Source organism: Schistocerca piceifrons, chromosome 4 (assembly GCF_021461385.2).
Source record: "Schistocerca piceifrons isolate TAMUIC-IGC-003096 chromosome 4, iqSchPice1.1, whole genome shotgun sequence".
NCBI lineage: Eukaryota > Metazoa > Arthropoda > Insecta > Orthoptera > Acrididae > Schistocerca > Schistocerca piceifrons.
This window is the reverse complement of record NC_060141.1, coordinates 395,183,690-395,472,047: the sequence shown is the minus strand read 5'-3', so window position 1 is coordinate 395,472,047 and position 288,358 is coordinate 395,183,690. Positions and strand designations below refer to the sequence as shown.

General features: G+C 42.9%; 1 pseudogene; it reads left to right on the top strand.

Moving 5' to 3' along the window:
* Nucleotides 1–67,512: 67,512 nt before the first annotated feature.
* Nucleotides 67,513–67,630, top strand: LOC124796787 (annotated as a pseudogene).
* The last annotated feature ends 220,728 nt before the right edge of the window (nt 67,631–288,358 follow it).

Here is a 288,358-nt window from a genome sequence, read left to right as displayed (position 1 = left end):
AAAAGGATTCTTACTACCGAAGTTAAAGAGATATGCAGCATAGTTCATTCATGTTTTGTAATCCGTTTATACTTTCCAGGTGAGCGACAGTAAAGAAAACGCAACTAAAGCAGCATTTAGAGCAAGCTACAAAGTCACTCACATTATAGTGACGGGTGGCAAGCTATTTTCAGTGAGACCTCTCGGAAAACCGTATATGGTAGCAGTTACACAATGTTTGTTTCCAAGGGAGTTGCAGGCAACTGAAGGTGATTTCATTTCGAAGCAAACAGTGTCTTGTCGAATCCCTGACATGGTAACGTGTTGAGAGACACAGCTCACGAAAGAAGACGACAGTTTTGTTAACTTTTGGAAGCACTTGACGAAAGCACAGGTATATCTGACTGGACTCTTCTTTCAATCTTTATGCGTGGCGTCGACATGAAGCAGCAAATAATTGAGGAACTCTTGGATGTGATACCGCTCTGTTCGACTAGAACAGGACCTAATAATTTTGAAGCTGTTTGTGAATCAGTGGATAATATAAATTTGCCGTTGGATAAGCTCCAGTCTCTAGCCACAGACGGTGCACCACAAATAATTATGAGTTATCTCGTTTAAAAACAATTAACAAAAAAAAAATGGTTCAAATGACTCTGAGCACTATGGGACTTCGGAGGTCATCAGTTCCCTAGACGTAGAACTATTTAAACCTAACTAACCTAAGGACATCACACACATCCATGCCCTAGGCAGGATTCGAACCTGCGACCGTAGCGGTCACGCGGTTCCCGACTGTAGCGCCTAGAAACGCACAGCCACTCCGGCCGGCAACAATTAACACAAAAGCGAATTTGGATAAGACATTTCGATTGCTCATCGTTTCTTCCACCAAGAGCCATTGTGTGCTGAAAGAGTAGAAGTAGATGTAGTGAAATTGTGTAAATCACCGCCAATCTAATGGTTATTGAAAGATATGGAAGAGGGGTATGGTGACATACTTAACTGCAGCACAGTTTCGTTCTCTTAGTCGATAAAATGTTTCTTGACGTTACCTGTGCTATTCGTGAAGGAATATCTTTCTTTCTCAAGACGATAGGGGAAGAAACGCATTGTTGGATGATTTAAAATGGATGTCAGACCTAGCGTTCCAAGTTGATATAACTGTGCACATGAATCATTTACATCTTCCACGGCAGAGCAAAGAGCAGTTAATTATCGATGTACCCGACCAAATCGGGGGATTCATAGAAAAGTTCCGTTTGTTGGAGAGGTAGCTGAGCAATGAAGTTCTAACATTCTTCAATCATCTGCCTTTTTTAAAACTACCTGAAAGTACCATTTTCGGTGATTTCCAAGCCAGGAGAAAGCAGCCCATCACGTCTTTTGAAACAAAATTCCAAGCACTTTGGAAATGGAAATGAAAGTCTTCGACACTACTTTCTTAGTTTCGCCCCATTATTTGTCTTTGTCATTCCAATTAGTCGTAAATGCATTGCAAAATTAAACTGTGCTGAAAGACAAATGTTACTAAACACCGAATATGCACAAAAATGCCTCACAACTCATGAGCTTGTTTCTATTTACATATTATTGTAACCTGCTTTTATCAACAATTGAAACAATAAAATTCAAGGAAGAACCTTTTCTGCAGGACACGACAATGAAGGGCATTCGCCACGTTAACGCTACCAGCACTTTGAAGTCTGATATTTACAGTCTTGTTCTCAAAAGGAAATGTCGCGTCTCATAAGTCTAATAAACATATTGAGCTTTCTTTGAAACAGCTGTTTCTTCTTTCCTTAACTTCATATTTCTTTGGGGGATCGCAGAATCAGATCAAAAGACTCGCCGTGCCACGTGCCGGTCCATTCGATTGTACTCAGTAGAGTACGCAAATCAGCTTTTTTATAACTAGCTCGTTTTTAATACTGTTTACCTGGCACATGACTCATTTATCTGAGATCAGGAATTATGCCTTTCTTCACAATCATTTAACTGTTTTTCTAACTTTTCTTTTCTTGAATAACGGAAACCATTAAAGTGCACGACGATTAACGGACTATTACTTCCACCGAACTAAAATTTCAAACCACGTTTTAATATCCATTGAAAATGTGTTATTAGTCTGAACTGAAAAGTGCTACAAAGCAACCCAAAGCAGTGCCACATCAGCAAAGTATCGGAAATCAAAATAATGGAGGAAGCAGTTCCAAGCAAATCAGACTTTTATTTACACATGATTATTCAGATGTTGTACTCCTCACAGTTCAGATAAACAATGTGCCAGTGGCTGAACCGAGGAGACGAACCGTGATCTATTGAATGCAGTAGTTTACTAAGATGTCAGCCTCACTAGAATTCACAGATGATTTGGGTGAAGCAATGCCGCGCTCATGTTCAGAAAAATCAGAACACATGGAACGACTAGAGATAGATCGTTCATATTTACAGGAGATGTACATTAATATGCTCTGCAGAAAGTATTAGCATATGAACCATGTCAGCCCACGGGTTCAAAGTCAACATCGATATCGCGGTGCAACGCCTCCGACCAGTAAAATGTGGCTGCCGCTCACGTTGTCGCTGTGAACCTAAGGTAATGGATCAGTGTCACTCGAGCAGACGTGCAGAATGCCTCGCAGACGTATGCGCGCGAACCTACAGTTACATCAGTAAGCCCTAAAGAGGGCGTGTCACTGGCTTGAGAGAATGTTGTGCGTCCTCCCGGAAACTGTTGCTTATGTGGGACGAAGTGTTTCGGCTGTGCGACGGGTGTGTGCAGAATGGTTCAAGGAAGGCCGTAGAACAGGTTAGGTCGCACCACACAGATCATCCCCGTCCCCCCGACCCCGTCAAGAAGATCGACACCTCATCCGAATGACGCTGCAGGACAGATCTGCGTCCTTTTCGGCTCTGGCGCAACAGTGGAACAGTGTAACACACCGTACACTATCAGGGATGAAAGTAGGTCGCCGTTTATTACTGCATGAGTTACTTGCCGTTGTCCACCTCTCCGCTTACCTTTGATGAATGGACAGAAACATGCTAGAAGGCAATGGGGTGTGGAACGGCGTCACTGAGGACAGAAAAGTCGTCATGTAGTGCATACGGATGAATGCAGGTTCTGTTTGTTTGAAAATGATGGCAGCATTTCTGTTCGTCGCAGATGGGGGGTGCGGCACCACATAGATTGCATTCGCACAAGATGTACTGTGCCAACTCAAGGTCATGGTGTTGCGCGCTATTGAGTACAACCACAAGTTACAGTTGGTGCGTATCAAGGACACTGTGACCAGTGTGACCTAAGTGAATGACATCCTGTGAGCCGTAGCCATACCCTTTCTGCACAAAAACCAAGACGCCAATTTTCAGTAAGACAATGCTCCACCACATGTTGCTGCACGAACACATTTCTTCTTGGTGTCACAGAATGTGAGCCCTTTGCTCTGGTCCGCCAGATCACTAGTCTTGTCGACGGTCAAAAATGTTTGGGATATGGTGAAACGACGATTGAAGTGCTGTGATCCTTTGCCAGCCTCTCCAGATGAACTTTGGAACCAAGTTAAAGCAGCATGAATGGCTATACCACAGTACCATATTCAGGCCTTAAACGCGTCGATGCCATCAAGCATGGAACAAATCATCAGGCCTCATGGCGGACCCTAAGACTTCTAGACAGTAGGAAACATCCTGAACCGAGGTGATTGAATTGCTCACATTTCTGCAGAACGTACTAATGTACATGTACTGTGAATATGAATGTCCTATGCCTGGGCGTTCAAGGTGTTCTGTTTTTTTTTTTTTTTTTCTCTCTGAATGTGAGTGTTTGTTGTGATCTTCCGTCCTGAGACTGGTTTGATGCAGCTCGCAATGCTACTCTATCCTGTGCAAGCTTCTTCATCTACCAGTAACTACTGCAGTCTACATCCTTCTAAATCTGCTTAGTGTATTCATCTCTTGGTCTCCCTCTACGATTTTTACCCTCCACGCTGCCCTCCAATACTAAATTGGTGATCCCTTGATGCCTCAGAACTTGTCCTACCAACCTATCCCTTCTTCTAGTCAAGTTGTGTCACAGACTTCTCTTCTCCCCTTCCTATTCAATACCTCCTTATTCGTTATGTGATCTACCCATCTAATCTTCAGCATTCTTCTGTAGCACAGCATTTCAGAAGCATCTATTCTCTTCTTGTCCACACTATTTATCGTCCAATACTTTCAGAAACGACTTCCTGACACTTAAATCTATATTCGTTGTTAACAAATTTCTCTTCTTCACAAACACTTTCCTTGCCACTGCCAGTCTACATTTTATATCATCTCTACTTCGTCTATCATCAGCTATTCTGCTCTCCAAATAGCAAAACTCCTTTACTACTTTAAGTGTCTCATTTCCTAATCTAATTCCTCAGCAACACCCGATTAAATACGACTACATTCCATTATCCTCGTTTTTCTTTTATTGATGTTCATTTTATATCCTCCTTTCAAGGCACTATCCATTCCGTTCAACTGCTCTTACAAGTCCTTTGCTGTCGCTGACAGAATTACAATGTCATCGGTGAACCTCAAAGTTTTTATTTCTTTTCCATGGATTTAAATACCTTCTCCAAATTTTTTTTTTTGTTTCCTTCACTACTTCCTTAGTATTCAGCTTAAATAACATCAGGGAGAGGCTACAACCCTGTTTCACCCCCTTCCCAACCGCTGCTTCCCTTTCATGTCCCTCGACTCTTATAACTGCCATCTGGTTTCTGTACAAAGTGTAAATAGCCTTTCGCTCCCTGTATTTTACCCCTGACACCTTCAGAATTTGAAGAAGAGTATTCCAGTAAACATTGTGAAAAGCTTTCTCTAAGTCTACAATTGCTAGAAACGTTGGTTTGCCTTTCTTTAATCTAGCTTCTAGGATAAGTAGTAGGGTCAGTATTGCCTCACGTGTTCCAATATGTCTACGGAATCCAAACCAATCTTCCCCGAGATCGGTCTCTACTAGTTTTTCCATTCGTCTGTAAAGAATTCGCGTTAGTACTCTGCAGCCGTGATTTATTAAACCGATAGTTCGATAATTTTCGCATTCGTCAACACCTGCTTTCTTTGGGATATGAATTATTTTCGCCTGTCTCATACATCTTGCTCACCAGATGGTAGAGGTTTGTCAGGACTGGCTCTCCCAAGGCTGTCAGTAGTTCTAATGGAATGTTGTCTACGCCCGGGGCCTTGTTTCGACACAGGTCTTTCAGTGCTCTGTCAAACTCTTCACGCAGTATCATATCTCCCATTTCATCCAAATCCACATCCTCTTCCATTTCCATAATATTGTCCTCAAGTACATCGCCCTTGTATAGACCCTCTATATACTCCTTCCACCTTTCTGCTTTCCCATCTTTGCTTAGAACTGGGTTTCCATCTGAGCTCTTGATATTCATACAGATAGTTCTCTTTTCTCCAAAAGTCTCTTTAATTTTCCTGTAGGCAGTATCTATCTTACCCCTAGTGAGATAAGCCTCTACATCCTTTCACCTGTCCTATAGCCATCCCTGCTAAGCCGTTTTGCACTTCCGGTCGATCTCATTTTTGAGACGTTTGTAATCCTTTTGGCCTGCTTCATTTACTGCATTTTTATATTTTGTCCTTTCATCAATTAAATTCTGTATTTCTTCTGTTACTGAAGGATTTCTATTAACCCTCGTCTTTTTACCTACTTGTTCCTCTGCTGCCTTCACTATTTCATGTCTAAAAGCTACCCATTCTTCTTCTACTGCATTTCTTTCCTCCGTTCCTGTCAGTTATTCCCTTATGCTCTCCCTGAAACTCTGTACAACCTCTGGTTTAGTCAGTATATCCAGGTCCCATATCCTTAAATTTCCACCTTTTTGCAGTTTTTTCAGTTTTAATTTACAGTTCATAACCAATAGAGTGTGGTCAGAGTCCACATCTGCCCCTGGAAATGTCTTACAATTTAAAACCTGGTTCCTAAATCTCTGTCTTACCATATTTTAATCTATCTGAAACCTGTCAGTATTTCCAGGCTTCTTCCATGTATACAACCTTCGTTTATGATTCTTCAACCAAGTGTTAGCTATGTTTAAGTTGTGCTCTGTGCAAAATTTACCAGGGGGCATCCTCTTTCATTTTTTCCCCCCAATCCATAGTCATCTACTACGTTTTCTTCTCTCCCTTTTCCTACTACCGAATTCTAGTCACCCATGACTATAAAATTCTCATCTCCCTTCACTATCTGAATAATTTATTTTACCTCATCATACATTTCTTCAATTTCTTCATGTGCAGAGCTAGTTGGCATATAAACTTGTACCACTGTAACGCCGGCCGATGTGGCCGTGCAGTTAAAGGCGCTGCATTCTGGAACCGTAAGACCGCTACGGTCGCGGGTTCGAATCCTGCCTCGGGCATGGATGTTTATGATGTCCTTAGGTTAGTTAGGTTTAACTAGTTCTAAGTTCTACGGGACTAATGACCTCAGAAGTTGAGTCCCATAGTGCTCAGAGCCACCACTGTTGTAGGCGTGGGCTTCGTGTCTATCTTGGCCACAATAATGTGTTCACTATGCTGTTTGTAGTAACTTACCCGCACTTCTATTTTTTTATTCATTATTAAACCTACTCCTGCATTACCCCTGTTTGATTATGTATTTATAACCCTGTATTCGCCTGACCAAAAGTCTTGTTCCTCCTGCCACCGAACTTCACTAATTCCCACTATATCTAACTTTAACCTATCCAGTTCCCTTTTTAAATTTTCTAACCTACCTGCCCAATTAAGGCATCTGACATTCCCCGCTCCGATCCGTAGAAGGCCAGTTTTCTTTCTCCTGATAACGACGTCCTCTTGAATAGTCCCCGTCCGGAGATCCGAATGGGGACTATTTTACCTCCGGGATATTTTCCCCAAGAGGACGCCATCATCATTTAACCATACAGTAAAGCTGCATGCCCTCGGGAAAAATTACGGCTGTAGTTTCCCCTTGCTTTCAGCCGTTGAATGTGAGTGTATATATACAATTTTCATAGATACGAATAAATGTGTAAATTAACATCTTGTAGTGCTGAATGTCATCTGTTTTCAACTTTTAAAAATGCGGGTGATGGTTTCCGTTTTATCAAGGCTATGTAATTCAAATAACGCTGTACAATCACGGATAACTGTTTGCTTACTGTAATGTTCAGCAGACTCCCAATCAGTTCATGTCAGTCTGATACACAGTATAACTATTTGCAAATGTAAAACTCCTCATAGTACATATACTTTATTTTAGCCTTTTTTCTTGCTTCTTTTTGCACGTAGTATTAGCTCATTTCATTTTGGAGAGTTGGTAACACTGGTCTACAGAAGCGACAATGCTCCATCCACGAAGCAAAGGAGCGCTCTTCGACACGGCACGGAACTCAGGAACTGGAATAGCCTCTGGAGTGATCGCATTGATCCGTTTATTGGTTTAACACCATGACAGTTTTTTTTTTAGAATTTGTTGTCAAGACGGTAGATAAATGTTTTGCTTTCGAATCTGATGAAACTTTCACGTATACCTGTTACTATGTCAGTTTTGGCAGCTTTAAAATTTTAACACATCTGTCGAACCACGCAGCTTATTAATCATCCCTCCCAAATAGCAGTATACATGGGAGTCTAAGGCGTATTGCACAACACTGTTGAAACTTTCCATTAGACTCACCATGTTTGGTGTTAACGTCTGGTACGTCTACTTCATGAAATTTGCAGAGAACTTTTGTCAACTGGTATAATTAAAGAGTTTTTTTTAAGGCAAATGGCAACGATACAGCAACATTTTCTCAGAAAACTGCGGTCTCAGCTGTGAGCGAACAATCCTAGTTGGCACCTGGCGCACAAGGCGTTTGTCTAATCAGAGAAAGCGGCCCTGTAGGCTAGCACATTACAGAATGGATGAAGAGGTTTCTTTCTTCCTCGAAGGAGGTGTTAATCAACGGGCGTCATTCTCCCCCTCTCTCCATACTTAAAGGGAGCGAGATTTTTAATGAATAGAAAAATTGTGGGAAGAGGCTATAGCACGAAATAGCGAGTCCTAAATAACGAATAATTAACGCAGTGAGTGGTGTGAAATACTACGTACTTTAAAAGGAAGACTCTTGTTAAAAGGAGATATACAGCGTGATTCAGCTGCTCCTACCCCTGGGCTTTATGCAACTCAGAATGTTTTCAAATATGATTCGCAAGATTTCAATATTCTCTCGCCCACTAAGAGCAAACTGTTATTCATAAAGAAAAAAACAACAGGACCTCTTTGTAGAAAATTTAAAGTACTTTACATTTGTACTGGGATACGTTTCCGTTTGACCCCACTGTTTTCGAATTATTTAAAAAATATTTGTAGCTCACTTTTGTATGTTTTTCTTCAATAATTCGAAAACTATGGCCTCTAGCGAAAACGCATCCCAGTAAAATACTTAAACTACATTAAATTTGGCACAAAAGTCCTGTTCATTATATCTGTAGGGCTAATAGTTTGCACGTAGCAAGCGAGAGAATATGTAGGTTTTGCACATGGCACTTGAAGGCGTTGTGGGTTGTATAAAACTCAGCGACAGGGGTAGCTGAATCAAGGTGTATGTTATACGAGGGCTGTTCGGAATGTAAGATTCGATCGGTAATGAAATGAAAACCACAATGAAATTCAAGGCTGTTTTATTTGCAACAGTAAGCTACACCGTCCAGCTACTTCTGTACATAGTCGCCACTCCGACCTAGACATTTGTCGCAGCCATAGACCAACTTCTCAACACCGTCGTCTTAGACGGCACCGGTCTGTGCTTTCCGCCAATTCTCTACGCTGGTCTGCAGTTCGTGTCTATGCCAAAATGTTTTTTTTTTTTTTCCAAACGCAGCGTTTCATGTGAGTAAAGACAAAACTTAGGACAAGCAAATTACGGCCTGTGTTGTGGGTGATCGAACACTTTCCATCTAAAACGCTCCTGTGGCGTCTTCGTTTTTTCCAGCAGAGTGCGGCCGAGGACAACCATGAAGAAGGAAACGCTTTGCAGTTATGTTATGTAGGTTGCAGAGCTTGAAGCGAAATCCCTCAGCCGGCCCTCATACACGGCGTGGAAAACTGTTGTTCTAGGCACCTTTATTCGCTGAATGTGCGCTTGGAAGTGAGAGAGCGACGTGGCGCGATCGATGGGTGTACAGGAGACACTGCCCAACTCATCTGTGCAAAAGCTTCATAGCATTTTTTGAGTGATATCCATTTCGCGCCCGATTACTTTACCAACTGCCCTCTTATAATATTATTGGTTAAAAACAGTTTTGGTTGCAATTTCATTTTTTTTTAAACGACGCGTTTCGCCTTATTTAAGCATCTTCAGGTTATATTTTCTAGATGGAAGCGAGAGGCACTAAGATCTGCATAACGCGTTTCCGTTCACAGGAGCTAGTAACAGTTGGTGTCTCTCGCGTCCATCTAGAAAAGATAACCTGAAGATGCCTAAATAAGGCGAAACGCGTCGTTCAAAAATTAAAAAATAAATAAAACTGCAACCAACACTGTTTTTAACCAATACTTTGAAGCACTGGTTTTCTGTTATGCCATATATGGATTGGAAGAATTCCTCTTATAACAGTCATTATTTTGCCACATGCGGTAGTGGTCTGCCACCTATTGGGGGTTCTGGCGGACGGTGGTTGGCTCCATTCAGTCGAGAATGAGTAAAACTTGCATCGAATTGTGGCAGCACGGATGTGTACCTAGGCTTGAATGTGTAGATGTTCTGCTGACCAGACTTTTCTTCAGTGCTTTGTAAGAAATTTATTTAATTTCACTGTCAGTGAGTGTTCACCGCAATTACAGCTAGTTAAGTTCAAAAAAGGTGCCGGTAATGTGAAAAAAATACGTAACAGACCACCAAAATTCACAAAAGCCCACAGAACACTTCAGCTAGATGTCTCCTAAAAATTCCGACTTCCTCTCCAGAAGACATGGACAGGGAATCACGACCGCGGAAGGCTGCACGTTTGCCGAGGGCGACCGTAACAAAGTGGGGATGTTGCAGCGGAGCGAGCGAACAGTTTTTAAAGTAGGAAGGGCTTTAAAACTTGCTCTGACTTCTTAATTATGGGCTTTGACCGGAGCAGGGCGCCGGCGGCGCGGCAAGGCGGCCCCGGACGCGAGGCAAGTGCACCCGCCTTCGTCTCCAATACTTGGCCAAGTTCCGTAATCTCTAACAGGCACGTCCGCGTCAATAAGGCACTACTGGCTGGTCCCCCGAGGTGGCGGTGGCGGCGGCGGCAGCGGCGGCGTGGTTTCTGCTCGATATTCGAGTGCGGGCGGCGCCACTACCTCGCGTGACATCGTTAAGGCTTAATAAAAAGTTCGTCTTTTTCCGCTCTCCGTACGCGCCCCGTGCATCTAGCAAAGCGGATTAAATTTTTCGGGTCGTGCGATGGCAGAGAGCGCCCCTCGCAGCACTCCGCCGTCGCGAAGCGAAATTCTCGATTCTGGGTCGCAGTACCGCCTCCTTCTTTTTATTTTGTGCTTCACTATGCGGGACGGAGGGACTTGAAAAGAGGGTTCTTTCCGCTGGAGATACTAAAACGTGAGCTACTCAGATCTCCACCGGATCACTGGGATCTTATGAAGCTGTCATGAAACTCACAACTTCTCGTTTGTACAAAACGCTTTTATTTGAACCGTCTCTTTTCTCTTTCATATGGGAGTCACTCCATGAACTGTAGAAAGCGTCTCATCTTTGTTTCCAGAATACGCTTGGCTGTACACTGGGTTCACTTCATTTTAACGCTACGTTATGAAATGGCGCTATCATGACAGAATGCACGGTGCTAAACTACTGGGACAGTAACTTGGCGGTGGTACTACAAGCTTTAACGGAACATTGTTACTTCAAATGGTTCGTGGCGTGTTATAAAAATAAGATTTGATTGTTTTATGAGTAGGTAAGTATGCTCATACACTGAAGAGCCGAAGAAACTGGTAAGGCTGCCTAACGTCGCATAGGACCCCCGTGAGCACGCAGAAATGCCGCAACACGACGTGGCATGGACTCGACTAATGTCTGCTGTAGTGCTGGAGGGAACTGACATCATGGATCCTGCAGGGCTCTCCGTAAATCAGAAAGAGAACGAGGCGGTGGACGTCTCTTCTGAACAGCACGTTGCAAGGCATCACAGACATGCTCTATAATATTCATGTCCGTAGAATTTGGTGGCCAGCGGAAGGGTTTAAACCCAATATAGCGTTTCTGGAGGGATTCTGTAACAATTCTGAATGTGCAGTATGCCACATTGCCCTGCTGGAATGCACAATGTTGAGGAATGAATGCAGGTGATCAGAAAGGACCTGTCAGAGTCGTATCTAGACGTATCAGGGGTCTCATATTACTCCAACCGCACGCGCCCCACACCTTGCAGAGCCTCCACCAGCCTGAATAGTCCGCTGCTGACATGCAGAGTCCATGGATTCAAGAGGTTGTCTCCATACCCGTACACGTACATCCGCTCGATAGAATTTGAAACGAGACTCGTCCGACCATGCAACATGCTTCAAGTCATCAAAAGTACAACGTAAGTCTTGACTGGTCCAGGCGAGGCGTAAAGCTTTGTGTCATGCAGTCACGAAGGGTACACGAATGGGCCTTCGGCTCCGAAAGCCCTTATCGATGATGTTTCGTTGAATGGTTCGCACGCTGACACTTGTTGATGGCCCAGCATTGATATCTGGAGCAATTTGCAGAAATGTTGCACTTTTGTCACGTTGAACTATTCTCTTCAGTCGTTGTTGGCCCCGTTCTTGCAGGATCTTTCCATCCGCAGCGATGTCGGAGATTCGATGTTTTACAAAATCCCTGATATTCACTGTACACTCGTGAAATGGTCGTACGGAAAAATCGTTACTTCATCGCTATATCGGAGATGCTGTGTCCGATCGCCAGTGCACCGATTACAACACCACGTTCAAACTCACGTAAATCTTGATAACACGCAGCAGCAGTTACCGATCTAACAGCTGCACCAGGCACTTGTCTTGTATAGGCGTTGCCGATATATAGGCGTTGCCGACTGTAGCGCCGTATTCTGCCTGTTCATAAATCTCTGTATATGATTACGCATGCCTATACCAGTCTTTGGCGCTTCAGTGTATAATGATGCTCATATAAAAAGTGATATGTAATCTGAAGTGTTGGCAGAAGAGCCAACACCGTGTTGCTAGAGGAGGCCGAAATGCACGCTTTAAGCTCACGCAGACTGGTGTGAGATCTGGAACATTACAAGGTAATGAGAACTTAGAAAAACGGACGCAGTTGCTGTAATACTTAACTTTAATCCATAATTGTAAAACATCGCCCTTGTTGATACATTAATATAAGCTCAATATGACTGGTAATGGCGCCTTGCTAGGTGGTAGCAAATGACGTAGCTGAAGGCTATGCTATCGTCTCGGCAAATGAGAGCGTATTTGTCAGTGTAGAATCGCTAGCAAAGTCGGCTGTACAACTGGGGCGAGTGCTAGTAAGTCTCTCTAGACCTGCTGTGTGGCGGCGCTCGGTCCGCAATCACTGACTGGCGACAGCGGGTCCGACGTATACTAACGGACCGCGGCCGATTTAAAGGTTACCACCTAGCAAGTGTGGTGTCTGGCGGTGACACCACGTAATCAATACCTTATGAAATAATTTGATTATTTGCTACTGGGCATTTAACTATTTTTCTAGCATTACACAAAGTGTAAGTCGTCCGAGCTTACCCTGAGGTTAGTTTCAATAATTGTTAGGCAAGGCATAGCATTCTGCATTGTAACTATGGCATCCGTGAGGTCAGAGTCCAACCAAGACGTTCACCTTGAGTTTCCGGTCAGTAAACGCCTATTCTACAAGGGGAACAACGCAGCAGATTATCCCAGTAGGAAATATACTGCAGACAGACGGAGCTGGGTAGAGTAGATTTCTGGCAGAGACAGTGAGAGATCATGTTGTCCTGTGCTCTGCAAGACGTGGATATGTTTCTTAACTTTACGACAGTTGGTGCCATCAAGTAATATCTAGCTCTCCTGCAGATAAAATTCCTCTCTGTCATATCGTTGCCGTGGAAGCCAGACTTTTTCCCTGAACTCTCGGGTGTGGAAAATGTTGCACCATATTGCTTCGAGTATGCTGATCAAGGATGTCGTTATGGTACTTCGTTCTGCCCAAGTTATGAGAGACGTGAAGAATATGCAGGAGCATCTTAGCATCACGTCCTCAATTGCTCTGCACCAGCCAAGGCAAACTACAGAAAATTTATACCGATAGTGTTGCGTAGGAGAGCCAGACTCATTTTAATTCAACAAGTATGAGAAGTGTTCTGATGTTAAACATGAAATGTGAAAATTAACAAGTCTTCTCATTTATTTTCAAGCATCCCCTTCATTTGTCTTAGGCGTTATCTAAAAATTTATTGTTTATGGTTGCAAGGTTTCACCAGTTAAAGCAATTGTGGTTTTGTGTGTTAACGTAAGGAAAGGGCGTCACAAATTTGACGCGTCGCATGGTTTCACTCTTCGCTTCATTTCTTTTCATATGAGTTCATTCACTCGAAGGTCAAGATGAACGTAACTGTTGACTAAATACTAGTATTAAATTCAGTTTCGTTTATAAATTTCTGAAAGTAATAGTTGAGTACGAAGTAATTTAAACGCTGTAAGTTTCATTCTGCTACAACAAACATTAAAAATATTCGTGAAGTATGACCGTTAACAGCCAGTAGTAAATTATTTTTCCTACTGTTTTTCCACAAGGTAATTCAATATTGGCGTTGAATTAGTGGTGTATGCGGTCACTGCATTTCAGTGAAAAACATTATCAATCAGAATGATCGTCGTTTCGTAGCGTTCTCTAGTTTGTGTACGAAACTATCGGACGACGCACGATTGCCTGGTTAATTTTCAAAGAGGTACAAACACGGCTCACCGTAAGAGCGTCCAGGTTATAAATATGCAATGTGCAAAGTGTTTATATTGTTGATTTAGCTGCGAGTCGAAAGTTATAAGTTACGAAAGATAGACAAGTGATGGTAAGGGTACGCTGCCTTGCTGATGTGACCAAAAATCTCGTAACATAATACGGTCATAGAATACCTTATTGTACGAATGGGAAATCGTGTGATATGATCGTTACGAGATGTCGCCCAGTTTGGTGATACCTGAATTAAGATTGTGTAGCATTCCTATTGCATTTCCATATACCATACCATCACTCTTCTCTTTATTACATTCTTTGTAACAACTCGCTCTCTTCATTCAGTACTAAATGATAGAAAATATAAATTTCAGTACCACACACTGCGCTGCATCCAAGCTCAAGGTAGTGGCTTCTCTCACTTGGTATGTGCACTATGTGATCAAAAGTATCCAGACACCCCCAAAAACATACGTTTCCCATATTAGGTGCATTGTGCTGCGACCTACTGCCATGTACTTCATATCGGCGACCTTAGTAGTCATTAGACACCGTGAGAGAGCATATTGGGGCGCTCCGTAAAACTCACGCACTTCGAACGTTGTCAGGTGATTGGGTGGCACTTGTATCATACGTCTGTACATGAGATTTTCACACTCTTATAAACATCCCTAGGTCTACTGTTTCCGATGTGATAGTGAAGTGAAAACGTGAAGAGACACGTACAGCACAAAAGCAAACAGGCTAACCTCGTCTGTTAACTGACAGAGACCGCCGACAGTTGAAGAGTAATGTGTAATAGGCAGATATCTATCCAGACCATCAGACAGGAATTCCAAACTGCATCAGGATCCACTGAAAGTACTACGATAGTTTGGCGGGAGGTGAAAAGACTTTGATTTCATGGTCGAGCGTCTCCTCATGAGCCACACATCACGCCGGTAAATGCCAAACGACGCCTCACTTGGTGTAAGGAGCGTAAACTTTGTACGATTGAACAGTGGAAAAACGTTATGTGGAGCGATGTGGCGATCGTATGGCAGGGTGTGGGTATGGCGAATGCCCGATGAACGCCTTCTGCCAGAGTGTGTACTGACAACAGTTAACTTCGGAGGCGGGGATGTTATGTTGTGGTGGTGTTTTTCATGGAAGGAGCTTTCACCCCTTGATGTTTTGCTTGGCACTATCACAGCAGAAGTCTACAATGATGTTTTAAGCACCTTCTGGCTTCCCACTTTTGAGAAGAAATTCGGGGATGGCGATTGTATCTTTCAACACGATCTAGCACCTCTTCATAATAGGCGGCCTTTGGCGAAGTGGTTACACGACGATAACATGCCTGTAAAGGACTGACCTGCACAGAGTCCAGACCTGAATTCTATAGAACATCTTTGGGATGTTTTGGAAAGCCGACTTCGGGCCAAGCCTCACCGAACGACATCGAAACCTCTCCTCAGTGCAGCAGTCCGTGAAGAATGGCCTGCGATTCCCCAAGAAACCTTCCAGGACCTGATTGAACGTATGCCTGCAAGAGTGGAAGCTGTCATAAAGGCTAAGGGTGGGCCAACACCATATTGAATTTCAGCATTACCGATGGAGGTCTCCACGAACTTGTAAGTCATTTTCAACCAGGTGTCCCGATACTTTTGATCACATAGTGTATGATGCACATTGGCTACACAGCTACCCGTTAACGTCTTCGAATTACAAGGCATAAAATAAAGAGCGCACGCCAGACTGTAGACACTAGCTAAATTAAAAGGTGGGTTTATGTTCCTCTGTCTTGTTCTAGACCTGCAAAGGGTTGATCTTATTAACTCGTTCCTTTGAAAATATTATTTGCGTCCTACAACCCGCTTCCCCCCCCCCCCCCCCCCACCCTTCCTCGCCCCAAATCGTCCACTTTAAGTCTATCGGTCTCCCAAAATCATTTACTGTCACCTAACGTCGTCGACAGCCGGACAGTGTGGCATCACGTAGAACAGAATCATTCGCGCCAGCGAGCTCCATTGTGCACGTAAATACACTAGGTGACAAAAGTCATGGGCTGGCCAAATGCACGTCTCAGAAGGCGGCATTATCGAATATCCTAGGTTTATAAGAACACTGCACTGGCGTAGTTATCATTTTAACTCTGGTAATTAATGTGAAAAGGTTTCCGACGTGATTATAGCCACCAGAAGAGATTTAATAGGCTTTGAAAGCGGAATTGTTGTTGGAACTAGAAGCATGGTACATTGTATCGATATGGAATTCAATATTCTGCCATCCACAGGGTCAAAAGTGTGCCGAGAATACTAAATATCAGATATTGCCTCTTGCCATGACAACACAGTGTCCGACGGCCTTCACATAACGATCGAGAACAGCGGCGTTGGCCTAGAGTTGTTAGTGCTAACAAACCAGCAACACTTCTTTAAGCTACAGCATAAATGAGTGTAGATGTACAAGTAACTTATCCGTTAGCAAAAGTGCTGCGAAATTTGGCGTTAAGGGGCTACGGCAGCAGACGCTTTTGCTAACAGCACGACATAGCTTGCAGCGCTTCTCCTGCGCTTGTGACCATATCGATTGGGCGACTGTAAAACTGTGACCAGGTCAGATGAGTCCCGATTTCAGTTGATAACAGCTGATGGTAGCCTTCGAGTGTTGCGAAGTCCCCACGACGCCATCGACCCAAGTTGTCAACAAGGCACTGTGTAAGCTGGTGGAGGCTGTATTTATATGGAATGGACTGTGTACTCAGGTCAAACCGAACTGATAATTGACTGGAAATGCTACTTGGAGGCCATTTGTAGCCATTCATGGGCTTCGTTTTTCCAAACAACGAAGTGATTTTCATGGATGGCAGTGCGCCATGTCAACGGGCTACAACTGTTTGGGACTGATTTGAAGAACATTCTGGACAATTCGAGCGAGTGATTTGGCCAACCTTATCACCCGATATTAATCCGATCGAACATTTACGGGAAATAATTGAAAGGTCAGTTCGCTGTATCGCTAACACATTTGCAATTATGGACGGCTATAAAGGAAGCATGGCTCATTATTTCTGCAAGGGACCTCGAACGGCTTGTTGAGTCCATGTCGCTTGGAGTTACTGCTCTAGGCCGGGAAAAGGAGGTCCGACACGATATTAGGTGTTTTACCATTACTTTTGTCACCTAAGCGTAATGTGTCAGCGAATTAACTGATAACACGAGATTAAACACGACGAAATGAATTGTTTACACTCGGGAGACCAAACATAATGACTACTGTACACCTTCAGCCTGAATGACGCCTAATAACGCTGAGGGCACTTCACGCAGTAAGAGGAGTATGCAAGTGAAGAGAAGACGAACATACCCATACCGCGCGGTAGGGCCCCTTGACTATCCTGGTCGACTGATGTAATACGTGGAATCTTCTACTGAATCCACACAATAACCAAGCTACTATCTCTCATCGCTCCACTCTACATTATAATTGTTCCAACACTGACAATGTTGAGTGTTTATGGAAAAAGTTCAAGGCAATCGTAAAATGCGTTTTAGACAGGTACGTGCCGAGTAAAACTGTGAGGGACGGGAAAAACCCACCGTGGTACAACAACAAAGTTAGGAAACTACTGCGAAAGCAAAGAGAGTTCCACTCCAAGTTTAAACGCAGCCAAAACCTCTCAGACAAACAGAAGCTAAACGATGTCAAAGTTAGCGTAAGGAGGGCTATGCGTGAAGCGTTCATTGAATTCGAAAGTAAAATTCTATGTACCGACTTGACAGAAACTCCTAGGAAGTTCTGGTCTTACGTTAAATCAGTAAGTGGCTCGAAACAGCATATCCAGACACTACAGGATGATGATGGCATTGAAACAGAGGATGACTCGCGTAAAGCTGAAATACTAAACACCTTTTTCCAAAGCTGTTTCACAGAGGAAGACCGCACTGCAGTTCCTTCTCTAAATCCTCGCACAAACGAAAAAATGGCTGACATCGAAATAAGTGTCCAAGGAATAGAAAAGCAACTGGAATCACTCAATAGAGGAAAGTCCACTGGACCTGACGGGATACCAATTCGATTCTACACAGAGTACGCGAAAGAACTTGCCCCCCTTCTAACAGCCGTGTACCGCAAGTCTCTAGAGGAACGGAGGGTTCCAAATGATTGGAAAAGAGCGCAAATAGTCCCAGTCTTCAAGAAGGGTCGTCGAGCAGATGCGCAAAACTATAGACCTATATCTCTTACGTCGATCTATTGTAGAATTTTAGAACATGCTTTTTGCTCGCGTATCATGTCATTTCTGGAAACCCAGAATCTACTATGTAGGAATCAACATGGATTCCGGAAACAGCGATCGTGTGAGACCCAACTCGCCTTATTTGTTCATGAGACCCAGAAAATATTAGATACAGGCTCCCAGGTAGATGCTATTTTTCTTGACTTCCGGAAGGCGTTCGATACAGTTCCGCACTGTCGCCTGATAAACAGAGTAAGAGCCTACGGAATATCAGACCAGCTGTGTGGCTGGATTGAAGAGTTTTTAGCAAACAGAACACAGCATGTTGTTACCAATGGAGAGACGTCTACAGACGTTAAAGTAACCTCTGGCGTGCCACAGGGGAGTGTTATGGGACCATTGCTTTTCACAATATGTATAAATGACTTAGTAGATAGTGTCGGAAGTCCCATGCGGCTTTTCGCGGATGATGCTGTAGTATACAGAGAAGTTGCAGCATTAGAAAATTGTAGCGAAATGCAGGAAGATCTGCAGCGGATAGGCACTTGGTGCAGGGAGTGGCAACTGACCCTTAGCATAGACAAATGTAATATATTGCGAATACATAGAAAGAAGGTTCCTTTATTGTATGATTATATGATAGCGGAACAAACACTGGTAGCAGTTACTTCTGTAAAATATCTGGGAGTATGCGTGCGGAACGATTTGAAGTGGAATGATCATATAAAATTAATTGTTGGTAAGGCGGGTACCAGGTTGAGATTCATTGGGAGAGTGCTTAGAAAAGGTAGTCCATCAACAAAGGAGGTGGCTTACAAAACACTCGTTCGACCTATACTTGAGTATTGCTCATCAGTGTGGGATCCGTACCAGATCGGTCTGACGGAGGAGATAGAGAAGATCCAAAGAAGAGCGGCGCGTTTCGTCACAGATCGGTCTGACGGAGGAGATAGAGAAGATCCAAAGAAGAGCGGCGCGTTTCGTCACAGGGTTATTTGGTAACCGTGATAGCGTTACGGAGATGTTTAATAAACTCAAGTGGCAGACTCTGCAAGAGAGGCGCTCTGCATCGCGGTGTAGCTTGCTCGCCAGGTTTCGAAAGGGTGCGTTTCTGGATGAGGTATCGAATATATTGCTTCCCCCTACTTATACCTCCCGAGGAGATCACGAATTTAAAATTAGAGAGATTAGAGCGCGCACGGAGGCTTTCAGACAGTCGTTTTTCCCGCGAACCATACGCGACTGGAACAGGAAAGGGAGGTAATGACAGTGGCACGTAAAGTGCCCTCCGCCACACACCGTTGGGTGGCTTGCGGAGTATCAATGTAGATGTAGACGTAGATGTAGTTCCGTTTCCCATCTGCAACCAACCCGTCCCTCCGTCTAGCACATTAAAGCAGTTAGACATAACCCTCGACAGAAACCTAATACACACCTCTTAACATCCAACACAAAGCACTTCGTAGATTTCAGAGGACGACTGCAATAAAATTGCAACACATACAGAAAAATGAATCATATCATGGAACAGAACATCTTTCCAAATTTTGGTTCGTAGCAGGTGATGTGGCGTAGCTGCAGTTGCACCCCTAGGGAGCAGGCGTGTCAGAACATCGCGGCGTATAAGGGAGCGATGCGTACGCTTTGTGTCTCTGAATTCGCTAAATATGAGCCGAATGCGACAGTTCAGTGAGTTTCTTAACCAACACCAGGTAGGAAAAGAAAAGAAGGATAAGCCCACGGATTGTATAACACATTCCGTGACACTGGCTGCTTATGTGGTGCAAGGAAAAGTAGGCTGACCGGTACAGTGAACAGAGAAGGTGAAGGATGTGCGATAATTGTCAGGATCCCAAAAAATCTATGCCACTGGAGAGCAGAGATCTCTGATATGGCTTTCCACTTTCTGGCGCATTCTACGAGAACGCCTGTGTATCAAACCACAAAGGCTCAGTTGTTAAATGCCGGCCGAAGTGGCCGTGCGGTTAAAGGCGCTGCAGTCTGGAACCGCAAGACCGCTACGGTCGCAGGTTCGAATCCTGCCTCGGGCATGGATGTTTGTGATGTCCTTAGGTTAGTTAGGTTTAACTAGGTCTAAGTTCTAGGGGACTAACGACCTCAGCAGTTGAGTCCCATAGTGCTCAGAGCCATTTGAATGAAGTTGTTAAATTCGCCGATTACTCAAGACAATAAGCTTTATTCACACTTTTGCAATGACTTGCAGCATCTGCTGGAGGAAGACGGTTTTTCAGAGAAGCTGGTTCTTAGCGATTAAACTACGTTCCATAAGTCTGGAAAATGAATCGTCGTTGACCATATTCTTGATACACATCAAGTTAAAAACTTACTTTGTGACTGCTTCTCTGTACCTGCCGATGCTGCAAGATTGGCTTATCTCGAAGTTACAGCAAGGGAGTGGAGACCATTTTTCCACTAGCACCACCAGACTTTACCGAGCGAAGTGGCGCAGTGGTTAGTACACTGGACTCGACTTCGGGAGGACGACGTTTCAAACCCGCGTCCAGCCATTCCACATTCAGGTTTTCCGTGATTTCCCTCAATCGCTCCAGACAAAGGCCGGGGACGTTCCTTTGAAAGGGTATGGCCGATTTCCTTCTCCATCTTTGACAGAAACCGAGTTTTTGCTCTGTCTCTAATGACCTCGATGTCGATGGGACGTTAAACCCCACCTTTCTTCCTTCCTTCCTTCCACCAGACTTTCTTCCAAAAGTTCGTGTCGACCTCTATGTTGACCACCCCCAGCGTTTGATTGGATATGCTGTACATCTTGATTCTTCCTTTCTTCAGCAGCCAATATGGTCACCTGACTTAAATCAATGTCATGTTCTTACGTCAAATACTGCATGTTCCTGCCTCCACTGGCTCTTAATTTGGAGGAGTTTCCAGGAGGACAATTAATGCCATCACTGATATCTACCATGATGAGGTGGTATTGCGCTATGGGGAACATTCACCTGGGCTTCTAAGGACTCCGTGGGAACAATTGATTGTACCGTGATCGCTGTCAAGTTCCTAAACATTATTAGGACTACCTGCATCCCTTCATGGCTGACGTCTTCTCTGACACCAGTGGCGTGTTCCAGCAGGGTAACAGCTCGTGCCATAGGATCACATTCGTACTTCAGGAATTTGTGGAGCATCATAGTGAACTGATATGATGGAACAAATGCGGGACGCTATAGGGCTGCAGCTTCGCTGTCACAAACCACTGTCCCATAATTTACAAGGCGTGACATCTGGTTCCATCTACCTCTGATCGAGAGAGATGGTGCAGTGGTTAGCACACTGGACTAGACGACTCAAACCAGCGTACGTCCATCCAGATTTAGGTTTTCCGTGATTTCCCTAAATCGCTCCAGGCAAACGACTCGATGATTCCTTTGCGATGTCGTTCCTCATACTTATCACGATCCGAGCGTGTGCTCCGTCTCTTACGACGTCGTTGCTGACGAGACATTAAACCGAATCTTCCTTCCTTCCTCCCATCTCCTTCCAAAACCTAAAAGCTTCTTGTCGTATTCATGTCACGCAGAATTGCTGCTGCACTGCGTTCCAAAGGTGTGCCTACATGCTGTTAAGCGGGTGGCCATAATGATTTGGCCCATCACAGTGTAGTTTACCTCATTCAAAACACATCGCCAAAAAAAGTGAAGAAATAAGAAAAAGGAAATAATTGGTTTATACGTTGGCTTACTTTTTACAATTTTACTTAGAAAATGTTGACTAGCTTCATTCTTTTTCATCTCATAGTAAGGTCATGCTTCCGCTGGTCCGCCATATGATCTGCTTGCTGCCGTTGGACCGTCATATGACCGTTCTCGGCTTTGAAGGGTTGACTGGCGTTTCTTTCCTCCCTACACAAACAGTGTTCCTTCTCGCCAAATCTCGTCGATCTTCGTCCACACTGAACACCTACACACATTCTTCGTGTTTCTCAATCTCGACTGCAATAACCACACAATGTCCAACTTAATATTCAAGTTCACGATACTGCAGTGTCAACACAAATAATTACCCAACTTTAATTTCGTAAATATATTTCATATCAGTTGCCAACCCTGTTTTAACAAAAGCCCTCACCCCAAACACAAAACTGGAGCTGAAATTTATCCCTGTGTTCTCCTCATTGATTTCCACATCAGTCTTCACCTCCTCCTTTCTTTTTAATTCGTATTTTCTACTTTCCAGAACTACCACATGTCTTGCGTCCATTGTAAATTCCACTTATATAGAATGGGCACACTTCGCATGCAAAATGTAAACACTGCACTGGCTTTTATTCTTTAAAAGTTAATTATCGTTTTGTTTTAGTGGTTATTCTTGAATTTGGAATGATTTTTAATCAGGTTTCGACAAATCGTTGTAGCAGTCCTACCTGCTACAAAAAAAAAAAACAAAAAAATTGTGCCCTAAGCATTTTACGGGCTATAAGACGCACCTTACCGTTCAAGCAACTTTTTTATAGTAACATTTTTACCATTTTTTACTATTAGATTGCAAGGCCAGACTAAAATATAACTTGTACTTTATAAAATAAACTTATTGTTAAAGTCTCTGAAAATCATCCCCTTCTTCTTCTTATTCCTCTTCGTCATAATCATTGTCCTCTTCAATATAAGATGGTATTCACTGTCATCAAGAGCGTTACTTTTTCTGCACTTTAACAATGTCTTCCCTCACACAGTTGTTTTATTGTAGGTCATTCTAAAGCTCCCTTCGGCGCGAATTCATGTTCTGTGTCATCCATCATTCATTTGTTCCATTCCTCTCTCAAATAGTCCGCTGCTCGTGGTCTCGCAGCAGCGTTCTCGCTTTCCGAGCACGGGGTCGCGGATTCGATTCCCGACGAGGTCAAGGATTTTCCCTGCCTCGAGATGTCTGGGTGTTGTGTTGTCTTCATCATCATTCGTCCCCATTACGGTCGGAGGAAGGCAATGGCAAACCACTTCCACTAGGACCTTGCCTAGTACGGCGGTGAGGGTCTCCAGCGTTGTTCCCCTACGCTCTGTCACCGAGTATGGGACTTCATCATCATTTGTCATATACACTTCACATGGTTTATTCATTGAGACATGAAAGGGCTGCAATTGTGAAGTTACTCCTCCCGGTATAACGGCAAGCTCTGTATGTCCCTGTCTCAATGTCTCTTTCACAGCATATTTTAAATGACTGCTGCCGATATATGGCAATTTTAAGATTGGGGGGAAATTTAAAACAAACACGTAAAATTTCTTATTAATTTGGAGCACAACACGCACCTGAATTTTAGAGGCAATTTTTTCGAAGAAACAAGTGCGTTTTATAGGCCGTGAACACGATACTTACACACTGCCAGAGCTTGATGAGTTCACCCTTTCTTAGTAAATTTTTTACATTGAAATTTGTAACTGAAATTGTCATAAATGACTTTGTAAGACTAGATTTTGGATGTTTTCTTTTCTTTATTTGTTATCTGATTTTTTACCGCCGAAAACGCATACTGTGTCTATGTGTTACTTATTTCATCTGCACTTACGAATATGCAAGTAATTTTAATGAAACGTGCTACCGTTAAGGTGCGCTTTTGGGACTGAGCAATAATAGATCGAACTGATCAGTTGCTATGAAAGTTTCGTTTCCAGAAGTTTTGGTGAGTAATTTGTATAGAAAAAGTGACAATAATTTTTTAAAAAATGCATCTGAAGTTCAGCTTTGAAGGGAGCCAACAGTTAGCGTTTTGTCATTGCTTTCATTGGCAGCTGCGTTCTGTTCCAATGTATACATTTTCGTTTAAGTAATGACAGAAATGGAGCAGAAAATTTGACAAGATAATCATCAACCTAGCTGAAATAATTGAATCTTTTCTAGTTTTCTGCCTCATGATTGTTTATGGCTGTGACACCAGTAGAGGTACTTAATTTTTATTTTCAGTAATTAACGTCAAAATGATGCCTACAGAGATACTGATACATGTGAATGATTTGTTTCTAGAGGCAATAAACCAAGTATAAAACTCAAATATTTTCTCCGCGAATTTGGTGATAAGCGAAAACAACACTCTAACGTTGATTTACAAATTAACAATCTTCCTAAATACCTTCCGCACGACAATTCTGTGAAACTTGCCCTTTGCCATCCTACACCCTTTTCTCAGCTAAATTAACCTTTCTCGTGGATGGTCTTGCCTCAATACTACATATTACTTCGTTTCATTATCTCCAGAGTTTCATCAGAATTGTTAAAAATACCAACAGTAACGTCTATGGATATCAATGTTTAATAATTCTGATATTAGGACAACGTCTAAATATTTCATTTATGAAAATATAGAGCGACGGACGTACTTCAGTTTCCCATTGTAAATGTGTTGTTGTTGTGGTCTTCAGTCCTGAGACTGGTTTGATGCAGCTCTCCATGCTACTCTATCCTGTGCAAGCTTCTTCATCTCCCAGTACCTACTGCAGCCTGCATCCTTCTGAATCTGGTTAGTGTATTCATCTCTTGGTCTCCCACTTTGATTTTTACCCTCCACGCTGCCTTCTAATACTAAATTGGTGATCCCTCGATGTCTCAGAACATGTCCTACCAACCGATCCCGTCCCCTAGTCAAGCTGTGGCACAAACCCCTCTTCTCCCCAATTCTATTCAATACCTCCTCATTAGTTATGTGATCTACCCATCTAATCTTCAGCACTCTTCTGTAGCACCACATTTCGAAAGCTTCTATTCTCTTTTTGTCTCAACTATTTATCGTCCATGTTTCACTTCCATACAAGGCCACACTCCATACAAGTACTTTCAGAAACGACTTCCTGACACTTAAATCTATACTCGATGTTAACAAATTTCTCTCCTTCAGAAACGCTTTGCTTCCCATTGCCAGTCTACATTTTATATCCTCTCTACTTCGACTATCATCAGTTATTTTGCTCCCCAAATAGCAAAACTCCTTTATTACTTAAGTGTCTCATTTCCTAATCTAATTCCCTCCACATCACCCGAGTTAATGCGACTACAGTCCATTATCCTCGTTTTGCTTTTGTTGATGTTCATCTTATACCGTCCTTTCAAGACACAGTCCATTCCGTTCAAATGCTTTTCCAAGTCCTTTTCTGTCTTTGACAGAATTACAATGTCATCGGCGAACCTTAGAGTTTTTATTTCTTCTCCATGGATTTTAATACCTACTCCGAACTTTTCTTTTGTTTCCTTCACTGCTTGCTCAATATACAGATTGAATAACATCGGGGATAGGCTACAACCCAGTCTCACTCCCTTCCCAACCACTGCTTCCCTTTCATACCCTTCGACTCTTATAACTGCCATCTGGTTTCTGTACAAATTGTAAATAGCCGTTCGCTCCCTGTATTTTACCCCTGCCACCTCCAGAATTTGAAAGAGAGTATTCCAATCAACATTGTCAAAAGATTTCTCTAAGTCTACAAATGCTAGAAACGTAGATTTGCCTTTCCTTAATCTATTTTCTAAGGTAAGTCGTAGGGTCAGTATTGCCTCACGTGTTCCAACATTTCTAAGGAATCCAAACTTATCTTCCCCGAGGTCGGCTTCTATCAATTTCTCCATTCGTCTATAAAGAATTCGCGTTAGTATTTTGCAACTGTGACTTATTAAACTGATATTTCGGTAATTTTCACATCTGTCAACACCTGATTTCTTTGGGATTGGAATTATTATATTCTTCTTGAAGTCTGAGGGTATTTTGCCTGTCTCATACATCTTGCTCACCAGATGGTAGAGTTTTGTCACGACTGGTTCTCCCAAGGCTGTCAGTAGTTCTAATGGAATGATGTCTACACCGGGGCCTTGTTTCGACTCAGGTCTTTCAGTGCTCTGTCAAACTCTTCACGCAGTATCATAGTTATCATAGCTCCCATTTCATCTTCATCTACATCCTCTTCCATTTCCATAATATTGTCTTCAAGTACATCGCCCTTGTATAGACCCTCTATATACTCCTTCCACCTTTCTGCTTTGCCTTCTTCGCTTAGAATTGGGTTTCCATCAATGGTCTTGATATTCTTGCAGGTGGTTCTCCTTTCTCCAAAGGTCTCTTTCATTTTCCTGTAGGCAGTATCTATCTTACTCCTAGTGAGATAAGCCTCTACATCCTTACATTTGTCCTCTAGCCACCCCTGCTTAGCCATTTTGCACTTCCTGTCTATCTCATTTTTGAGACGTTTGTATTCCTTTTTGCCTGCTTTATTTACTGAATTTTTGTATTTCCTCCTTTCATCAATTAAATTCAATATTTCTTCTGTTAACCAAGGGTTTCTACTAGCCCTCGTCGTTTTACCTACGTGATACTCTGCTGCCTTCACTATTTCATCCCTCAAAGCTACCCATTCTTCTTCTACTGTATTTCTTTCCCCCATCCCTGTCAATTGTTCCCTTATGCTCTCCCTGAAACGCTGTACAACCTCTGGTTCTTTCAGTTTGTCCAGGCCCCATCTCCTTAAACCCCCACCTTTTTGCTGTTTCTTCAGTTTTAATCTATGTTTCGTAAGCAATAGATTGTGGTCAGAGTCCACATCTGCCCCTGGAAATGTCTTACAATTTAAAAGCTGGTTTCTAAATCTCTGTCTTACCATTATATAATCTATTTGATATCTTCTACTATGTCCAGGGTTCTTCCATGTATACAACCTTCTTTCATGATTCTTGAACCATAGCTATGATTAAGTTATGCTCGGCGCAAAATTCTACCAGGCGGCTTCCTCTTTCATTTCTTAGCCCCAGTCCGTATTCACCTACTATGTTTCCTTCTCTCCCTTCTGCTACTCTTGAATTCCAGTCACCCATGACTATTAAATTTTCGTCTCCCTTCACTACCTGAATAATTTCTTTTATCTCACCATACATTTCATCACACATTTCAACTGCAGAGCTAGTTGGCATATAAACTTGTACTAGTGTAGTAGGCGTGGGCTTCGTATCTATCTTGGCCACAATAATGCGTTCACTATGCTGTTTATAGTAGCTTACCCGTACTCCTATTTTTTTTATTCATTATTAAACCTACTCCTGCATTAACTCTATTTGATTTTGTATTTATAACTCTGTATTCCCTGACCAAAAGTCTTGTTCCTCCTGCCACCGAACTTCACTAATTCCCACTATATCTACCTTTAACCTATCCATTTCCCTTTTTAAATTTTCTAACTTACCTGTCCGGTTAAGGGATCTTAAATTCCATGCTCCGACCCGTAGGACGCCAGTTTTCCTTCTCCTTATAACGACGTCCTCCTGAGTAGTCCCCGCCCGGAGATCCGAATGGGGGACTATTTTACCTCCGGAATATTTTACCCAAGAGGACGCCATCATCATTTACTCATACAGTAAAGCTGCATGCCCTCGGGAAAAATTACTGTAAATGAGGAAGTTATTATTCGTAACCATTTCAGAGCACACCACTGCATTAGGTTTCCACAGCTTCTGCCTCAGAGACAGTGACGATTAGGTCGCTACACTAGGCAGACAAACCTTGCATGAAAGCATTTTTTTTTCTCATATTCGTTTCAGGTAATACACCTTAGATTACTAGAGAGTTACGTGAGTTCGATAAGACGCACATGACACCAACGCCGGTTAGACCGTCATTTTCAGCTTTCTGTGTGAATACTAGAATAGTTTTTTTTATTTGTTGCTTGTTCATGTGCTTGCTAGGAAAAGTCTTCCGTTCTGAGCACTGTGTAATGCACAGTTTGGTCATCGATGGTAAGGATAGGCACTATGATTGCTGCTTTCAGACGCAAGCTGAGTTGGTGACCCTTCGCTCACAACTCCAGGAACTGCTGGATTCAGTCATGCAGCCTGAGGCTGTTGACAGTTGGCGTCACTGTGGAGGGGAGGACGTGAGTATTCATGGGGCGTCCAGCACGTCACACGCGTCCGCCCCGATCGGTCCACTGATGTAACCGCCTCAAGTACTGCCCACACAGGTCTCTGGTCGAGTGGGAGGTCGCTTCAAGGTGTGGCAGGCAGTTGAAGATTTTCCGGGGTGCCGATCGAGGGCCTCTCAGGTTCATCTAGCGAACAGGTTCGGGTCGCTGACTGTAGCTGACGAAGTCCCTGTGCCAAATGCAGTCCCTTGCCCTGTTCCAGAAGAAGCCTCTCTGAAGGAGGATCTCATCATCTGTAGCTTTGTCGACGGAACTGACAGTGGATCTTTGGAGCCAAGTGGACGTTCTGAATCAGTGGCTCAGCGACTGTGTGGGCTGCAGTTTCCTCGACTTACGCCACAGGGTGTTGGGTTTCCGGGCTTCGCTTAATACGTCGTGCGTCCACTATATACGTAGCGGGGGCTGTGTGGAGGGGAATTGGCGGTTTCTTAGGTCAGAGGGTCTCGGGAAACTACAGAAAGTGTGTCAGTCTAAAAGGGTGCAGGACAGACACGGGAAGATAGATCTGGAAACAATCGGTATTGTAGTCGTTAATTGTCGTATCTGTGTCGGAAAAGAATCAAAGCTCTGTGCGCTAAAAGAAAGCTCAAATCGCTGTATGTACGGAATTCCGGCTAAAACCGAAAATCATCCGAAATTTTTACAAATATCCAAGCAGCGCTCAGAAAGGACAGATTAAATACAGCGTATGGTGGAGTGTTTATTGCTGCCATAAGTAGTTTACCTTGCAGTGAAACTGTGAGTTATCATGGATAGAGGTTGTACTTGACAACCGGAATAACTTAATAATTGGTTCTCTTCACCAACCTGCCACCTGAGGTGAACAGTTCAAAGAAAACTTGAGTCTCACTTCAAATTGGTACCCCACTAATACAATTACAGTTTCTGGTGCTTCAATCTGCCCTCGATATGTTCCATAAAATTTTGGGCCTGCAGCCCCATAAATTCAGCTTATTCTTCTAATATTGCCGGCCGCGGTGGCCGTGCGGTTCTGGCGCTGCAGTCCGGAACCGCGGGACTGCTACGGTCGCAGGTTCGAATCCTGCCTAGGGCATGGGTGTGTGTGATGTCCTTAGGTTAGTTAGGTTTAAGTAGTTCTAAGTTCTAGGGGACTTATGACCTAAGATGTTGAGTCCCATAGTGCTCAGAGCCATTTGAGCCATTTTCTTCTAATATTTCGGCTGAATAACGTCCAATCATCTTCAGATGAGCCAAGATGACTAATGCTCCAGCACTTGCTCCGTCCTTTTACATTCTAGGACCGAACCTCTGCGTATGTGTCCAATGATACACAAGGCACCCGAGACGTTGATATGCGGCAAACAGGTGTAACATATGCATGGAAATTAACTTTATGACTGCGCAGTCGTTCCACTCTGTGATATCGATGTCTCACGGAGAGCTGCAGCGTCGCGACGTCTTTGTGATTTAATTACAGAATTTGTGGGGATTCCATGATTTTTCCAAGCTAAAGTCGCCATCTCTATTAACTAAAATCGTCGCCAACCGAATTCAATTTCTTCTTTCACTACTGAGTCCCCAACAGATGAAGTCGAGGATAAAATTTCGACATTATCGCACACCAGTGCCAATACAGCGCTCCACCATCGCAGATTCATTAGGTTGTAAGACACGGGTGTAACTCCGGTGCTCTGTGCATCTCTCCTGGACAGTACGTGTCGTCCGTTCGATGTATGAAAGGCCGCACTCACAGGCGATCTTATAAACTCCATGCTCCCGAAGCACCACATCATCTTTAACGGAACCCAGGTGTGCTGCAGTCTTTGGTCGAGGGCGGAAAATAATTTTCACTTTGTGTTTACTGAGGATCCGTCCTATTTTTGACGAAAGGCTTCCCACGTATGGTAGGAAAGCCATGGATTTAAAACTTACCGTGTCTTCTTCCGCTTTTCTTGTGCGCACTGTTGATTTCATTTGTAGTGCCTTGCGTATCTGCCGTGGAGAGTACCCGTTGGTTTCAAAAATTCTTCTCAGGTGTAGGAAGCACCCTCAGTAAACACAAAGACTGCTTCATCCTAGGTTCCGTTAAAGATGATTTGGCGCTCAAGTCTCGAAATCTGACAGCATATCCAAAGAGATTCTGGTCGTATATAAAATATACCAGAGGAAAGACAGAATCAATACCCTCACTCTGAGATAACAATGGTGATGTTACGGATGACAGTGCCACTAAACCAGAGTTAGTAAATACACTTTTCCGAAATTCCTTCGTGAAAGACGATAAAGTAAATATTCCTGAACACGATTCAAGAACAACTGCCAACATGAGTAATTTAGAAGCTGATATTCTTGGTTTTGTTAAGCAATTTGAATCACTTAATAAAAGCAACGTCAGCTGTCCGAATTGTATACCAGTCATCTTCCTTTTAGAGGACGCTGATACGATTGCTCCATACTTAGGAATTACATACAATCGCTCGCTCGTGGAAAGATTCGTATATACAGACTGGAAAGTTCCACACCAATACTGAAGAGAGAAAATAGGAGTTATCCAAGTAATTACAGACCCACATCGCCAACGTCGATCTGTAGAAGGATTCTGGAACATGTACTGTGTTCGAACATTATGCATTACTTCGAGAAGAACGGTTTATTGACAAACAGCGAACACGTATTCAGAAAATATCGTTCTTACGAAACTCAAATAGCTCTTTATTTTCATGAAATATTGAGTACTATCGACAAGGGATGTCAAATTGTTTCAATGTTTTAAGACTTCGAGATAGGTTTTGACACTGTTCGTCGCAAGTGACTGCTAACCATATTGTGTGCATATGGAGTATCATCTCAGTTGAGCCACTAGATTCGTGATTTCGTTTCAGAAAAGTCACAGTCCGTAGCAACTGACGGAAAATCATTGAGAAAATCAGTACTAATATCTGGCGTTACCAAAGAAAGTGTTACAGGCCCACTACTGTTCCTGATCTACATAAACGATATAGGAGATAAAATGAGCAGCTCTCTTAGACTGTTTGCAGACGATGCTGTCATTGACCGTCTTATAAAACTATTTGATGATTAAAACAATTTGCAAAGTGATTTAGGCAAGATAAATGTATGGTGAAAAGTGACTCTAAATAATCAAAAGTGTGAGGTCATCCACAGAGTACCAAATGGAATCCGCTGAATTTCGATTGCAAGATAAAACGCACGAATCAAAGGGCTGTAAATTCGACTTAATACGTAGGGATTATAACTACCAGTAACTTAAACTGGACCGATCACAAAGATAACGTTTTGGATAAAGCAAACCAAAGACTGAGGTTTATTGGCGGAACACAGAAAATGTAAACGTCTACTAACGAGACTGCTTACTGTACGCTTGTCCGTCCTCTTCTGGAGTATTGCTGTGCGGTGTGGGACTCGCATCAGGTAGAACTGATAGAGGGCATCGAAAAAGTTCAAAGAAGGCCATCTCGTTTTGTATTACAGTGAAATATGGGGAGAGTGTCACAGATATTAGGGTGGCGATTGTTAAAGCAAAGGTGATTTTCGTTGCGGCAGGATCTCCTCACGAAATTTTTTTACTAACGCACACCTACATAGGGAGGAATGGTCAACATAGTAAAATAAGAGCTCGCACGGAAAGATTTAAGTGTTCACTTTTCCCGCGTGCAGTTCGAGAGTGGAACGGTAAGGAAATAGCTTGTAGGTCTTCCCACGAGCCCTCTGCCAGGTACTTAATTGTGGATTGCAGAGTAATCAAGTAGATGTCGGGGTAGATGAACGTTTTAATGGTTTCTCACATCCCTTAACATTCCGTTTACGTCAGGTACATGCTAATGTTATTTAACGTTAACATTACGTCATATTATTATCTTTTTTGCAGGAGGCTGAATGTGCAGTTAATATTCGAAATTGCACTTTCAGATGCCACTACGTGTATGAGCGTCAAACAAAGAGGACTGGAGCTATTCTGAAAGATTAGTGACACATGTAATGTGCTAAGGTGTATTTTTAACCATTTTAAGGTAAATAATGTTTTTACATTTTTCACACAAACTAAAGATTAAGATGATAACAAAGCATAATAACCCATCCACCACAGTCTTTTAGCATTGGTACTGGTCATTGAGAAACATTAAATGTGTATAACTTTAAAAGAAAAATTATTGATAGACTATGTGAGCAAAAAGCAATGATTCACAATCTTTTGTTAAAAATCCCTCAAGCATGAGTAGTGAAAACGCAAAGGTTGAGACAACACCCCGTACTTCCGTCGATAATCTTTCGTTGGTAGTGATCGGATCACCAATGGTGAACAGGTTGAAGGCTTTGAAGAGAAAGGCGCAATTGTATGTCACCCACTTTACTTCTATTAGAAAACAGGAACATATGACTAGAAAGTTTCATAAAGCACATAATATTCGGATTCAATATGATATCAAAAATTTGTTTGGCACATTGCGGCGTTACTAGCACAAATCGCTAAGAAATATACTTTCGTCTTCTTCCACTATTTGATGGTTAGTCAATTGAAAGTACTGGACATGTGGGCTGAAGAGGAAGACTTTACCTGTTTCTCAGTGGCATCATACACTCCTGAAGTGGTGTCAGAGACGTTCCGTAGACAGAATGTAGTCAGAGAATCTCATTAGCGGAGGTGAACGTTCCCAGAGAAACAGGCAATTTTTGTGGAAGTAATGCTACGGCCTGCTTCTGCCTTTTTTGAGCTGAGCTAGGATCTGATCTAACAGACGGCTAGGGAAACCGTAGCACCACTGACGTACCCAGAGAACGACTGAGTTTGTCATATTTGCTTTTTCTCCACGAACACCAAAGGTAGAGTCGCCACGGTGCTACACGACAGTGCGAGAAAAACAGCTGCTCCAGTTACAAAATTTCGGGCAGCCACTCAAACTGGGTTGCCTCATTACCACGTTGGCATGAAGAACCTGACCATTCGAGCCCAGTACCAACCTCATGTTTCTTAGCATTTACTTTGTACGCATAGAACCCCACCAACACTTAAATTCTGAATAAAGATCATCAGGAATCGCAAACGAAGACTTCCGGCATAAGAAGTCACCATCATTTCAGCCAACGGCCTTGTCAAAGAGGTCGAAGGAGCGGACAGAGGTTAAGGGCACTCTCTTGTCCTATGGATGGGAAACTGCTCCGAAATGCGGAAGAATGAGCAATCATGAACCCTATGAGGATGCAGAAAGTAATGGAAACCACTGAATTAAAGACACATCATATGCATCCACAGAACATGTGGCCTGTAATTGAATAAGTGTCATGATGATCTCTCAATTGGCAAAATGTTCCGAACTAGTCTATCTTTCCGATCTCCGGGTGGGAACTGACAAGGGGTAAGTGGCCATGAGAAAAAGATTGAATAACCAACGATAGGGTAACATTTTACGTGTCAGGACGTGGAATATCGGAAGTTTGAACGTGCCACGGAAGCTATAAAATCCAAGAACGGAAATGCTAATGTCCAACCTAGGTACAGTGGGTGTCAGTGAAGTAAAATGAAGAGAAATCATGGATTTCTGGTCAGATGACTATTGGATAATACCAACAGCAGCAGGAAATGGTATAACGGGTATAGGATTCATTATTGTCATGTTGAATAATCGGGTTTCTGCCGGTTATTCGCGTCTTTCCTGCACGATATTTCAACTGCGTGACTCGCGGTCTTCTTCAGGTGCTGTCCGATACTGATTCCAGCGTGAATTGGTCCGGTATTTATGCCTACGATGTGCTACCCGTTCCCTCTGCGGTCCGCGCCGCGTCTGGCGCCCTGTCCGCAGTGTCCGCCGACCAATAGCAGCGGGTGTAGCGTTTTCTTCCAGCCGCGGCTGCTCCGAACGCTGTGCGCGTACTTTGTGGTTATCATCCGTTGTCATTGTAGCTGAATTAAATTCTGAATAGCGTCCAAAGTGTGCTAGACGTTTTATCTTCCGATTGCCGTCATTTGAGTCCTTCTGTGAATTAGGACGTTGTGTTACCGTAGTGTGCCGTGTTAGGCGTTCCGTCCGAAGTTCTTGCCCACCAGGAGCGGCTGCAGCGTTATTTTCAGACCGATTCTGTTCAAACTGTCATTCGAGGCTAGGAAGAACGTCTACAGGTATTGTGTCTGTTGTCTGAGGTACCATCTCACGTACGTCCATTGTTACATGAACTGGGCTGTTATCTCTAATTCCATCTTAATACAAAGATAGAGATAATATATCATCCACACAATTCCGATGACTGAAAGAGCTGACAAGTGCGAGAATTATCACACAATCAGATTAAGAGTTAATGGATCCAAGTTGCTGACAAGAATAATACGCAGAAGAATGGAAATTGAAAGTGAGGATTTGTTAAATGACAATCATTCCGGCTTTAGGAAAGGTAAAATCATCAGAGAGGCATTTGAGGGTTACAGTTGATAATGCGAGCAAGACTGAAGTAAGATGAAGACACTTTCATAGCATATGCCGACCTGGAAAAAACGTTCGACAATATCAAATTGTGCAGGGTGTTCGAAATTCTGAGAAAAATAGGGAGAAGCCAAAGGAAAAGACAGGTAATATGCAATATGCACAAGAACTAAGAGGGAAAAATAAGAGTGAAGGAGATAGAACAGAGTGCTCCGATTAAAAATGGTGTGAGACAGGGATGCAGTCTTTCGCCCATACTGTCCAATCTATACATCGATAAAGCAATGGCGGAAATAAAAGAAATATTCAAGAGTGGAATTAAATTCAAGGTACAGGATATCAATGATTAGATTCGCTGATGACGTTGCTATCCTCAATGAAAGAGAGGAAGAACTACAGGAGGTACTGAATAGAATGAACAATGTAATGAGCACAGAATACGGATTGACATCAAATGGAGAAAGGCGAAAGCAATAAGAAGTAGCAGAAGTGAGAACAACCATAAATTTTAACATCAGGGTTAGTAGTCACGAAGTAGATGAGGTTAAGGAATACTGTTACCTAGACAGCAAAATAACTTATGACGAACGGAGGAAGGAGAATATAAAAAGGAGACTAGCATTGGCAAAAAGTGCATTCCTGGCCAAGAGAATTCTATTAGTGTCAAACATAGGTCTCACATTAAGGAGGAATTTTTTGTGAATGAACGTTTGGAGCACTGCATTGGATGACAGTGAAAAATGGGCTGAGGGATAACCGGAAAAGAAGGGAATCGAAGCAACTGAAGATTAAGTGGACTGTCAAGATAAGGATAGAGGAGGTTCTCTAGAGAATAAGCGAAGAAAGGAATATATGGAAAACATTGACAAGAAGAAGGTACCGGGTAGCAGGATATCTTTTAAGGCATCAGGTAGTACCTTCAATGGTATTAGTATGAGCTGTAGAGGGTAACAACTGTAGGGGAAAACAGATATTGGAATACATGAAGCATATAATTGTGGACATAGGCTACAAGTGCTACTCTGACATAAAGAGGTTGGTACTGGATAGATATTCATTGCCCGAAGCTTAGAGTGGTAAGTTTCAGCTACATTTCGATGTTTCATGAAACAAGTGATAATCTCATCTGTCATGTTTGCAATGAGAGTGGTTTTTCCCCTTCATATGGTATTTTGCGGAAGATGGGGCAGCAGAGGGTCTCGAGCTGAGATTCTGACTGTTCAGCTTTGGGCCACGATGCTGGACGTTCCTCTGTCAGTTACCATCTGGTGTTGACCGGCGCACACCAGCTGTCGCTGATGGAATGTAAACATTGCAAGTGTGGTAACATGATCCGTATTCCGGGAGGACCGATAATTGCTTATTTTGGCACACAAATTGTGTTGCTTAATTTGGTTGTAATTTGTGTCTTCTTGTAGCGCTTTTTCCATAGTCCTGTTCACGCACTTGTTCCTCCCACAGTGTTAGTGTCATTTTGTAATTTCAATTGAGTTTCACAGAACTATTTTCCATGGCAATTTTAATGTGATTTTCTTCTACTATGAGAGGCAATAAATATCTGTTAATGTCATTCTTGAGTTGGAGTTCAATATCCTTTAAATAGTTCTACAGTTTTTCCATGGTAAGGTGACCCATTAAGAATAAGTGGAACCCTGTACACAGATAATTTTTTTCCTCTCACTGTGATGGCATTATCATTGTTTGCCGTGAGAAAATGTAGTGGTCATTGTTTTATTATCCAGTCAAGGCAACGAACATATCACTCGCTCGTCTTGTTTGATAAAAATATTTTTATTGTATAGGAAGATCTTTGTCTAATTCGCCTGGGATTATAAGTTTTCTGTGTATTATTTCATGACTATTTCTCTAAGACTCTTGTAGTCTTCAGATGCAGCAAACAGTAACATTGCATACCATCAAACATACTAAAATGGACATGATACCATCAAACATTAATAAAATTTCAACGTAATGTGAGAAGTGAAGGATTAATCCGTTGAATAAAACCAACTGGTCTGCAGAAAACGTTTATCGTTAAAAAATACGTATGCAGGGCACATTTATGGCAAATTAGACTGATAACTGTAACGTAACGACTAAATGTATAAAAAATACGCTTCAGGTCATAAGTGCAACAGTTACAGTGGCGTTTTTGAAATTCGTATTAGATAGAATCACATACCTGCTACTGATTTACGGGGTATAGTTGCAGATGTCAACAGATACGCAGAAACACGTTAGTAAACTAACTATAGTACCGATTAAGTATTATGGACCATGTTTTACGTCAGTAAACTGAAGTATTGGAATCAACACAAACTGCAAAGGGTTTTGTGGGAAAACGTTGAGCAGTACAGGCCCACGTACGAAAACGGTAAATTAACTCTCATTATAAGAATCGTACTGTACGAGGAAATGCTCGTTAGTCTGCATGGAAGCGGACTTTGGCAGGTAGGTGGTACTCGGTATGAAATGTAGCCGCAGCTTTTCCCGAAACAGCATATGACTTTGAGCTCATACAAGCGAATAAATGTTTAAGTGGCCAATACTTTTGTTTCTTCTACATGTTGATTTGAAACATAACTTTCTATGAAGTTTTCGAACAAAATATTTATTGTATTACGCCGACCCACTTCTGAGTAAGAAGCGATGTTAGACGCTGCAATGTGTTTTATCTGGACGGAGTGAGGTTGTAAATTGTTCCAGCTATAACTGTAACACAGTATTTCGTATTACTGCGATCTTTATCAAACAGAAAACTATGTACAAGTTGCATTAAACGTATTATTTTCACTGTTATTTAATCAACAGGACAAGAGGTTATGAAAGGAAATGTTAAAAATGTCGGTGAGTACACAGTTGAATGCAGAAACCAGTCAGCTTCATTTCAGTAAAGGAACGATGATAAGTCGTACCTGCATTCCAAGTGTGATACTTTAGTTTCGTTAATAATTATACACTTTAGTGCCTAGATGAGCTGTGGGTGAAGGATACTCCACAGTTTGTACCCAGAAGGCCAAAACAGACAGAAATCCTTTTGGCCTGGAACCATAGAATTTACCTACCAACGGGCAACTGTAGGAATGCATATTCTATTGAGGTTCTGTAACTTACGATTCTCAATCACAAGTCCAGTTAGGTCCATATTTATTTGCTAAAAAGTTAATACCAAATAAAAAGTATCACAGAAAATAAACCGTGTTTGAAAGTCCTTCCGACAAAGGTGTTGGCTGCTGTATCATGTAATGAGGAACAGGTCGTATTGTTAATTGGCACTTCCCAGCAACGCCAAGCTTTGCTTAAAGCTGGTTATGCCCATCAGACTTGACAGAGCGTAGGCATTCGATGGCACTCATTCGCAATGTGTGCTGTCTGTCGTCCAGTTGTCTTCTCCGAGCTACAGGCAGTGGGCCCAGCAAAACTAAAGTTCCTGCTTCACTTTTAAAATATCGTTCCCCGCTTAGATACACTCATTCTTATAGCTTCCTTGTTGAAAATAACTCCATCAGTTTACTTGGGTAGGTATTATTTTCCATACCTCTTTAACAACACTAGGTTACCTTTCTCTGTTCTAAACTGAATCTACTGACGCCAGTCTCGTCTAATTCCAGTTTTGGTCGTTTTCGTTCGATTCGCCGTTTTTGCAGGCGAGCTTAGTATTCCGCTATATTTATCATTTATTATTATTATTTACTTAGCCTTTTCGATATTTGTGGGGACAATTGGTATGTTTTTAAGGAAAAATATCTACTTTAGAAGTTAGTCATACTGGCACCTTCTTTTACTTCGAGTTACGATTAAAATATGTAAGGCATTTTTTTTTCTAAAATAGAATTACCGAATGCAATAGATGGATAAAAAAATCATAATTTTTCTGTCGACATACAGATTCAGAGAAAAGATTTATAGCGTTACGAATACTTAAATGTTCATCTTTGCAATAACATCTTCTTTGGGTTCCTAATCGAGTCAAAATGGCGTATTTCTGAGAGTAATTGGCTGTTGTTCCACTGTTCCGGAACTTGGCAGCTGCGAAGTATTAAAAGCTACATTTATACATCACTTTTACGAATGCATTTAAAGGCTTTGAACATTGTGCTCAATGACTATAATAAATTGATACGCTGACGTGTGTTACGAGGTTTCTTGTAGAAATAAAATCAAAAGTGGGCTAACAGAAAGGTTCTTCAGTGATACAGCGTTCCTTACAACCTAGACTTCACTATTAGAGAATTTTTTGCAAGAAGATTGCAATTCATAGACGGTGATGCCTCAAATCGAGATAAATACCATCTGCCTAAATATGACCACTACAATTTAACCGTGACTACAGCTACACAAAAGTGATTTTACACTTAGATTACAATTTACGAAATTATTGTTATTTTCAGTTCGTCATGGCATATTACTGTGGTAGGCGGTTAAGCCTGTTCAGTAGATCTTGCTGTTTCGGTGAGGACTTGTCACCCCAAGACTGGTGAATACTAAAGGACGCCTACCGCCGCCAGGCAGCGTTAAAGAACATTTTGTCTCCATCAGAAGTTATTCTCCATGAAGTTTGTCGCAAAGACTTCGAAACAACCTATGTATTGGAAAGACACAGTTATCAAGAAACTGTAACATTTAAATTTTCAATCCATACAACAGCTTCTGCTGGTAGCTTTCTAAAATTATTTTATCTTTTCCCATAAAGCATTAGGCTCTAATCTCATGTTAAGCTACTTCATAAATATGATAATGTCCTATTTCCAATTGGTGTAGGCTCGTGTTTCCAGATGATTTTTCATCGTACATTGAGACATTCGTTTCTCCCAGACTGCCAACTGAGCAGTGGACTATAACAACATGATAGGAGTTTGTTTCTGTTGTGATAAGATGTAATATTTTTTTTTAATTTTTTTTTTAGTGGGGGGGGGGAGGGGGTCGGAGTGAGTGGGGCGGGGCGGGGGCGTTGGAAGGCGACAGGAGCAGCCAGGCGAGAATTAGTAACATACATAAAAATTCTTATGAAACTTTCTCGGCCTCGTTATAACAGGTTTTTGTCATAAATTATTTGTATTATACTACGAGATGGAAATTCATGATTTTTTTTTAGTATTCTTCACACTCATTCTAACAGCGCGAAGAATCGGTAACAGAATACTCATGAATTTGGACAATAGACTACAGTCCGCTAGGTTACTATTTTGACTGGTCTCTCATGCAAATTCAATTTGTTGGCAGTGATATAACATTACCGACATTTTAAACTATACTTTTTATAACCACTGCCCTTAAGGGGGCTGTTCCCTCACTACATTCCATTCAGCTACTTGCTTCGAAGGTAATTCGAAACGTAGTTTGTGGTATCAACATTACTTGTCTGGAGGATAGAAATAAAACCATTGTTTCTATGTGCAAAAGCCCTTCGGATTTATTGAGAGGTTTATTTCTCTATCTCTCTTGCTGAGAGTCCCAGGAACACTCATTTTACATACCTCACTTATGTGAAGTGCTTCTTTCACTAATCAAGGCAGCATTAAAGACTGCATAGAGTGAAGATCGATTGTTGGATTCTGAGAACATTGTGAACCGTTTGCTACAGACACAATGGTCTACAGCGGTTAAATCGAACAGTCACTGGTGTACTGCCGGTTAATATTGTGCCTGTCAGACATTATGGACCGGTAGTACACTCCTGCACAGTTCTATCAAAAAATACCGGGCCATAACTGAAGAATCGTAACAATAATTTAGTTTGAACTATACTTAAATCCAAAGTCAATTGTGTGAAACACAGATAAGATATAATAATAATTTATCTTGTGTAACCGAAAAAACTGAGCTTTTTAAAGTGATCCTTGCAGTCTCAACAAAAAGTAGAAAGGGTGTGGTGTAAAGTACTTCAAAAAAATGGTTCAAATGGCTCTGAGTACTATGGGACTTAACATCTATGGTCATCAGTCCCCTATAACATAGAACTACTTAAACCTAACTAACCTAAGGACATCACACAACACCCAGTCACCACGAGGCAGAGAAAATCCCTGACCCCGCCGGGAATCGAACCCGGGAACACGGGCGTGGGAAGCGAGAACGCTACCGCCCGACCACGAGCTGCGGACAAAGTACTTCACAGTCATTAGTTTTTATACAGATTTTAATTATTGACTACTAACCCGAGCCGGCCGCTTTGGCCGAGCAGTTCTAGGCGCTTCAGTTCGGAACCGCGCGACCGCTACGGTCGCAGGTTCAAATCCTGCCCCGGACATGGATGTGTGTGATGTCCTTAGGTTTGTTAGGTTTTTGTAGTTGTAAGTTCTAGTGGACTGATGACCTCAGATGTTAAGTCCCATAGTGCTCAGAGCCATATGAACCATTTTTACTAACCCGAGAAGCAGTGTCTACATAGTAATTTCAGTTATTCGATTTCTAGACCCTTAAACTTGTAAAAATGTGCTGCTGAGATCACGTAGTACGTTTTACTTAGCGTCTTTTGACATTACGCCGATTAATATTCCGGTGGTTTATGCTGAGTGCAGGACCATCACAAGGAAGAGTTATTTACGACAACCTAATTTTGAGAGTCGAAATGAGACTCGAACCCAGACGTTTCTCTTCATTGGGAATTCTCTAGTAGGAGCCACTTGAGCACACTTCCACCACCGACTGAAATCTGCAACGTTTCTCTAACTTCTTCCTATCCTTTGCAACCGTCTGTTCATATGCCTATTCCACATTACTGTGTGACTACCACCCGTGATGCCAATGCATGCAGAGAGCGTTTAAGAAGATATAACTGAGATTAATATATTCTGACGCTGAGGTCTCTTTGACTACTGAAATAACCTCTACGCTTTGCACATTCGAGGAATCTATTGTTACAAATCGTAACGGAGCTTCCGTAGGCAGAAAACTGAAAAATTGGGAAATTTGTGGTAAGTCCCTATGGGACCGAACTGATGAGGTCGTCGGTCCTTAGGCCTACATATTACTTAATCTGACTTAAAGTAACTTACATTAACGACAACACACACACACCCACGCCCGAGGGATGACTCGAGTCTCCGAAGGGAGAAGCCGCGCGAACCGTGGCAAGGCGCCCGAGACGGCTCGGCCACCCCGCGCGGCACAGAATGCTGAGCAAGTATAAAGATTAGAATTAATCTGCGAAGAAGATAGGCTGGCTGAGCTGTCACAGCAGAGTGTAAATAAAAGAGATGCTTTTGTCCGAGAGCAGTTCCTGGTTCCAGTTTCAGCATGACACAAACGATCAACGTAACGTAAAAACAGAGGAGAAAATGATCCCATCGCTGTCTTTGGCGTCTCCAGACACATCTTCTCACGTCATCGTGGGTCATTTGGAAGCGGAATTCATCACTGAAGACAATTCTACTCTAGTCAATGAGATTCCAGGCTGATGACGTGTCTGGAGGCGCCCCAGACAGCGGCGGTATAACCACCCGATTGTGGCCTAACATATGCCCCGACGACCAGTGATAGTGGTCAGCGTTGCCATTTCATTTCATAGCCGCAGCATCCTTAGAGCACAGCGGTATGTGAGCCGGCCGCTTTTGCCGAGCGGTTGTAGGAGCTTCAGTCCGGAACCACGCTGCTGCTACGGTCGCAGGTTCGAATCTTACCTCGGGCATGGATGTGTGTGATGTCCTTAAGTTAGTTAGGTATAAGGAGCTCTAAGTCCAGGGGACTGATGAACTCCGATGTTGAGTCGCATAGTCCTCAGAGCCATTTGAACCATTTGGTATGTCGACTACACTCTACGCTCCGTTGCCCTTCATTACAACCCATCCTGGGTTGCTGCTTCATCAAGATAATGCCCGCCCGCTGCTTGTGTTCGTGTTTGACGAACCCTACATTTGCCAGGAATGTCGCAAAAACTCTCCCCAATTGAGAACACTTGAAGCATTACGTGCAGGGCCCTTCAACCCGCTCAGCATTTTGATGATCTAATCTACTACATCGATTTGGCATCATATCTCTCAGTAGGACCTCCAGCAACTCTGTCAGTCGGTACCGATCCGATCAGTTATTTGAGAGAGAGAGAGAGGCACTTTATTGTGGACACAACTTTAACGGCTGCTAATTATCTGTTGTACCTATCAATGTAGCCAGCTAAGTCACTAATTTGTTACCTGAGCAGCAAGGTTCACAATGTACTTCCTTGGGACACTACTAGAGTTGCTCCTGTCGATGACTCGCCATTCATGCTGCGTCCTCCCTACGAAAAAATTTGTACAGTTACACTGTATATACATTCAGTAATAGGAAAACAGATCGAGCGAGGTGGCGCAGTGATTAGCACACTCGACTCGCTTTCTGGAGGACGACAGTTCAATCCCGTGTCCGGCCATCCTGATATAGGTTTTCCGTGATTTCTCTAAAATCCCTTCAGGCAAATGCCGGGATGGTTCCTTTGAAAAAGGGCACGGCCGACTTCTTAACCCATCCTTCCCTAATCCGATGACACCGATGACCTCGCAGTTTGGTCTCCTCCCCCAAAACAACACAAACCAACCCAATAGCAAAACAGCCAAAATTTTGTGTCTCGCCTATAATCCTTTTTCAAAATAAGCTCGGTAGCTATTTCGCAGTGATAAATAAGATACAGCTAAGATGTGGCGATATTTATCAGTACTGTTAAAGAACAATACCCCGTTCGCTGAAAGAAGCCTTGTCTTGTAATCTGGTTTATTCGACTTCAGATATTAAATGTGCCACAGAGGCGACGCCAAATGGAAGAAGAGGAACAGAAGGGCGGCGTACACGCTGTGGTGTGGTGTGAGGCTGCGCTTTTAACGAGGAGCTTAGCGGGGGCGGCCGGCCTCCGTCTGCGGCGGCTGCGACTCGGGCGGGTGTTCGACCTCCGGTATGAATATTCAGGGAGTTTAGAAGGCTGGTTATAACACCCTCCTCACTAAGGAGCCTCAAGGAAATTTACCCGTAGTCGCAGGGTGCCATGCATTTTTCATGACGTCAGTAGACTCCGCCGGCTGCCTTCCGTTGCACACGAGCCGAGGCGACAGCGCATGCGCAATGCCTTCGGGCCTGTTTCTTAGTTTGTACGTTATCTCTGGCTTAACAGGCACTTACTGGTTGTCGCGTATTCTCACTTCATGCATAAAATAGTTTGTAAGGAAAGAGAAAGTTTCCACTTCAGCAACGATTCTTTTATTGGTGAATGCTAGACGATTGTGAGTGGAGCTCTTCCTGCCTGCTACATTAACTTCAACTTCGTAGTTATTACCAATTACATCAGGTAAAACGCAGATAGACATACACCTATACACACATCCATAGCCTCACACACACACACTCTAACACTCCTCAAGTCGTTCGCCTTATCTGTATATTTTCTTTAATGTATCTACTGTGTAGTTTTGAAATATGCAAACGAAGGAGATCTAACAGTTTATTAATTACCCAATCGAATTTCTCAAAACACTGTCTCTTAACAGGTGGCCATGTCACTCATAGCTTACCCCCCCCTCCCGTAGTAAATATTTAGAACGTAAATTACAGAAAGCACTAATTGTTCCTGAATAAGAGTATTCTGCACGCATAAACATATCCAGTGTATTGCTGCAATTAATGTATGGTTAATCATATATTCAGTCTCGTGCCTTGATGACACAGATTAAATATTTCCCCCGATCGACATTTAGTAAACACATAACACATGAACAATTAACTGATGGAGGATGAGCTGTGCTTCTGCTGAAAGGGTAAATTCTAGTCTTGAGAAACCAAATTATAGTGTAAAACAGTTATTGTGATCATGTAAAGTAAATAAGATACAAGACGCCCAGCAGACACATAAGAATGTAAAGTGTTTGCAATAAACTAACATTGGCTATCCTCTACCTAATTCTGTCCAGTTGCGAATAGTGCGATCTGAGATTCGTAGACAGGATTCTTACATAAATGTCAGAAATGTATCTAGATGTATCAGGGGTCCCCCATCACTCCAACTGCACACGCCCCACATCATTACAGAGACTCCAGCAGCTTGAACAGTCCCCTGCTGACATGTAGTGTCTGTGGATTCATGAGGCTGTCTCCATACCTGTACACGTTCGTCCGTTCGATACAATTTGAAACGAGCATCGTCCGACCAGGCAACAAGTTTAGAGTCATCAACAGTCCAGTGTCGGTGTTGACAGGCCCAGGTGATGCGTAAAGTTTTGTGTCGTGCAGTCATCAAGGGTACACGAGTGGTCCTTCTGCTCTGAAAGCCCATAGCGATGGCCGGCCAGTGTGGCCGAGCGGTTTTAGGCGCTTCAGTGTGGAACCGCACGACCGCTACGGTCGCAGGTTCGAATCCTGCCTAGGGCACGGATGTGTGTGATGTTCTTAGGTTAGTTAGGTTTAAGTAGTTCTAAGTTCTAGGGGACTGATGACCTCAGATGTTAAGTCCCATAGTGCTCAGAACCATTTGAACCATTTTGAACCCATATCGATGATATTTCGTTGAATGGTTCACACGCTGACACTTGTTGACGGCTCAGCATTGAAATCTGCAGCATTTTCCGGAAGGTAGCAATTCTGTCACGTTGAATGTTTCTCTACAGTCGTTGGTCCCATTCTTACAGGATCTTTTTCCGGCAGTTGCCATGTCGGTGATGTTTTACCGGTTTCCTGATATCCACGGTACATTCGTGAAATAGTCGTACGGGAAAGACTCCACTTCATCGCTACCTCGGAGATGCTGTGCCCCATCCCTCGTACGCCGCGTATAGCACCACGTTCCAACTCACTTAGATCTTGATAACGTGCCATTGTAGCAGCATTAACCGACCTAACAACTCCGTCAGACCCTTATTGACTATAGGCGCTGCCGACTGCAGCGCGGTATTCTGCCTGTTTACATATTTCTGTTTTTGAATATGCATGCCTATACCAGTTTCTTTGGCGCTTCAGTGTATCATTAGATGGTACATTTGTCTCTTTTTGCTTTTAGCATTGATATGAAAGGTAGTAATGCTTGGTACTATACCCTGCTACAAAAATACAGGGTTGTATACAATAATGCACACCATGTCGTCGCCTCCTGGCTTTGTATGTAATGTTTGGACGCTATGTTGTTTTGCAAAACAAAAAAGAAAAAAAATGGCTCTGAGCACTATGGACCTTAACATCTGAGGTCATCAGTCACCTAGAACTTAGAGCTACTTAAACCTAACTAACCTAAGGACATCACACACATCCATGCCCGAGGCAGGATTCGAACCTGCGACCGTAGCGGGCACGCGGTTCCAGACTGAAGGGCCTAGAATAGCTCGACCACAACGGCCGGCTGCAAAACGAAAATTGTTATAATTTCACGTAACGTAAAATTGATATTTTTATTTGGTTGCCGCGTTACCTTGTAAAACAAAGTTGTCAGACTTTTCTATAAAGTAAATTTCATATTTCTTTACTTTCAAAAAGTTATCAATAAAAAGACAATGCTTGCGGGAGCATCATAGAATACTAACAGGCAGCCACGTGTGTATGAGAGCGACACCTACAGGGCTTTGTCGCTCACTGTGTTCTTTGCTATGCCTTCTGGCAACATATTTTATGAATAATTACGGTTAGTAGGAAGGTACGTCTAGAAGATTATGATTACCTATAACGTGGACAGAAGACTTTGTACACAGTATTGTATGACACGTACTTTGTAATTTTTTTGTGTGTGGTTTGAAAATGCGTGTGTCAGCCCGAAAGCGGTAACCACTACAACTGAGTTTTAAATGAATGCAACTGGGACGGACGAAATAAAAAAAAATCCAGTTTCCTCGAACTCTATACACGCTTCCAAGAACCAAATGCAAAGTTAGGACCCGTGTGTCAGGGGCAATAGAAAAACGGCAGCCCTCCAAATGTCTTCGTGAATGGTAAGTGTGAGTTGGAAGACGACGAAAGAACGTCCAAAGACATTTGTTGTGTGAGTTTTTAATCCACAATTGCCTACAAAGTCACTAGCACTTCATGACTTCTGGTCTGGACGCAAGGATGAACAGGTACAAGTAGAAGCCTCTGGAGGAAAAGTTGTAGTTTTAAAAACTATTCCACTTAACATTATCAAGTTTGCTCAAACCCTATAAGCGTATTTGTTCAGGAAACGTAAAATATGTGCCAAGAGAATAACAGACTTCCTTAAACTACGGATTAGGAACATGCAGTCAAAACTACATGACACATTCTTTATCACGAAATGCATTCTATCGTTTGCAATCAGTTATCTGTGGAAGTATATGGACCAAAGCTTCGTAACGCGTGGCAGAGCACTGGCTACGATGCTGGTGATCCTGTGGACAACTTTAAAGCGTCCCTGGCGTGGCGTTCAGCACTTACGTAAAAGATTGTGCAATAATGACATGTGATCAACTTGCTTTCGTTGACTGTGCGTTTTGTAGTCATTCATACTGCTTTGAGCATTTCATTGAATGTTGTCACTTGCACTTGTAGTTAAGATATCTGCATTGCATTTGGCTTCTACAATGACATCGGCAGTGGTATGTAGAGCACGTTTGCAGAATTTTCAAAGAAAATGGCCCTCATCAACACATTGAGAGGTACGTAAAGGTCCTGTGACCAACATTTCATACAGATATGCTCGTTCCAACACAAATACTTTCCGTGTTTATTCCATGAACCGGTTCGTTGCCAGATGTGTTTTCAATTTCACCCGTCTCTGTAAAACGAAACTTTAAAATTTGAGGATCTTTTCTTATGTTTCATTATGTAAACATATAATTGAGTCTTTGGCTAATATTTATCTGCTTTTATTGTAATGGTGCAGTCTGACTACTGTATCTTGTTGATTACTTGTTTCGATCTATTACATTTGATGTCTACATCTACATCTACATTGATACTCCGCAAGCCACCCAACGGTGTGTGGCGGAGGGCACTTTACGTGCCACTGTCATTACCTCCATTTCCTGTTCCAGTCGCGTATGGTTCGCGGGAAAAACGACTGTCTGAAAGCCTCCGTGCGCGCTCTAATCTCTCTAATTTTACATTCGTGATCTCCTCGGGAGGTATAAGTAGGGGGAAGCAATATATTCGATACCTCATCCAGAAACGCACCCTTTCGAAACCTGGCGAGCAAGCTACACCGCGATGCAGAGCGCCTCTCTTGCAGAGTCTGCCACTTGAGTTTATTAAACATCTCCGTAACGCTACCACGGTTACCAACTAACCCTGTGACGAAACGCGCCGCTCTTCTTTGGATCTTCTCTATCTCCTCCGTCAGACCGATCTGGTACGGATCCCACACTGATGAGTAATACTCAAGTATAGGTCGAACGAGTGTTTTGTAAGCCACCTCCTTTGTTGATGGACTACATTTTCTAAGCACTCTCCCAATGAATCTCAACCTGGTACCCGCCTTACCAACAATTAATTTTATATGATCATTCCACTTCAAATCGTTCCGCACGCATACTCCCAGATATTTTACAGAAGTAACTGCTACCAGTGTTTGTTCCGCTATCATATAATCATACAATAAAGGATCCTTCTTTCTATGTATTCGCAATACATTACATTTGTCTATGTTAAGGGTCAGTTGCCACTCCCTGCACCAAGTGCCTATCCGCTGCAGATCTTCCTGCATTTCGCTACAATTTTCTAATGCTGCAACTCCTCTGTATACTACAGCATCATCCGCGAAAAGCCGCATGGAACTTCCGACACTATCTACTAAGTCATTTATATATATTGTGAAAAGCAATGGTCCCATAACACTCCCCTGTGGCACGCCAGAGGTTACTTTAACGTCTGTAGACGTCTCTCCATTGATAACAACATGCTGTGTTCTGTTTGCTAAAAACTCTTCAATCCAGCCACACAGCTGGTCTGATATTCCGTAGTCTCTTACTTTGTTTATCAGGCGACAGTGCGGAACTGTATCGAACGCCTTCGGGAAGTCAAGAAAAATAGCATCTGCCTGGGAGCCTGTATCTAATATTTTCTGGGTCTCATGAACAAATAAGGCGAGTTGGGTCTCACACGATCGCTGTTTCCGGAATCCATGTTGATTCCTACATAGTAGATTCTGGGTTTCCAGAAATGACATGATACGCGAGCAAAAAACATGTTCTAAAATTCTACAACAGATCGACGTAAGAGATATAGGTCTATAGTTTTGCGCATCTGCTCGACGACCCTTCTTGAAGACTGGGACTATTTGCGCTCTTTTCCAATCATTTGGAACCCTCCGTTCCTCTAGAGACTTGCGGTACACGGCTGTTAGAAGGGGGGCAAGTTCTTTCGCGTACTCTGTGTAGAATCGAATTGGTATCCCGTCAGGTCCAGTGGACTTTCTTCTATTGAGTGATTCCAGTTGCTTTTCTATTCCTTGGACACTTATTTCGATGTCAGCCATTTTTTCGTTTGTGCGAGGATTTAGAGAAGGAACTGCAGTGCGGTCTTCCTCTGTAAAACAGCTTTGGAAAAAGGTGTTTAGTATTTCAGCTTTACGCGAGTCATCCTCTGTTTCAATGCCATCATCATCCCGTAGTGTCTGGATATGCTGTTTCGAGCCACTTACTGATTTAACGTAAGACCAGAACTTCCTAGGATTTTCTGTCAAGTCGGTACATAGAATTTTACTTTCGAATTCAATGAACGCTTCACGCATAGCCCTCCTTACGCTAACTTTGACATCGTTTAGCTTCTGTTTGTCTGAGAGGTTTTGGCTGCGTTTAAACTTGGAGTGGAACTCTCTTTGCTTTCGCAGTAGTTTTCTAACTTTGTTGTTGTACCACGGTGGGTTTTTCCCGTCCCTCACAGTTTTACTCGGCACGTACCTGTCTAAAACGCATTTTACGATTGCCTTGAACTTTTTCCATAAACACTCAACATTGTCAGTGTCGGAACAGAAATTTTCGTTTTGATCTGTTAGGTAGTCTGAAATCTGCCTTCTATTACTCTTGCTAAACAGATAAATGTTCCTCCCTTTTTTTTATATTCCTATTAACTTCCATATTCAGGGATGCTGCAACGGCCTTATGATCACTGATTCCCTGTTCTGTACATACAGAGTCGAAAAGTTCGGGTCTGTTTGTTATCAGTAGGTCCAAGATGTTATTTCCACGAGTCGGTTCTGTGTTTAATTGCTCGAGGTAATTTTCGGATAGTGCACTCAGTATAAAGTCACTCGATGCTCTGTCCCTACCACCCGTCCTAAACATCTGAGTGTCCCAGTCTATATCTGGTAAATTGAAATCTCCACCTAAGACTGTAACATGCTGAGAAAATTTATGTGAAATGTATTCCAAATTTTCTCTCAGTTGTTCTGCCACTAATGCTGCTGAGTCGGGAGGTCGGTAAAAGGAGCCAATTATTAACCTAGTTCGGTTGTTTAGTGTAACCTCCACCCATAATAATTCACAGGAACTATCCACTTCTACTTCACTACAGGATAAACTACTACTAACAGCGACGAACACTCCACCACCGGTTGCATGCAATCTATCCTTTCTAAACACCGTCTGTACCTTTGTAAAAATTTCGGCAGAATTTATCTCTGGCTTAAGCCAGCTTTCTGTACCTATAACGATTTCAGCTTTGGTGCTTTCTATCAGCGCTTGAAGTTCCGGTACTTTACCAACGCAGCTTCGACAGTTGACAATTACAATACCGATTGCTGCTTGGTCCCCGCATGTCCTGACTTTGCCCCGCACCCGCTGAGGCTGTTGCCCTTTCTGTACTTGCCCAAGGCCATCTAACCTAAAAAACCGCCCAGCCCACGCCACACAACCCCTGCTACCCGTGTAGCCGCTTGTTGCGTGTAGTGGACTCCTGATCTATCCAGCGGAACCCGAAACCCCACCACCCTATGGCGCAAGTCGAGGAATCTGCAGCCCACACGGTCGCAGAACCGTCTCAGCCTCTGATTCAGACCCTCAACTCGGCTCTGTACCAAAAGTCCGCAGTCAGTCCTGTCGACGATGCTGCAGATGGTGAGCTCTGCTTTCATCCCGCTAGCGAGACTGGCAGTCTTCACCAAATCAGATAGCCGCCGGAAGCCAGACCAGTATATTGTTTGTGCCATTTTGTGAAAAATTGTGTTTGGTGAAATAGGTTCTGGCTGAAACCAAATAAAAAAATAATAGAAGAAAAATTTACACGTACAGGTGAAGCGGGAAAACGTGACCCACGAAGTCACAACGCGGACGAATGTGTGTCTCGAGTGATCGTGGCAGACGGTCATACAAGAGGATCGTGACGAAAAGTGAGAACACCACAGCTGCAAAACTCACCCCATTACTGAATGTTGCACTCACGAACTCTATCAGCGCCGAAACAACACGATGAGAGCTACATAAGCAGGGAATTGGAGCGCAGCGCTGACATTCTAAAACTACTCATCAGCGAGGCCAGTGCCCGCAACTCGCCAAGGTGTTGCCGAAGCCATGAAACCTAGACTATTGAGAAATGAATGAAGTAATTTGGCAGGATGATTCCTGTTGTGCTCTATTTTCAACGTGTGGCCGAGTTTACATCCAAAGAGCGAAACAATGCGGGGATTCTGTGACATTTTGGGCAGCCATATCGCGAAATACCATGGGCCCCACAGCTACTCCGTAAGTCTGTTTTACTCCCAAGGACTATACGACAATTTTGGTTGGCGAGGTGTATCCCGTGGTACAATATTTACTTCACTAAGGAGATAATGTGCTACAAGATGGCACGGCCCCTATTAACACTTCTCGCATAGTCCAGAATTTGTTTTGCGAGCACGAGGATGAATTGCTGCATCTCCCCTGGCCACTACAATCACCAGAGCTCAATATCATTAAGACTTTGTGGCCTACTTGAAAGGTGGCTACACTGTGCCACTGCGCCAGAGAGTGCGCGAAAGAGTACTATTAAGCCGCCTCCACAGTGCGTGTTAGAGCTCGTCGCGGTCAGTGGTTGTTGAGAGCCCGTAGAGGAGAGTGTGTGTTAAGAGTTCGTACCGAGATGTGCTAGTGGGCACTGTTTGTCGTGAAGTTGGAGCAAGATGTTGTAGTAAAGAGTGTTGTTCCATGTCTTATGCAGTTATTTGATGGGAGAGATAGCAGATGTTATTGTAATGAGTGCATTTCGTCAATATATATGGAGGTAAAATTTATAATGTTTCTTTATTAGTTGTGTATCTGAAATAATGTGTCACTACAGGTTCAGTCAACAAAGCATCTGGCTTGTGTTCTTGGATTAGACTGTAATTGTGATTTTTTTTTGCGTAATTGTAGTTTTTCTAAATTTCTTTGTCACGTCAGTATAGTTGGTATTTAAAAATTCTTGTCTTGTTGGAAGAGAACCGTGCCAGATGTGGGCGTTGAGTCACACTGCCACATACAGAACAGTTACTTTTGTGCTTATTGGTTTTGTAGGTTTTATAGTTGCTGGGGACTTAATTAATTAACTGTGTTTACGAAAATCTTCTTACATTGTTTGTTGCAGTCAGATAGCGTAATAATACTAGTCAGGGCCAACCGTTTACGAGACTTACGTAATCGGACAGACAGTTACAAAAGTATTTTCAATCACATAAATTTAAATAAGCCCCCATGCACGTGGCGACCGCTGCTTCGGATCGTCCCTTGGATTCTTCTGATTGTGAAAATTGTAGACTGTAGTATTGTTGTAGTGATTTGTAGTTTATTAATTGTAGTCTATTTTGCATGTGTAGATTTGGTAATTGGCATTCTTCTAATGGTATTTTTCAAAATTTAATTTTTATTGCCTTGTACACGCGTTTGACAAATTAGTGCAATTATTTCAATTGTTCGATTGATCGTGTCTGAGGGAGACATTTCATGTGAATAGTATTGTTGGAGATAAGGAGGCATTGTGTGTAATTTTCGAACAGTGACGAATTTTTTGTGTATTTTGTAAATGATTACGCGATCTATGAAAAAGGCAAAAATTATGAATAGTGAGAATAACGAAATTGTTGACATGGCGAACTCGCCAACAGAGGAAAACAGTATGGTGGATAATGAAGTGGAAAACAATGTAATAAGTCGGGAAAATAGTCCGGAACCATTTCAAAATTTTTCGCAATCAGATAATCCACAGAATCCGAGATTAACGATAGAAGATTCTGGAATAGTATCGAACACAGATAGCTTTACAGCCATGCAGAAGGAAGCTGGTTTTGTGGGAAATGTGAGGGGTGAAAAGAATTTTGAAACAGTTACTATGGAGCAGTTGATGAGTGCTATTTTAAATGTGGGATCACAGTTACGATCTGAATTAAAAACAGATATGGAAAAACAAATAGGAACTATTAAAACTGATATGGGAACAAAGTTAGACTCACTGGGATCACAGATGGGAACAATTAAAACAGAGATAGGAACAATGGAAACACGGATGGGAACAATGGAAACTCGGATAGATTCACGAATAGGAACATGTTTCAAAAATATGAAAGATGAATTAAAGAAAGAAATCAGAGAAGAAGTGCAACCGATTTTGAATGCTCACAATAATAGATTAATTGCAGTAGAAATCAGACAAAGGGAACAGGATAGAGAACAGGAAGAAAGAGATCGCGTGATAGTACAAAAATTTTCAGAGTTAAATTTACAACGTACAAACGATAAGAAAGAAATATTTGAAAGAATCGAGGAATCCGTACCAAATGACAGAATAAATAACTTAACGCAACAGTGTGAACACTTAACTACCAAATGTGACAATACTGAAACCCGAGTCGCGACACTTACGGAAGACGTAAATAAACAGAAAGAACAATTAGGTGACTTATCGGAAAGAGTTGAGGAAATTTCAGATAAACTGACAAATCTTAGTTTACATGGGGACAGAGATTCGGATGATACAGCTCCATTACCATTTGCAGAAACCGAAGAATACCAGAACATAAATAAGCATGTTGAAAATCAGGGAAAATTTAATGAACGCGTGAAAAGGGAATTTGAGGCATTACGAAAGCAAGTCAAGCAGATCGAAGGGGAAATTGTAGGAAAAGATAGCAGAAGAAATTTGGAATCACAGGTAGCAGAAGGGTTTGAAGAAAATAATTTGTTTCATTTACGGGATGCAACAAGAGAGCGCCAGGCGCGCGAACTTTACAATAATCGGCATTCGGACTGGGACAGACGCGGTAGGTCTTTGTCGCCACGAGGCGAAAACTTTGACTATAAACACTTTTTGACTGTCCGGAAATTTAAGATCTTCCGCAATTCTAAGAATGACATACATCCATGTGCATGGTTAGATCAATTTATGTACGCACTTCCACCAAATTGGCCACTAAGTCACAAACTGGAATTCATGTGTGGATATTTAGAAAACGAACCGGCGACGCGGATGCGTGCACTCATTAGAGATTGTAATAATCTAAATGATTTTTATCATGCATTTCTATCGGCATATTGGTCCGAAAACACACAAGACAGAGTCAAACATAGTCTGATTATGCAGCGTAATTTTAAACAGTCTGAGTTCCGCACGCCGGCAGAGTACTTTGAAGACATGATTCGAAAGAATCAGTTCTTGTCCAACCCGTATAGCCCGACTGAATTAATTCGCATTTGTTTAACTAAGCTGCCACAATCCATAAGACAAATTGCTTTGGCCGGAAGATGTAAAGATGACATTGAGACTTTTAAGACTTTGTTGCAAGAACTGGAGTATGACAACGACGACGGGACCTCTTGTAACTTTTTCAGTAACAGTAATTACAATAGATTTTCAGAGAAAAGTGATAGTGGTCGGAACGGGCGTTATATGGGTAATTTTGAGAATGACAGACGTAACAGACACGACAATAGATACCAGCCCTATGACAATAACAGACGTTCTAACAGAAATTACACAGACAACTATAACAACGGTAATTCGTATCGGAATGATCAATCATACGGAAACAGTAATCGGTATCATCAGGACAGAAATCATTCATACAGTAATAGAAATTCTTACTACAGAAATAATCAGGGTAGTAGATACAATAATAATTTCAGAGATGACAGTCGAAATTACACAAGAAGTAGTTATGCAGACAGACAGGAAAACAGAAATTTTAATAACAGACACAACCAAGAATTTGTATCTAACAGACAGGAGGGACCTAATTGGCATCCTCCACGTGACAGAATTTCAGAGAGACAAGTGCAAATCGTAGAAATGGATCCGCGAAATGACGCGAATACTCAAAGACGTGACGCAAACAATCGACAATGACTTGCAGCTTCGGCTTCTGGCAGCAATATAGACGGTTCAGAAAGTAATGACACTACGACTTTACACTACGTACGCCTGGAAGACATGAGAGACATTCTGTTAGATGAAAAGGAAAATAATGTAGACGCATTTTTACACCCTGTTATTGAAGTATGTGTGGGTAAGAATAAGTTCACTGCAGTATTAGATTCTGGGAGCCCACTGAATGTCATTAGTGAATCAGTTTTTCGTATATGTGAAAGAACTATTGCCTGTCCTGTGTTACCTATTTCTAAAACTACAATTCGAGGTGCGATTTCTGGAAAAAGTGTGGAGGTCAGACAACAGACCAATTTAAATTTCATTTGTCAAGGATACGAATTTTCTGCTAATTTTATTATTGTTCCATTACTCAGTACACAAATTATATTAGGTATGGAGTTTCTTAACGCACATAAGGCAATTTTGAACTTTAAAGAAGGAAGTGTAAATTTGACTGTTGCTGGAATGCCGAAATGTTTAAAATTTTTCGAGTGTTTAACAAGATCTGAGTCAGATACAAAATGTTTAAGGTTTCTTACTTCTGATGTTTTCGTTGAGCATTATGACGACAATGTGTTTATTCATGATAATGACAACAGATACAGAGACGCGATGGATGATATAATTAATAGCGAAGAATTAATTAACGAAAAGGTTAAGAAAGCTGAAGTGCCAGATGACGTTGCAAGAGAAGAGCTGCACCACATTTTAACTTCACATGCTACAGTGTTTAGTCATCACACAGGAACTATACAAGGCTTACAATATTTATTTAAAGTAAAAGAACACACACCATTTCGCGGAAAAACGTACGCTATTCCTTTGGCTTACAGAGACAAGGTTAAGAATGAACTTCAGTACATGTTAGATCAGGGCATTATTGAGCCTGCAGTCAGTCCTTATACTAGCCCATTACACGTTGTTCTTAAAAAGGATGGGTCAATTCGTTTGGTTCTGGATTCCAGACAGATAAATAACATCATCATTCCTGAAACTGACCGCCCACAAAATTTAGATGAACTTCTTCAACATTTCCATGGAATTAAAGTTTTATCCACGATTGATATGCGCGCAAGTTTTTGGCAAATAGAACTCCACCCTGACTGTAGAAAATATACTGCCTTTTTAGCTTTTGGTAACTGTTACCAATTTCGGAAATTACCGTTTGGACTTACTGTATCTTCAGCAGCATTCATTCGTAGTTTAAATGCAATTTTACCTGTTTATCTTCGTGACAACATTACTTCCTATGTTGACGACATTCTTATTGCTAAACGTTCTTGGAGTGAGCACAACAAAATTTTGGACTCATTATTACGTATCTTTGCAAAAGTTGGCATGACAGTGAACTTGGAAAAATCTGAATTTGGTCGTTCTCAGGTGAAATTTCTCGGTCACATTATTTCTACAGAAGGTATTCTTCCTGATCCAGAGAAACTAGACGCTATTCGTAATTATGCTGTTCCTACCACAAAACGTGATGTTCGTAGTTTCCTTGGTGTCTGTAATTTTCTTAGACGCTTTGTTAAATTGGACGATTTGGCCACACCTCGTTTATGTGAACTATCTGGAAAGAAATCTAATTGGTGTTGGGATGAGGAAGCTCAGTCAGAATTTGAACAGCTTCGTGATGCTTTAGTTGCTGCTCCACTTCTTTCACATCCGGATTTATCTAAAGAATTTTGTTTAGCAACGGACTCATCATACAAGGGCCTAGGTGCACATTTATTTCAAGAGATAGAAGAAAACGGCGTTGTAGTACAGAAGACGATTGCATTTGGAAGTCGTGTTCTTTCTAAATCAGAAAAGAATTATTCGATTACTGAACTTGAAGCTTTGGCGGTTGTTTGGGCTTTCACAAAATTTCGCACATTTTTGTTTGGCAGACATACTAAGGTTTACACCGATCATCGAGCTCTGGAATTTCTTATGTCAACGAAATTAACTCATGGCAGATTGTCACGATGGGCGCTGTACCTACAGGAATTTGACTTTAGTATTGTTTACATACAGGGTTCTTCAAATATTGTTGCCGGTGCTTTATCACGTGCACCTATGGGTTTGAAACAAAGTGCTGAAGAGGACTGCAAGGAAAACAATTTTTGTTTGATGTATATTCAAGGTGTTGCTTTTGAGAACTTTATTTCGTCTTCGCTCCAGGACATCGCTAAGGAGCAAAATACGGATCCAATCTGGAAGGACATTAAGGAGAAGTGGAGGAGAAAGGAAAGCGTGGCGATTAGACAGCATTATTTAGTTCGCAATGACATTCTTTTTAAACGAAAATCGGTCGACAACTCCGTTTGGTTAGTTTGTATTCCTGATGAGTGGGTCAATAAATTGATTTGGTATACGCATCTCAGTTATGCACACTTTGGTCCCCAAAAATGCTTTCATAAATTACGAGAAAATTGTTACTTCAGTAATATGGAAAAACGTATTCGATCTGTTCTTGCCAAATGCAAATTATGTCAAATGGCTAAGCCTCCAACGATTTCTCACAGAGCACCGTTGTTTCCCATCATTCCAGCGAAATTAAAGGAGATGGCTGCAGTCGATTTGTTTGGTCCAGTGGTTCGATCTACTAATGGTTTTGCGTACATTTTCGTAGCAGTGGAGTTGACGTCAAAATATGTGTGTTTTACACCTTTACGCAAAGCAACAGCTCGTTCAGTATCTAACGCTTTCATCAAACATTTTCTTAAAGAAGTTGGTCACGTTGATAAGGTTATATCAGATAATGGATCACAGTTTCGTTCTAAAATTTGGCTTCGTACTCTACAGCGTCGTAAAATTAAACCAATTTTCATTTCACTTTTTCACCCTCAATCGAACGCTTCAGAGAGATGGATGAAGGAAATCAATAAATTGTGTCGTCTTTATTGTCATCAGAATCACAGAACTTGGGATCAGTATCTTCATATTTTTCAAAACATTCTGAATGAACTTCCTAATGACTCAACTTCTTTACCGCCTCTATTGATATTAAAAAATAAAGTACCAACAAATCGCATTTCTGAAATCGTTCCTTTTCCGCCTTCACGGAAACTGCGGCATTCTGAAGTTGTCAACCTGGCTCTACGAAATATTGCATCTGCGGCTGCTAGAAGAGAGAAATCAGCCAAACGTCCTGGTCGTTCAAAAATCTTGTCAGTTGGTCAGAAGGTATTAATTAAGTCCCACCGTTTGTCTCACAAAGGAAAGGGCTTGTGTCGCAAATTTTTTCTGCTTTATAACGGTCCATATAGGGTTCGCAAAACTATACATGATAACACTGTTGAAGTAGAAACTCTTAAATCTCGACGCTCTAAAGGAATACATCATATATCAAACGTTAAAATTTTTGTGGAATGACATACTTGTGAGAAACTAACAGCTACATGTAAACATGCGGAGAGTACAAGGATACCGCGCTGTGTTTTGGCGGCGGCACATACTCAAAGCAACAGTGAAGTCTGCGCGCCGCACAAGGCAGTCGTTGACCGCAAACAATTGCTTCCTACGTCACGCGCCTACAGCTGATCGAGCGCTCAGTGCGAATGCACTGACAGCCGTAAACAAATACACAGTCTAATTTCTCCGATTAAATTCTGTATAAAGCTATAGTGACTTGATAAATTCTGTTATTAACATTCAGTATTTTCCAGGATACGGTTGTATAAAGTATTTAAGAACTTCAGGTAAATTCTGTGCGTGTCCGACGTTAAGACGACTTGCTATCGAGAAAATTTCAGAAAGAATGTAATTTCCAAGAAGAAACTAATAAACTAAAAAGGTAACTATTAATGGAGTTTATTTTTCAGGTAACAAATTTCCACTTAGGTACGTACTTTAGAAGTAATTTGCTGCTCGCGATTACGTGATTCATACTTTGTGCTAATTTTATGTTCTATGAATTTACGTGTGAAGCGACGCGCTTGCGCACAATTACTGATTTTGTCAATGTTTTATTAATGAACAGGGTTGTTATTTGTATATATTATGCATCGCTTGGCTGCACTGCTTTTTCACTGATGTCATATTTTTTTTTTAATTATGTGCCTGCTGTGCTTATTTATTTAAATTATAATTGTAACCTGATTTATTGTGCTGACTGTGGTTATGTATGTAGGTTATACTTTGTGATTTATCTGCTTGCGCCTTCATGTTTACTTATTAAGATTACATATGAACATTTATTTGCGTATGCTGATATGATGATAATGACCTGTTTATTACGTAAGATATATGTTTGCTGCTTTTTGTATGGATTACATATTTACACATTTCTGTTTTGTTGCCATAACTGCTCTTTAATTTGGTATATAGCAATGCTGTTGTACAGTGTACAAACATAGAGTTTAGGTCACACTACTGTATTAATTATAGATTGTTCGCTTGGCAGAGCCTCGTTGTAAGGATTGTGCTGCATCCACTTGTTGACATTGTGTTCTCTACTGGTATATTTACTCGCTATTGCATGTTTTGCGTACGCTAAGTGCCTTATATTTTTAAGATAAGAAAATTAACTGCTATAATTCGACGAACGACATTAGTACAAGAGAGTCATTGAAGTCACATGAGCTGAGGTTTTATGGAAGCTGTATAAATTTATGCTAATAGGAAGGAAGCTAACGACATGACATACCATTACGAGATTTAGATCATTAACAATTATTAGACTGCATTTTTCGTAAGCAATTGAAATAGGAAGTGACACTTGACACAAGAAATACTCCACATGCTTGCTTCTGTTTGCCATAATTCTTGAAGTGGTGTACACACTGTGAAATATTATGATCATTCACACTCCGTAATCGTACTTAATTACTGAGAGTTATTCGAACTAAGTCTGTTAGAGGTCATGTATGCATTTCTTTGTTTATAATTTATAATGAGTAGAAAATTTGGGTCAGATGGATTACACAGAGGTTGTGTGTGGACACTGTGTCTTCGGATTGTATGGGATGCTGAATTGAAGTTGCATTAGGATTTTATCTGTTCTTGTTCGAGGAGACTGACTAGAGGAAAGAGTTGTTATTGAAGTGAAATGATATTGGTGCTGAGGTTTATATTTATCGATGTATTATTATAGGTATTGAGAGTATATGAAGTTGTTTGTGGACAAGAGGTAAGGTAAATGATATTGATGATAAGACGTATTGAAGAGGTATTATTGAGGTATCATTGAGATTATGTGATGCAGATGATTATTGGAGTTTTGGTGTATAAGAGGTAAAGTAAGTGAGGAGCATATTTTTTTTTTGTTGGTCTTATGGAACAAGGAGGATGAAGAGAGCGGACTAGAACACTAAAGTAGAAGGAAGATAGTCTATACACACACTTTGTTAAATAACTAAGCAGTATATACTTTTTTTTGGAGAGAGGAAGTAATTGCATATCTTGGCTCACTGACAGTTGTTCAACAACAGTACATTTTGATCTGGCTTGGCAAACATTGGTCTTGACATGATGACTATGACGTTGACTAACTATTATTGACTAATATACATTGCTGCCAATACTACTTGATACACATGATGAACATCAGATTTAGACAGAATTTCATTTACACAATTAACACTATTCAGTTACACAGTAGTACTTAATGTGGATGAGAGATGAGTGAGTGTGTTCTGTGTGTTTTCCTTTCCTAATCCTACCCACATATCTCCTGAATATGATTTTATTGTTTGTAGTGGCTTGCACTGACACCCATGAATATTATAGGTTTACTGGTATTTGTGTATTGTAATAGTTAATAGGACAATTATCTGACATCATTTGTGAGTTTGTTATGATTTATATGTTACTGTAAAAGCTTTTGTATGTGCATTCAAACTATTGTTCATGCCTGAACTGTCTGATTAGTGAAGATAAATATTCTGAACTGTTACCTGCACTTTTCAACATGATGTGTGACATTAGGACATGTTTAATTTCTGCTCATAAACTCTGATGAACAGTATGATTAGTGCTAGTGAATTTTATCGAACTGCTTCTGCTGAGAGATGTGACTTTTTGCTGTCTGCACCTACTCAATATTGCTGGGTGCCTCTGATGGACTGCTTCTACTGAAATAATGTCACTTGTTGCTGTCTGCACCTGCTCTCAACATTGCTGGGTGCCTCTGATGGACTGCTTCTACTGAACTAATGTGACTTGTTGCTGTGTGTACCTCTTGAACTTTACTGGGTGCCACAGATGGAACTGCTTCTACTGAAATAATGTCACTTGTTGGTGTCTGCACCTGCACTCAACATTGCTGGGTGCAACTGATGAACTGTTTTTACTGAAATGAAGTCACTTGTTGCTGTCTGCACCTACTCAACATTGCTGGGCGCCTCTGATGGACTACTCCTACTGATATGGTGTCACTTGTTGGTGTCTGCACCTGCACTCAACATTGCTGGGTGCAACTGATGAACTGTTTTTACTGAAATGAAGTCACTTGTTGCTGTCTGCACCTACTCAACATTGCTGGGTGCAACTGATGGACTGCTTCTACTGAAATGATATCACTTGTTGGTGTTTGCACCTACTCAACAGTGCTGGGTGCTTCTGATGGACTGCTTCTACTGAACTAATGTGACTTTTTGCTGTGTGTACCTCTTGAACTTTACTGGGTGCCACAGATGGAACTGCTTCTACTGAAATAATGTCACTTGTTGGTGTCTGCACCTGCTCAACATTGCTGGGTGCAACTGATGGACTGCTTCTACTGAAATGATATCACTTGTTGCTGTCTGCACCTACTCAACATTGCTGGGTGCAACTGATGGACTGCTTCTACTGAAATGATATCACTTGTTGCTGTCTGCACCTACTCAACATTGCTGGGTGCAACTGATGGACTGCTTCTACTGAAATGATGTCACTTGTTGGTGTCTGCACCTGCTTAACATTGCTGGGTGCCACTGATGAACTGTTTCTACTTAATTAATGTGACTTGTTGCTGGGTGTACCTGCTAAACTTTACTGGGTGCAACTGATGGACTGCTTCTACTGAAAAGATGTTACCTGTTGGTGTTCTTTTTTTGTATAAACTAATCATTGAAGGCATTTTATGTGAACATTTGCATAAACTGATTTTTTGTATATTGTAAACTATTATGTAAAGTCACATGTATGAAAAGAAGTTGTATTGCTTACTGTATTTCATACATTAGGTTAGTGAAAGGTCAGTGCAAAGCCAAAATTTTTAACTAATTATGTGATATTTAGGTATTAATATTATCTTTTATTTTTGTCTGTATTTTTCTGGACGAATTTGGTGGTATTTTCACCACCAATGCTGGCAAAAATACCATCAAATTCTGGCCTGTGGAGGAGGGGCATATGAAAGGTGGCTACACTGTGCCACTGCGCCAGAGAGTGCGCGAAAGAGTACTATTAAGCCGCCTCCACAGTGCGTGTTAGAGCTCGTCGCGGTCAGTGGTTGTTGAGAGCCCGTAGAGGAGAGTGTGTGTTAAGAGTTCGTACCGAGATGTGCTAGTGGGCACTGTTTGTCGTGAAGTTGGAGCAAGATGTTGTAGTAAAGAGTGTTGTTCCATGTCTTATGCAGTTATTTGATGGGAGAGATAGCAGATGTTATTGTAATGAGTGCATTTCGTCAATATATATGAAGGTAAAATTTATAATGTTTCTTTATTAGTTGTGTATCTGAAATAATGTGTCACTACAGGTTCAGTCAACAAAGCATCTGGCTTGTGTTCTTGGATTAGACTGTAATTGTGATTTTTTTTTTGCGTAATTGTAGTTTTTCTAAATTTCTTTGTCACGTCAGTATAGTTGGTATTTAAAAATTCTTGTCTTGTTGGAAGAGAACCGTGCCAGATGTGGGCGTTGAGTCACACTGCCACATACAGAACAGTTACTTTTGTGCTTATTGGTTTTGTAGGTTTTATAGTTGCTGGGGACTTAATTAATTAACTGTGTTTACGAAAATCTTCTTACATTGTTTGTTGCAGTCAGATAGCGTAATAATACTAGTCAGGGCCAACCGTTTACGAGACTTACGTAATCGGACAGACAGTTACAAAAGTATTTTCAATCACATAAATTTAAATAAGCCCCCATGCATACTTTGGAGGAAGGATACTTGATTTTCCTTTGTCTCCATTATCGTTACCTGGACATGCCAGGATTTTGCAGCAAGAATACTATGACATTCCCTAGAAAACCATATGGGACCTATATTTGTTCATTTCGAGACGACTGGAAGCTGCTTTAAATGCCAACGGTTTTCCTACATCTTATTAGCCATGGTTATGTTTTCCCATATTTTAGTCCACCCACTACATATACGAGGGCTATTCGGAAATTAAGGTCCAATCGGTCGCGAAATGGAAGCCACAATGAGAACCCAATAAAACTTTGCACAGATGAGTAGGCCAGTGTCTCTAGTATGCTCGTCGATCTCGTCTCGTTGCTCTTTTCTTTTCTGAGCGCATAGTGAGCACGTAAAGATGCTCAGAACAATAGTGTCTCCCGCCAAGTATGAAGACCTTTGAGAGATTTCTCCTGATTTCATGCAGCCCACACAACGTAACTGTCATGCACTTTCTTCTTCATGACAATTGCAGGGGTAATGAGGACGCTCATGCAGCGTTTTCTAAGTTAAGTGCTTGGTCACCCTACACACCGCCAGAACTTGGCTTACTCTGATTTTTATCTCTGCTCCCATCAAACGCTGGCTATGAAGACAACATTTTGGCACAGAAAATAAGCAGCAGATAAGTTTAGAGAATAGACAGAAAGCAGATTCGGCTGCCTCCTGTGACGAAAGTATCAGAAAGCTGGTACAACGCTACGTCAAATGTCTCAGACGGAGCGGCATCTATGCAGAGAAGTAGCTGGAAGATGTAGCTAATTGTTGCAAATAAAACGATTTTGATTTTCAGTGTGGTTTCCATTTCGCGATCGATCGGACCTTACTTTCTGGACAGCCCTCGTAAGTCGAGCGAAGGTTAATGGGGAATCATTCTATGGCCACGAAAGGGGAAATCCCGTTGTGTAAATGACTTCGATGAAAGGTGGGTTGTTATCGCCGTGATACAGGTAAATCCCTGTCAAAGCACATCTTGGAAGAGATACAGTCGCAGAGCAAAACGTGGTAGCCGGCCGGAGTGGCGGAGCGGTTCTAGGCGCTTCAGTCTGGAGCCGCGCGGCCGCTACGGTCGTAGTTTCGAATCCTGCCTCGGGCATGGATGTGTGTGATGTCCTTAGGTTAGTTAGGTTTAAGTAGTTCTAAGTTCTAGGGCACTGATGGCCTCAGCAGTTAAGTCCCATAGTGCTCAGAACCATTTTTTTTTTTTTTTTTTTTTTTTTTTTTTGCAGAGCAAATAACTTACTACCGGTGCAGGTGTTCATCCGTTGGCACTTTCGGCCTTTTTCTATGGAATAAATCTGCAGTTAACATGCCGCCAAAGAAAGCATAACAACAAGAAGGTTGTAAAGTCTCGTACAAATACACCAGCCCTTACTGTTCTGCGAGAAACGAAAAACCTAGCGATGGACAAGGCAGAAACAAGACAGCGTAGCAAGAACCACGAGAAACGTATACACGATGGAAAAGTTTTGCTCTCGGAAATATTTTCCACGGATGCAGTCTACTGACTAGCAGCGAATTATAAGTAGTACATTATCAATAAACGAGACCAAATAAATCTAGATAACTATTAGCATTTTCTCACTATGGAGCACCACAAAACCGTTCAAGACACAAATACAAAGAAAATTTCAAGCGTTCTTAATAGTAGATTTACAAGACAAATTCAATGAGATACAAACAAGATTGAAGCACAACAAAATTTACTATAGTAAGATAAAAATTATTTTAAGGAGAAAATAATTATTCGAGTGGAAGTGATTATTAGAGTGAGATATATCGTACCAAAGGTCATTTTTGTCTTTTCTTTTGCTCCATGTAATGACGGAAGATGGATTACGTTGCTGAAGGTGATTTAACTATTAGGAACAAGCAACTTATTTCGATTTATTTCGTAATTATTTAGTACTGTGAGATAGCATCCAATGCCCTATTTCAATAAAGCAAAGACTGTTTTCTTTCACTGCCCTATTTTTGATTAACAATTCTAAAGTTTCTTAATTTCAACAATATGAGTAAGCGCTTCAGTTGACAAAACAAATCACAATAAAACCAGTTCGAGAATACAGGTAATGGAGAATCTTTAAGGTGAGGATGGAGGGCTACAATGGTTAAAGCGACTACTTGCGATAAGCAGGAAATTGGGTTTCGAGTAGAGATCAGGCGATAATTTTCATTAGTCACCAAATTTGGATTGCATTTACGTTCAGCACTTCCGAGTGTACTTCACTGACAATACGTCATTTCATTTCATTCAGTTCAGACCCATCGAGTCAATCCATTTCATGACAGTGAATTTAATTTAACTTACACGGTAAAAACGCAGAGCACATATTACGCCTATTGTTTCATTTATACAGCTGTCACTACCGGCCATAGACATTCATTCTAAACAGAGAAAAAACCTTTGCAGTAATTTTAAATAATTGTTACATCAGCATCGGAAATTCCAATCACGTCAAATTTTCGTTCTGACACGTCACCATCCCCCATGTTTATGCAGAGTAAAGACCGTTTATTGTACCTATGCGATCTGCAAAGTCTCAGGTATGTGCTCATCGATTTCGTGTTTATCTTCAGTCATGCTCCCTCTGATAGATGTTAGCGGGTGCGTGGAGGATTGCTCACACAGTGAGGTGGTGACAAAAATTTACAGTTGGATTAAAGTTTAGGGAACAAGGCGCCAGGGAAGTAAATTTCCGGCTTCATCATGCACTTACAGGAGGTCAGGGTCGGTGCTAGCCGTACATATGGTGCATTGTTTTCTGATAAATTCCGACCTCTACAGGTAAGATGGAGCCTCATATTCTCACCAATGTAATTTCGAGGGTAGTATTGTACTCAAATAGGCGAATAGTGCCTTCCGCAAAGATTAATGTTCATTAAAAACGTCAGAAAAATATTATACACTCCGTTATGTGGCCCCTGCATTTTATGTTCTTCTAGCATTCACTGCAAAGCTGTTAGCCAACTTTTCACCCAGGTCTCATCGACGTCCATTCGTCCTGTGAAACGGAAAACTTGGCTCATCGGTAATAGTTATCGGTTGTCAAGAGTTAGTAGTGTAGTTTCGGTAACTTGGAGAAAATTCTGTATTTAATGCACCGCCAAGTAGCATGAGTGTAGGTAGCATCGGTTTGATTCAGAGCACTGAATGCGACGAACTTCTCCTAATTCCCGTGTTAGTTGAGATTCAAAATGTACCCAGATGTCTCTAGATGGTAAGCCCTTTTACTATTGTTTGTCTCAAAAGAAAATCGTAGTCTGCCGTCACCTCTGACATAAATAGCACGTGTCACTATGTATTTTCGACAGCTCTCATACATAATTATGTTGTTAAGTGTATACTTCGGTTTGATTCAGAGCACTGAATGCGACGAACTTCTCCTAATTCCCGTGTTAGTTAAAATTCAAAATGTACCCAGATGTCTCTAGATGGTAAGCCCTTTTACTATTGTTTGTCTCAAAAGAAAATCGTAGTCTACCGTCACCTCTGACATAAATAGCACGTGTCACTATGTATTTTCGACAACTCTCATACATAATTATGTTGTTAAGTGTATACTTCCACTGCAGTGATACGCAACCAGTGCAGAAACTGTGATCGAAATAGTGTTAGCTGTACCTGAAATCCAATGGTTGTTGCTTTTTATAATTTGCACAAACCGTTCACGCTGCCCACTTCGGGACTGGGAGAAACGTATACAAAAAAAAAAAAACAATATCGTAACACAGGGCAAAGGAGGGCCTTATTGACAAATTTTGAGAAACACCAACTCAGGTCGAGAGAGCTGCATGTGGTCAGATGCATTGGTGTGCAAAACTTAAGGACGAAAGTAACTTTCGCATGATTTGTCTCTGCCAAGTGATTTTTTTTGTCATGAGTCTTCTGACTGGTTTGATGCGGCCCACCACGAATTTCTCTCCTGTACCAACCTCTTTTTCTCAGAGTAGCACTTGCAAACGTGCAACCTACGTCCTCAATTATTTGCTAGATGTATTCCAATCTCTGTCTCTCTCTACAGTTTTTGCCCTCTGCAGCTCCCTCTAGGACCATGGAAGTCATTCCCTGATGTCTTAGCAGATGGCCTATCAACCTGTCCCTTCTCCTTGTCAGTGTTTTCCACATGTCCCTTTCCTCTCCGATAATGCGCAGAACCTCCTCATACCTTGTCAGTCCACCTAATTTTCAACATTCTTTTGTAGCACCACATCTCAAATGCTTCAATTTTCTTCTGTTTCGGTTTCCCCGCAGTCCATGTTTCACTACCAAAGAATGCTGTACTCTTGAGGTACTTTCTCAGGAATTCTTCCTCAAATGAGGGCCTATGTTTGATACTAGTAGACTTCCCTTAGCCAGGAATACCCTTTTCGTAAGTGCTAGTCTGCTTTTGACGACTTCCTTGCTCCGTCCTTCATTGGTTATTTTGCTCTCTATGATACTATGACCTTACGCACAAAGAACTGCTATTGTTTAGTACTTAAGGTAAGTGAAACACATTTATTCAAAAAGAAGAACTACACTGAAGTCACCGCGATTGATAAAATGCGGAACACGGTTCTTAATAGGTTGTGCGATTACCCCAGCTTGCAATGGTTGCGCTGCAAGGTGATCCCATGATATCAACAGTGTTCGTAAATATTTCTATTGGTAGCACGTTTCATTGCTGCACCGGCGCTGCTGAAAACAACAAGATGGTTACTGCTGCATGTTGGCGCGCTGTAATATGTCTCTCCAACGCATCCCGCTGGCAACGGCCTTGCCACAGTGGATACACCGGTTCCCGTGAGATCGCCGAAGTTAAGCGCTGTGGGGCGTGGCCGGCACTTGGATGGGTGATCATCCGAGCCGCCATGTGCCGTTGCCATTTTTTGTGTGCCCTCAGCCTCGTGATGCTAATTGAGGAGCTACTCGACCGAATAGTAGCGGCTCCGGTCAAAGAAAACCTTCATAACGACTGGAAGAGCGGTGTGCTGACCACACGCCCCTCCTATCCACATCCTCATCCGAGGATAACACGGCGGTCGGATGGTCTCGATGAGCCACTTGTGGCCTGAAGACGGAGTGCTTCACGCATCCCAGACGTGCTCGATGGTAATGAAGTCGCGGGACTGGGCAGGCTAGTCCATTCGCCGACCGTCCTCTTGTTTCAAGACCTCTTCCATCTGCGCTGTTCTATTCGGTCGCGCCTTTTCATTCATCTTTTTCAGATGAAGCTGTCGTTTATCGACTAATAAAGTCATCAGAAGATCAAAACTAATAGCAAAACGAGTTAGATAAGATATCTAAATAGTGCGAAAATTGGCAGTTGACCCTAAATAAAGAAAAGTGTTAGGTCATCCCCATGAGAGCTAAAAGGAATTCGTTAAACTTTGGTTACACAATAAGTCAACCAAATCTAAAAGCCGTAAATTGAAGTAAATACCTAGGTATTACAATTACGAACAACTTAAATTGGAAGTAACACATAGAAAATGTTGTGTGGGAGGATAATCAAAGACTGCGTTTTGTTGGCAGGACACTTGGAAAATGTAAAAGATCTACAAAGGGGACTGCCTACACTACGCTTGTTCGTCCTCTTTTAAAATACGGCTACGCGGTGTGGGATCCTTACCAGATAGAAATGACGGAATACAGCGAACAAGTTCAAAGAAGGGGATCACGTTTTGTATTATCGCGAAATATGGGAGAGAGTGTCACAGAAATGATGCAGGATTTGGGCTGGCCATGATTAAAAGAAAGGCGTTCTTCGTTGCGACGGAGTCTTCTCACGAAATTCCAATCACCAACTTTCTCATCAGAATGCGAAAATGTTTTGTTGACAACGACCTACAGAGGGAGAAACGATCATCACGATAAAATAAGGGAAATCACAGCTCGTAATGTTCGTTCTTACCTCGCGCTATACGAGATTGGAATAAAAGAGAATTGTGAAGGTTGTACGATGAACCCTCAGCCAGGCACTTAAATGTGATTTGCAGAATATCCATCTAGATGTAGATGTAGATAAAAATGAAATCAGGGCCGAATGCACTCGTGAAAAGACGCACTTGGGGAAGGAGTACAGGATGAAAATGACGTCTACCAGTGAGTGTAATGTGCTCAAAGATATTCGAAGGTGTAGCAGTCAGTACACTATAGCGATCGGACCAGATAAACTATCACGTTCGGCAATGTCCCCCAAAAGCTTTACATGTTCCCACCGCTCGACATATATTGGTATGTCCAGCGTTGTTAAATACGTATGTTTTGGTGGTCCAGGTTTGTAGGGTGGGGAGGCATAACGCTGCATGAGCGCACTGACCTCTGACCAAGTCTGTAAACAAGGTACGCTCACCCGTCAGTGTCACTGCGATCCTGTACTCCTTCCCCCATGTGCTTCTATTCAGAGGCGCAGTCGGCTCTGTCTTCATAGTTACGGATGACAATGCACTACCGTATCGAATCGTGCGGATGATGGAGCTCGTGGAACGAGAGGACTAAGCTGGCCGTTCGCCCACTTGGATACCATGTGGCACGTGTGGGTTGTGTTGGGGAGACATATTGCCGCAAGTCCACATGCACCACCAACCATCCTGCAGTTGTCAACTGTACTAGTACAGGAATGTAACCCCATACCGCAAAACGTTGTGGCCAGCATGGGAGCACATTGCAAGAACACGCATTGCTGTCCGCGATAATCACTCCCTAGTCAGAGCCGTGCCTTGTCTCTTACAAAGTCCAGCAGTGATCATGAATACTGACGACTTTACTGCCGACCACTATGGCCGAGTAGGTCTAGGCGCTTCAGTCAGGAACCGAGCTGCTGCTACAGACGCAGGTTCGAATCCTGTCTCAAGCATGGCTTTGTCCAATGTCCTTAGTTAGTTAGGTTTAAGTAGTTCTAAGTATAGGGGACTGATGACCTCAGGTGTTAAGTCCGATAGTGCTTACACCCATTTGAACCATTTTTTGACTTTGCTGTTATTATTGTCTATGAATAAAAGTGTCATTTTTATTCGTCTCATTATAAATTTATTTCACTCACCTACTGTACTACACTGCAGCAGTTCTTTGTATGTATCGTCTAAGTTTCATTGACCTTTTTTTACTTGTTGGTGACGTATCATGCGAAAGTTACTTTCGTCCTTATGTTTTACTCAGCAGTGTAGCGCATCCTCTTCAACCCGTTCCTTACGACTCATAAGTGCGAAATATTAGTTACGTTCTCTGAATGATAAAGAATAATAAAATGTTCCTTCCGTCCGTGTCTCGGAGTTGCCGTGCCACGCGCTAAAACGTCCTTGCGACCGAGGCAAGCATTGACACATGGCGACATGCGGCAAGCGAGAGAAAACTACGTGACTCACTGTTCATTGGATTTGGTCAGAAACGCTTACTGTCTGATCCAGATTAATTCCTTGCTGTGCTACACGACCTGTTAATTTACGCCGGCCTAACTTTGACTCACGAGACGCGCTTAAGCTTCTCAGAACTCCAAAACCAATAAACAAAAGCCCTGTAGCTATCTAACGAGTTTCAGGAAACATTCTGAAATCCGATCAAAGGATTGGAACAAGGTCACTGCCAACAGTTCAATACACCGGTTCCTAACAGTTCAATACATCGGCTCCCTCTCGCTGTTACCACCTCCTTGCGATAATCAGCACGACGGCAAAAAAGTAATACTGCTCAAAGTCACATAAAACGTCACCCTTAAATATCTATGGAAACAAATATAATTTACTGAATTCTATTACACGTCGACAAGTTCACCTCGTTCAGTGAAACCACCACTGTCTATCTAGCAATTGACTCCGCGATCTGATGTATGAGCTCCACTTACCGTGCACGCAAACGCTCTCTTGAAGGCAACACGCACATAAAACTGGAAAGAGCCTAAACAGACTTCCACGCTGGCTCATGGGAACGCGATTTCGATTCTTGTTGATCTTACACTCTCGAGAAATAATTTGGTTAGTTACTCAAGATTCACAGCTACTGACCTCAGAGAATCACTTCGGAACATTACCTACGCGGCAGAGGGGCCGACAAAATAAGAGTCGACTTTTTTATTCAAGGGACGTAACTCGTCATTAGTCACATTTCTATTATCGTCGTTTCTGTAACTCTCTAGACAGGCCAAGGTTGTGCGAAAAACTCCAACCAACGACTGCAATTGTTTTTGTATGAGCGTATGTCTCTTCAAATAATCTGTTGGCAGCGCTGTAAACAGCTGTTCCCGTTTGAAGTTTATTTTTCCAACCTGTGATATACAGGCTTTGTTTTACCGCTGTTCTGTTCACAATTAGTTCACTTCAAACGAATAAATGAGTGATGTTGATGGCATATGTAGTGGTAATTACCAGTGCAGATCGCGGGAAACAAAACATCGTTGGCATTATTCATTATACATACATCAAACAAAATAAAATGAGATCGACGCACAGATGAAGGTTGTATTAACAGTGGAGGCAAGATTATTGAGGCTAAAAACCTGTATTTTCGTGAGGGTAAGCCATCTATCTTCCATTATTTAATTCAGTTTTTCTTATTAATTATCAAAGAAGTCTTTGCTTAAAACCATACTGTTTGTTTATAACCGAAATAATTAACATAAATATCACTGACTGATAAGCAGGGTTGTTTTAAATGATTGGTTCCTTCTCCCTGAGAGTTGCTGCGTTTATTGCACCAATAATTACTCATTTGTTTCTTTCTTTCGTTGGCTGTACGAGAAAGAACTTGGAGAAACCGGGGGAAGAGAAAAGTTTGAATGTGTTCTCAAAGTTTTGCGATACTCTTTGCGAGAATTCCTGAGATTTCTATATACAAGGCTTTCTGCCGTATTCGAAGTTAAACAGAGAAGGCCAGACGGTATAAATAATATGAGATTAGTCAAAATTGCCACTTTCTTTTGCGACTTACTCGTAGGAACTGATCGAAAGAGGGTATGCACGAAATATTTCTTTCATTTTTTTCTGTGACTGAAAAGTGACTCAGAAGAATCAGAGATCTAAAAACGGTTGGATTTACTCCAAAACATAAAAGTGATAGAGTTGTAGACCTGTTTCATAAGAAATTTAGCGGTTATTTACGATCATCTTAGATGTTTCCAAGTGTATTAACTGTGTTTTCCGGGGATAATATGTGCTACTTGAGCCTTCAGCTATCAATAAAATCCGTGTGCTAACTGTTAAGAGCTAAATATCGTAACTCAGAAGTATTTCGTACCTCTCGTACTTAAATGATTTTAATAAGACTTTTGGCTACCAATTTGGAAGGGCTTCAGTAGGTAATATGATATACCTACGAGAAACTTAATCTGAGAATTAAATCCCGCGACTTAATGATGTCGCCAAAGGACAGTTAAACTATTGATACATAAACGCAGGAGTAGAAAGTTTTACTCTGTAGTGAAGCATGAATTATCGTTAGACGGGCTGAGAGAAAGGTGCGTTTTGTCCATCACAATTGACTGCAAGCAGAATACGACTTTACCAAACTTTCCAGTTCAGGAGCATTTATATTTAAGACAAATTACTGATAGTATATTTTGCATCAGCACCGTTAAAGAGAAGAAGAGTATTTTCTACGTTTGATATAAAGGGAATGGCAGAAAATCCCCCATGAAGTCACATTTTATATAACACTTACCTTAAAATAAAAAAGGGCTCCGTTTATTTACTGTTAACTGCGCAGACGAAAACAAAAATCAGACACTTTCCGGCTACCATCTCTCAGTAAGAGAAACTGGTCTATTTAAGAAGATACAGCCATTTTTTCCTGTGAGATGTCATCACAGCCATTTCCTTTGTGACCGAAATTTTGGAATCATTAGCAAATATCAAAAAATAATTATAGAATCTATTCAGTTCATGAAGCTACTCGTGATAACATAGACAGTTCTGTCCCAGACTTGAATGAAGTGACAACCACATATATTTTAGACTAAAAAAAAAAACTGGCGCAACTTGCACTAAAAAGTAGGTTGAAGAGACAAAAAGTAAACCAGAAAGGAAAGAATTAAACCATAAATCAGTAGTCTGTACCACTTTGTGTGTTTCCATGAAAGAAATGGTTAGGCCAAGCAGTTTTCGACAATGAACGGTCTGGTCTGCCAGACCTTCTCCATGGGTCTTAGTTCAAAGACACCTGCGACACCATCATCACCCTTGTTGTGGAAGCAAGTAGTTGGACCCAAGATAACTACTCTTAGAGACAACTGATTGAGTATACAATAGAAGGTCAAACGTATTGATCAAATTATGCAATAGTAACCCCAAGTATAAATGGCATAACTAGTGCACCCTACTGACTACAAGTTAATATAAGAATGAACAGCAGGACAAGGCTACTAAGAATTGAATTTCTGTAGGAAAATCTTAACAAAAATAGCTTTTCAACCTTTAACTTCCACAGTATAGTTTCGGATAATCAAAGACTTAACAGAAAGCAGGAGTCTTTAAAAACAACAAATGCAAAATCCAAAATTACTTATTTTATAAAATTATAATAAGATTATCTTTATTTATCCCCTTCACAGCACAAACTGTAATCAACGAATGCACTAGTCTTTCGATTCATACTGGAAGAGAAGAGATGACCACCTTTTACACCATCATTTACAGTAATCTGTAACGAATACAAAATAACGCCCGCCTTCCGTTGCTGCACGGCTCCACCACTGTATGTGTCCTGCCTAATAATTCAGCAGCATACAACGTATATGTAGCGTGTTTTTCTTTTCCAGAAGTAACATCACATGGAGTTCATAGGCTCACACCGTGGCCTCATATGCATAGGCCTTCGACACTGATTTCATTAACCTGCAATAGGCATACGTTACACAATCGAAACATCAACATTTCATCAACTTAACATAAAATATGCAAGCTCCCTCAAAGAGGCCCGTAGCGTCAGACCGCTGCAAAAGCTATTAGAGAAACAGCAGTTTATTACTCAGGCGCCTTTAAGGATGAATTCAACGTTACTTTTAGAATACCAGTGATTCAATGCGAAGGACTGACCACTACTAAATTCAGCACATTGTCTCCTGCCGCAAACAGTACTCCGTGTTTCACAAGAGATAGGCAATGACAACAATGATAAACACTTCCAAGAGATTGCTCAGCAAACTCTCATTAGAGGCATAATACAATCATACGCTTCTGGAACAATTGCGATCTACACAGAAATAATTTCTCGGGCAACTAAACATGAAAAATGACACGGATTAAAACCTATCAAGACATTTGAAGAAGTTCATTATAATATCGGTGTTATATTGTTTACTGATAATTGTTATTTTTATGCCTTTGAAAAACCTGTGTATGAAACTTAAAAAGCAAACCAAATATCTGTTAATTCTGGTCTTATTTGTTTAATTTAGATTTTAATTTTTCAGAAGAGCGTAAATGTACAAAGTTTATGATTGAGTAAAACATTGGATAATTACTTAAGGTGAAAATATGTTTGATATAATTACAAATTCTAAGTTACGAATCAAATTAAAGCAAAGAAATTCATGAATGTCTTTCACTTTAGTTTTAACACAGCTTTTAGTGTTCTTTCCTGGATAATTTAATCAACAGGGCGATCGATCTGTTCCACGATTTCGTGAGCCACAAACGGCTCCACGAATTTATTTAACAATTAGGCCAAACATAATCAGAAACAGAATGCAGGCATTACCATTGGACAGATCCTGCTCCCAATTATAGCGCTGTTTCCAGATGCGTTTCTGAGAAGTTTCTCAGCAACAGGTGTTGTCAAACACCGGCCGTTCTGGGGAAAGCACTGGACCAAGAATCGGCCTCTTAACCCAGACCACAGGTTCAGTTGATTAGAGAAATACTGGGTGTCCCTCACTAAACCGGTGCGCCCCATGTACCGATTAATCATCTATAGTCGAATTGCTTGTGAAGCGCCAACACTGTCTCGAAGGTTGGATACTTTGCATTTTATCACAAAGTTGAGTGCATCTGTATGTTCGTGCGTTATTTGTTGCGAGATTGTTGAGTTGTTATAGAACTGCGGAAGTTTGCGTTAGAACAGCGAACTGATATTGTGTACTGTACATAAAGACAGGAATGTTATGAAATGTTTCAAGCGAAGTATTCTGGAAGGGAACTCCCCACAACCAGCGCTATTCAATATCAGCACCAGAAATGGAGAGCTGTAGGATCCGCTAAGAATGTGCAGATGAATTGGCGACCGACAGAGACAGTATGAGGCGTCCCCGCAAGTATGTAAGGAGCTTATCGCAACAGGTTGGTGTATCTCGTATATAGTGTCATCGTATACTAAAAAATAGAAATGAAATGCCTGTCGCCTGAGTGTGGTGCAAGAGTTGAAATTTGGGGATCAGGAAAAAATGAGTTCATTATTGTTATTGGCTTTTGACATCAAATGCTAACTGTTACTTGAACCCCTTGCTTACTTCACGTCAGATGAGGCCTGGTTTAATTCATCAGGTTATGTAAACTCCCAGAATTGCAGATTCTGGTCTGAGAAAAACCCATATATTCTGCATGAAGAACCGTTCAACTCATAGAAGACAGATATTTGGTGTGTTTTGTCCAGCATGCGCATTATTGCCCCTATATTATTCAATTACATCTTAAACAGTGGCAGTAATCCAGACATCTTTATCTCTTTCTATGCACCCTTAGCAGGTGCAGAAAAACTGCATGCAGTATTCCAAAAAGATGGAGCAACCGTTCACATAGCCAAACAAAGTATGCGACAAATCACCGACCTGTTTCCTGTAGATATACTTTTCAGTAGAGGCTTCTGGCCCGCAAGGTCACCGGACTGTGATTCTTATTTATGAGGCACACTAAAAAGCAAATAGACGATCTTAAACGGAAGATTACTAAATAAATTAACAACATTACGCCTGAAAAATTTCAGCGTATTTCTGGTAACGTCATCACATGAAGTCAGCGATGCCTGGATGCCCATGGCCACCACTTTCAGGAACTCTTGCAAACAGACAAGTCCATGTTTTTGAACGTTACTATTATCTATGCTTTTTTAGTTAGTTCACTGTTACTTGGATCTCAGGCTCAATGTCTACGGGTTTTATATGGGACACCCTGTACTCTCCTATCAACTCCATGCTGAAGAGGGCCGTCTTCCACAAAAAGCAGACCCACTCGTAGACAATAGCTGCGAATTGAGATGTTACAACAGTTGCAAATAACATTTGATTGAAGAAAGATCGGAAGAAATTCACTACATGTGTTCAGTCCACCCGAACCAACCTTCCCAGCAATGACCAATCACCTGTAGAGTAGTTGTCTCCTTACTACGTGCGGCACCCACGCTGCAAGAGTTCCCGCGAAAATATTTCAGTATTAGGCACCTTTTGCTGCTGTAAATGATACACAGTGGAGGAATAACAATCTCCCGATTTATGTTTGCGGTCCATTGTAAGTCAGGTGCCATGCGAAAATTAACGCAGTACAGAAAATGGGTACTGCCAAATCCAATTTGTTTCGGTGGTCTGAGATATCATTTAGAGAGCAACAAGCTAGTTTATGTCCTTAATTACACACACACCAAAGGAAGTTTTGCATCAACCCGGTTCCCAGAACTCCTGAAGATTAGTTATTGAATCACAGACACAGTCCCTTTCACTGCTCAGGGATGTCACTAAACCAGCCCAAAGATGTAAACAACCATGCACGAGCAGCGCCTATTAGGCTGAGGGGGTGCGACAGCCGATGAGTTAAAGTCATTCCACAAGGAAGAAGGTACACGGATCCTGTTGTCTGTAGTTCAACCAAGCCTAGACGGTCAATATCGCATTTCGACCGTGTCCGCATTGTTACTTTGTGCCAGAAAGGGCTCTGAGAAGGGAAGTGTCCAGGCGTCTTAGAGTCAACCAAAGCGATGTTCGGACACGAAGGAGATAAAGAGAGACAGGAATAGTCGAGGACATGCCTCGCTCAGGCCGACCAAGGGCTACTATTGCTGTGGATGACAGCTACTTACCAATTATGGCTCGGAGGAACCCTGACAGCAACGCCACCATGTTGAATAATGGCTTTAGTGCAGTTACGGGACGTAGTGTTACGATTCAAACTGTGCACATTAGGCTGCATGATGCGCAGCTTCACTCCCGACGTCCATGGGGAGGTCCATCTTTGCAATCACGACACCACGCAGCGCGGTACAGATGGGCCCAGCAACATGCCGAATGCACCGCTCAAGGTTGTTATATTCACTGACGAGTGTCGTGTGTGCCTTCAACCAGACAATCTTCACACACGTGACTGCAGGCAACCCAGTCAAGCTGAACGCCTTAGACACATTGTCCAGCAAGTGCAGCTAGGTGGAGGTTCACTGCTGTTTTAGGGTACAGTATGTGGGGCCGAAGTACACCGCTGGTGGGCATGGAAGGCACCGTAACGGCTGTACGATACGTAAGTGCCATCCTCCAGACGATAGTGCAACCATTTCGGTAGTATATTGGCGAGGCAGTCGTCTTGATGGACGACAATCCGCACCGCATCGTGCACATCTTGTGAATGATTTCGTTCAGGGTAACGACATCGCTCGCCTAGAGTGGTCTGCATGTTCTTCAGACATGAACGCTTTCGAACATGTCTGGGATAGATTGAAAAGGGCTGTTTATGACGATGTGACCCACCAACAACTCTGAGGAATCTACACCTAATCGCCGTTGGGGAGTGGGACAATCTGCACCAACAGTGTCTTGAAGAACTTGTGGATAGTATGCCACGACGAATACAGGCATGCATCAATGTAAGAGGACGTGCTACAGGGTGTTAGAGGAACAGGTGTTTACAGCAGTCTGTATGGTGGTACAACATGCAATGCGTGGTTTTCATGAGCAATAAAAAGGGCGGTAATGACGTTTATGGTGATCTCCGTTCCTGTTTTCTGTGCAGGTTCCGGAACTCTCGGAACCGAGGTGATGCAAAATTTATTTTGATGTGCGTATTAATGATAAACCTTTCCAGAAAATAATTTAATATAAAACGGATGTAGAATATAGTATTACATCTTTTAGTTAAGGTAGGCACATCAGTTGCGAGATTAAGTTGCTTTAGATAGATCAGTGTTTTGATTGGTGTGCAGCTCAAGTATTCTGACATGTTAGGGACACTACGAACTTAAATATTTACGAACTTGTGTTGTAGATCAGGAGAGGATGCTGGTTTTATTATGAAATGCTACTAGGATCAAGGCAATCGCTTTGTTCTGGTGGCAAGTGAAATAATCTGCAGCACATTCGTGTGTGTCCTCGTATACAGGATGATACAGCTGCTCCTACCTATGGGCTTTATGCAACCTGCCACCTTCAAAAACCACATGTTAGATTTTTGTGTTCTCTGGCCCATTATGCAAAAACTATTAGACCTACAGAAAAAATAAACAGAGCCATTCTGTAAGAAACTTAATGTAGTTCAAATCTGTGGTGGGTTACATTTTCGCCGTCCGCTGTGGCCGGGCGGTTCCAGGCGCTTCAGTCTGGAACCGCGTTGCTGCTACAGTCGCAGCTTCGAATCCCGCCTCGGGCATGGATGTGTGTGATGTCCTTCGGTTAGTTCGGTTTGTTCTAAATCTAGGGGACTGACGACCTCAGATGTTAAGTCCCATAGTGCTTAGAGCCGGTTGAGATATATTTTCGCTGGAGGCCAAGATTGTCGAGTTACTCAAGAAAAACGAGTTTTAAGGTCACTTCTGTGTATTTTTTGTGAATAATTCGAAAACTACAACTTTTAATGAAAATGTATCCCAGTACAAAATTTAGCTACATTAAGTTTCCTACAAAAACTTCCTTTTCACTTTTTCTGCGGGTAAGAGAGTATGAAAATCTTACGACTGGTATTTGAGGCAGTGATGGTTGCATATAACCCGTAGGTAACTGCAGCTGTATCATACTTTATTAAAAATGGGTGGTGATTAAAAAAAAGGATCGTTAAATCAACTGATCGCTCGAGCTACATGACAATTACTGTTCGACTTATCCTTCGGCCCACAAATGAAATGCTCTCCAAGCGATATCGTGTCCATCGAGACGCTAAGTGTGGTACGCAGTATTGGCTATCACCCTGAGTTAAGCTTGATGAAAGAAGTGCAGCCCAGAAGACGGTAGCCAACCACTACAGCCCCAGTTCTTTCTGAAAACCTTTGTTGGTGAAACTCAACAGCAACGGCTTATGGATTCTTTGGTGGAAGTGGAACCGAAGGAAAGAGAGTATGTTACATGTGTCCACAGCTACACCCCGAGCATCACGCAGGCCTTTCCAACCGTTTAATTTATATCCAGGTCACCCGCAGTCGTAGTCTACAACTGGACGCTGTAATGGTTCAAATGGCTCTGAGCACTATGGGACTAAACTGCTAAGGTCATCAGTCCCCTAGAACTTAGAACTACTTAAACCTAACTAACCTAAGGACATCACAAATCCATGCCCGAGGCAGGATTCGAACCTGCAACCGTAGCGGTCGCGCGGTTCCAGACTGTAGCGCCTAGAACCGCTCGGCCACTATGGCCGGCGACGCTGTAATACTGCTGGCACAAGATGTTGTCACGTTGCTGGAATGACAGGAACGCTATTTTCTGACTTCTGTAGCGTGCCGTATTCTTACATAGTGTAGCGCTGTTCGATGTATATAAAGTTATCCCCTCTCCCGGGTCGACCGTTGTGGCCGAACGGTTCTAGGCGCTTCAGTCCGAAACCGCGGTGCTGCTACGGTCGCAGGTTCGAATACTACCTCGGGCACGGATTGGTGTCATGTCCTTAGCTTAGTTAGGTTTAAGTAGTTCTAAGTTCTAGGGGACTGATGACCTCAGAAGTTAAGTCCCATAGTGCTCAGAGCCATTTGAACCAACCGTCTCCCGGGACCACACACCAGGTCAGAGAAAACATAAGTACTCTTGCCTTCAGATGACATATTTATTCAGGACACTGCTCTCTGCCGGTACAGTCTCCTGGCCAGCCATCAGTGGGAATCTACAGTGAGGGGACATAAGCCATGGGATAGCGATATGCAGAGATAAAGGTGACGGCAGTGTCACGTACAGAAGGTAAAAAAGGGTGGTCATTGACGGAGCTGTCATTTGTATTCCGGTGATTCCTGTGAAAATCGCGGAATTCTAGTGGGAGCTAGACGCATGGAAGATTTCATTCCGGAAATCGTTAGGGAATTCAATATTGTGAGATCTACACTGTCAAGTTTGTGCAGAGAATAACCCGTTTGCGTAGATTTCTCAGCACAAATGGACAAGCAACACAGAGTGAAATTACACGGAAATCATTGTGGGACCTGCAAGGAAAGTATCTGCTAGGACAGTGCCGCGAACTTGGATGTTAATGGGCTGTATGTCAACAGACGACCAACGCGAGTATCTTTGCTAACAGCACATAACCTGCAGCTCCTCTCCTGGGCTCGTTACCTTGTCGGTTGGGATCTAGACGACTGAGAAACAGTAGCAATGTCAGATCAGTCACGGTTTCAATTGTGAAGTACTAATGGTAGCTTTCAGTGTGGCGCAGACCCCACAAAGCTTTGGGCCCAAGTTGTCAACAAGGCAATGTTCAAGCTGGTGTTGGCTCCATAATGGTGTGGACGGTGTTTGCGCAGAAAAGACGGGCTCCTCTGTCCACGAGAACGGATCATTGACTGGAAATGGTTATTTTTGGCTACTTTGAAGTCATTTGCTGCCATTCATGGTCTTTATGTTCCCAAATAACGATGGATTTTTTATGGATGACAATGCGCCATGTCACCAGGCCACAGTTGTTTGCGACTGGTTTGACGAACATTCTGGGCAATTCTAGAGAATTTGCCCACCCAGGTAGCACGTTATGAATTCGATCGAACCTTTACGAGATGTAATCGAGATGTCAGTTCGTGCACAAAATCCTGCACCATAAATATTTTCACAATAATGAGCGGCTATAGAGGCATCGTTGATCAAAATTTCTTCAGGGGACATCGAACGACTTGTTGAGTCCATTCCAAGTGGTGTTACTGCACTGTACCAGGCAAAAGGAGATCCGACACGATATTGGGAGGTGTCCCATGACTTTTGCGACCTCTCTGTACTGCTAGACCACACAAGCCGTCACCGAGCTGCTCCGTCTACTACTCGTAACCATCGACCTGAAGGCTGACAGCCAGTGGTGACGATTCTGGCCCTCCAATTGGACTTGCTGGAGAGAGCCGCCCAGTGGCCGCCATCCCCTGTCACGGTCGTCAGCCTATGAGGTTCCTGAGCTAACTAAGAGCACATGCACATATCTACTAGATCCCCCCGGCCACAGGGGCTCCGCCAGCCACTGGCTTTGTTGCGCCGTAGAGCTGGCACACTGCTGGATTCCTAAGGGCGCTGTCGCCGCCATCTGCTGTTGCTCTGATTCTGCATTCCATCCTACACACGTCACATAGTGCCTGTGGGACATCGGCCGCAGCCAGTGTGTTAATATTGGGAGCCGTCAATGAAGTACAAATTGCTCTAGCATTTCTGACTCCGCACCCCTTGCGGTCTGGAGAAGCTCTTCCAACACGTAGCACAGGAAGGGACAACAGTGTCCTCTCTGAAGCATCGTAAAAGCATCATACTCGACGATGCTTACAGGCTTTGATTACGAAATGAAATCTGAAACAGTGATGAACTCAGGTTATTGATGGGGATAGGATGTAGGTGAATTCGAAGGAACGTACCTCATTCATAAAATTAGGAACAGCAACATTTTGTACCATAATATAAAATACCTATTGTTTATAAAACTTGTACACATACTTTGAAAAAATTATTAACGCTGGAGTTCTGAGAGCATTCCGCACATATGTTTTGTCACAGTTTTTCTGGCTGGTCGTAAATGCCAAGTAACTCCCCGGGAATTTACTCTTGCTTTCATGTCGTCATCTTTCATACAAACGAACCTACTGAAAGGACACCACCGTCTTGATGGAAATCAACAATTGTAAATAGAATGAAGTTATCGGACTGCACATTTAACATTATCCAGAAATAATTATGAGGATTGAAATTCTGCTCTCTTTCCCATCTCGAGAACACGTGGAAAGTCGTTGAAGAAGTTGTCTTAAATGCAGGCATTAGGAGTCTGCTTAGTTTTCACGAACTTTTCGTCCATCGAGTCCTTGGTCTATCTGTGCCTCTGCTTAATTTCGACTTGTACTTCGTGATTTTCTTCGGTGCTCTAACTGTCATCCTGTTCTCGTATTGTTTCCACCTTTGCCTGTAATAACCTGGAAATCAGTATCTTCTTTCTACTCACTGTGAATGACTTCATTTCCTAACGTGAATTAAATTTTTTGCCGGTGCTTAACACAACGTGGCAACAGAGTTAATGGGAAACATTTTCCTGATGTCAAACAATATTTTTCAGCGCATCAAGAAACTGTTAATTATTTAATGACATTTTGTTGTTGTGCAAATCACTTCTTTTGCAGCCTTTCATTCTCCTCAAGTATCTCATCTTTGTTGCCTGTATTTCACGGTCTTCCTTACTTTAATTTTCCCAACTTTCGCTTGAATTCAGCATCGTCACAGTTTTACGATTTTGTAGTTAAGCGTTCTATGTTTTGTTCCACGTACTGTTTGAAATTTGTGCTGCTGTCCAACTGTATTATTATGATAGTCATTATTCTTGTCAAAGCCTAAATATTTGAGCTGTGGTAACTGTACAATGATTGTTTTGTTAATTACTAATTTCTACCTTATTGCCTAGTTACCTCGAAAGGCGGTAACTTTTATCTTCTTTAATAAAATCCTGAGATAATATTCTATGTCCTCTACACGTGCTTTCTTTAACCGATGAACAGATAACTGGAGGTCATCTTCACTTTCTTGAATTATCAGTTTATCACATAGATTAGTGTGTTTATCTAATTTAATTAACAACTATCGGAATTAAAGACATTGCCAATGTAAATGTTAAGAGTTAGTGAAAGAGAACGCCCCTTTCTCACTCAATGGGTGATTTTTATCTCGTTTATGAAATTCTCTCCTGTTTTATTTAGAGTGTGGGAAAGAAGTGTGAAGGACAACTGCTTTGCTTGGATGAATCAATGAAAAGTAAGTACTGATCCACATGTGAATAAAATTGGTCACAAGAAGAACAAAAAGCTGAAATGGCTTACAAGGAGACCAACAGCCAACCACACATTTAAAAGTAATCTGAAAACAAGCAATACACAATTACGCCAATGTAGCACAAGGACGCAATGGTCTCACGAAACATTCTGGATGAGCTAGCTTCGGAATGCCCATCTCAGTAATACACAAGACAAATGTCTGTACCCCAGAAGTCGTCAGCAGGGAGCACGCTGTTCAAACTATTAGATGGAGAAGCAGAGTAGAAGTCGCCTGCCGGTCCACATTGCTCTATCGGTCTCAAAACTCAGCGCGAAACAACCTGATTGTCTGCCAAGGATCCATGTTCAGAGCACTGGTGAAGGACATGCTTTCCACTACTCAACCAAAGATAAGGCTGATCCAACAGACGGAACACGGTCTATAGAATCTTTGAATTATACGAGTGCTTCGCAACTCGCTAAATGTCATTTCTAAAGACGAATTTCAACACATTTGTTGTGTTTTCTCATTATAAACATTAAATCGCTACTTGTAAGAGAAGAAAGCACAATATCCTTCGCTGTACCTCCGTCCATATTGTTGGTCTATGCAGCAACTGTAGACACAATAATGTTCCGTTGTTAATGGACCGATAAACGCTATACATGCTGTGCAACACAATTAAAGGGTCACTTTCTTGAAACCGCGAAATTGTCTGCCAATCCGATTAGATGCAGAAGTTTGAAATTTGACTGAAGGGTGCCTACAACCTTACTATGTAATGGTGGAAAAGTGTGACGCCCTGCGATGTCAGCATCGGACTTGGCGACGCTTCAAACGGCAAGGGTCGACATTTGCGAAGATAAGGCCAGAGCTCTGAAATTAATGTGACGTGTAAGGTGTGTTAATGGAGTGACATTGGTTTTGTAACCCGCCTGGAGCGGCGGCGCGTGGGTCTGCTACTGTGAACTGCTTCTGTAACATAAAAAAATGGTTCAAATGGCTCTGAGCACTATGGGACTTAACATCTGTGGTCATCAGTCCCCTAGAACTTAGAACTACTTAAACCTAACTAACCTAAGGACATCACACACATCCATGCCCGAGGCAGGATTCGAACCTGAGACCGTAGCAGTCGCGCGGTTCCGGACTGCGCGCCCAGAACCGCTAGACCACCGCGGCCGGCTTCTGTAACATAGGCCAAGGGTTAAGGGAGTGAATAAAGCTGGAGAGGTGAAACACTTCGGTGCTGCATGTAACGTTAATACTTTTGCTAGAGTCAAAAACACAAGTAAATATCAATGGCATACATAACTTTGACTAGGATGAGAATGTAGGTGTGAAGCCGTAGTCCAGGTTAATACAAAGTGTCTGTAGCAAGCTAGCCCATTCGGTAGTAGAAGCGATATTTTCAAACCGTCTGCTCTGGATGAAATGGGGCGAAATCAAGACGGCACTCGCTGAGCTCCACAGCGTCAGCCAGAGGGCGCTGTGGTCGGCGTAGTCAGTCTTCTCTCGTAGTGCCAACTTGCAAGAGCGTGCTCCTACGTTGTGGCACCGTAACTATCGACGCCACAATTCGAACCAAATTTCACCCCAATTCTACCCAACGCCGCCGTGGACCAGTCACGCGATGGTAACGTCGTCACACCCCTTCTTACCCATATTGCACCCCTTATTTTCACTCCTCTGCTACGGATGTCAGAATAGCGACGTCCAGCGTTGAAATCAACGACTTTCTTATCGGTGCTTGAGGAAAACATTTCAGACACACGGAACCTCAGAAGATGACATAAAGGACGCCAATGAAATTACGCCTTCCATTGGGGAGTTGATTCCCACACATTTCACAGTCGAAAACCACAGTTGACAATGTGATATGAAACAGGGAGACGTTATCTACAACTTTTGACACTGCAGAAGTAAGGTCGTGAGGTCGGCATGAGTTTTTTCTTCCAAAGGGGACGCCCAGAATTTAGGCCCCGGACACGGTATCAATCTGCCGGGAACTTTTCGATTCAATAATCTTCGTTGGTAGTCAATTGTTAACAAATTTCCCTAATTTTCTTAGAACAGCTCTCATTCAGCGCTGGCTGGTACAGTGAACGTGGAACAGTTCACTGCAACCCTTCATTGGCATTTGGTATCTTATTCTGCAATTGTTATCTTGTATCCCATTAACGACATACTACAACACTGTCTCTAGTGCATCGTATTGCTAAGATATTGCATTAGCTTTAATATGATACACGTGTTAATTATCACCGAACTCGGTCAACTTCCTGATCTACTATAGTACAACGTGCCGCAGTGTGTTTTCACCACGAGGCCATATCAGGAACCCTTCGTCAATATATCACAGGAAACAAGATGGTCACAACCTTGCAGCGTTCAGACCTTGCACCTCAAAGTGCTCCATGGAAAGCTTCGCAACTGCCGGAGACAGTGAAGACCCCATGGCTGTGCCACCCTTCACCTCATAACATTCGTTGCGATACATAAAGTACGTAAAGTAGTGCCCTATAACACCAAACTTCCCAGACTTTATGGATTTCCTAAAATACACAAAGAAAATGTTCCTCTGAGTCAATCAGTTCACCCACCTACAGATTGACAAAACATTTGGCAGGGCTATCAGCACCCAAACTGGGACACTGTCATTCGCTGAGACCCTCAAGAAAATATATGCCAAAATGACGTAATGGTTACGTAGTATGGATGTTGCGTCTCTTTATACGAGAGTGCCGGTACAAGACATGCTGAATCTTTCGGCCCTTCAGTTTCAACCTGAGATCGTCAAACTGTTCTCGACAACGTACTTTATATATCGCAATGAATATTACGAGATGAAAGACGGCGGAGCCATAGGATTCCCTCTGTCTCTGGCTGTCTTGAACTTTCTCATGGGCCACTTTGAGGACGAAGCTCCAAACTCTGCCCGGCAGCGACCATCTTGCTTCCTATGGGACGTTACCGACAATTTCTTGATATTGCCTCAAGGTGAAAATGCACTGCACTGCGACAGTTCTTTGTCCACATGAACAGTGTCCATGCCAACATTAAATTTACTTTAGAGATTGAGAGAGATTGCAAGCTGCCATTCTTAGATGTTTTAGTTGAGCTGAAGGCGGAAGGGCGTTTTGGTCATTCAATGTATAGGATATCTATGTACAATGACCGGGTACATAATGCCAACAGTTTTCACCACCCTGTACACAATAAAGCGGTACTCAACACGTTGGTACACAGGGCCTTGAAAAAAGGGCATAAACTATAATTTGAGAAAATGAGAGTTTTGGCTCAAACAACATCTCACTGGGAGTCTGTTATCAATGAAGCGGCGGAAATTAGAATGAACAACAACAATTTTAACAGAGGCCGGGAGTACACATTTAGTTGAGCATGGGGTCAGTTTTTGGACATTCAGCGAAAGCAAAGACGTAGGCTTGATGCTTGCAGGTTTACCGGAGTGGCAGTCCCGAACGCAAAGTGACGTCACTCGGTGCAGCGAGACCAACGCGAAAGACACGCCGTGGTGCGTACGTCTCAGCACGTGACACTGCATGTCTTAACCAGTGCCAGCCGCCGTCACCGGCGGGGAGCGACTAACTATTTCAGACAAGTTCAATAATTCTTGAGTGCGTGTTTAAAAGCATGAAAGTTCTCGATAGTACACGACAAACTTAAGAACTTAGTGGATTCCTTCTCCATTAAATATTGATTTCCAGTGGGCACTGCACGGAGACATGCGTTCGCGAAGTGTGGTGGACAATCCGACTAGCCTGACGTCACAAGTATGTTGCAGGGCCCGTATATCTCGTTGACCTCGGTCCCGTGGCTGAATGGAGCCGCAAGGAGCTGCCCGACTTGCCTTGCTCGCATGTTCTCCTCTCTGGAAGGTTCGAGACACTGCCAGTACATGTATATAAGCATAACACCGTACCAGCACCGGCAGTCAGTGATTACAGCTCCTGATGACGATAGCGAAGACAGCTATCGAAAGCTCGAGTATATTATTGGAAATGATGCGGTTGTAAACCGACAAGATGTTAATGAAGCGAAAGACTCTGAGAAAAGAGTTGGTTGGTTGCCGTTTTCTTTTTACAAGATTCAAGCTTTTTATTGTTATTTAAAACCTATCAATTTCCTCTCATGGTGGTTAGAAGGGTATTACTAAATTATTGTTGTTGCTGTGATCTTCAGGCCAAAGACTGGTTTGATACCGCTCTCCACGCTACTTTATTCTGTGCAAGCCTCTTCATCTCCGTGTAACTACTGCAACCTACATCTTTCGGAATCTGATTACTGTGCTCATCTCTCGGTCTTCTTCTACGAGTTTTACCACTAGTCCTACCAACGGATCCTTCTTCTAGTCAGGTTGTGCCACAAATTTCTTTTCTCCCAAATTCTGTTCGGTACTTCCTCATTAGTTACGTGATCTACCAGTCTAATTTTCAGTATTCCGATGTAGCATCACATTTCAAAAGCTTCTATTCTCTTCTTGTCCAGAGTTTTTACCCTTCCTGTTTCTTTTCCATACATGGTTACACTGCACACAAATCCATACATGGTTACACTCCACACGAATACATTGAGAATAGACTTCATGATATAATCTATACTCGATGATTTATTCAGAGACGCTTTTCCTGGCATTGCGTCTACATTTTATATTGTCTCTAGTTCAACCATCATCAGTTAGTTTACTGCGCAAATAGCGAAACTTATCTACTACTTCAAGTGTCTCATTTCTTAATAGAATTTCCTCAGCATCACCTAATTTAATGCGACTACATTCCATTGTCCTCGTTCTGCTTTTGTTGATATTCATCTTATATTCTCCTTTCAAGACACTCTCCATTACATTCAACTGCTCTTACATGTCCTTTGCTGTCTCCGATAGAATTATAATGTCTTCGACAAACCTTAAAGGTTTTATTTACTCACCCTGAACTCTAATTCGTACTCCAAGTTTTTGTTTTGTTTCCTTTACTGCTTGCTCACAATACAGATTGAATAACATCGGGGCCGGCAGAGGTGGCCGAGCGGTTCTAGGCGCTTCAGTCTGGAACCATGCGGCTGCTGCGGTCGCAGGTTCGGATCCTACCTCTGTCGTGCATGTGTGTGCTGTCCTTAGGGTAGTTAGGTTTAAGTAATTCTAAGTCTAGGTGACTGATTACCTAAGATGTTAAGTCCCATAGTTCTTAGAGCCATTTGAACCATATTGAATAGCATCTGGGAGTGGCTACAACCTGTCTCACTCCCTTGTCAACCATCGGTTCCCCTTCGTGCCCCTAGATTCTTATAATGTTTAATAAGGCATATATTTTGTTATTTGTGTCATTACTTTTTCGGTGATGCGATTTGCATTAAAATTCTGAAATATCTAAATACCTTTTTTGGAAACAAGGAAGTTATTTACAATCAGAAATACTTTGTATGGTATTCTCATTCTGCGAGTTTGACACTGGTAAGGCTTCCCATTTCCAGTCTTCATATGTAGTGTGCCTCTCCCATAATGTAAGAAATAAAACAGATGAATAGTGTACATTAGGGGTGGGCATTAGTTTTGGCTAGTGGGGCACTCTATGCAAAGGACCGCATCTTTTAAAATGATTGCATGTATTAGTTAATTTTGCATTTCAGTAAAGGTATCAATTCTTACAAAAAATCCTGACTGTCAAAAACTATTAGCGGCGCGCGGGTCGCTATTTGCCCACACCTGGTGTACATAAATGTTTCCTATGTCTCCATCAGTCACGGAATATATATGACGAAAACGTGATAATATTTAAATGTATCCTATACATATCTGTGTTCTTTTGTCCCCAGATCAATACAAATTTCATATAATGAAGTCCCAGTGTCTAAAAAGATGGCCATTTAATTACATTCGTTGCACGTCAGAAGATAAGGCGCTTGCATTAACAGAATGTAACAAGTTAGAGTATCAGAGAGAATCCTCTGGCTTTCTTCGACATACGTGATCTGGCCGTGACAGTAGCTCTAGCCACCGACTGTACATTTCTGCTCCCCTTACACGCGATCGCGCACGGCAACCCTTGCGGCAGCTCCTCTGTAAGAACACATCTCTGTCATCAGACAACATCCGATTCTTGCTCTAACAGCATCAGCCGTGGCGACTGCAGGGGACGGCGGGGAGGAAGGGCCCGGCGTCAATTAGCGGCTCCTCTCCTCTGCCCTCGCCACACAGCCATCGCCCCTGCTGCCGACATCTGTTATCTTACTCTCCGCCTCGGCCAAGCCCTGCTCAACAGATCCGCTTCCAGCTGCGCAGTGCTCCGACCGGAGGAATTGTCCCTAATGACGGTCTCTCTCGTTCCCTAGCTCACAGTGTCACCACTATTTCGCGGACGAAAGCCAGTTCCAATGTTTTCCCCCACTCCTCTCCCCCATCACCCCCTTCCCTGCCCAAAATAAACGGACAAAACCAGTCTCTACGGATTGAGCGGATTCCTCTAGTCCAGCTCCTCACGAAGAGATAATGTCATCTAGATTACGCACTGGGCAGTGTCCTTTCATCCACGTTCATCTGTTGCGTGGCGACTGACGCGTAGCGCCTTGTAGCGCGCCTAAGTTGGACAGTAGCGAGCAGACTGCTTCATACCTGAGTCGCGGTCCCAATTACGGATGTTGATAAAACTTCGATGTATCGATATACCGAATCATTTCCCAAACGATATCGATTTAGATGGGCATATTTCTACCAGAGGGATATCGATATAAGATGAAAATATCGAGCGCCGATATTTTTCTTTTAAGTACTGGGTGATCAAAAAGTCAGTATAAATTTGAAAACTTAATAAACCGCAGAATAATATAGAAATAGAGGTAAAAATTGACACACATGCTTGGAATGACATGGGGTTTTATTAGAAGAAAAAAAAAGAACACCCCATGTTGCTACATCGCGTGAAAGATCTCTTGCGCGCATCGTTTGGTGATGATCGTGTGCTCGGCCGCCACTTTCGTCATGCTTGTCCTCCCAGGTCCCCAGACCTCAGACCGCGCGATTATTGGCTTTGGAGTTACCTGAAGTCGCAAGTGTATCGTGGTCGACCGACATCTCTAGGGATGCTGAAAGGCAGCATCCGACGCCAATGCCTCACCATAACTCCTGACATGCTTTACAGTGCTGTTCACAACATTGTTCCTCGACTACAGCTATTGTTGAGGAATGATGGTGGACATATTGAGCATTTCCTGTAAAGAACATAATCTTTGCTTTGTCTTACTTTGTTATGCTAATTATTGCTATTCTGATCAGATGAAGCGCCATCTGTCGGAAATTTTTTGAGCGTTTGTATTTTTTTTTTTTTTTTTTGTTCTAATAAATCCCCATGTCATTCCAAGCATGTGTGTCAAATTGTACCTCTCTATCTACATTATTCCGTGATTTATTCAGTTTTCAAATTTATACTGACTTTTTGATCATCCAGTATTATTATTTTCACAATTTTCGGTAAATATTTGAAGTTGTTCTTTTGAAATTCTAGTAGAAAATAATTTCACTTTCACTGTGTGAAGGCGTCTTACTACTTTTTGAGTTTTCGTTACGTCCAATCTTTCTCTTTGACTGTGTGAAACAAGTATATGTGGCACAAAAGAAGTAGTCCGAGGTGGCGATGTGAATGGAATAGCGAGATTTCTGATGTGAGGAAATAGCACACTAGTTACGTTAAAAAACAATTTTTAACGTAACTAGTGTGCTATCTCTTCACATCGGCATTCTTCAAAAAGAGTCACTGAAAATAATGAACAAAAATGTAAATGACAAATTAGATCTTAACGGTGGTCTGAGACATGTGAGGGGAAATACTGACGTAATCGTCGCTCCGCGCTACGAAAATAAACTGCAAGGTTTAACGTCACCAGACAATTTTGACACTACAACTGCTTGGCCACTGGCATTGGCAGAAATGGAAAAACAGTGAAGTCGACGTGAAATGCTCCGAACAAATCCGATATGTGACGAATCCGAACGACGGACCCATTAAACACCCTTTATTGTGCCACTTACATGCAGTTGTTATCGTTAGCAAAGTGTTTATCGTCAAGTGTGAACGTGCATCGGTTACCTTTCAATTCTTGCTCTAAGGGACATAGGCTACCTGCTGGCTTGTTGATTTACACAATATCTAATAATAAATCAATATCTAAACAAACAGCTCTAAAAGCGGCAGTATATTTACGATGTGTAGCCGATAATTTATAGACAGGCATGTCGATAATTTCTCTGTCGATATATCGATACTTTTCTTCGGTATATCGAGAGCTGATTATGATGATAATCTTTTTAAATATCTACATATCGGATTTCGAATATTTCTAAAAATGTCAGCAGTCGTATTTCTAACATGACAAACGTACGCTCTGGTCCAGCAGCAGCTCCACGTGGTTTCTGCTGTAGCCGAAAGATGTCAACATCTTAGACTTAAATCAGACGTAGACAAAACGGTATATTTTGGAAACAAAACCGTATCTTCTGATAAACAAATATTGTTATGTCTATTAACTGAGTACACTTTAACTTGAGGACTGTGTCTGTACGTACAGAGAATGATAGTCTCAGGGGAAATTTGTAAAGCGGAGCTAGTCAGTTTATGGGACTATGGAAACAAGGAACATTTTGCGATTATACTGTTATTTAAAGCGGAAGCTTGATAATAGCAAATTTTACAGATCTGATCATTCAATAAATTGTTCATAAAAGCTGTTAGGGTGTTATTGGACAAATGGTTATCCGGATTAGCCGCCCGGTGTGGCCGTGCGGTTCTAGGCACTTCAGTTTGAAACCGCGTGACCGCTACGGTTGCAGGTTCGAATCCTGCCTCGGGCATGGATGTGTGTGATGTCCTTAGGTTAGATAGGTTTAAGTAGTTCTAAGTTCTAGGGGACTGATGACCACAGATGTTAAGTCCCATACTGCTCAGAGCCATTTGAACCATATCGGGATTAATAGTAATATAGGACTGGCTATGATGTGTACCAGCCATAGGGCAGTACTTTCGCACACATTTTGTGCACAAACAGAATTCGTTTCTAAAGTCGAAGTCAGTTTGGAGCTCAGCACTTACCATGTCAGGACTCGTGTTCGGAGCCCTGAATACATGCGTTTCGCAGGTTAATGAGTCAAAATTAACCGTGGAGTGCTGGAAAGTAAAGGCGAACTTGAGTGAATGACGAGCATGTGAAATTCCGATTCTTGTACGTAAATTGTGACCATTGAATTAAGTATAAACTGCGTGGTAGGTTGTGCAAGTCGGCGTCAAAAACTAAACGCTGAAACAGATCGATCTGGTTAATATTACAGCGAGCATTCTATCACAGATAATCCGTTTTGTAATCCTTTCTGGTATCAGGTTTTGTTCGATACCGTAAACTGGCTAATACCAGTGACTGTGTGGTTCTAGCGCTGCAATCCGGAACCGCGGGGCTGCTACGGTCGCAGGTTCGAATCCTGCCTCGGGAATGGATGTGTGTGATGTCCTTAGGTTAGTTAGGTTTAAGTAGTTGTAAGTTCTAGGGGACTGATGACCTAAGATGTTAAGTCCCATAGTGCTCAGAGCCATTTGAACCAGTGACTGTGATTGCGTATGAATGTTGAAAGTGTAACTTAATATTAGCAAGGTCTTGGCAGTGTTTTTATACCAAAAAAGTGACAATATATCGAAGTTTTCACTCACATACTACCCTCCAATTAACCGCTCAGTTAACCTGATAATAAGAAAACATTTTTTACAACTTTTAGAGACGTGTTGTGCGGCTAGTTTCTAACAGGTCAGACGTGTGGATCGGACTGCAGAAGAAGAAATAACCACAAGATGAGTTGACGTTTCTGAAAGACGAACGTATAACTACGACGTTGCAGTGACCTGACACCACTTTCTTCTCACTGTAACGAACCACAGACGGCGCACCAGTTTCCATCGCAGTGTTAGTTTTAACCGTTTATTCTTTAATATGTGTTTTTTATGTGAGCTGTTTCAGGTTTCAGCAGAAACAGCACGATCTGTAGAATGCGTTTTACCCCTTACTCGCAGCAAAAAACACGCGGAAGGAGACGTAATTTTAGACAGTGGACACTAGATATCCTGGAAACTCCTGCGTACGGCCTCACGGAAAATGAGTGTTGTTGTAAATGTTCACTTTACACTTCCTCTACTTGTTGCTTTTCTAACTAGCGTCCCATGTCACTAACATTATTGATTATGGCTTTACTCACCCACTGATGTCATCCACACTCCTACAAGAAAACGCCTGATTTGTTATGGAATCGAACTCCCTCGTCTATGACAGGTTCAAACGTCTGACTACTTTACAGATGAGTTAACGTAAGTGAGTAAAGTTTAGTAAAGGTTTGAAATTACGCTTAAATTTTGTTGGAAGTAGCTACGTTCTCTCATTACGAAACAATGGATGAACATAGATTTTAAGTAGATGCGAGTTCTTTTAGCATCTTAATGTTTATAACGTCATATCTCCTGAACTGTGTTTTACAATGAAACAACTTTGCAGGTGCATTTAGTGATACAAAATGAGGTGGCAAAAGTCATGGGATAGCGATATGCACATATACAGATGGCGGTAGTATTGCATACACAATGTATAAAAGGGTAGTGTTTTGGCGTAACTGTCATTTGTACTCAAGTGATTCATGTAATAACGTTTCCAATGTAATTGTGGCCGCACGAAGGGGGATTAACAGACTCTGAACGTGGAATGGTAGTTGGAACTAGAAACATGGGCATTCCATTTCGAAAATCCCTTGGAAATTCAATATTCCGAGATCCACAGGGTAAAGGGCGTGCCAAGAATAACAGATTTCAGCCATTCCCTCTCACTACGGACAACGCAGTGGCCGACGGCCTTCACTCAACGACCGAAATCAGCGGCGTTTGCGTAGCGTTGTCAGTGCTAACAAACAAGCCACATTGCGTGAGACAAGCGCAGAAATCAATGCAGGTCGTACGACGAACGTATCTATTAGGAGAATGCGGCGAAATTTGGCCATAATAAGATATGGCAGCAGACGACCGACGTGAGTGCCTTTGGTAACAGCACGAAATCGTTTGTAACGACTTCTGGGGTCTTACAAAACTGAATAACTGTGGCCTGGATGGATGAGTCCAGATTTCAGTTGGTAAGAGCTGATGATAGAGTTAGAGTGTGGCACAGACCCCACGAAGCCATGGAGTCAAGTTGTCAATCAAGAAGGCACTGTGGAAGTGATGGTGGCTCCATAATGCTATGGGCTGTGGTTACGTGGAATGAACTGGCTCCTCCGATCCAACTGAACCTATCACTGTCTGGAAATGGTTATGTTTCGCAGCCTTTCATGTACTTCAGGGTCCCAAACAACAATGCAATTTCCATGGATGAGGAAACGCTATGACATTCTTTTTCCTTTCTTTATTTTATGAATGATTTCAGCGATAAAAAAATTAGAATTATCATTTAAATATGTTTAAAGTCGCTAAGAGCTCTCATTCTCAAATGTTGGAGACATAAATCCGGGAATCTGGCGTCATCACCCTTTTTTTTAACTCAAGACATCACACATTATCTAACTGTAATACGTGTCCTACCATGTTAGCCTTTTAACATATGAGTATACAACTTAATGAGCAGATTGCCTTAGCACTTTAAATTCTTAAAATCAGTCAATAATTTTGAGAAATAATTAAAATCAAATTTTTGTTGTTCTGGAAGTCATTAGATAACAACTTGTAACTGATCCTGTCTTCCGGGTCACAGGCTAAGCGTTGAGTAATATAATCGTAGGTATGTCAAGTAACTTCAAGGACCACGGAGTGGTTTACCCATAAAATGGGACATTTTAAGCCCTACTTTAGGCGCTCATGAACTAGTAATATTTCGCCCTGAAGCCCCAGCTCTTCAGAACTTATCTGAAGACTCATAAAATAACTAGATGAGAAGTTTTCAGTACGTCCGTGAAAGATTAGGTTTTGTTTAAGTAAAATTAATTTTACTTTTGGAAATAGCCTTGTCCATTACCAATTTCTCGTGAGTACAATCCAAGTTTGAAGTGAGGCGATAGATGGTCTGCATTAGCCGTATGTGCTCACCGTAGCTTTTTCACTTGACTAGAAGAATTTCCATACAGATTAAATTAGACGTGAAAATAAGTGCGTATCAAAGTGTGTCATATGTCCAAAGAAGCCTCATTCCACACAATGGAGCAACCTGAAGGACTATCTTCGCAGACATGTGATTGTTTCGATGGATGTCTAACAGAACCCCTAAGCTACAATGGACGGTGAACGTTCTAGAGAAGCGAAATGGAAGTTGTTGTGCCTCAGGAAAGCGTAGAAGGACCTTTAATCCTCTCAGTACACAAAAATGATTTGCCTCGTACGATCAGCATCGCTATTAGATAGTTCGTTAACGAATAAAGGTATTGTGATTCGATGGCCGTAAGGAAATGCAAGAAGATATTGAAATATAACTGATAGCCACATTTTCATTAGTATGGTACAACTGTTTATCGCACGCATTCAGTGGCGTGTTCCATCTCGACAGATGCGCACGATAGTTGCTCCCAGCATGCCATACGCTATGCCCTTTGATCCGACGCTCGAGTGGCATCGGTATCTTTTTCGCAAATTCTTTAGACGCCGAGAAGTAGCTACACACGGGTGAAATTCAAATAACGACTTCCGATAACACGACCTTAGTTTGCTGCCAGGCCAGTTGGAGCGCTGCAAGATTATGAATCCATCATCTCGCTTTCGTATTTGCTGACTTTTAGTGTTTTGTGTTTGTTATCGTGGCGCAGTAAACAGCCTTAGTACAGAAGCTGGCTTCATCATATTGTGTTTCTGTTTACAACTTCTCGTGTGTACTGAACTCTTTGAACTGCGCTGTAGATAAATTGCTCGAATCCTGATTGAGCTGTGTTCGAATCCGTAATACTGGATGGTATAAATGATCCCATATTTGGTTTTGTTTCATATATGACACACACTGGTTGCGTTGCATGGCGTTCAGTGGAGTTTGGTGTAATTATTACTGCTTACGAATCTGTGGTACTGCGAACGGCTGAACGCAAGGGGAAACTACAGCCGTAATTTTTCCCGAGGACATGCAGCTTTACTGTAGAGAGATGCATCAAACCAGTCTCAGGACTGAAGACCACAACAACAACAACAACAACGAATCTGTGTGTGAGCTGGGCGATTTAAAAACATGTTAAGTATATTGCTTTTATTCTCCATTATTTTTGATTTCATCCGTTTTCAATTCTTTTTCGCGTTTAGTGAAGAACTCCATATTAGTAGGTTTCGACAATATTGGTATTCACGTAATGAGAATATAATTCTGCTTTGAGTGGTGTTCCTTCTTGCCACTGTGTGTCATGGATTTCACAGTGGGTTGCAGAGTGTGGACTTAGATCTAAATGAATAGGTTTATGCTTTGTAGCCTTGGTGACTAGAGCAGTCTTCCTTACGAATACTAAAAAAGCGACATTACTTAAGCAAATTTCTTCAAGCTTTATTAACAGATACAAGAAAGAGCACATTTCATCATAGTCAATGAAACTTCCCGTGACTTACATTAAATGCGAGAGTACGAAAAACGATGGGAACAAAAATACTGTTGAATAAGAGCAATATACGAGGGTTGGAACTTTAATAATGGCAACTTTTATTTACAGCTCGTACAAAATATAAACGTGTTTCAAAGTTTTCCTGACCTTCAAAGTAGTCACCAGAATTGTGTATAGCCCGTTGGCAGCGGTGTGGAAGTCGCAGGATACTCTTAGCAGTGCCAGTTGTGTTGACAGTTCAAGCGGTGCCGTCTATTGCGCGACGAATTTGTAGCACTTATGAAATGAATACCGTGAAGTGTTTCCTTCAGGTTAGAAATCGAGTTGAACTCCCGAGAGCATACGTCAGGTGGTATAGCACTTACCAGCCCCATCAATCAAACAAATCAGTAACAGCTTGCACTGTACGTGTTTCAGCACTGTCCTTCAAAATGATGGTCAGGTCCTGTAGAAAGTGTCATCACTTCTGTCTCTATGCTGCTCATTTTTGGAACACAACCTGCGACCAGTTTGTTGGTAGGTGTGCGCAGATGTGTAGCATTAGATATCTATGCGCAGGTCATGCAATCCCAGATGGGTTCCGTAGGATTTACATTAGGCGAATATGGTCGCCCAGACATCAACGTCAGTTAACTATATTGCTCCTCAAACCATTGTAGCACGGTTCTGGCTCCGAGACACGGACTATTATACTGCTGAAAGATAACATTGGGAAAGACATCCAGTATGAAGGTATGCCAGTGGTTTGCAGCTGCCAGCGTGTCTTCGATTATTATCCCTAGTCCCATGTAAACTCAGGAGAATGTCTCCCACAGCATAATACTGCTTCCACCAACCTGTCTCTGTTGCGCGCTGGACGTTTCGAGCCGCCTTTCACCTCGACGACGGCGTTTGTGGTGACGACCAACGACCTGGTATTGTAAAAAAGTGATGAACCCGAAGAGCTGACACGTCTCCATTGATCGCTGGCCGAATCCCGATGGTCCCGTGCCCACTTAAATCGTAATTAACGATGTCGTTGGGTGAACATGTGAACGTGTAGGACTGGTGTACTGCGGAACTCCATGTTCAACAATGTACGATGAACGGTGTGGTCGGAAACACATGTGCTTGGTCCAGCATTGTGCTCTTTCGGCTGAGCTACCACAGATCTCTATTTATCCTACTTCACTGAGAAGAGAAGCCTCCGAACCCCACATTCTGTGAAGAGTAGTTGACGTCGAACCATTTAGCGCCTACTGGTAGTTTCGCGGTCCTTCTACCTCTTTCCGTAGATGCTCACGACAGTAGCACGTGAACATTCGACCGGATTCACTGGTTTCCAGATGCTCGTTCACAGGCTCAGAATAATAATAATCTGCCCTTTGTCGAAGTCACTTATCTCAATGGATTTCCGCATTTGCAGCCGATATATTTGCAAGGTGATTCCCCGTCCATATCTGCTCCGCTTGTAGGCGGCATCTAACGTTGCGGTAGACAGCTTTCTTGAAGTTTTGTGTTATAAGTGTACATCGTTCGCGTTTGGGAGCCTAGAGCTCAAATCGTAATAGATGCAATGAAGGGCAATATATCAAATTAAAAGAGGAAAGCGACAAAATTCTGCCAGTATCCAGATATTATTTGTATCGTTACAGCGTGGAAGCCCTGTAACCAATATTTATTTATCACGCAGAATCGATATTTAGGGGGTCTTAGTGTTCAGTTCCTATTTGAGCAAGAACAGGGGGTAAATAACTTATTGTTTATCCCAGACCAGCGTCCACCTGAACAGCCACTTGAACATATGTCTTACTGCAGCTGTGTTGCAGTATTTTAAGCAAAGTTTGAAGGACTAACAGGAGCTGGTGTACAGACAAATTGTGCGAATTGATTATCTCCTTTTGCAAAGGATTTTGACTGTGTTGAAATTAAGCTCAGCTAGTCACAACATTTGCATGTGCCCCGTTCGGATTCTACATACAAAAAAAGTCACTGAAGCGGGACTGATGGTTCAAATTTGGTCCACCGATGGATTGGACCTTGGACTTTGGTACTTTTTAAGAGATTGAAAGGTCTTGCTTCGTTTGGATTTTACATGCAAAAACGCGTTACTGTGGGAGATTTATGAAGGACGCCACTTCTATACTTTAAACCTGAACCATTCGCTTCAAACTGTGTATGAAGGGAATAAATGGATAAAGTTAAAACGAATCTTTTAAGCCAATAATCTTTATGCGTTGTCGAGATCTGATGGATTAACTTAGAGTTAAATTTAGCTCGTAAAATTCGTTCTTACGTGAAATGAATGTGCTGAAAGGGTTTAAAGGGAATCAAAAAAATAAAAAATACGTTTTTAAGAGAAAATAGAAAATTTATTTCCAAAAATTTAACTTCATTCGAATTATATATGCGAAAACGCGTTTTTGTGAGGCTTTTATTTATTTATTTATTTATTTTTTTACTTGTGCTACTTCTACTTTACAGACTTGATGTACGTCCTGCTTTGTGAAACCTTTATCCGTTGCCACGATATAAGCAACACGATTCGAAAGACAATAACAAGTCTATGTGTATCACTCGTCATCCGCGTCAACAAATTTCTACGTTGGTTATGAACCTTTCGCGATCCAATGTCGAAATTATGGTAGAGTATAAGTTGGAAATGTGAATGAAAAATGCTCCTTTCATAGCACAAAAAGGAGATTATATTCTGATCAAAGTTAGGGATATAAAAGAAGGGAAATAGCTCTCCGTGTAACCTGGTAGCTTCAAAGACATTTAAACTGAAACATCTCGACATAATCTCGCTTTTTTGCCAGTTATCCCTATCCCCTCAACGCAGTGAGCTCTCTCAGCTGCAACATGTTGACACACCTCGATCTTTGAACTTTCTCGTAAAGTCCCTGATTCTGTGCCCAGAATCCAGAAAATTCGTCACCCGTAGGAAAAGCTACATAAAAGCACATGGCTGTAGAGCATACATGTAAAAGCTAAGAAAAGTTTTTCTGGGGGATAAAATCTCTGGGAGTGGATTTGTTCCTGGGGATACTCTAAAATATTTATTTTTTTAAATTTCTGGGTGTGGTGTTGATTTTTTCCCGAAGGGGATAGTTTATCCACCAAACTCATCCGCTGTCACATGTATGGTGAGGGGTGCAAAAACAGACACAAGTTTATGCGCTTCTAAAGAGTGGGATGCATCTCCTTTAGGAAGAATCTGGGAGTGGAGGTGTATCTATAATGGAAAGTATCCCAAATAGGCGATGCGTGCGAATGTGAACTTTAATGTCAGGTAGTATCATACTCTATGACACTGCAAATGCCGTATTGGATGACATGATGGCATGCGTCATCTCATACGACATGACATCATGTATCGTGTTAATCTTACTTGACACGATGCATTACATTGTATGACATGGGCACTATACTAACAAGTAAAAATTATCGAATATGTAATTACTTTAAGTGTCTCTGAAGTTGCCGGTTAAGTCGGAAAGCTAGTTCTCTTCTTTTACGTCCCCAGATCTCTCCAGAACATTTTCGCCACTTTCGTTCTGTGACAGGAACATTTTTCATTCTGGTTAATATATGTGTGAAGATACAACACTGAGATAATTTTTGTAACTCTAATTCAGCAAATATTTAATAACTTCTATAATATTTATGGTACAAAAGGAGCCAAGCACTACCTTTTGGCTCCCAGTGTTGCGCACCGATTGAACTACTCGCATGCTTTACTGCATAATTAATCGTGCTGTGAGACATCTTCGAACTGAACTTTAATTGAAAATCAATATAGAATTTCATACAGGACACATATACAATTAGCAAGACAATAAGGATATGCGGACATAATTACACACCATATATAAAATACGGTTCGTAAGAGATACATTTCATCTGCGTATTATAATTAGCTTTCTGTAAATTTCTATAGCTTTACTCTTAACTTAAAACCTATTGTACCTATCATTATACTGATTTATTCAATGGAAAGAGGAGGAAAAATTCAATAAGGGAGTGGCGCCACATGTATATTTACTGTAATAACTGATGGCACAGAGATAATGAACTGATTTTTAGTACTGCACTCAAACTTTGCATTTGCTTAACTTAAAATTTTCGGTAAATTTCTGCACATATAATTAAGTGTAAAGTATTAGTTTTGATGCGAATTTTAGTGCGTACCTAATAGCGCAGTCAGATTTTTGTTGTAATTTATGTTTGAAAAGTTGTGAATCAGGTTGCTGGAAGTACAAAGTCATTGAGTGACATTAGATGCGGGTGGTTTGATTGAAGCGGATGTCGGAAGCTTTCAAAGGGCAGTGACCATCGTGCAGTTTCTCAAAGTATGGTTCACAGTTAACGAGGCAAGATCTAGGCTGTTCAGAGTGGTGATCCAGCAGCGCATATCCTTGAAAGACTAGAGATAGGACGTTCATACTCTCAGGACATGTACATTAGTATGTTCTGCAGAAATGATTAGCATTCCAGTGACCTCGGACGGCATGTGTCCTGTTGCCAAGTAGACACAGTGTCCACCATGAGCCCTGGTAATTTGTTCCATGCCTGATTGCATCAGTGCGTATAAGGCGTAAATGGCGTTCTCTGGTATACTCATCCATGCAGCATTCTCCTGGTTCCGAAGTCCATCCGTGGTGTTTGGCACTGGGTCACACTACTGCAAAAAATGGTTCAAATAGCTCTGAGCACTATGGGACTCAACAACGGAGGCCATCAGTCCCCTAGAACTTACAAATACTTAAACCTAACTAAACTAAGGACATCACACACATCCATGCCCGAGGCAGGATTCGAACCTGCGACCGTAGCAGTAGCGCGGTTCCGGGCTGAAGCGCCTAGAACCGCTCGGCCACCGCGGCCGGTCCAAACCACTGCACCCATCGTTTCACCACACCCCACACATTTTCGATTGGCGATAAGTTTGATAATCTGGCGGGCCAGAGAAAAAGACTGACATCCTGTGACACCAAGAAGACACGTGTTTTTACAGCAGCATGTGGTCTTACATTGTATTGCACAAAAATGGTGTCTTGGTTGTTGTGCATAAAAGATATGGCTACAAGTCGCACTAGCCACAGTGCCCTGGACATGCACCAGGTGTGATTTGCAGTTGTACCCAATAGCACCCCACACCATAAGGCCTTGAGATATTGATGTATGTCTTGCGCGAAAGCAGTCACTGTGATGCCGCTCCGCTTGTTTGCGGCGAACCAAAATGCGATCATCATTTTCAAACAAACAGAACCTGGATTCGTACGAAAATTCTATCTGATGCCGTTCCCGTTTCCAGTGACGTCGTTCCATGCACCATTGTCATCTGCATGTTTCTGCACATTCATCAAGGGTAGGTGGAGAAGTGGACGACGTGTACGTAACCCATGCCGTAATATATGGCGACTGACTGTCAGCCCTGGTAGTGTACCATGTGTTCCACTGTTGTGCCAGAGCCTAGGAGGACGCAGATCTGTCGTGCAGAGCCACTTGGATGAGGTGTCGATCTTCTCGGGGGTCTACGGCCTTCCGTGAACCGTTCATCAGACATCCGTTACACTGCCCATACACGTCGTCCCACATGAATAGCAGTTTCCCGGGTGGTTGCATCACATTCTGTCATGCCAATAATGCGCCCTCTTCCAAACTCACTGATCTTACAGTACGGGTCGCGCGAGGCATCTTGCACGTTTGCTCAAGTCATACTGATCCATTACTTCGGTTTACAGCAACAACGAGGGCTGCAGGTACATTTTACCGGTAAGTGGTGTTGCGCCGCGATATCTATGTTGACCTTGAACCCGCGGGCCGTCATGATTCAAATGCTAATAATTTCTGCAGAACATAAATATGTACATGTCCTGTGAATATGAGCGTCGTATCTCTAGCCGTCCGACGTGTTCAGTGTTTTCTTAACATAAGTGTATTTCACAACTGTTTGTTTGGGCTTGGAATTTTTTCTGTAGTAGTCAGAACTCAAATTGATTTCTGCCAGTAGTTCAGCACAGCTTGAATTTCTGGGTTTGGACTTGAGCCAAATCGCTGATTAGTTCTTCTACGAACGGAACTTGGCCTAAATGCATTGCGTGTTGGTTAGATTTTAATCATATGTCAGCTAATGTGGAGGTCAGTTTCTGTTAGATTTTAGCTGTCTGTGTTTCCCAGCTGTTTTATTTATTGTTTTCCGTAGTGTGTGCTCCGTCTTTCTTTAAATCACTTAATCGTGTAGCTTCTTTCCTCATCCTACGAATTAACGAGTGAATTTTACAGGCAATAGATATTTATTACTTAAACTATAATCCATCGTAGTTTGTGTCACATGAATTATCGTTGATTGCATCTGCATTCGGCTTAGTAATAATTTGTCTGCCTGCTTAATACATCAGAGGCAAATTCGGTTAGTTGATTTTATTTTAAAAGCGCACAATAACTAGGCGAAGACTTTATATTATGCCTGGAATAGACAGTAATAGCTGTAATTGTCACAAGCTTAAATTTTGTGTAAATGTTCTGCTTCACGTGATACACAGTTTCCACGTGTGCCAATCTTCAAGTGCTTCATAGATTTTGGTGGACCTCTTATACATAGCACTCCTACTTGAGCTGAAGATCTCCACAACGAATCTACAGCTCATTTGATTGCGTGGGTGTTATCACTTCCAGCACATTGAGAGTATGTATCCTTTTTTTAAACTTTCCCCTGAACTGCCTCTAAGAGCAGCAGGAGAAACTTGAGACCACTAATACATAGCTTCACTTTGCCTGGATAAGCCTTTTACAAATGAGGCCCGACAAGTTCCCCATTGGTCGTCCGCTAATAATTGTATCATCTTAACAGCAATCCACCCTATCGGCATGTAGCTAATCTTGAGCGCAACGCATGTAGGTCGCGCAAGAATGCCCAGAGCTTAAGGTTACAGATGACTAGTAGCACTTAACATTTCCTAGCTCAGGAACTGTGGTTTACCAATACTGCGTCAAGTCAATGAAGACTGAGCTCCTACACGTGCCCACAATTTGAAACAATACAGATGACATGTATAGCTTATCGAGTGCATCGAATGTCGAGAGCATTACATTTGCGACCCAATGTGTTTTGTATTAAATTACTTGTCTTAGCGTCATCTATGTCGCTTCGAGGCTTTTTAAACCATAATAATAAACACAATGTAGATTGCTGCAGTGACGAATAATGTGGCGGCTCCCGTCGTTGGAACGCAGGCAGCGAGGCTGGTTCTACGGTATGGCGCTGAAAATATACCATTGAAGATGGAGATACTGAGCGAGTCATCGGAGTAGATCAAACTTGGTGATCTTAAGTAGTGGGAAACTAGCAACATTTAGTCGTGAAAATAATATTATTAGAGTCCACTATTCACATAATAAATGCCAGGCGTAGCCTAAGTCTGATTAACGTTTTTTACATAACTCCACTACGCAGTAAATTGTTTACTTTAAGAAACAAATAACGCTTCATATTCTACTAACAACGTACGAATAATTCTCATGTCATAAGAAGTGATTTAGATATTTATGTTACATGCGGAGCTAGGATGCACTTGAGATCTGATCTCTGTATCGCACATGCCATCGATCTTCAGCAACCTTTTCGATAAAATGTGAATGTCGTGTGCCTAGGGCCTCCCGTCGGGTAGACCGTTCGTCGGGTGCAAGTCTTTCCATTTGACGCCACTTCGGCGACTTGCTCGTCGATGGGGATGAAATGATAACAGCCAGTCCCTAACCGGAGAAAATCTGCGAAAGAGCCGGGAATCGAACCGGGCTCTTACGATAGACATTCTGTCGCGCTGACCACTCAACTACCAGGAGTGAACACCTTTGAGATTAATTGTATCAAACTGACTATAAATGAATCATTTTACGGTGTTTGTTAATAAATGCACGGTAACAGCACACCGCAATATTTTTTTAACTGTCCGCTCATCCAAACATGGCAACACGGTTAGACGTCTTGCAGCTCCTGAGGATTCTAATACACTATGTGGTCTGCTATAAGGGATTGCATCAGACAGTTGGGAGTAAGTTCCAAGTGCCGATTCAGAAAGGTAATCTACGCACAAATTAACTTCAGTTTTGCAACACTGAATAGTCGTTAACGACCAGTTTTGCTGCACTTCGTCTATACTACTTCCTGCAGGGTCGACTAGGTTATGAAGCATTTATGGAGGTTTAGTGTCCGGGAGGATATAGCATTGTCAACACGGCGGACTCCATCTTAAACTGTTCAAATGGTTCAAATGGCTCTGAGCACTATGGGACTTAACATCTGTGGTCATCAGTCCCCTAGAACTACTTAAACCTAACTAACCTAAGGACATCACACACATCCATGCCCGAGGCAGGATTCGAACCTGCGACCGTAGCGGCCACGCGGTTCCAGACTGAAGCCCCTAGAACCGCACGGCCACACCGGCCGGCTCTTAAACTGTTGTCCGTGTAAGTCTATTAGTGAATAGTAACATTATAAGAAATTGTTTGGGAAGCAATTGAGGATGTTTGGTGCCGAATGCTCCACGCATAAACTCAAACATTTTCCATCCAAATGACAAAGCAACTCAAGGAACATGATGGTGGTTGGTTACAATTGTCGCAACAACAATATGGCGTGTATTATCCTGTAATAAAGAAAATATCTCTTTCATGAGACGTGGTTTAAAACGAAAGTGTTACAATGTCTTCTAAACAACTCAGACCGACAACTTTACGTGCGAATACAATTTCCCAGCAGAAGCAGAGGATCATAACATTCAACCACCTCTGGAACTGGAGATGTAATCACACAAGATCAAGGATCCTGTGTCGCTGAGAAGATTGCTCAATTAGTAATGGAACTTAGAAATCACGATGAACTTTACCTTATAATTCGTTTCCGAAACTGTGGCTTGGCCAGCAGCTAATTATGAACAACAAATCTTCAAGGAGACGATAGTATGCAGAGTCTCTGAAACGTGGAACAGGTAAATGAAAGATAATATGCCCGCGTTGTCAATAAATAATAATTGAGACTCTACCTCCAGCTCGTCAACCTATTGGTTGTAAATAAGTTTCCAAAAGTAAACGAAAAACAGACGGTATTGTAATGAGGTATAAAGCGTAAGTAGAAAGGGATAGCCGGCCGGGGTGGCTGAGCGGTTCTAGGGGCTACAGTCTGGAACCGCGTGACCGCTAGGGTCGCAGGTTCGAATCCTGCCTCGGGCATGGATGTGTGTGATGTCCTTAGATTAGTTAGTTTTACGTAGTTCTAAGTTCTAGGGGACTGATGAAATGGTTCAAATGACTCTGAGCACTATGGGACTTAACATCTGTGGTCATCAGTCCCCTAGAACTTAGAACTACTTAAACCTAACTAACCTAAGGACATCACACACATCCATGCTCGAGGCAGGATTCGAACCTGCGACCGTAGCAGTCGCGCGGTTCCGGACTGAGCGCCTAGAACCGCTAGACCACAGCAGCCGGCGGGACTGATGACCTCAGCAGTTAAGTCTCATAGTGCTCAGAGCCATTTCAACCATTTTTGAACAAAGGGATATTCTCAGAATCCCAGAGTTCACTATGAAGAAATTTTTCAACTGTCATTAAGTATGAATCTATACATATTCTTTTAGCTTTGGCTGGAGTATGCAATATGTACATGAAACAATGTTTCACGTGAAAACTGATTTTCTAAATGGTGGTTTGGAAGAAGATTTTCGTGAAACTGTCTGAAAGTTTAATTAGTGGTAATGTAACCGAAGTCGGCAAATTAACCATAAGCCTTCATGGACCGAAGTGGTCTCCTCAATTATGGAATCAAAAATTTGTTCATTGAATATAGATTCATCGTTTCAAACAACTTCATTATGTGTTTCATGTTCAAATTGACGGCCAAGAAGAATTTTCAGTAATTTTTTAGACGAAGGAATAATGCTGAGTAGATCATTGATGGATTATGTGAGTACGATTGGCAACGTACCTGTTATCCGTTCACCTCGCAGTCAAAAATATGTTCCCAGATCTACAGTGGAGATGAACTACGTTGCAGCATTCGACGCAAATGCTGAAATTATGTGGCTTCGCATGTTGTTGCAGTAGTTCAGTGTCCGGCTTCACATGTTGTTGCAGTAGCTCAGTGTCAACACAGAACAACCAACTCATCTCTTTGTCGACCATCAGAGAACATTGCAGTCTAATACTTCCTTGAGTTATTTAGTAATTCAGTTTCTTTGCTACATGACCCATAAATCATCAGAACTATTCTTTCATTGGAATGATGTGGAACGTGTCAGTTTACAGTATATGAATAAATGAGAACTTTTAACATTAATAAACACGCTATTTTTTAGTTCTACTCATGCAACTACACCTAAAAACCAGGATTTTTTCAAGTTACCAGTTTGTAAATAGAAATTCGTCCATGGAATAGAAGGAATTGTCCAACGAAATGATTTTATGTTAGATTTAAAACTTGTTTTGTTACCTGTCCCACATTTTGTGTCATTGGGCAAATGAGAAACATTTTTGTTGCTGCACGTTCCACTCCTTTCTGACCCAATGACAGCTCAGAACAGGCAACAAAGGAAATTATTTCTTCTAATGTTGTAGGTATGGTCATCGCTGATCTTCTCAAACTCTGATGGATTATTTACGACGAGTTTTAATAGCAAATTTATATGCTGTGACGGTACCCTTAAATTCTTTAATTATTTGCATACATACCTATTTGACAATCAGGAGTGAACACCACATATTGTTCTTAGTGACTGCTTTTGTGCAGTCAATGCTTCCTTTCTAAGTAATGAGACACCACAGAAAATTATTTCTTAAGACACGATTTAGTGGAAACATGCAAAATGTGTCACCAGGCTGATTCGTTTGGTTCCTAGACTAGCAGTTATACGAAGAGCGAAAGAAGCTAAACTTTATTGTTCGAGAAGCTCAGTAATTTGCTTCTTCTAATTCAAGTTTTCCTCCATATTTACATCTAAAAATTTGGGACGTTATATCCTATTCACTGACTCCTGTTCGTCTACTACCTCAATTGTTGATATGGCTGTTTTCATCATTGGTTCACGGTCGTCGCGATGGTCGGATGATGTTGTGGAAGCTGCACACTATTTCAACGGGTCTCTCGTCATCTTGACTCGCTGAAATACTGTGCAGCTCTCACAACATTATCCAACACGACGCCCATGAACCAATGAAACAGTTATTACGTTGGGAAGGCTCAAACAGCGCATGGCTCTGTTTGCTTTACAGAACTGAATGCAATGTGTTTTCGCAAAATTTATGGAGTGTCCATTTTCAGAGAAACACTTAATAAATTATTTGAAATACAGCATTAACAAACACTTACGTGACTTTCGCTCTGAAATGTGATTTATTACGACAGTAGTAAGTTATCGTCTGGAAAGAATAGCAGTTCTGCTTGTTGAAAGTTAGGTTGAAGGTCAGTGACAAATACGAATGTATGGAATAGGAGCGGACCCAAAATTGAACGCTCTGAGACTTACCTTTGTGACATATATAGAGTCACTAAAATTTCCTACACATCCGACGTTATGTGAATGATCCAGAAAATATTTTTTGCGTTCTTTTTGTTAAATATGATTCATACCAGTTGTGTGTAAAGGCATAGATTTACGAAGTCCAGTTTTTCTAAGGGTGAAACATTATCTACACAATATAAAACCTTGGAAAGATCACATAAAACTCCAGCTGGCGATATTTCAGTGTCTAAGACTTGTAATATTTGATGGAGCGTTTTATAAGTAGTGTTTTCAGCCAAGCAACCGTTCTTGACATATAAATAGCTCCTTGGCTTTTCTAAAATGGCATTTTTCATTTTCTTTTACGTTCCATCTATCTTTCCCCTAGTTACCCATATTTCTACAGACTTGCATTATCCTCAATCCATTGATGCTTAGCCATTTTGTATTTTCTGTCAGTCTAATTGTTATAGATGTACGTATTCCATCCCGCTTGCCTCATTTGCTACACTGTTGTTTTCATTTCTGTCAGTTAAATCTCTCCCATGTTATGCAGTGATTTCTAATACGCATTTACTTTTTACTTGTTTGCCTTCCCCATTCAAAGTTATCCATTCGTCTTCTATTGTATTTAATTCCCCTGTTTCAGTCCATCCTTTCCTAATTCTCCCTGTGAAACTGTCAGCAACAAGAGGTCTAACAATTTGTCGAGGTACGGGTCCTTCAATTTCCTATCATTTTGAAATTTCTTCGGTTTTAATTTATGATAAATGATAACCAGAGTCTCCAACTGTCCCAGGAAATCTCTTCCAGCTTAAAATCTGGTTTCGAAATCTCCATCTTCCCATTACATAATCAAGCAGTAATACCAGGTCTCTCTCATGCATGGAACTTTTCATAATTTTTAAATCAAGTATTTGCGATGTTTACATTTTCCTCTGTTACAGATTCTACCACGCGGCTTCCTATTCCATTCCTTGTATTTTTCCGTTCCTTTCTTTCTCTACTACTGAATTCCATTCAACTATCACAATTAAACTATCATCTCCCTTAACATTCTTAACTATTTACTTTATCTAATTACACATTATTGTAAATTCTTGAACCTCTGTAGCGTGTTGGCATATAACCTTGTATTACTGTGGTGTGTGTTGGCTTCGTGTCTATTTTGGCTATGATAATGTGTTCACTAGGCTCTTCATAGTTGTTTAGTCGTACTGTTATGTTCTTATTCATTAATAGGCCTATTCCACCTCTATCTCTTTTTGATTTTTTGACTATAAGCCTGTACTCACCTGTCCACAATCCTTGTTCTTCCTGCCACTGTAGTTTACTAATTAGCACTATGCCTAACTCCAGCCTATCCATTTCTCCTGCCTACCTACACAGTTAATTGATGTAACATTCCACTCTCCAGTCCATAGAATGACTGTCATCCATTTCCTCCTGAAGACATCACCCTGAGCAACGCCAACCAGAGATCCGGATAGGTAAATATTTTTGCTCAGGAATATTTTGCCGGAGAGGATTCCATCACAATTAAGTCATATGGTGGAGCTCGATGCCCTCCAAAAAAAGTAATGGCTGTACTTGCCCCGAGTTTTATCACAGTAATGTCTTGACAGATGTGAGAGCAGCCAGCTGTGACAGAATATTCATTGATTTTTTGTGACAGTTTCATAGCAACTTATGATATTTGCAGGGTCGTTGCAGAAACTACATTCCAGTAACATAGTGCACAGCATAAAAAAAATGCAAAAATTTGGCGCTTGCAGGCACAATTCGATGAGTAAATCACGTTTGGATATTATATAAATAATTATGTGGCTAACTATCACAACGTGATAAAAACATATATGCACGGTGTCCCAGGAGAAATTATCAATATTGAGGGATGTGACAGAAACGATCGCTTGAACAAAAATATTTATTTGGATATATGTCTTATTTCGATTGGTTTCCGATATAGAACACATTTAATATACACTATTATTAATTTTCTGTTATTAAGTACACTGTCGTGTTTACGCACAGATACATGTACAACAGTTAGTAAACATCAGAACATGCGTTTTACTAAGTATCAAATGAAAAATAGATATTTTAACCCATTCACCTCTAAGCGTTATCATACACTTCATACAGCTGTTGAAGAGTTCATACTAAATGTTCTAGTATTCCACCGTCAGCTTCAGTGTGTTTGTCCATTCTTGGAGGACCGCATATTGCTTGTCTCGTCCCTGATGCGAGCAATCAGTTCATCTAGCATCTTCATCTTTCGTTCATACACCCCGGGCTTCATCCAGCCTCATAAAAAAAGATCTAATGACGTAAGGTCTGGTGGTCTTGATTGCCAGTTCGTCTTACTACCACCACTAATCCACCTGTCAGCGGTAAGTGATGTTGAGATGTTCCCTCACGGGCCCGGTAAAATGTGGAGGGGTTTCGTCAAGCGGGAAGTACACTGCAGTCCGCATGGCCAAAGGAACGTCGTTAAGGTGTTCAACAAGCGAATTTTCCAAAACTGCAATTAATTTTGTCCCGTCTTTCGCTCTTTTGAAGTTCATGGACCTATCAGTACGTTACCGATCATGCTTAACCAAAGATTGATCGAAAAAAGAAATTGGAAGTGGTTTCCACTTTAGGGTGTGGATTTTCCTAAGACCATTGACGATTAACGCGTGTACTGTTGATTCCACTCCGTGTAAACGTTGCCTCATCAGTGAATAATATAAAAGGAAGCGAATAACGATTGCCATCTAACTAGTAACTAAATTTAAGCTGGGCGGCATTGTCGCAAATTTGAAGACTGGGGATACGCTGTTTGTGAAATGGGCACTTGTTTTTCGCTGGTGCGTGGCTACGCTGCACCATTTCAGCAATGTTTTGCTGTGCCTGTACATGTTGCTAAACTACACTTTCAGAAGAAAAATGGAAACTAGGAAGAATATCTGTTTCATACAGTGTGCTGAAAACTCTGATAAAGACTACGGTCGCAGGTTCGAATCCTGCCTCGGGCATGGATGTGTGTGATGTTCTTAGGTTAGTTAGGTTTAAGTAGTTTTAACTACTAGGGGACTCATGACCTCAGAAGTTAAGTCACATAGTGCTCCGAGCCATTTGAACCATCTGGTAAAGACACTCTAGGACCAGGTATTAGACGTTTCTGAATGACGGTATTCTTCGACAGCAGCAGGAGCATGGCGATTGCAGAAGCCGTAAACATGTATCATACCTGTATATTCTTCATTAGTGTAGATTTGTGGCATTTTAGTTAGCTCGAGTACAAAAACAGGTAACGTATACTTCTCTTTGACGCAGTTTCAGTCCCTCACACTAATTTACTCACAACACAGAAGGACAACTGCACGTTCAGAGAGCTAGTTTATGACAGGAAGACCTCTCGAGCAAAGAGGTTGAAAGCGGTGAGGTAGGTTGGGCTAGAACAATTAGTCAAAGAGATTAGGTAACACATACACGTTAGCGCCTTTAGTCGAAAAACAAATGTGCATTAAATGTGTTCTGTCTCGGAAACCATTCGGAATACAGAAAATATCGATATCAAGTTTTTGCTTCAATTGCGCGTAGATTCATGTTTCTGAATGTTAACCTTTCCTCCTGCGACACCCTCTGTACATCAGCATGTGTTTCGGTGTCAATATTTGATAAACTAACGCACAGTTGCTAACAGGATACAAGAGAATCGCGTAATATCTCGTACACTCATAAAGAACACAAGGAAGCAGCCAAGCCGACAGTAGTCGAAAGTAACGGCTACGTGCTCACAGACATAGGGACAATGGGAAAACTTGATTGTATGTTGGACTCCACTTTTCAGATGACTCTAGTAAAAGTTCTGAAATATAAGTGGCCGGCCGCGGTGGCCGTGCGGTTCTGGCGCTGCAGTCCGGAACCGCGGGACTGCTACGGTCGCAGGTTCGAATCCTGCTTCGGGCATGGGTGTGTGTGATGTCCTTAGGTTAGTTAGGTTTAAGTAGTTCTAAGTTCTAGGGGACTTATGACCTAAGATGTTGAGCCCCATAGTGCTCAGAGCCCTTTTGAAATATAAGTATTTGTGCAAAATTAGAAAAGAAACAATTCCTGCACGGAAAAGCCAAATACTGAAATAATAACTTTCTCAACTGCTTTCTTGTATACAATAATAGCCTTTTCTGATCCATAAAAATACATCATCGTTCTTAATCTTCTTCGTGTTCTTATTTTAGGCTCTTTGGCTTGTTGCGAAATTGATACTTGATCCTTCTGTCTTCTTATTTGTCTGTCCACCCTAATGAAGCATCCAGGCCTACAACTGTAGCTTGATTTTTGCAAGGGTATCTCTCTCGTCCGTACTATGAGTACATGAGATCTCCCGTTTATACGATATCCAAGATTTCGTCATTTCACCTGTAGATGTGGAACGTGTACCATATTTCTGCATTTTATTTCTTGTCCTGATTTGTAGTCCCCACTGATCATGGAAGAATATACGCTTGTTTGCAAGCTACAAATACTCATAACAACTATCTCACCTTGAACTTTTCAGAACCATGTTAACTTTATGCGTTACTAGAGATCAGATCATCGCTTAAATAAACATTTAAAGCCGTGGCGAAATGACAGTCATCTTTTAGAACTTTAGAAACGCGTACATGGCTCCTTCCGGAAATTTTCATTCCCTTAAATGTCATCCAGTGCTTGTGTACAGTGATGTGTGAACGCTTGATCCGCGTTATTTTCGTGGAATTTCGTTACAGCTAGGCTTACTGAATGTGAACGTCACTATCACGGGTTATTTCAGTTCCGATTCACAGTCGCGAGTTAGGATTCTGGGATAGGTATGCAGTTCCAGAGAAGTGCTGTTCCCTTCAGCGAACGAATACAAGGGAGGAAGGGAACCCACGCCTGAATCATCGATTAGCCATGTTGCGGAAGGAATCACGCAAGAGGCCTAGTCAATATGTACACAATAGCTCGGTGATGTGGCCGGGGTGAATACATTTCCCATCAATCACGCGAAAAATCTGGAAGATGACAGGAAAACAAGTTCGCGGCTAAGGAAACAGAGCGAGCGACGGAGAATACTGATGGGGGTGTCAGCCGGAGCAGCTGCGGACCCTGCCACGCTTCCGTCTCTACGCCCTCACTGGTGGAGCGATATGCGCTGTCCCAGTATACCACACCAGCTACCCACACACTCTGTCCTCCCCTCCCACTCAACAGTCGTGTCACACAGCAGTCTGTCTGTTATGTTTACTTACGTCGTCCTCCTTCATGGGGGGCCTTGAAAAGAAAGAAAGGTTACACAAAGTGAGCTTGAGGAAATGTACCATACAGTGACAGAGTAAAGCTGTGACCTGGTAGTCAAGGAAGGCAGGATTCGGTTACGATTTTGGATACGGCAGTAATCAGGTACTGTTGGTTCCATTTTGCAATGACACACATTATTTTAAAACAGTAATTCCAGACTCAGCAATAAATAAGTGTACGTTATTAATGAAGGAATAAACAACTGGGTAGTTAATACTGCTTTCAGTGCGTTACAGTTTACCAAATGAGTACAAAACAAAGACAGAGCAAATAATGTTGTAAAAACAAGCCAATGTGATCCCAGTTACCATTTTAAAGCAAGTAACCACAGTCACGGCTGAAGGCCTTTAACGCCAAGAACGGCAATTATAAAAAATTAACAAACATACTCTGAAACAGCAACTAATCACCAAACAGATGAGAAAAATGATGGTAAACTTGGTAGCACAATCATTTAAACCTGCTGTAAAGCCAATAACAGCAGTTATATAAAAATTTAGAAACATACTATAAAACAGGCAATACAATAATAAAAGACAAGGACCAGTCACAGACAGTGCACCAGGAATCGTCCTCTGAGTAGGTTCGGCAAAAAAGCACTTTCGAGAGCGATGAGAAAAGCAGCCAAGAATTGCATTCACTTCACAAGATAGTAACTCAGACTAGTGGCAGTCTAACGAATAACCAATGATAATCTTGCTGAGGCTACCTGACGTCCAATAAACCAAATGCAAAGATGTAAAAATACGCCAAAGCTGGAACTGGTGGTTTGGACTACACCCGCAGAATACTGTGCTTAGAGCGCCCGGAACGAGAAAGGAATTACCACCACCAGAGTAGAAGAATCGCCAACCAACCTAAAAACAAGAAAGCTGTCAAAACTGAACGCCTAACCAGACAGCAGCGGCAAGGCGAGGGAACGTACACTGCCGTTACATACGCTAAACCCCAGGGCAAGTTTAAACGCAACCAAAACATCTCAGACAAGCAGAAGCTAAACGATGTCAGAGTTAGCGTAAGAGGGGCTATGCGTGAAGCGCTCAGTGAATTCGAAAGTAAAATTCTATGTACCGACTTGACAGAAAATCCTAGGAAGTTCTGGTCTTACGGTAAATCAGTAAGTGGATCGAAACAGCTTATCCAGACACTCTGGGATGATGATGGCATTGAAACAGAGGGTGACACACGTAAAGATGAAATACTAAACACCTTTATCCAAAGCTGTTTCACAGAGGAAGATCCTCGCACGAACGGAAAATTGGCTGACATCGAAATAAGTGTCCAAGGAATAGAAAAGCAACTGAAATCATTCAACACAGGAAAGTCCATTGGACCTGATGGTATACCATTTCGATTCTACACAGAGTACGCTAAAGAACTTGCCCCCCTTCTAACAGCCGTGTAACGCAAGTCTGTAGAGGAACGGAAAGTTCCAAATGATTGAAAAGAGCACAGGTAGTCCCAGTTTTCAAGAAGGGTCGTCGAGCAGATGCGCAAAACTATAAGCCTATATCTCTGACATCGGTGTGTTGTAGAATTTTAGATCATGTATTTTGCTCGCGTATCATGACATTTCTGGAAACCCAGAATTTACTCTGTAGGAATCAACATGGATTCCGGAAACAGCGATCGTGTGAGACCTGACTCGCTTTATTTGTTCATGAGACCCAGAAAATATTAGATACAGGCTCCTAGGTAGATGCCATTTTCCTTTACTTCTGGAAGGCGTTCGATACAGTTCCGCACTGTCGCCTGATAAACAAAGTAAGAACCTACGGAATATCAGATGAGCTATGTGGCTGGATTGAAGAGATTTTAGCAAACAGAACACAGTATGTTGTTCTCAATGAAGAGACGTCTACAGACGTTAAAGTAACCTCTGGCGTACTGCAGGGGAGTCCTACGGGAGCATTGCTTTTCACAATATATATAAATGACCTAGTAGATAGTGTCGGAAGTTCCATGCGGCTTTTCGCGGATGATGCTGTAGTATACAGAGACGGTGCAGCACTAGAAAATTTCAGCGGAATGCAGGAAGACCTGCAGCGGATAGGCACTTGCTGCAGGGAGTGGCAACTGACCCTTAACATAGACAAATGTAATGTATTGCGAATACATAGAAAGAAGGATCCTTTATTGTATGATATGATAGCGGAACAAACACTGGTAGCAGTTACTTCTGTAAAGTATCTGGGAGTATACGTGCTGAACGATTTGAAGTGGTATGATCATATAAAATTAATTGTTGGTAATGCGGGTACCAGGTTGAGATTCATTGGGAGAGTCCTTAGAAAATGTAGTCCATCAACAAAGGAGGTGGCATACAAAACACTCGTTCGACCTATACTTGAGTATTGCTCATCAGTGTGGGATCCGCACCAGGTCGGGTTGACAAAGGAGATAGAGAAGATCCAAAGAAGAGCGGTGCGTTTCGTCACAGGGTTATTTGGTAAGCATGATAGCGTTACGGAGATGTTTAGCAAACTCAAGTGGCAGACTCTTCAAGAGAGGCGCTCTGCATCGCGGTGTAGCTTGCTGTCCAGGTTTCTAGAGGGTGCGTTTCTGGATGAGGTATCGTATATATTGCTTCCCCCTACTTATACCTCCCGAGGAGATCACGAATGTAAAAATAGAGAGATTCGAGCGCGCACAGAGGCCTTCTGACAGTCGTTCTTCCCGCAAACCATACGCGAGTGGAACACGAAAGGAAGGTAATGACAGTGGCACGTAAAGTGCACTCCGCCACACACCGTTGGGTGGTTTGCGGAGTATAAATGTAGATGTAGATGTGGGGTGGTAGCGGCCACGAGGCAGGAAAAATACCGCTAGTTGAAGTTAACAGATAGTAACAAACTGAACGCAATAAATAGTAATAAGAAGTCGTGGAAAGCTAATCAGATGAGCCTTCCTCAAGCACCCCACGAGCTGCTCTTCGCCTCGGATATGCTAAGAGCAGCAACACGAATCCAGGTCACTGGAGAATGGCGAGATATCACAATGCTGGAGGTTGCTCTTCTTGTATCGAAATGTACTCATCTTGAAGCGTGCTGGATCAGGTTTACGACGAGGTCGTGCACCCTCGTGACCACTGCCCTTCCATCCGGCAGTTCATGCTTGCCGCCAGCGATCCCGGCGTGTTCTGGCACTGCGCGGACCTGGCTTCTCCTGAGTGCCCAACCGAACTGCACACTGACACGACTCGGAAGAACCACGACGTCACCCCAAAGATAGGGCAACAGTTACTACATATCTATAACCACCGCTGCTGCCACTAGCGGACAGGCAACGCTTGCGACACCAAGTGGCGCCGGACAACACAACACAACTCACACAGTCTAAACAACCGCAACCATGCCAACTAAACGATACGGCCTGGCCTCCAACAGCACCAACACGAGCCGCAGAATGGCTCAAAAGCAGATGCGAATCATCGTGTTCGTCGTTAAATAATACGCGGTGGGAGCGGGATGATCGATGCTGAACTGTGGATCAATGGACAGGTATCGCCCTGTCGTATAAAGCATCATCCACGGAAACGGTTGGTTGAAACATACACGGCGCCACAGACGCAGGCCGGTGGGCAACACTAGCCTGGGCTTCCATGGGTGCTATATTACTAATGTAAGGCACGAGAAGAGCTGTGGAGCATGTGAAAGTTATCGAGGACCACCTCTATCACCTCATGCCTGACGGTTTTCCCCTGCAACAATAGTATCTTCCACAAGGGCAGTTTCGTGTTACAGTGATTTGAGGAGCATAATAGTGAACTCATATTTACATCATGAGTCACTGCCGGTATGGGAACAGCGAGATCAGCATTCCCGGAATTGATGACATCAGCGCCGGCTTTCCATGGATCACAAACGCCAGCAGCCGGCACTCAGAGAATGACATTATCTGCAGTCAAAAATGGCTCTGAGCACTATGGGACTTAACATCTATGGTCATCGGTCCCCTAGAACTTAGAACTACTTAAACCTAACTAACCTAAGGACATCACACAACACCCAGTCATCACGAGGCAGAGAAAATCCCTGACCCCGCCGGGAATCGAATCCGGGAACCCGGGCGTGGGAAGCGAGAACGCTACCGCACGACCACGAGCTGCGGACTATCTGCAGTCGCTACTACTTCTAAAGTAATATTTTGCACCATAACGCCCCTCCCAACGGTAAATCTAGTTAATTTCGTGACGCTTTCTAACGAACTTCATAGTTTCGTACAAAACTCAGTTACTCACTAACTTATGATAATCTTTTTCAAAATCACAAGTCGTAAAAGGTCTCTTTTTCCGTATTAACACAGGGACACTGCTTGAAGGAGATGCCGCAGGTGATTGTAACAATTTTCATCCCCAACTTGAGACACTGCTGGAGGTTTCTGTAATGTGTAATGTACCTCAGCTTATGCCACAGCGTTGTCATCAGCTTGGGCACGGAATCATTTCGCAGGACTAGACGCTCCGAACACAGTGTCGAATCACTATGTGCGTCTTGCAAACTCACAGGGTATTCCAGGCCTGCCTCCAGGACATGTCCCTCACCATCTTCAGCAGCTACATCTTGGACCTCATCATTCAGTCTCATGATTCCCTCACTGGGCAGCCATCGTGACCCTCCAAGCGATACAGTTTGTTGCATGCCTTTCCCGTAGAGATCGTATGCATCGACGCAGAGCGTCAGATGGCCTGTACTCCTCACCCATTCGTTGGTTATTCGCCTTGGCGTACCTGATACGACAATGGCGAAGTCCTCCGCCAATCCTGCCTTTGAAGAAAGGCAACAAATCCACTGATGTGTGAAAATCTTTCGATACCTCGAAATTAAACACATTACCCGTTTGTAGTTGCCACACACTTCTTTATTACAAACATATTGCTCTTATCAAATTAACAGTAGCAACGTTTATAGAAACGGGCTTGCCTTACATATTTTTCAAAATTGCCTCAACCAACTTTCATTAATTAAGACAGTGTTCATAAAAGCATCAATAATAAGATATGACTGAACTAAACCACACAAACTTCATGACTTAGATGGAACTGTTTTCCACATAACTCACATTAAAACTCTGACTATTTCCAACAGCTAAAGAATGCATAAAGTCCCACAAACTCAGATATTTCAAAATTTGCTTAACCAACTTTCATTAAATAAAACAATATTCATGAAACCATTACTAATAAAATATAACTGCCATAACTAAACCTCACAAACTTCATAACTTACATTGAAACTGTTTTTCATATAATTCACTTCAGAACTCTAAAACCACTTCCACAACTAAGGCGGTGCATTAAGTCCAACAAATACAAATCTTTCAAAATTTGCTTAGCCAACTTTCATTAATTAAAACAATATTAATAAAACTACAATTAATCAAATGTCAAACATGCTTCAACTAACATAGAAACTGGTTGTCATGTAGATCAGGACCCGGCTAAGAACATTAATCCACATAAGTCCAATAAGCTCATATCTTCCAAAAGTTGGTCTTCAAATTTCTGACAAATTAACAGGATTGTCATACATTCAAAATAATAATAACATATGAAATCGTCTTAACATGGGATTACCTCAACTTTGCGATAAATTGGTGACGAGCGCGAGCAAACCGAAAGGTTCTAATAGATACAGGAGATACACGGACCAGAAAGCGAAATAAAATTATACTCAATTGTCATCTACAAGTAAGTTTATGGAAAACCACAACGCTCCACCGCAAGATGGAATTACCGCACGTTAACAGTGTAACCGTAGACACCGATCCAGGTCCTTAATTTTCCCTCTTCCACCGTGATACCCCGATCGGAGCTTGCTCGCGTCGACCACCGCCAATTATCCGAAACATAAACACATCAGCGGCAGACAACATTCTGGCGCAACAGATACACGAGGATATATCAGTTATCCATAAACGTTTAACTGTCGCGGAACAAATGAACCTTAAGGAGACTTAACATACATGACAGTGGGTCTTAAGATTTGACTAGACAACCTCTACAACAACAAATAAAATAATAAAATGGAAAGGGAATTATGGAAATATTTCGGCCTGCTTCTGAACGCCAGGCACAATCTTACGCACTACTTGGTAAGCATTAAACACGGTTTCATGTCTATTGGTCGTGCGTCACTAGCACTCCCTTAAATGCCGTCAACATATCAGGCAGCAAGATCAAAGATAAAACAGCCAAGATAGTTTTCAGTGCACAGGGATATTCAATTATCACGAATAGAACCCACCGATGAACACTTCGACGACTGCAGTTGATTGACTTTGAATCAGATGCAAGAGACAAGAAGGAAATCTATCCTTCACATATCCAAGAAACCCCAATCACCGTCGGCAGCGGATCTGCATTACAACGGCTAAACACGCCGCAGCAGCGGCCCACGCTCCTTCGTCGAACCGACTCGGCCACTCGCTACGCTGCATACAGGCACAACGCCAAACGTGGCTGTCGCAGACACAGCTGATACCCGAACTGAAGACCCAGAGAGCGCGCGCGCCGCAGTTGCATAGCCACCCACCAAAGATACGAAGCCACGCAAGCATCGAAAATCGACTCAAACGATCATGATGAGAATCGATTGAGACTGACCCCAGCGCCACACCAGCTTATCAACTTCCCTCAACAGTTCGGTGTTGATACTTTTCTTTTATAATATCGCGTCCCATGACAGCCCTGGCACGGTGTAATGGAAGGCAGGACTCAGAATGTACTGTATGTGTCCACTCAAACTCCGGCGAATTTTTCAAAAACGTCAGCGAGCAAGTGCACAACTGTCTCCTTGTATAAGTTAACATATACCTCTAAATTCACATTCACAGTTCACCTATACTCTGCATCCATTATGGCATTACCCGTCATTTTTGTGGTGAACGTGGTTGTCGAGTGTCTTAATAAAGTCCAAGGTATCGTTTGGAAAGACATACTTCTTCGTCAAAATGATGAAAATTTGCATTGTTGTGAAATGCGGCTACGGTGATGTGCCTATCCTCCCAATGCATTCTCTCAGTAAGCTCCTGAAGAGTTCGGTGCATGAATCGCAACAAATCCAAGAAGAGAGTGATATCCTTGACATGATTTATTTGGAGACGAAATGTTTTTTCTACGTTGTCATGTATGACACTGATCATCAGTCTCCATTCTGGACTCACGCAACAGCTCAACAAGAAAACGATGATCATACCCGCTCAAATTATGGTAGAAGAAAGATATGTACCTTGGCAGTTTGTAAATCAAGTTGCATCCACCGTCGAAATTCACACTTAGATGAGAGTGGTCTCTACTTGCAGTTTCCGCTTTTGTATCCAGTGACAGCTCAAAATATGACACTGAACGGCCTGCTCGAATAAGGCATCATTCTCTTGTAATGTGATCACTAAGACGTTTTTGCGATACAAAGAATCAGCTGTCAGTGCAAGTTTTTCAGGCTCAGCGAGAAATCGTCTCGCAGGATTATCCCTGATGTGTGAGTCACATTCGAACAGAACGCTTTTTATGTAGGGCATTTTTGACAATGGCAGGCAATAGAAAATAAAACCGATTAGGTTTCTCTCTACTTACACCCAGTCATAGAGACGATTCCTTCAAAAGTGATAAAAAACACATCTGTCAAGATAATCATTAATGTGTTTAAAATTTCTTACTCGAAAATTTGCGAACGTCCTTAAACAGAAAATGGGGCTCAGGCTATCCAGGAAACTAAAGACAACCCAATAAACGTCAAAAATAGAACAACAGTTGATATTAAATTAATGTAGATACTCTGCAAAAGCTCCGCCTTCGAAACGTTCGTGGAGAAATAACTGTTTGAATGAAGTCATGCTTAACGTCCGATGTTGAAGGCCTAGGGTTAAAGCACTGCTGTTGCCTGTACTAAACTGACCATAAACTGTAGCACAGCCTATGCAGAAAGCTGCGCATGTAGATTGTCACAAACAAGATGTAACTAGATATCTCAGCTGAAATGTTGAGCTGATTGTTCACTTTTTAAAATGAAATATAGTAATCAGAAACAATAATTCTGTTTTTGAGTCGCTTATGTTCAAATTACTGTTACAATTAATTTCGAAACGTTTTCAGATAGTTGTATAGGTTCCAATAGGACATTAATGCCCAGCGCGATGTCCTCAAAATCAAAAGCACTGTCCGGACAGGCTTTGAAACCCCAGCGATACTGACCAGCCGCCTTGTCATCCTGAGCCCTTAGGCGTCACCGGATGCGGAAACAGAGGGGCACGTGGACAGCACACCTGGCCATTGTCGGATTTCGTGACTGGTGTCCCAGCTTCTCAGTCAACTGGCTCCTCAACTGGCCTCACTAAGGGCTGAGTGCACCTCACTTGCCAACAGCACTCGGCAGACCCAAACGGTGATCCATCCAAGCGCTAGCCAAACCTGACATCGCTTAACTTCGGCAGTCTGATACGGACCAATGTTGGTACTGCGGCAAGGACGATAGTGTGATGCCTGAAATGCCTTGGCTAGCAGGACAGAGCGGATCAGGTTGTAGAAAGGGGCCAAAATAAGTTGCTGTCAGTTGCACTTTACATACAAACTTTATTTATCAACACACAATATTACAACAAGGATGCAAAACACTCAAAACTTTAATCGACCTGCTATGATTAAATTTAGATCGGCAGAAGGCCACACTCAAAATCCAAGACACAAGGCCCAAGCAAGAAATTGAAATATGAGGTTCTGCTGGAGGTTTCACCCAAGAATATTTTCTAAATCTTCAATCTAAAAAGGCTGAAGACCTTAGCAATTTAATTTTAATGGAACTTGGCTGGAGGCCGGATACTAAGCAATAAGAAGAGTTTCAATCAAAAGGCAGAAGGCCTTATCTTAAAACATTTCAAATAAAATTCTACTGAAGGCCCCATACAAAAGCAAAACAATCATATGCCTTAAGGGCAACAAAAGAACATTAATTAAAGAGGTATTAAAATTCGGCTGAAGGCCGCACATAAAAAAATCATTTAACGGCTTAATCCCGAGAAAGAAAAGTTTCAATTTTAAAAGGCAGAAGGTAGTATCTTAAAACATCTCGTATAGAATTCGGCTGAAGGCTCCATATAAAGGAATAACAATCTCATGCCTAAGGGCAAGACAAGAACATTAACTTAGGAGGTATTGATACTCGGCTGATGGCCACACGTCAGCCAAATAACTAAAACCCAAACAGGGAAATTACTATGTAACACACAAGGAACGGCACTCCGAAGTTTCCAAGGGTCGGCCTGGGATTGTAACACTAAGGTCCATTTAGGTGAGACAAGCAGCCTGTCCAACGACTTCTTAATCTGGAGGCAACCCAACCGACAGACAGCCGACCGACCAATCAACAAAATCGGTTCCGCGCCTCGCAACCAGTAAAAATACCACACGATTTCAATACAACGACACACAGAATATTGCCCCCCACAACGACCAAGAACGCCTCAGTTGTCGAACTACACGCTGCGCTGGACACAAACAACACGACGAGGAAAATACACTGCTGAAACTTACGTCAACGACCAGGGCCGGTAAGCGGAATGCCAACGGCCACAAGGCAGAAGATACCGCTGGTCAACTTCAATAACAGGGGATAAATTAAGATAAACTCCACAAGAAGACGGCTGGAATCTTAGATGACTTGAATACACACATGTTGTTGCTCATACGAATGTCCCAAAAGCGACAACCAGGATCAAACGAAGAAATGTAAACAGTTGAGGCTAGATAGTAGGTTAATTGAGGACTCAACTTTTATGTCCAAGATCGGTGGGTGACGAACTTCGTAGCACTCGCAAGCAACACCTCACACTCAAACCGCGCGTGCACACTGCCAGCGGCCCCGGCCAGAGTATGAGCGAAGGAGACTTCCTTGCAGCTCCACTACAACCGACCGTCTCCCCAGCCCCAGAAACTGTGAAAGGAACAAACATACGTCGGCTGATGAGACGCTCAACCGAACGACGAACCAACGGTCGTCCTGCACCAATCTCCGTCCGTCAGACAGTTCATGTGTGCCGCCAGCGGTTGGCGAGAACTGGCTGTCCGCGCCTCACCGGCGCTCTGTCCCCGACTTCGTTGCTGCTGCGTCCAGACTGTTCCGCTGGACCGTCTCCAACTGACTGCCAGACACACAACGACCCGGAAATATTATCAGTCGCTCCAGAGATGTTACGACAGTGCACTTATCGATAAGTGCTGCTGCTGCTACTCATGGGCATGTAAGGCAAGAAGTTAGTGACATCAGTAAATGGAATAAGAAAACGGGTTGCCAGTACTGTAATAGAAGATGACAAACGATAAATGGCATTAACACGAGCTGTGCATGGCTCAATGCCATTATAATTAACAAATATTTAATTAGGTAAAAACTATTTTAAAATATGGTAAGACTGGGGAAATACCATTTATTTAAGTAATAAAAATTGCCTGACACGATTCAGTGAATTAAATCAGCCTGCGATTTAAGAGCATTTTTCTGACGATATTTCATGCCTATCACCGGCATGGAAAACACACTTTCGCCAACAAACCGAAAGCATATTTAAACCATAACCAGCTATAACTGTTTGAGTGGGGTACCTATTTGTGATGACACTCGCTTTTTCTTTGAGCTGGCTGGCTCTGAGCAGTATGGGACTTAACTTCTGAGGTCATCAGTCTCCTAGAACTTAGAACTACTTAAACCTAACTAACCTAAGAACATCACACACATCCATGCCCGAGGCAGGATTCGAACCTGCGACCGTAGCGGTCGCGTGGTTCTAGACTGTAGCGCCGCTCGGCCACCCCGGCTGGCTTTCTTTGAGCTGTTCAGCAAGTCAATCATGTGAGGTAGGGGATCAGTTAAAGGAACTAATCATTAATTTTTATCCATTATCAAGTATAACACCTACCCATAACAGCTCACAAGAACTATCGTCTTCAGTTTTGCTACAAGAGAAACTATTTCTAAACACTGTTAGGTTCTTTGTAAAACTTTTGGCTGAACTGATGTCCAGCTTTAGTCAGCTTTCGGTACCTATAACGATTTGAGCTTCAGCGTTCTCTTTCAGCACTTACAGCTCAGGAATTTTACCAACAAAACTACGACAATTTACAACTACAATACTGATTTTTGCTGTCTCTCTCCTCTTTCTGTGTTCGTCCTGTGTGCGCCCTTCGAAACGGAAGCTCCTCCTGCGTTTTCCCGAAACCCTCTAGCCTAAAAAACCCGCACAGCCTATTCCACACAGCCCTCACTGCCCATGTAGCCGCCTCCTGCATGCAATGGACACCTGACCCATTAAGCGGAATCTGAAATCCAGCTACCCTGTGGTATAAGACGACAAATCTGCAACCTACACGGCAGTAAAACCGTGTGAGCTCTGATTCAGACACTGAAATCAGCTCTGTGCCAGAAGTCCGCAATCGGTCCAGTCGACGATGCTACAAATGGTGAACTCTGCGTTCTTCTTGCAAGCAAGACTGGCAGTCCTTACCACTTCAGCTAGTCGCCTTAAACCATAGAGAATCTCTTCTGACCCTCAGCAACATACATTTTTAAACCAGTATGAGACAACACCTGCAGTTGGCTGCATCCTCCGCTCTTCATAGCTACAGAAAGCTTTCGTTACATGTCGGGAATGACTCCTTCCGGTATGCAAAAGGAGTACACACTAAGTTTCTTCCCCTCGTTGGCAGCCAACTGAACCTCCACATTAACTGTATCAAAAACATACGATTATATATCAGGGCGGAGTACATGGCTGAGCGCCTAACCTTGACCTCTTCCCTACGTATCGTAAAATGGCTCAGTGTTACGCTCTCGGTAAATGTTCCATGTCACTCTGCGTTTGACTTGCCCCGTGATGTCACGCCATCTTCCCCCAATTCCGAAAATGATTTACTCTGCAGCATTACTGCCTTCTTGTAAACAGACCCAGTCTTTCCTTTCATGGTTATAAATATAGTCCTTTCCTAACAGCGATGGGCTCCATTGCCCTGTTATATTCTTCTAGCTTCCCGTAGTCGCTCCCCAAAGTATTGTGCATTCTTCACTGTTCGAGCTATGGCAGCAGCTCCTTCAGCCAAAGAATGGACTGTTCATAGTCCTACAAGGGCTGGAAACAGAAACGGAATGATTGCACCAGTCATCTTAGGCATCGGCCGAAACATAAGCACTTTACCTCGAGTTCTTTTGCTCCCTCCTTTCTGCTTCAAGACAAATTTAGTCACTGCCAATGCCGACCGGATGCAATTTTGTTTCCAAACAGCCTACAGGTTTTTCATTCTTTACTCTTCGACGAGCTGTGTTCATAATTCGTTAGAAGTTAATTCCAGCACAGGGTTTAAGTTTGGCAGGTTTACTTTATCAACTACAAATGCTGCAGTACGTTGCCCTACACCTATGTCCACTTCTACATACATCTATGTCTACATAGGCAACGGAGCGATAGAAGAAAGTCATTTGATCGGATGAATCTTCTTGCACACTGCTTCGAACTTCTGGGTGAGTTCACGTTCCAAGACGGAAACATGGGGGGCTTTCGGTGATGATTTCGGCAGCAGTGTTGTGGTATTCCATGGGACTGATGGGTACTCTGCCAAGGATAATGTACGAATTTTGACTGATCACGTCTATCTTACGTTATAATGTTTGTTCCAGAATGGTGATACTGTATTACAAGAGGACAAAGGACTTTCGCACACTGTTCGCATCGTGCGGGACTCTTTTTGTGAGCATGAGGATAAATTGTCGTATCTTCCCGGGCCATCACAGTTACAAGATCTCAGTGTTATTGAGGCTTCGTGGCCTCCTATGGTGAGGAGTATTCACTTCCATCATAGTTACCTGACGTTGCCACTATTTTGCAGGAAGAGCGCTATAAGACTCCCTCGAGAAACATACAGCTCCTGTATTTAACAATTCGGAGACTATTGGAAGCTCTTTAGAATGCCAGCGGTTTCCTACACCGTATTAGGTGTGTTAATGTCCAGTGTTTTTGGTATTGCCATATTTCTGCCACCCCCGTAGCTTCTGCTCACTCTTTCCACAGCCACTGAGCTAATGTGCTTTCATTAAGTGGAATTAACTCTCCACCTTTAAATGCAATATCACTTTTAATGCCTCATTTTGTAGTAAAACAGTAACCCTGGCTAGTAAATTATTGTTGTTTTTGCGAAATATCTCATTACTAGTTCATTAATAACTCAGAATCTCCAAAGACTGCTGCAGCTCGCCACGTTACTCCATAATGTAGAGCTCACGAGAAATATAACACTTCTTGTTTCCACCAGCTCCACTCCTCACACATACACACACACACACACACACACACACACACACACACATACACACACACACCAGTCGTCAAAACCAGATCGTTCAGATCGTTGCCTCCATAACTGATGAAGGACTGTTGCTCTTCTTCAGGAAACATATGTTAGTTTGGAGTTACGCGTGGTAACCGTTCGGTCTATGGTGCCTTGTCACGGTCAGCGCGGCTGCCCCCATCGAAAGTTCGAGTCCTCCCTCGGGCATGGGTGTGTGTGTTGTCCTTAGCGTAATTTAGTAGTAGTAATTAGTAGTAATTAGATTAAGTGGTGGGTAAGCTTAGGGACCGATGACCTCAGCTGTTTGGTCCCACAAAACCTTACCACAAATTTCCAAAAATTAGTTTGGACTTCTCAAAAATACCATTGCGATATGGTTCTACTTACCGTTGCAAACAGGCAACCTCAACCCATCAAGTTCATCATGCTTCACGATGGAGGGAGGTTCAGGGTGGCGATGTGGACACATTTAATGAAATGTGAAGTTCGGGAAAAGAAACGCTCACCTTGACCCGGATTAGTTACTTTATTTACTTTATTCGCTGCTACGACTCACTTTTGTTTGTCTTCTGTTTCATTTTATATAACGCAATGCGTTTCGTCCATGTTCTGACAATCTTCAGGTGTTTATGCATTCAGAAAACTGTTACTTAAAAAAATGTTCACATGTGTGTGAAATCTTATGGGACTTAACTGCTAAGGTCATCAGTCCCTAAGCTCAAACACTAGTTAACCTAAATTATCCTAAGGACAAACACACACACACATGCCCGAGGGGGGACTCGAACGTCCGTCGAGACGAGCCGCACAGTCCATGACTGCATCGCCTTAGACCGTGTTACTTACAAACAAATTGTCTTACACTAAATTAATATAGCTGTGGTGTCACCGCCAGACACCACACTTGCTAGGAGGTAGCTTTAAATCGGCCGCGGTCCATTAGTACAAGTCGGACCCGCGTGTCGCCACTGTCAGTGATCACAGACCGAGCGCCACCACACGGCAGGTCTCGAGAGACTTACTAGCACTCGCCCCAGTTGTACGGACGACATAGCTAGCGATGCAACACTGACGAAGCCTCGTTTATTTGCAGAGAAGATAGTTAGAATAGCCTTCAGCTAAGTCAGTGGCTACGACCTAGCAAGGCGCCATAGCAATTGATAGTTATCGTATGAAGCATGTCTCATCAAGAACGATGTATACAAAAGATGGATTAAAGTTAAGTATTCCAGAAGCTACGTACTTCTTTATAGCATTCATTACGTATCCTGTTTCAGACCTCACGCCATCCTGCGTGATCTTATAGCGTGCATATCGGTCTCCTCAAACCACACTGTGTCGGCACTTCTGTCGACACATCAATAGCACTCTTAGTTTACTGTGAGCTGTTGGAGGGGCTATCGGATTATTTGTAGGGAGAGGGGTGGAGGGGAGGGATGAGCAATGGTTGACTAGAAATTTTTGCCCAGTGATGTCTTCAGCTGACGTGGAGCTGTGTCTCGTTGCTTATTATGATTGACACCACAACATGTATGTGGTGCAGATAGTTTTGCACCATCTACTATGTTGCGAAAATAGAGTGATACGTTTTTCTATATGACGCTGTTCACTTCACCAAAGCGTCGCTCTTCACCCTTCATACACTGGCGGAGTTGTTGTGTGACATAGTTTACAGTATTTGTTTCATCACTGTCAAAGCATCAAATATTATGTAGACCAAACAGGCAGAAATATCAGAACGTGGTTTAAAAATCATATAGAGTGCTACAGACTGCATAAATGTAGATAATCAGCAGTAGCAATGCTTATTAAAGACACAGGCCATCCTTTGAAAACCGAAGACAAACTTCCAATTTTACACAAAGTCGGAAAAGTAGTAAAAGAATGGGTATCATGGAAGAAATGGAAATTTTCGTCAATAATAGAAAATTTGGACGTAATATTCTTTATGAGATAACGGATTTGAAAAACACAAAATACTTCAGTGGTCTTCAGCATGTTCTAAAGCAATCGATTTAAGACGAGCCGAACGATTACCAGTATCGTGAATATGGCTGTAAAATGCGATAACTGACACTCATGCACGCTGTAAGGCCGCCATATTGTATTATGTGCATAGTGTTTACATGTATATAAAAGAAATCTGTGCAGTGAATTACATTAAAAAACAGTGACAAAATAAATAGTACAAAGTGTAATGTTACACAAGAGCTCCGCCAGTGTACCAAGGACGAAAACGACATCAAAATCGTGGGTCAATAACTGCCATATAGAAAAGTATATCACGGAATTTTCGTAGCATAATAAATGATGTAAAACTATCTGCATCTCTCTCAGGCTTTGGTGTCAGTGACAGTCATAAGAAAGAATGAGACGCAGTTCCACACCAGCAGAAGACGCCACTAGACATCAGTTTGTGTCCAACCACTGCCCTCCCCCTTTCCTACAAATACCCCAGTAGCCCGTCCTGCAGCGAACAGTAAACACCAAGTAATTAAAACTTCCGGGCTAACAAGGGGAGGCCGCCAATTGTGAAATTCAGATTCGATTCATACTGCGCATAATAAAAGCTCATAGCCAGAGGTGTAATATGGCAAAGCACCAAGATGCACTTCTCAGCCGTTGTCGAGAAAATCGACAGTTAAAAGAAACCGTTGAGGTGAAACACTCTCTACGATTTGTAACTTCCTACAGCGTCGTGGCGCAGCGGTAGGCGCTTGCGTTCGTAATCCGAAGGTCACCGGATCGAATCTCGCACCATGCTACGTTTTTTTAGTATTTATTATTTGTAATTATATATATATATATATATATATATATATATATATATATAAAATTCACGGCAATCAGTTGCAACAATTATGCATATAATAAGTTGTTGAAAGTCGTTTATCGTGGAAAAACTGGCGACTTCGAACATGATTATGTTTTCTGCAAACAAAGTTGTATTTCACAAATGTTATTAATTGTCTTCATAATGTTTACACGTGTAGTTAACGGAAGACGTAGAAACGATATTCCGAAGCGAATACGTATAGTGTAAGTCAAACGTTCGAATTAGAGACCCCGTGATATATATATATATTTGAATTACAAAAAACAAATACTAAAAAAAATTGCATGGCGCGAGATTGGATCTGGTGACCTTCGACTTACGAACCCAAGCACTTACCGCTGCGCCACAACGGCTGAGAAGTGCATCTTGGTGCTTAGCCACGTTACACCTCTGGGCATGAGCTTTTATTATGCGCAGTATGAATCGAATCTGAATTTCACAATTGGCGGCCTCCCCTTGTAAGAGGCCGTGGTCCAATAGTAGAAATACTCCTCCCTGACGTTTCGTTGCCAGCTGCGGGCAACATCATCTGAGGTGAGTCTACGACTGGCTGGTAGGCCGTGGAGGTCCTGTTTATATAGAGCGCGTAGAGGGCGCCACCACTCGTCACGTGTTGTCAACAGTAAAACTATCTCTGGCTGGCGTCATTACTCTCGATCGAAGGTAATCGATTGTCACATCTTTGGTACAGAGTCGATCGCCATATCTTATCTAGCTTCAAAGCTTTCTTCTTTCCTGTTAAAATTATTGTGGTGTTTAAAAATCTCTACAGCGTCTCTATACATACGTGCATAATAATGCGATGTCTTAGCTAGCACGCTCGTCTCACTAAATTTAATTTCATGGTCACCCGTTTCAAAAACATGTTCCGCTACAGCCGATTTGTCCGTGTGTCTCAGTCGACAGTTCCTTTTATGTTAAGTTAGGCGAGTATTGATACTTCTTTTTGTGGTTTCAATGTAAACCTTCCCACAACTACACGGAATCTTACACACACCAGGAGTAGCTAAAGGGTGTCGTGCATCTTTCGCCGATCTTAAACACTGTAGTCAGCCAGAAAAAGGCCTTTGAAGTGGTATCGGTATATGGACGACACTTTTGTCGTATGGAATCACGGTGAAGAAGAACTGAACCGTTTTTTGAAGCATTTGAATAGCATCAATTCAAAAATACAATCCACTATGGAGAGAGAAAGTAATGGACAGATAAATTTTTTGGACGTCTCAGTAATTAAACGAGCAGATGGGATTCTGATTCACAAAGTCTACAGAAAAGATACGCATACCGATCGTTATCTTCATGAGCATTCAAACCATCATCCCAGGCAGAAGAGAGGTATTATCAAGACATTGGTGGACAGGGCTAATAAAATCTGTGAGCCAGCTTATTTGCAAGAGGAACTAAACCACTTGCGAACCGCTTTCCAGAAAAATGGGTACGCTGGCAAGGAGATAGATAGAGCACTCCATCCCAGAAGAAAAATGTCCGAAAACGTGCAACAACAACAACCATCGGTGGGGAAAGTTTTTCTTCCATTCATCCACAATATTACGGACCGTATCGGGAAAGTGCTGGCCAAGTTCAGAGTTGAAACAATCTTCAGACCCACCAAGAAGATTAGTGAATGCTTAAAATCGGCGAAAGATGCACGACACACTTTAGCTACTCCTGGTGTGTATAAGGTTCCATGTGGTTGTGGGACACTTACTGATTTAACGTAAGACCAGAACTTCCTGGGATTTTCTGTCAAGTTGGTACATAGAATTTTACTTTCGAATTCACTGAACGCTTCACGCATAGCCCTCCTTACGCTAACTTTGACATCGTTTAGCTTCTGTTTGTCTGAGAAGTTTTGGCTGCGTTTAAACTTGGAGTGAAGCTCTATTTGCTTTCGCAGTAGTTTCCTAACTTTGTTGTTGTACCACGGTGGGTTTTTCCCGTCCCTCACAGTTTTACTCGGTACGTACCTGTCTAAAACGCATTTTACGATTGTCTTGAACTTTTTCCATAAACACTCAACATTGTCAGTGTCGGAACAGAAATTTTCGTTTTGATTTGTTAGGTAGTCTGAAATCTGCCTTCTATTACTCTTGCTAAACAGATAAACCTTCCTCCCTTTTTTTTTATATTCCTATTAACTTCCATATTCAGGGATGCTGCAACGGCCTTATGATCACTGATCCCCTGTTCTGCACATACAGAGTCGAAAAAAAAAATGGTTCAAATGACTCTGAGCACTATGGGACTTAACATCTGTGGTCATCAGTCCCCTAGAACTTAGAACTACTTAAACCTAAATAACCTAAGGACATCACACACATCCATGCCCGAGGCAGGATTCGAACCTGCGACCGGAGCGGTCTCGTGGTTCCTGACTGAAGCGCCTAGGCCGCACGGCCACACCGGCCGGCACAGAGTCGAAAAGTTCGGGCCTGTTTGTTATCAGTAGGTCCAAGATGTTACCTCCACGAGTCAGTTCTCTGTTTAATTGCTCGAGGTAATTTTCGGATAGTGCACTCAGTATAATGTCACTCGAAGCTCTGTCCATACCACCCGTCCTAAACATCTGAGTGTCCCAGTATATATCTGGTAAATTGAAATCTCCACCTAAGACTTTAACATGCTGAGAAAATTTATGTGAAATGTATTCCAAATTTTCTCTCAGTTGTTCTGCCACTAATGCTGCTGAGTCGGGAGGTCGGTAAAAGGAGCCAATTATTAACCTAGCTCGGTTGTTGAGTGTAACCTCCACCCATAATAATTCACAGGAACTATCCACTTCTACTTCACTACAGGATAAACTACTACTAACAGCGACGAACACTCCACCACCGGTTGCATGCGATCTATCCTTTCTAAACACCGTCTGTACCCTTGTAAAAATTTCGGCAGAATTTATCTCTGGCTTCAGCCACCTTTCCGTACCTATAGCGATTTCCGCTTCGGTGCTTTCTATTAGCGCTTGAAGTTCCGGTACTTTACCAACGCAGCTTCGACAGTTTACAATTACAATACCGATTGCTGCTTGGTCCCCGCATGTCCTGACTTTGCCCCGTACCCTTTGAGGATGTTGCCCTTTCTGTACTTGCCCAAGGCCATCTAACCTAAAAAACCGCCCAGCCCACGCCACACAACCCCTGCTACCCGTGTAGCCGCTTGTTGCGTGTAGTGGACTCCTGACCTATCCAGCGGAACCCGAAACCCCACCACCCTATGGCCCAAGTCGAGGAATCTGCAGCCCATACGGTCGCAGAACCGTCTCAGCCTCTGATTCAGACCCGCCACTCGGTTCTGTACCAAAGGTCCGCAGGCAGTCCTGTCGACGATGCTGCAGATGGTGAGCTCTGCTTTCATCCCGCTAGCGAGACTGGCAGTCTTCACCAAATCAGATAGCTGCCGGAAGCCAGAGAGGATTTCCTCCGATCCATAGCGACACACATCATTGGTGCCGACATGAGCGACCACCTGCAGATGGGTGCTCCCTGTACCCTTCATGGCATCCGGAAGGACCCTTTCCACATCTGGAATGACTCTCCCCGGTATGCACACGGAGTGCACATTGGTTTTCTTCCCCTCTCTTGCTGACATATCCCTAAGGGGCCACATTACGCGCCTGACGTTGGAGCTCCCAACTACCAGTAAGCCCACCCTCTGCGACCGGCCGGATCTTGCAGACTGAGGGGCAACCTCTGGAACAGGACAAGCAGCCATGTCAGGCCGAAGATCAGTATCAGCCTGAGACAGAGCCTGAAATCGGTTCGTCAGACAAACTGGAGAGGCCTTCCGTTCAGCCCTCCGGAATGTCTTTCGCCCCCTGCCACACCTTGAGACGACCTCCCACTCTACCACAGGTGTGGGATCAGCCTCAATGTGGGCAGTATCCCGGGCAACCACAGTCGTAGTCCGATCGGGGGATGCGTGGGACGAGCTTGCCGTGCCCGACAAACCCCCATCCGGACCCCCACAGTGATGCCCATTGGCAACAGACTCAAGCTGTGTGACAGAAGCCAACACTGCCTGAAGCTGGGAGCGAAGGGATGCCAACTCAGCCTGCAGCCGAACACAGCAGTTGCAGTCCCTATCCATGCTAAAAACTGTTGTGCAAAGAACGTCTGAACTAATCTACAGAGAGCGCAAACAAATCGACACAATTCCTGAGTTTTTCCCGGCGTATTTGATAGTCAAAATATCCACGGGTATGCTGCCGGTCTATAGTGTCCAACGGGCACAATATTTCGGCGATCATACATGTCGCCATCATCAGGTGAACTGACGGACTGAGCTCCTGTGAACGTGCCGGCACGGAGATCCGTACGCTATGGCTGCTCAGAGGGAACTGGGTTCGGTCGCGACGGCGGCCGATTTAAATACCCTCCGCCCGCGGCGCGCTCCCTCCGCCGTCCGCGCCCCGCGCCCCGGTCGCGCGGTGGAACAGATTGCGACGGCGTCTGAGATGACGTCGGTGTGATGGCTCTGTCCGCCGTGGTCGTCACAACTATACGTTTTGGCATGGTGTTGAGTGATGATGCGGTCTCGGTTTTGCAGAAAGGTCTCAACTTCGCTCCCACCCCCAAGTTCACTCCGGTCGCAGAAATTGTTAGTGCTGTTGAACAGGTTGCAGCTCGACTTCCGCCAGAATCAGCCGAGGAAATACGTCGTGAAACTGGTAGTGCGTTTTACGAAATCCAAGCCGATGAAGTCAAATATCAGCAGTAAAGAGAGGGCGGCCATTCGTGATCTGAGGGAGCGCTCTGAAATTGTTGTCTTACCGGCTGAGAAAGGCAATGCTACAGTTGTTGTCTCCCATAAGCACTACACTGATATCTGCAGGGCCTGCTAAATGACGATTCCTACCGGAAGATCAGCGTTGACCCTACAAAGAAGGTGGAGAACAAGACGAGGGCGCTTCTCAAGGACGCAGATTTACCGGAGGGTGACGCTAAGAAATTGTTACCGCAAGGTCCGGTACCGCCTAGGCTATATGGACTCCCGAAGGTTCACAAAGAGGGGGTACCATTACGCCCCATTGTCAGTAACATCAGGGTACCTACATATTTGTTGGCCAAATACCTGACGGAAAATATTAAGTCCTCATGTGGGTAAATGCCCTCATCACATCCGTAATTCCGTGGATTTTGTTAAACGCCTTGATAGCTTCAGGTTGGATGAGTCAGATATCATGGTGAGTTTTGACGTCGTTTCCTTGTTTACGAGGGTACCCCTGCGAGAGTCACGAGAATTGTTTAGTCAGAAGTTTGACGAGAAGACCACTGAACTTTTTAGGCATGTCTTGACTTCCACGTATTTTCTTTTTAATGGAGAATAGTACGAACAAACGGAGGGAGTCGCCATAGGTAGCCCACTGTCACCGGTGGTAGCGAATTTGTACATGGAGAACTTCGAGGAGGAAGCCCTGTCGTCATCCGAATGGAAACCTACTTGCTTTTTCCGTTACGTGGACGACACGTTCGGCATCTGGCCACATGGTATGGATAAACTCCTTGACTTCCTTACACATTTAAACTCCATACACCCCAACTTCAAATTCACTATGGAGACTGAAACGGAGGGTAAATTACCTTTCCTTGACGTCTTGGTCAAGAGAAGGGCTGACGGAACCCTAGGTCATGAGAAGTATCGGAAGACTACGCACACTGATCTGTATTTGCACGCAGACAGCTACCACCACCCTTCACAGAGGAACGGGGTACTTAAAACTCTAGTACATAGGGCGCGCACTATCTCTGACACAGAGAGTCTACCCCAGGAATTGGAACATCTGAGAACTGTATTTCGAAAAAATGGGGACTCAGAGTGGCAGATTCAACGTGCTCTCCGCCCAACCACTGCAGCAAAACCTGTTGACATGGATGAAGTAACGAGGGAGGAGGTAGGCGCTGCATTTATTCCATACACAGGCGCACTCTCGGGGAAAATCGCCCGCATTCTGAAGAAACACCGGGTCGGAACTGTGTTTTGTCCTCCAAATAAAACTCGTGCACTGGTGGGGAGCGCCTAAGATGACCTCGGTTTGAGGAAGGCCGGCGTGTACCAGATTCCGTGTCAATGTGGCAAGTCGTATATTGGTCAGACGATGCGTACCATCGAGAATCGATGCCGTGAACACCAGAGGCACACTCGACTGATGTATCCGAGCAAGTCGGCGGTCGCTGAACATCGTTTGTCGGAAAATCACGCCATGGAGTATGACCGCACGAGGATTCTGGTACAGACGTCGAGATACTGGGACAGCGTTGTTAGAGAGGCCATCGAAATTCGCACCAATGACGACCTCATAAACCGTGACTGTGGCTATAATCTTAGCAAGGCTTGGGAACCAGCGATAGGGTTAATCAAGAATAAATCGAGCAAACGTATAGTTGTGACGACCACGGCGGACAGAGCCATCACGCCGACGTCATCTCAGACGCCGTCGCAATCTGTTCCACCGCGCGACCGTGGCGCGGGGCGTGGACGGCGGAGGGAGCGCGCCGCGGGCGGAGGGTATTTAAATCAGCCGCCGCCGCGACCGAACCCAGTTCCCTCTGAGCAGCCATAGCGTACGGATCTCCGTGCCGGCACGTTCACAGAAGCTCAGACCGTCAGTTCACCTGATGATGGCGACATGTATGATCGCCGAAATATTGTGCCCGTTGGACACTACAGACCGGCAGCATACCCGTGGTTATTTTGATTAAATCGACACTAAATTTAAACGGTTCTTAAAATACAAGATTGCCTAGTAAATGCAGTAATGCTGCTACTTGCGCACTGCTGACACACTGCTCGGCGGCGGAAGGAGACTACGCGATTTTGCACTATTTAGGTACTAAAACGCGATGCTACAACTCTCAAATACTATAATACGCCCGAAATTTATGAATTAAACAATGCAAGTACCAAAAACACGCAATGAAATTAAGAATTAACTATGTAACAAATGAGTGAGCTAGGAGTATACGACTTGCTGATGCAGCTGCTTATCCAACGGCGGCAGGGAGCACACTGACTGTGACCAACCGACACCGGCCGTTCAAAACAAAAACAGAAGACAGACGACTACGCGAATTTACACTATTCAGGTACTAAAACGCGATGCTACAACTCTCAAATACTATAATACGCCCGAAATTTATGAATTAAACAATGCAAGTACCAAAAACACGCAAAGAAATTAAGAATTAAACTATGTAACAAATGAGTGAGCTAGGAGTATACGACTTGCTGGTGCAGCTGCTTATCCAACGGCGGCAGGGAGCGCACTTTTAAGTTCACCCGGTTTTTGTAATGGGAATCATTTGACGTTGCTCCTCCACAGCACGATGTAAGCCTATCTCTATTCTTCTAGCTTTCGAGTGTTCTACTTTTCTGTATTTATTTTGTATATATGTAAACTTAAGGTTTTGCGTATCCTGGCACGTAAAGTACCGAGTTCGCCGGCCGGAGTGGCCGAGCGGTTCTAGTGGCTACAGTCTGGAACCAAGCGACCACTACGGTCGCGAGTTCGAATCCTGCCTCGGCCATGGATGTGTGTGATATCCTTAGGTTAGTTATGTTGAAGTAGCTCTAAGTTCTAGGGGACTGAATACCTCCGAAGTTAAGTCCCATAGTGCTCAGAGCCATTTGAACCATCAAAGTACCAAGTTCATCTGAAAAGTTCGGTGAATGGTCTCAGAAAGTAAAGGAAACAGTAGCTACCAATAAAATAAGTTTTGGCTTACTGGCCTTTAAAGTAATCGCCATTAGCAGCAACACACTTCTGGCATCGGCTGTAAAGCTGTTGGAAAATCTCAACAGTCGCTTCTTGTGGAATCGATCGAAGCACCGTGGCCACTCGTTGTTACATAACCGCAAAATCTGCGAAGCCTAAGAATCACAGAAGTTATTTAAGGTGGGGAAACCAAAAGACGTCTGCCGGTGCCAGTCTGAAGAGTAAGGAAGGTCTTGTAAAACCATGCGCTGAGTGAGAATGTTGGGCATGGGGTTTGCAGTTTGTAGATAAGTCTTTTGCAGGAACTTTCGCTGTCCACTCCGGTAAAGTTCAGCTCGAACACGCCGAGAGTGTTGAAGCAGCTGTATCCAAACTCGTTCGTAAACTTGTACGTTGACAGTTTGACCCTCGGGTAGAAATTCGTGATGGATCAGTCGCTTGCCGCCGAAAAAGGGGATTAATATAGTCTTAAAGCTGGATTTTGTCAGCCGACCTATTTTGAGAGGCGGGGAAGACGGTGAACACCACGTCATTGACTATCGCTCGGTTTCCGGATCGTACCTGTAGCACCAGGTCTCATCTCTTGTAACGACGCTTTCCAGAAACTGCGGATTCAGGTAAGATGTGATGAAATCACCAGACTTTTCCAACCGAGTTTTACTCTGCTAGTCTGTCAGCGTGTGCGGTAAAAACCTGGCACAAATCTTCAGGCAATTCACCTGTTCGTAAACAGTAGCGCTTGTCTTTGCTTATCTTCGATACTCTTCTGCTGACATTCTCAAATACACCGCCGATCATCCTCAAACATGCGTCAATACACATATACGATGTTGTCCGTAATTGTGCTTGTTGGCGTTCGACCCGAAAGCGGCTCATCCTCGACACATTCCAAAATCGTTTAAAGCCTTAAAACACACACTTTTTACTAAAATTTTAAACGCCGTACACATGTACCAACGGTCCATGACTCTCTGTCGACATTTTCTCTATTTTTAAACAAACCTTCATGTTAAACCGTTGCTGTATTTTGCAATTACACGAGTTCTCACAGTGACACTGTGAGTTTGCTGGCAGCGTGCACCAGTGTTTCATTTCGGTGATTCGTTCAATAGGCAGCACTCTCTTAATGTCTATGATACCATTCAGGGAACTTTTCAGTCTCATGTTGTATTAAACTACCCATTACAACCAGGATTGAGAAAAACCAGTGTTTTTTTTTTAGTGTGTTAAACTCGATTTTTGGCTTTTATTGGCTTTGATAGACTTTGGACTCAATTCAAATTCTTACAAGTACTTTATTACTGGGCTAACTGATAAATTAAACAGAAAAAATGGTACATAAAATTTTCCTATGCTGACAGCCAGTTATCGTAATACTTTTGTTTAAGCACATTGTGTCAACGTGAAAATTCATAATTTTTTCCAGCAGTGGACTCATATTGTAAAGGTAAGTTTTCTATAATTATGTGCTTTTCCTGGATTTCTTTTTTTTCACAGCAGGTAAGATGCATTGGACACATGCAAAAGAAAATCAAAACGTCGTTTTTTTGTGTATTACTAACCCAAATTCCACGCAGCTTCAAGCCAACAATACAAAGACATTATTCCAATACTCCGACCTGGTTCCACTGCTGTTGATCGTACCAAATTAAGTTGGCTGTTGCTTGATAAAGTTGAAGATGAGGTTGATGCAAATATAAAACTTCAGTTAAAAGACCGTAATGCATTCTACTACCCCAAGATGAGTGCTCTCACATAAAGAATGACCCAAATATTGTAGCCAGTATTCATACAAGCGAACAAGCATGCAATTGATTGTGAAGCCAACCAATAGACAGCTAAATCATGTTCAGAGTATTTAGAAACATTAACTAAAATGAGTGGAGATAATTTTCAGAAACAAGTATTTGCTGCTTAAACTGATAATGAAGAAATATTTTAATAATAATAAGACATCTTTTAAAAGAAGACCTGCCTGACTTGCCGGCCGGTGTGGCCGAGCGGTTCTAGGCGCTTCAGTCTGGAACCGCGTGACCGCTACGGCCGCAGGTTCGAATCCTGCCTCGGGCATGGATGTGTGTGATGTTCTTAGGTTAGTTAGGTTTAAGTAGTTCTAAGTTCTAGGGGACTGATGACCTCAGATATTAAGTCCTATAGTGCTCAGAGCCATTTGAACCATTTGCACCTGCTTGACTTATTAACATAAGGCTGTTCAGCTCAATACTTTATTCTACTCGAAGAAGAAGTAGTGAGGGTGAAAGAGCATGCTGATAAAGTTCACTAGTACTTCCAGAACCAAGATCAATCACGTGGTTGATTAAAGAAAAGAAATGGTCGTACACTGCAGCTCCCTAATTCTACTACACAGAATCCCCTGCATGACTGCATACGAACGTTTGTTGATAACTGTTCTAAATATGTAGAAATAGTAAGTGTGCACTCTTAAGAAACCACTGTTAAAATTAGCAACAACTTGTGGAATGTTATCCATACATATTATAACAGTAGATATACACATGTATGTGGGTATAGTAAGTATATTAGTACGTTCCACATCTCCTCCTAAACCACAGGACTGATTTTAACCAAACTTGATACACATGTCACTTACTGTACAGAAACAATCACTATTGGGGTAAGAATCTCTTATTCGTCAAAGGGATGGGTATGATCATCATGATGACGTTTTGTTTGTGGGGCGCTCAACCGCGCTGTCATCAGCGCCAGTACAAAGCGCCAATTTCTACACACTCCATTTTCCTTTTTCACAATCCAGTCGAATCACTCTCATAAATAATGATGATGAAATAATGAGGACAACACAAACACCCAGTCCCAAGACAGAGAAAATTCCCAACCCGGCAGGGAATCGAACCAGGGAGCTCGTGATACAGAGGCAGCAACGCTAGCCCCTAGACCACGAGCTCCAGACAAAGGGATGCGGAGGTGGAACTGAGAAAGTAGTGTAGCTCATGACGTGCAGATAGCCAGACTATATTCAGCCATTGTTTGAGAACTAGAGCATTTAGTGACTTGCAACAAACTTTACTCATAATTGCAAACCATTACCGAACTATTTCTCCCAGACAACCACGACAAAACTGATGAAAGGAACAAAGTTTATCGTGTGCTACATTTTTACTGCCCATGCAATAAAATTGCCCCATCAGGGATGACGTTTTAATTCACTGCTTCTTTACTACTGACTGTAGTCACGACACATGTTAAAAGCTGCGTTCACATACACCACTGAATGTAGCAGCAAAACAATTCATTATGTGATCAAAAGTATTTGGACACCCCCAACAACATACGTTTTTCATATTAGGTGCATTGTGCTGCCACCTAGTGCTAGGTACTCCATATCAGCGACCTCAGTAGTCATTAGACATCATGAGAGAGCGGAATGGAGTGCTCTGTGAAACTCACGGACTTCGAAAGTGGTCAGGTGATTGGGTGTCACTTGTGTCATGTCTGTACGCGAGCTTTCCAAACTCCTAAACATCCTTAGGTCCACTGTTTCCGATGTGGTAGTGAAGCGGAAACGTGAAGGGACACGTACAGCACAAAAGCGTACAGGCCGATCTCGTCTGTTGACTGACAGAGACCGCCGACAGTTGAAGAGACCAGCGGTTCTAGGCGCTTCAGTCTGGAACCTCGCGACCGCTACGGTCGCAGGTTCGAATCCTGCCTCGGGCATGGATGTGTGTGATGCCCTGAGGTTAGTTAGGATTAAGTAATTCTAAGTTCTAGTGGACTGATGACCTCAGATGTTAAGTCCTGTAGTGCTCAGAGCCATTTGCACCAGTTGAAGAGAGTCGTAACGTGTAATAGGCAGACATCTATCCAGACCATGTCACAGGAATTCAAAAATACATTAGAATTCACTGCAAGTACGACATTGATGCTTTCAGCACCTTCATGCTTCCCACTGCTGAAGAACAATTCAGGGATGACGATTGCATCTATCAACACGATCGAGGACCTGTTCATAGTGCACGCCCTGTGGCGGAGTGGTTACACGACAATATCATCCCTACAAAGGACTGGCCTGCACAGAGTCCTGACCTGAATCTTATACAATACCTTTGGGATGTTTTGGCCTGGCCTCATCGACCGACATCGATACCTCTCCTCAGTGCAGCACTCCATGAAGAATGGGCTGCCATTCCCCTAAGAAACCTTCCAGCATCTAATTGAACGTATGCCTGCGAGAGTGGAAGCTGTCATCAAGGCTTAGAGTGGGCCATCAGCATACTGAATTCCAGCATTACCGATGGAGGGCGCCACGAACTTCTAGGTCATTTTCACCCAGGTGTCCGGATACTTTTGATTACATAATGTATAGTTGTAAGATACTTTGTTCAGGAGATACGATATTAAATAGTCAGATGCGAGAGAAAATACCGCATCATTCATGGCATTTTAATTTATTACATCTTTACTACTAACTCTATTTACAACACATTTTCCAGATAGTATTCATATAGTGCAAAATTAAATCATTGCATTACGCGCAGTTCAATAAATATTACGTCTTAAACACTGAACTGCTTGGAAACGAAACTGTGGGGCTAACTTCGATATAGGTACAGGTAAAATACTGTACAAATATGTGAGAAATACACTCCTGGAAATGGAAAAAAGAACACATTGACACCGGTGTGTCAGACCCACCATACTTGCTCCGGACACTGCGAGAGGGCTGTACAAGCAATGATCACATGCACGGCACAGCGGACACACCAGGAACCGCGGTGTTGGCCGTCGAATGGCGCTAGCTGCGCAGCATTTGTGCACCGCCGCCGTCAGTGTCAGCCAGTTTGCCGCGGCATACGGAGCTCCATCGCAGTCTTTAACACTGGTAGCATGCCGCGACAGCGTGGACGTGAACCGTATGTGCAGTAGACCGTAGGATCCTACGCAGTGCCGTAGGGGACCGCACTGCCACTTCCCAGCAAATTAGGGACACTGTTGCTCCTGGGGTGTCGGCGAGGACCATTCGCAACCGTCTCCATGAAGCTGGGCTACGGTCCCGCACGCCGTTAGGCCGTCTTCCGCTCACGCCCCAACATCGTGCAGCCCGCCTCCAGTGGTGTCGCGACAGGCGTGAATGGAGGGACGAATGGAGACGTGTCGTCTTCAGCGATGAGAGTCGCTTCTGCCTTGGTGCCAATGATGGTCGTATGCGTGTTTGGCGCCGTGCAGGTGAGCGCCACAATCAGGACTGCATACGACCGAGGCACACAGGGCCAACACCCGGCATCATGGTGTGGGGAGCGATCTCCTACACTGGCCGTACACCACTGGTGATCGTCGAGGGGACACTGAATAGTGCACGGTACATCCAAACCGTCATCGAACCCATCGTTCTACCATTCCTAGACCGGCAAGGGAACTTGCTGTTCCAACAGGACAATGCACGTCCGCATGTATCCCGTGCCACCCAACGTGCTCTAGAAGGTGTAAGTCAACTACCCTGGCCAGCAAGATCTCCGGATCTGTCCCCCATTGAGCATGTTTGGGACTGGATGAAGCGTCGTCTCACGCGGTCTGCACGTCCAGCACGAACGCTGGTCCAACTGAGGCGCCAGGTGGAAATGGCATGGCAAGCCGTTCCACAGGACTACATCCAGCATCTCTACGATCGTCTCCATGGGAGAATAGCAGCCTGCATTGCTGCGAAAGGTGGATATACACTGTACTAGTGCCGACATTGTGCATGCTCTGTTGCCTGTGTCTATGTGCGTGTGGTTCTGTCAGTGTGATCATGTGATGTATCTGACCCCAGGAATGTGTCAATAAAGTTTCCCCTTCCTGGGACAATGAATTCACTGTGTTGCAATTTCCAGGAGTGTATGTTAAACATATATGAAATATCTATGACATAAGCGTGAACGGGCAAATCCACAGGCAGAAAGTTCCTCCTGAAGTCTTGAAGTCAATCTAGTATACTTAATATCAGGAAAGTGACACTGTGGGGATAAGAACCATGAGCTTCCTGTTGGAGTGGTGGGAGGCGGAGACAGATAGACAGAGGGAAAGAAGGAGATTGGTAGGGAAGGAGGCCTAAAGGATGTGGACAGATAGAAAGATTGGAGATGGACTGTGAGAGCGGAGGAGGAAAGGAGAGAGTCAGGGAGATGGTCAGAGAAAGGGATGATGAGATGGACAGAGAAAGGAAAGGAGGTGATAGAGAGAGGAGGATGAAGGACAGCAGGAGGGGAGAGAAGGAAATGGAGAGGGGGAACATGAAATGGGCAGAGAAGGAAATGAACATGGAGAAGTGGTGTAGGAAATGGGCACAGAGAGAAGAAGACAAAGATAGAAAGGGACAGGATAAGGGTAGATGGTCAGAGAGACAGGGCAGGAAGGGACAGATTTAGATGTGCAGAGGATAGATGGAAAAGGTGCAGATGGAGAGAGAGAGAGGAGCAGATTTACAAAGAGAGGGGGAAGCAGCAAATAGAGAAAGAGAGGGCAGGAGGAGATGGGCAGAGAGAGGGGCAGCAGGACATGAACAGGGAGTTGGTGTGGAGGAAGTGGAGAAAGAGAGGGGGTGATGGAGATGGAAGGAGGGCAGGCAGAAGATGGATGGTGGGAGAGAGGGGAGATGGAAAAAGATCGAGAGGAGGAGGTGATAGATGAGTGGAGGTGGACAGATGGAGAGGAGCAGACAGAAAGAGGGAGGAGGATATCATGGATAGAGAAAGGGTTAGGAGCAATGGACACAGAGAGAGAAGTACAAGGTGGACTGAGAATGGGGTTTAAGGAATTGGACTGAGAGGAGAGGGTGGAGGAGATGCAGAGAGAAGTTGAGAGGGAGGAGTTGGAATGAGAGAGGGGAAGCAGGAGATAGATGAATAGAAGATTTTAATGAATCCGTAAATGAGTAGCTACTAATTCATAAAGACGCCATTCATTTTTGATAACGGTCAGAGATTCATAGTGTCCTGGGCCTTCTTCAGCACAAATGCTGTAGAATCTGTCGAGATATGGACAGATCGTTTAGGAAGCATTGCTATGCAACCCTGTAAGAATATAATAAAAAAAGGCGAAAGGACAAAATCCTGTGACTATCATGCTAACACGTTAGATCCAAGGTTCTTAAGGACAAGGTTAACTGCTGAACAAGAAGAAAGTGCTGAAAATTGGCTCATATAAATGTATCTAAGGTGGACTGTAAGTGTCACATCTCTTACGATTACTGATTCTCATATTTTGCTACCACTATGTTTTACAATGCAATTCTATCACAGAGCCATCCAAACAAGTGGTGGAAGATAATGGAGTTGGAACATCAAGAAAAGGAAACTTAGCAACATGATTTATTACTTTTGTGAAAAGCCTCATTTCGTGCCCTGCTAGCACTGCTCATCCTTTGTGAGAACCTTCTCCAACTACAGCAGAAATAATTTAGGAGAGAAAGGAGCCAAGACATTAGGGAATATCTTAGAAGTTCGAAATTGTACTTTACAACCATTGCAATACCACACAATTTAAAGTTCCTTTTTCTGTAAGTGTAAATGTTATTTAACAGGGTTTCTTAAGTTGCAAGAATAGTTAAACCACAATATTAATAAAATAAATTCATATGACAGTAAATATTTACCTTCAATAAATATGATGGCACTTTTCAATTTTTGTAAGGCTAATATTGCAATATTTTGAATGTTAATTAAATATTCATAATTAAATATAGTTAGATTTGACTGCGGTTAGTGTCTGTTTAAAATTTTTTTTAAACCTTGTGCTTTTCTTCAGGTCAAGTTAAATTAAAACAGCCTGATTATATCAGTCATTAACACTGCCAGTTTCAGATTCACTAGGAAAATGACTAAACTGTAAGAGAGGAAACTGGTCATAGACTAAAGCAAAGAACATTTTAACAACTGGAGCGGCTATTAATTAACTGGTATGTTAAAGATATTTTATTTATTTATTTGCACGTCAAATTCCCTAGGAACAATTTGAGGATCAATTCTCCAAGGTCATGCAACGTCTCAGTACATGAAATTACAACATAAAAGTAATAACAGATAAAAAATAAAATGTTTATGAACACGAAAAAAGTCAGTCCATAAATTTAAGTAAACGCAATCGACAATACCACAAGAATCAGCTTAATTATTCAAGGAACTCCTCGACAGAATAGAAGGAATGACCCACGAGAGAACTCTTCAGTTTTGATTTGAAAGCGTGTGGATTAGTGCTAAGATTTTTCAATACTTGTGGTAGGTTAGTGAAAATGGATGCAGCAGTATACTGCACACGTTTCTGAGCGAGAGTTAAGAAAGGCCTATCCAAATGTGGGTTTGATTTCTGCCGACTATTAACTGAGTGAAAGCTGCTTATTCTTGGAAATAAGCTAATATTGTTAACAAGAAATGACAGTAAGGAATATATATTTTGAGAGGCCAATGTAAAATACCCAGGATCGTCAGCAGGGGTCGACAAGACGTTTGTGGACTTACACCTCTTATTGCCAAAACCGCCCATTTCTGAGCCAAAAATATCGGTTTAGAATGGGAAGGGTTACCCCAGGATACAAAAGAATCCGACATAAGCGAATGAAAATAGCGAAGTAGAGCAATTTTCGTGTCGAACGATCACTTACTTCAGATAATGTTCGAATAGTAAAAATGGCAGCTTTAAGTCCTTGAACAAGATCCTGAACGTGGGCTTTCCACGACAGTTTACTATCTATTTGAACTTCCAGAAATTTGAACCGTTCAGAAGTAATCGCATGCCAATTCTGTGAAATTAAAACGTCACGTTTTGTTGAATTGTGTGTTAGAAACTGTAAATAACTGTCTTACTGAGATTTAGCGTTAGTTTATCTTCTACTAGCCATAAACTTACGTCATAAACTGCACTATTTGAAACCGAGCCAGTATTGCACACAACACCCTTTACTACCAAGATAGTGTCATCAGCAAACAGAAATAAAATAGAGTTTCCTGTAATACTACAGTGCATATCATTTAGATAAAAAAGGAGCAAATGTGGCCCCAACATTGATCCCTGGGGCACTACCCACCCCCACACCATTTAACCGTACATCACTCATACCGCACATCACAGCCATTCTCAATACTGTGATAATGACCTTGTGCTGTCTGTTGCTAAAGCAAGAGGTGAACCAATTGTGAGCTACTCCCTGTATCCCGTAATGGTCCAACTTCTGGAGCAATATTTTGTGATCAACACATTCAAACGCCTTAGTTAAATCAAAATATATGCCAGCTGTGCCTGTGGTGGTCTAGAACATAACATTATGACCTCAATGTAAGTTTAGTATCTGTATGGTATTACACGCAGAACTATACAATTAAATTTTGACTGGGTCGCTGAACTGTAGTACCACCAGTCGCCGTCGTCAACAAGAAAATGAGTATATAATTCAGTTTATAAGCAATTGAGAACTATGTTTCCGATCAACGGCTGAATTTGCCCATTGAACTGGGAAGAGCTCCCGTTCTTCGTAAACCTTACAGTGTTGTCCTTTGAGACCTGGACGGCTCCGCAGCTGCCGAGGGGGAATTATCTCCGAGACTCTGCTGCTGCTGCTGCTGTTGCCGCCGTGGGGAGGCTGTTTGCGAACCGGAGTCATCCCGGCCGGCCCAGCAGTAATTAGCTTCGGCTTTTCCGCCAGCTTCCGGCCAGTCGCGCGGCGCTCTCTCGCTCCCATTTCAAACGGATTTTAGTTAATTAACTTGACAATGTGTCTGACGGGCCCTTCGGGAGGGCCCCGGCCTAAGTGTTGTTTGCCGGCTTTAACCTTTTACGCGTGTAAAATCTGAATAATCTCTGCAGGACGCAGAGGTCGTGTGAAATTCTAACGCAGGTTACATAGCTAGGTTTGGAGAACTGTGGTCTGATATCACTCGAGAAGGGACAACCAGCAACTGAATTTTTTTGGGGACAAAAACGAATGACATCCGAATATTTGATGGAATTAAAGCTACGCGAAAAAGAATAAAAACTTTAAAAATCATCCAGTTTCAATGTGACTTTATGAGGTGCCGCAGAAGATTGAGAATAGCAGTTAAATAGTGATTGTAAGATGAACATCAACAAAAGCAAAAGGAGGGTAATCGAATGAAGGCGAATTCCGGTGATAAAAGGAGTAGGAAATGATACACTAAATGTGCGAAGGGCGGCCCAAAAGTTTCTATCCCGAGGTAGTTATCATAATATCTCGCACAAACACCTACTTTTATGGTGGCCCTTTGTGGGTATGGAAGTCAAATTTCGCGTCCCCAGCTTCCTTAGTTTTGCACTAGCATGCGTTTTATACCGTAGTGTAAGCAAAACGGCGAATATCGAGAGAAACAAGAACCCAAGAACCGTGCTCTGACGGGACATCTTCATATGAAGGGAATGACGTCCAAGGAAATTGCGGAGGTTATGCAGGGTACACCTAGGGATAGTGCTCCATCTTATGCAACAGTGAAAAAGTGGGTGTTCGACTTCTAACGTGGATGAACGAGTTTGAAAGATACTCCAAGGAGCGGAAGGCCTGTCACCGTTGCCTCTGATGAAACAGTGACTACAATTCACGATTTAGCAGGTTTGTCGAACAATATTACAGCACATTAAAATCAAATTTGGAATCACCCATAGGCGTGCTCATGACATTGTTGTTTATATTTTGGGAATCTGGAAAGCTTCGTCTCGGAGGATCCCGTAAGACTTGAATGCAGATCAGAGACGAGAATTGGTGCAGTGTTGTAAAGAAATCGTCCGCGAATTTTAAGCGGATGAAGACGGCTTTCTTGCAAGGTATGTGGCAATGGACGAAGCTTGGGTTCACCACCTTGTTCCTGAGACAAAAAGACAGTCATAACAATGGAAACATCCTTCATCCCCTATTCCAAAAGACTTCCGAGTGTAAAAAAAAAAAAAAAAAAAACTGGTCGCGTTGTTCCAGACTGAAGCTCCTAGAACCGCTCAGCCACAGCGGCAAAGAATAATTATGGTGGATTACTTGGAAAAAGGCATATCTATCAATGCATCATACTATTACACTTTCCTGCGCTGTTTGAGAGAAGAGATGAAGAAACAAAGACGAAGAAAATTAACGCGAAGTTCTTTGGCATGAGGACAACGCACCGGCGTACAAAGCCCTCGCAACAGTGGAAATTCTGCCTGTCTGCGGGTTCGAATTGTTACGTCATCCACCATACTCTCCAGATTTAGCTCCATCAGACTTTTTTCTTTTCCCAAACCTAAAAATAGACCTCAGAGGATGACGATTGATGGAGTGTTTGATGGTGTGAACGCTTGATTGGACTCGAAATCGAAGAACTTTTATTTGAATGGTTTGCAGAAGTTATCTGCAACTGTATTAGTGTACACAGGTATTATTTGGAAACATAAATTGATATAGTGAAATTTATGTCATTCTCTATTTTTTAGGCTAGGAACTTTTCGATTCCTGCTCGTAGTGAATGAGTTTTGCTATTTGAGCATCAATACAACTGCTGAAGGCCAAAGTAAAGAATAAAAAAGCACACGAAGTAATTATGCGAATGAGACGGAAATCGGTAGATGTAATGTATATGTACAGGCAAACAAATGATTACAAATTCAGAAAAATTGGATGATTTATAGAAGAAAAAGCGGTTTACAAATTGAAAACGGCACTAACGCTCTGGCCTATCTCTGGCCCTTATGCAAGCAGTTATTCGGTTTGGTATTCATTGACAGAAATTTTGAATGTCTTCGTGAAAGATATCGTTCCAAATTCTGCACAACCGTCAAAATCCCATGTGTTTGAAGGGTTCTGTCCATAATGCTCTAAACGTTCTCACATTGGGAAAGATCCGGCGACCTTGCTGGCCAAGATAGGATTTGGCAAGCTGGAAGACAAGCAGCAGAAGCTCCTGTCGTGTACAGGCGAGCATTATGTTGCAGAAAACTAATCCCATGATTGGTTCTCATACAGGATAACGAAAAGCGGCCTAGAATATCGTCCACGTACCGCTGTGCTGCAAGATTGCCACGGATGACATCCAAGGGGGCCTGCTACGAAAACAAACGGGCCATCACTCTTGGTAGTCGGGCCATGTGGCGGGCGACAATCAGTTGGTATGCTACCGCTGTCCAGGGCGTTTGCAGACACGTCTTCGCTTGTCATCGTGGCTTAGTTCTCAGCAGGACTCATCAATGAAGACAATTATACTTCAATCAGCGAGATTCCAGGCCGATGATGTGCCTCGAGACACCTCGGACAGTGGTGGGATACCTAACTGACTGTTGCCCGCCATACGGCCTGACAACCATATATGATGGTCTGAGTTAGCGATTCATTTCACATCTGCCTTAGCCAGCCAGGTCGCCCGATCTCTCCCCAACTGAGAATGTTTGGAGCATTAGGGACAGACTCCTCCAACCAGTCGGGAGTTTAACGATCGAACGTGCCAATTAGATAGAATTTGGAGCGATATCCCTGATGAGGACATCCATCAATGCCAAGCCAAATAACTGCTTGCGTAAGATTCAGGGGTGGACCAATGCATTTCGGATTTCCTGAATTAGTGAGGCACTTTCTCTTGAATTAATCATCCAGTTTTTCTGAAACTGTGATCATTCGTTTGTCTGTACATTCCGATTACGGTAATTCCTTTTTTCGTCTTAGAGTGTATTTCCTAAACGTATTTGTCTGTGGTGTAGCTCTGTTTGGAAGTAAAACTTGGACAATAATCGGTTAAGACAAGAGCGTGAGATGTGGTAACAGAAAAATTTTAAAGATTACGTGGATATATCGGATAACCAATGACACGGTACTGTATCGAATGGGGAAGAAGGAAGTTTATGGCAACTAACATTGGCACACAACCTAACGTATGCTTCCAATTCGTAACTGTTTACTGCTTAATGGGTTCCTTACCATATGTGAAGATGGAACCCTGAGGAAACGTTGATCATTGTGTGTGGAATCAAACCCACTTTTCTGACATCAAAGTTTCAGTCCACGGAACAAGGAACTTTTAAACTCAAACGCGTTCATAGAGTGCGAGAACTAACAACAGTTAATGCAGCGATCTGCTCCCAACGAGGCAAGCAAAGCACGAGCAGAGAGGGCAGTAAACTTTGTAACCACTCTTTGATTTCGGCAGAAAAATAAAAATTACGATTCGCAACAGTTAGCATATATCATGAGACAAGCTTTTATTAGTCTTCATAGAATTAATATTGAAATACGAAGTGTCAATAATTATAAGAATAACGAAGTCTGAAGAACATGAGTCTGTCACTAGTGTGTTGTTTTTCAGTATACGTTCTGATGTAAGGCATTGTTTCAGCTCTTTATGCTTCTTGTCACTTGTCTCTGATATTCTTGTGTCTTGTGTTTTGTATCTGGTGTCCCGCCTGTGTTTTTTTTTAAAAAAAAAAACAGTTTTGAAATCTAGTAACTTTTCATCAGGTAGTTTGTGGAAACTTCATAATAAGGTGCGAACAAGTAATATTCATGATATCAACAGCTATTTCAATTTAGTAGCGAAAACCTTACATCGACGGGTTTTTCAATCGTCAGAGTTAGCTTCTTTCGCCAGCAATAACTGGTGTCTTTGGATAAAACTTGAGATTACGGAGTTTTCATTTGAATGTGGAAAGACAAGGAATGTTCACATACAGGAAAATGACCACTCTAGCTAAAATTCATAAACTACTAGAGAAAGCGCTCAAAGATAGAATTAGATGGTGGTACAGCTTCTGGCCGTAGAATTGTTTTACGTGTATTACATCGTAAAGTAATGCAGACTAGGAGCTTTGTCTTCCATCTTTAACTCCATTTGGAGAGAATGTTTATAGAACTCTGTAGCTTCTTGTACTGTTCTCCTTTTCACCTAACGATGTGCGACTATTAGAAACTAGGAAATAATCTGTCAAAAAATCGACGTCACATCTACGCACATACACAAAGAGGAGCAGGCAGTACAGTGGCCAAGTGTCAAAGACGTGCGGTCGCAGGTATTTTGTCAAAATCGAAAAACGGTCAGTGAATAATGATTCTTACACATGGAGTTATTCGTTAGGACCAGAATATCACACTCTACAGGACTCATGGCCATGTTGACTGAAAATGTTGAAATCACAAACACGTGCAGTCTAACTGACAAGGGCGAAGACATCACACACAAAAGTACACCAGTCAAAGTAGTACTGAACTTAATATGTTATTCCCCAAAAGACACATTGGTTATCAAATAATCAACTAAGCAAAAGGGGAGCTCACGATACTTCATGCATCACACTCAGGACACACGTGGTGGTAGCTCACAACTCAACAAAGCATACCCCGATCAGAGTACCCTCAGCTCACCAAATTAAATGAAAAAATGGAGAAAAGGGATCACGAAACGTTTCTCTAGGTAACTAAACTGAAACAGAATGGCTTAAGCACACCTACAAACTTCACTATTACATTCAAATACCTGGATCCATAACCGAACAAGACAGCTCAAGAGAACATGTCAGTTCACTTACCAATTCGCAGAAAGAGTGACGAACATTATGCTTGGACCAAAACGTTCTTCTTCCGAAGAGATGGAGGCCCAACCGCACCCCTATAACGTCAATGCTTAGTGTTTATTTGTGAATTTGCGCACTACTTTCGATCTATGTTTACCTCTCCACAAGTTTAAGTTGGCAGGGGCTACGTTTGTTAACTTTGAAATACCCTTGCGCATGCACTTATACATATAACGAAAAAGGTTTATGTAAGCAAATTAATTGAACAGATTGTTTCATCCGTTCTCCAGCGGATGATTATTAACTTGAGAGAGTAATGTGCGTCATGGAAGTAGGCTCTAAAGGCACGCAAGATGCATCATGAATGCCAGGTTCGTGGAGGTGCTCCGAATGACCCGTTTCATAGGTATAAGAGAACTCCATATAAAACTGATGTTAGATTCGTGAGTGTTGATGTGAGCTCTGCAGACTTCTTATTCAGGATGAACTCGATCTTAGCCGATAAAATTTCGAAGCTTTTTCAGTGGTATTTTCTGAATATTTTGGTATAAAGGATCGTTGTCTTTGAATCAGTTGCAGAGTAGTAACGCAGTTATATTTCATTGTGTCTGTTACCTCAAAGACTTTTGTTTCTGTGACAGTATCCTCAAAACAATGGAAAAGCATGTACATGCGACTGTCAAAATGTAACAGTAAATGGAGAGTAGTGACACAACCCTTATACGAAAGATGTTCAGTTTTATCATGGTGTTTTCTCAGTTTACAGTAAAGTACGTAATAAATGCAGAATATTCTCTTATGTGTACTGTTCAAAATATAAGCCATCATAAGCACGGCAGACCGTAGAACGATAAACTATCGATTGTCTCACAAGCCAAAGAATCGCAGGAGTTTAACGAACAACATGCGCGGCTGTGTCAAATTGTAGGAACGAGGTATAGTGAGTATCGACTGGAGTCTCGCAAAATAGGCTCTTCAAGTGCCCATAGAACAAGCAGTAGATTGGTGTCGTGACTGCTGACCAAGTTGGCAATGGAGCAAAACCACCGTGACATCTTCAGTTTTACAATTTTGAACATGGCCGATAATGCAGCAACCGTAGACGAAATTTATGATATTACTTGAAAATACAGCTCTTCGGTTGCACAGGTAAAAAATTTTTCAACTTTACCTACGTTTCAACTCCTCTAAGGCAGCCTTCATCAGAAGTAAAAATTTTTTTCATTACCTATAACAGAGTTTTGGAATAATATAAAAATTATTAAATTAAACATATGTAATAAAATTACATCATAGCTAACTGCTACGGTACAGTAGACAAAGAAAGCATACTTACATAGAGCAAATACAGGGTGTTTCAAAAATGACCGGTATATTTGAAACGGCAATAAAAACTAAACGAGCAGCGATAGAAATACACCGTTTGTTGCAATATGCTTGGGACAACAGTACATTTTCAGGTAGACAAACTTTCGAAATTACAGTAGTTACAATTTTCAACAACAGATGGCGCTGCGGTCTGGGAAACTCTATAGTACGATATTTTCCACATATCCACAATGCGCAGCAATAATATGGCGTAGTCTCTGAACGAAATTACCCGAAACCATTGACAACGTGTCTGGCGGAATGGCTTCACATGCAGATGAGATGTACTGCTTCAGCTGTTCAATTGTTTCTGGATTCTGGCGGTACACCTGGCCTTTCAAGTGTCCCCACAGAAAGAAGTCACAGGGGTTCATGTCTGGCGAATAGGGAGGCCAATCCACGCCGCCTCCTGTATGTTTCGGATAGCCAAAAGCAATCACACGATCATCGAAATATTCATTCTGGAAATTAAAGACGTCGGCCGTGCGATGTGGCCGGGCACCATCTTGCATAAACCACGAGGTGTTCGCAGTGTCGTCTAAGGCAGTTTGTACCGCCACAAATTCACGAAGAATGTCCAGATAGCGTGATGCAGTAATCGTTTCGGATATGAAAAATGGGCCAATGATTCCTTTGGAAGAAATGGCGGCCCAGACCAGTACTTTTTGAGGATGCAGGGACGATGGGACTGCAACATGGGGCTTTTCGGTTCCCCATATGTGCCAGTTCTGTTTATTGACGAAGCCGTCCAGGTAAAAATAAGCTTCGTCAGTAAACCAAATGCTGCCCACATGCATATCGCCGTCATCAATCGTGTGCACTATATCGTTAGCGAATGTCTCTCGTGCAGCAATGGTAGCAGCGCTGAGGGGTTGCTGCGTTTGAATTTTGTATGGATAGAGGTGTAAACTCTGGCGCATGAGACGATACGTGGACGTTGGCGTCATTTGGACCGCAGCTGCTACACGGCGAACGGAAACCCAAGGCCGCTGTTGGATCACCTGCTGCACTAGCTGCGCGTTGCCCTCTGTGGTTGCCGTACGCGGCCGCCCTACCTTTCCAGCACGTTCATCCGTCACGTTCCCAGTCCGTTGAAATTTTTCAAACAGATCCTTTATTGTATCGCTTTTCGGTCCTTTGGTTACATTAAGCCTCCGTTGAAAACTTCGTCTTGTTGCAACAACACTGTGTTCTAGGCGATGGAATTCCAACACCAGAAAAATCCTCTGTTCTAAGGAATAAACCATGTTGTCTACAGCACACTTGCACGTTGTGAACAGCACACGCTTACAGCAGAAAGACGACGTACAGAATGGCGCACCCACAGACTGCGTTGTCTTCTATATCTTTCACATCACTTGCAGCGCCATCTGTTGTTGAAATTTGTAACTACTGTAATTTCGAAAGTTTGTCCGCCTGAAAATGTACTGTTGTCCCAAGCATATTGCAACAAACGGTGTATTTCTATCGCTGTTCGTTTAGTTTTTATTGCCGTTTCAAATATACCGGTCATTTTTGAAACACCCTGTACTTATGAAATGGTTGAGAGCAACAGTGCTCACGTTAAAGATAAAATTATATTTGTACATTATAAAATTTTCCTAGGAATGCACAATTTGATTGAGACGTGCTGCTAAGGGTCGCGTGTGCGGCCGGCACTGTAAGCAGCATCAGACTGACAGGCGCGCGTGCCGTCGATGTTAGCAAGTCGGCACCTTGTATCGCGCCATCTAGTATTGAATGGTTGTAATTTACATTGACACTCTGCTGTTCATAGAGCAATCGCTACCCCTTTGTCCTCTGAAAATTTAAAAACCGAAATGAATCTAATTAAAACCATTGCAGTTAATAATGGTTACGAACCAAATATAGTAGATGATGTCTTCAGACAGAAAACCAATAGCAGAATTACCACGCTTGGGACCACTATTGACGAGCCTAGCGATTTGAAGAAATACTTCTCTTTACCGTATGTAGGGCCAATAACCTACAGACTGCAACGTCTCCTTAAAAATAAATATGGCTGCAACATAGTTTTCTCTACCAACAACTCTCTCAAAAATAATCTTATCCATAATTTAAAAACAAGACGGTCGCCTCTGCAAAACTCAGGCGTTTATAAAATCACCGGTGACACTTGCTCAGCTTATTATAGAGGACAGACTGGACGAGCTTTTTCGATTCGATATAAAGAGCATCTGTTAGGCAAAAAAGGTACGAACGTACATAATTCGTCATTCGCTGACCACCTTCTTATCACAGGACACAAACCTGAAGATATTAGTACGGAAAAGAAAGGCTTCAGACTTGATATTTTTGAACAGTTGGAAATTTTCAAACATTTTTCCCGTAACGACCATTTAATCCTCAATGAGCAATTACAATTACGTGATAAAAATTTCTTTGGTGGTGTAAAGCCCTTGCTTAAAATCACTTAACGCGGATTATTGCTATTATGCTTCCCGTAGTGTAGCCTTAAATATTGTTCTCTCTCTCCCTGTTTTACAGTATAATATTTTGTTCAACTTTCGATCTGTTACATACTATCTGACATAATGTAATCAGCACATTACGTGCACACCTGTTCCAATGCTTCTGACAGCTGTTGTCACTGTAAATTACAAGCATTCAATACTAGATGGCGCGATACAAGGTGCCGACTTGCTAACATCGACGGCACGCGCGCCTGTCTGATGCCGCTTACAGTGCCGGCCGCACACGCGACCCTTAGCGGCGCGTCTAAATCAAGTTGTGCATTCCTGGGAACATTTTATAATGTACAAATATAATTTTATCTTTAACGTGAGTACTGTTGCTCTAAACCATTTCATAACTATTTACTCTATGTAAGTATGCTTTCTTTGTCTACTGTACCGTAGCAGTTAGCTATGATGTAATATTATTACATATGTTTAATTTAATAATTTTTATATTATTCCAAAACTCTGTTGTAGGTAATGAATTTTTTTTTTACTTGTGATGAAGGCTGCCTTAGAGCAGTTGAAATCTGGGTAAAGTAGAAAAAAAATAATTTTTTTTACCTGTGCAACCGAAGAGCTGTATTTTCAAGTAATATTATAAATCTTCAGTTTTGTCCAAGCTGCACTTCAGCGTATACTGAGGTGACAAAAGTCATCGCATACCTCTTAATCTCGTGTCGGACCTCCTTTTGCCCGGTGTAGTGAAGAAACTCGACGTCGTATGAACTTACAAGTCGTTGGAAGTATCCCGCAGAAATACAGAGCCATGTTATCTCTGTAGATGTTCATAATTGCGAAAGTGTTGCCGGTGCAGAATGGTGTGCAGCAGCTGACCTCTCGATTATGTCCCATAAATGTTCAATGTGATTGAAGTCGGATGATCTGGCTGACCAAATCAGTTGCTCGAACTTCGCAGAACGTTCTTCAAATCAATCGCGATAAACAGTCGCCCGGTAATATAGCACATTGTCGTCCATAAAAATTTCATCGTTGTTTGGGAACATGAGGGCCATGAACAACAATTTTCAGTCAATGGTCGGTTCAGTTGGACCAGAGGACCCAGACCATTCCATATAAACACAGTCCACGCTATTATGGAGAGATGCAATGATATGCAAACTATTCTGTAGTGAGCCGCAGGACACCACGAGTCCCCTTATAAAAAGTGCGCAGAAACTGTTGCCAAACAAACTCTAAGTGCGCAATTGCACCACGCGAAAGGCCGAGCTCACAGAAAATTTTTGATCTATTGGGATTCAACCTGCGTTACAATTTCTTTGAATTCGGTGAGGAAGTCCACCAACTGAAGCATATCGTACCGATGGGCATTTACCTTTCGGGATTATTAGCAGACATATTTATCAACAACAGAGACAGCAGTGTTTCAGGATAACCCCCTGTGGACATGATACATTTATGGTAATAAAGGGAGGGGAGGAGGATCTGCATGCCCTGCACGTTACTTTTAACCTGCAGTATCACATTATTAAATACATTTTACGGGAAGATTCCGAAAAGGAAACTAACTTAACAAGGACAGAAAATAAGCTGAAATTTTCCATTTGTCGTAAAACAACACATTCAGATGCAGTAAAAAGAGATTACTCCAAGCACCTACCACAACATAAAACGACGCATTTCTTTGCTATGGCAGCTCGTCAATGTAATCCTTCAATAGATGAAACGGAATACAACAGGAGTTAAGGTTCCACTAACAAATATCAACAGCCAACTCTTTTAAGAGAAGCTTAGTTACACAAACTCTAAAGAAATCGAAAAGCAAAGAAACCGAAATAAGGAAAGAAAAATGTTACACTGAAATATCGTGGTTGTATTACCGAAATATTAGCGCACGCTTTTCCTAAACAGTGCAAAGTCGCATTTAGAACTGCAGGTCCATTAAGGCTTAAACTATGACACAAAAACGTAAAAAATTAAAACAAGAACTTTGCATATGGTGTGTATAGATTACATATTGAGAAAAGTGTTTGATTTTTTATGGGGTGATTTTTTCTACTGTGTGCAAACTCTAGCGATTGATCAGTGAGGGGAAGCGGAACAGGAAACATCTAATGAACTTAGGTCCGGAAATGCATGGTTTCCATGCTACAGACCATTTATTCAGTCACACTTTGTTATAGAGACTGCGGTCTACTATGCGCTGTACCATGCAGCCACAGTTGCAATATGCATGGTTTCCCTCTAGAGTGCCATAGCGCCATCTTCTGTCATAGTAATTGGTAATGTTTTGCCCGATTCACTTCTCTTGCTGACTTCTTGTCGTGGATGTGATAAAGCGTTGTACATAATGGTTCTGTCTTCGAATCGGGAGCTTGCCGATATGGTATTTAGTTACGGAAATGGACGGTGGGCAGCAAGTTGCATCACCTATTCCAGCCGACAAGAAGCACAGCATTCAATGTTTGAACAGCGTTTCGCCGTTTGTCTGAGACACGGTCGTCTCAGAAAGCAGGAAATCATCAAGGGTGTATCCAAAATGTTCGGACTCCAGACTTGGAGGAAAAACACGGTGGAAGCGACCGTCATGTCAGTACCAGGCAGTTGGCTCGTCAGGTCAAAATAAGTCAGACGACCGTGTGGAACATTCTCCATGACAATTGTTACTACCCTTATCACTTACAACGTGTGCAGGACTTAATAGCGACAGACTTCCCTCATCGCGAGCTGTTTCGTTACCGGTTACTTCACCAGGCCAGCACGATTCCGGGATTTGTGTCATCCATCCTATTCACAGATGAGGCCACATTTACACGGAGTGGTGTCTTCAACTTTCATAACAGTCATCTATCGGATAGTATGCAAGAGCTCATGGTAGGCGACAACGAATCATCAGCATCGGTGTGGGCCGGGATAAATGGTGACCGAATTTTGGGACCAGTCTTTCTTACATGTCGCCTAACAGGCCGGAACTGTCGGCGTTCTTTTCAGGTGACTTTGCCTCTCCTACTGGAAGAAGTGCTACTGATGATTCGAAGGGTTATGTGGTAGCTACATGATGGTGCTCCGGCCTACTTCGCCGTTAACGTCCGGGCACATCTAAATCGTATCTTCCCTGGTCGATGGATCGGACGAGGAGGTCCAGTTGCATGGCCTGCTCGTTCACCGTACCTCAACCTGTGCGATTTCTGGTTGTGGGTCCATTTCAAAAGCATCGCGTATGCAGAGCCCATTCCAGATGTGGAGACGCTGGAGCGTTCACGTTGACTTTGACACTGCTCGGATGCTGCCTGGCTGATGTGAACCTGTGAGACAGAACATGTTACAGCGCATGCACGCGTGCGTTGAGGCACATGGATACCATTTTCAACACTTTCTATAACTGTGGCAGCCTGGTGCAGCGCTTATTAGACCGCAGTCTCTGTAACAATGTATGACTGAATAAATGGTCTCTCGAATGGAAACGCTGCATTTATGGCCATAAATTCATTAGCCTTTTCTTGTTCCGTATCCTTTCATCGATCAATCTCTAGAGTTGTACACGCTGGAAAAAAAATCACCGTGTATAGGTTAAAGTTGTCGGAATTCTGTTTCTAGATACAAAGAACATATCAGCCCAAACAAGAAGTCTGCTTTTGGTCATCATTTGCACAGCACAAAACAAATAGCAGGCGATGCTGACATTACTATGAAAATTTTATGCGCAACTCCCAAAGGAATGAAGCTATATATTCTTGAAGAATGGGAAACATACAGAGTACATCTCCTAAAACTCCTACCGAAAATATTGCGGAAGTGGGAAGTGCTATTTATGTGTGGTTTTCATAGAATGGATTGGTAGCCAGGACTTCGTATTGTTAACCAGTCAACAGGCAGTAATAATACTTAGAAGTCTATTCTTGACGCAAAAACAAACTTTTTTTTAATTGAACGGTGCCTGCTGACATTAACAAATTAAAAGTAGGCTAAATAAGAATCTCAGTGGTGTTTGTTGCCGGATTCTATTGGGAGTCATTTACGAGAGACCGTATTTTGGAAAGTTCCCATATCGAAACTTCTACAGTACCTGTGACTGCACACACTAAACAACAACACAAGTCGACACACAAGTTGCGTGGATGCTGACTAGTAACGAGACAGATGACCACCACAGGATGTGTTCAAAATGACCACGGGCAGTGCCATTCCACACTTCCTGTCTGATATGGAACGGCAGCTGCAAACGTGCTAGCAGATCAACGGAGACGTCTGAGCAAGGTCCAGTAACACGTCTTTGCATATGTTTGGCTGTAGTAGGTATGTCCTTGTGGACAGCCGGCCGTTGTGGCCAAGCGGTTCTAGGCGCTTTAGTCCGAAACCGCGCTGCTGCTACGGTCGCAGGTTCGAATCCTGCCTCGGGCATGGATGCGTCTGATGTCCTTAGATTAGTTAGGTTTAAATAGTTCTAAGTCTATGGCACTGATGACCTCGGATGTCCCATAGCACTCAGAGCCATTTGAACCATCTGAATCCATGTGGACAGCGTCTTTCAGCCTTTCGTACAGAAAAAAAGTCTACAGGCGTCAAATCTGGGGAACGGGCCTGCGTAAGCTACAGGTCCTCTGCGTCCAAACCAAGGATTTTTTAGCAAATCATAATGACATGCTGTAGTATTTTGTGCAATATGGGCTGGAAAACCATCGTGTTGGTGTACAGATTCGTCCTAGTCTGCAGAGGAACGCTTTCTAGCATCCGTTGAAGATGGTCTGTTAGGAGAATGCGTTAGATATGCGTCTTCAGTGTTGTGTCTATTAAAATCGGATCAATGATCTGATAGTTCAGTATCACACACAAAGACGTTTACGCTCCACTGAAGCTGACGTTCCATCCGACGAAGCCAATGGGAATTCTCAACAGACCAATATGCATGTTTCGGTGGTTAACCTGGACACGATTGGTAAATGTGGCTTCATCACTATACAAGATACGTGATACATCTACCGTCTTAATGGCCGTATACGAAAGTTAAAATGATTCTTACAATATTTTCCAAGCAGCTCTTGATGGAGAGAGATGTGATAAGGAAGTAAGTTTTGGCGATGGAGAAATAGGACCTTTGCCTGATTCGTGCCACTTCGTCTTGCGATTGCGTGGGAGCTAAATTGCGGAACAACTAACACAGCAGCAAGAATATTAATATCCCCTCCTTCCGTCGTCGCTTGTTTTCTTCTGTTACGTTGTCTAGTTGTTACCACTTTTACGTAACTGATTTAAGATACGTAAGTAACTGCCGAGATGGTTGACGTCTAATGAAATGTCATGCCTCATACATCTTACAAGAACGAACTGCACTTTTTCTGAATTCTCCATACACTGTGAGCATGTCGGCTTTTTCTGCGTTGGTAAATTCTATCATCCACTCACGACCTGCTGCTTGTACTGTCATACTGATTAGCAGGGACTAACTGATTAGCAAGTTGCAATGCACTTGATGACCGTACAAGTACAGTGTAAACAAACAAAACCACATCGTATATGGCAACTAAACAGGTTAAATAGCACAGACATGTGTCGGTATGGAAAATTTTCAAAGAAACAATATTTCGTAAACGTCTTGCATTATACTTCTGCAGCAAACACCACTGACATTCTAGGTTAAACTACTTTTCGTGTGTTAGTGCCAATAGGTATTGTTGCATTTAAAGAAGTGTATAATTGTAAAAAAAAAAAAATACCTTCTAACAAGGGAACCTCCCCATCGCACCCCCCTCAGATTTAGTTATAAGTTGGCACAGTGGATAAGCCTTGAAAAACTGAACACAGATCAATCGAGAAAACAGGAAGAAGTTGTGCGGAACTATGAAAAAAATAAGCAAAATATACAAACTGAGTAGTCCATGCGCAAGATAGGCAACATCAAGGATAATCTGAGCTCAGGAGCGCCGTGGTCCCGTGGTTAGCGTGCGCGGCTTGGAACGAAAGGTCGTTAGTTCAAGTCTACCCTCGAGTGAAAAGTTTTAATTTTTTATTTTCAGGCAATTATTATCTGTCCGTCCGTCCGTCCGTCCGATGCGAGGTAACTGCGCCGTAGTATGGGGACGCTACACCTAAACAAACATCGAAACGCACGACGTCAGTCGACTACAGCGCACGGAAGAGACAGTGTTCCTGCTAACGAGGCTCCCTGGCTGGCAGTTGACTGTTCGCTACTTTGGACGAGAGTGCATTAAATACGTGAGATGTATTCCGTGGGCAATATGAATCCAGCAAATATAGATCGCACGGTTTTGCGGCGCGGTCGCAAAACACAGACACTAAACTTATTACAGCGAACAGTAATGTCAATGAACGAACGGACAGATCATAACTTTGCGAAAATAAAGAAAGTAAACTTTTCACTTGAGGTAAGACTTGAACCAAGGATCTCTCGTTCCGCAGCTGCTCACGCTAACCACGAGACCACGAGACCACGGCGCTCCTGATCTCACATTATCCTAGATGTTGCCTATCTTGCGCATAGACTACTCAGTTTGTATATTTTGCTTATTTTTTTCATAGTTCTACATAACTTCTTCCTGTTTTCTCGATTGATCTGTGTTCAGTTTTTCAAGGCCTATCCACTGTGCCAACTTATAACTAAATGTGAGGGGGTTGCGATGGGGAGGTTCCCTTGTAAGTATTATTAGTCTGTTGGTTAGCTAACTATACGAACCCCAGACTACCAATCCGTCTGTGCAAACCGCACATCAGTAGTACTTTCCACTACCGCAGTGTTTGGGGTGCAAGTTTTAGGTGATTCATCATGTATAGACGGAAGATTAAGGGGGAGGACAAATTGATGAACGGGCAGCCCAAATTTAAATACAGAAACGATTTTTCTCTTTTTAAAAATAATTTACGATTTAGTAACGCAGTTAACTTACGGCACATCAGTAATTTATAACGCAGTGCGATAATGTCTGAGATCTTTACCAACAATCTACGTAATTATTGTAACATTACGGTCACTCAGAGACAGAGAATGCCGAGATACAGTCCACAACTGAAAGCACCTGTCAAATTTTTATACCTAGACAATTAAAGACGCCTAGTGAATGTTGAATGCATCAGGACGACTGTAATACAGTTAAGTAATATTTGTAGTATTGTTCTCATAAAAACAGACCTATTATGTACAGTGAAACGTTGAAAATGCAGGTATGTCACACAAGATTTTTATTGCACTTCTGTAATCTGCTCACCCAAACTGATTGTATTTTAAGTTTTGTTAATAACATTTTATGATGAAAACGAAGTCTTTGCTCTATTAAGGACAGTGTAGGCCTCAGGGTCGCTGGAATTTATGATATTCCCTGTGAGTGCGGAAGCAATTATACAGGTCAGACCATTCGTACCGTTTTCGATCGCTGTGCAGAACACCAACGGCATATTAAAAATAGAGAACTGGGGAAATCGGCAATTGCGGAGCACAAGCCTCACGAACAAACATAAAATACTGTTCGATGAAACAAAATTTTTTTCCCATCACTCCACATACTGCAATTCTGTTATTAAGGAGGCTGTTGAAATAAGAATGAGCGAGATGAACCTTAATCCTGATAGCGGATACTATCTGAGCGGCGCATGGAAACGAGCGCTCGATGCAGAGAAGCAGTGCAGACATTCCTTGCAGGGTTTGAATTCCCACGGAAGCGGTGGCGCCACCAGCGCACACATTGACCCTGTCTGCAACGACAGTATGTAATCACCGAACAACCACAAGCTGACCAATCAGAAGGCGTCCACGTGCTATATAAGGCCACCACAGCAGCAGTAAAGACAGTCAGTTGCTCCTGACGATGACACTGGAAGCTCTCGTCGAAAACTTGAAATTTTATCCCGAAATGATGAGGTAAGAAAACCGAGAATCTTTTACATAATAATATTTTATCTTCTAATATAGGTAATGGTTTGAGAGTGAACGTAATGTTCAAAACTAGGCACTAATGACAATCCGGAGTGGCCGTGCGGTTCTAGGTGCTACATTCTGGAACCGCTCGACCGCTACGGTCGCAGGTTCGAATCCGGCCTCGGGCATGGATGTGTGTGATGTCCTTAGGCTAGTTAGGTTTAAGTAGTTCTAAGTTCTAGGGGACTGATGACCTCAGAAGTTAAGTCCCATAGTGCTCAGAGCCATTTGAACCATTTCGAACTAATGATAATATTAATTGCAACTCTGACAGAAACCTTAATTAATATATTAAACATATACCGAGTTGCTGTTCATGATACCAACACAATGTTGGAAGTACATAAAATCCGAAATTTTGGTGCGGAGTTCGAACTGACACTGTGTACTCCAACGTCAGGCGCGTAATGGGGCCCCTTAGGGAAATGGCAGCATGAGAGGGGAAGAAAACCAATGTGCACTCCGTGTGCATACCGGGGGGAGTCATTCCAGATGTGGAAAGGGTCCTTCCGGATGCCATGAAGGGTACAGGGTGCACCCATCTGCAGGTGGTCGCTCATGTCGGCACCAATGATGTGTGTCGCTATGGATCGGAGGAAATCCTCTCTGGCTTCCGGCGGCTATCTGATTTGGTGAAGACTGCCAGTCTCGCTAGCGGGATGAAAGCAGAGCTCACCATCTGCAGCATCGTCGACAGGACTGACTGCGGACCTTTGGTACAGAGCCGAGTGGAGGGTCTGAATCAGAGGCTGAGACGGTTCTGCGACCGTGTGGGCTGCAGATACCTCGACTTGCGCCATAGGGTGGTGGGGTTTCGGGTTCCGCTAGATAGGTCAGGAGTCCACTACACGCAACAAGCGGCTATACGGGTAGCAGGGGTTGTGTGGCGTGGGCTGGGCGATTTTTTAGGTTAGATGGCCTTGGGCAAGTACAGAAAGGGCAACAGCCTCAACGGGTGCGGGGCAAAGTCAGGACATGCGGGGACCAAGCAGCAATCGGTATTGTAATTGTCAACTGTAGAAGCTGCGTTGGTAAAGTACCAGAACTTCAAGCGCTGATAGAAAGCATCGAAGCTGAAATCGTTATAGGTACAGAAAGCTGGCTTAAGCCAGAGATAAATTCTGCCGAAATTTTTACAAAGGTACAGACGGTGTTTAGAAAGTATAGATTGCATGCAACCGGTGGTGGAGTGTTCGTCGCTGTTAGTAGTAGTTTATCCTGTAGTGAAGTAGAAGTGGATAGTTCCTGTGAATTATTATGGGTGGAGGTTACACTCAACAACCGAGCTAGGTTAATAATTGGCTCCTTTTACCGACCTCCCGACTCAGCAGCATTAGTGGCAGAACAACTGAGAGAAAATTTGGAATACATTTAACATAAATTGTCTCAGCATGTTAAAGTCTTAGGTGGAGATTTCAATTTACCAGATATAGACTGGGACACTCAGATGTTTAGGACGGGTGGTAGGGACAGAGCATCGAGTGACATTATACTGAGTGCACTATCCGACAATTACCTCGAGCAATTAAACAGGGAACCGACTCGTGGAGATAACATCTTGGACCTACTGATAACAAACAGACACGAACTTTTCGACTCTTTAAGTGCAGAACAGGATATCAGTGATCATAAGGCCGTTGCAGCATCCCTGAATTTCGAAGTTAATAGGAATATAAAAAAAGGGAGTAATAGAAGGCAGATTTCAGACTACCTAACAGATCAAAACGAAAATTTCTGTTCCGACACTGACAATGTTGAGTGTTTATGGATAAAGTTCAAGGCAATCGTAAAATGCGTTTTAGACAGGTACGTGCCGAGTAAAACTGTGAGGGACGGGAAAATCCCACTGTGGTACAACAACAAAGTTAGGAAACTACTGCGAAAGCAAAGAGAGCTTCACTCCAAGTTTAAACGCAGCCAAAACCTCTCAGACAAACAGAAGCTAAACGATGTCAAAGTTAGCGTAAGGAGGGCTATGCGTGAAGCGTTCAGTGAATTCGAAAGTAAAATTCTATGTACCGACTTGACAGAAAATCCTAGGAAGTTCTGGTCTTACGTTAAATCAGTAAGTGGCTCGAAACAGCATATCCAGACACTACGGGATGATGATGGCATTGAAACAGAGGATGGCACGCGTAAAGCTGAAATACTAAATACCTTTTTCCAAAGCTGTTTCACAGAGGAAGACCGCACTGCGGTTCCTTCTCTAAATCCTCGCACAAACGAAAAAATGGCTGACATCGAAATAAGTGTCCAAGGAATAGAAAAGCAACTGGAATCACTCAATAGAGGAAAGTCCACTGGACCTGACGGGATACCAATACGATTCTACACAGAGTACGCGAAAGAACTTGCTCCCCTTCTAACAGCCGTGTACCGCAAGTCTCTAGAGGAACGGAGGGTTCCAAATGATTGGAAAAGAGCACAGGTAGTCCCAGTCTTCAAGAAGGGTCGTCGAGCAGATGCGCAGAACTATAGACCTATATCTCTGACGTCGATCTGTTGTAGAATTTTAGAACATGTTTTTTTCTCGAGTATCATGTCGTTTTTGGAAACCCAGAATCTACTATGTAGGAATCAACATGGATTCCGGAAACAGCGATCGTGTGAGACCCAACTCGCTTTATTTGTTCATGAGACCCAGAAAATATTAGATACAGGCTCCCAGGTAGATGCTTTTTTCTTGACTTCCGGAAGGCGTTCGATACAGTTCCGCACTGTCGCCTGATAAACAAAGTAAGAGCCTACGGAATATCAGACCAGCTGTGTGGCTGGATTGAAGAGATTTTAGCAAACAGAGCACAGTATGTTGTTATCAATAGTTCAAATGGCTCTGAGCACTATGCGACTTAACTTCAGAGGTCATCAGTCGCCTAGAACTTAGAACTAATTAAACCTAACTAACCTAAGGACATCACACACATCCATGCCCGAGGCAGGATTCGAACCTGCGACCGTAGCGGTCACGCGGTTCCAGACTAAAGCGCCTTTAACCGCACGGCCACACCGGCCAGCGTTGTTATCAATGGAGAGACGTCTACAGACGTTAAAGTAACCTCTGGCGTGCCATAGGGGAGTATTATGAGACCATTGCTTTTCACAATATATATATAACCTAGTAGATAGTGTCGGAAGTTCCATGCGGCTTTTCGCGGATGATGCTGTAGTATACAGAGAAGTTGCAGCATTAGAAAATTGTAGCGAAATGGAGGAAGATCTGCAGCGGATAGGCAGTTGGTGCAGGGAGTGGCAACTGTCCCTTAACATAGACAAATGTAATGTATTGCGAATACATAGAAAGAAGGATCCTTTATTGTATGGTTATATGATAGCGGAACAAACACTGGTAGCAGTTACTTCTGTAAAATATCTGGGAGTATGCGTGCGGAACGATTTGAAGTGGAATGATCATATAAAATTAATTGTTGGTAAGGCGGGTACCAGGTAGAGATTCATTGGGAGAGTGCTTAGAAAATGTAGTCCATGAACAAAGGAGGTGGCTTACAAAACACTCGTTCGACATATACTTGAGTATTGCTCATCAGTGTGGGATCCGTACCAGATCGGTTTGACGGAGGAGGTAGAGAAGATCCAAAGAAGAGCAGCGCGTTTCGTCACAGGGTTATTTGGTAACCGTGATAGCGTTACGGAGATGTTTAATAAACTCAAGTGGCAGACTCTGCAAGAGAGGCGCTCTGCATCGCGGTGTAGCTTGCTCGCCAGGTTTCGAGAGGGTGCGTTTCTGGATGAGGTATCGAATATATTGCTTCCCCCTACCTATACCTCCCGAGGAGATCACGAATGTAAAATTAGAGAGATTAGAGCGCGCACGGAGGCTTTCAGACAGTCGTTCTTCCCGCGAACCATACGCGACTGGAACAGGAAAGGGAGGTAATGACAGTGGCACGTAAAGTGCCCTCCGCCACACACCGTTGGGTGGCTTGTGGAGTATAAATGTAGATGTAGATGTAGATACTCTGGTTGACACTGCTTTAAGGTGGGCCTTAACAAATACATAACAAATCGGCGAAATAAAAGAGCAAGAACGTGTGGAGGTGGGCTCTGTTTGTATTGCAGCATGGCGTGATTTTTGTGCTGTAGCCAAAGCGGGGCTCTAGCAGAGACCAGGCCATTTATACTGAGCACACGCTGGTGGCAAGTTGTTTGTTACGTCAAGCGTAACATCTCACGCACCGTGTCAGCACATTTGCAAACCAAGTGAGGTCCCTCTGGCGGAATGATGATAGTAAAACTTGTAATAATAATAAAAAGATATAAATGGTCCTATCCGGGGTCTCGGGGAGGACGGAGCGCAGCTGGCTGTTTCCCTGTGGTGTGTGTGCGCGTTGTACGAGCACTGGACGTCGCACGGGGTGAGAAGGGATGGGAGGGGAAGGGGCGGTGTGGGGGTCACGTTGCAGAGGACGCTTCGCATTAGGCGGCAGGGAATAGCTGGGTGGCTCGCTGGCGCGCCGCGGTGTGGTGTGGGACGCGGAGTCCGCGCATAACTCTTGGCGCCTGGACGCTGCGCGGGTCGTGTCCTTGCGGTAAATTAAACAGCGTGAAATATGTAATGCGAAACGACCGTAGGGGACTGCTGGACTACGCTAGAGCGAGAAGGAGCCCACACTGCGACACTGTTGTCTGATGTAATCGTCCCAGCGACATTTGCTCGCCAGAAGTTGCCTACAAATACGAGGCGTGTTTTTTAAGTAAATACCGTTTTGAAATTTTAAAAAAAGACGTGCTAAGATATGTCAATAATTTTATTTTTCATGAAAGCTTGTACCTTAATCTAATTTTCTACATGATTTCCGTCAATATTGAGGCACTTGTCATAACGGTGTACCAGTTTTTGAATACTCTTCTCATAGATGTCTGTTGCCTGATTTGTTAACCATTCAATTACCACTGTTTGGACTTCATCATGAAGATTGCCCAAAACGTCTATGAAAAGCCTCGTGGAATTTTCACTTAGTTTTCCATTTCGCGACCGATTGTTCCTCACTTTCCGAGTAGCCCTCGTAACTAATGAGGACTTACTCAAATGAATTTGGAATAAAAGAAATTTATGGAGCAACTTGAGCAGTGGTCGAAATCGGTTAACAGGGTACATTCTGAGCCGTCAGTTTGGTAACGAAAGGATGGTTGGAAGGCGGGGGGGGGGGGGGGGGTTGGAATTGTGTAGAGGAAGACAAGTGCATGAATACAATAAGCAGGTATAGACGTAGGTAGGGTTCAATAGTTACTCAGAGATGGAGAGGCTTGTACAGGATAGAATAACGTGGAAACCCGTGTCACATCAGTCTTTGGACAACAGCATAGTATAATCATTTGCGGATTCTTCTGGACGGAGGCCAACTAAGTTTCTAATCTGCCCTGGTCTACGCAACTGAGTAAACCTAAAGTAACAAGTGTGAAACCTGAAGCGAAGCTGCAAAAGTCTGAGATTTGGGCGTGATATTTCCGTCACCCTGATGCGAAGCTCCCGCAGAGCGAGAGGCTCTCTACATAGACTGAAATGTTCCCAGTTTGGGAACGGCCAGTGGTAGTACAACACCATAACTCTGTGGATGATCATACATTTTCTACGCGTTTTCCGAAGTTTGTTTTATTATTTGTACTGAAAATTATTCTTGAAAATATGTTGTCAAGTTTCAAAAGCTATTTGTTATTTAAGAAAGAGGATACACATGGAATGTTAACATTTTATAGGTAGACACTATGGCCTAGTCTGGAAAAAGATATGGTCAAAGAGTGTAATAAGTTGTAAATGCATTATCGCTGGGCGTGCGAGCGCGCAAAAAATGCAGCAGTTTTTGGTCGCGAGGAGACGACTGATTTTGTTGACTGTGCTTTTCGCCGGTGTGGCTATGAAAAAGTGCGGAGATAAAAAGTCTTGTTTCCGAAGTGCGGAGCAGTGAAAACTGAAATGGTTGGTTAGGCGGATTTTTAATATGGGCTACCTATGACATTTATTGGGCACAGTACAAATGCAGCAAGAGTAATTCAAATAACATCAAAAGTGCTGTGGGCCCTTCTTATTGGCCATGGCATGGCGAGAAGATCAACCTGTGCCCTATTTTATCGCTAAATGAAGCCACTCGACAAACCAACGGCATCATGAAGTAAAATCTAGATTTTTTTTATAACAAGAAGTGTAATAGGCTGACCAGCGCAGTTGGAATTTTATTGCTTAAGTAACATTGTTTTCGGGCGTATTGTCGCGTCAATAATTGTCGCAAGTGATAATCGAAGTAGAATCCATCCTATCACTTTGTATGAACCGGGAGAGTCGGAAAATGAACTGAATATGAAGTGAATATTAATTTATTAGATTATCAAAACATTTTTACAACTTTTGGACAATTACGCAATAATGAAATCTTCAGCTGTAGTATGAATAATGTCAGGAATAGAATGAGGCAAAAGCCACTATTAATTCATTTGCTGAAAGAGGAGTAAATTTCATGATAAAAAATTGGTAGTAAAACCTTACATAACTTGGACGCAGAATTTCAGTGTCAAAGCACTGTTTCTAGTTTATAGCTTGTGGCACAATTTATGATTTCTATTACAAAGAAATTTCAGAGTAACTGCTAGGTAAATAACAGTCCTTACCGATGAGTAAATTCTAACAATCTTCCTGCTTGCTATAATTACGACAGTCAGTACTACGGCGAGTAACGTAACAAAAAGTTTCTGTCCACAACCAGTAAACAATCTTACATTAATTAATCTTTGAAAACTAATATAATATTTTGTATATGTTTGGTATTTGACTGTTATCTGACTACTGAGACGTGCGTGGTGTGAAGTACTTGAAAGTGTGGGTTTTATATTGTTCCTACGTCATGACGTCGATAACTATTCTTACGTAAGATTGCTTACGAGTACAAAGTTCAGTTTCAGTTCAATTATTTTTGTTCCTGTGAGGAACTGGCGACGGTCGGTTATTTTCCTTACTGACATACTTGGAAATCATTTTTTTTTCCAAATTTTGCAGTAGCTGCTGTTAATTAAAAATTGTTTTACTTAATAAAAATATATGAAGTTAACCGAACTTTGTTTCTAATCGTCATTGCTAAAGTACTAAGCAGTGGCGATTCGGTTATAGCTTAATCTACTTCGCTCGGTTTTACATTATTCTTCGGAGTACATGCCTTTTCCCCACAGATTAGGGACTTTATTTACACGGTCATATGGGAAAGATTAATTATCAGGAGAGGTAGGAGGGTTATATTAGGGGAATAAATCTGCAGTGCAAAACAACGTTCTTCAGCCAACACGTGTAGAACTCGAAAGACTGATTCTCCCCGAAAAGTTGCCGATGGAATATAATCGGTACGCTCCAAACACATAATGTATTCTCCCAAGGTTTTAAAGTATACTGCTGAATCCGGTCGTCGAGTACATGAAATGTATTCACAGTTGTGAGTATGGACAATCATCAGCTGTATAACGGAATGACGACAGTGAAACTTTGTGCCGCACTGGTACTCGAACCCGAAATTCACGCTTAGCGCTGGCGATCGTCTTACCATTACGTTATCCGAGAATGACTCACGGTAAGACCAAAACTTCTATATGACGTCACCACTGGTGTGCAAACTATACTCTTATACCCATTACGTATATTCATGTACAGGCGCCGACAACGGTGGCCGGGCGGTTCTCGGGGCTTCAGTCCGGAACCGCGCGACTGCTACGGTCGCAGGTTCGAATCCTGCCTCGGGCATGGATGTGTGTGGTGTCCTTAGGTTAGTTAGGTTTAAATAGTTCTAGGGGACTGCTGACCTCAGATGTTAAGTCCCATAGCGCTCAGAGCCACTTGAACCTGACAGGCGAGATATTTTACTTGAAAGCACTTTGCCCGGTCTATGGAAGTTAGAATCTGGCCGTGAGTCGTGTTCAGGTAAGCACCAGCTCGCGATACCGAGGGAAATATGGGTTCGAGACCTGGTCCGGCTCAAGTTTTGACTGTCGTCATTCAGTTATACAGCTGATGGTTGACCATATTTGCACCTGCGAATATATTTCATGTAGTTCGTAACAGCTGTAGTCGCCGCGGTGCCTGTTCCTTCGGACATGCATGCACCTCCGAAGGAACATTGCTTTCTAATTTGGAAAAACACAGGGACTGCATTATCGTATAGCAGCAAAGAAGGGCAGCACGTTTTGTATTATCGCGAAATACGGGAGAGAGTGTCACTGAAACGATACAGGATTTGGGGTGGACATCATTAAAACATAGGCGTTTTTCGTTGCGGGGGAACCTTCTCATGAAATTCCAGTCAACAACTTTTTCCTCCGAATGAGAGAATATTTTGTTTATATCAACCTACATGGGGAGAAACGATCATCATCATAAAATAAGGGAAATCTGAGCTGGTACGGAAAGATATAGGTGTTCGTTCTTTCCGCGCGCTATACGAGATTGGAATAACAGCGAATTGTGAAGGTGCTTCGATGAACCCTCTGCCAGAAACTTAAATGTGATTTGCAGAGTATCCTTGTAGATGCAAGGTCCACGATATTTCGGTGAATGATCGTTCCGGCTTTATCAGGTGGTGCTGATGGAATGAAGTATCTGCTACGTGCTGCCAGTCCAGAGTTCGGTCCTCGCCAGCCCCCGCGTTGTCCTCGGTGGAGTGGGCGAGGGGGATGGGCATGCGACTGTGATACCTGATTCTAGGTCTGCTTTTGGTAAATTGGCTCCAGTCTAGGACTTGATTAGACCATCTACCATCTTTTATTCCAGCAACATGACCAGCCCACTGCCATTTCAATGTATTCACTATTTCCATTATGTCGGCGACCTTCGTTGTTCGTCTTATTTCAACTGCTCTGTTCCTTTTTTTTTTTTTGTATGTGTGTGTAACCCAACATTGATCTTTCCATTCCTCATTCCAAAAAAGACCTAGAGGAAGACCACCAGACAGATACAGAGATATAAGGAAGGCAGTGGGGTTCAATTGGCAACGGGATGTTTAGGATGGGAATAAATGGATGATCGTACTGGAATGCTTTTTTACACGCCGACTCAAAGAGACCGTATCATTAAGTGATAGAACTGGCTGCAGCTGCTGCTGATGATGATGATGAAGAATAGTCCTGACTACCGCCGATAAATGTTAAGTGTCCATATTCAAAGAGGAGATTAAAATCAGAGTGACTGGTAATTTAATCAATAGGGACACAGAATTTCTACTGAGCAAGTCATGGGAGCCAGCACTAAGCTCCATCAAAGTAGAACGTAACATCTGACGGGAGATGTGACAGGGACGACGTGTTGAGGGCGAGTGACTCTCTCCCGCCCCCTTCACAGGCACACGCCCCCCCCCCCCTCCTCCTTTACTAACACCTCCACCACCGGGCACGGTGCGGGACCGGCGAGGTTCGAACTCTGGACCGTCAGGGGAAAATACCACCAGCACGCAGCAGACACGTCATTCCATCAGCATCATCTGATGATCGTGAAACGTTTATTTGCCGAAATTTCGTGAACCTTCGATGATTGAATCTAGCAGTACATCTGAGAACGCTGGAAGCAGCATATACGCCAGTAAAGTCTCAGATCATATTCGCTTAATGTATTGCAAGATACATAGGTTGTTAGACTGTCGAATATTTTGCGAGGTGGTACTCATCAAAATAACAAAAAGAAGCCCAATAAAAAAGGTTCTGGAATCGCATGCTTTCTCAGACGTCAACATATTTCAGTACAAGATACTCAGTTTGACATTCATTCATGACATTTATTCATAGCAAGTAATCAGTTTGCAACTTACCTGTTCTTTTCGTGTACAGAAACGTTGTATGACTGCGATATTGTTTGTAAAAATGACTATCTCGCGTTCCGATCGCGGGTGTGACATGAACTATAGTCGATGTACAGGCTGTTTATAACTAAACATTCACTGCGTGTGTCCGAGTAGGTGGAAAACTGCACCGGTGTCCAAAATAGTCGGCCGCTGCGTCCGAGCAGTTCTAGGAGCTTCAGTCCGGAACTGCGCTGCTGCTACGGTCGCAGGTTCGAATCCTGCCTCGGGTATCGATGTTTCTGATGTCCTTAGGTTAGGTAGGTTTAAGTAGTTCTAAGTCCAGGGACTGATGAACTCAGATGTTAAGTCCCATAGTGCTTAGAGCCATTTGACCCATTTGTCCAAAATGAAAGCAACAATCTTCTATTTACCCCTCTGGTGACTAATTCACGATATAATTATACCAACTATCAACAGATGTCCGTACGATCGCGTTCTGCATGGAAGATGGCATTCCGGTCAATGGACAACCACGCCGACGATGATGTCGGGGCACGTACAAAACGGAGTAGTGTTAGCCGGGTAGTCCTACATCCACAATCGTTGTGTACACACTCGCAGAGGTGCAGTATGGCAGAAAAGACGCCTACCAGACTCTCTGCGGTGGAGGACCGCAGGCAGAATGAAAATAGTACAGTCTCAAACTGACGTGGCCCGATGGCTTAATGTGAATAATTCTGTTGTTAAACTACCAGGGAGATTAAAACTGTGTGCCGGACTGAGACTCGAACTCGGGACCTTTGCCTTTCGCGGGCAAGTGCTCTACCAACTGAGCTACCCAAGCACGACTCACGCCCCGTCCTCACAGCTTCACTTCTGCCAGTATCTCGTCTCCTACCATCCAGACTCCGCTGCAGAGTGAAAATCTCATTCCATTCTATTGTTTCACGGATGTGGTGACAGAGTTTATAGAGACCGAAAGTGTTTCTCGAAGAGCAGGGCAGGGTCTACCTCGTCTGGCATCAAAAAGAGAGGACCGTTATTTGGATTAAGGACACGACTGTACCGCCTTTATACTGCACAGAAACTGGCGTATGATCTCGCAGCAGCCACTGGACGTGTTCTATCAAGGCAAACGATGTACAGAAGGCTTCGGCAGAGTGGTATTTATTGTCAGAGACTTGCTGTACCTGTACTTCCGACGCGTTTTCATAGAAGGGAACGTCTAGACTAGAGTCGTCAACGTGCTACATGGACGATCGAATAGTGGGCAGATGTTCTTTTCACTCAGGAGGCGCGATTTGGTTTGGACTGTGATTCTCCACGGATTGACATGTGGAGGGAACATGGAACACAATTTCGTGACACAAACTTTATAAAAAGTGACCGATGTTGTGTAGGATAACTAATGGCGTGGGCAGGAATTATGTTGAGCACTTCTCACGAAATTGTACGGGTGAATCGAGAAGCTTTCTCACTACTGCCGGGTATCGTGGCAAGATCTTGGGATCTCTTGTGCGTTTGTTACGTTGTGCTATGGCCCCAGACTTCGAACTGACGGACAACAATAGTCGATCTCATAGAGCATGGGTGGTTGATGTTTACTTGGAAACGGAAGATATTGTACTCGTGGCGTATCCTGCATGCTTTCCCTATCACAATCCCTGGAGCATGTCTTTGATGTTCTAGGGAGACGGCATCTACCAACCACTCTCCAAGACTTGCGAGCAGCTCTGCAGTAAGAATGGGCGTTATTGCCTAAACATGCGATTGTTGACATCATTCACAGCATGCCTCGTCATTGTCAGGTCTGTATTGCTGCGTAAGGTGGTCTCACCCGATACTGAAAACATTAACCAATTGTCGGAATCTGTGTGCAAATCCAAGTTGGATAAACCCGTTATACATATTGCAGTTGCTTACGTTCTGTATTCTTTACATTTTTTAAACTTACTATGACCTGTTTAAACTGTTTTGCGACAAAATAAACGCAACCTTGCAAAATTTGCGTTTGTTGCTTTAAAATTTTGGACATTAGCTTATGCACCGTAGGGGTACAATTTATTTTTATTTATTTATTTGCTACTTTTTCTTAGTCTGTTGTCTGTATACGAGAAATGACCAAATGCTGCACATGAACTGGAATGGATAAAGGACATAATATTTTAACATAATTTTAAATGTATCTTACTTCATCGTAACTAACCGAACGGGTGCCCCACTTAATAGGAATGACGTTTAGACTTCCGGCTGCAGGATTTGCGTTGTTAGTAGTGTTAGTGCCATGACCTCCCTTCAGGAGCCAGTGTTGGTGAGGAACTCAGACCCCAAGGAACGAGTACATGCATCGTGAATGGCACACATCAATGCGACCGGTTTCGCTAACATGTGATCCCTGCAGAAAACCGAATCATTGGCCTAGCGTTCCAAACTGCGTGGTCACCAAGATCATTAGATTTCAACCCTTGTGATTTCTAGGTGAGGGGGTTACCTGAAGGACAGGGTTTATCAAAGGTACACTAACAGTCAATGAAGGTTGAAAACGAGCATAGTGAGCGAGCTAGCCAACTTCCCATTTGATATGTTTTGGGAAACAGTGGAGCAATCTCTACAGCGGTTCCAGTTCGTCGTGGATACATATGGTCGTCGCATAGAGCAACTTTTGTAATCTGGAAGGTAAACATGGAACGCATATAACAAAAGCTACCAGCTCATGTGGGAATTAAAATCTATTTGCTACAGTGGTTTATTCGTTATTTTTCTTCCGCATACCCTTACAAATATTGCCACAAAGTTTCCTTGTTCTATAATCCGCTTGGTTTTCATGAGGGCTCTCCCAAGAAGCGAACGTTTAATTGCAACTATATGGAGATATACGTGGCGCTGGATTCAATAACACATATGAACAGAATACTGTGACACAGAGAGACATAAAAACGTACTGTTCACCAAGTTGACGGAATGACTATACAAACGTTGTGCTCATAACCACAATCCAAATTATTGCAGCCTCTCTCATGAGAAATTACTCAGATCTTCGAACGTAAACTTCGTGGGACCCAATTTTGCTGAATTTCAAAAAATGGTTCAAATGGCTTTGAGCTCTATGGGACTCAACATCTCAGGTCATCAGTCCCCTAGAACTTAGAACTACTTAAACCTAAGTAACCTAAGGACGTCACACACACCCATGCCCGAGGCAGGATTCGAACCTGCGACCGCAGCGGTCGTGCGGTTCCAGACTGCAGCGCCTAGAACCGCTCGGCCATGCTGAATTTCATTTTCATGTTTCAGTGAGTACCCACCACCTCTCAAAATATTCGACACTTTCTTTTGCTACCTTTGATTTAATAATATACCGATTCTGAAGTGTCGTAAAATATTTAGCAAATGATGTATCCAGAGCTTTCCTGGAAGGCTCGGAGGTAGTACCAATATATCACGAGATCCCAATTTCTGGCAAGCTAGAGCTGAATCCCTCGCGAGTGACAGTTCAATAAGAGCGGAACAACGCAGTGTCCTTTCTCCAATCGCCGCCACCTTTCCTCATGGTGCTTGGCATGTGTCCATGTTTGATAGCTAGCCGTGATAAGTGTGTAGAGGAGAAGAAATGCTGGGTTTGATGGAGGTGGGGTCAGTGTTAAGGGAAAACAGAGAGTGGAAGAGTGTTCAGTATGACCAGGGAGACCTCCGCCTCCTGTAATGAAGGATTCCAGACTCCTCACCGAGTTTCTTAGAATGGGACCGAAAACAAACATGGCAGTAAAGCACTTTTACTCAGGCCGAGTGGAATCGGGATACAATAACTGTAACCTTATTTTCTTAAGGTACAGTAGCTGTTTCCCTTGTTTTTCATTTTAATGTCAGATTTAATTCGCTGAGGTAATATAACTTTTTTGGAGTCACTATATACTAGGATGTGTGGATGTGTGTGCACCTTAATATTACTGTGGTGAGTATTAGATTCATTCTAAACTGAATTCGTGCGACTTACTGACTAAACAACAGAATACTTCTTGTGGTAAAGCTACCTTTAACAATCTATTTGAATGTGCGATATTTTCGTGTAGGCCCCCGCGAGCATGCAGAAGTGCTGCAACACGACGTGGCGTGGTCTCGACTAATGTCTGAACTAGTGCTGGAGGAATCGACACCATGAAACATGCAGGGCTGTCCATAAATCAGTAAGAGTACGAGGGGGTGAATATCTCTTCTGGACAGCAAGCTGCAAGATATCGCTGATATGCTCAATACTGTTCATGTGTGGGGAGTCTAGTGGCCAACGGAAGTGTTTAAACTCAAAAGAGTGTTCCTGGAGCCACAATGCACAATGAACATGAGTGCCTGCAGGTGTTGAGATAGGATGCTTTACGTACGTGTCACCTCTCAGAGTCGTACCTAGGAACATCAGGGATCCCATATCACTCCAACTGCACACGCCCCACACCATTACAGAGCCTCCACGAGTTTGAACAGTTCCCTGCTGACATGCAGGATCCATGGATTTATGAGGTTGTCTTCTTACCCGTACACGTCCATCCGCTAGAATTTGAAACGAGACTCGTCCGACCAGGCAACATGTTTCCAGTCATCAACAGTACGATGTCGGTGTTAACGGGCCCAATCGAGGAGTAAAGCTTTCTGTCATGCAGTCAACAAAGGTACACGAGTGGGACTTTGGCTCCGAAAGTCTAAATCGATGATGTTTCGTTGAATGGTTCGACGCTGACACTTGTTTATGGCCCAGCATTGAAATCTGTAGCAAGTTGCGGATGGATTGCACTTCTGTGACCTTTAGCGATTCTCGTCAATCTTCGTTGGTCCCGTTCTTACAGTATCCTTTGCCGGGTGCTGCGATATCGGAGACTGTGTTTTACCTGATTCCTGATATTCATGGTACACTCGTGAAATGGTCGTACCAGAAAGACCCCACTTCATCGCTACCTCGAAGATGCTGTGCTCCGCCGGCCGGGGTGGTCGAGCGGTTCTAGGAGCTACAGTCTGGAACCGCGCGACCGCTACGGTCGCAGGTTCGAATCCTGCCTCGGGCATGGATGTGTGTGATGTCCTTAGGTTAGTTAGGTTAATTAGTTCTAAGATCTAGGGGACTGATGACCTTAGAAGTTAAGTCCCATAGTGCTCAGAGCCATTTGAACCATTTTTTTTTTGCTGTGCTCCATCGCTCGTACGCCTTGTACAGCACCACGTTCAAACTCACTTAAAATCTCGATAACGTGCCATTGTAGCAGCATTAACCGATCTAACAACTGCACTAGATACTTGTCTTATATAGGTGTTGCCGACCGCAGCACCGTATTCTGCCTGTTTACATAGCTGTGTATTTCAATACGCATGCCTACACCAATTTCTTTGGCGCTTCAGCGTATATGGTTTTCAGGTTATGTAGGCTGGTTGGCTAAAGTTCTGGTGGCATTTAATATTTAAAATGGACGTGATAGTTTCATTTCTCTCTCTTAATTAGTTTTGTAAATAATTCGTGATTTATTTGACAGTGGTAGTGGTATTAGTTTAACAAGGTTTGCTTCGACCAGGAATCCGTTAGTTCTTGAAATTAAAATGTTTTCTATAGTCACCTTTTTGTGTTAAATTAATCTTGTGGTGAATACGTGGCAGGTTTCACTTAACTGTTTGCACATTGTATTTATGTTTCTAATAAGTAAAAGAGATTATTGTCGTTTTAGAAGAAAGACATATTTGGCAGTTAACATATGATTAAAATAAAAAAATAACCAGGCACCACTGAGTAATGAACTACAGTGTCAGTCACTAAATTCGACACCTTTAAGGTCAGACTTCCTGTACACAATCAGCCAGCGCTAGTCGCTGCGATTTGCATGGCTCGTAGCTTTGCTGCCGCAAGCACACTGTTAACAGTGCAGTAAGTCAGTGCCGACGCCATCTGGATGATCTGTGTCTCCGTGCGATATCGTGTGGCCACGTGTGGTTCCAGCTGCCCGTGGATCGGCGCACTGACACGTGTTTAGTATCGATCGAAAATCATGACTACGCCCCTAGGTGTGATTCTGCTTCAACTGCTGACGAGAAGGGTGAAAAGCCGCAACCTCAGCAGAATCTCTACAAACATAGGCAACAACATCGACTCAATCTCTACATGTTAGCACTGAGCTGTATGCTAAATGGGAAATATATTTATAGCCGTCCTACGGTAAATTATTAATTCCGAGAGTTTTATAAAGTGCCTGCGAGAATTTGACGTTCCGCGCTGCGGACGCATGTCTCTGGAATAAGTAACCAAAGATGTAATTGAAGGACTCGGTGTGAAGCGATTACAGAGATCGGGCCTGTTTTATGTTAGAGAGATTTTTCTATTGTTATGCGACGCTACTAAGCTCCATTGTGAATGTTTACTTAGTTGATGACACAATAAACAAATTCAAGAAAATAATACGTATTCAAGGTGTGTATTTATCAATTTACGAAAGATTTGACAAAAATTCTTCAAATGTCGCGTAACGTAGAACGATCGGAGGTGCAGTGTGGAATGATACTGCGAGCCTGCATCTTTACAATGTCAATATTCTTGGAGAGAATATATCAGAAGCAATAAACTTTTCGTTGATAAACAAATTAGACACATCAATTCATATGCATCATACAACATAGCACCTAGTTGTGCCGAATGATCTTCGTAGCGAAATATACATTTTAGGGATTTCAGGTGGAGCAGCTCCGACGAGGCGTATCTGCGCGATCGGCGCTGCGGGACATATATCTAGCTCTCCTGTGGTATTTAAAACCCAAGACTTATATTCCTGGCCGGCCGGAGTGGCCGAGCGGTTCTAGGCGCTTCAGTCTGGAACCGCGCGACCGCTACTGTCGCAGGTTTGAATCCTGCCTCGGGCATGGATGTGTGTGATGTCCTTTGGTTAGTTAGGTCTAAGTAATTCTAACTTCTAGGGGGCTGATGACTTCCGACGTTAAGTCCCATTGTGCTCAGAGCCATTTGAAGCACTTTGAACACTTATTCTTAAGCTTTTAAAAGACTGAAGATAAAACCTAAGTAAAACCACTGAAAATCATAACTGAAAATACCAAAAATAAATAAGGGCAGAGATTTTTCTTAAACAAAATTTCTTAAATAAATTGATTAATTAATTAAAATACACTCCTGGAAATTGAAATACGAACACCGTGAATTCATTGTCCCAGGAAGGGGACACTTTATTGACACATTCCTGGGGTCAGATACATCACATGATCACACTGACAGAACCACAGGCACATAGACACAGGCAACAGAGCATGCACAATGTCGGCACTAGTACAGTGTATATCCACCTTTCGCAGCAATGCAGGCTGCTATTCTCCCATGGAGACGATCTTAGAGATGCTGGATGTAGTCCTGTGGAACGGCTTGCCATGCCATTTCCACCTGGCGCCTCAGTTGGACCAGCGTTCGTGCTGGACGTGCAGACCGCGTGAGACGACGCTTCATCCAGTCCCAAACATGCTCAATGGGGGACTGATCCGGAGATCTTGCTGGCCAGGGAAGTTGACTTACACCTTCTAGAGCACGTTGGGTGGCACGGGATACATGCGGACATGCATTGTCCTGTTGGAACAGCAAGTTCCCTTGCCGGTCTAGGAATGGTAGAACGATGGGTTCGATGACGGTTTGGATGTACCGTGCACTATTCAGTGTCCCCTCGACGATCACCAGTGGTGTACGGCCAGTGTAGGAGATCGCTCCCCACACCATGATGCCGGGTGTTGGCCCTGTGTGCCTTGGTCGTATGCAGTCCTGACTGTGGCGCTCACCTGCACGGCACCAAACACGCATACGACCATCATTGGCACCAAGGCAGAAGCGACTCTCATCGCTGAAGACGACACGTCTCCATTCGTCCCTCCATTCACGCCTGTCGCGACACCACTGGAGGCGGGCTGGACGATGTTGGGGCGTGAGCGGAAGACGGCCTAACGGTGTGCGGGACCGTAGCCCAGCTTCATGGAGACGGTTGCGAATGGTCCTCGCCGATACCCCAGGAGCAACAGTGTCCCTAATTTGCTGGGAAGTGGCGGTGCGGTCCCCTACGGCACTGCGTAGGATCCTACGGTCTTGGCGTGCATCCGTGCGTCGCTGCGGTCCGGTCCCAGGTCGACGGGCACGTGCACCTTCCGCCGACCACTGGCGACAACATCGATGTACTGTGGAGACCTCACGCCCCACGTGTTGAGCAATTCGGCGGTACGTCCACCCGGCCTCCCGCATGCCCACTATACGCCCTCGCTCAAAGTCCGTCAACTGCACATACGGTTCACGTCCACGCTGTCGCGGCATGCTACCAGTGTTAAAGACTGCGATGGAGCTCCGTATGCCACGGCAAACTGGCAGACACTGACGGCGGCGGTGCACAAATGCTGCGCAGCTAGCGCCATTCGACGGCCAACACCGCGGTTCCTGGTGTGTCCGCTGTGCCGTGCGTGTGATCATTGCTTGTACAGCCCTCTCGCAGTGTCCGGAGCAAGTATGGTGGGTCTGACACACCGGTGTCAATGTGTTCTTTTTTCCATTTCCAGGAGTGTATAATAAAACACGTATTTTGATTCTACAAGCAAGGGATATAAATGAGAACGGAAATAACGGATTATGACGCTTTTGACAAATACTAAGTGGGTAGAGCCGTACTTCAAAACTACGACACAGGAGAGTATCCGACGGCTAGATAAATGCAGAGTGACTTCCGTGAAAGAATGAATTAGTCTGGCTACTAGACATCCGCTCATTCTTTTGTCCGTTACTTGGTTTCCGACTCAGAAGGTACAAAGGTGGCCAGAGACATCCGTTCATTTTTTTCTCCGCTGACAGGGTTTCTGAATCAGAAGGTATAAAGAGGGACAAAAATTTTTAACAGTATGCACAGAGACAGCAGCAGTAAGAATGACGTTTTGTGTAAAACTGACTTCCTCCTTGCTGAGGGCAATAGTCTACTTGTATATTTCGCTAAAACTTAGGTTTCACTTGATCACACACAAAAACATATTTTTGTCGACTTCAACGGAAATATCTGCCTGCAAGTACCTGCAGTTACTTTTATATAGCGCATATCGGTGACTTGGGTGAGGAGTATTGTTGCGTCAGCAGCTCGTGGTCTCACGGTCGCGTCTTCGCTTCCCGAACACGGGATCCCGGATTCGATTCCCGGTGGGGTCAGGGATTTTCATCTGCCTCGAGATGACTGGGTTTTTGTGTTGTCCTCATCATCATCATCATCATTCATGAAAGTGGCGAGATTGGGCTGAGCAAAGGTTGGGAATTTGTACGGGCGCTGATAACTGCGCAGTTGAGCGCCCCACAAACCAAACATCATCATCATCATGGGTATTGTGACGAAGCGCCATTAAGAGCTGGAAATAAAAATTTTCGGGGGGTAGGGAATATTCTCGGTCGTATTTAGGCGAGCAGTTGGAATTAAATTACAAATATAAAATACATTCAAGTACCCGCGCGCTGTCGAGCACAGAGCCTCTGGTAAGTAAAATGCCTTCATACGTGACAGGGTATAACAATGATGTCTCAGATGTTACCAAAACAGTTTCATAGAGCCTTAATCATATTCTTGCTCGAAGTTTCTACGGGGTCCAATTAAACTTAAATTCACCAGTAATGACAACTTTCTTTATCTTTTATGGTATTTTATTTTTTATCTCGTGATAACTATCATTTTTCGCCATAAAATATGCATCACATGCGTCCATAAACTTTGAGAATGTTTATATATTATTTTCAGTACTAATATCTCAGTGCTTCTGTTCTCATCTACAGATTGAAGTAAAAAATTATTTTCTTCAGAATATCTAGTAGCGTTAAGTTTTAATTTTTTTCCGCAGCAGCTGGCAGGAATATCCTTGTAGAAAGCACTCCATGATGTTCTAGACTAAAAATAGAGTTCCCTAATACACTTTTCGTTAGTTTAACTAACATTAGAAATTATCACTAACTGGTAATACTTCAGGACGGTGAGATGACTGTTTTCGTGACGGCCGCTTATAGTATATTCGGCTGATTTGCAAAAGAGTATAGTGAATAACACAAATGAATGATTGAGGTTCGCAATGTGAATGACAATTCATTTGACGAATTTACTCACTAGCTTGAAATCTCAGTGTCTCAATAAATAAAACGTTTATACGGTTTGAAAATTTATTCCGGAATTAATGCGTAGATTTTTGATCTAAAGTTAAAGTAAGTAACATGTAGCTACGTATTTCCTTTCACTACAGCCTGTGGTCCAAATGATGTTAGATTTGTCTCGTATTTTCATATTCGAACGATAATGTAAACCGTATTCCTTCCACTATACTCCATACACGGTACTATTAGTAATTTACCTCTGCGGTGTTACTAGCAATTCTGTTAGCCTGTGTCAGTACCTGAGAGGAGGGTATTCGACCAACAGACTGATTTGTTTCCCAATGCGTAGCATTAAAAATGACAAATAGCAATAATCGGGGATGGCTGATGGGACACACAAGCCGTCAAGTAATATTTAATGTAGAAAGAGTGTGACAGTAGTAGAGTGAAGGTAATGTGACGGAACTTCAAACTGTGAAGAATACACAGAAATTTCTACATATATGTGAAACCGAAACAGTGAAGCTAAAAAATACACTACCGGTCATTAAAATTGCTATACCACGAAGCTGACGTGCTACAGACGCTACATTTAACCGAAATGAAGAAGATGCTGTGATATGCAAATGATTAGCTTTACAGAGCATTCACACAAGGTTGACGCCGGTGGCGACACATACAACGTGCTGACATGAGGATAGTTTCCAACCGATTTATCATACACAAACAGCAGTTGATCGGCGTTTCGTGGTGAAACGTTGTTGTGTTGCCTCGTGTAAGGTGGAGAAAAGCGTACCATCACGTCTCCGACTTCGATAAAGGTCGGATTGTAGCCTCTCGCGATTGCGGTTTATCGTATCGCTACATTGCTGCTCGCGTTGGTCGAGATCCAATGACTGTTAGCAGAATATGGAATCGTTGGGTTCAGGAGGGTAATACGGAACGCCGTGCTGGAACCCAACGGCCTCGTATCAGTAGCAGTCAACATTACAGGCATCTTATCCGCATGCCTTTAACGGATCGTGTAGCCACGTCTCGATCCCTGAGTCAACAGATGTGGACGTTTGCAAGACAACAACCATCTGCACGAACAGTTCGACAACGTTTGCAGCAGCATGGACTATCAGCTCTGAGACCATGGCTGCGTTTACCCTTGACGCTGCATCATAGACAGAAGCGTCTGCGATGGTGTACTCAACGACGTACCTGGGTGCACGAGTGGCAAAACGTCATTTTTTCGTATGAATCCAGGTTCTGTTTACAGCATCGTGAAGGTCGCATCCGTGTTTGGCGACGTCGCGGTGACCGCACATTGGAAGCGTGTATTCGTCATCACCATACTTGCGTATCATCCCACATGATGGTATGGGGTACCATTGGTTACACATCTCGGTCACCTCTTGTTCGCATTGACGGCACTTTGAACTTGTGATGTGTTACGACCCGTAGCTCTACCTTTCATTCGATCCTTGCGAAACCCTACATTTCAGCAGGTTAATGCACGACCGCATGTTGCAGGTCCTGTACGGGCCTTTCTGGGTACAGAAATGTTCGACTGTTGCCCTGGCCAGCACATTCTCCAGATCTCTCACCTACTGAAGACGTCTGGTCAATGGTGGCCGAGCAACTGGGCTCGACACAATACGCCAGTCACTACTCTTGATCAACTGTGGTATCGTGTTGAAGCTGCATGGACAGCTGTACCTGTACACGGCATCCAAGCTCTGTTTGACTCAATGCCCAGGCGTATCAAGGCCGTTATTACGGCCAGAGGTGGTTGTTCTGGATACTGATTTCTCAGGACCTATGCTCCCAAATTGCGCGAAAATGTAATCATATGTCTGTTCTAGTATAATATATGTGCTCAATGGATACTCGTTTATCATCTGCATTTCTTCTTGGTGTAGCAATTTTAATGGCGAGTAGTGTACTTTTGTTCTATACGTGGCCCGAACATCATGGTTGGAAGTTAAATTAGTATTGCCAGTGCGCCGAGGAGAATTGTGCCAAGCCAGGATTCAAATGGTTAGTGAAGTGTAAAGAGGTTTCACTGTGGGAGATCAGGGTTTAGACTATCGTGAGGTTTATATGGGTGGCAAGGGGGATAGGTATTAGAATGCTGTCCAGTACTTAGGATCCTACATTAATGCTTTGTCTGTATATGTCCAGGGCGGAACCCATAATGAGACTCGTGTTGCTAGTATTCGAAATGACAGAAACTGATTGTGATGACGTTCAGTTTATTTAACCCACCTTTCGTTTTCTACCATCAAGTAATTTCTAGGTTGAAGGACCTCGCGGAAAGTAAGGTGTTACTTGCAAAGAAAAGCATCCTCGTAGTCAGCACTAGGCGAATCCACCCCATATGAACATAGTAAGTTGTTCATAATAAGGCAGTCGGACTATATGCGGTGGCTTTAAATAAAAAAAACTGTGCTTGAGCATGTAGCGGGATCCGCTACCAATTACAATCACACAATAAAAGCGAAGTGTAAAGAGGTTTCACTGTGGGCAATCAGGGTTCAGACTATTTGAGGCTTATGTGGGAAAACATAGCTGCTCGCCACTCGGCTAACATCCCGTGAAGGTTTCATATATAGCTGCAAGTACTTCTCGGGGCTTCACTACTCTCGAAAGACGCGGAAGAAGGAGAAGAAAACTTTATTTTTGTGTGGTAGGCTCTACTGCTGAACAGATTGTTGGTGAACTGAAACATAATTTCTACGTGACACATGTTCTTCATTTCACATTGTCATTATTGTAGTAACAGAGTCTGTAGCAACAGTGCCTGGCAAACTACGTTTTTTATCTTTTTTTGTTCCACAAAGTTTCCTTGTGGAAGCATGTGGTCGAACCTATTTTTCTGTAGTTGATGCTTTGTTTATGCGACTATTTCTTTTTCCAATACATTAGTGAGAAACTGTTGATTCTGAACATCTGTATTTGTCGAATTAATTATTGTTCACATTGGCATAACTTGTTCATATTACCTTTCCCAAACTAACTGTAGCTTGACAGTTACGCGAGATATGCATTTGGGCACAGGCTTCAGCTATAGAACTGCACCTACTCTACTTCACACTGCTCTTTCAGACTGTAGTCCTCAGCGCTACCGTTTTCCCCTCCCCTTCCCCCACTGTACAGTCAAGGGGCCAACTTATTTCGTTCTCACTCTAATTAAATAGTCTAATTCATTCACCTTGAGGTCTGAGTTATGAGTTGTAAATCATAAAGGATTCATTAACACGAATTATTGTTCTCTACAGCTAGAAATATTCTTTTGGCTACAGTCATAACTTAGAGATTCAAATTACAGTTTCTTTCATCTTAGATGGTGAATGTGACGAGGGTTCTTACAGAAACGAACAAACAGCAGCTATTTCCTACACTGTGTTTTGAAGCGGGAAAGGAAACTGCTGACATAGCTATCCACTCCAGATGGATCAGCGATGATAATAATAATAATAATACTAATAATAATAATAATAATACGCATCAACAGATAAACTACGTGAATCATGAACTGGAAACAATTAATCCATGCTAATCAGGATAGCCGATAAAAGCTCGTGACAAATCACTAAGCGCTAGAACCACGCAGTAACGTCGACGTGTACTTCAATTTCAAGTGAGGCAGACGTTGCAAGAAGAGAAGCATGCATTGGTAGACAACGCGGAAGACAGCCAAGAGTCAGGTCTGAATGAAGTCAACAACAGAGAGCTTCCCAAAAGACTGAAAAACAAGGATCAGTATTAGAAACCTACACTCCAGTGCTAGACTGGCATAAATCTACGTCCCAGTGCTAGATTGAAAACCTTCGCAATAAAGCATTCCATGGAGAGCTTTGGAGAAGATCAAAGACAAAATATACAATGAAAATACCTGGTATTGGCTGACCGACGGAACCCTAAAGAAGGAAATTCAAGAATTTGATTTCTACTTCACCAAAGCCAAAATCAAGAAACCCGCAAAAAACCTAAAGCGCAGGTTCTGCAAAGAAGCATAGGAAACAAGTGACCATATCTTGAGTTGTTTCAAAAGTCTACTGACACTGATTACCAACAGAGTCGCAATGCTGTGGCAATCGTGATCTGATAGAGGGATGGAACGGGTGGGACCATAAGGTAAAAAATGTTTTCTGATACGATCGCACCAAATTACTGTGCGACCTCCAGCTAAAGACATATCGAATGCGGGAACACAACAAATCGAAAATGACAACTGTGGAGAAAAAGGAAGTGTGGATCACTGACATTGCCATTCCAAGTGACAGCAGAATCGACGAGAAACAAAACGGAAAACTTGCCACGCACAAGGGCTTGAAAATCAAACTACAGCGATCCCGTCGTAAAGCAGTGAAAATGATTTCACTTGTTCTCGACGCATTGTAAGCAGTACCGGGAGGTCTTAGTGGAATCTGAAAACACTTAACCCTCATAAAATATCCATTTGCGAACTAGAAAACGCACTTTACTGGGATTTGCACCAATCATCCGCCGAGACATTACAGTGTCCCAGAAGCTCGGGAAGTCTCCCACTGGTGATAAAATAGAATATCCAGTTTATTGTTTTCATTTACCCTGTTTGCTGTTGTAACGACAATAACAGCAGCAGCGACAATAATAATAATAATAATAATAAACTTATTTATCCTTCTCTTTTAATTTCTATAGAACGTTAGTTACCAGTCACGCCTCCAGTTAGTTCTTCATCTATTTACAGTTAAGTTGGTTTGGGATGGGTTGTTTTGGGGGAGCAGACCAAACAGTGAAGTCATCGGTCTCTTCGGGTTAGGGAAGTATGCGGAAGGAAGTTGGCCGTGCCCTTTTCAAAGGAACCATCCCGGCATTTGCCTGAAGAGATTTAAGGAAATCACGGAAAACCTAAATCAGGATGGCCGGACGCGGGTTTGAACCGTCGTCTTCCCGAATTCGGGTCCAGTGTGCTAACCACTGCACCACTTCGCACGGTACAGTTAAGTTTAACGATGTGATTGCCTGGAGCGTCTTGTATATCTCCCCCCAAAGCAAACCACTTTGCCCTCTCGCGTGGCCTCTTGTGTCGTATGGCCCGTGTTTTTGTTTCGGCGTCACTCGTCGCTGCTTTCTGTTGCGTTCCGAATGCCACCGCTGTCAATTCTCGTTTTAGCCAGCAGGCAGTGGGTCATTTTCCGCAGTGTTCAGTAGTCAGGCTGGAGAGGATGCACACGTCGCTATCAAATGCGTTTTGAAATATTCGTTGTGATGCGAGAGAGCATTGGCGAAGTATATGTGTTTACCACTGGCGAACAACAAGTCTGATAAATGCAGCGCTTTCTGGGAAGCCAGTGCTGAAGGCGATAATTTGCTTGACAAAATCACATCTGAAGTTATTTCAGCGTGCGGACGTGATGGTAATACTGACTGATTGTTAGTAGTTCTTTTGCAAAAAACAGTCACCACATTCATAACGTTCCCGTTGCGCTCTTGGTGAAGACACCGAGTGAGTTGGCACAGCGATTAAACTCGTTCGCTCAGAGTAGTCAGCCCCGAGTGTACCGTGGCACCCAAAGCGGAGAACACATTAAGAGAAATGAGTGGTCAATAAAGGAGACTTACCTAAACTGAAGTGTGATTTTTGATTTGCGAACATGTTATTAATGAATAAATAATACGGTGATCATAACTATTTTCTGCAATAAATGATGTGTAGAGTACATCAGGTATGCAAACTTCCTTTCACCTTAGGTTCCTACATCTTATCAACATGTGCCAAATCACTAGCGTAAGAAATACGGTGAAAGTTACTTCTCAGTTCGAAAACAGCCGTAGGAGCGAATGAGGAAACTAGAGAGGCATTAGTCTCTTGAATACTGCGTATAATGCCAGCTGAAAAATTTTAAACAAGGCACTTCTCCTAAAATATTAGTGTGGGCTTAAAAATAGACGTACGTACGTGTACTGACAGTATTTCTCCTCATGTAAAGGTAAAGAGAATTTAATCTTGGAAGTCATACCTCCTTTATAAAATCTGATAAAATCTGAGAGAGGTTTAGATCCAGCTGGTCGAAAAAAAAATTGTTTGTAACAATGAGTGATAGTTGCTATTCATCACATTCGATAAGGACAATCAAAACCTCACGTCGTGAAAGAAACAGATATTAGAAAGCATGTGAGATTATTTTTCTGTCTTTGTAAACGTGTGGTACGACACAGCCATGTACTCAGTTAGAGGACATGAAAATGAATTATTCAGCAGCTTTCATGTCTATTTTATGACTAACAGATTAATATAAATCAAATCTCTCATGAACTGTTTTCTTTACGAAGTAATTTCTCAAATCTTATTTACCCATATGATCACGTATGCTTTGTTCTCTGAAGTACCACGTACGACTGCAAGATAAGTATAGAAAACTGCCGTCAGCAGTATTAATCTTTCTGGGAACTACCTTCAGCAACCATATTATTTTCTAATTTTGTATGCAATGTCTCAGCTAAATAAGGTGAGTGCGTGTCACAGAGAACTTCGAACACATGTTATGCCAGTGAGTACTGGAGAGGTTTCTTTCAAATGAATCATTTATCTTTCGATACGTGTTAGAACATACCCTGTGCCGTTACATCAGTATTGCACGTTACTCTCCTACAAGGACTGATTCACTTACAGTTAAAAATTGTATTGGGGCAGTTGAAAATCTTGGATCCAATTTACCTTCATCTACTTCATGTTAAAAGTCCTATGTTTTCCAGCTGTGCTATGCCACATCCTCACTACGTCATTTTTCAGTAAAAAGTAGCCATCTCGTGAAATTGTTCATTCGTGGGTTAAATTTCAAACAAAGAGGTTTACAATCAGGACATTAATAACGAAGTTATAACATGCTGTGCACTCACAGGTAAAACTTACAAAAAAGAAAGTTTGCTTTCAGTATTTACATCAGAAGACTACGACAAACATCTGTCTAGGTCACACTTTACTGGTCCACAGCTATTGTAGAAAACGCTTATTTTGCTGACTGTCATTATCAAACTCAGTCATAAATGTAAGTGAAATGGTACCAATAATTATATAATGCCAAAAAGATAATTTACACTGTACGTTAGTAAATGAAATACGAGCTTCACGGGTATTTCGGCTTATATTCAACGTCTCAGTGACTGGAGAACTTAGGGCAACGCAGCGTATACCGCTTACCGCTCCGTAGATAACAGCTTCCTAGGCATCATGTAAATCAACTCTAGTCTCCCTTCGGTATCGTTCAACTCCGAACTTGGCTTTGATTCCAAGGCAGAGATATCAGCGGTATCAAACTACCGGGTGATCAAAAAGTCAGTAGAAATTTAAATACTTAATAAACCACAGAATAATGTAGATGGTGAGGTAAAAATTGTCACACATGCTTGGAATGAAATGGGGTTATATTTCAAAAAAAAAAAAAAATATTGCTAGACGGGTGAAAGATCTCTTGCGCGCGTCGTTTGGTGACGATTGCGTGCTCGGCCGCCACTTTCGTCATGCTTGGCCTCCCAGGTCCCCAGACCTCAGTCCGTGCGATTATTGGCTTTGGAGTTACCTGAAGTCGCAAGTGTATCGAGATCGACCGACATCTCTAGGAATGCTGAAAGACAACATCCGACGCCAATGCCTCACCATAACTCCGGACATGCTTTACAGTGCTGTTCACAACATTATTCCTCGACTACAGCTATTGTTGAGGAATGATGGTGGACATATTGAGCATTTCCTGTTAAGAACATCATCTTTGCTTTGTCTTACTTTGTTATGCCAATTATTGCTATTATGATAAGATGAAGCGCCATCTGTCGGACATTTTTGAACTTTTGTATTTTTTTGGTTCTAATAAAACCCAATGTCATTCCAAGCATGTGTGTCAATTTGTACCTCTCTATCTACATTATTCCGTGATATATTCATTTTTCAAATTTATACTGACTTTTTGATCACCCGGTAGATTTCTTTTGACCTCGTCCCCCTAGAGGCGTGCTACGCGGTAGTCAGGCCCCATGGCAAACAGACGGAAAATGTTCAGATGTGTGTGAAATCTTATGGGACTTAACTGCTAAGGTCATCAGTCCCTAAGCTTACACACTACTTAACCTAAATTATCCTAAGGACAAACACACACACCCATGCCCGAGGCAGATGGTAAATTTTCTCTTACAATGAGTGCAGTGTACTGTACGAAGCTCATGCTAACACTACGTCCTGGTACCCGTATATCGACCGGGAGCACATTTCCTGTTTACGTTCACTAACTTGCACGTTGATATTGCGCAATTTCTCTCGGCAATACGTCATCTTTATTTCTGATTTCATTTTCGATTCTGTTCAAATACAACGAGAAGCCAAAACGCTATTACCACTGCCCATGCGACGCTGGACGCTGCCTGTTAGCATCGCGGGCACATGACGCGGGAACAGATGTATGTAAAGCGTGGCAGCCACGGACGGGTGATCACCCTAGCGAAGATATGGGCTGTGAAAAAGGGAAAACAATTGCGATAAGCGAATTTGACAAGGGGCAGATTATTATTACCAACAGTATGCGAACAAGTGTCTTGGAAACGGGAACGCTAGTCGAATGTTCACTTCTTACTGCCGTGAGCATGTGCGCAAAAAAAGTAGAAATACAGTGAAACGACCACTAAGCGCTAAATGGTTGGACTTCGACGACTCTTCGCAGAACGTGGCGCAAGAACAGATACCATCTTCTTATACACATACTTAGGGCTCACCGCCCATTTGACCATCTTCTTCTGTGGAGATGCAGAAACAGTGCCAGAACTGTTATGGGAATCGGCAGTAGAGCCGCGAGTAATGAGTATAATAGGCAGTACACTATGAATATAGTGCGGGACAATAAGTTGGGAATGTGGGTCTCACGGGAGGCGTGACACAGGTAAGTTCCTTTAGTCGCACTATCCTCTGTGTCCTCGGTGGCTCAAATGGATATATAAGTTCACCTGTTTTTTAGGGGTGATTTTGTTCGATTGGCTTAATCTAAAGGACAGCTTGCGCTACTTGTATATCTCCCGTGTGAGGAGGAGATCCCGGGTTCGAGGCCCGGTCAGAGCACACATTTTTAACTATCCCCGTTAACTTATATCAACGCCTTGCGCAGCTTATGGTATTCATTTCATTGTAATTTCATTCTAACGAGCTGCGTGGTCACCGGTGTCCGAAAGAACAGATACCATCTTCATATATACAGGGTGTTACAAAAAGGTACGGCCAAACTTTCAGGAAACATTCCTCACGCACAAAGAAAGAAAATATGTTATGTGGACATGTGTCCGGAAACGCTTACTTTCCATGTTAGAGCTCATTTTATTACTTCTCTTGAAATCACATTAATCATGGAATGGAAACACACAGTAACAGAACGTACCAGCGTGGCTTCAAACACTTTGTTACAGGAAATGTTAGCGAGGATACACGCATCCATCCTCCGTCGCATGGAATCCCTGATGCGCTGATGCAGCCCTGGAGAATGGCGTATTGTATCACAGCCGTCCACAATACGAGCACGAAGAGTCTCTACATTTGGTACCGGGGTTGCGTAGACAAGAGCTTTCAAATGCCCCCATAAATGAAAGTCAAGAGGGTTGAGGTCAGGAGAGCGTGGAGGCCATGGAATTAGTCCGCCTCTACCAATCCATCGGTCACCGAATCTGTTGTTGAGAAGCGTACGAACACTTCGACTGAAATGTGCAGGAGCTTCATCGTGCATGAACCACATGTTGTGTCGTACTTGTAAAAGCACATGTTCTCGCAGCACAGGTAGAGTATCCCGTATGAAATCATGATAACGTGCTCCTTTGAGCGTAGGTGGAAGAACAAACTAAAATGAGCTCTAATATGGAAATTAAACGTTTCCGGAAACATGTCCACATAACATCTTTTCTTTATTTGTGTGTGAAGAATGTTTCCTGAAAGTTTGGCCGTACCTTTTTGTAACACCCTGTATACAGAGTGGTCCATTGATAGTGTCCGGGCAAAATATCCCACGAAATAAGCATCAAACGAAAAAAACTACAAAGAATGAAACTTCTCTAGCTTGAAGGGGGAAACCAGATGGCGCTATGGTTGGCCCGCTAGATGGCGCTGCCGTAGGTCAAACGGATATCAACTGCGTTTTTTTAAAAATAAGAACCCCCATTTTTATTACATGTTCTTGTAGTACTTAAAGAAATATGAATGTTTTAGTTGGACCACTTTTTTAGCTTTTTGATAGATGGCGCTGTAATAGTCACAAACGTGTAAGTACATGGCCTCACGTAACATTCCACCAGAGCGGACGGTATTTGCTTCGTGATACATTATCCGAGTTAAATGTGGAAAAGGTCGATATAGTGTTGATGTATGGCTATTGTGATCAAAATGCCCAACAGGCCTGCGCTATGTATGCGGCTCGGTATCTTGGATGACATCATACAAGTGTCCGGACCGTTCGCCGGATAGTTCCGTTATTTAAGGAAACAGGAAGTGTTCAGCAACATGCGGAACGTCAACCACGACCTGCAGCAAATGATGATGCCCAAGTAGGTGTTTTAGCTGCTGTCCCGGCTAATCCGCCCATCAGTAGCACACAAATTGCGCGGGACTCGGGAATCTCAAAATCGTCGGTGTTGAGAGGAATTTCGTTACACTTATCATTTCTGAGAATGCATGCTGTTACAGCGTGATTTCCTGTAAATACCACATTAATGCAATAAATGTTCGAAATGATGTCCGTCAACCTCAATGCATTTGGCAATACGTGTAACGACATTCCTCTCAACAGCGAGTAGTTCGCCTTCCGCAATGTTCGCACATGCATTGACAATGTGCTGACTCATGTTGTTAGGCGTTGTCGGTGGATCAAGATAGCAAATATCCTTCAACTTCCCCCACAGAAAGATATCCGGGGACGTCAGATCCGGTGAACGTCCGGGCCATGGTATGGTGCTTGGACGACCAATCCTCTTATCATGAAATATGCTATTCACTACCGATTCAACCGCACGCGAGCTATGTGCCGGACATCCATCATGTTGGAAGAACATCGCCATTCTGTCATTCAGTGTAACATCTTGTAGTAACATCTGTAGAACATTATGTAGGAAATCAGCATACATTGCACCATTTAGATTGCCATCGATAGAATGTGGACCAATTATCCATCCTCCCATAATGCCGCACCATGCATTAACCCACCAACGTCGCTGATGTTCCACTTGTCGCAGCCATCGTGGATTTTCCGTTTCACAATAGTGCATATTATGCAGGTCAAATACCGACCGCACTGGTGGAATGTTACGTGATACCACGTACTTACACGTTTGTGGCTATTACAGCGCCATCTGTCACAAAGCGAAGTAGTGGTCCAACTAAAACATTCATATTTCTTTACGTACTAAACGAATATGTAATAAAAATGGGGGTTCCTATTTTTAAAAACGCAGTCGACATCCGTTTGAACTATGGCAGCGCCATCTAGCGGGCCAACCATAGCGCCACCTGGTTTCCCCCTTCAAGCTGACGAGTTTCGTTCTTTGTAGGTTTTTCGTTTGACGCTTATTTCGTGAGATATTTGGCCTGGTCACTATCAAGCGACCACCCTGTATATTTTCGGCAAAGTATAGTACACTGAACAGATATTCCTGCTTCCGTTGATGATGGACCGCAGACTCAGCACTAGTATCCGGAGAATTCTTGTTGTGACAATACATCTTTCGAGTTCAATATGAAGTGTTGTCCAGGACCTACAAGCTCGGAGGATGAACTCTTGAGAAATTAAAGTTAAGGCGTCCATCTAGTTTTTACAACGCAATGTCTTAACATGTAAATTATACTGGCGCCATATTTCATAACAGCTCTTTTATTTTCCTGTTTCTGACAGGTAAGTCCGACTCATCCCATCGAATATGGTCGGATTAACCCAAAATTGTGACAAACCCGCGAATATTCTATAATTGACAGTTTATTAGGGGCTGATATCCTTTCAAACCTGCACCTCACTACCAGAGACTTCTTATCGCCTTGGGATCAACCATCATGCCTCTCCCCTGTTTCATTAGCCTTTAATCGACAGGGTGTTGGTTAAGTTCCCATGTTGTCTTTGATTTCTCTTCGTATCTGATACCGAGTCACGTTAAGCTTGTTTTGTTCAATTTTCTTCTTTATACGCAAAAAGTTAATGATTAAAAAATAAATAAAATTAAAAAAATATACAGTAGATTATGAGTTAGTTTCCTATTTACTTAGAATCTTTTTCTGTTGTTTTGTTACTAATACTTATTTGTTATCTCAATCTGTAGCTCATATTTCGTTATGCTTTTGACTGTACTCGTCTGATTGTAGATTAAGGTACCAAGTCAACCTGATAATAAAAAATAGGTAGCGTCTTTGATGAGTAATCAAATCGTCCTCGGTCTCGGGTTAGAACCACACCACTGCTTAAATTTTGAATAAAACTCATCAGCAATGGCGGCCAAAGACTTCCAGCATGAGAAGTCACCCTCATTCTGCCAACGGCCTTGTCAAAGAGAACGGATTAGCGGACAGAGGTTCAGCGCACTCCCTTGCCCTTGAGATGGGAAACTGCCCGTAAAAGGTGGAGGAATTAGGAATGATCAACGGCGTGAGGATGCCATTGTCAATGGAAACCATTGCATTAAAGTCGCATAAAGTGCACCCACAGGGCTTATGACCCGTAACTGAACAAGTTTCATGATGATCTCTCCAATTTCAAGAGATTCCGGAGTAGCCCCCCCCCCCCCCCCCCCACCCTTATGATATCTGGCAGGCGACCATGAGAAAAAGATCGAATAACCAACTAAAGGATAACGTTCTATGAGTCGTGTTACGGAAAGTCAGAAATTTGAATGTGGTAGAGAAGGCAAGAAATATGAAAAGGGAAATGCTATGGCTCAATCCAAGGATAGTGGAGTTAGTGAAATGAAATCGAAAGAAGACAAGGATTTATGGTAATTTCAACAGCAGCAGAAAATAGCATAACGACAGTAGGATTTATTATATACTGGAAGGTAGGACAGAGAGTGTGTTACTGTCAACAATTCAGTGATAGACTTGTTCCCATTAGAAACGACAGCAAGGCAACACGACAACAATATTTCACGTATACACACCGAGGGCGTAAGCAGAAGAAGAAGAGATAAAGAAAGTATGTGAGGATATTGAACGGATAATTTAGTACGTAAAGGAAGAAGAAAATCTAACAATCGTGGAGGACTGGAATGCCGTTCTAGGGGAAGGAGTAGAAGAAAAGGTTTTGGGAGAATGTGGGCTTGGTAGTAGGAAAGAGAGATGAGAAAGACTAAGTGCGTTCTGGAATAAATTACAGATGGCAATTGAGAATCCCCCGCGCAAGAACCACACGAAGAGGAGATATAAATGGAAAAGGGCATGGTCAGGCAGAGATTCCATGATCGGGTACTGGATAATAATGCGTACCCAGGGGCAGATATAGACTCCTATCATAATTTAGTAATGATGAAGAGTAGTCTGAAGATGAAGAGATCCTACAGGAAGAACCAATACACAAAGAAGTGGGAAACGGTAATACTAAGGGATGAAGAGATGCGCTTGTAGTTGTCTAAGGCTAGAGATACTGCGGTAATGAATAGCTCAGTTGTTATTTCAGGTGATCAGGAATGGGCAATCACAAAAGTTTCAGAGAGAAAGACGTAGGAACAAGGAAGGTATGCCAAACTGTCCTCGCGTTTTCTGCGCCTCCCATCACGTCGTTGGTGAAATGTAAGTTCTAACTTACTTCCCTTTTTGTGTACTTCACCACTCATCTCAGTGATTGTTCCATTCATCCATAATTTTTATTTTCTATTATTTGGCATTCTAAAGTTATCCCAAGTTAATGGTCTGCAAGTGACATCGTAATTGTACCAAAGACAGAAGGGGACTTGAGAGATCATCTAGTTTCTTGAAATGAGGCTGTAAGATGAACTTACGCAGAAATAAGTAAGTTAAACTGAATTTTAGTCGAAGTGAGCAAGAAGACGCTTCTAGATTAAGTAAGGAAATGAAACGGTGTAAGTAATAGATATGATTATTTATTTGGGTAGTAAATAACTGAATATGGCATAAGTAAAAAAGATATAAAACGTGGTCTGCAAACAGCAAAATAAATATTTCTCAAAAAGTAAGTACAGAGGGTGTAAAAAAAGTGTGACATATTCCTATAGGAGGTAATTTCGGTAAAAATTAGAATAAAATTGCTACAACACGTCTCGAATCGGGTGCATGTTGATATATGGAGCAGTCTGATCTCCCATTCCTATCTGTCTTTTGCGTAGAAGTACATAACGTTTCTTATTTGTTAATCACTATTTATTAAGTTACTTTCAGTCAACATCTTAATACGCTATTCTGAATATATGAAAGCTTCACTGTTTGTACTTGCACTGTAAACCACTGAAATACGCATATTGATCCCTGTATGAAAAAGATGTTAATGTTTATGCGCAACGGAATATTGTATGTCTGTCCCTATTAATGAATCTGACTGCCTGTTTGAAAGGAATCTGACGGACTTCGTGAATGGAAGCTGACTGCAAGAAAAATTATTTGGAGATTATGCGAAGTGCAAACAACATTGACATTCAAACGTCCTTTTTTCGCGGAAACGTCTTGCACTCCTGCAATACAAACACTTTATTCTTTGTTCCCTGAAGATGAAGTTGAGCTGTGATGGCGAGTTTCGATCCTTTGTTGATGTAGTGAACGGATTTATTGAAGTGACAAAGACGTATAGTCACCCACGTTTGGTTACCACTTTTAGTTTTCATTGTAATTTTGTAACACCGACAGTTAGCATACACTTTTACCTATTACATCACCTCTGTTCACTATTTTCCATTTAGTCAAAATAAACTAGTTCAGTAATTTTTGTAGTAAATCTGTCTCATCTTCCACTCCCATTACCCTGTCTCCATACTGTGAGATATCTCAATAGTTCTTCACAAAAGTCGATGTTACTCTCTACGACCACTTCTGCATCCAACACACTCCATCTCCAGCACCAGTGCCCTCTGCCATTCAGCCACACCTGCTTCTCTTGGCCTGGGCGTATCTTTCGGCTGACACCACCGACGTAGCGGCATGGCGTCCACTTTTATGACCTCGACGTATTAGAACATACCTTTTCGTATGATCTATATATGTTCAATCCTCATTGCTAACAGCTTCTCTTCCCGTGTTGTGCATTCTTCTAATCAACTTTTATATACACTATGTGATCAAAAGTATCCGCACCCCCCCAAAAAAACACACGGTTTTGGTAGTAGGTGCATTGTACTGCCACCTACTGCCAGGTACTCCATATCAGCGACCTCAGCAGTCGTTAGGCATCGTGAGAGAGCAAAATGGGGCGATCCTTGAAACTCACGGACTTCGAACGTGGCCAGATGATTGGGTGTCACTTGTGTCATACGTCTGTACGCGAGATTGCCACATTCCTAAACATCCCTACGTCCACAGTTTCCGATGTGATAGTGAAGTGGAAGCGTGAGGGGACACGTACAGAACAAAAGCGTACAGGCTGACCTCGTCTGTTGACTGGCAGAGACGGCCGACAGTTGAAGAGAGTTGTAAAGTGTAATAGGAAGACATACGTCCAGACCATCACACAGGAATTCCAAACTGCATCCGGATCCACTGCAAGTACTATGACAGTTAGGCGGTAGGTGAGAAAACTTGGATTTCATGGTCGAGCGGCTGTTCATAGGCCGCACATCACGTCCTTAAAGGCCAAACGACGCCCCGATTTGTGTAAGAAGTGTAAACATTGGACGAATAAACAATGGAAAAACGTTGTGTGGAGTGACGAATCACGGTACACAATATGGCGATCCTATGGCAGGGTGTGGGTATGGTGAATACCTGGTGAACGTCATCTGTCAGTGCATGTAGTACCTACAGCAAAATTCGGAGGCGGTGGCGTTATGGTGTGATCGTGTTTTTCATGGAGGGAGCTTAGATCCCTTGTTGTTTTGCGTTGCATTATCACAGCACAGGCCTACGTTGATGTTTTAAGCACCTTCTTGCTTCCCTGTGTTGAAGAGAATTTCGGAGTTGGCTGTTACGTCTTTCGACACGATTCAGCAGCTGTTCATAATGCACGGCCTGTGGCGGAGTGGTTATACGACAATAACATCCCTGTAATGGACTATCTGCGCAGAGTCCTGACCTGAATCCTATAGAACACCTTTGAGATGTTTTGGAACGTCGACTTCGTGCCAGGCCTCACCGACCAACATCTATACCTCTCCTCAATGCAGCTCTCCGTGAAGAATGGGCTGTCATTCCCCAAGAAACCTTCCGTCATCTTATTGAACGTATGCCTGAGAGAGTGGAAGCTATCTTCAAGGCTAAGGGTGGGCCAACAGCATATTCCAGCATTACCGATGGAGGGCGCCACGAACATCCAAGTAGTTTTCAACAAGGTGTCTGGACGCTTTTGATCACGTAGTGTATATTCTCCTTCACTATTTACATGTCTACTAATATTGGGGTAACTTTTCGATTCTGCGGCTGTAGAAATCATGCTCTCTTGAGGCGAAGATATCGTCGAGCATGAACGGAGCACATTTTCATCCGGAAAGGACTTTCCTTGAAGGCTGGTTGATAGAGAGCTGAAAAGGTGAACATCTGAGAACGTAAGATCATTTGAATAACGTGGGTTCGGAATGACTTCCCAACCCAGCTCCTCTATAGCGTCTTTTTTCAGTCTTGCGGAATGAGGGCGGGCGTTATCGTGGAATAGTATAACTTTACGGAGCCTTCCTGGCCATCGTTCTTGGATTGCGCCTGCAAACGTCTCCGTTGTTGATAATAAATGTCAGTAATTATGGTTACTCTTCGGGGAACCTATTCGTAGCACACCACATCGTCGATTTCGCTGCACATATCCCACCCGCTGACTTTTGTGATTTTGGTTCAGAGCATGCGGCACCCATACACCTGATTTTTGGACCTTTCCCACTGCATGCAAACGTCTCACGGTGGTGGAATGATCTCAGTTCGTCAGATGTTCCAGTTCTCGAGTACAGTGGCTGGGATCATTGTTGGTGATGTTGTAGAGGTAGATCAAGGATTATACACAGTAACCAAAGTTAGCTCTGTAACCAGGCCCAGATGACTACGCAGCGGTGACCGACCGCCAAATTATTTGGACGCGATATGGAGGGTTGTAGGGTTAGCACACCGCTGTCCCTGGCATTGTCAGCTTAACAGACGTTGTTCCCGCCATATCTCATTCAAGCAGCCCCTCAGGTGGCACCTTCAAGCCAAGAGCACCCGGTTCCATTCCTGCCACTAGCAAAATATTCCTGGCAGGACCGAGAATCGAACCAGGTCCTCCACACGGCAGTCAGACATACTGACCCCTCAGCTGCTGACCCTGGCTTGAATACAGACGCAGTTTCAGATGAATGTCAGGTGCAAAAATCGTGCACATATGAAGAGACTTGTACAAGTATAAAATATGGCTGAATGCTGCAACAAACCAGACCTCGGGTTAATGACGACAATAACAGTATTACTTCCGATATCCACTGATTTTGTATTTTATATGTCATAAAAGGTGATTGATTACGCTTCGAACTTCTCAAGGACGAATACAATGCATGTTTCAACAATAGTTAAGGATCATCAAATGTCGAAAGTGTCTGGACACCTATTAGGGTATCTTAATCTGGGGTGTGACTACGCTTCACCTTTCTGACAGCTTTTTCTCAAGTGCGGACACTTTCAGTGAGCTGTCTGGATGTCTACGGAGGAATGAGAGCCCATACTTCCTCAAGAACTGAAACCAGACAAGGTGTGGAGCGAAGTTGATGTTCTGTCTCATCTCTTCGGTGTTCCATTGTGCTCAGAGCAAGACACAAGGAGTACACTCCATTTCAGTAATATTACTGTCCACAAACCATGCTCACAGACGTTACTTTATCATAGGGTACATAATCGTCTCCGAACTGTTTCTCTAACGGGAATCGTTCGCAATTTTTGGAATCGAACGTGTATTCGCCTTTCTGCTGCTGATTCTCGACGAGTTATGTTCTGTTTGATTTGGGAGGCGGTTTAGCTTTATGTGCTGTTGGTGCGAGCTGGTTTAAAGTTTCTACAGTGACGAAGAAAATGGGTGAGATCTTTTCAAGTGCTTGCTGTGGTGGCTACTGGGGAAACGTATAGGTTATTTCAGAAGCTCGTATCTAATATCGGCACAGTTAACTTGGGACACGCCGAGTTCATACTTGCGATGATATCCCTCCGTGAGGTCAAATGGAAGTCCGTAAATTGCTCACTTTCCGTTAGATGGAAGTTGATTATTGGATCGGATATTAATTCATTCTGCTGCAGATTTAACATTGGTATCTTCACCAGCTTTATAAAACAGCCGTTGCCTGATTAGAAAATGTGTATTGAGAGTATACAATGATCAGCCAAAACATTATGGCTGCTGTCCACCGTGACGTTGGATGCCGCTTGGTAGCATTGCGGGCACGTGACACAGTAACAAAAGTATGTAAGCGGAGCAGACACGGACGAGAGATCACCCTAAGCAAAAATATGAGATGAAACGGGGAAATCCGTTGAAATAAGCGACTTTAACAAAGGGGATATTATTCCCACGCAGAGCCTGTGAACGAGTAAGTCGAAAACGGGGAAGCTGGTCGAATGTTCATGTGCTACTGTCTTGAGCATCTACGGAAAGAGACTGGACAGTGAAACTACCACATGCCGCTAAATGGTAGGACGTGCACGACCCTTCACAGAACGTGGGGTTTATAGGCTTTTCTGCTCTGTAAAATATGATAGATGCTGATCTGTGGCATCTCTGCTGAAAGGGCGCAATGCTACTGCACGCACAATTGTTTCGAGCACACTGTTCATCGTACATTGTTGAACATGGAGTCTTGCACCAGGCCACCCATATGTTTTTACAAATTGACTTAACTACATCGTCAATTACGATTGCAATGGGCTCGGTAACATCGGGATTCGACAGTTCATCAATGGTACCCTGTCGGCTCTTTGTGTGAATCACAAAAAATGGTTCAAATGGCTCTGAGCACTATGGGACTCAACTTTTGAGGTCATAAGTCCCCTAATACTTAGAACTAGTTAAACCTAACTAACCTAAGGACATCACACACATCCATGCCCGAGGCAGGATTCGAACCTGCGACCGTAGCGGTCTCGCGGTTCCAGACTGCAGCGCCTAGAACCACACGGCCACTTCGGCCGGCTGTGTGAATCACATTTTTGCTAGGCTACGTCGCTGGTCATCTCCACAAACATCGCCATCGAGCTGAATGGTGGCTCGAAACGTGCAGAAAGCCACGTACGCAGACTGGTGGGAGCAGTATTATGCTGTGGGAGACGTTCTGTCATGGGACCTGTGGTAGCAATTGAAGACACGCTGACAGCTGCGAACCACCTGCATCCCCTCATGCTTGAGGTCTTCCCCGACGGCGATGTCATCTTTCAGCAGTACAACTGCCCGTGTCTCGGAGCTAGAACCGTGCTACAGTGATCTTAGGAGCATTATGGCAAACTCACAGTTACGATCAAATTTGTGCGATCCAATCTGTGTGATGTAAATTCTACGGAACCCACCTGGATCGTTATCAGGTGCCATAACCCCATACGCAAATCAATGACTCGTTGTTTACTCGAATTACATGAAATGTGAGTTGACATTTAACGTTACATACCTCCACAAACCTACCAACTGCGGTCAGATCCGTAATAAGATGTATTTCGTTCCATGACGTACAAATAAGATATTAAGCCGGTGGTCATCAAAAAAATGGTTCAAATGGCTCTGAGCACTATGGGACTTAACTTCTAAGGTCATCAGTCCCCTAGAACTTAGAACTACTTAAACCTAACTAACCTAAGGACATCACACACATCCATACCCGAGGCAGGATTCGAACCTGCGACCGTAGTGGTCACGCGCCGGTGGTCATCATGTTTTGGCTCACCAGTTTATGATTCCTTTTACTCTTTGCGAGAATATTATTTGTATTTGCTGCTTTGAGGGTCCAGCTGCGCCTTGTAAACGAGATGCTTTTGTGTGATAACAATATATACACGTATTTATGATATTTTCCTCGGAATAATTTCGACCAAACCAAGTAATTTCACATACTTACTCTACTCAATGCAGCTACAGTCTACCACGCCGCCATGTTGTGCACAAAAATTGCCGCCGGCTCCATCATGTGCTCTGATACGACACAAACAGTTAACCACACTAAGAACATCCTACAACTGCAAACCATTAGCAATATATAGTCTACGTCTTTTTATGGATTTACCTTTCAGGCGGGGAATAGTAAGTCGTCGGTTGCTGCTTCTGAAGAATGGTTGATTACAGACTGTATTGTGTAGTGATCTGACATGTCAGTGAGATACGTTGTGCAATACATGATAGCGAAGGACTCTCGAATGAAGAATTCAGGAGGAAATTATGTGTTGAAGCTGTGTTGTGCTGTTGGTTACTAAATAAACTATTGGTTTCATTAGTCTTTCAAGTTTGGATTCAGTGAGAAAAGATAAGAAGCAACATTGTCATTTCCACTGCTTGAGGATATAAAACGCAAGCAAACACACTCTATAATTTTTAGACGTTTTCTTGATGAAAAATTGCTTATTTTTCGTAGTGCATATGCAAGCAGTAAAGGAAACGAAAGAAAAATTTGGAGTAGGAATTAAAATCCATGGAGAAGAAATAAAAACTTTGAGGTTTGCAGATGATAATGTAATTTTGCCAGAGAAAGCAAAGGGCCTGTAAGAGCAGCTGAACGGAATAGACAAGGTCTTGAAAGGCGGATATAAAATGAACATCATCAAAAGCAAAACGAGGATAATGGAATGTAGTCGAATTAAATCGGGTGATGCTGAGGGTATTAGATTAGTAAATGAGACGCTTGAAGTAGTAAATGAGTTTTGCTATTTGGGGAGCAAAATAACTGATGATGGTCGAAGTAGAGAGGATATAAAATGTAGACCGGCAATGGCAAGGAAAGCTTTTCTAAAGAAGAGAAATTTGTTAACATCGAGTATAGATTTAAGTGTCAGGAAGTCGTTTCTGAAAGTGTACCCATGTGTGAAAGTGAAACATGGACGATAAATAGTTTAGACAAAAAGAGAATAGAAGCTTTTGAAATGTGGTGCTACAGAAGAATGCTGAAGATTAGATGGGTAGATCACATAACTAATGAGGAAGTGTTGAACAGAGTTGGAGAGATGAGAAATTTGTAGCACAACTTGACTAGAAGAAGGGATCGGTTGGTAGGACAAGTTCTGAGGCATCAAGGGATCACCAGTTTAGTATTGGAGGGAAGTGTGGAAAATCGTAGAGGGAGACCAAGAGATGAATACACTAAACAAATTCAGAAGGATGTAGGTTGCAGTAGGTACTGGGAGATGAAGAAGCTTGCACAGGATAGAGCAGCATGGAGAGCTGCATCAAAACAGTCTCTGGACTGAAGACCACAACAGTTAGCTACGCGAAGTACATTTCCATTGCGCCTATAAAAAGTAAGTGTGTGTGTGTGTGTGTGTGTGTGTGTGTGTGTGTGTGTGTGTGTGTGTGTGTGACTATTCCGTGAAATACAAGTGGTCAGGTGGCGTTCACTGCTTCTTTTCAGGGACGCACAGGTTCATGTAGCCGACAGTGTGATTCAGCCGCCCCTACCTATACGTTTAATGCACAATGCATTTCTTCCAAAAACCATGTTCAGGATTTTCGTATTCTTTCTCCGCTATGTGCAAACTATTCGTCCTACAGAAATAATTAACGGGACATTTTCGTGGGAAATTAAAAGTCGATCAAATTTGTACTGGAATACGTTTTCACTGCGGCCACGGATTCCAAGTTACTCAAGAAAAACACGTTTGAAGGTCACTTTCACGCATTTTTCTTGAAAGGCGAAAGGGTGCCCAAATATAAAGTTTTACTACAATAAATTTCCTACAAAGTGGTCCCATTCATTTCTTCTGTTCGGCTAATATTTCTCATAACGAACGAGAGATTATTAAAATCTTGTGCGTGGTATCTGAACATGTTGTTGTTGCATAAAACCTATACTAAGGGGCACCCGAATCACCCTGTATATTACAGCATAGCTTAATAGATCATGAAACACACACACACACACACACACACACACACATCTTGTAGGCGTCCTCCCATAAGGAACATGGCGCCTCAGTTTTCAGCTTTAACATTACAGCAGGTAGCTGCTGACGGCTCACAACACCCGAGGTTCCGGTCACATCAGTAAGTTCAACAGGACGTGTCGATTACCATTTTATGCGATCGAGAAACAGCAGGCTGACGACACATCGGCTTTGGACAAAAACGGCCTCCAGCGTACTTTTGAGGGCAGGCTATTATTCTGCGGCGGCGGGCCGGAGACACTCTTCGCGGCATCGCGTCTTCGCGGCTGCTGAATATTTATGCGTGGTCCGGCGCCGCGTGGCGCCGTGATATACGAGCCGGGGCACCGTTAAGTGGTTGCGGCCGCACTGCTCCGCGCCCTGTTTATCGAGCGGCTTGCGTTGATGGAGTGGATACCAATCGATGGCGCGCTATTAGTCCGTACCAAATGGGGTGGATCAGCGAAAACAGCCCGCCGGCGAGCTTCGAACGGCGAGCGCCCCTGGCCGAACTGAACCGAGGTCGGGTCGCCGCCCGCAAAGTAAACGGGAGCTGTGGACCGTCATCTCCCGTAACCTTTTTAGGGTTCTCCCTGAGATTAAATATAAATAGCTCAGACCGAAGCAGCAATTTAATTCCTGGTGCCTGTTATCGTCTGGGTTAGTATTCGTGTGTAGCATGCTATTTGAAGGAAATGTCCCACCAGTCACATTTTCGGGCAGTGGAATGTTAAAAACTGCTGCTAATGACGAGTTAATTGCTCCGACAGTTGAACGTGAGAAATTCAGTATGTTATTGCCTAATGAAGATATACTTAATGTTTCGATTAAGAACATTGCTACCGCGTATACAGTTTTTTGTGCAGAATTAGTTAGTTATCTCCAGTGGCGTTATGCAGACATCAAAAAACGTTTTGCATCACCCCGGTTCCCAGAACTCCTGAACATAATTGTTGACTGTGGCTATAGTACCACAATCACAGTCCCCTGGACTGTTCAGAGATGTCACTAAAGCCGCTCAAAGGTGTAGACAACCATGCATGAGCAACGCCTATTAGACCGATGGGGTCCTACAGCCGATCAGTTCCAGACATTCCACCAGGAGGGAGGTATACGGATAGCGTTGCCTGTAGTTCAACCATGCCTAGACGGTCAATACTGCGGTTCAATCGCAACAGCATTGTTACTTTGTTCCAGGAAGGGTTCTCAACAAGATAAGTATCCAAGCGTCTCGGAGCGAACCAAAGCGATGTTGTTCGGACGTGGAGGAGATACAGAGAGACAGGAACTGTCGATGACATGCCTCGCTCAGGCCGTCCAAGGGCTACTACTGCAGTGGATGACCTCTACCTACGGATTATGGCTCGGGGAAACCCTGACAGCAACGCCACTTTGTTGCATAATGCTTTTCGTGCAGCCACAGGACGTAGTGTTACGACTCAAACTGTGTGCAATAGGCTGCATGATGCGCAACTTCTCTCCCGACGTCCATGGCGAGGTCCATCGCAACTACGACATCACGCAGAGCTATACAGATGGGCCAAACAACTTGCCGAATGTAGCGCTCAGCATTGGCATCATGTTCTCTTCACCGATGAGTTTCGGACATGCCTCAACCAGAAAATCGTCGGAGACGTGTTTGGAGGCAGCCGGGTGAGGCTGAACGCCTTAGACACACAGTCCAGCGAGTGTAGCAAGGTGGAGGTTCCCTTCTGTTTCCGGGTGGCATTATGTGGGGCCGAAGTATGTCGCCGATGGTCATGAAAGACGCCGTAACGGGTGTGCGGTACGTGAATACAATCCTCCGACCGATAGTGCAACCGTATTGGCAGCACATTGGCGAGATATTCGTCTTCCACAATTCGCGCCCCCATCTTGCACATCTTGCGAATGACTTCCTTCAGGATAACGACATCGCTCGACTAGAGTGGCCAGCGTGTTCTCCAGACATGAAGGCTATCGAACGTGCCTGGGATAGATTGAGAAGGGCTCTTTATGGACGGCGTGACCCACCAACTACTCTGAGGGATCTATGCCGAATCGCCGGTGAGGAGTGCCTTGATTAACTTGTGGATCGTATGACACGACGAATACAGGCATGCTTCAATGCAAGAGGACGTGCTCCTGGGTATAAGAGGTACTGGTGTGCACAGCAATCCGGACCACCACCTCTGAAGGTCTCGCTGTATGGTGGTGTATGTGTGTTTTTCATGAGCAATAAAAAGGGCGGAAATGGGTATGTTGATCTCTATTCCAATTTTCTGTACAGGTTCCGGAACTGTCGGAACCGTGGTTATGCAAAACGTTTTTGATGTGTGTAATTAAAATTTCGCTTCTTGAGTGGGTCACCGTGACAAACGAGTTCCTTCAGAACAATGAAACTTCGTGGAAACATTTGTGAGGACATGCTTCTACAAATAACGAATAAAACATTGAGAAAAACCACTTTATATTCCATATGCGAGGATACCATTTGTTAATTGCGTACAACGTTTACGTTCCAGGTTACGTACATTGCCCATTGTGGCGACCATCTGCTACCACGACGGCCTGGAACGGCGCTAGAGATATCATTTCCCAGTTTTTCGCAGCACTTTTCGATCGGTTGGCCACGTAATGCTCAGCTGCCGTGATACAGCTCTTGCACTGCTTGAAGATCGCACACCGCGTCCAGTACCCTCAGCCATGGCAACGGTAACTTCTTCGACAATTTTATGGCGCAATTGTCCGTCGGCCGCTCCGAGGAGCATTTCCCAAATCGCCAGTTAATTCGAACTTCCGAATCACGTTCTTCAACTCCTGTGCGTAAAGAGGACCTCTTATTATCCTTTTAATGTGTTGACACTGGTGAAGAGCACCACCGCTACTGCTGTTGTTTTGATGAAACAGTTTTATGAGCCCCGCTCGTCTTATCCAGATCCATGTTGATTGACTGCAGCTGTGGCGCTTAGTCGTTCTTGTATTCCAAGCAACGTGCCAGTGCCAATACCTAACAGCAATTCATATATAGATGAATATAGATTTTCGTCTACACTGCCACAAGTAACGAAAGTTTAATTACGACCACCTTGGATATCTACGAACTATGTCGGAAGGCCGGCCGGAGTGGCCGAAAGGTTCTAGGCGCTACAGTCTGGAACCGCGCGACTGCTACGGTCGCAGGTTCGAATCATGCCTTGGGCATGAATTTATGTGATGTCCTTACGTTAGTTAGGTTTAAGTAGTTCTAAGTTCTACGGGACTGATGAACTCAGAAGTTAAGTACCATAGTGCTCAGAGCCATTTGAACCATTTTTGAAGAACTCGAGCCGGGTGGAGTGGAAGCGCGGTTTGAGGCGCCATGTCACGGACTGCGTGGCCCCTCCTGTCGGAGGTTCGAGTCCTCCTTCGGGCATAGGTGTGTTTGTTGTTCTTGACATAAGTTAGTTTAAGTAGTGTCTAAGTCTAGGGATCGATGACTCCAGCAATTTGGTCCCTTAGGAATTCACACACATTTGAACATTTATGAAGAGCTCAAGGACAACAAGAAGAAGAGATGCGTTGCGCATGTGAACTATTTATATTTTACCGAGTTCTTAAACTCCAGCAAGTTTAGATAAATTCATTTTCATTTAAAAAAGAAGACGTTATGTCACATAGACGAGAGTATGATCTATCTGTTGTGACCTGCATATGAATGTCTGTCATATATCCATCTGTGGCGCCGGGAGTTATCATTTCGAGATACCTCAGTTATATTGGTGTTACGATTGCACCACCTCAACAAAAAGTACTTTGTAGAAAAACTGGAGTATCTAGGAGACGCGAATCCTGATTACTTCATTAGAATTCCAGAGCCTCAAACGCTGTTACGTGGCTGCCACATAACTAAACGTATTTGCTCTTATACACTCCTGGAAATGGAAAAAAGAACACATTGACACCAGTGTGTCAGACCCACCATACTTGCTCCGGACACTGCGAGAGGGCAGTACAAGCAATGATCACACGCACGGCACAGCGGACACACCAGGAACCGCGGTGTTGGTCGTCGAATGGCGCTAGCTGCGCAGCATTTGTGCACCGCCGCCGTCAGTGTCAGCCAGTTTGCCGTGGCATACGGAGCTCCATCGCAGTCTTTAACACTGGTAACATGCCGCGACAGCGTGGACGTGAACCGTATGTGCAGTTGACGGACTTTGAGCGAGGGCGTATAGTGGGCATGCGGGAGGCCGGGTGGACGTACCGCCGAATTGCTCAACACTTGGGGCGTGAGGTCTCCACAGTACATCGATGTTGTCGCCAGTGGTCGGCGGAAGGTGCACGTGCCTGTCAACCTGGGACCGGACCGCAGCGACGCACGGATGCACGCCAAGACCGTAGGATCCTACGCAGTGCCGTAGGGGACCGCACCGCCACTTCCCAGCAAATTAGGGACACTGTTGCTCCTGGGGTATCGGCGAGGACCATTCGCAACCGTCTCCATGAAGCTGGGCTACGGTCCCGCACACCGTTAGGCCGTCTTCCGCTCACGCCCCAACATCGTGCAGCCCGCCTCCAGTGGTGTCGCGACAGGCGTGAATGGAGGGACGAATGGAGACGTGTCGTCTTCAGCGATGAGAGTCGCTTCTGCCTTGGTGCCAATGATGGTCGTATGCGTGTTTGGCGCCGTGCAGGTGAGCGCCACAATCAGGACTGCATACGACCGAGGCACACAGGGCCAACACCCGGCATCATGGTGTGGGGAGCGATCTCCTACACTGGCCGTACACCACTGGTGATCGTCGAGGGGACACTGAATAGTGCACGGTACATCCAAACCGTCATCGAACCCATCCTTCTACCATTCCTAGACCGGCAAGGGAACTTGCTGTTCCAACAGGACAATGCACGTCCGCATGTATCCCGTGCCACCCAACGTGCTCTAGAAGGTGTAAGTCAACTACCCTGGCCAGCAAGATCTCCGGATCTGTCCCCCATTGAGCATGTTTGGGACTGGATAAAGCGTCGTCTCACGCGGTCTGCACGTCCAGCACGAACGCTGGTCCAACTGAGGCGCCAGGTGGAAATGGCATGGCAAGCCGTTCCACAGGACTACATCCAGCATCTCTACGATCGTCTCCATGGGAGAATAGCAGCCTGCATTGCTGCGAAAGGTGGATATACACTGTACTAGTGCCGACATTGTGTATGCTCTGTTGCCTGTGTCTATGTGCCTGTGGTTCTGTCAGTGTGATCATGTGATGTATCTGACCCCAGGAATGTGTCAATAAAGTTTCCCCTTCCTGGGACAATGAATTCACGGTGTTCTTATTTCAATTTCCAGGACTGTATATTTATTCGAGGCAGAAGCAATTCGGCATTTCAAACGGATAAAAGTAAGTGTTATAACACATATATAAAACAATATGCAGTAATTATACACTATTATAGGAAATAGAAAATGTCCAGAAGTGAAATCGTTAGAAGGAGAAGGGAACAAATGCAATTCTGAAGGTTTGTTACACCTGGTGGTTATAATTAAAGTGCAGCTACCCACGGAGACCCAGGGTAGCCTAGAATTATCTTGTGGCAGCAAAACTAGACAGATATGCTAATGTGTTAATGCAAAACCGATTAACATAAGAAAACAAATTAGTTCCACCTGTGGCCATCAGGTGCAAATCTTAGGCCGTACACCGCTTGTATGACGGAAAGACATCCTAGCTGTCATTTGGCAAGCAATAACGTAATTGAACAGTATGGCTACTGAGAAGGAAGACCGTGCGCTGTTAGTGAAACTGTTTTTTATAAATGGCCTCAATTACAGTGCTGGATCGAGAGAGTACTGCCGAATTCAATGTCTGAGGAGAAGCTCGATGTCATTAAACAGTTTAAAGAAGCTAGTAATGTAATTCGAAAACATCTGGACCAGGAAGGCATCATATCTCGGTGGAATTTACTGACGACGCTGCTGTTACTGTAACTGACAACGCAGCACGTCCCCAGTGCAGTGCGAGTCCTCGTGCAGTGCCGTGAAAATTGTCCATCCCATGGTCAACATGTTTTTGGCTAGGATCGAACTCGATGACATGTGGCCGTGAAATGTTCTACGGAGTGCCGAGGAACATTTTACACTACGGGGTGCAGTGAATACACAGAACTTCCGAATTTGGGGTACTGTTAAACCTCTTGTTTTGCACGAAGAGTAGTTGTACTCACCCTATGTCAGTGTGTGGTGAGCATTCACGAGCATCGTTATTCTCGATCTGTTCTTCTTCGAAGGGAATAACCCAGATGACCTGTCAGGCGTACCGTGATGTCTGCAATTTTCGACACGTCCTTGTACAGCATGTGATTTCTGCTTTGGAAGAGTGTAATTGTGTGGAAACGACTGCTTTCATGCAAGATGTGGCAACACCTCATGTCGCTCGTCCAGTGAAAGATTTGCTTAATGCAAGCCTCCAGGAACTTGTCATCTCCAGACGTTTCCGTGATGTATGGCCTGCAAGATAATCTGACATGAATTCATGTTTTTGACTCCGGGGTTATCTGAAGAACACGTTTACCAAACACACATTCGCTCTCTGCCTGATCTAAAGTCCAGTATACGGGAAAACTTTGCTCAGATCTCGCCGGAAGTGCTGCAAGCAACTGTTGACCTCGTCATTGTACGGATGCAGCACCCCATCGACGTCTCCGGTGTTCATATTGAACAAATTGTGTAAGCGGTGGTTGATAACAAAATCAACATTACGCCTTTCTCACTTGTTTGACCTTTTCTGCCCACGCCCCGTGCCTAATCCATTACATATGGAAATATTTCTATACGTCTTTCTTGCATTTCTTGCCATATTTGGACCTGGTGGCGAAAATTGGAACCATTTTTTCCACCATAAATCGGTTCCGCATTGACGCATTATAATATCTGCCAAGTTTCGGTTGGTTGGTTGGTTGGTTGTTTGGGGAAGGAGACCAGACAGCTTGGTCATCGGTCTCATCGGATTAGGGAAGGAAGTCAGCCGTGCCCTTTCAGAGGAACCATCCCGGCATTTGCCTGGAGTGATTTAGGGAAATCACGGAAAACCTAAATCTGGATGGCCGGACGCGGTATTGAACCGTCGTCCTCCCGAATGCGAGTCCAGTGTCTAACCACTACCAAGTTTCGCTGCCATATGATATTTACAGCTTACACTGGCCCTCTGTGAGTAGCTGAACTTTAGTTATAACGATCCGGTATGTGGAGCTGCCGCTGTTGCCTGTGCATGTCGCGTTACCGCTGGTGCGAGTGTACGCAACCAAACTGATCGAGATGACAGAGCTAACATTTTGGATTTCCTGGATAATGGTCTAATTTTGTGACAGTTTGATTCCTTGATATCATTCTATATTTCTACGATATCTGTTTAGTCTATACTGCGAGCACCTGTTAAGTAAGCTGCTTTGTGAGGCTGGTTTCCGTTACCACTGGAAGGTTAGAGTTTCCAAGAGCTCTCTGGTGCTTAGCTGGAGCAGTACGTAGCAATCTACAATTTTTTTGGCCTTGCTTGAAGCCTTGGATGAAGCATAGGATTTTGGATGTCTCTTCATCAGGTTGGTCATAAAACGTGGCACGAACACTGCTTGCTTCTTGTTTATGGCTCTGCTCTGAGGCTACACTAGAGACTCGTTAGTTCCCCACACATTCATTCTGCTGATTTTTCTCTCGTGTTCACTTCCCTGCTTTTGGAGACGAATGGATACCATTCAGAGGTGGGTACGTACGGGGGCTACTGAACGCACAAAAAGGCGTCGTGTTTGACTTTTGGTGGACTTTGAATGTTCACACAGTCTGAGGCGACTCAGTGGTAAGACACTGTACTAAGTTTCCAGGGGATGGTGGTTGTAAGTCCTGTATTGCCACCCAAACAGGTTTCCCGTGATTTCCATCATTCTCCGATAGCAAATTCCGGGATGGCTCCTTTAAAAAGCACGCAGTTGATTCTCCTCCACTTCCTGCTTCAGTATGAGGAGGAGGAGGAGATTAGTGTTTAACGTCCCGTCGACAACGAGGTCATTAGAGACGGAGCACAAGCTCGGATTAGGGAAGTACTGGGAAGTAAATCGGCCGTGCCGTTTCAAAGGAACCATCCCGGCATTTGCCTGAAACGATTTAGGTAAATCACGGGAAACCTAAATCAGGATGGCCGGAGACGATTTTTTTATCTCATTTTGTTCGCTTTAGTTCCTTGCATGTGCTCGGGGCGGTCGTCGTAAGACATCCGTTTAAGTTCGTTGTTGATCGATTAACTCAGTTTTTTATTACAGAGGGCAAGTAATCCTCTGACCGAACACTCTGAGCTACCGAGCCGGCATTTGAACCGTCGTCCTCCCGAATGCGAGTCCATTGTGCTAACCACTGCGCCACCCAGTTCAGTATGAATGTTGACGAGTGTCCACGCCGGCATCATCGACGCGAGGTGAAACTCTTTTAACCTTCCACACTGTCTTCCTTCAGCAAATGTGTGCCCGCTGAGTCAAGCGAACAGAAGTAACTTAACTATCTCTAAATGCATTTCAGCGATGTGGTAATTGCGAATTTTGATTAACTTAAAGAAAAATGAAGTAGGACAACTACCAGAGCCCGATGTCGCTGTTGGTTATAGCCTTAGCAAGAGAGGTGATGTCACGTTCACATCCTATCAGTCATTCCCCTCACCCTCATTCTCATTCTCACTCTCTCTCTCTCTCTCTCTCTCTCTCTCTCTCTCTCTCTCTCTCTCTCCCTCTCTCTCCCTCTTCCTCTCTCTCTTTCTCTATCTATCTATCTGTCTCACTTAGTGGATACTTCGTTTTACAGTAGTTATTTTTTACCCTTCGACAGTAGTTTGGTTCTATCCACGCCTGGTAACTATATGTCTCACAGTGGTGGTTTCGATTTTTCAAGCTTCACACTTGCTCTAATTCAAAATACATAACACTTGGTGATTTTCCTTGCTGTTACGCCCTACGTATTTATTATTCTACACACTTCGCTACCACTTCAATGTAAGTCGTCTTGCGACAATGATGTAACTATTTTTTAATTTTTTAAATAGGTCTCTGTGTACACTCCTATAGCCACTAAAAACACAGGGCTGTCTATGCTAGGAAGACATCAATTTACCTTTTTTTACAGTTTCTGAGGAAGCTTAAAGATAAATGTAACTGACGTAGTTAATAACCCATAATTATTAAAAACAGTGCTCTCTTAGGTTAACCGATAGGTTTCTAATAAATCCAAATGTGCAAGCACACAGAGACTCTCTCTCTCTCTCTCTCTCTCTCTTTCTCTCTCTCTCTCTCTCTCTCTCTCTCACACACACACACACACACACACACACACAAACTGAAACATTGCAATTTATTCCCAACTTCTATCACAATTTGCAGCAGGGACTGATAAATAAATATCTATAGTCGTTGTTGTCAAGAGTGTTAAGTCATTCCAGGGAAGTTCGTGAGTCATGTGGAACAGCTCTGCAAGTAACTAGTTCAATTGTCTTTTGAACCTGGCCTAGCTTTTGTTCAGTAAAAGGATTCATTACACTTCACGACAGTTTTATTTTGTTTCCGACGAATTATTTCGACTTCACTCAATGTTTGCATCAAAAATTTTGGCTTTTCCTTGGGATTGACGGGATATTGCTTCATGATAGCAATATGACTGCGTATTTTATATTGTAACTGCCCGGTATTTGGCAAAGATTGAACACTTCCGTGATTCGGAGACTAATACTATACCTCGACATTCTATAATAAACCTCATGGGGGATCATTGTAACGACGCCGCTTTGTACGTACTATGGAAGGGTTTAAATTTTAACCGACTCCCATGCGTCTGCCCATAGTTGACTTCATTAGTTTTAAATTACCTCATGATTTTGCAGAGGAGGCTGGGGGGGGGGGGGGGGAGGCGTGTCGTGTGTTGACAGGAAAACGTGCACCCAAGAGTAACATCACAGCAACTGAGAGGTCTGTTTCACGTTCACTTAAGAGTTGATCCGGATATTGTAATTCCCGTTGTTTTGGACGAGTAGGATTAATTTTAAATTGGCAGTATCTACTGATTCAGCTTATTGCAGGATCGGCGCTGACCCTACTAAAAGTCTTCAGAGAAAGACTAACAGCCTCCTGAAGAAAAGTTTCTTGCCACAGGACACAGTCAAGAGTCTTGATTCTTGTTTTATTTTGTTTTGGGGTGGAAAAACAAATAAGGTCATATTCGCCCATATCAGAACTGTAGAACACGGAGACAAAGAGAGGGGTTGAAAACGACAACATGTTAAACGACGGAAGAGAATACAGCTAAAAACAGAGACGTGGAGAAAGGTTTATAGAATATACCACTGAGGAACGGGGCTCCTGAACTAAAAATTAAATGAACTTCGCCATTTTGCTACGACGGGTAAAAAGTAAGACGCGGTCGACAGCCCGATCGTCGTTCGCTAAAACGACCGATAGTTCAGACTGAAAGTACAAACGACACAAACGAGAACCCAAGGGGTCAAAAAAATGTCATTCCGCCAGGAAATGGCGGACAGTCAAAGGTTGAGCAGAATGAATACAAAGTGGTGGAGGAACACCACTTATCAAATGACTATGGCTAAAAAGACCGTGCCCGATGGGCAACCTAGCTAAAACGATCTCCTCACGGCGAGAGAGCCGAGAGGATGTCTGTCTAGCCGCTGGGAGGGGCTTAATAACCCGGAGCTTCGTCCCATGAAGGGAGGACCAGTGGTAATGCCAAAGTGACCCACCTGCTAACAGAACGGCAACACAGAGATCATCGGAGGGCATGTAAAAACTAGCGGACTGAGGTACGAGGACTGCAGCCTCGGCAGCAGCCTCCTTTCCTGCCAGACCAAAGTGACCAGGAACCAACACAAACATCACAGTGACGCCATCAAGAGTGAGCAAGTGAGAGCTTTCCTGGACCCAGTGCACTAAGGGACGAACGGTGTACAGCACACGGAGGCTCTGACGGGCACTGAGAGTCGGAGCAGGTGAGGCAATTCAAAAACCTGCGTCGCTGGATGTACCGAGAGGCCTGGTAAAGGGCGAAAAGCTCTGCTATAAATACTGAGCAGTGTTCCGGAAGCCTATACTGAAAAACTCTTATTGTGATGTTTCCTCTAGGTTACATGGCTCCCTATGGTCCAAAAGAAAATGGTTTCCCTTCGTCCGATTGTAAGTAATATTGGTACTCCGACATATCGTGTAGAAAAACACCTTGCTACTCTATTGAGCCCTATAGTCGGTCGGAGTCAGCACCACATTAAGAACTTAGTGGATTTTTCACGTCGATTACAGTGAATGTGTTTGAAAGACTGATATTTCAGTAACTTTTGATATAGTCCCTCTCTTTACTCGTACCCCTCTGTGCGATTCGTTACGATTGATTGATGTTAGGTTTGGTGCTGAGTTGACGAACGTATTTCGACGTTTGATGACTTCCACCCGCTTTTACACAATAAACGGTACTATCAACAGAAAAGATGGAATTACGATGGACAGTCCAATGTATCCCATTATTACCAATTTGTTTATGGAAGACTTAGAGGAACGTGCCATGGAGGCGTCGACTTTGAAACATGCGTGTTTCTTTCAGATATGTAGACGATACTTCTGCTGATTGGCCTCACGGCAATGAGAAACTGAACGGATTTTTACGAAATCAGACTTCAGTCTACCCAAATATTTATTTAACTATGGAAGTGGAAAAGGATTGCAGTCCTTCCTTCCTTGACGTGATGGTCAGGAGGAAGTTTGATGAGGTGCTGGGCCTTGCCGCTTATAGGAAGCCTAATCATACCGATTTGTATCTGCAGGCTGATAGTAGGACCATCAGGCTCATCGTGAAGGGGTTCTTCGTACCTTGGTTGGCAGGGCCCATGTAATCTCTCACCCTCAGTGTTTGTCATCTGAGTTAGCCCTTCTCGAAGACTCCTTTCATCAGAATAGTTATAGTGAAAGGTAGATCAGTCGTGCGTTACATTATCGACCAACCAAGCAATGGATGGTTATCAACCACTGTGCACCGAGTTATTGATGATAATATCGAGGTGGCTTTAAATTCTACGACCTTTTTTACTTACATAGGGAAATTTCAAACACGATGCGTCGTATTTTGTAGAAATATGAAGTGTGTTTTTCGACCATCGTCTAAGATAAGGTTTCTTCTAGCTTCTAGTGAAGGATGATCCTGTTTTGCGAAAGCCGGGCGTCTACCATATTCCTTGCAGTTGTGGCATGTCACATACTGGACAGACTATGAGGACAGTGGAGGACTGGTGTACTAATTATAAGCTCCATACACGCTTGCAAAAGCCAGCCCATCCGCCATTTCAGAACATTTTCTTGGGACCGGTTATCCTACGGAATATAACAAACGGAGATTCTGATGCACTTCCAGAATCTGGGACAGCTTTATTAAAAAAGCCTCCGAAATCAAATTAGTAAGTAAATTTATTAATAGAAATGGTGATTTTTGTTCAGATTCTTCCTTGTCAAAAAAAAAAAAAAAAGAGAAATAGAGTTAATGCTGTCGCAGCATTGATTACTAATTACGCTATCAATAACTTCTGATGTCGGCGATCTTTGGCTTGTTATGGCGGTAGCGTTTGCCATGTATGTGATTGTTATTTTTCGGAGTTTCTCTGAAAACTGAAAGTTTCAAATTCCGTTGTGCCGCGCTTACTTGTTGCAGTTACGTCTTGAAAATGGCAGTTGTCGACGATGTCACCCGGCGGCATTCCCGTTAAGTTATTTGAACATTGTGTAAAACTAATTTTACCGTTTCCGAGTAGAAGTGTCTCTATTGCGCGTATGATCGTCCTTGTGTGTTACATTACTTGCATTATTTTACCAGTCACAGTAATGCATGTTTTAAGTTTATAGATAAATTAGTCCCTATTACATTTTAACATCGTTCATTTGGTGTGAGTTCTACTGTGTAACACCTTTCTTACAAATGGATACGTCTTGTTTTGAGTACATAGAAGTGTCCTATGCCCTGTACCACATCATACAGACCACATTACGGAGCATAGGATAATTTCATGGTGGTACGAAAAAGGCAGTCGACACGCAAATAGCTAAGAGAAAATCAACATGAATTAAACAACCAAAACTGCATCATACATCTACTGCCACAGAAACATAGCTGCAGCGGAATAGATTAATAAAACTTGAAAACACTGAACAGATATTGCAGCGGGTATCATCTTATTACGGTTCAGCAAACATACACATAACCATTCATCGTCCAGTACAAAACATAATTATTCTGACACATATTCATTTGTACATGGTGAGATATTTAATATCCGCATTCAGAAAAACCATAAAAATAACAGAAATCTGAAGGGGCAATGGAGTTAATTAGTAATGATTAAAGACAGATAAATTAACTAAAGCGTCATTGTCATTCTTTTAGTATGGAAGAATTTGCCATAGCTATACGTATCATGCCAATCCAACATCACAGATAGAAATGTTCTATCCACAATGACTTTATTAAAATGTAAATACGTCGAAGGATGAAAAATCTATACAGGTCAAACATGAATATAGATAAAATGAGTATCGAAATATGATTTATTAAAGGGAACTTACCTTTAATACGAAACGTATGATGATAATATATGAGTATAGTGTGATTACGTAGGCGACAAAGTTTTGTACGTACCTCGACTGAAAATAAGCTTATGGACGAAAGGTACATTTTGCAGATGGTCGTAGATTTAGAGGTATTATTACATGTGATGCCTTCAATGCATTATTAGTATTCGTGTTGCATAAACTCAGAGCAGTTTATAATGATCTCAAAACAGTATGTTGCTTTTATCATGTCTTCCACATGCAGTTTTCCCCAGTCGCTTTTGACGATACGGAAAAGATAAATAGACTGACACGTACAAAGGTGACACTGGAAATCAGAATGAACAGTTAAACCACAAAGTTTAAATCACAAGAATTTCAACTATTTTGGTGCCTTTCAACGTCTCTGGAAAAGTATACATTGACATACGATTACGGCATGTTTCTGTGTGTGCTTGATAGTGTACATGCGGAATCAAGGAATCGCGCTCGCCTGTGTGTGTGTGTGTGTGTGTGTGTGTGTGTGTGTGTGTGTGTGTGTGTGTGTGTGAATAAATATGCTCAAATTAACGTTAGAGAAACTGTTTTGTTTTTTTATTTCAGTATAGCGTTTTTGTAACTACAAACTAATTTAATGACATTCATCTTAATATATTTTAGTACAAGCACGTCGTCCAGTGCCAAGAAAGCTATTTCACTATCTTTCATCAGACATCCCAGAAGACTTTAATTTCTTTTGAAATTGAGTCTCGCATTTCCAAAACGTCCTTTATCCAATTTTTGTGGAAATTAAATTATTGTTACCATAGCATTAATCAATTTTTTTACATGATATTAAACTACGGTTTTCGTTCAAAACGTCCTTTAAACCATATAAAATTTAATAATAAAATCCTGAAATATGTCTATTTAGTTTTGAATGACCCTTATCCAAACCAACATGGCCGACTCATCTACCACTAATTTTTTTATAAACAACGACCTATATCCTTCGCCTTTTTCTAAGCACTGTGTAATTTTTTTTCGTAAGTGATTCTTACTAATAGGGCAACTATCAACCATTGTAAGGAATCGAGTAATTTAAAATTATTATGTAGGGTATTTTTCCAGTGATACGTGTTGTGGTGTAACTGGCGGTCAGCTAAAGCTAAGTTTTGCTTGCTGTTGACGATAGGTTAGGTTTTTTTGTTTATTGTGAAGTTTGTGCTTGGTTAGTGTGTTCACCATTGCGTTTCTGCTAGTTTTTATTGTCAAAATTCTTACCAACAATTGAAATTAGGCTGTTTTTAAGTGTTCTTCTGCGTTTAAAGTGAACTTCTTGTTCTAAAAGTGTACTGTACAAGCAGTGTTATAGGCCTAAAAGTTTATAAACTTTGTGGTTAAACGGTGGAGGAACTACAACCTCAAACTACTGAACAACAGATTATGGAGGGACTGAAAATAACTCCAAGCCAGGAGAAAAAACGAAGAACACGTATAAGGAATCCATATAAATGAAAAAAGACAATAGAGAAGCGGAAGCTCTATACTCGTACATCAAATACTTTCCCAAGACCACCACAGTGCCTTCATTCTCATCAAATTCTTAAGTGTAATCAACTTACAATGCAAGATGTTCGTAAGTTCCATGGAAGCTTTTACTCTTCTAAGAATATAATTGATCAGCATAACTACATACTTAAATATACTGTGAGTGAAACACTTAAACGGAGGAGAACTAAGGAAGATGAACGGAAACAAATCACTGAAAATTGGAATCGCTATCTAATCCCACATACAATATCTGGAAACACTTCTTTGGTTCGGGTATGTAAGAAATCCTTTTGTGGCATACTTGGTGTTAGTGAGAAAAGAGCTCAACGAGTCTGTAGGAGATACTTCCACTCCAGAAATCTAGCTATAGAGAACAGAAAAGGAGACCATATGTCTATGCTGTTTGAGGCTAAAAGGCATTCTATAAAGTCATTCATAGAAAGCCTCTGCCCACTTGAAAAACACCAGAATTACAAGACAGTGTTTTTCGCTTGTTCTTTCAATAAGTAAGTTCCATAAGGCTTACAATTCAAGAGAAGAAAGTGATCTTCGAGTACGACATTCATATTTTTATGAAATGTTTATCAAATATTATAACTTAAGCTTTGGCTCTCCTGCTGTGTACAGCCGCTCCAAATGCATCCAGTTTCAGTTGAAATTAGGCATCGGGGAAAAATCGGTTGAAATTGATTTCAATCTCTACAAAAGAAGGGCAGAAGCATTCTTTAATTTACTGAAAACTGAAAATGGAATCACCCTTTGACTGCTAAAAGAATTTGGTTTTACCCTAAATCTGTGACCAGGCAGCATAACAAAGTTCACAAAGTTCTATTTATTTAACTTCACTATCTGGGACGGTACATCTAAAGATAAGCAGTCAAAAGACTGTGTTTTTATATATCATTGGACAGAATCGGATTTCAAAAAAGATTCGAATGAAATTGCATCAGCAATTTTTCATACGCAAAAAAATATTGGCTTGGAAGAAGTGACCACCGTAAGGCTTTTTGCGGATGGTTGTTGAGGCCAACACTGGAACAGTTCAATGATGATTATGTTTCAATTCTGGTTAGTAAATGACATTGTTTTAGTATTCCCTGTACCAGGTCATTCATATGTGTCGCCTTATCGTGTATTTGGCAGTATTGAGAATGAAATTCCAAATTATGATACTGTTATTAAGCCTGAGAAATACATTGAAATCTTTAAGGAATGTAGAACCGTTCTCAGTATGACTCAGAGCTCCAATACTTTTGACTGGAAGAAGGTATGTGAAAATTACCAAAAGTAGCCTGGAAATTGGCAATTTTTCAACTGCTAAAAGATTTATTATAACACTAGGCAATGTGCCAACCATTGAAGTACTTGTTGCAGGTGATCCTTGGTATAACAGCAATCTCGGAGATCCGAGCGAAATAGTCAAACCTGGATTTAACGTTCAAAACTTTGAATTACCGTTAGTACTACCTGGAGTAACAGTAAAAGAGATGAAAGTGAAAGATGTCAACAAGCTACTGACTCTTCACTCAGGGGAAAACTGGGCTCAAAATGAAGACCTGGCCTTCTACAAAAAATATTGTATTCAATCGAGTACAGAATAGATCTGAAGAGCAATCTGATGATGAAAACGCCAGTGGACACAAGGACGATTGAAACGGCTTTTAATTACTTCCCAGCAGTTAATAGGACAAATTCAAATTTGAATAAGTATATGACTACCCTTAAGGCACTTTTAAAATTATGTTTTCTGTAATGTATGTAGGTTTCATGTAATGTTATTTTTTAATAATTTTCTGGTAAACGTATGTTTTCAAAACGTCTCTTCTCTACATTTTTGTTCTGAAACGTCCCTTATTAAAAAGTTTTTTATTAACAACAACATTTTGAAATAAGTTATTTTAATGATGTCTTTAATAAAAAAATAGATAACTAAGAAACATGCAGAAATAATTCAAGTTTGTACATACAAGAGTAGTTGTTAAATACGTCTTTTACTAGTTACCGAAATATATGACGACTGGATAAAGGACATTTTGGAACTAAGCGACTCAAGTAGTCTTTTGCAGATTTTTTTCTGCTGTCTCCTTTGCCTTTTATTTCCATTTTTTCATCTGTTCATTATACTTTTAATATTATTCACTAGTGGCACATTTAAATGCTTCTCCTCCATTTTCTCGCAGGACACATAACACTATCCTTTTATGCATGTTTCAGACTTTCAGATAATTCTTACTCAAGCTAAACTCAGTGTCTCCAAGAAACAAAATTTTTTACTGAAACAAACCATGTTTCCTGCTGTCAGGGTAGTTTTTACGTTTCATTTGTTTCAGACATTATCGGTAAAATGATGTATTCAGTTCTTCGGCGCATTCTTCTATAATTTACAAGTTTAGCGAGGTTCCTTACAATTTCTTCTGCTTTTCTTATTTTCTGTTGTTTTATTTTGTATATTCCATATTGACTTACTATAATCAGGTTCCATCTTCCTTGAATGTCCTTTCAGGTTCTTCCAATATAATTGTCTGCAAATTTTAGCGTCGTTTGTTTGCCATTACTACTACTTGTCCTGAAAACGTTGTAAGATTCTTCATCTAGGTTTCTCTATCACTGTAATAATACTTCCTTTGTCATTTACTTATATTATTTTGTGCAAATTCCTTCATGGCAATAAATGCAAGATACTGTAAATAGAAGTAATTGTAAATATCTTAAATGTAATCGCAATTCCGAATATGGACAACGTTCAGCCGTAAATGAAATGATTACAATGAGACTTTGTACCGGACCAGGACTGTAAGCCTGATTCTCCGTTTATCTTGAGCAGTCGCCTTACCATTTGGCTATCCGTTCACGACTCACCGAAGGACCCAAAAGAACTTTACATCATAATTAGGAATAACACGGGCACTGAAATATCGTATCCTAAATATTAGTAGGAGTTTGTTTGTTTTACTTTGTTTCCTCTAATTTTGTTGTTGATTTCTTCTGGTTCCTTGGAAAATACGATAAGTTCTTTCTTTTTGAATCAGCTTCTGTTTTGTACTAACTCCTTTGTACTGAATCCATAACTTCTAAAATTGTTTGAAGATTTATTTCATATGGAGCTTATCACAGCTATGTCATTCGCAAATATAAGCATCCGTTTTCTTTCACCATTTCTGCTGACACCTGTCCAGTATTCTTTTCACTTATTTACTGCATATAGATGATGATTTGCTCGAAGACCATCAATACTGAAGTGAGCCAAAAAGTTGGTTGAGAACTGCATTTGGAGCGTAGCGCTCTATGGATGTGAAACATGGACAGTCAGTAATCATAAAATGATATATCTTGAAGCGTTTGACTTAAGGTACTGGAGACAGCTATTAAAGCGAACACATGAAACCACCAACCAGGATGTTCTGCAAAGAATTGACAAAAAATGTCATTTACTTTAAAAAATAGTGATGCGACACAACGAGTTCCTTGTAAATGTATCAGTAGAAATATAGGAAGAGGAGACAGCGCGAAGAAGACTTCGACTGGAAGATTTAAGATGTTACACATAATGCAGGAGTCTCTGATTATGCAGAAGAGAATAAGTTACCTTCTAAAAGATCCAGGTGGAAAACTAATAATCAGGTAAGAAAAGGTTAATTTCAAAGAAAAGACTTCTCAGATTATATGACTTGTGATTAACAAGTGAAAATCTTCAGCTTCGCGAACAGGACCCAGGAAACTATAGTAAGATGACATCCGACACCCGACTGGATCGCAAGGTAGTCACTGTTGATCCACTTGTAACTACACGGACGACATACGGATAGAATATCGCCTTTCTTAAGTTTGTGCCAAAACTATAAAGATGGAACTCAAATGAATATTTCCTGAAAACAAACGTCTTCAGATCCACAGCGAAAGGAATGTTTTGAGAAGATGATTTGTTAAAAAAAGTTGCAAACACAAATCAGGAAAGCTTGACCAGAACAAAACCGTGAATTCTACTTCATGCAGATATTCATTCCATTTTTATTTCACTTATATTTGTACAAACATTGCACCTTTATCTGTATTATTTTCATTTGAAACCCGAGGACACTTGTAATTTTACCAGGGAAAGAAGTATGGAGAAGGTCATGGACAATGGTTGAATACTTTACGTGTTAAAATGGAACACACACTTTTTACATTTGTAATAGGGCAAATCTTTCATTTCATTTCATCTCACTCACTCTCATTTTTTCTGTAAAAACAAAATTGCGAGAGCCTCGTATCAAATGAGAGCAATATTTATTTCAAATTACAAACAATAGTCCAAAAGCAAATGAGCTTCTTGTGCTCGTGAACCATTCTTTGACGGTTCATTATTACAATATGCTTTAATAGTGGAAGTTTAAAGGTACTTCCACCAACGAGTCTGTTCCAGCGGAAACTTCGGGTTGGATACTAATATCTGTCGTTACATTTTTTTTCGTGGCTTCTCACCTCCATCTCTAAGGAAGATTTGTACAACCTTTATTTTTATGCAGATAGCATAAACGGTGCCAACGCTCTTGCATCAGTGGTGACATCGGTTCCCGTCAGATCACCGAAGTTAAGCGCTGTCGGGCTGGGCTAGCACTTGAATGGATGACCATCCGGTCTGCGTAGTGCTGTTGGCCAGCGGGATGCACTCAGCCCTTGTGAGGCAAACTGAGGAGTTACTTAACTGAGAAGTAGCAGCTGACATACGGCCGGGAGAGCGGAGTGCTAATCACATGCCCCTCCGTATCCGCATCCAGTGATGCCTGTGGGCTGAGGATGACACGGTGGCCGGTTGGTACCGTTGGGCCTTCCAAGGTCTGTTCGGAGGGAGTTTAGTTTAGTTTTAGTATGTCCATACAAAAGCTAACTGAAAGTGCTGCAGTCGCTCCTGAGTTATGTTTCTACGTCACCCGCTTTTCACTCCCATTCCCGCTCTTAATTCCACAGTTGTTCATCTTCTTTCCATATAGTAAGTTATATGTGTCCCAAGAGAAGTGGAAGGCGATCCAGCGTCTTAGAGTGGGATGTGGAGCATATCACATCTATACATGTACAATACAATTTTTGTAAATATGTGAATAAATAATACGAATAAGCTCTTGTCTATAGTCGAATATAAATAGCGAACTCAGCAGAATGCTCTTTATCCCACTGGTGATGTCTTGCAAATTCTAGTTAAATATGTGGATTGGAGAGTGTACTGGTACCCGGCAATATTGCCACGGTCTGACGGGAGCAAAGGCAAATTTGCTGCTCTGGACCTACCCAGTCCATCCTTCACTGTAAATGGTGACGCTAAAAACGTGTAGGGATCTAAAGCTAGGTGGTGACTAGAGAGCTAAATGAAGCAGTCGTCCCGCGGGAGAAGAAGAACGCGCTCAGCGCTGCCGCTAATGGAATGCGATTGAATCAAGCAGAGCGAAAATGGGGTTGCGGGAAGTACCTGCGTAATCGCAGAGAAACAGTGGACTCCACGCCGGTGAAATATCTTGGAAGGCACCGCAGCGTAATCACTTTGCAGGCCGCGCGATGGGCTCCTTGGCCAGCCTCCAGCACTACGTCACATCGTATCCAGGAGGGGTGCTGGAGAACTTTGCTGGACGCGATCCAGATCCCGGGACGCGGCTCTGGCGAGGCCTAGCTGCTCCCCCTCCCTGATGCTCGCTGGGTACGGATGGGGCTGATAGCGAGTAGGGGGGGGGGGGGGGGCGAGTAGAGTTACAACGCGCCTGGGTCGAAGATCCAGCACCCAAAAACCGAATGCAGCAGTTCCCTGGCGAGCAAAACGTCCCGCCGTGTAGATACCACTTTTCAGCCGTATCTCCTCTACATGTACACTCTGTTAGCGTGTGTAGAATGGATGCCTACGACTCCTGTAATGTCCGTTTCGGCAGCGCCAGAGCGATAGTATGAGGTGGAAGAAGATCTATTCATCTTACTAGCTCTCTACAGGTAATTGGCACAAAGACAATGGGGATTTTCTGTTATTTTCTAAAAAAAAAAAAAAAACTGCTATCTGTTACAGAGTGGAATGAGAATTTAGGCAACCTGTATGTTACTGACTATATCCTTTTCGCACTACAGTTTGGACATTCATTTTCACACACATTGTCTAACAGCAGACCATTTTCAGTACGCCTGCAGAGCCACTGGCTCAGACTGAGCAGCTTTTCCTTTCGACATGGCTCTTCCCTCATAAATCAAAGTTTCAGGAAAAGTACACCGTAAATAATCTGCTTGAACTCTATTTTTTGCACAAGACAGCACTTTTGTGTTTTAAACAAAAACATACTGGAGAGAAAATTCTTGGTGCTCTGCTTTGGGTTTTTGAGTTAACTGACACTGCAGAAAAATCACTGAATTTTTCTGCATATTATGTTCACTGCCCGTACAATTACGATCTTCTAATGTGAAAAAATCAAATACCGTATACATATAACCTGGAACACCATTTACGTTATTGTATTCAGGAAAAAATATTTATATTAGGCTGAAAGCAGTGGTGAACTACAAACAAAGAGTTAATAAATTATTATTTGCTGTGAACAGCATTCACTTGTACTGAAAATATGGCACTTTGCTATAACATATCTCAATATAATTTCCGTTAGTTTACCCTGATTTAATTAAATGCTGATTCACATCATCAACATTTCCTGCTTAGGGCGTCTGTCGAGTGACTGTACATAGACTTGAAGAGATCGTCATTATTTTTTGCATCGCTTTACCATTGAGAGCTTACACATTATGAGCCAATGAGAACAAAATTCTATGCAGAAGGCCCACTTGAGCTCACAAGTGCTTTATTGGCTGCACTGAAGTGAAACAGTTGGGAAATAAACAGAGGAATGAGACACATCACTTTGGAAACTACACTGATTTTCCGATACCGTTTTCAGCAACACTGCGAGAAAAAAAGAAAAGAAAACCGTGATGGATAAACCTGCAGACAACGTGTGAATCTAAGAACTGATAGGTCTGAGACGAAAATCCGTCAGTTTGAAAATAAGGTCTTCAATTGATAATCGTTTTCCACGTTGTAAATATATCTGTATGTACAACATTAACTAGAATAGATATTTATCATGATATTACACGTCAATTAAGCAAATATGCTGGTAACTTTTGTGGAAGTAGTTATACTTGCTTACTGATCATCGCTACCAAAGGCGTCTGTGCTGAAAATTATAGTAGTTATTTATTTAAACAGAACATCTGTAATTAAATTTTGACGAAATTTCCTGAAGTAGGGCATTAGATTTACTTTATTTTAGCATAATAGCAAAGTTTCTTAAACACATTCCATCTTGCAGCACATTGCGAGAAAGCAAGACGTTCAACATCAAGGACTGAGATCTAAAGCGTCAGCTCAGGAACACTATGTAACTAAATCAAAGTATGAGAAAATGATCGTCCATTCATAAAGTATGAACTGAAGAAACAGATTGTGTACACATTACGTCATGAATCGTTGCTGAAAAATGTGTTTCTACGGTTGGTGGAAGGAAATAACCACAAATACAGCCTGAGATATGAGAATAAAGGCAGATCGTTAATGGTGCACAGTAGCGGATTTATGCCGGAATGAGTAGGTGGGAAGCAACAGGGTTGAAGAACTGCACATAACCGACGTTATGGTTGATCACTGAAAAACAACTCAGCTTTTAATAACTGCCTCATGTGTTACCTACTCACTCCATAATTTTCACGAAAATACCTTTCTGCACATTTTGACTACCATTAATAAGCTCATAGTGAATTTCTGTAAAGGACGCTGTTATTACACTACCATAATATAAGAAAGAGGTGCTGGTATAATGCAGCAAAAACTTCACCCGTTTGCTTGCTTACTCTAATCGAATGTTCTGGCATTATCAACGATTTATGAATTTGGAAATCAGCTAACGTAAAGGAAACACTTTTTAATTTCAAGTACGTAATTCATAATCAGTAAAAATCTGACTGACTGTTGTCGGGTAGCACAACGAGATGTAACTCAGAACTTAACGTCTGGTCATTCACGGAAGTCGAAGTACGTATTTAAATGTACCTGCTGGTTTCTCTGTGTGCGCCAAACACGACCAATATCATCCATCTTCCATTGCGACATCCTCCTTGACGGATTTGGCTTTTGATACGTTAGCCATCATCTGAAGCATATTCTTCTGCCTAACGTTTCGTCTTCCGTTGAGAGAGGTTGTGAAGTGGTAAGATTCTCTCACGTTTTCTACTTCAGAATGTGAAAACAAGGGTCACTTTAATGTTATAGATAACCGAAAAAGCTTAACTGTTGATTCGCAACCGCGCAACGATTTTCATGACGTGTCATCATCCGAACAATGTCGAATTAGTTAGGCGGAGGAGCTAGCGTAATTTGCTTAATTTAACACAACTCGTGCAATTTAACTCCTCCATCTTTTCTTTGGAAGTTATTGTGGTAATAATATTTTTTTTAAAATTTGATGGCTGAGTTAGATGTTTTAGTTCCTTTTTTTTAAAAAATTAAATTTCCTAACGGCCCTCTGCACAGACTTCTACCTTAATAATGGTTTGAAGCGGACAGAAGCTTAGTTTAGTTGAATCGTGTTTAGTGATTGTTGCAATTGTGTGAACAATATATTTCGTGTGAAACGGCCGCAAAGTGCATCATGTAGAGTATAATAGACCTTTCTGGTGCTATTGTACTCGCTGAGTTTTACGTAAGTAATTAAATGTTCCTTGTTAGTTGCGATCGATGTATTTTACCTGGAAGTGCAAATATAGTTGCTGGCACTACATTTGTTTTACTCACTATTATTTATTCACCTGTGTCGACTCTAACAGTGATAAACTGGCCGTAGCGCATTAATCTTCAGTATCTAAAGAAACTTGCGTCTTTAGCTGGTGGCAACAACACACTCGAAACACAAAAAAAAGCATAGTAACAAGACTTTAGGGACAGAGGGAATCATCGTCTCGACAACAATGATAATTTGGCTCACGAACATCAAGTCTCTAGAACACCAGAGTCACTGACGATTTCATTCTGAGCAACACACGAAGAGGTAATCAGAAGTGTAGCCCATTGACCACTGAAAAAAGCCCAGAAACCGAATGTCGTAAATGAAATGAACACAGACAGTGGTAGCCTAAATTCTTGATAATCCCTCCTACTTGTGAATATAGTATTCCTTTTACCTAACTTCCTGCCACCAACTATCAGAGAAATCTTTCATAATAAATGTCCCATATGAAACAAACAATAGATTAAAATTACTAGGAGGGTCATTTCCTCTCGCTATCATTCACATCTGTTAAAGTCATTTAGATGTTTCCCAAAAAGTTTGTCAGTGTTGCTTGGACGTCTACTTCTCCCACGTTAATTAACACCTTTTATAAATCTGTCTAACGTCGTTTCCTGCATCTCACTTTCCACGTTATCTGTATCGTCGTCAGTACGTGTCCTTCGATAGGTAATCATGTCCATTCATATCATCAAATTTCTAGTCTACCGACTGAAATTTCGTCTATCAACTTCATCACTGCAATCATCTCAAAGTGTATGGAAAGGTTCTTTTTCTCTGCAGTGCATGTTAAATGTCGCCGATGGAGGACTACCGCTCGAACATTTATAAATATAATTCTTTCCTCCCGATTTCTACGTCATCGAGACGTAGGAGATAGAAGAATATGACGAGAGAGAACAATTGTAGTTATTTAAGGATAAGCGTTCTGCTTCAGCCAACGATAAAAATACGAACATCTGAGTAATATCTCGCTTCCTTCCTCCTAAGCTTAAAGATTGAAGCTTTTAGTGTTCAGCAAAATGGCTGGCTCATCCGTTTTGATTTATCAGAGAAAAACGAAGTTTGTGATGACATTTCAGATTATTTTATTTGTATCTTTAGTTCTTATGGCGCGTGTTAAAGGAAAATGATTACCCTATTATAATGTGACACCATGCGTGTTTTACATAGGTTGTGAATTTTCTCTACACACTAATAATCCCAACACCGGTAGAGTCCGATTAAAATGGCCGGAATGTTTCATTTCTGGTAAAATGAAGTTTCCATGTTTTATTCAGTTTAGCCGCATTCATTTCCTGATCCTTCCAAATGAGCCGGAAGGACCTCGGTATTGTGAATCTGAATACCCCTACCAACATTATCATGGAGAGGCATGTGACATTATAGAACGCTCAGGTCTAGGACATATGTGCAAAGCCAAATGTAAATACTACATTCTATGATGTGTAGCTATATAGAGGAAGCTTACCCATCAGTTTATCCAGAAATCAGTCTAGTAGTAACACTCCGTGTTTTTTAAAGGGAACGAAAGGTTAGACTAATAACAACGAAAGAAACGCATGACTAGAAACAGAACTTCCAGATAGCCTTTGTTCACTTTGAATCAACAGGATTACGTGTCCAACTAACAAAATAACTAACAAAATATAATGAAGTCATCAGCGTGCTTACGAACGCAACCCTAGCAATGGAAGTGTATTTTAGTGGAAGCGTGTCATCTCCAGTCAGCGTTCAAAAACTCGGCTATTTAACATTGTTTTTGTATTCTTTACTAATGTAGAATGCCTCAGTGATTTTACAGTGACCTTCGTTTAATACAGATGAAATTGTGCGACTTAGCTCTTCGCCACCGGCGCCCACGCTCAACAACAGCCACTTACCATCATCTAGATCTGTCTCTCCTGTTTGTCGATACTCTTTCACCATCCTTCAACAGTCGCCACCCTCCCATAGCCTACTATAAAGACACCCGATTGGCTACCTTGAAATTGTTAATCTTCTAAGACTGGAGTAGAAATCCTCCTTTACTGCTAATCGTTGAAGACCACATTCCGGCCATTTTCATCGGTGTTGGGATTATTAGTGTGTAGAGAAAATTCACAACCTATGTTAATCATGTTATGACAGGCTTGAATTCCTACAACTCGCTAAGCAGCTATACTAAGGCAGCCAGAACATCGAAAAACTTCCTTTCCCAGCTTATCTTCGAATTTCGGGAAATACTAAGGCAACAGGAAACATCTGTAAAAAGTACCTACGCTACACTGCTTCCTTTCACATTCTCAAAAATTAGTTGCTTCATCTGCCATGTAATTAAAATAAGATATTATACTAAATGCAGGATATTGCTGCTATAATGAGTGATTTGTACGTGGGTTAACAGTTCTACAGAATACAGAGGAAATAAAATTACACACGAAGAGTGTAGCTCCTATTCTATGTGACCTTTCTGTGATTTATTCCACCATGCCATTCGACGTCCATCTGCGTCATTAGAGATGGGTATCTCCTAAAAGCTATATTTCGGTAATACCTTGTACATTCGAGTCCTGTCGGTACGTGCATCGTCTTCAATACATGTACTGAAAATATCAACAACTATCTACTTCTGTGCGTCACACACAAGAGACTTCTTTGGAATAAACCGACTCCAGTCTCGCCCAGCATCGTGGTGACCGCGTGAATCTACAACTAAATTTAGATATGACAGTTATTGCTAGGGTCAGGAACAGACATTGGGTTGGCTTTCCGTAATCAGTAGCGTTGAGGATTAACAAATCAAACTCGAACTCCTGTGCTCAGTCAAATTCTCATTGTCAGTCAGTGAATCGATCGTAATCGGTTTTTAATCGGTTTCATAATGCCGATTGGGTTTCAAATCCCGTTATAGTGCCGCTCACCTCCGTCATCAGTTTTATGAGGTTTTCCAACTCCGTTGTTTCGGAATAGCTGTTCCCATATCCCGAAACCTGATGATCACTTTCGTTTGCAGTTCTTGTTAATCGCTTCTCTTATGTAATACATCAATGTGCAAAATTTGTAAGGAAACATCTCTTACTTTTTTGTTACTGTTTCATTGTATGCCGTCTGAAGGTATTGATGTTGGACACTGGGATATGGAGCAAAGTCGACCTTCAGTTAGCGGGATTTTAAAATATATAATCGATTATAGAAAAGTCTTTAAAAATTATTAAACCGATGATACAGTTAACAATATTGTTTGTCAGGTACAGAACCTCTTTAATGTTGGTGAATAATGAGTTATCCCAGATAAAATGCGGTGGCGGGATTCGTGAGTGACTGCGTGGAAATAGAGGTGGTAGTAGCAGTAGTATTAGTAGTAGTAGTAGCTGTTGTTGTTGTTATTGTTGTAAAAAATGATAGTAAAAATACACGATACGTGATCAAAAGTATCTCTGCAACTTTAAGTGGACAATAATATGGAATGTGTCCACTCTTCACCCGTATGACAGGAGGAACTCTGGAGGGAACAATTACAGTTAGGTGTATAGATGGCGATGGGGGATGGCAGCCCCTTCTTGCACAAAAACTGAAAACAGATAAAGTAGTGACGTCGAACGCTGAGGTTTGGAGCGTGGTCGACGTTCTGACTTCTTCTAAGACTCGACGGGACGTTAAACACTAACCACCACCACCATCTTCTAAGATGTTGCACTGAGCTTAGTTGGCAACTCTGGGGCTTCAGTCGATTCCTGGATTGTTATTGTCGACAAACCATTGCCTTACAGATGCTACTTTATGACTGGGTGCACTATCACGCCTGTGAAATCAATCATCTCCGATATGTTCCTCTCTCCCTCTACTGCACACCCTAGTCAGGGGCTTGATATGTGTTCATATACTTCTGTATTTAGCCGTCTCTTAAGAGCATTATGGGGACCAGAACCTTACCACGAAAAACAACCTATACCGTAACACCAACACCTCCGTAATTTACTACGGTACTACACATGATGGCGGTTAACGTTCCCCGGGCATCGGCGAAACCCAAACTCTTGCGTCGGATTTCCATAGGGTATATTGTGATTCATCACTCAGAATGACTCGTTTTACAGTCCTCCGCTGTCCATTGGCGTCGTTGCTTACACCGCCCCAAGCCTCGGTTATCCCTCATCATAGAAATGTATGGCTTACGCTGGACGATTACAACCCATTCTTTCAATTCCCTATGCACTGTCCTAGTGCTAGATGGATGCTAGCAACACTTTGGAATTCACGAGTGATTCCACTCTCTATTTTTATGCGATCTCTTACTACCACCCTCTTTAATGCACGACGGTCCCTGTTTCGTCAGTGCATATGATCTGCCTGGTCTTGGTTTAGTTATGGTTGATATTTCAAGTTTCCACTTCACAGTCATATAATCAAAAATCGTGTACTAAAATTACGTTGATGGATTTTTTCCTTAGGTGACACCCAACCCAATGATTAGTCCACGTTCGAAGCCACTGAACTCTCTAGACAGACCGGTCCTCCTTTTTTTTTTTTTTTTTTTTTTTTAATGCGCCCCTATTGTTAACATAGTACTCCTGGTCTTCTTTTATACTTTCGGTTGCGCCTGTCAAGACATCTAGAGGTGAATTTTTCATTATACTGGAATGTCAGAATAATATTAGCGGTCAGTGTTTTAAGCTCGTTTTAAAATGAGGATAGATGCGCCATGATAAGAAAGAGAAAGAAACAGAAGGGTATACGGTATAAAGATATCTGGTTAACGTGTGGAGCAGATAAAAATGGCGAAATACCTAGAGGTGATAATGCTAAGTGATATAAAATAGAAAAAACTCATGAAATAGAAGAAACCCGTGATATAAATAGTAGGGAGGTTAATGGGAGCATCGGGTGTATTGGGAGATTTTTGAAATGACTTCATATTCGCCATGGTCTGTGTACTTATTACACCACCTACTACTGCAATTTCGACCTTTTGGTAATTTTAGATTAGTTAAGGGTTCTGGACATGCAACAGGAATCAACATTAACAGACACAATAAAAACGACGTGAGCCTCCACGACTCGGATCAGCCTTCGTTTTCAGCTCCTGTAACCACTTCTAAATGTCCAAAATGTTGAAATGGCAACTGTAGATATTGTAATTTTTGTACGGTTCGTGACTAATATATATTAATTTCAAAAACTTTGAAAAACAGTGAGCCCACAACAAACATAATTGTTTAGCTGAGAAGCTAGAGTTATGTTTTGAGAGAGTTCTGTCAATGCATCTGTGAAAGAAACAGCATGCAAGACTCTGGTGACCCGTTCTACAGTGCTGCTCCATAGATGCCGTATCAAGTAGACATGACAGTGCGCATCCAACGAATTCGGAGATGATTTGCTGGGATAGTAAAACATCGTTATTTTTATGCCCATCACCACAGGAGAGAATAACACACTGATATGCCACAGGTAGTGATGAAAAATGCGTTATTATGTCATTGAACACATTGTTGTTGGCTTCAGTCTGTATTTACCTCTTGCTCTCCCTCTACGATGTTTACTCCCTACGCTTCCCTCCAGTACTAAATTACTAAATTGGTGACCCTTGATGTATCAGAATGCGTCCTACCAACCGATCCTTTATTCTAGTCAGGTTGTACCACGAATTTCTTTTCTTCCCAATTCTATTCAGTATCTCCACATAAGTTACATGATTTGCCCAGCCGGCCGCTGTGGCCAAGCGGTTCTAGGCGCTTCAGTCCCATAGTGCTTAGAGCCATTTGAACCATTTTTTTTCATTTGCCCATCTGATCTTCATCATTCTTCTGTAGCACCACATTTCAAATCCTTGTATTCTCTTCTTGTCTGAACTGTTTATGATCCATGTTTCACGTCCATGTTTCACGTTTTATACAAATACTTTCAGAAAATACTTCCTGACAAATCTATATTCGATGTTAACAAATACCTCTTCCTCAGAAAAGCTTTTCTTGCCATTGCCAGCCTACATGTTATATCCTCTGTTCTTCGGCCATCACCAGTTATTTTGCTGCCCAAACAGAAAAACGCATCTACTGCTTTCTGAGTCTTATTTGCTAATCTAATTCCCTTAGAATCACCTGACTTCATTCGACTACAATCTATTATCCTCATTTTCCTTTTGTTGTTGTCATCTTATATCCTCCTTTCAAGGCACTGTCCAGTCTGTTCAACAGCCCTTCCATGTCCTTTGCTATCGTTGACAAAATTACATTGCCATGGCCAAACCTAAAATATTTTATTTCTTCTCCCTAGACTCTTTTTAACTCCTAATCCGACTTTATCTTTTTTTTTCCTTCACTGCTTGCGCAGTGGACATATTGAATAACACCATGCATAGGCTGCAACCGGTCTCACTCCCTTTGCAACCACTGTTTCCCTTTCAAGCCCCTCGAATCTTATAACCACAATCGGGTTTCAGTACAAACTGTAAATTTTCTTCCGCGCCCTGTATTTTACCCTGCCACTGTTGGAATTTGAAAGAAAGCACTCCAGTCAACATTGTCAAATCTTCCTCTAAGTCTACAAATGCTATAAACATAGATTTACTTTTCCTTCTGTGAGAAGTCGTAGGGTCAGTATTGCCCTCGCGTGTTCCTACATTTCTCCGGAAACCAAACATGTTCGCAGAGGTCGGCTTCTACCAGTTTTTCCATTCATCTGCAAACAATTCTTGTTAGTATTTTGCAACCATGCCTTATTAAACTGATATTTCGGTAATTATTGAAGTGATAATTTGGTAATTTTCACACCTGTCAGCGCTGAACATAGAACATGAATAACAGGAAAGTAAATAGCCACTGCTTGACGAAAAGAAAATAAGTCACTGCTTGACAGCAAGAAATAAAGTTAAGGATCCACCAGTGGGAGGTTCACTCAGTCGATGTTGGATCACTTAATAGGAAACTTCTCACAGCTACCATTAATACCGAGACCCACAAGGCAGGTGGTCAGTGGTAAGAAATGGCTGCATCTGGCGACGGCTGAGCGGCATCCAGAGAGGTCGTGGTCGTTGGGTGAGCAACGGCTGCGCAATGACAGCGTGGTGCGTACGGAGCCGAAGCCACGAGTGTGAGGTCGGTGGCAGGCGGCGACGGCTCGGGGCGACGGCTGGCAGCTCACGAGCGAGCTGCAGGCAGAGTGCTTTGAGGCTGAGGTCGGCGGCGCTCACTGCTTGTCTGCTCGTGGAGACGGTTCGTGGCCAGGACTGTGTCGACTGTTTTCGGACACGTGGCTATATGCACGTACGGCGGAAGAACACTTTATCGGTTTCCAGGTAACACGTAACGGGTGTAAGGAAGTAGTTCCGTGATTCTGGGTTTGGTGTATTGTGTGGGGCTTCCCGTAAGTCCGTAAATGCGCTTGTGTTTACCAACTGTGGATGTTTCTATTGTTCATTTACAACGGTCGAGTGATGGTGACACAGTCGCCGGAAGGCTCGGTGTGTTGTGGTACAGCCGGATTTCCAAGGGGTACCGCATCGAGACAGCACAGGTACACTCCATACGAAAGTGTGACAGAGAGAGGAACTTCAATGTAAATGCTTGGATGAAAGGCTACAATTTCCTCACCTAGCCCTGTCTGGAAAAATCTAGAGAACAGGAAGGTCGAGATTCATTAATGCTGCCTCGATCGTGTATGTCATACATGGATGATCAGAAGACGACCGGTAGTCCCAAAATTATAATTATAGACTAGAAAGAAGAAGAAGGCTATGAACATGGAACTAGGTGATTGTGGTAATCTCTCCACATATTTAACCTCCAGTGCGACACATTTCTGCCAGCGATGGATAACTTGGCAGAGACCTTGGATGTAGAAATATGGATTTTAGCTTTTCAGGAAAATTTCTATCTCGAAAATCACCTTGCCGCCATTCTGAATACACCTGAAATACAATGGTTTGTTCGCCCGCGACAAGAGGAAGAAGTGGCTTAGTGTTCTATTATGACTATACAGGGTGAGGCAAAACTAGATAGCCCAAGGAAACAGCGCTTGTGGCTGTGTCGTCGGGTGCAAACACACCTTTGGTCCGATTTGTGTGACGTTTCTTCTTGACAGAATCTCGTAACTTCATGAAGATATGTTGACAGATGCTTCTACGACGCTTCGTGCCCGACCTTCGCTGTCCCAAAATGAATTCAGCGTCATTTTGCCAAATTATGTCTGGGTCGTCATCTTTCCCGTTGGTGGTGAAGCAGTATGTCTCAGTTGCTTGCTTTGGTCTTTTGTCTCAGAGTAACAGAGACACACGGTTCAGAAAAGATTGGGTGGCTAAAGAAGTCATCTGGACTGCCCTGACACAGCTGTAACATTTCCGTCGGTTTCTCGGTTCAGTGGGCTTTTCGCTTGTGTATATTAATAGTCGCGGAACCTAGCGGGTAGCGACCTGTGTGATGTACAAAATGCTTTGAAAAAGCTTAAACACTGATCCATGAATGATTTTGAGTTTTTTCACTGTTGCCTCCATTGTGATAGGCCGGATTTCGAACAACAGGGTCTCTCGTTCTCCTGTAATTCCAAGATCTTCAGAGAGAGATCGTCTGCCAACACGTTCTTCGTTATTCAGACTTTTTTCACCACACTGCAACATTCTGCTCCATCTGACCATTCTTGTAATGGTTGTTCGTTACTGTACACTGCTACGAACTCAGCATAGATTCACTTTCAAACACAGAAAAACGAAGTGTCTCACTGCGCTCTACTTCATTTTCCTATGAAGGCAGACACGTAAATGCAAACAAAGACAATGTTTATTGTGTATGTTTTTAAGGTGATAATCCAAACTCCATCCCATCCCCACCTCTTAGATAAGAAACTCGTCCGCATCTTGGTAATCCACTTTCCTACATTCGGTACACTTTGCAGGTAGCTTGTTTATGTGTTTGTATGTTGGCAGCGCTATGTAGCGCTCTGCATTAATAACTCCGACAGCGCTGTATGCACTCTGAAGGAGACTCTGTGGCTGGTCGGACTTGCACTTGGAGGTGAACAGTCAGCAGTGATGGAAGAGGGGAATGAGTAGTCAGCAGTGGAGGTTAGAGATTAATAGCTAGCAGTGTTGGAGGTTGCAGTATTAGCGCGAGCGGACGGTCTGAATGTGTATCCGTTATGCAGATTTATTACTGATGATCATATAATTTTTTTGAAGTGGTTGTCACTTGATTAAGGTAAAATGTGCTAAATACATTGTTTGCTCTGTAACCCCATGCCCATTAGTAGTTACAGCCGTCAGTAGTTAGAATCTCTTATTTACGTGGCGGTATTGGCTTTTGTATCTCTGCAGTTCGTGTCATAAAGTTTTTCTGTGAGGTAAGTGACATATGATATGTATGAGTTATTGTTAGAATTTCTTCTAATTCAGGGCTATTCTTTTGAGTTAATTTTAAAGCAGTCAAATAGCGTTACCGATGAATATTGTGGGTAATTAATGAATAGGAGAAGTTTGAGTTCTGTTAGTCTGGGCAGATTCTGTAGGTCAGATATGAAATGATAAAGACCAGCAAAGAGACGTATAGTCAATTTCACTCAGTAGTTTAAGTACGAAATCTTTATTAAGAAGTGGTCCAAGTAAGTAAATATTATATTAAGAAGTTTAAACTGAGTTCACAAAAGTCAGACCACGTTTTGCCTGGCGTAACCAGCAATTAGACGTCACAAGAGGTCATTGGCTGTTCCATGCAGAAACGTTGAGCCATGCTCCTCTATACCCACACATAGTTGCTAAAGAATTGGTAGTGTAGGATTTCGTGCACAAACTGACCTTTAGATTACGTTCCAAAAGTGTTTGATGGGTTTCATGTCGGGCGATCTGGATGGCTAAATCATTCGCTAGAGTTGCGTAGAAAGCTCTTCAGACAAATGACAATCAATTGTGGCTCGGCGCATTGCCATCCACCGTTGTTTGGAAACTTGTCCATGAATGAACGCAAATTGTCTCCAGGCAGCCGAACATAGCAATTTCCAGTCAATGATAGGTTCATTATGAACCAGAGGACCGAGTCCACTCCATGTAAACACAACCCAAGGCAGTATGGAGTCACCACCAACTTGAACATTGTCTTGTTGACTATTTGAATCCCAGGTTTCCTGTGATCTGCGCCACACTCGAACCTTACCATCAACTCTTACCAACTGAAATTGGGACTCATCTTACCAGGCCACGGTTCTCCTGTCGCCTAGGATCCAACCGATATGGTCACGAGCCCAGGTGAGGTGCAGTGCGCGATGGCGCGCGGTTAGCAAAGGCACTCACGTCGGTCGTCTGCTGCTTCGCACTGTCGTTACGCTTACTTTCGTTGTACGTCCAACATTGATTTCTGCAATATTTCACTGAGTGACACTTATCTGTTATCACTTAAAACTATACGGAAACGCAGGTGCTCTCGGTCGTTAAATGAAGGCCGTCGGTCACTGCGTTGGTATTATCGGCACATTCTTGGCACTGTGGATCACGAAACATCATATTATCTAACGGTTCCTAAATAAGATTTCTATTGGGTCTAGCTCTAACTATCATTCCGTCTTCAAAGTCTGTTAATCCCCGTCGTGCGGCCATAATCATGTCGGGAACCTTTTCACATGAATCACATGACTACAAATGGCAGCTCCGCCAATAAACTGCCCTTTTCTACCTTGTGTACGCGATACTACCGCCATCTGTACCAGAGCACGTCTTTGTTCCGTCACTTTTGTCAGCTCAGTGTATTGTGGAACGGCAGTTTCAATATGTATCATGAATGCAGCAGCCATGAAATTGCAAACAAACAAAAGTTAATTATTATGTCTTTAAAAACCGGTAATCAAAACTCCATGTGTACTTCACTCCATCCTCAATTCTGAGACAAGAAACTACCTCGCATCTAGGCAGTCCATTTTCCCACATGCTATACGTAACTGTAACTGCATAGAAATGGATGAAGTTGGTAGGAAGTGCTCTCTATCATGTACGAAAATGTGACTTCTGGAACGAGTAAGTAGTTGTAGATACTTCAGTTTCGAGTCTCTCAGCTGTGTCCCCAATTCTGTGGAGGCAAGCAGTGAAGCAGTTGCAGAATGTTATTATCCTTCCACGTCCAGGCTCTCTCTATAAAGTCATTTTCACAGCGACAGCTAGTGATGCTCCGCTTTCCGCACTCATCGGATCAACAGCGCCAAACGTTCCAAGAGTGGTCCCACCGAGCGGGAGAATCTCTTGAAAAACAAGATTTCCGCCTTTCCCGGAGCCTGTTGCCACAGATTGCTTGCATTAACCTCCAGCCCCGCCCCCGAGCCTTCGGCGCGCATTTGCGCCTCCATTACGCGGGCCAGGCACCTCGGCGCCGCCCCCGCTTCCGCCTCCGGTCTCGGAACACTCCACCCGCAACATCCGCGAACCAGGGGTTGGGGGAAGGGGCGTCGAGAGCGCATCCCTAAATCCCTCCGCCCAGCGAAACAACAATGCGTGCCTGCTGGCGCGGCGCCTCGCAGCCTAAATTCCTGCCAGCGCTCTAAACGGTGCCTCATTTTCCCGACCGCTCCGCCGCGCGGTCCCAGAACGTGCCACTCGCAGAGGTCCCTCGCGCGGGACTCGGGCTTATCACTTTAGTCGGAGATTTCTGTAAGCACGCTGCGACGTCGCGCAGCTGGCGTCGTCCTGAGATCACAGGCGACGATTATGGCGCTTCACAACACGAGAAAATTCCCAGCAGAAACGCCCGCTCCACCAAATGCTGCAGTAAGCAATTTGTGTAGACACGCTGCTTTGCTTATTCAATGTTTCTGGAGCAACGAGATGCAATTTTACCACCCAACTTCTTTGCTGATTTATTTTTCACTGTTCCTGCTATATTTTGTTTCTGCTGTGATTCTAACGTACTCGCCTAAAACAAAGTATTCATGTTCAGTGCCGCGAGGGTTAGCCAAGCGGTCTAGGGCGTCTTGTCCCGGTCCCTGCGGCTCCCCCCGTCGGAGGTTCGAGTCCTCCCTCGGGCATCGGGGCGCGTGTGTGTTGTCCATAGCGTAACTTAGTTTTAGTTGGATTACGTAGTGTGTAGGCCTAGGGATCGATGACCTCAGCGGTTTGGTCCCATAAGACCTTACCACAAACTTCCAATTTTCAAGTTCAGCTACTTCGCCCGCCCCTCCCACCCCCCTCAACAATCGATACTGAATACTTTGACCAATGACTTCGCTGCTTGGTCCTCCTCCCCCCCCCTCCCCCCACCAAATCAACCACCTACTATTAACTTCACTGGGTCGCCAGACTCACTATAAAGTTTTCATCCCGTAAGAGGAAGGTTGTTTCCCAAACGCGAAATACCAAGCCCTCTGCCAGCTGTTTTCTCGAAAATTCACGGGTACGATCAGCTTATCAACGTTGGAAGACTGATAGTAGTAAATGTAACTAAATAACAGCAGTTCATAATGAATATGAAATGACATGTATGACGTATCTCGTTTACTGGTATGCTGTCTGATCAAAAGTATCCACATACCTATTAGAGGTTACTGCCAAGGGGTGCGTGCCCCCTAACCTTAATGATGACTGTAACTCTGTTGTGGACGCTTTCATGGGGCTGTCTCAATGCCTATGCAAGAATGGCAGCCCATTCTTCCTCAACAGCCGAAACTCGAGAACGAAGTTATCTTAAACGCTGCGACCTGGAATGAAGTCGACATTCTGACTCATCGCAGAGCTATTCCATTGGATTCAGGTCGTGACACTGGGCAGATCAGTCCATTTCAGGAATGTTATTGTCCACAAACCAATGTCTCACAGATGCTGCTTTATGACAGGCGGGAGGCCGGAGTGGCCGAGCGGTTCCAGGCGCTACAGTCTGCAACCGCGCTGCCGCTACGGTCGTAGGTTCGAATCCTGCCTCGGGCATGGATGTGTGTGATGTCTTTAGGTTAGTTAGGTTTAAGTAGTTCTAAGTTCTAGGGGACTGATGACCTCAGCAGTTGAGTCCCATAGTGCTCAGAGCCATTTGAGCCATTTTTTATGACAGGCGGTATTCTCCTATTCATACATTCCATTGTCTCAGATCTGGCCTCCCACTGTACGCAGTACACAGTTCTGTCAAATGTGTTCATACCCATCCTTAAGCGTTTCCTTAGCCAAAGTAAGCGGTCCAATGCCAACGAAGGAAGTCACCATCGTACCGTAACACCCCCTCCTCTCCGTTGGCACTACACATGACGGCAGATGACGTTCTCCGGCCATTCGCCATACCTAACGCCATCCATTAGATTGCCACAAGGCATGGCGTGATTCATCACTTCAGATTACTCGTTTCCAGTTTTCTACCGTCCAGTGGCATCACACCACCTCAAGTGTCAGTTAACACTATCTACAGTATCTGTACCCCACTGTTTTTAAGTCCCTTCTCACAATTACTGAGCTATCGGGACTGATGGTACCAGTGAATTCATCCGCTGCTTTCGTGTGATTTTTCACTATTACCCTCCGCAACGACCGGCGGTCGCTTTACGTCAGGACATGAGGTCTGCTTGGTTTTGGTTTGGTGAAAGTTGTTCCTCCACTTTTCCACTTAGCAGTTACGTCATCAGCAGTCGAGTTCAGCGCATTTAGAAGCGTTGAAATGTCTTGGACGGGTGTATTACTGACGTGACATCTAAAGACTAGTCGTCATTGGAAAGTGCTGAGGTCTCCTGGCCGATCCATTCTGCTGTTACTGCTCCACTACTGATGACGCAGTAGTCCCCACCTTCTTTTTTACTGGCGAGTATGCCGCCTGATAGTCACTACCGTATAACATAGAGGTTTCCGGATGCTTTTGATCAGATAATGTACAACACACATTAGAACAGATCGAGAAAACACTAGATAGCACAGACTAATTATTAAGGATACTGCAGTCGGAAAATGTGCTCATTTATTAATTCCAGTAAATCTTGACTCTGCGTCCTCACTCATGATGCTGCAAAAGGCTTATCTAAGTTACACTTTTGCAAAATGCAAATCTCTCCTCGAAATTATTCACCATACAAGATAACCACCTCCCCGTAAACTAACTAGATTGAGTTCCCTTCGGCACATTCCCTTGCTTCCGGAACACTTCATCAGTCTGCTCTTTCGCACCTCCAGGTACAAGTGCCTGCCTTTTCCTTCTTGCTGCTTCTGCGCAGGCTCTGCAGTCTATGGTCACATTCCACATTCCCCCTCCACGTAGGGACTGCCTAGACCTAATAAAAACTACAGCGTTCTTCACATCCTTCTGTACCCTGATACGCTTGAAAATTTATTTGTATTTTGCATGTCTCATAAACATAACAAGTGCAAGCTGCCGTTAGTCACTCAGCGTCCTTCTGCCTTGCCGGAATGCTACGTTTTCTCAAGTGACTTTCCTGACATAGCTGTCACCCAGAAATCAGAAATATTCTTTTCAATAGAAGACTAATACTTTGGAACTAAAATTCCATTTCCTCTTGGTATTCATAAATAACCTTGGAGCCCCTGAAGCCACTGCAGTTCCATGGCAGGTTAACTTTGCAATGTCTGATAATAGCTAATAATTGTACTTGAGCTCGTAGCTGAGTTTACTTCTTGGCTTGATCAAGTCGCTGCACAATACGCTTAGGCCATTCACTTTCTCCGAGCAGATTTTATTCTTTCTGGTGCCATAGAGTGATCAACAGTACTATGCAAGTTTCCCAAGTGCCTTTAACCCTACACTACTAAACCATTATAAAATTTATGATTGCAGTTGATACAAATTCCCATTTCCTGCCAGTTTGGTGTTGTCAGTATAGGGTGTAAAACAGGACTTACGTACTGATTTTGTGCGTTACGTGCTATTGGAGATCTTATAGCTATATTTAACTAGTCCATAAATTATAAATTATGACTTCCTTTGAATAGAATATGGAGTAATAAATTTCACAATGGTTCAGTAACAATACAACACTTCCATTCCCCCCTTTAGTGTTCTAGGGTTAACCAAAGAATGATTTGAACTGATTTGAAACATGGCCCGACTGACTCAAGCAACACAGGGTCACATGACACGTGTCAATCGATGAGTGTTTATTCACGGTGACGAAAAAGGTTGTGTAAATAGACTGTTTAGGTATTTATGTTGGTAACGCCACGTAGCGCTTTGTATGAAAATCATTGACTGTGCCGTGTGCAACCTGTGGCTGGTTGGCATTGTTGAAATATTCTCTATTGTGGTTTTGGGCAGCTGGATGTGAACAGCGCGTAGCGTTGGGCAGTTGGAGGTGAACCGCCAGCAGTGGTGGAAGTGGGGAGATAGATGGCAGAGTTTTGAGACCGGACGATCTGAACGTGTGTCCGTCAGAAAAAGGAAATTTGTAAGACTGGATGTCATGAACTGATATGTATGACTTTTGAATACTATTAAGGTAAATACATTGTTTGTTCTCCATCAATATCTTTCATTTGCTAACTATGCCTATAGTAGTTAGTGCCTTCAGTAGTTAGAATCTTTTATTTAGCTCGCAGTATTGGCGCTCGCTGTATTGCAGTAGTTCGAGTAACGAAGATTTTTGTGAGGTAATTGATTCATGAAAGGTATAGATTATTGTCAGTCAGGATCATTCTTTTGTGGGAAATATTGAAAGTCAGATTGCGTTGCGCTAAAAATATTATATGTCAGTTTAGTGATGATCAGAATGAGTAAAGATAGAAATGTCTGAGTACGTTCAATTTTGCTCAGCTGTTTGAAAATCAAATAAAGTAAGAGGTTTATCATCACAGTAATTTATAATTTTCCAAAGGGGACGTTTCAGTTGTAACACCACAACTGAATACAAGAGCTCTCACACGAATCCAGTTATCAAAATCAGCCACCTCAATTAATTAAAATTATGCTCTACTATTATGGAATATTAATACCTTCTTTGCAACGGACATGCTGCTATAATTAAAATTTTGACATCAACTTCATTTCGATGGATACAGAATTTCAAATGGGTATGTAACACTCTAAGATACATTGGAAAGAAAGGAGACAATGACATAAAGTTGTTTGCTACTTGAGAGCAGTACAGAAAATTTGTTGTATGGCACGATCACTGTGAGAGAAGGTATTAGTTTCATCAAAATGACAACAACTGTTTGAGTCAGCTTAACATTTGAACGTCATGTTTTTCTCCAGAGAGGCGCCCTGCCATGAAAGACGCTGACATCCATTGACGTCAAGGCAAGACTTTGAAAGTTCTGAGGAACGAAGGCATATCTGCTTTCAGATCCCACAATACTTCTGCTCTTGGTGTAGTGTAATAAAAAGCCGTGGAGCTCAGGTTCAGTATCAGCCATGCCTTAAATCTTGAATAAAAATCATTAGCAAAGGCGGCTGAAGACTTCCAGTATGAGTCACCCCCGTTCTGTCAACAGTTGTGTCATAGACGGCGCAGGAGCAGACAGAATTTCAGGGAAGCCGCTTGCCCTTCGGGTGACAAACTGTTCTTAAAATGGAGGAGACAACAGTTGAATAAGCCATGAGATGACAGAAGGCCAATGAGTGTCACTACAATGAAGACACAAATGTGTAACATTAAGACATGTGGGCTTTAATTGAAAACATGTCAGTGTGGTATCTCCACTGGCCAAAGACACCGAATTATTCCCTCATGCCATTCAGTAAGATGAGATTCCCAACAGGGAAGTGACTGTGAGATGTAAATGAATAATAACGAAACGGTAACACATTATAACTCGGAAATTACCATCTCATAAGATGAAAAATCGTGGAAAAAGCTAGAAAATGTAAAATAAAAAATCCAAAGGCTCAGTCTAGGTATTGTGCGGGTCAGTGATGTGAAATGAAAAGAAGAAAAGGCTTTTTAGTCAGACGAATATAGTATAATAATAACAGCAACGGCAAATCGTTTAATGGGACTATGATTCGTTATGATTGTAGAGGTGGGTTAGACAGTGCTTTATTGTGATCAATTCAGAGATTGGATTCTTCTCAACACACGAACGCCAACAACAATAACTCAGGACCGGATGCCGACGTCAAAAGCAGAAGATGAAGAGTTAGAAAAACTATATGACGATTCTGAACGGGTAGTTTAGTAGACAAATGGAGACGAAAACCTAATAATCATGTGGGATTAGAACGCGATTGTATGTGAAGAAATAGAAGACAGATTTACAGAAGAATACTGGTTCGTTAATATGAATCAGAGACGGGAAAGGCTGAGTTCTGCTGTAAATTTCAGCGAGTAATAGCGAACATACACTTCAATAATCACTAGACGAGAGGCATATTTAAAACTGGTCCACAGAGACAGGAAGATTCCAGCTACTTAATAGTAGAATAGAGATTTTAATGTCAAATATCGGACTGCAAGACGTACGATGGAGAAGATACGGATTTGGATCACAGTTTAGTAATGATGAAGAGTAGATTTACGTCCAAGAGAGTTGTGTGGGAGGATGAATGTAGAAGAAGTTGGATACTAAAATACTGGAAAGTGATGAGATGCACGTCTGAAAAGACTGCGATAATGAATACCACGGTAGACAGTTCGATTGAAGAGGTGTGAAAGAGGAAGTTGGAAAGAGAAATATAGATACAAGCACGGTACTTGCCAAGAAACAGATCAGATGAGTATTTCAACTGATCATCGAAAGAGGAATGTATGAAAATATTAAAACAAACAGAAATACAACACCATACGTCATCTAGGAATGAAATAAATAGGAAGTGCAGAGAAGCCAAGGCGAAATAGCTGCAGGGAGAGTGTGGAGAAATCTAAGTTAAGGTGGTCATTAGAAGAACTGATTCAGCACACAGAAAAGTCGAAATAACGTTCGGTGAAATTAAAAGCGAGGACATCAGATGGTTAATTCAAGTGTTAAACGCAGAGGATGGAGCTCGTAGGCGTAAAGAGAAATTTGAATGTCTCTACTTGGGATAAGAAGTGACAGACGACATAACAGAAGAAGAAGAGGGAGTCAACGTGGAAGACACTGGGGTCCCGTATTAAAGACAGAGTTCAACAGAGCTTGCAGACTTGCAATTAAATAAGCAGAAACGGTAGATAAAATCCCTTCAGAATTTCAAAAAGCATCGAGAGGAATGGGAATCATACGACTATTCAAATTGCTTTGTGGATTCTGTGAGACTGGAGACATATCAGAGTTCTGGAATAATATCATCCAAAGAATTCTAAGATAGCAAGGGCAGATTACAGTGCCATCTCTCGCATATTCAGCTTAATAGCTCACGTATGTATGTTTTTAACAAGGATAATAAAACGATTGGAAAAGAGATCTGAAGACCTTTCAGATGGCTTTTGGATAGCAGAAGGGCGGACGGAGTGGTCGAGCGGTTCTAGGCGCTTCAGTCTGGAACCGCGCGACCGCCACGGTCGCAGGTGCGAATCCTGCCTCGGGCATGGATGTGTGTGATGTCCTTAGGTTAGTTAGGTTTAAGTAGTTCTAGGGGATGATGACATCATACGTTAAGTCCCAAAGTGCTCAGAGCCTTTTGAACCATTTTGATGATAGCTGAAGGCACAAGGGAGTCAGTTATGATGTTGCGTTTGATAGTTAGATCATTGGTTAAGTTATTAGTTAGTGGAATATTACTTAAGCAAACTTTTTCATAGAAACGATATGGAAGGAGTCAGTTTACAATGTATGTGTACATAATTAGTTTTAATATTATTGAACATATTATTTTTGAGCCCTACTCATCCAGCTGCACTTAAAAACTAGTTTTCTTGCAGGCTATCAGTTTATATATACAAATTCTCCTGTTGGATATAAGAAGTTGTTTAGAAGAAAAGAATTAAGCTTAGATTTAAAACTTGCTTCACTAACTGTAGATATTTTTGCTGTTGGGCAAACGATCAAAGGTTTTTGATGATGCTTGTTGAGTCTTTTCTGGGTCTCTTACAGTTCCAATAATGGATAATAATGATAATTTTTTCCTCCAATGTTGTCGGTGTGGATATCATTATTCTTGTGAAATTGTGATGAATTATTCATGGCAAAGTTTGATTAGCGAATATATTTCTTGTGAAGGTGTAACTAACTTCTTGAAGAGTCACCTGCCAGATATTTGTACTCTATATATTATAATTACTGCTTGCTTTTCTGCAACCAATTCTTCCTTTCTACGTGATGAGTTACCCGGGAAATCATACCACAAGACGTTATTAAGTGGAAATATGCATTATGTATTAGGAGATTAGTTCGTTTCCAATACTAGCAATTACACGAAGAACAAAAGTTGTTGAACCTATTTATGTGAGCAGCTAAGTAACGTACTTCCTCTACTTAAAGTTTTCATCAATATGTAAAACCAAAAATTTGTTGCATTCTACCCTGTTTTCTGAATCATGTTCATGTGCTACTAAAAGTATTGGTGTCTGTATATACATCTACATTTATACTCTGAAAACCACCGTGAAGTGCATGACGAAGAGTACATCCCATTGTATCATTTACTACAGCTTCCATTCACATACACAGCGCGAAAATGACGACTGCTTGAATGTCTCTGTTCATGCTACAATTATTCTATCTTCGCCATCGCTAAGTGGGCACAATGTAGGAGATTGTACTATGTTCCTGGATTCATCACATAAAGCCGGTTCTTCAAATATCTTACTGTCCTTCTCTGTATATATTCATTATCCATTGTTAGTCCTATCTGGTATCGTTCCCACACACTTGAGTAACACTCTAGAAAACGCCACACTAGTGTTTTGTAAGTAATCTCCTTTATATACTAATTGTCCTCAGTATTTTACCAATAGACCAAAGTCTACCACCTGCTTTCCCCTAGACTGACCTACGTGATTATTGCATTTCATATCGCTAGCAAGTGTTGCATCCAGGTATTAGTATGAGTTGATCGATTCCAGTGTGACTCATTGATATTACAGTCATAGGATACTACGTTTTTAATTTTGTAAAGTGCACAATTTTACTTTTCTGGACCATTAACGCAAGTTGCCAATCTTTGCATCACTTTGAAATCTTATCAAGAACTGACTGAATATTTATGTAGCTTCTCAGATTCTACTTAATTATAGATAACTGCGTCACCTGCAAGAAGTCTGAGGTTAATATTGTCCGTAAGGTCATTAATATACAACATAAACAGCAAGTGTCCCAACACACTTCCGTGGGGCCCACCCGAAGTTAATTCTACATCTGACGATGACTCTCCATCCAAGATAACATGCAGCGTCTTCCTCACCAAAAAGTTCTCAAACCAGTCACAAGTTTCACTTGATGTTCTTTATGATCGTACTTTTGACAGTAAGTTTATGTGTGGTAATGAGTGAAATGCTTTCCGAAAATCAAAAAGATACTGCCTTCATTCAAAGCTTTCAGTATGTCTTGTCAGAAAAGTACGAGTTGGCTTTAATATGATCGATGTTTTCGGAATCCATTCTGGTTGTCATGGAGGAGGATATTCTGTTCGAGATACTTCATTACGTCTGATCTCAGAGTATCTACAACAAAACGATGTTAAATATATGAGACGGTAGTTTTGTGGATCATTTCTGCTACTCTTCTTGTAGATGGGTGTGACCTGTGGTTTCTTCCAACTACTGGGCACGGTTTTTTGTTAGAGGCATATAAGACCGATTATAGTTGGAAGAGGGGCTAAGTTAGACGCAAATTTAGTAGAGAGTCTGATAGGGATTCCATCAGGCCCTCGATCTTTATTCAATATTAATGATTTCAGCTGCTTCTCAGCACCACTGACACGAATAGTTATTCTAGTCATCTTTACAATGGTACGAGGATTATATTGGGGCAATTGTACTGGGTTTTCCTTTGTAAGGTAACATTTGAAAACGGGTTTAAGCATTTTAGCTTTTGCTTTACTACCCTTAGTTTCACTGCCTGTCTCATTCGCTAGCTACTGGACACTTAACTTTGGTGCCACTAACAGTCTTAACATACGATCAGAATTTCTTTGGGTTTCATGAAAAATCGTTTGACAATATAGAGCTACGGAAGTTATTGTAGGCTGCAAGCGTTGATCTCTTGACAGCCAAACGCGTTTCAGTCAGAATCTCTGTCTACCGTCCAATGCTTTGCTTTAAACCTATTATGCAGTAATCTCTGTTTCTTTATAAGCTTCTTTACAGTGATTGTATACCTAGGAGGGTAACTATCATTATGAGCTATTCTACTGGGTGCTTATCTACCAGTGCATCGTCATCTGCTCCTTTAAATAAGAGCCACAGTTCCTCTAAATGCTGCTGCCCTGTACTGAAAGTTTCAAGTTCCTCATTGAGATATGACACTACTGTTTCTTATGTAGCTTGCTAATCATACCTTTCCGATAGTTTTAGTTGTCCTTTCTACTTTGATAATCATGGAACAATCACATCATGGTCACTGATATTAGTTTCGATCAGGTTATCTTCAAAGAGGTTATGTCCATTTGTTGCCACTAGATATATTTCCATCATGAGTGGAGTTGCGAAACGGGATGTGTTGCCACGCCCACCACTAACAAACCTGTAATTTTCCCTGTTGATTGTTGGATGATTCAAGTCACCAATGATGATTACTGTGTGATTAGGGAACTTACGTGCAAACGAACGGAGTATTGTCCAAAAACTCTCACATGTACTTTCAGTTTCTAGATTTCAGTTTCTTGTGTACTGCGACAAATAGATCACCTACATTTCCCATTAGTCTGTCCCTTAGATATACACGTAAATTTTCCCCAAAAGTCACATTGCTATAAATTCCATGTTCAAACCAGCTATCGGGAGCTGTTCAGGAACACTTAGAACTCTGGCACTTTTCGGCAGTTAATCATTAGGATTTGAATACTGTCACCCATGGGGGGGGGGGACACTTCTTCAGATCTTACACAGACACTCCTGCGTTCCATACTAGTATCGTCTTTTGAACTGGATGGAGAAGACTCTAATATATACACATCGTGAAAAGTTTTGCATCACCTCGGTTCCGAGAGTTCCGGAACCTGTACAGAAAATTAAAATAGAGATCAACATAAACATCACTTCCCCTTTTTCTACTGCTCATGAAAACCACACATTGCAGGTTGTACCACCACACAGTGAGACCTTTAGAGCCTGTGGTCCAGATTGCTGTACACACCGGTACCTCTTATATCCAGTAGCACGTCTTCTTTCATTGATTCATGCCTGTATTCGTCGTGGCATACCATCCACAAGTTAATCAAGGCACTCCTCAACGGCGATTCGGCATAGATCCCTCAGAGTGGTTGGTTGGTCACGTCTTCCATAAACAGCCCTTTTCAGTCTGTTCCAGGCATGTTCAATAGGGTTCATGTCTGGAGAACATGCTGGCCACGGTAGTCGAGCGATGTCGTTATCCTGAAGGAATTCATTCACAAGATGTACACGATGGCGTGACGAATTGTCATCCATGCAGACGAATGCCTCTAAAATATGCTGCCGATATTGTTACACTACCGGTCGGAGGATGGCATTCACGTATCGTACAGCCGTTACAGCGCGTTCCATGACCACCAGCGGTGTACCGTCGGCCCCACATAATGCCACCCAAAAGCAGCAGGGAATCTCCACCTCGCTACACTCTGGACAGTGGTTGCCTCCAAACACGTCTCCGACGATTGTCTGGTTGAAGGCATATGGGACACTCATCGGTGAAGAGAATATGATGCCAGTCCTCAACGACCCATTTGGAATGTTGTTGTCCCATCTGTGCCACGCTTCATGGGTCGTGGTTGTAATGATGGATCTCGAATGGTTCAAATAGCTCTGAGCACTGTGGGACTTAACATCTGAGGTCATCAGTCCCCTAGAACTTAGAACTACTTAAACCTAACTAATCTGAGGACATCACACACATCCATGCCCGGGGCAGGATTCGAACCTGCAACCGTAGCGGTCGCGCGGTTCCAGACTGAAGCACCTAAAACCGCTCGGCCACACCGGCTGGCCGGTGGATCTCTCCATGGACGTCGGGAGTGAGGTTGCGCATGATGCAGCCCATTGCGCACGTTTTGAGTCGTATCACGACGTCCTGTGGCTGCATTATTCAACATGGTGGCCATGCCGTCAGAGTTCCTCCGAGCCATAATCCTTAGGTAGCGGCCATCCACTGCAGTAGTAGCTCTTGGGCGGCCTGAGCGAGGCATGTCGTCGACAGTTCCTGTCCCTCTGTATCTCCTCCCGAATAAGACCGATTTGGTTCACTTCGAGATGCCTGGACACTTACCTTTTTGAGAGCCCTTCCTGGCACTAAGTAACAATGCGGACACAATCGAAACGCGGTATTGACCGTCTAGGCATGGTTGAGGTACAGACAACACGAGCCGTGTACCTCCTTCCTGGCGGAATGACTGGAAATGATCGGCTGTCGGACCCCCTCCGTCTAATACGCGCTGCTCATGCATGGTTCTTCATATCTCAGGACGGGATTAGTGACATCTCTCAACAGTCAAAGGGACTGTGTCTGTGATACAGTATCAACAGTCAACGTCTATCTTCAGGTCTCTGGGAAGGGGAGGGGGTGAAGCAAAACACTTCTGATGTGTGTAAAAAAAAGAAAACGTTGTGTGCAACCCACACAGTCTGCTACCTGGGTAACAGCCTTTAATGTGTAATGCACACTTGAGCATTTATGATGACCCTACTGTTTTCAAACCCATGGTGCGATTCTAGGAAGACTCAGCTTAGCATGTCACAGAACCTTTGAAATCTCTGGTGTAGTCCTTCCACTCGATTCAGAACGAAGGGTCTATGATAGTTTGTGGGGACAATGCTGCTAATCTTGGGTTTTGATGTAACTGCGTGTCCAATTCTGGTCGCTGGAATGATCCAAATATGGCCACAGAGCCAAAACGACAGGCATAATTTGTTCCAAGGTGCACCACAATTTGCAGTTGGCTGCACTCTGTTCCCTCGTAGGCTGGTGCAATAGTTTCTTCAACACGTTGAACATAACCCTCCAGCATAAATACTATGTGCACCTGGTGTCCTTTTCGGTCAATTGCTGCCATTACCCTAAGGGATACTGTCATTGGCCATACGTTTAAACTTCCGGTGGTTAATGGACCCCCACGCTTTTGCGTTTACCTTGTCTTGACTCCTCTTGTCTTTTCGTAGGCTGAACTAAATATAGTGCCGTTTCCTTTTTCCAAAATTTAAGGTGAGTCTAGTTTCGGAAAGTCACTTAATAATTATTGGGAAATGTCACTGAACGTTTATTGTGATCCTTTGCCTTCAATAGGATTTGTTGTAACATGGCTATCATTTGCAAAGAGGATATTACCTGCTTGATAGCTGTTAAATGGGAGGCCATTCACGTTTATAAGGAATAGGAGTGGACCCAACATTGACCGCTGTGTGAATTCGCTCATGAGTCATCCCAAGTAACTATAATTTTCTCCCCTGTCAACATCTTTTAATAATTCAGTACAACTTTCTGTTTAGTGTTTGTTAAGCATGACTCAATTTTGTTGTTTGTAAAGCTAACAATTCCATAAAACTTACATTGTTCTAAGAGAGTACGGTTGTTAAGCATGGACTGCGACAAAACCGGAAAAGAAGAGAATCAAAAGGTCGAGGGTACGGTGCTATAGAAAACTGCTGAAAATTGAATGGAACGAAAATATAAAAAACGAATAAGTTCTACATAGAATCGCTGAAACAAGGAACATGTGGAAAACGCATACAAGAGCAAGAGACAAGATCAGAAGAAGCATGTTAAGGCATTAATGAATTACATCCATGATACAGGATGAAGGCACAGAATCCATGACAGGGAAAGTCAATTTTTTTTCCTGCCACCCACTTTTGTATCTCTGTTAGTAGTAAAACTAGCTTAGCGCCTGCGGCTCCGCTCATGTAGACTGTATGGCCTGCGCAGATTTTTTTATTTCGGTTTTTATGTTGTTCACAAATTGCAACACCTTCTAAGCTTTTCACATTAATCAAGACCATATAAGCGTAGTCTTTTCCGATTGCACTTCTGACCAAAAAGTGACTCTGCTAGATGGAGTAGAAAGTTTTGTTAATCATTCCTTTTGCGTTCTTGTGGAGCTATTTCTCATCAAGTTCCAACCCTTAACTAATATTTCTTTTTATCTAACCGAGAAGTGAAATACCAATTTGCATAAATTTAACTTTAAAATTATTTAATGTAACTAAATATTTTCTTAAAAATGTTAATTCCATACTGCACTCCCTTATGGCTGGAATTTCCAGAAACATTGAAACACGTATTGTATTATTTCCAACCAAGAAATCAAATATAATTTGTCATAGATATAGCTTTAAAAGTTCATTAGTTGTTCTTTTGTAACTACCTATTTTCAAAAAAATCTTATTGGTTACATTTCCAAAAAATGCTGAAACACATATCTTTTATTTTTTGACTGATAAACCAAGTACCAGTTTTCGTAGTTCTAGTTTCAAAATTCCGTTAATGGAAACATACTTTCAAAAAGCCTTTCAGCTCTACTTCAACCCCTTAGGAGTGAAATTTCGGACAATCGCTTCTAAAGGGTGCCTGCAGTATAAGATCCACACCATCTCTAGACTTCAGGTTTCTAGTCAGTGACTCAGTCTGACACTATCTTGAGGGGTTGAATTTCCCAAAACAATGAAACAGGTGTTTCTTTCATTTCTAATCGAGAAGCCAAGTACCAATTTTCAAAGCTTAGCTTTAAGAATTGTTTCACAAAGAATTATTTTCATAAAATATTTCACTCTCCATTTCACTGCCTTACTGGTTGAATTTTCAAAAACAGTGAAAAGATTGTTTTTTTATTTCTAACAAAGAAGCGAAATACAAATTTTCATACATTTAGAGTCAAAAATATTTGCACAATTAAATATTTCTATAAAAACTTACATCCCCCTTTTCACCCCTACGGGGGTTGAATTTCTAAAAAACAGTGAAACACATATTTTTTATTTGTAACTGAGAAGCCAAATTTAATCTTTCATAGATTTAGCTTTAAAAATGGTTTTTCATAAAAATCTCATCCTCCATTTCATCCCCTTAGGGCTTCAAGTTCCAAAGGCACTGAATTTTCTTTTTTTCAGCCGAGAAGTCAAATAACAATTTTCATAGATGCTGGTTTTAAAATAATTTAGTAGTCCTTTAATAACGATAAATTTTCAGTAAAAAATTTCATCCATTATTTCACCACCACAGGTTTAAATTTTGAAAAAATGCTGTAACACGTATATTTTTATTTCTGACCTAGAAGTCAAATACCAAATTTCGTAGCTCTGCTACCAAAATTGCCCAAATAGTGACACTGTTTTGAAGGAGAAAAGCCTTCATCTCCTGATTCACCCCCTTAGAGTTGAAATTCCGACTAATCCCTTCTCAAATGACGCCTACAGTGTAAGATTCACACCTTCTCCTAATTTCATGTTTCTGTCCTTAGCTGTCTGAGCTTGTCGATGACGAGTCAGTCAGTCAGTGAATCAGGACATTGTGTTTTATACACAGAGATTTCCTAAACACCCAGTGGTTCCACAGTATTGGTGATTTACAAAAAAGGGAAATAATTCATTTCAAAATTTTATGAAAACGTAACGAGAAGTTTTTTAAACCTCTAAGGCATATCGCCCACCATGAAAGCTGAAACGTACACTAGTGGACGGTGGGGACCGGGTTGACTGCCACTGATCTAACTTAAAAAAAAATTATATATTTGTCCGAGATGAGGAGGTTGACACAAGAGGCAGGTGGAACATGACCACTGTCTTTTTCAGTAGGTTGCAGCAAACCTATTTCTTGAGGTCGGAAGCTTACAGAAGAGTGATAACTCCTGGTCATAAAACTCAACGGCCCGGCTACCTCATCCGCACTTTCCTTAGGACAACAACGGTTACAGTTCGATGGCGTGCATAAAAGACGTCACCGAGAATGGCATTCAGCTCGTGGCACCTGCTGCCTAGAGTCTCGTTGTTGTTTTGCTGGTCATTACTATGGACATGTTTCTCGCGACTTGGCGCTGCGAGAGCAACTATTTTACGCAGGAGCGTTGTTGGAGCCTGCTGGATTCTGGCAACTACCATTGGCATCGCCATTTGGTATGAAGACATCACCGTCCTCCCCCTTTGTTGCTACAACTTGTCACTCGATGTTCTATTCTCTCTTTCATCTCTCTCATTTATCTCGAAATCATTATTCTGCGCCGGCCGCTGTGGCCGAGCGGTTCTAGGCGCTTCAGTCCGGAACCGCGTTGCTGCTACGGTCGCAGGTTCGAATCCTGCCTCTGGCATGGATGTGTGTGATGTCCTTAGGCTAGTCTGGTTTAAATAGTTCTAAGTTCTAGGAGACTGATGACCTCAGCTGTTAAGTCCCATAGTGCTCAGAGCCGTTTGAACCACTTTTTGAAAGGGAGCTCCATTTCACACGAGAGTGTTGGTCCTTTGTCGGAATTCTAGTTTTCTGCCGTAACATCGTATATCGGAGCTTAAAATATGAGTTAAAATCCTGCAGCTGAAAGAATAACATTGCGGAGATGGGAGGACACAGTTAAATGTGCGCCAAAATGTTGCACCGCACGCGTCGAGGCGACCTCATTGCCGGCGCGAGTGGCGCTTTCCCACTGTTTTCACGGACGGGCGGCCGTGGGGGTGGGGGTGGGGCGGCGAGTATGTCGGGCCATCTGGCATAACCGCAGCGGAGAGCGCGAGCTCATTGCGTATTCGCACGTGACGCGTGCAGGGTTTCGGCTGCAGGCAGCAGGCCGCGGGCGCCGCGCGGCTGGCCGGCTGCTCCACTGCGGCTGCGGAAACCGCCGAGGCGGAGCGTCGGCCGCCGGCGCTGCGGTCGCTGTCGCTGCAGTTGCGCGCAAACAGCCGGACGCCTTGCTGTTCAACAGGGGCAGGCAGCCGTCAGTTTATTGCACCACTGTGGAAGGTGTGCACTGCTCGTAGTGTAAATGCTGCTCTTGAAATTTTCCCGTCGTAAATAGTGAAGTTTCCGGACTGCAGCCGGACGACGTCGACTTCCTGCCACGACATTTCTGCCGACAACCACTTAGCCATCTTCAGGTCGGGATTTGGCATTGGAGATTGCTAGTTATTATCGCTAACTTTATACCGTTCGGCAAATGACGGTCTGGGATTACAGAGGCCAGGCACTATATAGTGGCTAGCCAGTATGGCAAAGCCCATAGCGGGCAGACAAGACGCACGTGTTTGAAAGGGGCGTTGAACATTATCGCCACTCTCGCCGTTTGCAGGCCATTATGTCAGCCAACAAAGAACTGTGTGTAAGACAGGGATGTAGTCTTTCGCCACTACTGTTCAGTCTATACATAGAATTACCGGTGATGTAAATAAAAGAAAGGGTCTGGAGTGGGATTAAAATTCAAGGCGGAAGGATGTCAATGATACGATTCGCTGACGATATTGCTACCCTGAGTGAAAATGAGTTCGAATTACATCATCTGCTGAATGGAATGTATAGTCAAATGAGTACCACGATCGAGAGTAAATCGAAGGAAGACGAAAGTAATGAGACGTAGCACAAAAGAGAACAGCGAGAAACTTAATACCACGATTGATGCTCACGAAGTGTATGAAGTTAAGAAATTCTGTTAATAAATAATAACGGACAGAACAAGGAGGACATCAAAAGCAGACTATCACTAGCATAAAGGCAATTCTTGGTCAAGACAAGTCTACCAGTATCAAACATAGGCCTTAATTTGAGGAACAGATTTCCAAGAATGTACGTTTGGAGCACAGTATGTAACTTCCCCGTTACTAATCGGCCTATCCTGCTTGCGATATAAAATATGACCATGGATGGAGTGTATGCCTAATGGATTATTACTAATTGTGTAAGACGTCGTGGTCTTCTGACCGTCATTTCTTACATATTCCGCCCCCACAATCATATTCCGCACATCAAGAGGTTTCATTCGAACCCAAACTCGATAAGATAAAGTCAATGTTGTATGAATTCATGTAAACGATATTCAATAACAAATGCGCTCCGAGATTCAAATACTCGAGGCTGGCGTACACACACAAATTCAAGACACGACGCTCGCAGGGGCTTTTTGTTTCGGAGACGCAAACCGCACGCCGGGGGGCCGGTCCCTTCAGAGGATGACTCAGGCTATCTATGTCAGCCGGTGACCGCCCATAGAGCAGACAGCATTTGCCCAAGGGAAGGAAGAACGACCCTGTGTTCGACTTAAAGGCAAATTCCGCTACATTGTGTGGGAGCGCCCAGCCTACGCATTCTTTACAACATAGCACACAGTTTCAGAGATTTTCACAGGGAGACAGCAAACACCAATGCTACAGATTTCCGGATTGGTCGCCTTATACGAAACGTCATTCTCCCGTTTTAGTAGAGCAATACTGATTGGTAGATGATATTTCTAACACCTTGAGCTGAAGGAGTAATGGAAGGGACCAAAAGATATACCCTTTCATGTCTGGCATGGAGAGGGGCCGTTCCATTGTTGCTCTTGGAGCGAGAACACGTAACAAGAGCGTGCGCGCTCGTACGTGTACTCAAAGAGTGAGGAACAAGTCTGTCCTTAGTACTTCACTGGGAGAGCACCTCTCTCGATAGCGAATCAAAGTGCGACTCTATATTGAGCCCTTGCGATTAAGCGTTGTTCAATGTGTTGGCCGCCACACTTAATGTGTGGTGTGAATGGACAGAGTTACAGATAAACAGCTGCGAGCGAATTTTTGAGTGCCATCGTGGTGGACTGGTTATCTGACCGGTGTACCAAGTCAATAGATAGACTAGGTGCGAATAGGAGTCCTTGACTTCATCAAGGCGTAGGGAGAGTTTGATTGGTTTAAGTCAATCCAGATAGAACGAGTGTTATCTTATTTGTCAGCAGCGAGCGGCGCAGACAGCAGTGAGCGCAGCTACAGCTCTTGCGAGCCTCATATTTCCTCCACAACCGTACACTTCACTGCATTTCACACGTGACAGCCTTGACCATACCTAGCAACATTCTAACGGATAATTATTCAAGTTGAGTAGGCGCGGCTCTCAGTCATTCTGCCAAGTCAATAACAATCTTAAACTTCGCATAGAAATTACATTAGCGTATTCTGTCCTTGAGAGGTAACTTCACATTCCGAAAAGAACCCGGAAATAACTTGTTCAGTTCATAACTAAAAGTGCCATTGTGATTTCTCAGAATTTTTGCAAAATAAATAATAATTTTCGTTAGTTTCATGTTTTTCTTACACTAACTAGCACTGCTCCAGTACCCAAGTATCCCACTAGTTACGTAAGAAATTTTGTGAATTTTTTTGTCACTTCCTCACAGCGGACGACTCCAGAAGATATTTTTTGCTGAAAGTTTTTCAGGCATTTCTCTTTAGAACGTTAGGAGCGTCTGTCTGACTTCTGTAGTATTGTGGGGGTGGAAATTGCATCTTGCAGGAGCCACAGGGTAAAGGGTACATCTCAGATTAATCCATTGTGCAGAATGACAGAATAGCACCCACACACTCACAATTGGATAAGGCTATCTTCCCCAAAGAAGTAATACCGACAAGTAGGAGGAAAGTGTACAACCGACCCTTCTCATGGAAAAATCTACTAAAGTTAAAAGTAATTAAACCAAACACGGCTATAATTGGGAAAAATGAAAGTTATTTTGTGCATTCACTCACGAACAACACCAGACAGAAAAGGGGTACAACTGATCATGAATCCAAAAGTTACACTAATGAACGAAAAGGAAATGATTAATAGTCGCCAGCCCACTAGGGCAATTTACATCTAAAATCCTGTACAAGATGATGGGAAAGAAGAACATGTATTATTAAACACTGACGTGGTAACTGAACATTGTCACGTTTCTTGACACTAATTTTCTGTTGGCGTCAAATCGAGTAATGATTTGGAAATACTGTATGTAATTAAACTGTATGTTAGTATTGAACTTCGTTACGTGAACAATGACTTCCAGTGACCTCAACATAACGTCATCAAAGAAATTTAGAAAAAAAGCAAGCACTTTTTACTTTGCCACTACTTATTACGCAAATTGGATTTCATATTACTGTCTGAACAACTGAGCCTTTCTTTACCGACTTGAACTGAATTAAACCCTAGAATACGTACCAAACTAAACATTCATGTGCTCCAAGCTATATGTAAAATAAATAAAACGTCCGCGCTCTTAGTTTCTGCATTTCTTTAGATTTAGATTTTTTCCAGTGATTGATTCTCAAAGTTGAAAAATGAAATTGCTTGGCTTTAGTCATATACTGAAACTTCTGTTGTACAACAGTAAATTGAAAGTAGACTCAGGCTAAAATTCTTAAAAGTGATATTATTCATTAACAAACTGGCTGAAACTATTCAGTTGGTTTCTTATGACACTCAGCATATAAGGGAAAAAAAGGAACAAGGATCCTACTTGGTCACAGTGTCTGGGGACAATGAGGGCACAATCGCCCTGAATTTAACTGATTATTATTATAATAAATTTTATCAATCAAATCACGTTCAGGTGCCGCTGCGTTAGCCGTTAATACTTTCTACCAATGAACAGTCTCACTTCAGTGTTGTGCATACGACGAAACTTGGAGCCGACGACGAAACTGTGTTGCTGGAACTGCTGCTGTTGTTGAAGACAGTAGCATCTTATGGAGCCACAGCTAACCACAGGAATGGGAAATAGTGATTAATACAGCCTCTTCCGCCTGTCCACTGCCCGTAATCCTGCTGCTAGACATCTGGTCGGCTCGCATACATGATGATGCCGAAAATGGTACTCTCTACTGCAAGAGCGTTAACACCACACTTCCGCACACTATAAGAGCTAGAACCTGTCCCTCTCTCTCTTCCCGCTCCGTGCAAAAACTCCCTACCCAAAGATTTTACAACACACAAGCACTGCTAATATCGTTGCTAGTCGATGCAAATAACAATGTCTTTGGTTTCCTCCCAGAGCTTATAAGTTTCACAGTAAGACAGAGATAATTACAATTAAATGTCAACAGACTTCTAGCTAAATTAACACATACAGTGAAGTGATGTCCTTACTTATTAAAAGAAAGCATTTAAAGTACAAATACCGGGTGATCAAAAAGTCAGTGTAAATTTGAAAACTTAATAAACCACGGAATAATGTAGATAGAGAGGTAAAAATTGGCACACATGCTTGGAATGACATGGGGTTTTGTTAGAAAAAAAAACAAATACTTCTAGACGCGTGAAAGTTCCCTTGCACGCATCGTTTGGTGATGATCGTGTGCTCAGCCACCACTTTCGTCATGCTTGGCCTCCCAGGTCCTCAGACCTCAGTCCGTGCGATTATTGGCTTTGGGGTTACCTGAAGCCACAAGTGTATCGTGATCGACCGCCATATGTAGGGATGCTGAAAGACAACATCCGACGCCAACGCCTCACCATAACTCCGGACATGCTTTACAGTGCTGTTCACAACATTATTCCTCGACTACAGTTATTGTTGAGGAATGATGGTGGACATATTGAGTATTTCCTGTAAAGATCATCATCTTTGCTTTGTCTTACTTTATTATGCTAATTCTTGCTATTCTGATCAGATGAAGCGCCATATGTCGGACATTTTTTGAACTTTTGTATGTTTTTGGTTGTAATAAAACCCCATGTCATTCCAAGCATGTGTGTCAATTTGTACATCTCTATCTACATTATTCCGTGATTTATTCATTTTTCAAATTTATACTGACTTTTTGATCACCCGGTATTTACATACAATTCATAAAAAAAAATTATATATCGGCCACAGGTGCCATGCATCCTGCAGTTTCGCTGTTACAAGTATTGTATGGTAGTGAAACGTGGGCTGTGGGAAAACCACAACAAGAGAATCGAAGCATTTGAGATGTGGTGCTACAGAAGAATGTTGAAAATTAGGTGAACTGTTAACGTAACGAATCAGGAGGTTCTGCGCAGAATCGGTGAGGAGAAGAGTATGTGTTTAAATACTGACAAGGAGAAGGGTCTGGGTGATAGGACATCTGTTAAAACATGAGGGAATGGTACTAGAGGGAAGTGTAGAGGGCGAAAACTGTAGAGGAATACAGAGATTGGAATACATCCAGAAAGTAATTGACGACATAGGTTGCAAGTGACACTCTGAGATGAAGAGATTGGCACAGAAGAGGAATTCGTGGTGAGCCGCATCAAATCAATCAGAAGACAGATTTTAAAAAAAATCAGCCATAGTCGCGCATAGTATCTTTACAGGGCATTCCGAGGATTATTCTGCCACGGAATCTTGGCCTCGACGAGACCCTTCAAGGATTCAGCTATTAAGGAATCAGAGTGTTGTGTACGACTTGGAACACAGTGGTAAGGAGAGGTGGTCTACGGAGTGGTGAGGTAACTGTCGTCATAGGAAAGCTGCAAGGGAGCAGAATGATTAGAACGACTGTGTCGGAGACGCGACTAGACGGTGCCTGTGGAATCACGTATCGAAGAGGCTCCAAGTGCGAGAGGACAGTGGCTCGTTGCGAAAGGGCAGTGTGGCTGGCGCCGACCATCCTATATCATGGCGACAGAGGACGCTCGTGGTACGGAGTCGCTGTAGGCGTGACGCAGCGGGCACACTGCATTCGGTCTTCCAGATCCCACAGAACCACTATGAGTGTCCGACAAAAACTTTCAATTCATTGCCAACTTTGAAATCCAAAGAGTTTTATCAATACAGGATACCACACGGAGGTAATATCTTTGCCAGAAGATCTAATCAGTTGTGATTATGACTCTCGACTGGATAAGACATGGGATCCGGTGATTCCTTTAATTTCTTCAGCAAGAAAACATTTTATGGCTAATGAGATTGTTAGCGATGGTTAATTTTATTATTCGACATCTGAATTTTAATTCTGCAAACGCGCATTCCAAAACAGAGGGCACATTTAGTATCACCATGAAGCATGTGCCTGTGTATCGCAGATGGAGCAATATCGGAAGAGCGTGAGAAACTCGACAGAGGTCGTTCATGTGCTGACTGCCTTTGCTCATGCGTCCCCGCCCCAGCTTTGGTACAAAGTTAGTGATGTGATCTATCAATATCCAGAGAAACACTCACCTCAAAGTGGCTGAATGATTTTCAGACGAAAAATCGTTGCAAGAAGTCGATGTCGTCCACAGCAGCCACAAAATTTAATGGAATGGTAATATTATCGACAACAGCCCAATCAAAACGAGGTTTCCGAAATTCCTTCACCAGAGAAAATATTGTAAAGTTTTCAGAATTCCAGTTAATAACGGCAGTCAGCATAAGCAATTTGGAAGTAGGTATCCTCAGTGTAGCGAAGCATCTTAAGTCACTTAATAGAGGCAAGTCTTAAAGTCCAGACTGTACACTAGTAAGGTTTCTTCTGAGTATACAGAGAAATAGCACCATTTTTAGCGTTTTAACTCGACGAAATATCTCTACCTAAAGCCTAGATAAAATCATAGGTCACAACAATAAACAAGAGAGACAATGAAAGTAATTTACTGAACTATAAATCCATGTAACTGACATCAAGTTGCAATACGATTTTGGAACAAATACTATGTTGAAACATGATGAAGTACGCCGAAGGAAAGATCTATCGACATACAGTCAGCAAGGATTCAGAAAATATCTTTCTTCTGGAAAGCAACTAGCTCTTTACTTACACGAAGCAATGAGCATCACAGTCTGATTCCACACTTTTAAACTTTCAAAAGGCTTTTGACTCCATTCCTCACAACCAGAATTCAGTCAAATGGCACACCTGTGTAGCACTGTTTCGGATGTGCTATTGGATTCGTGATTACATGTCAGAAAGATCGTAGTTCGTAGTAATTGACAGGAAGTCACCTGGTGAAACCGACGAGAGATTCGATGTTCCGATGGAAGTGTTAGAAGCCCTCTGCTTTTGTCAATTTACATAAACGATTTAGGAAATAATCTCAGCGCCCATTTTTGGTTGATTTCAGATGATGCTATCGTTTACTGTCTAGTGAAAACAGCAGAATGTAAAATAAATTTCCAAATAGTTTGGAAAAAAATCATATGCAGGATGAAAAAAGTGGTATTTGAAGTTCAACAATAAACAGTTTGAAGTCCTCCATGTGAAAAGCAAAGAAGAACCTATTAAATTTAGGTTACACGATCATTCACATGAGATTAGAGGGTGTTGACTCAAACACCTACGAATTACAGTTACAAACAACTTAAATAGAAATATAGCTCAAATGGCTATGAGCACTATGGGACTTAACATCTATGGTCATCAGTCCCCTAGAACTTAGAACTACTTAAACCTAACTAACCTAAGGACAGCACACAACACCCAGCCATCACGAAGCAGAGAAAATCCCTGACCCCGCCGGGAATCGAACCCGGGAACCCGGGCAGGGGAAGCGAGAACGCTACCGCACGACCACGAGATGCGGGCAAATAGAAATAGCCAAAAAGAAAATGTTGTAGGGAAGTCAAACTAAACATAATAGTTTATTGTCATAACCTTTAGACGGTGCAATAAAAGTCCAAGAAAAGACTGCCCACATTGCTCCTGTCCGTCCTCTTCTGGAGTATCGTTACGTAGTTTACTATTTTTACCCGAGAGGACTGACGGAGGATCGAAAAGTTCAAAGAAGGGCAACTCGCCAGCCGAGGTTTCCGAGCGGTTCTAGGCGCTACAGTCTGGAACCGCGCGACTGCTACGGTAGCAGATTCGAATCCTGCCTCGGACATGGATGTGTGTGATGTCCTTATGTTCGTTAGGTTTAAGTAGTTCTAAGTTCTAGGGGACTGATGACCTCAGAAGTTAAGTCCCATAGTGCTCAGAGCCGTTTGAACCATCTGAAGGGCAACTTGTTTTGTTTTATCGTGAAGTAGACGATAAAGACAGGCATACATTAAGTGAATTTGGGTGGAAAAAATTTAAAAAAAGGTTTTTTTAACTGATTCGAGATCTTCACGAAGTTTGTCACTATCTTTAACCTGTGAGAGCCAAAGTATTTCGATGACTCGTTAGGGGTGGATGGCAGCATCAGTAATGGCCTTCTGAAGGAAGGTCGAGGTGTGGAGGATGGCATCAGGATGATGATCGGTAAGAGGGTGGCTGTCGACCTGGATGTCGCCCCAGTTAGCGCGACAGTCGTCATGGCCTAATGTGGGACGAGGCACTGGGCAGGGAGCTGGAGGCCGGTGGTGAGCAGACATTATGGTGAGAAGGACAGGGAGGTGGTCACTACCTGTATGGTCAAGGATATCGACGCTGTCATACACGAGCCGGTTGGTAGAGTCAGTGACAACATCTGGGGTGGTGTTGCTTTCAGGATGGGAAGGGGAACAAGGTCACCTTGGATCATGAGGAGGACCTGATGCCACTGTAAAAGGGTGGCAGGGGAGCGGCTAAGAATGCTGAAGTTGGCAGCAATCACATAGGTGGAGACAGTGCGTCAATGTGAGAGATGAAGTCATAAGGAATAGGAGCAGTGGAGCGTACATAGATGGCGGTGCAGGTGACAGTGAAAGGCAGAAGGTGCTTAGGATAATGTGTTTAGCATGGTCATTGAGAAAGGGCTGTGGGCGGACAGGGATGTGCCTAAGGTGGCTGATGGTGACTCCACCCTGCACTCAGGGAACAGGAGCATCAACTTGGTGAACGGCATAGGGAGAGGTGTGGACAGTATGGTGGGGCTTGAGAAAGGTGTAATTCAGGAGGAAGATGTCGACCTGGTGTTGGAAGAAAGTGTACATCAAGATTTATTTGTTGGAGAGGAAGGAGCGGATGTTTTGGAAGAGGGTGCAACACTCGTGCTATGCAATGGCAGGAAGAGAAGGGGCGTAAGTGGAGGGAAAGGAGAAGCTTAAATGAGGGTCTTGAGGCAGGTGAAGGTGAAGTGGATTCTGGGAGTAAGTGGCGAAGGTGTTGAGGTGAAATATGGAGAAGGTGGCGACGGAGATCTGTTTTAGAGGATGTGGGGGTGTTGGAAAGGGTGAATGTTCTGGTGGACTATGGTTAGGAAACGGATGAGGTCTTCAGCCATAGGGATCGGATAGAGGGAGTTGTTGGGGTGGATAGGGGTGACAGGATGGGTGGGAAGAGTAAGTTTGGGGTGGTAGGAGGGAGTTCAGCCTTATGCCTGTGGGTGGAGGCCACTGCAGGTATTACAGAAAGGAGGGCTGGCAAGGTTAGGACAGTCTTTTAGAAAATGGGAGGCCCTGCAATGGGGTCAGGCGGGGGTTTTACAGTTGGAGGTCAGTTGATCATTATACATGAGCCAGCAATGGCGGCAATAGGACTGGGAAGGGATTCATAAGGGTGGCAGCGGAGAAAAATCAGGGCACTGTGGGTGAGGAGGTGTTCAAGGGAGTGGGCAGACTCCAAAAAGACCCACATCAGATAAATGAGACTGGAGGCATTGTGGATAGAGTGGGCAGAGCGGATTTCAAGGTCAGGTTGAGAGTTCAGTTCAGCCAACACCTCCTCCTCCATCATCACTGGGCTGAGCTTGGTGATCATGACTGTGTAGGTTGCGGGGCTATGGAAGGCTGGGGCTGATGAGGAGGGGAAGAGGAGGAGAAGGGTGTTAGTGATGCATAGGGGCCAAACATGATCCACAGAAGTTTACAGAGGAGGTCCATATGAAAGGAGGAGGAGGGGGACTTGATGACTGAGACCCTGTGTGGAATCAGTTGGGAGATGGGAGCACTAGGGAGATTCTTTCATATCTGCATGGTGAGAGTACAGGTGTCAAGGAACTCGGAGTCCGGAGTTGACAGGACAAAGGTGTGGAGGATGAGTGACAGGAGGAGGGGTGGTGTCCATGGAAATGGTGGAGGGAGAGGGAGGGGTTGGTGACATTTTGTGAGAAGTGGCTGGCGCAGAGTCGGCATTCTCGCCCTTCTGGGTTTCGGAAAAGCATCATCCACACAATTCCGAAGACGGCAAGAGCTGACAAATGCGAGAATTATCGCACAATCAGCTCAACAGCTCATGCATCGAAGCTGCTTACAAGAATAATATACAGAAGAATGGAAAAGAAAATTGAGAATGCGCTAGGTGACGAGCAGTTTGGCTATTGGAAAAGTAAAGGGACGAGAGAGGCAATTCTGACGTTACGGCTAATAATGGAAGCAAGGCTAAAGAAAAATCAAGACACTTTCATAGGATTTGTCGACGTGGAAAAAGCATTCGACAATATAAAATGGTGCAAGCTGTTCGAGATTCTGAAAAAAGTAGGGGTAAGGTATAGGGAGAGACGGGTCATATACAATATGTACAACATCCAAGAGGGAATAATATGAGTGGACGATCAAGAACGAAGTGCTCGTATTAAGAAGGGTGTAAGACAAGGCTGTAGCCTTTCGCCCCTACTCTTCAATCTGTACATCGAGGAAGCAATGATGGAAATAAAAGAAAGGTTCAGGAGTGGAATTAAAATACAAGGTGAAAGGATATCAGTGATACGATTCGCTGATGACATTGCTATCCTGAGTGAAAGTGAAGAAGAATTAAATGATCTACTGAACGGAATGAACCGTCTAATGAGTACACAGTATGGTTTGAGAGTAAATCGGAGAAAGACGAAGGTAATGAGAAGTAGTAGAAATGAGAACAGCGAGAAACTTAACATCAGGATTGATGGTCACGAAGTCAATGAAGTTAAGGAATTCTGCTACCTAGGCAGTAAAATAACCAATGACGGACGGAACAAGGAGGACATCAAAAGCAGACTCGCTGTGGCAAAAAAGGCATTTCTGGCCAAGAGAAGTTTACTAATATCAAATACTGGACTTAATTTGAGGAAGAAATTTCTGAGGATGCACTTCTGGAGTACAGGATTGTATGATAGTGAAACATGGACTGTGGGAAAACTGGAACAGAAGAGAATCGTAGCATTTGAGATGTGGTGCTATAGATGAATGTTGAAAATTATGTGGACTGATAAGGTAAGGGATGAGGAGGTTCTACACAGAATCGGAGAGGAAAGGAATATGTGGAAAACACTGATAAGGAGAGGGGACAGGATGATAGGACATCTGCTAAGACATGAAGGAATGACTTCCATGGTACTAGAGGGAGCTGTAGAGGGCAAAAACTGTAGAGGAAGACAGAGATTGGAATACGTCAAGCAAATAATTGAGGACGTAGGTTGCAAGTGCTACTCTGAGATGAAGGGGTTAGCACAGGAAAGGAATTCGTGGCGGGCCGCATCAAACCAGTCAGTAGAATGATGACCAAAGAAAAAGGCTGGGAGGAGGGGAGCTGGATGGGAAGGAGAGGGAGGTAGCAGGCAGTAGATGCTGTAGGTTCAAATGGCTCTGAGCACTATGGGACTTAACATGTATGGTCATCAGTCCCCTAGAACTTAAAACTACTTAAACCTAACTAACCTAAGGACAGCACACAACACCCAGCCATCACGAGGCAGAGAAAATCCCTGACCCCGCCGGGAATCGAACCCGGGAACCCGGGTGTGGGAAGCGAGAACGCTACCGCACGACCACAGATGCTGTAGGCATGGTGGAGGCGCTGGGAGGTGTGTTCGGTGCTTTGGTGGCAATGATGGCCCAGAATGATGTGGTGTGGGGGCAGGAGTGTTGGAAGTGTGGAGACTGGTGGAAGGATGCAGAGGAGGAGGTGAGGAAATGGGTGGGGGGGGGGGAGGGGTGGCAAGGTGAGAGGGGTGAGTCAGGGGCACCACTCGAGGAAATGATAGTGGAAGTGGGAGAGGGGAAGGTGTAGATGACAGTGGAGGTGGGAAGGCTCATGACGGATGGATGGCGAAAGATGGACGGACGGTGACAATGGACGATGGCGCACGGTGGCGAACGGGGGCAGATGGCGGCAAACGGGTGGACAGCAGGCGGTGGCGAGCACCAGGGCGGTGGCAGCAGCGAAAAGCACTGGACGGATAACAGACAGACAGAGAGACAGACAGGCAGGCGGAAGGACGAGCGACAGCAGTGGAAGGCGGTGGCGAACACCGTGTGGCGAGCACCAGGCGGCGACGACGGCGGTGACGACGGCGGGGAGCTCTGGGCGGCAGCGGCGGCGTGTGGCGGCTGACAGACAGACGGCGGACAGCACCAGGCGGCGGCGGCGGCGACGACGGCGGACATACGGTAATGGCCGGCAGGCAGGCAAGCAAGCAGACGGACGGACGGATAGAGAGATAGCGACGGCAGTGGGTTCTTCCAACGTGTAGATTGCACCATGAGTGAAGCCCAGACGGGGTAGTCCTTCGACATGTGATTTAGGAGATCCAACCCTCGAGATGGGAGGTTACAAAATCCCAGCGTCAGCTTTATAGCTAAAATTGGCTCGGGCGTTGGCTTTATAGCAAAAATAGGTGAGGAAACGCATGCGCTTTGGCGGCCATCACAGGAGCGTCCTCTATCGAAATCCGCGCCATCTGGAAATACTGCGATATTTGTGGCACGCAGGCGCACGCTTAGAGGTGAAAACTGCATATCCGCGTTCAATCAGGTTGCGCGCTCATGTCACTAAAAACCATGTCGCCGGACATGTCATTATGAATAAACTGTCTCCTCTCAGAAGAAATTAGAGAAACCACAGGTCGCAAGCCTTGTCCAGTTGAAAACCGCCGTCACGGTTTATAAGATTTTGTGCTAGGCGTATTTCCACCGATTCTTTAATTATTGAATCTTAAAATGTTCTCGCTGGGGTCAAGATTTTCGTGGCAGAATCATCCATAGTGTGTCCTGTGGCAATACAATGCTCAGCTACGGCCGACTTACTAGCTGTGAATGGCAAGTGTGGTATTCATGTTCGACACATCTTTCATGTATTGTGCACGTCGTCTGACCAATGTAAGCTTTGCCACACTGGCAAGGAATTTTGTAGACATTGGCAGCCCTTAAAACGTTGGTGCACCGGGCTCGTGTTGTTTCTGATGGAGACAGCCATACAAAGGATCTAGAACATCTACAGTCGGTGTTCAGAGGTAATGGCTACTCTCCACATCATATTAGCACAGCGCTAAGAAGGAAGAAACGGGACCACCCAAAACATGATGGAGCTGTTCAAGTCCAAGGCATTCCTTCCATACATCGACAACCTTTCATCAAAAGTAAGCAGGATCTTAGGGAACCATTAAGTTAAAGTAGTTCTCAGGCCACTGGCGAAGGTTGATGCCCTTTTCGGTTCAGTAGAAGACAATCTGGGTCTGCAGAAGGCCAAGATCTACAAATTTCCATGCCAGTATGGCAAACCTTACATCAGTCAGACATCATGCGCAGTACATGAGAGGTGCGTTGAAATGAGAGCCACAATCGCCTTTCACAGCCCAGTAATCCGGCTGTAGCTGAGCATTGCATTACCACAGGACATGCTATGGATTTTCTGCCACGAGAATCTTGGCCCGCAGCGAGAACTTCTTGAGATTCAATAATTAAAGAATCTGTGGAAATACGCCTAGCACAAAGTCTTATAAATCGTGACGGCGGTTTTCAACTGGACAAGGCTTGGGACCTGTGAGAAGACAGTTTATCCATAATGACACTTCTGGCGACATCTGACATCTGGTTTCTAGCGACATGAACGCGCTTTCCAGCACAGAGCAGACATGTACTTTTCACCTTTAAGCATGTGCCAGCACACCACAGATAGAACAGTATTTCCAGATGGAGCGGATTTCGATAGAGGACGTTCCTGTGACGACCGCCAATGTGCTTGCGTTTCCGAGTCAATTTTTGCTATAAAGCCGACGCCGGGAACTAGCAATCTCCCAGTTTGAGGGTTGGATCCCCTCAATTCCAAGTTGAAGGAGCCTAGTGATCACAGAGTCTGAGGTGTTGGCAGAACTAAATTGATGCCACTTGGCACATCACATCTTTAGTGCTGTCGGGCCAACTTGCCTTACGCATGTATTCACAAAATCTTCCTTCTCCTTCGGCTGCCTCCTTACAGCTCCATACTGCCTCATCTATAATAGAGGTCACAAAGTTGACCTCTCCCATTCCCCTTTCCAATCCTAGTGATGCCAATGTTGCGTTAAGTATAATGACCACGTCACTGCTAGTTGCAAGAGCCCACCTACCTTTTTCCATCGCAAAGATCCCCACTTCCTGAAGAACTGTCCAAACCTCGCCTATCTCCTCTCCTGTAATACCTGTAATTAACTCCATCCTACCTACTCTTCCAAATGCAAAACCTCCTCCCATCAACCCAGATCTAACCATCTCTGTCTGTCCTGTCAATGACCCCATCCACCCCAACAACTAGCTCCACTGTCCTCCTACGGCAGAAGACATCATTCACTTTGACACCATTGCGCTCCAAAACATCCACCCCTTCCTACACCCCCACATCCTTTCCCAAATCGCCGTTGCTGCCCATTCCGTCTTTCACCTCACCACCTATGCCACCTACTCTCACAACCAGGCCCACTTCACATTCACCCCCTCACCACCCATGTTTAAATGTCCCCTACCAAGGTGTGACAACATTACTGTATCCTTCACCATAATATTCGCCCCCTGCCCACCCATAAACACCTCTACCTCCACACCCTCAACCCACACATGTGGCTCCCTTCAGCCTAAATGAAACCTTCCTCCAACCCCATCTCTCCATCTTCACAGCCCCTTACGCTCTCCAGTGCACTGATAACCTGTACTGCCTAGCGCTTTCCAGGGTTGCTATCAGCCACCTTAAGCACCTCCCTGTTTGGCCTCAACCTCTCCTCAACAATCCCGCTGAGCATCTCACCCTCAGCCTCTTCTTCCCTGTCACATGTGCCACCATCTACATCCGCACTCATACCCCATCCCATGTGATTTCCTGGTCCTCACTGACCACACCTTTTCTACCTACGTGACTGCTACAGACCTCAGTATTCACAGCTGTGCTCCTGCTGAACTCCTTTGTTGGCATCAGTTTATCGCCACCCTCCGTGAGGACCTGGTTCCCTCCCCCAACTCACCCAACCGAAATCCCACTCCTGATCTGATACTAGCCTCTCTCAATCTCCTTGGATGAATCACTGTGAAAGTCCTTCACCTAATTGACAGCGACCATGCCCACATCCTCCTCACTATGTCTGATGGTCGCCATCCCCACCCGATTCCTCAGACTGACATTCCTCCTGACCTTGCCCACGATTACTCCTGCAACAACTGGTATGCCTATTGGGACTCCATATGTACCCAGGTCGAATGCCACGACCCTACCCTCCAGTCTCCCAATGACATCTTCTGAACTGCTGCCTTCCTCCAACAGACCTCGTCTGATGCTGTAGCCTCTCATATCCCTATCAAAGCCATCCACCGTCACCACCCAGCCCTCCCCCCCAGAGGCTCATCTCCTTCATGAATCCCGTTGCCTGTACCAATCCTTCTTCCACATTCGTGACTGGGACACACTCACCTGCCACCATCAATTACAACGACACATCCACAATATGCTTACTGCGAAGAAATGCCATGCCTGGCGACAGACATGCACACAACTCTACACCCAATAAACTCTTCCAGGTATTGGTCTGCTATGAAACTTCCTGGCAGATTAGAACTGTGTGCCAGTTTTCGAACTTGGGAACTTTGCCTTTCATGGGCAGGAAGTTTCATATCAGAGCACACTCCTCTGCAGAGTGAAAATCTCATTCTCGATTACTGGTTAGCTTTCCACCGCCCTACTGGGGACTGCCCTACCCCACAGTACCCTCTCATCCATGATGATTATCCCTTTCCTGACAATCTCAGTAAGGCCAACCACTTTTCCTCCCACTTACCGTAAGTCTTTTCCATTCCAGATGAACCCCAGTTTGATTATTCCCTCTTCCCTGATGCCATCGAATTTACAGATACCTCTGCTCCTCCCCTTGCTGCTAGTTTCCAGTACTCAGACCACACACGACCATCAGAGCTTAACACTCCCATCACTACACAGGGCATCAGAATCACACTCTGCACTAAATGCAACACTGCCCCTGGCCCTGACCACATTACCTACTGCCATCTCAAACACCGCCCTCTCTCCTTCCTTGCAGTCCTTGCCGCCCTCTACAACAAAATCCTTGCCACCATCTTCTACACCAATCTGTGGTAAACCTCCCATATCGTGATATTCACCAAACCTAGCAGGCCTGAGTCTGATAGCTCTTCCTATCGCCCCATATGTCTCACATCAGTGTTCAGCAAACTCTTGGAATCCATCCATAACCAGTTCATCCATCACTAGCTCTTCCCCAACACCCTTCGACCTTCCTTCTGCTAATCAACTTCTGTCCTCTCCCTCCAGCTTAACTCCTGTCGCTCTGCCATCCTTGTCTCCCTGGACTTGGAAAAGGCCTATGACTGTGTATAGCATCCTGGTCTCCTGTTTAAACTCCAGACCTATGCCCTTCCTATCAACTATGTCTGTCTGATTGCTTCCTTACTCTCCTGTCGCCCTTCGTACATTAAAAATCCATAACACTGATTTCCACATATTCTACCCCTCTGTGGGTGTGCCACAGGGCTCTGTCCTTTCCCCTCTCTTCTACATTCCTACCCCCCTCCCCGCCACTTCAGTCAACCTACACCACCTTCTTTGCCTTCACTCCTACCCTTCAATGATCTTAACGCCATCTCCAGAATCACATTGACCTTTTTGCCACATGGTGTAATCAGTGGCTCCTAAAAATCAGTACTTCCAAGACCCAGGCAATCATTGTAGGTCGCACCACTCACTTCTTCTGGCTCCTTAACTTTCCCCTACCACCCATCCTGTCTGCCTCTCCCCCACCCTCACCTATCTAGGACTCACCATTGACCGTCACCTAACCTGGATACCTCATCTCCACTCTCTCCATTCCAAAGTCCACAACTACCTCTGTCTCCTTCATCTGGCCAGACATGGGCTTGAACCACTCTACCATCCTACACACCTACAAATCCTTGATTTGTCCCAATGTCTGTTATGTCAGTCCTGCCTGGATATCCATCTCTCCCACAAATTCTATAAGTTACCACAGATCCTCGAGCACCAAGCACTCCACCTCGCCTTCTGAATACGCCTCCCACCCCCGAAGCAGATCCTCTATGACATGATACCTTTCCCCATCTGCTCTTTTTCCTCAAACATATCTGAGTCCTCTACACCTCCCACCGACTTGATCTGCCTACACCCTCCCCCCCCCCATCCATTGGTTGCTTGTCTCCTCCCCAAGCCCCACCTGCTGCGACGCTTTCAGCTTGGTGTCCCTATACCCTCCACTTCTACACCCTTCATCTCCTTTCCCAAGGTGGCTTCCATCAACTTCCTCTCCTGAAAGATGCCCTCTCTTACTGCATTTATCCCTCCTATCAACTCTGATCCTCACCTCCCCCTTCTGCCCTCTGTCCTTTTCCCAGGCTCCATCTCCCCCCTTCCTTCCTGTTTTTCCCCACGTACCCTCTCTTTGACTCCATTCTCTTCCCAATGTCGTTTTGCTCTCTCCTCCACTGCCTTTCCTAGTCCTTCTCGCGTCCAACATGCCACCCCCTCTCATGTGTCCTCTGCCTCTATTGGCTCCCAACCCTTTTGCTTTTCCTTTCCTCCAATCCCTATAGTGCAGTTTACGTCAGTGTTCACTGTTTTGCATTCCCTTTTTTTTTAAGTGTTGCGAACAGGCACAAAGCTGTCGCTATGGATCTTTTTTTTTTTTTTTTTTTTTTTTTTTTTTTTTTTTTTTTTTTTTTAGAAACAGAAAACAGATTGTCGCCGTGTTTTTCTAATTGTGCCTGTCCAATTTCTGGGTGTTTTAATAAGCATCACCAAACTTTTGTTCTTATATTTTCACTTCCCTAACTTTTCGCCAATTTACTGTTCAAACAGTCACCGTTTTATCGACTGTTTTGTTTTTATGTTTTTTGTCTACTCATTATGTTTTTAACTCTTCTGTAGGCTGCAGAGCGGTATATTACGGTGCTGCCAGCCCACCACTCTGGGGAGGGGGGGGGGGGATCGAAATTCAATAAAGAAAAAAAATGCAGTCTCTAGTGACGGACACTCACCTGAAGATGGCTGGATAATTACCAGCCAAAATATTGTGGCAAAAAGTCAACATGATCCGGCTGCAATCCCGAAATCTCATCGAACATTCAGTACGCCGGAAAAACTTCAAGAATTAATACTGTTAACACAAGATTCAGGTTATTCAGAAAAAAAACTTTCGTTTGATATGCATCTCGAATTGACTGAATCGTTATTTCAAACTTCTTCTAAATTAATCCATAATTGTTAACTATCAGTCTAATTTTCCCCGACGACTTCATATCATCGTCGGCTTGCCTTAAAAGTGGAGTATGGGCTAGTGAGTGCGGCCGAATTTTCCGTGTCCTAATTTGATTACTTCTGCATTATCGCAAGAGGGCTAATATTGCCAGAGGCTAGGCAGCCGTTCGTTTCAAATTCAGGCTGCAGAAAACACGAGTGCCCGCCGTCTTCGTGGAACTTGTCTCCATTTCAGTAGTCCTAACATGTGGGTTGCAAGTTCCGATTGCTACAAAAGGAAGCTAACGGTAACCGCAGCGCTGGTTGGGTTGGCTATATAGACCTTTTCTTGTCGAAGGAAGTTTACTGTATCGAGGTCTTCGAGGCCACGAAGGTGACCAGAGACCCAATGATCGCCCCAGTTGCTACGAACTGATCGAGTTGAATGGAGATGAGAAATTACGACGACTGAGATTCCGAGACAGGTTCCATCTTAGCGTTGGTAATCACGCTTTGTGCTCCATTTGCCGCCATGAACCGTTCCATTCGCGAAGTTGTAGATAATTAAATTCATCTCTGAATTCACACTCAGTAGCGTTCGCAGTTATGCTACTAATCGTTCAGAACGCTAGACCGGGCACTGTTTATGGTGGTAATGGAATAGTTGTTTGAGGTGCCATGACCGGGTTTCCGTTCCCTTCCATGTTAGTGGACAAAGTTCTCTATTTTTGTTCCTCACATTTTCTCTTAGCTCAAAGGGTGAACCGTTTTAATTCAATGCTCTTCATGCGATTGAATGTTTCATATGCCCTGCAGCAAGAAGCAATAGGATCCAGCCTTCATAAAATTAAAGCTATACTCGTGTATCAGGCTGATTCGCCAATATATTACGTGACATTGCAGGAACAATATAGTAGATTTTATTAGAACAGTTGCATTTTCTCTTGTTTGTAGCTTCCCGCTGTAGTCTTATCCATTATGTTCATTAATCATCAACTGAATCCATGCTAAAAGAGAATTAGATCGTTCCCACGGTCGGGACAGCAGCCAATAGTTTCGTGAACAACAATCATCACCAATAGCAGGAAAACAGAGAAATCTTTTCCACAAGCAATTATTTTCCCACATTTCTTCAAATTAACATTCATTAATTTTCGCACCATGGTCTATAGCAGCCAACAACCGCTACACTAATCTACTCAAACACCCATCTTACAAATATTAACTTTATAAAAATTACACTATATAAACATAAGCAAATCGAAATAATAGGACAAACAATTCACGCTGATCTGTGGAGAACTTTTTGTTTCGTACCGTTTTTTATAAATACTAAATTAATTTCCTGTGTCACTTAGTACCTCTATTTATTAATAAGATGAAAGTGGTCATTTAGCAACTGACTTCAAGACCTACCCAACGGTATATCGTACACAAACGTTGCTGTCTGTAGCTAGCTGTTGTTATAAACAGTTACATATAAATGACAATAACTTTCTTGATATTTTCTTCATATATATGGCAATAATTTTACTGACTCCGTCTCTTCATGGCGTCTTGAAAACCATCATTACATTTTGTGTCGTACGTCTGAAAGTGGATTTCGTGTTTTTAGCGCAGACAATGTTTGTTACATTATGTGCTTCAACGTTCAAATGTGTGCGAAATCTTATGGGACTTAACGACTAGGGTCATCTGTCCCTAAGCTTACACACTACTTAACCTAAATTATCCTAAGGACAAACACAGACACCCATGCCCGAGGGAGGACTCGAACCTCCGCTGGCACCAGCCGCACAGTACATGACTGAAGCGCCCAAGACCGCTCGGCTAATCCCGGTTGGCACATTATGTGCTTGTTTTGTTGTCTTTTACTCGCTCCTCTCGTTTGTGCTTATAGCAGTCTAAACACCATGTTACGTAGCTGCTCGAGGAAACCCCATTAGGAAATCATCACAAACCCTCATAATGGAATGCGTGTTCTTCTAGGCATAGTAACATCCAACCTACGAAAAGGGTTTCAGATAGGCCGCCACGTGCTAGGAGAATAACTGATTGTGACTGAATTACACAACGCCCTTGATCAGAGCGAGGATGTTGAATCATGAAGAGACTTAATTACACTCATGTTCAGAAAACAAACAGAACACCTTGGACAATTAGAGATAGGATGATCATATTTACGGGACATGTACATTACTATGTTCTGCAGAAATGATTAGCATTTGAACCATGTCGACCCGTGGGTTCAAGGTCAATATCGAAATCGCGGCGCTACACCACCTACTGGTAATACAAACCTGAGGCTCTCGTTGCCGCTATAAACCGAAGGCAATGAATCAATGTGACTTGAGCAGAGGTGCAGGATGCCTCGCAGACGTATGCGCAAACAGTACCCTCAAATCACTTAGTTTGACAGAGAGCGCATTATTGGCATGGAAGAATGTGATGCATCCATCCCGGAAATTACTGCTCGCTGTAGTGTTTCGGCTGTGCAATGGGTGGGTGCAGAATAATTGAGGGAAGGTTTTGGAACAAGACGAAATGGGTAAGATCGCACCACACAGACTGCTCCTCGAGAATATCAACACCTCATCCAAATGCCATTGCAGGACAGATCCGCATCCTCCTCAGCTCTGGCCCAATAGTGGAATAGTCTAATGCATCGTACATTGTCGGGTGTGACAGTCCGCCATCGTTTATTACGGCATGGCTAACGTGCGCTTCATCCACTTCTCCACCTACGTTTGGTGAATGTGTAGAAACGCGCTTCGCGGTAATGGTGTATGGAGCGACGTCAGTGGAGACACCAATGGCAAATCTAAGTTTTGTTTGATTGGAAATGATGGCCGCATTTTGGTTCGCCGCAGACAGGGAGAGCGGATCGTAGTGACTGCATTCGCACAAGGCACACAGCGCCAACTCAAGGCCTTATGGTTCAAAAATGGCTCAAATGACTCTGAGCACTATGGGACTTGACGTCTGAGGCCATCAGTCCCCTAGAACGTAGAACTACTTAAGCCTAACTAACCTAAGGACATCACACACATCCATGCCCGAGGCAGGATTCGAACCTGCGGCCGTAGCGGTCGCGTGTTTCCCGACTGTAGCGCCTAGAACCGCTCAGCCACTCCGGCCGGCGGCCTTATGGTGATGGGTGGTATTGGGTCAAGCACTAGTTACAGATTGTGCGTTTCCATGGCACTGTGACCAGTGTGATCTACATGAATGACATCTTGCGACCCGTAGTCATACCCTTTTTGCACAACACTCCAGACGCCATGCACGAACACATGCCTTGTTGGTGTCACAGGATGTCAGCCTTCCGCCCTGGCTCTCCAGATCACCAGACTTGTCGCCAATCGAAAAAGTGTGGAATGTGGTGAAATGATAGGTGCTGCGCTGTGACTCAGTGCCAGCCACCACAAATGAACATTGGAACTACGTGAATGCAGCATGGATGGCTATACCACAGGACGCCGTCGCGTCGATGCCATTACGCATGGAACGAGTTCTCAGGGCCAGTGGTGGACCCTGTGTCTGTTATGCAACAGGTCACATGTTGAATCAAGTTAACTGAAACGCTAATCATTTCTGTAGAACATACTGATGCAAATATCCTATGAATATGAACGTCCTACCTCTAGTAGTTCAAGGTGATCTGTTTTTTTAATTTTTTTTTTAACATGAGTGTATATTAATGTAGAAGGACTGAGGTAGGAACGCAATTACGCTTGTGTGACCGATATCAGAATCCAATTAAAGTAATCAAATATTGAACTAAGAAAGATAACTAACTTAATCTGACCTTCAGTTCTCCAGTGTTATCTCCGAACATTGCAGCAAAATTTATTCCCCTGAAGGTGAGACCTTATATTCCTTGTGTAATATGCTGTTCGAAGTTTCAGGTTTCCAGTCACACTACGACAGCATGCAGTGATATTGTGACTTGAGGTGACTTACCTGCACACGAAGACGGGAATTCTTGTGCAGCGCAACTGTTGTATGAGAATCGCAAAGGTATCCATGCTGTGTGGAGGTATGACTATCGTTTATCTTCAGAATTCAGGAGATCAAAGTCAAAAGGAAAATTCCCTGTTTGGAAAATACAAAAACTATTCTGCTCTGTAGTCACTGAGCTCTGTGACGTATTTTGCTCCAGGGACCAGAAATTCACTCCAAAATAAAGGACACCTCAACCGAGACCGTAACACCTGTATACTCAAGTTCAGTTGCGGAGATGGGGCTGCCGCAAAAGAAATTATTCAGTCGCTCAGGAAACTTAGCTTACAGGCAAACTTATCCCAGCCTAACATATACGCCTAGTCAGTAATGGGCCCCTAATGACTTCCACCACTACCTGCTCTACCGCTTGCCTCATCATCCCCAGTCCGACTGATACATAGCGTTGAGGAAATCAATAAACGTCACATGTTCTGGACATCCTATTCATGTCCAGCATATGTAAACATGTGTGCTATTTTGTACGGTGTTTGTATGATGTAAGAAGCATCTGTGAGCAAAACGTATATGGACATGGCCGCTTGCACAGGGTGCTATACGTTTTTAAATATTTTAGCGATGACAAACCATAATGTGCTGATTTTTATCCACATGACGTCTTGTGCTTGACATTCAGCGTAAAGTGAACGTGTTTTACAGGAAAAAGATTTTTAAGACCTGAATAGAACAGCCAAGTCTATTGAAGCAGGTTATCTTAAGGAAAGAAATATTTTATACAATCTTGGCGGTTGAATGGTTTTTAACCATTAAAGCAGATCACCCTTCAGTATTCTCAAAATGAGATAATTCAATCTTTGAATGTATTAACGTTTTATGTCAAGGGTGAAGCAAATCATCACCTTGGTTTCTTCAGAGCCTCGGAGTTACTTTAGAAATGACGAATTTTAAAGAAAAAATGCAGTTCAGGTTGAATTTTTAAATAACTTTTTACCCGTTTTGTAAATTAGCATCACGATTTTACTGTAATGTACACTGGTGGGTCTAAGTGGGGGTAATCTCTCGGCTTCCCAGTAATCTACACTGGATGTGGCCTCAAAATTCGCCTACCAAGCGAATTTACGGAACACAGCGCCGAACTGAATGCTACATGGAGCAGGTGTGGCATGACAGAAGACAGATTTTTCTCATTCGCCCAGTGCCTTCTTGGCGATTTCAATGACGTACCCTACAGAAAGAAGTACTTTAGTCGTATCCATAACTGGGAAAAGGAAGTAGTATTCTGCTTGAGACCAGGACAAGGAATCCAAGAAAATGATGTCTCTGATATCGAAGCCAAGGGGGCTTGTTAGAGAGATAGAAACTTGTTCTATTTCTGTAAGAGCTATTTCCTCGCTGTTGTGCCAGACAAACATAAGTTATAGACAGGCAGAGCATATGGAAGCGTCGGAAAACAAGGTGGGACCTGTTAATCCAACAATCTGACTGTTGCAGTCCTTCTGGTCACAGAGGCGGGATGCAGTGGCAGTGACTGACAAATGGTTGAAATGGCTCTGAGAACTATGGGACTTAACATCTGAGGTCATCAGTCCCCTAGATTTAGAACTACTTGAACCTAACTAACCTAAGCACATCAGAGACATCCATGCCCGAGGCAGGTTCAAATGGCTCTGAGTACTATGGGACTTAACTTCTGAGGTCATCAGTCCCCTAGAACTTAGAACTACTTACACCTAACTAACCTAAGGACATCACACACATCCATGCCCGAGGCAGGATTCAAACCTTCAACCTTAGCGCTTGCGCGGTTCCAGACTGAAGCGCCTTGAACCACTCACCCACACTGGCCGGCGCAACGACTGACCCAACTTCGTGTAGCTCATAGTCCTCTGATCCATGACGTATCGCCAAAGGAAGAGAAACGACTAATTTGTGGCGTTTCTGGCGTATGTATTTCAGCATACCACATTTTAACAAGTTTTATATTGTGACGTGAGAGCAGAAACGTGGGGACCTGACATTTAAAACATGTGATACATATTTCAAAATGTGATAAATCTTTCACACTCCATCCTGATCTTTCGGTGGCACATCCATATTTATTTATTTACCAGCTAGCCATAGTTACCAGTTGTAGCCTTTGTACCCACTTTCTATTAAACCATTCTTTACTTACTTCTCAAAATGAAGTCATGGGAAGCTTTGGAAGTGTTATTGATAATGTTTTTTTTTCTTGGTGTTTCAAAAGAGTAGTTTAGAGCAACAATTTACCCTTTTATCTTTTAATACTCACTCATTTAAACATGTTTGGCTCCCGAGACTTCAGTATGAGCAATGAAGACCTCTATGGTGAGCACCAAAATAATTTTATCGTCACGGTGACTATGTAAGTGGCAAACTAGTGTACTGCAGTTGACATTCTACCCAGATGACGAATTACGCTCACGTGTTCGCCTTTCGTGCGACAAACACGTCCACCTCGACGGCGCATCGAGAGCGGCCGACTGGCTACCTGCAGCCACATACATCATTACTCGTGTGTTTGGTTGGCATGTGAGCTAGTGGAGAGAATGTCGCACGGGCGATGCCACACGTGCTCGCCAGACCCTCTTCCACTCCTTGCTAATTAAACAAATGCATGCCACGCGGCGTACGGGAGTAAGGGGTGGGGCGCTGGGGGACGGGGTGGCCAGAGTTAGATGGGCAGCAGCGCGCCGACACGGGCTTTCAGGCCCGCTGATGTCAGTCCAGGGCTGCCAACGGCCTCTTTCCTCTCGTCGCTGATAGCGTGTACACGGGCTGTCTATCTCTCCTCCTGCGTGGACGTGTGTGTGTGCATGTGTGTGTGTGAGCGTGCGTGTGCATGCGCGTGCGCGAACGTGTGTCTCTGCCTGACGTGTGTGCGTGTGTGTGTGTGTGTGTGTGTGTGTGTGTGTGTGCGTGCCAATGAGAGAGAGACGGGACACAGCAGTACTCGTTGCAATTAATCAGCGCCCGAGCCACGTCGAATCCGACAGCGGCGGCCCCGACAGATGTAGGACGACGGAGTCTGGAAGCGGGGTTAAGGTTTATCGCGTCCTGCCGTACACTCTAAACGTCGAGGCACCATGTTAATCTCTGGTTATTTGTTGCCCACAATAGCACACTGCTATAAATGCGGTATAGTTTTGAGTAACATAGAGAGAATGCTACAAGAATTTAATGATGTAACAACCATAAACAGGTAACAATTATATACAACCGCTCGCTCAACGAAAGATCCGTACTCATTGACTGGCAAACTGCACAGGTCACACCAATATTCAGGAAAGGCAACAGGAGTAATCCACAAAATTACAGACCTATATCATTAACGTTTGTAAGCAGCAGCAGTTTGGAACATATGTTGTGCTGGGACATTATGAATTACCTCCAAGAGAATGGTGTGTTGACACACAGTCAACACGGATTTAGAAAACATCTTTCTTATGAAACCAACTAGCTCCTTACTCCCACGAAGTGTTGAGTGCTATTGGCAAGGGATTTCAAACTAAAACTTCCTGGCAGATTAAAACGGAGCGCCGAGCCAAAACTTGTGACCTTTACTTTTCGCGGGCAAGTGCTCTACCGACTGAGCTACCCAACCAGTACACAGGACCCCGTCCTCACGGCTTCAGTTCTGCCGGTACCCAAGCTCCTACCTTCCAAACTTCACAGAAGCTTTTCTGAGAACCTTGCAGAACTAGCACACCTGGAAGAAAGAATATTGCGGAGACATGGCTGAGCGCAAACTGATTCCGTATTTCTACATTTCCGGAGGGTTTTTGACACTGTACCTCACAAGCGGTTTGAAATCAAATTGCCTGCTAGAGGAAACTGTTTCAGGTTTGCGACTGGAGCCGTGATTTTCTTTCAGAGAGGTCACAGTTCGTAGTAACTGACGGAAAGTTATCGAGTGAAACAGAAGAGATTCCTGACGTTCCCCAAGGTAGTGTTGTTGGTCCACTGCCGTTCCTTATCTACATAAACGATTTAGGAGGGCCGGCCGGTGTGGCCGTGCGGTTAAAGGCGCTTCAGTCTGGAAACGCGTGACCGCTACGGTCGCAGGTTCGAATCCTGCCTCGGGCATGGATGTGTGTGGTGTCCTTAGGTTAGTTAGGTTTAATTAGTTCTAAGTTCTAGGCGACTGATGACCTCAGCAGTTGAGTCGCATAGTGCTCAGAGCCATTTGAACCATTTTTTGATTTAGGAGACAATATGAGCTTCCGTCTTAGGTTGTTTGCAGATGATGCTGAAGTTTAGCGTCTAGTAAACGCATCAGAAGATCAAACCGAATCCGCGAACGATTTAGGAAATATCTGCATGGTGTGAAAATTATCCGTTGACCATAAATAATGAAAAATATGAGGTAGTCCACATGAGTGCTAAAAGGAATCCGTTAAACTTCAGTGACACGATAAATCAATCAAATGTAAAGACCGTAAATTCAACTAAATACCTAGAAATTACAATTATTAGCAACTTAAGTTCGAAAGAAGACTGATAAAAAGATATGGGGAAGGCGAACCAAATACAGTGATATATTGGCAGAACAATTATAAGATACCTACACTACACTTGTCCGTCCTCTTTTGGAGTACTGTTGCGCGGAACGAGATCCTTACCAGATAGGATTAACGGAGTACATGCAGAAAGCTCAAAGAACGCCACATGACATCCGTTCTAGTTCGTCTGTTGATCTACTCAATTTTTTATTACAGAGGCCTACCAGCTGTCTGACCGAAAACGCTGAGCTACCGTGCCGGCGCCATCCACTCAGATATCGTGGCGGACACACGTGTTTTAAGTAATGTTAAAAGCATATCTAAGTTTCTTTTTGCTTAGAAAGGGCGACGGGATTAAAAAAGCAGAATACCTCTGCAGTCATCAATAAATATCCAACTTAGGACAAAGATGTGGAGAAAATACTGATAAAATTCAAAAGCATTCTTATATATATATTTCAAACCTGTACATATCGAGTACGGGTGTGAGAGATGGCAGCCGCGCGGGATTAGCCGAGCGGTCTGAGGCGCTGCAGTCATGGACTGTGCGGCTGGTCTCGGCGGAGGTTCGAGTCCTCCTTAGGACATGGGTGTGTGTGTTTGTCCTTAGGATAATTTCGGTTAAGTAGTGTGTAAGCGTAAGGACTGATGACCTTAGCAGTTAAGTCCCATAAGATTTCACACTCATTTGTACATTTGTTTGAGAGATGGCAAACAATCTAAGTTGTTCAATGGCAACTCTGTTAAAAAGCTGCTATGTAGGCTCAAGAGCGTAATTACGGACTTAAGTGAAGTGAAAGTACAATGCAAATCGTTCAGCCATCGCCTCTGGTCTTACAGCATAAACGTAATTAATCATTAAGCTACGGAATATCTAAATTTTTTAAATGTTAGCACAACGTTTAACTCCATAATAAATTTCCACTCAATTTGAATTTTTCTTAGCTGATTAACTTTAAAGGCTGACTTGCGGCACACACCCTGTGTTCTGCGCTGGAATTCGTAGCAGACCTTTGTATTCTTCATCACTGGTGGAACTACAGTCATAACTGACCATCTCATAAGTAAACCTGCCCAAGGGATACAATTCTACAACTACATCTACATCTACATGGATACTCTGCAAATCACATTTAAGTGCCTGGCAGAGGGTTCATCGAACCACCTTCACAATTCTCTATTATTCATATCTCGTATAGCGCGCGGAAAAATGAACACCCATATCTTTCCGTACGAGCACTGATTTCCCTTATTTTATCGTGGTGATCATTCCGCCCTATGTAGGTCGGTGTCAACAAAATGTTCTCATTAGGAGGAGAAAGTTGGTGATTGGAATTTCGTGAGAAGATTCCGTCGGAACTAAAAAAACCTTTCTTTTAATGATTTCCAGCCCAAATCCTGCATCATTTCTGTGACACCCTCTCCCATATTTCGCGATAATACAAAACGTGCTGCCTTTCTTTGAAATATTTCGATGTAAACCGTCAGTCCTACCTGGTAAGGATCCCACACCGCGCAGCAGTATTCTAAAAGTGGACTGACAAGTGTCGTGTAGGCAGTCTTCCTAGTAGGTCTGTTACATTTTTTAAGTGTCCTGCCAATAAAACGCAGCCTCTGGTTAGCCTTCCCCACAACATTTTCTATGTGTTCTTTCCAATTTAAGTTTTCGTAATTATAACACCTAGATATTTAGTTGGATTTACGGCTTTTAGATTAGACTGATTTATCGTGTAACCGAAATTTAACAAGTTCCTTTTAGTACTCATGTGGATGACCTTACACTTTTCGTTATTTAGCGTCAAGTGCCACTTTTCGCACTATTCACATACTTCTTTCTAAATCGTTTTAGAGGTTTGTTTTGATCTTCTGATGACATGATTAGTCGATAAACGACAGCGTCATCTGCAAACAACCGAAGACGGCTGCTCAGATTGTCTCCCAAATCGTATATATATATAGATACGGAACAGCAAACGGCCTATAATACTACCTTGGGGAACGCCTGAAACCTCTTCTGTTTTACTCGATGACTTGCCGTCAATTACTACTAACTGTGACCTCTCTGACAGGAAATCGCAAATCCAGTCACATAACTGAGACGATATTCCACAAGCACGCAATTTTACTACGAGCCGCTTGTATGGTAGAGTGTTATAAGCCTTCTGGAAATCCAGGAATACGGAATCGATCTGAAATCCCTTGTCAATAGCACTTAGCACTGTAAAGAGGTAGTTGTGTTTCACAGGAACGATGTTTTCTAAACCCATGTTGATTGTGTGTCAATAGACCGTTTCCTTAGAGGTAATTCATAATCATCGAACACAATATACGTTCTAAAATCCTGCTGCATACTGACGTTAACGATATGGGCCTGTAATTTAGTGGATTACTCCTACTACCTTTCTTGAATATTGGTGTGACCTTTGCCACTTTCCAGACTTTGAGTACGGATCTTTCTTCGAGCGAACGGTTGTATATTATTGTTCAGCATGGAGCTAATGCATCAGCATACTCCGAAAGGAGCCTAATTGGTATACAGTTTGGAAAGAAAACTAGCTTTTATTAAGTGATTTAAGTTGCTTCAATACTCCGAGGATATTTGCTTCTACATTACTCATATTGGCAGCTGTTCTCGATTCGAATTCTGGAATATTTACTTCATCTTCTTTTGTGAAGACATTTCGGAAGGCTGTGTTTAGTAAATCTGCTTTGGCAGCACTGTCTTCGATAGTATCTCCATTTTTATCGCGCAGAGAAGGCAGTCATTGTTTCTTGCCGCTAACATACTTCACATACGACCAGAATCTCGTTGGATTTTCTGCCAGGTTTCGAGACAAAGTTTCGTTGTGGAAACTGTTATCGGCGTCTCGCATTGAACTCCGTTCTAAGATTCGAGCTTCTGTAAAGTATCGTCAATCTTGGGGATTTTGCGTCTGTTTAAATTTGGCATGTTTGTTTCGTTGTTTCTGCAACAGTGTTCTAACCCGTTTTGTGTACCAACGAAGATCAGCTCCGTCGTTTGTTAGTTTATTTGCTATAAACCTCTCAATTGCTGCCGATACTATTTTTTTGAATTTAAGCCACATCTAGTCTACACTTGTATTATTAATTTGGAATGAGTGGAGATTGTCTCTCAGGAAAGGCCTCAAGTGAATTTTTATGTGATTTTTCTGAATAGGTATATTTTTCGCTTATTTTTCGAGGATTTGGGGATTACAATATTCAGTCTCGCTACGACAACCCTGTGTTCACAAATCCCTATATCGGTTTTGATGCTGGTTATTAACTCAGGATTATTTGTTGCTAAGAGATCAAGTATGTTTTCACCTTCATTTACTATTCTCGTGGACTCATGAACTAACTGCTCGAAATAATTTTCAGTTTGTGATAGGCTTAGAATATGTCGTAGTGTGGAGCAAAATAAGACGATCATAGTTTTTGTACATGCCCATACGGCCTTTTTTCGAAAACGGTGCACATTGTATTTTTCGCCCTTGAAGATATGAGTTACATCACTGTTGGACCCACTGCGTTAAGTGTACGATTGTTACTAATCTCATTACTTTCATAATTACTGGTCTATATACATCGGTTATCATTTTTTTTGGGTCATCAATCTTCTGACTGGTTTGATGCGGCCAGCCATGAATTCCTCTCTTGTGTCAACCTCTTCATCTTAGAGTACCACTCGTAACCTTCGTCCCAAATTATTTGTTGTATGTATTCCAAACTCCGTCTTCCTCTGCAGTTTTTGCCCTCTACAGCTCCATCTAGTGCCATGGAAGTAATTCCCTGACGTATTAACAGATGTCCTGTCCTCCTGTCCCTTCTCCTTGTCAGTATTTTCCATACATATCTGCGATTCCTCCCAAAATCTCCTCATTCCCTATCTTATCAGTCCACCTAATTTTCAACACTCGCCTGTAACACCACATCTCAAATGCTTCAATTTTCTTTTGTTCCGGTTTTCCCTCAGTCCATGTTTTTCTAGCATACAATGCTGTGCTCCAAACGTACATTACCACAAATTTCTTTGTCAAAGTAATGCCTAAGTTTGATACCAGTAGACTTCTCTTGGACCGGAATGTCCTGTTTGAGAGGGCAAGTCTGATTTTGATGTCCTCCTCAGTTCGTCCGTCACTGATTACTTTGCTACCTAGCTAGTAGAATTTGTTAACTTCGTCTACTTCGTGACCAATTGTGATGTTAAATTTCTTGTTTTTCTCATTTATGCTACTTCTCCTTACTTTCATCTTTATTCGATTTACTCTCCAACCATGTTCTGTACTCATTACGTTGTTCATTCCATTCAGTGCATCATGTAATTCTTCTTCGCTTTCACTCAGAACTTCAGTGTCATCAGCGGTTCGTATCATTGATATCCTTTCACCTTGCATTCCTGAGCCATTCTTTCAGTTTCATCATTGCTTCTTCGATGTACAAATTGAACAATAGGGGGGAAAGACTACAACCCTGTCTTACACCCTTT